The 288,358-nt window shown below is 37.2% G+C and overlaps 5 protein-coding genes and 2 long non-coding RNA genes across 7 annotated transcripts; 4 read left to right on the forward strand and 3 right to left on the reverse strand.

Moving 5' to 3' along the window:
- The first annotated feature begins 13,146 nt into the window (after positions 1–13,146).
- sbspon (somatomedin B and thrombospondin type 1 domain containing) lies at positions 13,147–21,764 on the forward strand. The gene is made up of 5 exons (XM_084102449.1): positions 13,147–13,771; positions 17,729–17,923; positions 19,452–19,527; positions 19,886–20,062; positions 21,530–21,764. Exons 1-5 carry the CDS (start codon positions 13,453–13,455, stop codon positions 21,645–21,647), a joined length of 885 nt encoding a protein of 294 aa, XP_083958575.1. The 5' UTR covers positions 13,147–13,452; the 3' UTR covers positions 21,648–21,764.
- terf1 (telomeric repeat binding factor (NIMA-interacting) 1) lies at positions 21,760–28,656 on the reverse strand. The gene is made up of 10 exons (XM_084102448.1): positions 28,449–28,656; positions 28,213–28,314; positions 27,602–27,726; positions 25,527–25,613; positions 25,298–25,447; positions 24,666–24,775; positions 24,077–24,115; positions 23,186–23,283; positions 22,621–22,691; positions 21,760–22,303 (listed from the first exon to the last, which is right to left on the reverse strand). Exons 1-10 carry the CDS (start codon positions 28,630–28,632, stop codon positions 22,142–22,144), a joined length of 1,128 nt encoding a protein of 375 aa, XP_083958574.1. The 5' UTR covers positions 28,633–28,656; the 3' UTR covers positions 21,760–22,141.
- Positions 28,657–30,858: 2,202 nt separating this feature from the next.
- On the reverse strand, positions 30,859–136,736 carry kcnb2b (potassium voltage-gated channel subfamily B member 2b). The gene is made up of 3 exons (XM_084102533.1): positions 136,432–136,736; positions 134,587–135,285; positions 30,859–36,822 (listed from the first exon to the last, which is right to left on the reverse strand). The coding sequence occupies exons 2-3, from the start codon at positions 135,166–135,168 to the stop codon at positions 34,885–34,887; spliced, it is 2,520 nt and encodes an 839-aa protein (XP_083958659.1). The 5' UTR covers positions 135,169–135,285; positions 136,432–136,736; the 3' UTR covers positions 30,859–34,884.
- A 41,998-nt stretch (positions 136,737–178,734) lies between these two features.
- Positions 178,735–233,917, forward strand: trpa1b (transient receptor potential cation channel, subfamily A, member 1b). The gene is made up of 27 exons (XM_084102534.1): positions 178,735–178,842; positions 179,054–179,216; positions 186,084–186,259; positions 188,601–188,708; positions 188,806–188,914; positions 189,777–189,922; positions 194,828–194,964; positions 195,567–195,615; positions 195,841–195,940; positions 196,036–196,136; positions 196,310–196,479; positions 196,702–196,866; positions 197,550–197,664; positions 198,314–198,480; positions 204,829–204,913; positions 205,002–205,061; positions 205,171–205,269; positions 205,500–205,570; positions 225,543–225,696; positions 228,164–228,253; positions 228,574–228,743; positions 229,242–229,371; positions 229,477–229,659; positions 229,764–229,832; positions 231,148–231,243; positions 231,384–231,502; positions 232,721–233,917. Exons 1-27 carry the CDS (start codon positions 178,747–178,749, stop codon positions 232,911–232,913), a joined length of 3,321 nt encoding a protein of 1,106 aa, XP_083958660.1. The 5' UTR covers positions 178,735–178,746; the 3' UTR covers positions 232,914–233,917.
- On the reverse strand, positions 211,647–214,294 carry LOC311075269. The gene is made up of 3 exons (XR_014604453.1): positions 213,850–214,294; positions 212,957–213,084; positions 211,647–212,836 (listed from the first exon to the last, which is right to left on the reverse strand). It is a non-coding gene; the product is annotated as an uncharacterized lncRNA (long non-coding RNA).
- On the forward strand, positions 217,293–219,940 carry LOC311075270. Its single transcript, XR_014604454.1, has 3 exons — positions 217,293–217,737; positions 218,503–218,630; positions 218,751–219,940. It is a non-coding gene; the product is annotated as an uncharacterized lncRNA (long non-coding RNA).
- An 8,655-nt stretch (positions 233,918–242,572) lies between the features above and the next one.
- msc (musculin (activated B-cell factor-1)) lies at positions 242,573–248,452 on the forward strand. The gene is made up of 2 exons (XM_084103438.1): positions 242,573–243,275; positions 246,598–248,452. Exons 1-2 carry the CDS (start codon positions 242,868–242,870, stop codon positions 246,679–246,681), a joined length of 492 nt encoding a protein of 163 aa, XP_083959564.1. The 5' UTR covers positions 242,573–242,867; the 3' UTR covers positions 246,682–248,452.
- Positions 248,453–288,358: the final 39,906 nt, after the last annotated feature.

Below are 288,358 nucleotides of genomic sequence, written 5' to 3' on the forward strand. Positions count from 1 at the left end.
GGGAAGGCTTTATAGTTTGATGTGTTTTGTTTGATGCTTAGTTTGCTGTGCTCTCTAAACCACGGTGCATAGTGGTGATATACCATAGAGAAACATCCAGAAACTTACAACTGCTAAAACTCTCAACAGCAGTTCAATTGATGTGAATGGAGGTGTGCTCACTGTGGTCCCTCATTCACTATCTTCTTCTTGGTCTTGCTAATGTTCTGGGAGAAGTTATTTTCTTGGCACACAACTGCTAGTGCTTCAACCTCACTTGAATCATTCCATTTTTTTCCCAAAACTACCAGAAAGAGAACTTCCATACTTCCATTCCAACTTCCAAGTGTTGCTGGAGGAGGACACTCATCAGTCTGATAGGGGAACGAACAGTATTAGTATGTAAAGGCTTCTCTGTGACTTTTTATATAATCATTGCATCTGTGACAAATGAATTATGCGCCCAAACAGCCGACCAGCTGACACAGGTTTTAACCCATGAACAATGTAAAAACCAGTGGATAAATCAATGAAGCATTTGCACTTCAGTGTCTCAAAATTAGTCTTATTTGCAAGTTATTGGAAGCCTCTGTAGTACTTTTTAGTTGTAAATGGATGTGTCATCCATAATTAAACTCTATTTCCAGATTCAGTTATGAACAGCTATCTTTAAATGATTACAAATATCAACAGATTACTATTAATTGGATCAGTCATCCTTAAACTTGCCATATATATTAGTGTGTTATTAGCTAATGCCTTTAATATCTTAGTTTTCAGCCACATGTTAAATGAATAACTAATGAATGAACCGAAGCAGATCTGTATTCCTTCTTCCAAGACATTTGAAGGGAACTGGTGCATTTATACAAAAATGCCTTTACAAAGCCGCCACCTGTTGGACTGGCACTGTAAGTACACATGTATTTTGGGGAGGGGTTTCGATATAGAAGTGCTGGTTAAATTCGAAAATTTGATTTCAATACAGTAACAAATATAAGTAGGCTGCATAAAATAAAATAAAATAAAATAAAATGCTGTTGTCAGCATTTTTACATTCATACATAAATCTAAGCTATTTTTTCTATTGTTCACACACATGCAAACTAATTCAAACCAACAAACCGCGTGTGGTTTATTTATATACACGTGTGCGATTATTTGTAAAATCAAATAACATTTTGAGTTTACCTTGTCACTAAATTCTTGTGTCACGTGGTTTTGGTAGTAGTAACTGTGGCAACGTCGACGCAATGGACTATCCGCTTCCTTTTTCTTTTCTTTTTTTACTTTCATTGACCGATATAGGCCTATATTATTAACATAATGGCCGTAATTATTAGTGTAAACCTACTTAAACGTACTAAAATGACGTTATAGTCTGTCTGACATTCAAAAGTGGAGATGAAGCCTAACGTTAATACCAGCGTCGTTAGACCCAAACTGTTCTCACTGCCAACTGAATCTCGTCTGATAATAAAGGACATTACAGACGCGCGACCCAGTTGTTCTTCCAACTACATCTCCAATCCTCCAGTTTCTGGATGCTACACGTCTGCGGAATCCAGGATGAATGTTTTCTCAGCGAGGGAGAAATATCCATGCAGTTCGAGCTGTGAGTCATTTACCGGCTACTGAATGCAGGGCAGCCTAAAAGTTAATGTCTCTTCAACAATATACAATAATATTCTCTTGATGTATTTATAACGTTTAATTAAACGTTCCGCATGCTGAAGAGTCTGCAGATAATTAACTGTATCTGGTGTTTTATTAACATGCACATTTAATGAAATTGTAGATTCCAGGGATCTAACGTTAGAGCCTCACAGCTCTATTACTGATGGGTGAGTTACAAAACCATTACAAGACACTATTACAAAACCATATGATTTTTAGGATATGCTGATAATGTTGTTGTTTTTGTGTACGTTCTTTGAAGAACTGTATCATCGTAAATTAAAGGGAAAGTTCAACCAAAAATTAACATTTTGTCATCATTTACCCAAGTTGTTCTGAACCGGTATGAGTTTCTTCTGTTGAACACAAAAGAAGATATTTTGAAAAATGTCGGTAACCAAACAGCTTGATGGGCCCCATTGACTTCCATAGTATTTATTTTTTCTACAATGTGGAAGTCAATGGCTAAGTTGCCGTCAACTGTTTGGTTACCAGCATTCTTCAAAATATATTATTTTGTGTTCATCAGAAGAAAGAAACTCATACCGGTTTGGAACAACTTGAGGGTGAGTAAATGATGAATTTTCATATTGGGTGAACTATCTCTTTAAAATGGCAATCATTCTGTACATTTTTGTCATATGTTTTTACCTCATATGAAACTTCCCTATGAAAATATCGAGATGGTTTTTGGGCAAACCAAACACTTAAAAATGGCAGAATGAATTAAACCAAATTCTACATTCTTTTCAGGTCTCTGCTTCCATTGTTAGCCAAAGACCGTGAAAGAAATATTTCTGGACGTCATTTATTATTTGATAAACGATTGAGAAATGGAACGTGCGTCACTAATGAAATAAGAGGTAGGCTATTTATCCCTCTTTCCATTCATAATATATGAATCATGCTGGAGACACTTATTCTATCATTATTGTTAGTATACAAATGGGAAAAATGTCAAGAGAAAGTGTCTTAGTACTATTCAGATTGATGAGACTGTCACATCATTATTTGATTAGATGGAACAAATGTGTAATTGGTAGTTTCAGTGGGGTAACCAGTAGATGGCGCTCACAACATTCACAGTAATATTTTGTTTGCAGCAGTTAAATTTATAGTCTATTGGCATAAAACAATCTATTTTCTAAGTAAATATGGTCAGGGAATGCTTTTGCAATTATTTTAGATAAAAGTGGTTAAATGGCCACTTTCTCAGGAAATTTTAAAGGTTTGTAACAACAAAATGTTTATTTTTCCAAGCAGACAGTGTTCTGATACACAACCCCACAAGTCCACTTTCTCAGGAGTTCCATGTTTATCGTTCTCACAATTTAACCAAATTTGCCCACCGCAAAGAACTTTCCCCGCGCGACCCAAGACCACATATTTACGGGTGAGTTCTTCAAGACTGCTAATGTACTGCGATATTATGATTTTCTTCATTTACTAATATTCTTTGCATCAATTCCAGGTCTGATTATTTGACCTCATTTCCATCAGTTCTGTTACCAGCCACCACTCCATCTGTCAGCGGAAGACTCTGTTTATCTCACAACTATAAAAACAGGTAATACCATTTAATAGCATAAGGTAAATAACATTTATTCTTTGTATTTGGCTATGCATATGTGTACTGTTTATTGTATATTTCACTCTCTCTTGTCTTATTCCTTGCATTTTTTTTTTCAGGCCAAGGGTAACAAACAGAGTCCGCAATCTCTTCCCCGTTGGTGCTAACAACAAAAGTGAGCATTTCATCTTTAACAAGTTAGCAGTGATTAACTGATTTATTGTCATTTACCATGTGATAACTATGGAATAAAACACAATGGAATAAAAACAGGAATAAAACATTAAAATAAGGTAATTGCAACTTTTCATCTCTCACAATTCTGACTTTATAACTCACAATTGAGAAAAAAATGTTAGGATTGTGAGATATAAACTCAGTTGCAAGGTATAAAGTCTGAATTCTGAAAAAAATAAAATAAAGTCAGAATTGTAAGATATAAATTTGCAGTCCAAATTGCAACTCACAATTCTGAGTAAGAAAAAAAAAGTCAGAATTGTAAGATAACAAGTTTTTACTTTTATTCTGTGGCTTAAACAAGTTTCCATAGATAACACTTCTAAGTAGACTATTGTTTTAAGTTGATTTATGTCAGTGGTGCTAGTAAACTTAGCACATCGTATGTGTTATTTAGATGTTTTCTCAGTGTTTAACAGGTGAGATCTCTCGCTTCACTCCTGTTACAGATTCACAACACAGACATTGATGAATATCACATGTGCATGTGTTTTCATGAGCTCACGAACATTACTTAACACTTAAGTACGCACATACCTCTCGTCCTCCCTGCCAGACACTAAGCCTTTATTGAAATCCCCAGTCTTTTGTATGAGGCGAGTGTTACCTGTGTAAACCTGAATAAGCAAACTGTGCTCTTGTCTAACCAGCCCGTGGGCCGGTAATTGTTTTTCAGGCCAGTCGTACCCTGATCCACACTTGGGTGCCTCAGCATCTTTTGTTCAGAGGCTCACTGAGATTTCTTGTCTGGAATCAGAAACAGTCCGGCAGGAGAAAATGAAGAGGCTTAGAAAGATCAATAGGCAGGACTCTTAATAGGAGTTCATTAGCCAAAGAGGAAACACATGACACCTGAAATCACAACTGTGCCAAAGATGGAGCAAATAAAGTCAAGGGGAAAAACCTGAGAGGTACAGAGTGCAGACACTTTATTATAACTGATCACAATACTTTATTATAGCTACAATGAATGTTAAAAGTCTACACACCCCTGTTAAAACAGCTGGTTTTTGTGATATAAAAAATAAAACCACTGAAAACCAAAAGTGACACATTTCAGAGAAAAATTATTAATATAAAAACTGCATAAGTGTGCACACCTTTTTAAAACTGGGTATGTGGCTGTGTAAAAAATTGACAAATCCTCTCCCGTGGCCTCATGGGATAGTGAAGTGACTATCGAATGTGCACTTCGGAAGTAGTAGGTCATCCAAAGACTTTTCGCCTACTGTTTTTTCGGACATACTACCCGGCTCACATACTGTTTTTTGCACACTGTATAGGCATACTGCATACTGTACATACTACACACACAGAGGAGGAAGCGAAAGAGGAGAATATGGACGTGGTTATGCCAAGAGAAAAGAGGCCATCTTGGCATGGCCATTTTTGGTCACAAGACCGTGACAATGGCCGTCTTTGATCCTCTATACCTGTAGACCACCGTTTAGGAGCCACAACCACAGAATTTGACACGATTGGTCATCTTTCGTCTGGAACAGCACAAAATTATACAATGTATGCCATGCATTAAAGGAATGGCTTACAAAAACATTTCCAAGGCATTAGATATACCTTAGAACACAGTGAAGACAGAAAGTATGGCACAACAGTGACATTATCAAGAACAGCTTGTCCCTCCAAAATTGATGAGAGGACAAAGTGTCAGCTCTTTCTGGTTACTCCCTACATGTGACAGCTGTATTCTCCATCTGCCTGGGCTATGATTTATCTGTTTCAATTTTTACATCACAGCTGTTTAATAGGGGTGTGTAGACTTTTTATATCCACTGTAATTATGAAATAAAAATGGTGTTTGTAGAGACCCATTACATTTCTGGTGTAAAACTATCAGGGATTGTTGAATCAAATTCACTTGAAAGTGTATTTTGTATTCGCCAAGAATAACTGCCTTTAACATTGCCTTAAACTACAGCACTTGGAAAAAATGTGTTTTGTGTATTGCCTTGAGTAATCACTTGAACTTTTTAAGAAAGTACTTAATGTAATTATGATCATATGCAACAAACATGTATTTGTCAAAGAAGCAAGTTGCTTCATCATTATCAAAACGTTATTTTATTATAGTGGCTCTTGTAACTGCACTATTAAACAATATGAAACTGTAAGCATATTATATTTTTGATTCATATTTTCGATAGTCTTATATACCAGCCAGTAGCAATCACAGACATTGGCTGCTGTATGTTTCAGCTGATAACAGTGTTCATTACAGATGCAGGAGTTGAATGCAGCTGGCAGGCTGTGTCTTTGTGCAGGTTGTCTTAGAGAGCGTGAGAGAGCTTCATTCTACACCAAAGTGTCTTTTGTCAGAAGGAAAAGGGCCAGGTTGATTCGGTTCAAGACTAGGTTGGCACATTCTGGGCAGAGAGAAGAGAGATAATGTCTTTTGGCTTCAAGACTTTATTACAGGAGCCACCTGCAATGAGAAGCAGATCATTATTATTATTATTAATCAATAAATAAATACATTTTTAATGGCAATGATTTCCAGAGGGCTGATTATTATTATTATTATTATTATTATGAAGGAATAAATAAATAAATAAATATTTTGTTTAAATTGTAATGATTTTTAGAGGGTTGGTTATTATTATTATTAGTATTATTATTATTATTATCATTCAGTAAATTAATTACAATATTTATTTGTTTAAAATGAAAATTATTTGTAGAGGGCTGTTTATTATTAATTAATTAATTAATTAATTGATTGATTCAATTATTAGTGTAAAATGGTAATATTTATAGAGGGTTCTTTCATTATTATTTATTTTCTTATTATTATTCAATAAATAAATTATGTAATTTTTGTCAAAAAAATTTATAATAATGGTAATGATTTATAGAGGGTTGTTTCATTATTATTATTATTCAAGAAATAAATTATATTATTTATATATTTTTAAATGGTAATGATAGAGTTGTTTATTATTATTATTATTATTATTATTATTATTAATCAATAAATGATTACATTATTTGTTTTGTTAAAATGATAAAGATCTATAGAGGGTTGTTTATTTTTATTATTATTAAGCAATACATACATTTATTTATTATTTGCTTTATTGTATGATGTATAGAGGGTTTTTATTACTATTAATATTATGAATCATTAAATTGATTAAATTATTTATTAATTGATTAAAATGGTATGATTTCTAGAGGGTTGTTTATTATTATTATTACTAACAGTTAAATGATTGATTTACTTATAGCGACATGTCTGTCAGAAGACTTTGCTGTAATCCAAAGTGAGCAAGCTGCTCAAGCACTCTCAATGGCTTGTTTTGTTTTTAGTTTTTTTTCAGCGATTCCTGGCTTTAGTCAACTTTAGTCAATCAAAATGACCCGGAACAAACAGTAAACAAAGAGTCCTTTAGTAAAAGGCTGCCGTAGACCTGCCCACAAGCGCATTATCATTTCAGTTCAGCTCCTTTTAACTCACTCCAAATCAGCCTGACTTACAGTTCAGAGCTATTATATAGCTCTGTTTCTCGCCTTCGAAGTAGTTTCAAACTGAACGCCTATATTTTGAAAAACTTGATAAAGTGATAATCGTTATAGAAATTTGAATTAGAATGAGGACCTGTGAAATGATGAAAAGTATTCATGTGCCTCTTTAGTGTAGATATTTGGCTTTTGTGATCCATAAAATGACCACTGGAAAGGAATGGGACCCAGTCAGGTTAATGGTAATGATATACTTCAGTAAGTTCACTCACGGAGAGTAGACAGTGTCCTCCTCTATCTTCATGAATCTGAGAATGGAGACGTTGCCCAAGCCAAACCTAAAGTCAAAGCCAAATCCACAAATCAAAAGGCCCAGATTTGGCAAGAGTTTTGAGGGTTTGCTCAATAGAACGGTTCAAAAGTCCAGTTCAGAGAATGACTTTGATATCAGGTGACATCAATATGTCCACTATAAAACATAAGAAACCTTTTACAGTTGCTTTAGTATCTTTTTCTCAGGTAGGTGGGTGTGACTTTTCTTTCTTTCTTTCTTTCTGTCTTTCTTCCATAATTGATCTATTTACTTTAAGACACATTATTGGCTGTATTGTGAGGGATTCGTTTTATTCCAAAGAAAAAAGGATGTCTTCTTTCATCAAAATGTAATAACTTGCTCTGCTTCTGAAACGACTTTCATTTTTTGGTTGACATCACCAGGTCCCCTTATTTTTTAATCGTTGCCCCACATTTGTTTTTTACTCAGAAATACCTGATATTTCAGGAATGAAGTTTGTTTTGGTTCAGAGATTACCAGTTAAAAAAGAGTTGCAGGCATCTTGAGATATTGGTAAATCATAATTATGAAATAAAAAGTCATAATTATGGCATAACAAGTCTGAATTATAACAAAAGGTCAAAATATAAACATTTCAAACATAACAAATAATTATGACTGTATCAAAATTTTGACTTTTTATCTCAAATATGAATTAGTATCTCTCCTAATTTAAACGTTTTGTCATAATTGTAACTCTTTATGTCATATATGACTTAGTATTGTTAATAACAATATATAATTTTAACTTTTTTATGATTTGATTATGATTTACCGAAGCATTTACTTTCTTATGTTGCAGAAATTGGCTTCCAATAGTGTCTGATCTTAAAGGTCATTAAAAATCTGAATCTGAGTATGATATTTTCTTATATCTTAATTTAATAATGCCTTAATGTCATAATTCTGACTTTTTGTCTTATAATTTCAACTTTTTATGTCCTCATTTCAATTCTTTATCTGTCATTTAATCCAAATAAAAACGATTAAATGCCATTAAAAGTCTTAATCTGAGTAGGAGGATGTGTTCTAAATCATAGACTTGCACCTTGCACTCATCAAGATTATGTATTTAAACGAGATTTGACTAATCTTTTTCATCAAATGACAGATATAGTTGCAGATATTGGACATATTGACCTTGACCCAATTCTTTTGGTCATGGTCAGAGAACATCCGGTATACAAGCTTCCCTCATGTGATAATGATGAGTAATGATGAAGAGCTCTGGATTCTGAAGAAAAAGTCCACTGTCAATTATGTTTTCACAGTCCACTGTTATAAGAGAGCAGGGGTTACTGGTCCACTGATATGTCTTTAAAAATGGCTGAACAAATATTGTTCTGAAATCTTCATGGCAAACATACAGTTTAGCCTTCTATATCTGCACTCTGCTTCAAATGTCCATGACAAACAGACTCTCTGTTCTGTCCACTGTCAACAATGAGGGCACACCTGCACCTTAGACAAACAGAAACGGGAGTCTGGTTCACTACTTTATCAAGAGCTGAGTCAACAAGCCATCAGACTGTAACAGAAGGAAACTGAGTTAAAAGAAAATAACCCATCCTGATATAATGCAGAGGTTTTCAACCGGGGCTTCGGAGTTAGTGGGTCTGTGGAAAACTTGACAGAGAGGAAAAGAATGCTATTGATTGCAAAAGAATGATATTGATTGCACTTTAAACTGTATATATAATTTTTTATATAAGTTATAAGTTAAGTTTTTTTGTACTCTAAAGTTCAAATGTTTAGGGTCAGTACATTTTTTCTAATCTTCTATTCAGCAAGGATGCATTAAATTAATCAAAAGTGACAGTAAATACATTTATAATGTTACAAAAGATTTCTATTTCAAATAAATTCTGTTCTTTTGAACTTTCTATTAAACAAAAGTATCTAATTTTCCACAAAAATGACAAGCGTTAAAAAATGTTACTTGAGCACCAAATCTGAAGTCTGGAATCACAGGAATAAATTATATTTTACAATATATTAACATATAAAACAGTCATTTTAAATTGTAATAATATTACAAATTACAAAATATTACTGTTTCTATATTTTTAATCAAATAAATGCAGTGTTGGTGAGCATAAACCTCTTTCAAAAACATCTTACCACAATCTTTTGAACAGTAGAGTAGATGCAAATGTATAAACAGATTTATATCAGCATTGGTGAAATCTTTGCAAAGATGTCGTCATATTTAGGGTTCCTCTGGCACCACTGCTATGGGACAGGTTTGATTTAGTGTTTACTTGCATTGGCAGTTTGTTTCCAGGACGGTTTTGTCAGGAGGCTGTGGTATGCATAACACTGGCATGACCCCACATAACACTCTTTCACTTATTCACAATAAACACTAACCAGTCTTACACACACAATGCATCTTAATGCAATTAAACATGCTTAATGCAAAAAGTCCATTCAAACGAATGACATGAATGAACTCCATAGAGTCTGCAAAACTAAAGACAGGGACTCTTGTTCACAAAAAAAAAAATTCAAGAGACAGCAGGGAGTCCAAGCACATAAATACAGTGTTCTGGTCAATAATAATGGACTTTTGCTGCCCTTTAAATGTATCTAAAAGGAAACCTGCGCAGAAATTTGTTCCCAATGTTTTCTCAAGCATGCAAATTGATGGCTGATGCTAGATGAGCTGGATAAAAATGTATTTTTATGTGTTTACTATCAGAAACGGTTCACAATGATTCTTACATCTGAATCCGCATTCGCCTGCTGAGTAGTGAGGTCATTTCCTGTTTTTGTTCCCAGCTAATGGAACCGTTTTGGCAAGGCTCTCTCAAAATCACCAACAAACACTCTTTGAGTAATGTTAACAGAATGTTTGTTCAAAGTTATTTGTTTTTTAATAATGTTCTTAAAACGTTAGCACAAAACATTATTTATACATTGTTCATGGAAAAAAAAATTCTGAAATGTTTTAGATGGTCATTCTTTAAATGGTAGTTTCAGAATGTTTAGAGAACATTCAGAGGTCACATTCCCGTATTGTTTGAAAAATGAACTTACTGCTCGCGTGTCGGTCAAAAATGAGCGAATATTGTTTTTTATTATTATTTATATTAGCATTTTAAGGGATTTTATGGTACTAAATTATTTGTTAAGCAGTATTTAAAATCAATTTATTTACTTTTTGAGCATGGACCTGAAATTCATAAATCTTAAAATGCATTTAAGTACAGACTTAAATTTGATCTCTTTTTAAGGATGACACTTGGCAGGTTATTGCTGAAATGAAAAAAAAAAAAAGTAAACAAATATATATAACTTGATTTTTTTTTACATTTATTGTAATGAAAAATGCACAAAATTACAGTTTTCATATGAAATATATATTTTCCAAAACACGTTTTACACTAAAACTGTGAGAAAATCAAACCCATGAATCTAAACAAGCTGAGTTCCAAATTTGAGGTTGAAATCTCAAAAAATGAGCTTTCAGTAAGAATTTGTTTGTGCGCAGTACCAAACGTTTTCAGTAGATGAAATTCGTCTCCCGTTCATTTCCAATGCGATAGTTTTTGACCGCGAACAAGTGTGACTTCTTTTTTTCAGGACAATTTAACCTTTTCAAATTATGTCCATGATTTTCTTTTTTGTCAAAACAGCAAGTGGCAAAACATAAATAAATAAAAAAAATCTGTAAAAAATTACCAAATTGCACCAGAGGGTTAGCAAAACATTCTTAGAACATATTTTTGCTAACTGGGATGGTGATATTGATGATGATGTTAAAAAGTGTTACTCTTGCTTGAACTGGCTCCCTTGTTACACTGAACAATCAAAGCAGCCGAGACTGCCGAGTCTCAACAGATCGAGGATAATTCTCACTAATATCCCTTCTTTCCCTTGATCCTGCTCTCTGTGCATGAGCCGACCCTCATTCCTCTCATGATTAGTCTGAGTTCCCCGTGGAGGGCACAACAGTCTGAACCAAAAAAGTTCTGGTCAAAACATCAACATTTTCATGCCTTCTGTGGTGTTTCCTATAGCTAACAGGAAACTTTCCAAGAACTTTGGCTAATCTTCTCTTCTTGGCAAGGTTCTCTTCTTTTGTATTGCCATTGTATTTGTATTGTATTTTATTGCAATAGTAGATAGAGGACAGTTTCGGTTTCAGTAGCGACGTGTCATACACAACGATATGTGCTCTAAAATCACCTCAAAATATGAAACTTGTTTTGATATTCTCCGACTGGATGGAATTATAGTCTGAAGCTAATAATCTGAGTTTGTGCCCATCATACACTACGCAATTTTCTGTGAAATTTGTCAACTCTGACTGCCCAAATTCTGTAGACTGGTGCAGACTTTCGGCAACTATTGTCGACTCATTTAGACTGAAAATGGGGGCAAAAATCTGAGCAAAAGTTGTGTATTCCAGCCTTATACTACGGGGCAGTTAAATGCTTAAATCTGATTGGTTGACGAACGTTCTAAGGTGTGCAATAGAGTTCAACAGGTCCCACCCCCTTTTTCAGCAGCGCTGGTTATATACAAAAAATATATAAACAACAGGGTAAAAATGATATTATTTCCATGTTTTTGCCGTGAAATTACATTTTATTATGTACGGAAAGCACATACTATCTTTCTCCCGCTCTCTCTCCAAGACAAACGCACACACTCGCACAGAAACATGTTGTCAGTAAAATAGTTTAACAACTTAAAAGCTACACAACATTTCTCACTAGTAAGGAAATAACAGCGCGGTTCTTGAAGCAGATAAACTTACAGTTTCGCTATTAGTAGAGACGCTCTTCCTGGCAGAAGCCTCCATTACTAGCTCTAAAATGAAGTTTTTCAATTAGCAATTGACCGTTCGCAAAGACCCGTCCCCCTTAGTTACTGTCGCTATGTCCGACAAGCTACGCCGTTCTCACGCCACACCATGTTCTCACGCAGTGAAAAATACATTGCGGAGCAGAGAGGAGACTGACAACACGCTGACAGATAGGACAGACCAGGTTACTTTTCGGTTACGTTTGATATTAAACATATTAAACAAAGTCTCACCTTTCAAATTTGGTCATTTTTTAAAAGAAATTTAAACAATAAATACCGTTTTGTGGCTCTTTAATGTGTCGTGACAGATCGCTGTAGAGCATCAGTTAAAGCTGCTCGTGAACCGATCATCTCTTCCTTCTAGTTAATTTATAGCCTCAAATAAACATGAACAAACATAATAAGGAATGTTGTTTTAACCACGGAAAGACGTCAATACACTCCGTTTTTCAAGTTCAAATCCTCCCATGTTAATCTACTAACTCTCCTGACTGCTTTGTCGGACAAAATGGTGGATGGCGAAGTATGATTGGTCAGATCACCTGTCAATCAAGCTCCCTGCGAAGGGTCAATTGGGATGAGACGTTTAATAAATTAGTCCTACACACAAGAGCGTTTTAAGGACAAAAACTCTCACGAGAATCCTGACTCTGATTCAGTTAGGGCACTTCAATCCAATGTACCGATTAGACAAGAACTAATTCAATAACTCAATTCTCTCACCTAATAACATTTCCATCACTCCAAAGAGGAAACGTTGCAGACATACCTCAGTTAATTACCAAACACAACATCGAGGGTCTCTTTGGGAGCTTGCATAGCAGAGGTGTATGCGCTCATGTACTGTCTGCTTGTGGGCTGGAAAAGAAGCATGGTGATGTGACAGCAACAGGGCCGTGTGCTGCCCCAGGCTCTGTAGACTGGAGCCAGGCCAAATCTTCACATTCCTCCCTCTGTTTCCCTGCTGTACAAGCTTCGGCTGCCCGGTGGAAATGACCTGGGCACTGATCTGAGATCAGTTCGATGTGGTATGCCGGTGCACAGCGGCCAAAAGAGCAGTACAGAGTGAGAGAGAGAGAGAGAGAAAGCTCTCACACACCCTCCACTCAAACAACATTTCTATCGTGTAACATCTATAGTCCACTTTTGTGTGCTGAAACGAGGGCAGAGACACATTTTACAGACAAATCAGGGGAGGACATTTAGTTCCACAGAATAGCTCTTTTCTTTTAGCCCGAGCTCTCTGGAAACGTGTTTTTATCTGGGCAAACAGAAGAGCTGTGTGGCCACAGGAATTCCAGGTCACAAGGAGTCCTTCGGCAAGGATGACTTCACCTGTGACAGATTCATTTCCTCGCCAGGAATGAGACCTGTTGCATTGACTTTGAGAGGAACTGAAGACGGTAACAGGAACTTTTGCCTTTTTATACCATTGAGGGAGTTCTTTTTGGACATTATGGGGTTGTTGTCAATGGATCAGAGTTCCCTACTGGTGGTGGCCACTCTTTTTGGGATGCACCATTTTGCTGAAGGGGGATGCTCAGGAAGGTGCTGTCAAGGCACAGATTTCACCTGTTTCACTACAGACTGGAGGATGGACCGTGTCTATGGGATGTGCTATTGTGATGAGAGGTGTGTAAAGACTAAAGACTGTTGCTTTGACTACCCAACTAAGTGCCCAGGTAAGTGGTATACAGTCATATTTGGGCAGTTGACAAACTGATTACTGAACACAGTAAATAATATATTTTAAATATAGATTTAAAAAATAAAGTATGTAAAAATAATAAAATGGTGAACCTGATTTCATCAAGTACAACATGTTCCTGGATCAACATTCCACCCAACCAATCAGATTTGAAGGACAAGTTTACAGTTTATGTCTAGGCTTACAACCAGGGTTAGGTGCTTCTACATCATGTTATTCACATATAATTTCCCTCTGATTTTAGGGATAATTTATGAGTAGGGTTAGGTTTAGGGGTAGAGATAGGGTTAGGACAAAATTTTCAGACAGGAATGTTGTTCCTGGAATATGTCTTACTTGACAAAATCACAGTGACCATAATAAAATACCCAGACAGCAACATAGTGTCGGCTCATATCCGGCCCACATCTGGGATTCCACACGTACCGGATGTGGGCCGACACTATGTTGCTGTCTGGGGCTACGTAAGGTCTACTTTAATCCGGATACATTTGAAAACGGCGTTTTCGTTTAAAAACGCTCTCCGTCCACACTAGCGTTTTCAGGCGTTTTCCGACGTTTCAGTGTGGATGAGAAACTTTTGAAAAACGCCTAAATGCGTAAAACCTCACAAAAGATCACTGAGATGATACAGATGGAAAAATAAATAATGAAGTTATCGCGCAATTCTTCTGACAGTATCATTTTATTTAGCAAAATATCTCACCCTTCACTGATGCGCCATATGTTTGGTCTAAAACGCAACTGCTCTCATGTATTGCCGCAGGACAGCAAATGTGAGTCAATTCTGTCAACTTTTCAGGACTGTGATATGAAGAGTGTGCAATGTAGAATATTTGTAGCAACAGTGCGAAAGTGAATAGCACATAACAGGCACAATACTGGTATAAACATCTATTGGTACAATATGCGTCACATGACTAAATTTACATCATCGTTTTTAAATATCACCGGTTTCACAGTCCACACTACAACGTGAAAAAGGCGTTTTCAAATGTATCCACTTTGGAGTGCATTTTCAAAAAGCTTAGTTTTCATTAATAAAAACGCCGTCTCAGTGTGGATGAAAGGCCAAAACGGAGAGAAAAAGATGCGTTTAGAAAACGTAGGCTATTAGGCTATGTTTACACGTGGCCGGCTATTTTCATAAATGGATATTTCACCCTCTCCGTTTTCAAAAATAACACTGTGCACACATGTCAGTTTTGAAAAAAGTGTTAGTTTACACAAACCTGTGTATATATGCCGTCAAGAGCATGCCAAACCTGTAGGTGGCAGTGTAACGAGAAGCTCAAGCCCACGTTAGCCAATCAGAATCCCGAAAATAGCAACAACAACGAATCACTTCCTCTTTCTAGTCGCACTTTTGACGCAGGTGCAAGTTCTGTCGCATACTGTGACGTCGGCTGCCTAACTCAGTTTTTCTCAGTTTACATGCAAACGTGCAAATGAAGTTTTCCAAAACGAGTTTTTAGAAAGAATCGTTTTCAGAGGCAAATTCTCTATTTGCGTGTAAACGAAGGGCACAAACGAAGGGAAATGTCTCAGTTTTTCAAAATAACCATGTACGTGTGAATGGGGCCTTAGTGTGGATATGGCCTGGGTACTGATGAATAAATCTTATATTTTAGGATAATTAGCTGCTGACTGCTTTAACAGTTTTCAGGCAGGGGATCTAATTGCAGCTTTTATTAGAATTAACCCAGATGAATTATATCTAAAAATGTAGGAGATAACACAATCCAAAGAATGGCCAACTGTGACAGCTTAAAGTCACCATGAAATCAAACTTGATAATTCTTATTTCTTATTATGGAATATTGCAGTACTATCCGTGAACATCATTAAAAAACAATGTTCATATGTTCATGTTCAATGTTCATAATCTTTAATCAAAATAGCGTCCCCTCTCTCTTGAAACAACATCTCTTCTCTGATGTTGTGTTTATTGGCGTGAGGGCGCAAATCACAGAAATAGCAAATCTAAACAATCCAATCAATCCCTGATGGACAAAATCAAGTTCTGGTCTACATTTTTTCTTTTTTGAGAAGGTCACAATAAGGAAGAAAATACAATCACAACTTTCATTCTGACTTTAACATGGGTAAATAAAGGCAATAACTAACCATGTTAGACTAACAAAGAGGGCAATGGCTCTATCCGGAATCACATACTTCTCTATATAGCAGGCGAAAAACAGTATGTAACAAATGAAGTATGTCAGAATTCACAGTATTCATTTTAAGAGTAGGCAAAACGTACCCGGATGACCTACTACTTTCAGCGAGATTCTGAAGTGTACATACAATAGACATTTTACTATCCCATGAGGCCACGGGAGAGGATTTGTAAATGGCAGTGAAGCGACGCAATTGATGCTGGTAGGTCACATGATAATGATAGCATTGTGAATGTAGTAGTCCGGATTACATTCAATATAGAACATACTTTTTTTAACGTCGCAAAGTAATTACTTGTTCAAAATAAGTACCTACTCAAGAGAGTATGCGATTTTGGATGCAGCCAAACAAGGAACTAAACAAGACAAAGGTAATACTAATCAGTAACCATGGAAACTAATAGACAAAGGAACTAAACACAGGAAACGTGAACTTAAAGGAATAGAAATGTTACCAAAATAAGATTCTCTGAATTGAAATAAAACACAACATCTGTGCATTATCTCAATTATTACACGGCTACTCATCAAATAAATACGTGGACAGTATAATGTTGACATCATTTTGTTACAACAGTAAATATTAAAGGGTTAGTTCACCCAAAAATGAAAATTCTGTCAGTAATTACTCACCCTCATGTTGTTCCAACCCCGTAAGACCTTCGTTCATCTTCGGAAATGAATGAATAGAGGAATAAAGTCGTTATTTTTGTTTGTTTTTTGCGCACAAAAAGTATTCTCGTCGCTTTATAAACTTAAGATTGAGCCACTGTAGTCACTTGGACTATATTAACGATGTCTTTAATGCATTTTCTGGGCCAGCAAGTTATAACGTCTTTAGAAGCCTATGGAGGAGTGAGCCAGCTCTCAGATTTAATCAAAAATATCTTAATTTGTGTTCCGAAGATGAACGAAGGTCTTACGGGGTTGGAACAACATGAGGGTGAGTAATTACTGACAGAATTTTCATTTTTGGGTGAACTAACCCTTTAAGAAATAAGAATATTAAGAATATTAAGTATTCTAAAAAGCTGTGTTACAAATAATTTTATTATACTAACTGTAAATCCAATTTATAGTAAATGACACCAGAGTATAATGTGCAATGTGTAAAGGGATAAATTATTCACACAAAACTTCCAGCTTTTGCAGGGCAGGAGCAATTTATATTTTAGGAGATTATTTTTTCCTTTTATACAAGAGCATTTAGCATCAAATAATTTATTGCAATGCATGAGCTGTCACTAAAACACTAAGAAATAGGAGAAAAACAGAAGAATTCAGCTCTGTCTTGTATCCTATCTGTCAGTTTCCAGACTGAACTGATGAATCTACACCGACTCATTGTTAGTGTAGTGCCATTCGAAAAATGTGAGAATAAAAAGAAGTTCTTCAACAGTTCTTGAGAGAATCAATTAAAATAAGAAATATCTTGATTTGTAGATAGGTTCTTTATTGGTATTGATAGTTCCATGAAGAACCTTTAACATGGTACAAAAGGTTCTTTATAGTAGAAAAAAAGGTTCTCGAGATTATTAAAATGTTCTTCACACTATAAGAAAACTACGGTTTCTTGAGAGGTTCTTTGGGGAATCCAAAATGGTTCCTCTTTGCAATCACAAAACTCCCTTTTCGCAAACTTTTACTTTTAAGATTATAGGGCCCCCTTGTTGGCCCCAGCCACCTGGTTGAGAACCACTGATATATCCTGTAGATTTGTGCAACTTCTCACCCATGGGTTGTGTTTTAAGCCCAGCCATGTGTAGTGAGTGAGTGGAGTCACTGGAGCGGGTGCGCACAGCCCTGCCAGCCCTCATTCCGGGTCCGGAGACGCAGCATTTTGAGACTGCCCCAAAACAGCGGACAGGCCTGTCCAAGGCTGGAGGAGCAGGCCGGATGCATGGAGTATCAGGATCGCCAGGGCCAGTTTTGCTTTCAGACTCAAGGTATAAATCTGAGTCAACATGGCTTATACATCTTTTCGATCAAAATGCACAGTGACTTTCATCATTATAAAGTTGAGTTTTCCATGGACAACACATTTGGATTTCTTTTAAGAGCTCTTGCGAAACTGCCAACCCTCGTAAAAAAAACAAGTACAATTCAGCATACTTTTAAATAATTATTACAGAAATAATACACTTTAAAGGAATATACTTAAGTGTGAATGTTTTCAGACACTTAATTGCATGTTGTTTACAATTAAATGAAAATATATAGGCCTATTAGTTAAAATTTATATTAAATGCAATTAGTTAAAATTAAGAGTGCTTTTCTTAAGTAATTACATAACTACTTCCATTGTCTTTATGGTTAAAGTGATGCACCGAAAAGTATTTATGATAGACTATGGGCTGGTTTCACAGGCAGGGCTTAGATTAAGCCAGGAGGACTTAAATTAGGACATTTAAGTAGATTTTTTAAATGTGCCTTGGGAAAAAAACCTTGATCAAGGCATTTTAAGATGTGACAGTGCAAGTTGCTTACAGTTAAGACAGCTCAAACATGCATTTTAGTCTGGGACTAGCTTAAGAAAGGCCTGATCCCATAAGAAAAGGCCTAGTCTGTGAAACAATTTGAAACTTGCATGTCATGTATTTAAATACTTGTAATTACACATACACATTTGTAATGATGATGTTGCAATTTAGTTAATCCCCATAGATAAGTCTATCTTAGACTTAAGATAGTCTTATCGTAAGTGATCTTAAGCGTCTGTGATCTTAGACTTACGATAGTCCCAGACTAAAATGCTTGTTTGAGCTGTTTTAACTGAAAGCAACACATCTTTAAATATATCAGTGCCATTGTTTTGTCTCAAGATGCACATCAGTAATGTTTTTTTCTAATGCACTTTTATAAAAGCTGCTTAAATGCCCTAATTGAATTTAGGCCTAATCTTTTCTTAATCTGAGCTCTGTCTGTAAAACTGGGCCAAAATGTAATATCAAATAACATTGTACAGTTAAAAATGATCAAGAATAGGCCTACTTATGTGTTAGTTACCAGATCATAATAAGTGTAAACTTCTAACAATCCTGGCGAAAGATTATTAAAACATGATTTAACATGTACTTTAAAGTAGCATTTTTATTTTGACATCATCCCAAAGTGCACTATTTTTAAAGTATATTAAAAAAAATACTTTACTTTAAAGGTATTCTCTTTAAATACACTTAAAGTGGCCTTTTATGCAATTGATATATTATCTGCAATTAGTTTTTAGTAGTATACTTTTTCAAGATTTGAAGTACTCTACAAGTGTACATTCAAAACATTTCAGCACACTTCTTTTTCACAAGGGAGTATTGCTTTTAAAATGCCTTCTTGCTTATATCGGTAGAGCTTTGTTGTTAAAGAACCCAGTGAACTTCAGTCAGAAATCAAGGGACTTTTCAACTTGATGGTCCAAAGTTGATCACTTAGCTGTTTATGGGTTGGAACTAAACACGGGCTGTGTTGGATTAATTCCAGGAGCAGCATTTATTACCACAATGGAGTACAGCAAAGGCAGAACACATGATTTGTATGGGGCCCAAATGGATGCTGGGTATGTATCACCGTCGATTTAACAAACACAAAGAGACTGTTGATGATGAGAATTTGTGAGGAGAAGCCTGTTTACTCACTTCAACAAATAGTTCACTACTTAAAGTCACAAAAACAGACAAGTAATAAACTAATAACATTAGCAATACACAGTATTAACAACGAATGCCTTATTTAGTTCTTCATTTAGCTGTTAGCATTTAGCTTTCATTGAAAGCGACTTTGTCTTGATACACCATGTAAAACTTTGTATGTGAAATGAAACAATGTTAAATCTCACAATGTGACTGTTTCTTAAACTTTCTTACAATAAACACAGTGAAAGATTTGAAGTCATGTAATGATGATGTGCTCCACAGTTTCTGTATGGAGTTCAAGATGGAGTCTCTGACGCTGCATTGCACGGTGGAGAACAGACCCAATACACGCTGGATGCAGTATTTGAGGGAGGGCTACACTGTTTGCGTGGCTTGCCAACCTCCAGCTCTGAGTAACCACAGTCGGGGCTGTCAAGGAGACGGTAACCTAGCCGAGAGGTAGTGTACCCATAGTGCCACAGTGTTGTTAAACTAGAGGACCTGTTTCTGAGGCAGCAACAACAGCACATTTGGTTACAAGTTCATTGTGAGGTCAGAGTATGTCTTCATGCTGAAACAACATCACAATTCATGAGATATTTAGGTTTCACAAAAGGCTCTTACAGACTTTTGAAAAATAAGTTTCTTGGGGTGATAATAGATCATAAAACAAGCTGGAAATCTCACATAAAACATGTACACAAACTTTCAAGAATCATTTCAGTACTGAATAAAGCAAAGCATGTTCTGGACCACATATCACTCCACATTCTTTATTGCGCACTGATGTTAACATATTTAAATTACTGTGCGGAGGTTTGGGGCAATACTTATAAATGCATCACTATCTATTTTGCAAAAAAGAGCCATAAGAATAATTTATAATACTGGTTATAAAGATCACACAAATTCATTATTTAAAAAAAAAAGATATTTTCAAACAGCACAAATAATGTATAAAGCACAAAAACTCCCTGGCAATATTCAATTTTTTATTAATAGAGAAGGGAAATATAATTTTAGGGGGTCGTGCAACTTAAAACTTATTTGTGTCCGTAAAACATTAAAATGTTTTTGTATTTCTATATGTGGAGTGAAGCTGTGGAACGGATTAAGTTCAGTGCTCAAGCAATGTCCAAGCATGACCCAGTTCAAAAAGCGGTACTAAAATATGGGTTTCACAAGGTACAGGGAGGGAAACAAGGCTTTGTTTTTTAATACTGTTTATTATATATGTTGGATTTATACATGTAAATATGCATGTTTTCTTTGTATTTTTTTGGTGTGTGGGGATAATTATAAATATATGTAGTAAATGTACTGTATTAAGATAGGATTAAAATTATTTAACCATGAAGCCACTCTGATGATTATTAACGAGTAGTGGAGTAGAATTAAATAAGCTTATATTGTTTTGCTTTGGTCTATTAGCTTTTATTGTATTAATTTTAAATGTTCGAAAATTAAAGCCATTTATTAATTTATACCTCCTAGAGGACCAAGAACTATACAGGTTCATAATTAGTGAGAGTAAAGCACAATGCATAATTACTTCTAAAGATCATGCAGTAACCTACTTGTAATTAAGTGTTACTACATCCTTCTAAAGGAATGACTGGTCTTTTGGATCAGTATTCTAAAGTAAAGATCATGGTAACTCACTAGTAATGACTCAAGTATTACCAAATCCATCAGAAGCAATTACTATACAAAACCTTACAATGACTAAAAGTTGTCATGCTTTTCACTTTAGGATGCTGTTCTAAATAATTCTGAAGGATTAGAGTCATTACTAGCGGGTTACCATGATCTTCACTTTAGAATTCATTATACATTAATGTTGTATTATTCATTTGCTCCTGTGTAGTTACTCATTCATGACGGAACAGTATTGTAAAGTGTTACCAACTCTTCTTATCTTGGCAGGGATGAGCTTCTACACTGGCAGGCGGTGGGAAGTCCTCGCTGCAGAGGAACATGGAGGAAAGTACAGAAACTACAGCACTGCTCCTGCCCTCAAGTGCACAGCTTCATTTTCATTTAAACAGTCTATAAATAAGAATGCTTCTTCAAAGTCCTTGTTAAAATCCACAAATAAGCAATATGTTCCATTATACATACAACAACAACAACAAAAAAAACATCACACATTTACAAACATTAAAAGCTCTTTAGTTTTTTTTTGTACAGTATTGTTTCAAACTATTTTTTTTCTTTTTCTGTAAAAATAAATCCAGGAACAATTAAAGGCAAAACGAAGCTTTCATTTGTCTCACTTGCAACCTCTACTGGACAAATGTTGGCCTTACAGTATAAGTAAACAGCAATAGAACACTTTGAACGTTATTATACTATTTATCACTAACACTGTTCTGCCAAACAGTATTTTTGAACTTTTAATTAACAAAAAAAAAAAGAGAACAAAAAAAAAAAAGGCACTGCTGAATTTGAAATCAGCACAGCTTAAATAATAAAAACTTTAAGTCTAAAGATCATTAAAAAAAAAAAAAAAGTTAAATAAAAAAAAGTGGCGGCAGCTCAGAAGTCCTCTCCCTTACTCTTCAGGGTTCTCCATCTGTCCTTAAGATTAACACCGGTGCGGTTGTCAAACTCAAAGTCATTCAGGATCATTCTCCAGTTGCCTTCCCCGTGTTTCTTCACACCTGCTTTCAGCTTCCGATCTTCTATCACAGTCCACTTCTGAAACAAACAAACATTGATGCTGTTTATATGTTCAAATGCTTGTGCTGTACACACACACGTTTGTAAGACTATCTTTGTTAGGCCATTCATTGCTATAATGCAATCTCTAACCCCTTACCCTAACCCTCACAAGTACCTAACCTTAACTCTTTCCCCGCCAGGCTTTTATTTTTTAAGTTGCCAGCCAGCTCCAGCATTTTTTTTTTTTTTTTTATCATTTTCAATGCCCACAGAATAATTTGTTGTATGAATATCTGCAACATGCAATATATTATATAAGATAACTGTACACACACACTTTCAGAGTAACTCACCCTCCTGATTTTGCTTGTCACACTAACAACGCTTTGTAATTCCGAAGGGCTACTACTTCTCCTAGAAAGCTCTGTGTGGATAAAATAAGAATGTATTAATGTTAGAGATTTATAAATGGAATGAGTTGTTCCAAACCCGCATGATGTTATTTCTACGGAACACAAAAAGAGAAGTTTGAAGAAATGCACATTTGTAAATAATCATGTTTTATGACATTAAACCAATGATTTTTGATGTTATAAAGACCAGAACACACAATCATCTGTGAAAATGGTGAATATGAACTTCCGCATTGAAAAGATCTACAGTATGTTTAAAAACAATAACAGGTTTGGAACATGAGAGCAAGCAAATTTTATCAATACTCCCTTAAAGGGTTAGTTCAACCAAAAATGAAATCTCTGTCATTAATGTCACCCTCATGTCATTCATGCCCTCAATTAATAACAGAAATTTCATTTTTGGGTGAACTAACCCTTTAACAACATACAGAAGTACAAAATTATTCAGTAAAACAATACACATCAAAACCACAAAAAAAAAATCCATTGGTTGAGAACTTACTGCAAATGGAGGTTCTCTTGCCTGTGGTTCGCACTTTCTTAGCAGTTTCTGGTTTCCACGGGTCATGAGTTTGTTTGGAAAAAAGTTTCCTTTTGAGTCTGTGACGCAAAAAGAATTGTCAATTTTATGTTTTTAATTTGTTTTCAATTATTAAAGCAATCAGTATATAAAAGCAACTACAAGTTGGTATGAGTGATAAAAAAATAAGGTGGCATCATATGCCAGCTCCACTTTTTTTTTTTCTGTTGTCACTTAAAGTGTAAGCCTTTTTTTTTACTTTAAATCATACATAATAACAAAATTCATAATAAAAATAGGCCTATATAATTTACTTAAATGCTGTGTAATTTCACTTATTTGGATGACAAAACCAGAAAATTTTAAATTGACAACCATTGTGGTTATCTCAAATAAATGTGATTAGATTGAATAACCTTGATCAGTCGATTAATCAGTTGCAACGGTGCTAGTCAGTATGGTGACTCTTAAGGCCCATTCACACCAAGAACAATAACTATAAATATATCCGTAACAATTACTATATTAGCGTCCACACGAGCAGATGATAAGAGTTTATTTTAAGCGGTTTTGTCGTCTGCCGCTTTAAATGCTCCAGCTCTTTAAAGCAGAAAGCATAAACGGTTCTGATTGGCTGTCAATGTTTTTATGGTTCATCAGCTGGAAGGCATTGTTCTGAAAGTGATTCCAACGATATCGTTTCTCTGTTCTGTTTTCGTTATAGTTGTGGTGTGGACTGCAATTATTTTATATTTAGAATTTTTTTTCTATACGTTTATCATTATTATTATCATTATTTGTGTGAACGGGCCTTCAAAATTCATATATTGTAACAACGAATGCCGCTGCTGAAATAACTTTCAAGGCCCTCACCTCATATTTAGCGCCAGTTGATCCACCTGTGCCTCATTTCTGTATGGAAACAAATAAATAAAGCAAGAAGTCTCTAGAATTAAAGATTTTACTTTAGAACAAAAAGGTGTATATATATATATATATATATATATATCAAATATTTAATATAATAAACTCCTTTTTAAATCAATATTTTGTGTCAAATTATTGATTTATTTGGTAGGTAGCCATGTAATACATTTCATTCATTTCAAACATTTCATTTGGGTCATTTATACATATACATATATATATATATATATATATATATATATATATATATATATATATATATATATATATATATATATATATAAAATATATAAATATTTTTATATATCAGCCTGTCGGGGTTGTATTCGCTATAACAACCGCCTCGCTCTACATTATCCCCCCCACACACACACACACATATATATATATATATATATATATATATAAATTACCAAAATGAAATGTTATTTTAGAAAATTTTATTTCATATTTACACAATAAATAAAATATTATTTTATTCCAATCATAGACATCTGCAGTTTAAAAATGTTGTAGATGAGAAAGATGATTTTACTCTTCTGTTTGAATTGACTCTGGGCTGGATGGTATCCTCTCACTTCTGTCCTGTTCAGATAAGGTTTTCTCTGATCTCTCATGACGTGCTTCAACCACTTTTGATGCTGCCTAACACACACACACACACACACACACACACACACACACACACACACACACACACACACACACACACACACACACACACACACACACACACACACACACACACACACACACACACACACACACACACACACACACACACACACACACACACACACACACACACACACACACACACACACACACACACTTCTTGTAATAAGCAGCAAAATACACGGTCAATAAATCACAGTCAAAGTAACCCATTAGCGGCAACATGACTGCATATTCAATGTGTTGCCTTTACTTTTCTTGGGTGGTTATTGAGGGTGAAGCTAACAGCAATATTTCAGTACCCCCATAAAAACACCACAATTCTAAGAGATCATTAGGCAAATTCACAGTACGGTAACCACACTGAAACCACAGTCAATGAAGCCAATTAGGACAGGGATTCTCTTTCCCACAGGATGTAGCACACAAATCAGTCAGTTTGTCGTAAAGTGGATCGTTTTTTTGTACGTAAAACGAAAAAAGGCCTCATACTTCGAGTAAGAAAACGGAGGATCTTTCCAGGTTAACCGCGTCAAGGAACATGTCAACGTTCTCCAACAGCTGGTTGAAAGTGAAGTTCATCAGAAGCGGATCATATGCATCTTTCTTACTCACAATGGCGGTAAGCTTTCCTTGTAGTTTCTAACACACACACACAAAATGATGTTAATTTGCTGCATTGTAAGAAAAGCATGTTAAACAGTAACAGGTAAATGCACACCTCAGGTATTTCAGTCTCTTTTTCCAGCCACTGCAGGGTTTCCTTTGCCAACTTTGAATTCCCTTTCTTCACACACACAGCGACAGACTTGGACACAATGAAAATAAGGTTACATTTTTATTACTTCAAGGCACTGTGAATATGTTTTTTCGTATTCGTCATTCGGTGGCTCTGAATTGTCAAAACACCTAAGAAAATGCTTGCTACGGATGCGAAAAAAGCAGAAAATAGAACCCAATCCGAATTTTTTTATGATGGACAAAAGTTTCGGAGGCAGTGATCAGAATATCGTTAGGTCGTATTTATTTTTTAACATGCGAAAATTTTGGATGAGAATTTCGGACTCAGTGTGCAAGGACCTTAAGAGATCACTATGAAAAAATATAATGAAATTAAGTGCATTTACAAAGCAGGAATAAACTACTGCAGCAGCAAAAGTTTGAGAAGGCAGCTAAAAGAAATATCAATGCAAGCGAATCAAACGAATAAGCCTTAGATATAGTTTGAAGGTGGTTATACATATACATATTTTGTTATTTTGATTATATAATCAAGTGTCCTAAAAAGCATAGGCTATACATACAATATACATGTGTCTATTTTCAATGCTATGGCCTTTGCGTCGATATTTATTGACATAGTTTGGATTTATATGAAATGCCATCACTTTTCAATAAGAGCTAATTTGTAACTAAGTAAGGTTAATAAAAGTATAGAGAGCCTAAGTCCCTCCCCTTCCGGTTGACCACCATGGGACCTTATTTCGGAAAAATAGTGTATGGTAGTCAATGGCGAGAGACAACGAATATTTTGATCTCGTTTGAATTGTGCCCTGAATGACACTTATGATGTTTGTCAATTTAAAAGATACATTTTAAAGTCAAGAAAGTCGCAGTTTGATGTAAAACTGTTGAGGTATAAGACTATGAAAATACGTAATTACAAAGACTACAAACCCAAAAGGCGCACGTGTGACGTCATACCTTTTCTCTCGATGAATGAAGCTAACTTTACTGAAGCTAACGTCTGTCATTTTTTCTACAGTCTCACGTTATAATCGTAACGCTACGCCGTCATGCCTGAGTGTTTTGTACCAGACTGCACACATACGAGCAACGGATCTTGTGACGTACATAGTGCGAGACGAGAGATGTAGTTCATTGAGCGATTTTCACATAAAACTAAATGTTACTCTTCTGTTTTATGACAAACTGCGACTTTCTTGACTTTCATAATTATCTTTTAAATTGACATCATATGTGTAATTCAGGACACAGTTCAGATGGAATAAAAAGATAAGTTGTCTCTTGCCATTGACTACCATACATATTTTTTTCCGAAATAAGGTCCCATGAACCGGAAGCGGAGGGGAGGGACTTAGGCTCTCTATTGTTCATCGTTAATTTCAACATTTACTATTACATTTTTACATTTTAAAGTTTTCTCTCTTAGCAATCACCATCGCACACTTGCAGGTGATAGGTGCGTGAGAGAATAGACCAAATAAGCCAGGTCAAATAGAACAAAAACCCCAAGGAAATCCCACACACTATAGTATTAGTGTGCGGGATTTCCTTTTTTTAATTTTTTTTTATCTCTTAACATTAGTTAATGCACTATGAACTAACATTAATGATCAAGGTTTAAAATGTACAGTACATTTTCATGCTTCAATACTTTTTTTAAATTTTCATAATAAAGTTCAGCACTATTTTTTGTGTTATGTTTGTTTTTATTCAGTATCCATTTTAAAAACTCGGTTGATTAATCGGTTATCGGCCAGCATGGTCCACACTCCAAACTAGTTATCGTTAGTGGTAAAATCCACTATTGGCCGACCAATATTATTAATTATAAAGGATTTATCCATGAACATCATTTTTAACATCTAAATCCAATCAATTCCTGATGGACAAAATCATGTCCCGCCTTACATTTTTCTTGTTCAATAAGCCGTCCCATTCTTATATATACATCCCAATAGGGAAGAAAAGACATCAAACTTCTGTTTCATGCTGACTTTAAACCTATTAAAACCCTACAGTGTTAAACAACTCACTCTTAAGCATACGTACCTGAACAATCAGTAGCGTTTTGATCTTAGCATGTAAATCTGTATCGGACGCTTCCTTTAAGGACTCCCAAATCGGCAGCGCTGACATCAAGGGAGTGATTTGAGTAACACGATCATAATGGACATCTTAAAAACACAACACATGACGGGTAAGTGTGAAAGTTTCAGACCAGCGCACTTGAATCTTTCATGTACTTTTTTTTTATATTTAGTAAACATAAATGGTCAAATTTATATTTTTAATACATTTTCTTATATATGTGTGTGTGCATGTATGTGTGTGTGTGTACATGTATGTGTGTGTGTACATCAAACAGTACAGAACTAGTGAGTAGAGAAAAGTAATGTAATAGAAACTAAACATATTTAAAATGTATAAAGCTATATATTTTCATGTATAAAGGCCCAATTTATACTGTGAAAAAATTTGTAGTTACATTACAGCTGTATAATTTCGTGGTATTATTGACTGTGAAGCATATTTCTTGTATAGAATATATGATTATATTATAAACATATATTCTATACAAGAAATATACTGGGCTTCATAGTAATTTGCAATAATACCACGAAATTATATGATTGCTAATTATATAACGTTAGTTGCATTACCCAGTTGTTCCCCATCTATCACTCTGGCCAGGAGGCAGCAGATCGTTCTCTGAGAGTGATGAGTTGACCTGTGGGAACATGACTCGAGCTCATCCACCAAAGCTGAGGAAAACACAATATACAACATATGAGAATGCAATATTAGTGACATTTATAATACAAGTAACGTTAAGCAATGAACGCACCTAGCATTAACTATCAGAATCCTTAGGGGAATCAAAAAAACATTTTCTTACCTTCAAATATTTTTAAAGCTTTATGAAACTCCGGTCCAGATCTTGCCTTGAAGTGCCGACATAATGTCGCGAAATAATAGTCGACCATCCATGACTGAACAACACTTTCGACTTCAACTACATTGTTTTTTTCGGTTTTTTCAGTTGAGCTCGAGATCTCATGAGACGCGCATTCCGTATCCATGTTTATGCAGAAAAATAACAAACGTTCCCGCCAACTGTTGTGCGGGCGGAGTTTATCAGAAGCTCCGGCCACAGCGCCCCCAACCGACGGGGAAGAAACAACAATAGCGACTTTTTGATTTGGGTATTGAAAAACAGGGTTCTTTTCTTAAAATATCACAACTAAATTAACACTTACGTGAATTTTATAGCACTTTGCTTTGGTCTGACTTTTTCCGTGTCCCCAGGTAGGCCTAATATGCACCAACGTCCACCATGAAACAAATCATCATCATTTTGTTAGGAAACTAGCAATAACACCAGTAAGTAACTTAGTCTAGCAATGTATATAATGAATTCTGTGACTGTGATGTGTTGTGGTTGCTGGTTTGTACGAATCTAAAATATTATATCATGTCTGATAAAATTACAGAAACTGGTGTGATCAACTTTTTATAAGAATTGACCATCATGCAAGTTAACAGTAAATTCCTCACTGATTGGCCAGGTTTGGCTACTTATCTTTCTTAAGTATATAATAGTGTTAATTATATAAGTAGGCTACATAATAAATACAATAATGTCTATTATGTTAATTGTCTTATCCTTGTGTAAATCATCAATTAATAATTAATACAATTATATTTCCTTAAATGACAACATAATAATTTACATTGCTAGAACTCAAAGTGTACTACATATGTACCTGGATACACTCTATGAATTTATATACTGTACATACAAATATATAAACTAAATCAAAATAAGAAGGGATTGTTCACCCAAAAATGAATATTCTGTCATCATTTAATCCCCCTCAAGTTGTTCTAAACATGTATGAGTTTCTTTCTTCTGTTGAGCACAAAAGAAGATATTTTTAAGAATGTTGGTAACCAGACAGTATATGGTAGCCATTGACTGCCATAGTTGAAAAAAATAATAAAATAAACTATGGCAGTCAATGGCTACTGTCAACCGTCTGGTTTTGAACTACATATGGGTGAGTAAATGATGGCAGCATTTCCATTTTTGGGTGAACTATCCCTTTAATGCCTAATCAATTTTTAAAATCCTTTAATTAATTAAGTGACAGTGCTGTTGGAAGAAAACATTAACATTAAATGTGCAGTTAAAATGATCTACTATGTCATTCCCTTCACTCCTAAGTATTTATAAATAATATATTTCACCTTTACTCTCTGAAAGAAAAATCTGTGTAGCAAATAAATCAACACTAGGTGTCAGACTAGTTCAACCCCATAAACACGTTGCTTGCTATCTTGAACCCTAGCATTAGATGACTAAAGCAGTTCAGCTGTGTGTGGAATTCAGATTTCGTTACATTTTAATAAAAGCCTTAGAATACTTTTGCACAAAAGCAAATTACTCTGTGTAATATTGCTTCAAAACTTCTAACATTGCTTCAAAAAAAATTTAAGGCTGAAATGATGTTTAGAACATGTAAATTATATTGCGACTAAATAATTTTATATTTAATAAATAGTTATACTATTTATCTAAAAAAACTACACTTTTCCTCCACCAAGCGGATGGAATATAGGCCGTATTTGATCTTAATATGGCAAGTTTGTCATTCATGATATCACCTATTTTCTATTCATTTTGGATTGACAAAGTTATTAAACAAGAAAAACGTACCTGCTTTTGTCTCAGGCTGTGAAACCTCACAAGATATTACGTTCGATTGCATGCCAGTCATGTAAACATGTTTATTGTCTTTTGTTTTTCCTACATCCTACAGAAAATACACCCAAGAGCAAGGAATGAGTGGGCATCTGAAGAGCCGCAGGCACAGTTCTGTTCTAACGTTTGCAGTCGGTAAGATGTTTTTATCTTATAATTAAGTTTCTTATGCTCTCCAAAGCTGCATTTATTTGATCAAAAATACAGTAATAATTTAATATTATGAATTATTATTAACTGTTTTCTATTTTAACATATTTTAAAATGTCATTTATTCCTGTGATGATTGCAAATCTGAATTTTCAGCATCGTTACTCCAGTCTTCAGTGTCACATGATCCTTCAGAAATAATTATAATATGTTGATTTGGTGCTCAAGAAACATTTCTTATTATTATCTATGTTGAAACTGATCAATTTGAAAGTCTTCCTGTTTTACATGTTATGTAATTTTTGCAATTTTATGCATACATTTGCAGTTTTTCTGTACTATGAAGAGGAAAAGGCTTGAATAAAGACAGGAGATGGAAGGTGCAGAACACAAGTGAGTTATTTACACATTTATTTGATATCCTGCATATGCTAGTAGACTTAACATAGACAATGCGGTTTATTTTACAGAAATGTTGACATACATGTACCATGACAAAGTGTTCTGTGATCACATAACTGTACAGACTACTACATGCATTCAAAGATGCTGATATGTGCAGAAACAGTCTGCAGTGTAAAGGTGTCTACGGACATTGAGATACAAGATAACACTTAAACAAACGAAAACAGAAAAGAGGCAGTGAGAGGAAGAAATACAATGTAGCAATTATGCATGGGAGAACAGGCTATGACACATGGATGACACATTCATATTTAACCTCGCTTTCAAACAAACAAACAAACAAACAAAAAATAAAATAAAACACACGCTTGCCAAGACAATATATCACACATGATCATGTAATGAGAAACATGCTTGTTCACAGTCCATCAGCTGTTAGAGTTCATTTTACCCTTTACACATGAGCAAAGTCACACAGACACAAATCCCTTTGCATCTACTGCTCCCATAAAGGCTCATGGGAGATGCTACAGGTAAAAAAGCAGGTGATTGCCTGGTGTTTGAGTTATGAAGAAAACAAAAGTTTAACAGTACCGACTTTGAGCCCCACTCATTTGCCTTGATTCAACAGGTGCTAAATGGTGTGAAACTTTTAATTGTGCAATATTTGAATCTGAACTGTAATCATGAAATGCTGCAATACACATGAGAGTCTGCCGTTGACAGATAAAAACAGTATATTGGGATACCAATTAACAAGATATGATATGTTCAAATGATCAAGGCTCTGAAATTGAATTTCTGAGCATATGCAAGCACTTATATGGGACAGCATTTAATCTTGCTTGTGTTTATGGTATCCGATATCTTTAAAGGGATAGTTCATCCAAAAAAGAAAAGAAAAAGGAAAGTGTCATCATTTACTCACCCTCATGTTTTCTCTCTCTCTGTGGAACACAAAAGAAGATATTTTGAAGAATGTTTCAACTGTTTTTGTCTATATAATGAAAGTCATTGGGGTCCAAAACAACACTGAACCCAATTGACTTTCATCGTAAGGACAAAATATCTTCTAAGTTCCGTAGATATACTCGTTTGGAAAGACATGGGGGTGAATAAATGACAGGATTTTCTTTTTTGTTTGTTGAACTATTCCTTTTAAACAGTTGTTGATGTGTATATACGGTACTGAGGAAATTGAAGAAGATTTAACATGCTGAAAAAATATCTTGCTCTGAAAACCATTTCCATTCATTTATCATAACAGAGGTGCCTACAGGCAGTGCTAGCCAGGCACAAAACTGGTAACAAAACTTCATTCATCGTACCCTCGATAATTATCTCCACATAATATTTGGACACTTGTGTGAATGTCATTGCATTTGATACAAAATGTCACACCAAGTAGCATTTGCATGATGCTCTTCTCAACTTTTCTTGATTTTTGAGTCATTTTTGAGTACATTTTCCTTCTAGTATATACTGTACGTCAACATTTGACAACCAGAAAGTGTCCCAATTTTGAAACCTAACACGTCTTTTTGTAAAACGTTTTGCTTTAAAAGTGTGCTTGTGCTATATATCTTTAAAATAAATGCCACTTCGTTTGATATTTTGTTAAAAATATCATACATTTTGTCCAAATCTTTTTGGGGGCCATTGTATATGAGGCATATAAAGCACAGCAGGGAAGCTGACCGTCCTGTGGGAATGCATGAGATGGGCCATTATTCAACAGTCTGTCAAAACCAAAAACAGGCATGTGATGACATTCTTTTTAAAAAACAACGACAACAAAAGAAACAAGACGATGCTTTCTTTAAATGAGGAAAACGTAGACATCCACCATATTAGAAGATTAGTGTCGTAGAAAACCTGAGAACTTAATATTACGCATATCTATTACTTAAAGACCTGATTTTTTTCCCCCTATAAAAAGTATAATTTTCTGTACAGTGCTATATGAACAAAGCCAACTTATTTGTAGCCTTCTCATAAATGTTTATGAACAGGCACGTGTCATTTAAACCACCATATGGCAGGAAATTGTGGTCGTGCAGAATTTTGGTTTAGAAAAAATAGAACCACTGTCAGCATTAATTAATAAAACATAAAATACTTTTCATGAGCCCATTAAATCATTTCACAAGTTTGTTTTTCATATTTCAAATGAACCTGTTTGTAGACATTTATAAAAGACCCTCCTGGTCGATTTTGTCAAGAGAATCTTGTTTGAAGAGTATAACCGGAGTGATTCTGACAGCCACGCAGTGTTTTTGTAAAACGTCAAATCTTTTTTGAGTGGTAACACTGATATTTTAAATATTAAAGATATATCATCTGAAAAATACAATTGAAGTCTCTGCCTGTACACTTACAAATCCATTAAACTGTAAATAAAGTGCCACAATTCTTGGCCTGCATAGATTGCAGTATGCTGTATTGCACTTTCCACTATAGGGTAACCGCGAGAGCCAGCTGAAGTCTTGAGTTCCTCCTCCTTGTCTTTTCACAATCTTCATTCGGCCCATTCAGATTTCTCCAAACATAATGTACATTTTGAACAATCAGCCAACCGCCATGCCAAAGCAAGTAATATACATATAGTTCCAGCAATCTTGAAATAAAGGCAACATAAAATGAATATTTTCTCAGGTGACAGGAATACAAATTTAAAAAACTCGGCCAGATGATAATACATAACTCAAAAGAGAAATAAATATTCTTCAATACTCAGTAAAACTGGACAAATGTGAGTTTCTGTTAAGAAATGACTCAACGGTTAGGCATCTGAATGATACAGATGTGGTGAAATATGAATAATAATGAAACGACTCGTGTGAAAAATTAACCGTAGTGCCATTTACACTACTGTACTCTTGTCAAATAGAAAAAAAGAATAACTTTGATGTCTGTGTAAATCAAAACATAGTTTGGGTTTTGGTCCTTTTGATAAACCAAGAGGATTGAGGTTTTTAGTTTTAAAAGGGAAATGTGTGAACAATATTTGTAGGTTTTAATGACCAGAATGACCAGAGGTTTTAATGATTTGATCATTGACTAATTGTACTTAAATCAACTGTTTGCTGTGCTATGGTATATTTGATTATGTAAAGATAAGTTAAGACATACATACCTGCTGTAACCATGTGTTTGTGCGATGCATGTTTGAACTTAAAAGCAGGTTATTAAGCTTGTTTTTTTTTTTTGAGAAGCTATCGTGATACATAAATGTCAATAAATAATTAGCATTTTCATCTACTGTATATTATCTGATTGCTAGTCTCATTTGGCAACTATAGGTGTATATGCAACTTTAATATCAAGAAGGAAAAAAGGTGGAGCAATCCATCTGGTCATTAAATCAAGATTTTGATGCTGCTAATTTGAGTACCAAACCAAAAATAATCAAATTAATCAAATAAAATCCCCAAATAAATATGTGATATTATAGACCATTCCTAAATCGTAACACAAAACACATCTGCATTAGGTACACATTGCTTTTCTAAAGAAAGTCATGATATGTTTCAATACGTCGCTACTTTGCAGCTCACTTTTCACAGTCTTTGATGAAAAATTCCCTCTTTAAAACAGAAAAAAGGCTAACAAAAAACCCTTTTGATATCTACTTTGCCCTCTGTGCATTTTCATTGCTGTAGTCTCTATATTTACCGTGGAGTGCTCTCAGCAAACTAAGCACCGTAAAACAGCTTTGTTAATATGCATGCTCATGTTCTGACTGTCTCTATAAAATGATAAAACAAGTGAAAAGGTAAAATGTACAGGTAGGTCAACGATGTCCTCATTGTTTGGTAAATACATTCTAAACAAGCCTCTAGTTTGCACCCGCATTCTCCAGGTCTCGTCTGCAAGAATTGCAGTCTCGTTTGCGCTATTGACAATAACACAATTACAAGGGACTTTTCATGCCATGCAAAAATATCTTTCAGACCACATCTGCGTGCCTTTTCTCCCCCAGTGCGCTCCATTCTGTCCAAATGTCAGGCCACAGTCACATCCCGGTTTCGCAAGATGGTGAGTGATTGCCATCCCCTGGCATTAGATGGATCTCCGGCGTAAACATGTGGTTCTCCATCTTGTGTTCAGTTTGGTTGGAGTCTGGCTTTTCCTCCTCATTACCACTGACTACACCGACAGTGCAGTTCTGTGCTGCTCGTTTGGGCGAGGAGATGGCTGCAGAAGCCACTTCCATTTGGTTCTGTTCCTCATGGTACTCCTGTTCCTCCAGGTTCCCCAGAAGCAGCGCCGTCTCACCAGGATGGTATCTGCCGGCCAGCATCTTCGGAGAAAGAACCAAGCCTTTTATTGGGATGCTACCCAGCGTCTCCGAATCCGAACAGAGAGGAGAGCACTCTCCCTCCGGGGAGTCATCTTCCAGACTGTTGTTGACATCCTGTGGAGAAGAAGTGTTAGGCGGTGTCAGAGGAGCATCCTCTGGCGTTTCAATGAAGTTGACTTTGAGGCTCTTTGTCTTCATTGGATTCGTGCCACGAATAGAGCTTCTGATGTTCTCTACAACCTCGTTGAAGTTCTCACCATCTGGCTGCAGGTCAGTGTCTCGGTTGACAGTCCCAGAGTTCTCCACGGGACTTATTTCAGAGGGGGTCAGCTGGCCGAGTTGAATATTCAGAGGTACTTTCGGTTGCCTTTGCTGAATCTGCTCTGCTGTATATGAAGGGGTGGATGCCTTCTCACCCTGTCCAAATTCAGCAGTGCAGCTTGCAAAGCTGTCAACGCTCGATATGCTTCTGACCTCTGTGATGGCTCTTTCCTTGGGTTGCCCCTCATTGGCAGTCGGGACTTCCTTCATCTCCAACTCTACCTCATGTTTTGACACGGCCACAGGTTGTGTGCTGTTGGTTGTGCTGAGATCCGAGAAGGACTGTGTCTTTGTCATCTGGTTATACATTTCCTCCAGTTTCTGAACGTTCAGATGCTGTGGACTAGGCGTTCTGACGAATTCCCGTGACCCGTGTTGGCCGCTGTTGGGAAACTTCTTGTCAAAGGATCTGAGGCTGGTATCCGAGGATGTGCGCTGTGGAATACCCCACCGGCTCGGAGAAAGGTGGTTGTCCATTGGCTGTTTATCGTCATTTTTGTCCACGGCAACGTCCATTAACTCCATGCTTCGTGCGAAGGCATCTTTCAGGTTCATTGAGACGATGCTTCCGTTCCTCTTGGCTCGTTCTAAGGCCTCTCTTCTCTTGATGGCTTTCTCCTGTCGTTTCTGCTCCTTGTAGAACTCGGAGAAGTTATTCACAATAATAGGGATGGGTAAGGCAATGACCAGCACTCCAGCAATGCAGCAAAGTCCACCGACTATTTTGCCAAGCAGAGTCTGTGGGTAAATATCTCCATAGCCCACTGTCGTCATGGTGATTGTAGCCCACCAAAACGAAGCTGGGATGCTGGTAAATTTGGTTGCATCCTCATCCTTCTCTGCAAAGAAGACCAAACTTGAGAATATCATGATTCCCATGGCTAAGAACAATATGAGTAAGCCGAGCTCATTGTAGCTGCGCCTGAGGGTGAATCCAAGAGACTGCAGTCCTGTCGAATGTCTCGCCAACTTCAGAATCCTCAATATTCTCATGATGCGAAATATCTGCACCACCCTCCTCACGTTCTGGAACTGCAGCACACTTTTGTTCGACTCGGTCAGAAAAATAGTGACATAGTAGGGTAATATAGCTAACAAGTCAATGACATTTAGTGGCCCTTTGAAGAATTTCCACTTGTTTGGTGATGACAGGAAGCGCAGGAGATACTCCATTGTAAACCATGCGATACACACGGCTTCAACGTGAGCGAGTTGAGGATTGTCATTGGCTTGGCCAAATTCGTCGATCACTTGGAGTTCGGGCAAGGTGTTCAGGGACAGTGCAACTGTTGAAAGAACGATGAACAGAATGGATATGATGGCCAATATCTGCAAGAGAAAGAAAAAAAGATGCTTAAGTTATTATGATTTTTTTATTTTATTTTGTTTGACATTCTTGGATCATTATGCAAAATGTACAATGAATTTTGTTGAGTTGCTGAAGTTAAAGTTGCAAAAATATGTTTAGTTAAATTGTGTACTCGCTTATGCAACCGACAGAGGCATAAAAGCACAAAGCCCTTCTCTCTCTCTCTCTCTCTCTCTCTCTCTCTCTTCACTTAATTTAAATCCTTAAATGATAACAAATCCATTTTTAGAGGACAATTTAATATTATTTATATGATTTACAATATACTATTTCATTTTCCACTAAAAATTGATTTGTTTTTATTTAAGGATGCATTTGCTCTTCAATTAAATATGTTGGCACCAAGAATCCAATTAAAGTTTAAAAAATAGTGACATGATTTGCCTTGAATTCATCCTTTACATCCTCAAAAGTAATCACCAAACTTTCTTTTGCATGCCTGTCCTTGTGTGCTTTATGCATCTCAAGCATCAAGACCAATTTCCCTGTTCCTAGAACAGCTCTGAAAAAATTAATAACATAAAAACCATTTTGCTATGATAAGAGGAGTCAGTCTCCATGCTTGTTCTGTTTGTGTGCCGTAGGTGGGACCGGAAACCGGAAAAATAAGGTTCTAAATAAAACCGGGACAAAAATAGCATCCCATTTTCTTTGATTACCTGTGTTAAAATGGACCTCAATGAATGAGCGAGCATATGCTATGAATAACAAACATGGGCATGAATGAAGTGACACAGCTCTCTGCCCGTAAATGGCTTCAGTAAATGAATGAGTGGGAGGATCAAGCGTGAGAAGACCTTCCTGCCCGTATTGACCAACTGCAGGCTGAGCTTTTCCAGTAAGAGCAGGTCGAAGACGACAGCCGTCCCTTCACCCACGTATCTCTCACTGCGCCCTATCTGCTGAGAGTTGTTCATTCAACATGACCCATTTGTCACCTGTTCTCAAACTTTGTTAAATCATGGCTTTACCATCTAGTAAATAAAAAGTATTGCTTTTTGCCTTTTTTAAAGACAGTCCTGGCAATTCTTTGTTCTCTCAATGATTGCTTTTTTTATTCTCCTTTAAAGTCTGGCAATCCAGTGAAAGAGGGATTTGGTCATATGTAACTCGTCACATGGACTCACAACCTGACGCATTGTGACAATGTTCTTTATCTTGTATTCCTTTGTAATCTCCTGCATCTTCAGATGTTTTGCAAGATTGCGATTATACGCAAACAAAATAAACTCAGGGCTCAGCTTCAGAGCAAGAAACATATTAAAATGACGTCATTTATAATTAAACATCTAGAATTTCTGGTCACTTTTGCATAATTCTAAATGGTAAATCAGTTATTTAAGTGTCTCATATATGTAATTTAACTTCCTTTACAAATATTGATTTCTGGCCAATGTAAAACCACATGCTAATGCTCCATTTCCTGTGGTGAACCATGACTCTATTACATAAGACAGTGCAGTAAACAGCTTTGAAACTGCAGAAGACAGTTTTATGCACAAGTAACAATTACTGGCTCTGGTATTTGGGGGGGAAAAAGACTAATAAATATATTTTTTGCATGTTCATAAGTATATATTTTTTTTTAAAATATACATTCTAATAAATAATATTTTTTAAATGTGAATGAATTACATTTTTTTGTTAAACCCTTTTTTTGTTGTAGTAGATGAAAGGTGACTATTATTCTGATGGCGGTCGAGAGAAGGTCTCCAGGAGTATTAGGGCTAATGAATCAAATCTTCCATGGCAGGCTTAGAACCTTTTATAAATGAGAGCAGGATTGATATTTATTACGAGAGAGTTCTCTCAATCATCTCTAGCGCAGTTCGGGTGATTCTGAAGGCCACATAGCTTTCTCTGACCTTGGCGTGTTAGAGGAGTGAACAATCTCCTTTCTTTTGAAGAATTCTGTCTGGATTATACACTGAAATTGTGCCCTCTGTGCCACTAATGCAATCAATAGCAAGTTTTCATTTAGGTATTTCAACTTGTATGTCTATAATTTTACAGTAGTAAAATGATATGAAGATGTCTATGAACATAGTCATTGCTTAAATGTATCTATAAAGACCCATTCAAATGAGAACATATACAACATGTTGTTTTCAACATTAAATAACTGACTTTTAAATAATCACTGTACTAAAGCGAAAGCAAATTTAAAATATTTTTTGGGGATACCTGTAAAATCTTGAATAAATGAATCTTTCATTTATCTTCATCTTCGAAACAAAAAATGATGATATTTTAAATTCATTTTGAGAGATTTCTCTCCCTCCATTGACAGTCCACACAGCTACCATTTTGAAGCTTCAAAAAGTTCATAAAGAGATTGTAAAACTAATCCATATGAATTGAGCAGTTTAGTCAAAAAACTCGGAATAAACTTAGATCGCTTTATATGATCAACAGGTTGAATTTAGGCTTTTATTCACATATAAACATTGATCAGCAAACATAAACAGATGCCGTGCATGCTGTATGTGCAAGAACAAACCTCATTGGTTCCATTGTGAGCTTCAATACCAAATCTGATGCGTGTTGATGATGTGTGAGGTTGATATGTGAATAAAAGCCTAAATTCAATCTGTTCAACATATAAAGTGATCGTGTCTCTTCAGAAAATTTGGACTAAACCGCTCAATTCATATGGATTCGTTATACAATCTCTATATGCATTTTTTTGAAGTGGAGGATCTCTCAGGTTTCATTTTAAATATTTTCAAAGATGAATGAAAGTCTTACGGGTTTGGAACTACATGAGGGTGAGTAATTAATGACAGAATTTACATTTTTGGGTGAACTATCCATTTAATTCAAAATAAATAGTTTCCACACTGTCATTCAAACGTAAATATAGAATTACACTGTAACAATGACACCTTAAAATAAAGTGTAACCAAATATTTTAATAATTTGCTTTGGTTCCACAAACAGGGCTCATCATTCCATTTGTCATTTCTGCGTTGATTTCTACTGTATTGTTTTTGCACCGTTAATGCAAATTATACTGCATGTCTGCAGTGGTGAATAAAGTGATTATGATGTCATAAAGGGAGCGGCTTCAGAGCCCGCTCTTTTAAAACCTCTGAATCAGTCCACTATTACAAGCCGACCACATACAAGGTTAAACCATAATATAAGGAATGCTCAAGACCAAAGAACTGGCCATGAAATGAGCTAATGCCTTTTATCTCTTTCCACAAAGCTCCCGCTGTTCTACATTTTGTAAAGCAATAGCGCTTGTGGTTCAGGAAGTATTCTAATGAGCACTCGGTGGAAACCTATTAGCAGCATGTCCCATCAGTCAAGCATGGATTTACTGAAGAACTGTAAAGTAATGGTGTTCTAAGGACACGAAATGCCGTCTCACTTCTACTCTCCTGAGCAACTTCAATCCCGTTCCGGATTACAGCAATAGCAATGTGTCCTTTATCTGTACTGCATGTGCAGGAGCTACTTGTCTGTACACAATGTGTTGTGAAATTCATTTAGGTACTATAAGTCATACATTTTATTTATCCTCCCACCTCAGCACTTTCTATCAATCGGTCACATGCTTGCACTTTCCCAACAGCTTTGAAAATCACATACCCACAGGCAACATTACAGAGAGTGGGGTCAAATGAATACGGACCAAAGTGTCTGACCTTATTTCAGTGAATCCTATAGTGGCCAGCATTAACTTAAATGAAGTGGGAGTTGTTAAAGAGATAAATTATGATGTGCATCCATGTCTGCTTCATGGGTTTATTGGGATAATCCTTTTGGAAGGACCCAAGGCCCTCTCATTTTGACCCGGGAACAAGTCTGCAAGGTCGCTCGCTTCTGCTTGTCCGTTTACGTCATTGCCTGTGGTTGTTTTGACTGTAACAAAAGCTCATCCAGCAGCTTCCAATAAATCTATAAAATGTGTTACATGAGTTTTGAGATTAAATGTTTTGTCCAGCATGTGGTGAAAAATCTCTAAAAAGACCTGGCATTTTCTATTCAAACATTTTCCATATTAATTTAAAGTCATTTTTAAAGTCAAGTAGCATTTTAATTGACAAGTGCAAAATTAAACTATACTATTTTAATATTTACAATTTTAGTCTTAGTAAAATTAACTAAAACTAAAATGCACAAAAATGACATGATGAAATATTTACAAAATTGAAAGAAAAAATTGGTCAAAGGACAAAAACTATCACTACATTGTAAGAAACAATTCATTGAAAAACTGAAAAGGTACTTTTAATTTTCTGCCAGGACATTAGTTGTTTACTTTAACCCTGAAACACAACACAATGTAAAGCGTAATTCAAAATATGGGTAAAACTCCTGTGACAAATCAACATGGAAAATATATATTAAACACAGTATGCTAGACAAAATGACTCCAAGACTTTTCCAAGACTGCAGCAAATAATCAAAGGGCTATGGACGTATTCCCAGGCTGGCCGATGTTTCTCAGACCGCTTTGTGTCATCGGAATGTGAATGAGGAGAGCAAATAAATAAAAGAAATTCCACTTCAACTTCTGCTTATGTGGACATAAGTCTCACTGACTGCTCAGACAAGCTCAAGAGCCTTTGGTCTTGCCACATCCAGCCAAACCAAGAGAGTTGAGCAAGCATCTTTAAACATCCTATCTTTCCTCATTACATATCTTTTCATTTAAAGATGTTCAATAATGAAAGACTTAAATCTGGCCAAACCCACTAAAGTATGCAACATCTTCTTGCTTTATGGTCCCAAGGTTTTAGTCACCTGTCACCTCTTCCATCCAGACCTATGGATATGTTCTTCCACTGGGACACTAACTTCCGATCTTCCAACTGTCATGGTGGACAGTAATTTGTAATTTCCTGCCTCGGCCTGGTTGGCTCTTACCTACACGGCATGCAAGAGAAATGCCCTGGGCCACACCAGTCTTTCTGTCAACCTAGAGAGGTTATTGATTGAGTACACATCACATTATGGACACTGCAAAGAGCAAGCTCTGCCAAGCCATATCGATCGGCCACTTTGTACATAATCGTGCTTGATGCACCTTGAAGTGGGACAGTTTGCTGCCCCACGTCATCAATACGAGTGCACAGATGGGGGTTATTTCTTAAGTATGGGATCAATTCCTGTCGTTATGACTGGGGAAATGCTGAAAGATCACCCAATGTGATACTCAAATATTGTTATTAAGAGAGTCAGAGGAATATATGGTACATGGTGCTTGCTGTTCCAACAGAGAGGAAAGGTGAATACACTCTCATTGTGGAGCTTCCTTCTTAGAGACAAAAGTTGAACAGAGAAAAAGATATACAATATTCAGGTTGAGTGCCAGTTATGAAATGTTACATTGCATCAGTAAATGTTTATTTATACGACACCATTTTAAACCAAAAACAGATTTTTTCTTAATGCGTTTTGCCCATTCGCTTATACGACAATGACGTTTTGGGGGCCTGAAAACGCAAACTTTTGAAAACGTGTTTCAAAGTGCATGTTTTTGAAAACGATACCATTATCGTCTCCGTGTAAACTGTAAAAACATGAATTTGTGGCATTGTGCACATGCGTATTACATCTTCAGTCTATGCTCGTAGTTTTTCTTTACAAAGTGACATCGCCAACTACTAGCCTGATATGCATAATACAGCTTTTTAATCGTTTTCGCAGATTCGTGTGAATGGGGATCGTTTTGACAATGTTGTCGTCTGTACGCAAAAAACGCGAAGGGAAAACTCTTTTGTTTTTAGTACATTGTTGTCGTGTTGTCGACCCTTAGTCTGAGCATTAATGGTAAGACTTTTTAACTTGCTTCAATACACCAGTAGGTTGGGCTTAGTGACTGTATTATGATTCACTGAATCATTTATTCGCTTGGTTCAAAACGCTGATTAATTCAGGAACAAAACAAGTGACTTGCTAAATTTGGAACCGTGTAGTATGCTATAGTATTGTTCCAAATGGATAACTTTTTATTTATCAGTGAAACATTCAATATTCAGCTGACAATATTGTCTCTAATATGTAAGTTACTCAATATTAACATGATGATACTTTGGGAACATCTGGTGTGATATTGCTTAACTGTATATCAAATGTATGAAACTTTAGCATGAAACTTTGTAGGATGAGACAACAAAAGCAAATTGATATGCATGATATGATATTATATTTGAATGCTTTTGAATGCAAAAGTTTTGCGCGAGAAAGCAAACGCATTGAAATGTATTTTTTAATAATTTGAATTATTATTGAATTAGTTTCCATACTTCCATACATGCTTGGTGTTTTTGTGGCCAGCGTTTTCTGTTTATGCACTTTATTTCTTAGTTATCATACTAGTCATGACATACCAGCTCCAAACCTTTGAAGTTACTTTGATTTATCGAGACGAATCTTGGCTGTTTAAAATGTGGCGAATAAAATCAAACAAATGTTAATGTTGCTGAGCTTCAGGAGGTCAGTACGTGTTTGACTGCCATGGCACATTGAGTGATGTGATTGGCACTGGCTACAGCAGCTTTGCTCGGGCCGGTCCCAGGCTCATCTTCACAGCGTTGAGACCCCGGAGACTTTATTGACTGGGCTATGAAAAATTTTGGTTGTACAAGCTCCAGGGTTTTAAGGGCTTTGGGAGCTAAGCCAATCTCAGCTTCAAGAGAAATGACCGCTGATCCATAAAGCACAGAAAAAAACCCACCGAAAAATAAAGTCAGGAGTGTCAAGTGGCCCATAGCTGATATTTCATGATGCAGAGATATGCTTTACTGAATGCTTGGATTCGAACAACCCCACTGTGGAGTACCTGAATATAAAAGAGGAATCCATCGATGTACTTGATTAAATTCAGTCCTTTGTGTGTCATGCTCTGGCTGTTTTCAATTAATGACGCTAATAAAGACAACCAGCCTCTTCATCTTCCTTTAACCATTCCTAATATGATCAATAATGTGTCTCGAAATGCTTTAGTGGATATTTCATCACCACTCAGAATGTTCCTCTTAATGAGGCCCTTAATCTAAAATTCACTAATAAAGACATCACTTATCCCTTTGAGACATAAGGAAAAGACAGAAGTGCAAACAAAACATCCCGTTTTTAAAATCAATTTGACAAATGACTGCCATGTATAATTGATGCACTCTTGTAAAAGGTTGAGGGGAAACCCTGGAGCCACGGCTTCTAGTGTAATGACTTTCCAATAGGTAAATCTAATCAGACTGAAAGTGCTTGCTATTAGCTCTCATTGACTCACCTAGCCATTCATAGCGCCACTGGCATTGTCTCGTTCTAAACCTCGAGTCTGTATCTTCACGCATGACATCTTCTCTTCAAAGTCTGTCCTTCTCTCTTTGACAGATGCCAATATTATTGACACGGCTTCTCTTAAACCGTTCGTCAAAGGCTCAGAGAGAACAATCTAGCCTTAAGCTTCAATACGAGACAATTCTTTGAATGCACCAGTAAATACCCTTGTAAATGTTGTACAGTAGGTTCTGTGACGGATTGATGGGTGTGGGGGAGTGGAAGAAAACACTCTCTGTCATACACTGAAAGCTGAGCCAGGTTTGGAGCAATAGAGCAGCAGTTTCCCACAATACCTGCCAATCCATACGATCCAATCTATATATATATATACAGTGCAATGCATAAGTGAATACACCCATGCTAAAGTTGACTAAAAAGAGGAATAAAAAATCATATTTTGGAAATTGAACTTAATGCCTTAATTTAAAAAATTAGGAAAAATCCAACCTTTAAGGACACCAATTTTCTTTGTGAATGAATAATGTATCGTAAATAAATAAATGTTCTTCCTTAAAATACAGGGTGCATAAGTGAGTACACCCCTATGTTAAATTCCCATAGAGGCAGGCAGATTTTTATTTTTAAGTATTTTTTTTAATTTTTTTTTAGGATACTATGCATCCTGATAAAGTTCCCTTGGCCTTTGGAATTAAAATAGCCCCACATCATCACATAGCCTTCACCATACCTAGAGATTGGCATGGTTTTATTTCAGTTAGCCTAAAAGCTAGTTTGATTTGCATTGAGAGATGATCTTATGGAAAGTACCCCATGCCAATCTCTTGGTATGGTGAAGGCTATGTGATGATGTGGGGCTATTTTAATTCCAAAGGCCAAGGGAACTTTATCAGGATGCATAGTATCCTAAATTTTTTTTTTTTTAAATACTTAAAAATAAAAATCTGCCTGCCTCTATGGGAATTTAACATAGGGGTGTACTCACTTATGCACCATGTATTTTAAGGAAGAACATTTATTTATTTACGATACATTATTCATTCACAAAGAAAATTGGTGTCCTTAAAGGTTGGATTTTTCCTAATTTTTTAAATTAAGGCATTAAGTTCAATTTCCAAAATATGATTTTTTATTCCTCTTTTTAGTCAACTTTAGCATGGGTGTATTCACTTATGCATTGCACTGTATATATATATATATATATATATATATATATATATATATATATATATATATATATATATATATATATATATATATATATATAAGAATAATTTAGTGCAGATATGGCTGGGTTATATAGCCTAAACAATTATAATTGTATTATTTTATTATAATTAAAGTTCAGCATTATGTATACTCATCATATATCTCAATGTTTATGTATTTGCTCTAAAATGGCTTAGACATATTTTATTTTTTCCCAAGAGGAATATAATTTGAACCAAATAGCCATTGCAGTAGACAAGTAGATTGAAAGTGTTAAATGCAAAACAGTGTTGTTATACACTAAAACTATTAAAAATAATTTTGGTAAATGAAATAAAGCTGAAAGAAAATTAAATGCAAATATTAAATGATAAACTTAAACAAAAAGATTAATAATGTTGCCTAACAGAATTGAAGTACAAAAATGACTAAAACTAAAACTAAAACTGAATTAAAATAAAGCTATACAGATATAAAATAAAAAAGAATATTATTAAATAATAGTATATAAATAATCCCAAAACAACACTGATGCAAAATACAGTAAATATCCAGTTAAAATGTTCAAGGCAAATTTTCCACTGAATACAAGGCACAAAATATATATTTTTTGCACCATGGAGACATCCCTGAACTATAATAGTAATTATAAGTACTAATAATTAGTACTAACCAACTCTATTGTCATTTTTGCTGCTGAAGTTTTTATTTTATTTTTTTATCAGAGATGCTATTAAAACACCCATATGCGAGTTAGCACAAACTGTTATTTCCAATATTCTCATAATAATTTTATACAGCAGTGAAATATATTGTGAATATTCTGTAATTATCACCCAGTCCTAATTGCATTCTTCATGAATCATCCAAAGAACCCATTGGATACTCTGTGCTTATCTAGAATCCTTATGCATTGTCACTCAAAATGAGAAGTGTTTTTGTATTTACGATGTCTTCAGGACACCTTGAGGCAGGATAACTATGCTCATGATCCAGTAAACATTGTGGGAATGAACTGCTCTATGGCTTTCAATGCCCAGAAGCACAGCCACCTCGAAGAAACTGGAAACACACAACAGGCCAGAGCATCCTTCCTCTTAAACATGCATGCCGTGCTTCCATTACTACTTGCAGTAATTTAAACATAGCCAGTTTTATTCAAAGGAGGGCACTCAGCATTTTGGAGTCTTTTTTTTGTCTTGTAACTATGCAACGGCACTCTCGGGGTTCAGTCAATCTATACCTTAAAATGTGAAGCTCAGTTCATGAGCAGCATCTCCAGCTGTGTGGGCTGATAGGACATGAAAGGAACCGTAATGAATAACAGATTCACACCCACTCACTCACTGGTCATCCTTTCTTTCTTTCTTTCTTTCTTTCTTTCTTTCTTTCTTTCTTTCTTTCTTTCTTTCTTTCTTTCTTTCTTTCTTTCTTTCTTGTTTTGCAGGCTATCAGCATTTCAGAAACTAAGAGGTGTGCAGCTTAGAGCTGAGCTACTGCATTGTGGGAAGACATGCCCGTGTAACTTTAACTAATTGGTGTTTCTATTCCCTGCAAAAAAATTTCAGAGATGGATGACTTGAGTTTTCCCTCTCTCACATTCCACACACTCTTCTCTGGTGCATTTCCAAGCAATGATAGCCTCTTAAATACCATATCTTGTCTGCCATCTGTTCTCTGAACATATTCAAGGTCTGTTGCTGATTTTTGTATTTTTCTAATTTCCTCATGACTTGCAAGCACCATGTCACCTACAGCAAGCATGCTCATTCTAGTGTATGTACTAATACACAAGGCTAACAAAACAGATAGAGACTATTGACCGGAAAACTAATTAGGGAAATACAGTATTACTGTAAAATTAGTGATACACACAGAATCAAAATCATGATTGCTTAATATATATTTAGGCAAATTTGGTTAATGCTTTCAGCTACTAAGACACATTTCACCTATTTAAATCCATTCCACAGTTTTACACAGATTTCCCCGAAAAATCAACTCAGAAAATGTGAAAAAAGTTCTCCATTTCTTTTGGGCTTACTAATAGAGAATAATAGGCTCAGAGTATAATAAAATATTTAAAATAATAATAATGGAGAAATAATTATTAATTAAATGTATTATTTAACTCACTGGCGTAAAAAGAAGTGTGAAAATTTATATTCTTACTCAGCAAGGAAACATTAAATTGATGAAAAGTGACAAAGACATTTATAATGTTACAAAAGATTTGTATTTCAAATAAACGCTGTTCTTTTGCACTTTTTATTCATCAAAGAATCCTGAAAAAATGTATAATGTCATGGTTAAATGTTAAATCGAATTATAATTATTAACTTGCTCTGGGTTGGAAATGGGCTTTCATTGCTTTGCACTTGCAAAAAATAAATAAATAAATTAATGAGTAATAAAAATAAAGTATATAATATATATATAAAACACTTCTATTATAGATGTAACAGTTTCCACAAAAATATTTGCAGTACAGCTGTTTTCAAAATGTATATTAATAAGAAATATTTCTTGAGCAGCAAATCAGCATATTAGAATGATTTCTAATGAATCAAGACTGTAATGAGTAATGATGCTGAAAATTCAGCTTTGTCATCACATTACTAAATTACATTTTAAAATATATTAAATAAAAAATGTCTTACAGCATTAGAGCATAGGAGACTTCTTATGCTCACTAAATAATTACCGAACCCAAACTTTATATATCTTAATATCATTTAATTAATAGGCATGTATAGCTTTAAGTCAGACTGAAATAGAAACCTTATTCAGTGTAATATATCTGCTGCCCCAGAAACCACACCTCTATGATAACGGCACAAGAATAGCAGCAAAAACAAGAAAACTGAGTTAGTATAGATTTGAACTTGAATTCAGTGTGAATCAGAGTGGGTTGATACTGTATGTCATCAGTGCCCAAATGCATCAAGGGAGATTGCGATTAAGATGTTTGACAGTTCTGGGAATGACATGATTATCCGTAATGGAATCCGGCTCTGTTTATTTCCTCTCTCAATTCTGCCCCACATCATTGTGAGATTACTGTTGCAAAAAGTCCTCGTGACATTTATGACAGATGTGCCGGTGAATACCGGGAGCTTGCAGGTTTTTATATGAACATTGATTAAACCGTGTCTCGATTAAATTGTCTTCTCACTTTCACTTATGTACGGCCCTTTTTTTTTGCTTCCAGAGAGTAAGTGACACTTTGAGGATTTTGAACAGGCTCCCTAATAAACCAAACACTGAAAGACTGGGAAAAAAAAAAAAGTTCTTCTGATGGCTTGGCCTGTATGGAAGGCAATAAATAAAAACTAAAATAAAAAGGTAATTATGATTTAATCTTTTAAACTTCTTATATATATATATATATATATATATATATATATATATAAAATTATAAAAATATGTAAATAAAAATTATATTAGAAATGTATATATCTGATAAAATGAACAACATATATATATATACTTGAAAAAAATTATAATTTAAACAACAACAACAATATATATATTGTTATGCTACTCACTCTCTTTCCCACCAAACATCCCATGTGTGACCTCAGTGTGATCAGATGTGCTTTGCACAGTGAACATGGAAGAATAGACACTGAGGAATATAAAATGTAATTGGATACCAAAAAATAAATAAATAATACAGTCATAAATTTTAAGCACTGAGATTTATGGATGCATCTACCCAGTCGGGCACGTTCTCCGATCGCTGGCTGCATTGATTGTGAAATGTGATTTCATTTTATCTGTCGTTGTTGCAGCTAATATAGCAATTAGTCTAAAGTTCCTATTGATATTCCATATCCAAATTCCAGATCCAGGCATTTAATGTCAAGAGGATTTAGAATCTCATTCCCTTTCCAGAGTATAAGAGGTGGAGGGATAAGAAATTGGAAATAAATAAGGACAAAAGAAAGATGCAGATGAACAATAGAACAAGCTCAAAACCCCAGCTGTCCCAAACAACTGAATTAGCAAACTCTTTTGTCTCTTGCTGCCGGTGTGTAAAAGAAAGCTCTCACCCACTTAATAGGTAGTTTAATGAAAGCACCTTCTGATAAAGAGCTAAGTTCTTGCTTTGACTCTATCCTTTCTCAGTATGACACTTTATGAGTAGCTGTCCTTCAAGCTGAGTTATGCATGCAGAAGATTGTTTGCCCTTTGAGAATACACTGCACGGAAGAACGACTTGTCTCATCATTTTCTATTTAAGTTGTTTTAGGCATAATAGTAGCGCCATTCACAGCAGTCTCCCTGAGAGCAAACATTGAATGTCAGTAGGTTGACATCTTTCATATCATACCTCAAGGATTATACAGGTTATTTCAGACTTGAGTGAGTCAGTCAGTTGTCAAATTGAGGTAGTATGTCATTTGAAAACTCATGTACTCATGCACTTCCTCAAGTTAGAGGCGGCCACAGTTGTAATGCCCAGAGCCGCCTTAACCTAGTGTTAGGCCCCGGGGCTGAGAGGTTTTGTAGGCCCCCCATCCCCTCGATTTATAGAGTCTCATTTTAAAAAAGTGTAATATCTAGGAAATCTACATCACAGAATGCATTAATTTCTTTCGAGACCTACAACAGTGAGTTTTTTAATATTGTTTTCAATTTTACTATTGTTATTAACATATCACTGAGCACATAAACACAATAAACTTTATTTAACAACCACACACAGCAACTAAATTTCAACTTTATAAAATGAGAAGCGATTTTCGCGAGCGACAACCAATAGGAAAGAAGCCTTTCAGTGGAGCTCAGCTCCCGTCACCGTCTCGAGTGCAGGAAGACAGAAGAGTTCGAGGGCGATTTCACTGTTTTATATGATTTGACTAACTAACCACAAACATGGATATAATAAAATGATGCATGGAAAAGAAACTGTCGACAGTCTCAGTGAGTTTATGCTGGATTTAGTGCGTAAATCATTTTGTTTACAAATTAGACGCTTTGCAGTTGTAATATACATGTTAAAGATTTTATTTTGGATGTGTTCATTGTGATTATATTGGCTGGGTTTATAAAAGTTTATAAAATTGAAAGGATCATTGCTTGGTACATTTGGAAACAAAGCTTGTCTATTTCTAAATGTAATCGCGTGCATCGCTGCTGATTATAGCCTACTGTCCGTGTGTTGAAAAAAACTTAGATTAAACACACTCGCAACAGACACACCCCAAAGCGGAGACGGAGACGTTACAGCGTTGCCAGCGGCACTGAGCGGACTTTTGCCGCTGTAGTGGACACGCACCGTCCGCCTCATTCGCGCCGCGGGACCTCTAGACGCGCGTAAACGCGTCTTTGCATTAACATTGAAATCACTCGTGCCAGACGCTCTATTCGCGTTTGGTGTGAACGCACCATAACAATAACATTATAGCGACAGCACTACCAACGTCCACAAGCGACTAGCGACATACAGCGACAAAATCTGACAAGTTAAAACAATATGACCTTTTCAGCTCATCATGAACCTGAACATGGGAGGCCCCTGAACTTGGGAGGCCCCTGGGCTTCAGCCCAGGTAAGCCCGTGCATTAATGCGGCCTTGGTAATGCCTTATGTGAGTGATCTGATTTTGGGAATACCTTCCAGTTCGATCCATAAGTGTGAAAAAAAAACAGGCCAAAGGTTTATGTGACTCCACATACTGTCAAAATGACTGTAATGTCACACTTGTTGTTACTAGGGGGAGTTATGTACAAGTGGGCTTTTAAAGGTTGTTCACTTTCACAACATGCAGTAGTATTTAACTTATGCACAAAATTGGAATATCACATAAAACATTTCCGAATAAAGCAGCGTTTCCATCAGATGTTCAAGAGAACAAAATCATCACTTCCTGGGAAATTGGTGCAAAATACCTGTAATAAAAATGGACGCTGCTGCAATCGGGGCAGCCACTGTGGCTCTTTTTTAATAATCAGAAATGACTTGCGCCTCAGAGCGCGCAGACAAATGCAATAATTGTCATGTCGTCTTGCGTTTCGGATGCCTGCTGTAAGTAATTTTGCACCTACATGTTAACTACCAGTCATTAGAGTATTAGTAGACTGCTTAATATCTGCTAACATTTTATTTTTAATGGTCCCCAACAGACATTCTACTGACTATGTACCTTTGCAAGTACGTCAACTTATTCTACTAACCCGAACCTAACAATCAACTAATACTCTGAGAGTTAGTTGACATGCAGTTGCAAATGAATGAGAGTTAGTTGACATGTTGCTTATAGTTTGTAGTAGGGCTTGGCGATAAACGGTAACGATAATTATCACAATATAAACGATAACAAGAGTTCGATATAATGTTTATGCACCAAAAGCAGAACGAAACAGCGCTACTCATTTTAACCGCGCAACACGAACCATTTATCCTCTCGGCTCAAATAGCAGCGCAGCGTTTACTCGCTGATCGGTCTCAGTCATGTGACTACTGTGAGATCCAGCGAGAAGCGCTTGCATTTAGTGAAGAACACAAATGTCTCTGTTATTTAAACTAGTTCAGACGTGACCACTTTGGCAGGTTACTTGGGTTTATTGAACACAATTTATCTTTGGCGGTATGGTTCCTTATGGGGGTTTTTACTCCATAATTAATGACATACAGAGCTTTAGCATTAACACCCCCCCCCCCCACCCATGGAACCATCAGCTTTAGTGATTTACAGATGATTAAGACAGTTTAGTAATGTCTTTAAAGCAAAACAGTTTATACTGTAGCTTGGCTATGAGGATGAGTGTCTCTCGGCGATGATGTCCATGACAGCTAGGACTTGGAAGCCTTGGTAATCTGAAACAAAGAAGACGAAAGCCAGAAGGTGCACAGAAATATGCTTGATACTTATAGTGGTGAGGGCGGGAGGGTTGCGAGCAGTTTGATCATGCTTACCGAGCAGTAATGCCACGTATATATAATATATATCTAATAGGAGAATGGTAGTGGTTGGAGCGATTTGACCGCTGACCGCGTCAGCTGATCACGGCCTATGCCTACGTGGCCTGTCTGAACTCACACTGCGCTCGATTTTAAAGCCAGATGAAACAGGGGAAACACTGCCCAACAGTCAGTCAGAACGCTTTTCAATCTACAAATTGCCATCATCTACCATGGATTTAACACTATAGCTGCACCATGGTATTGTGGAAGAAATGTGGGATATTCATAGCCTGGGTTTCCCCATGCTGCCTTGCGCGCAGCGCGATTTTATTCCTGGATTCCATGGACCAGATTTTCGCCTCAGCGAGGGGACCAATCACAGAACGGGGAGGGAGCAGCAAGACGATGACGACGTCTATGCGACACACCGAAGCAGTTTGTTTATATCTATGGATCCAACATGGCTGCAGACGCGAAGTTACCTTTCGATACAGCCTTAGATAGTGTTCTAACGGCAATAGTCGCTGAACGCCATCGTGTACACTTAAATCTCTGACCCATCGTCTTCTTCCTCGTCGAATTTCTGTCGCTCTACATACGTCATCTGGTATAATTGAAATGATTGGCTAGACATTCGTAGCGACCCAAAAAAACGGCTCTGGGCATTCGTAAACCACGCCTCAAATACGAGAAAATGAACATGTGGTTCCCAGACCACGTCTATATATATATATATTTTATCCCTTTATTTTCATTTTCTTAAAGACAACAAACATGCACAATGACACCAAATTAGTTACTATACATGTACATATCTAAATATACTTTCTAAGCAGTACCATTGTACATGCTACATTGAGCTAAGTACTTGAATTTGAACACCCCCCCCCCCCCATATTGCAATGATTGTAGGTTTCTTCAAATGCTCTACAAACAAAAACATTTTGTACATGAGCAAAGAGTGAACATACACAATCTTTTATCTTAGTGAACGACAACAACAGAAATTAAAATAATGTATAATCAGACAGTTAAATTAAAGTAGTTGTAAAACAAAAATAATACAAAATAATAATAATAATACACAATACACATAAAGCTTGTTCAGTCCACCTTTAAGAATTTTCTTATTGGTTTCCAAATCTTAATGAAGATGGATAGTTTGTCTTTTAATATAAATTTCAATTCTTCCAAGTGCAACATATTTCCCAGCTCCCTAGACCACATCTCAAAAGTGGGTACAGAATCTGCTTTCCACATCTGCAAAATAAGTCTTTTTGCAAGCATCATACACAGCGAAATGGCCTGTGTCTGATATTTATTGCAAAAAGCATTCTCTGCTCCTAAAAGTCCAGTGCAAGGCTCAGGCTCCAAATCAATAGAATTTGCTTCAGAAAGAAATTTAAATATACATTTCCAAAATGGCTGAATTTTACTACATTAACGGTCTGGTTTCTTCAACTTGCACTCAAGAGCAAAAATCTGCCTTTAAACTTGAAAGAAACATTAGATTTGACAAGATTTGACATTTATCGTGATATGAAAACCCAGCTCTAATTAGTAGAATGTCTAAAGTGGACTATCAAAATAAAGTGTAACCATTTATTTACACTTATACATTTTATTTTGTAGTGGCACTCATAGTCATCCATATACTTGCTGTAAAGTTCTTGCAATTGTACTTAGTTTATGAAAAATAATAAGTGTACAAAATAGATGCATGATAACTCAACGCATGATTATATATTTACTTGCAGAGCACATCCCCCTAAAATGTCTGAAATACTGTATGCCTATATGATCAGAGCAAAGCCTTAGTGAACTTCCTTTTATCTTTAAATGAGTTTCCCGGGATGACACACCGTAAGCATTATTTTACTGAGCCGGTGAATATTGTATGTCCACTGGGAATAGAAAAGAGCAGTTGTATAGCCACTTTTAATCAGGTTTAAATAGGATCTGTTTAAATGATGTCTCATGAATAAATTTATTAAGCTGTGAACTCAGCAGTCAGTCCCAAATTAATTAACATACGCGGGAAAAACAAGCTGATTCTTATCTGGCAGTACAATTCACACGCTCGCTTGAGTGCCTCTGTCTTAGTTAGCTGTAACAGATTTAAATGAAGCTTGCAGAGAATCTGCAACATTCTCGAGGACATTAGAGGGTGAGGGTCATTTTCACTTGAAACGGGTTATGGACGCCACTTGTAGAAGCGTGCGTATAATGAAAAGCTCTTGGTTTGCATTAGCCTGACGGCCAGATAATGACATGAATTCTTGAGACAAAGGTGCCCCGGCATTGTGGTGATGATGGTGTATGCCATCGCCATGACAACAGATAAATGGATCTCCCATTCATGGATGGGATTGTTAGGGAAACAGGCAGAGATCTGCATAGAAAAGACGCATGTTTATTTCAGCGAGATCAATGGTCTGTTCTGAGGGGGTTTTCTCTGCAGCAAAACCAATGTGACATGACTATTCTTGCTTAAAGCAATAGTTCTCCTAAAAATTTGCATTTAAACCTGTATGCTGCTATTTTTTTCCTATGGAATACTAAAATGGAAACTTTGAAAACAAAATAAAAATATATAGGCTAAAGAAAATAAATAAATAAAAATGTAGCCCGTATAACTTGTGCACTATATTTCCAGATCTTCTATCTACAATATTTTTAACATAAGTGTGTTAAAGACTTGTACTTAAAGACTTTTATATATGTATTACAGTAATCATAAACACACTGGTTTGCACTGCAAAGAGTTTTGCCGTTTACTGAAATAGTTTGACCATTTAACTTCTTGTTATTCTTCCAGTTATTTGTCTATGTCAGCTAATGAAGCAGAAGTCTTGCGCATTGACATGAAATAGCTTACCTTCACAATGCAAAATATGCTGGAACAGACTGAAATTTACGCAGTTAATTACTGATAATATTTCCCTGAAATGGCATTAAACATGCATGCATGCCTTTAAAACATTATACCATTTTATAACACTTTACAATAAGGTTCAATTTGTTAACATTAATGTTGATACATGAACTAATAAGCTATATATATATATATATATATATATATATATATATATATATATATATATATATATATATATATATATATTATTTTATTTTTTTACAGCATTTATTAACCTTTGTTAATGTTAGTTAATACAAATGGTCATATTCATGTTACTTTCCAGCGCATTAACTAATGTTAACGGATACGACTTTTGATCTTAAAAATGTATTAGTAATTGCTGAGAATAACAGTATTTAAGATTATTAAATGTTTTTTTGTTAGTTCATGTCAACAAATGTAGTTAAGTAAAGTGAACAAATGAAACTTATTGTGTTAGCAAACATTTAATTACAGCCAGTAAATATTAAACCTGAAGTATTAAAAAATTAGGTCTCAGATAGAAATACCATGGTGGTTTGATATATAAATATATTTATACAATACTATAGTATTATAGAAAACAATATGGTGTTCTTCGAAGTATCAAATGCCATGGAATGTATATATATATGTTCCTATATAGAGAGAGAGAGAGAGAGAGAGAGATATTTATATATATTTAAATATATAATATAGTATAAAAACTATAGTAGCCTACTACTATAGTATTTCATTGTACTTCACACTAGTGTCTTTTATAATTACATCTTCAACAGTGTAATTAGATTACTGTTGTCATGATTCCTGTCTTGCGTAACCCAGTCTTAAGGACTTTTAAGTTGACCGTTCTCATTGTTTCATTCCTGTGTCCTGTTCCTGTGGCCATGTCTGTAGTTTTGTAGTTTTAGTCTTGCCCAGCTGTGTCTTGTTAACTTGTTAAGCTTGTTTGCCCCTGTGTATTTAAACCCCCGTGTTTCTTATTTTCTTTGTCAGGTCTTGTCCTACACTGATGTATGGTGCTACCATTCTGTTATCAGTTTTGTTGTGTTTATTTTATTATTAAACTATTTTGCGTTTGGATCCAGCTCTCCCTTTCTTTTTAAGTTCACCCTGCGTTGCAATTGTAATCACTCTCTCTAAAAAGTATTGCATTACTTATTACTAATCACTTTCTAAATCCCATATCAACCTCAACCAGTTGAACAATAATAGGATAGATATGAAACTTCTCTTTCTAAAAATTAGTTTAACAGCAGTTTTTTTTTTTTTTTTTTAAATGCAAATGTTCAAAAATTTCAAAAGACAACTGTAATTAATTATTAAACAAAATTTGAGAAATGGACAGAAATAAAGAGAGCTGCTGGGCGCTCTCTGTAGCTTTATGAGATGCTGATGGGACGGCTGGGATTGAGGGAGGCTGGATGCTATGCCCTCTCTCTTCACGGAAGATTTACTTTAATTCATTCAAATGAGTGCGAGCACACAGAATAATTTGGACATTTAGGAGGGAGATCTTTATAATGGAGCGCTGTCAGATTTCAGCCACACAATCTTCTGCATTAAAGACCCATGCAGAGTCATTTTAGTGCTCGTATTTCCTGAGCACTGAGGGGTATAGTGACATCAGACAAACTCAAAAGTTTCCATGCTGTGCTACTAGCAGGTGAAGAAGTATCAGATTATTTGACAACTCTTCTTGTAGGGAAAGAATTAGTAACCGTATATAACCTCTTATATCCTTACTAAAGATAGAATAGAAATCCTATTACAGTTATCCCAAAACGTCCTAAACACAGAACGTTAACTGTATGTATGCTTCTGTCCTGATAGCGACTGTGACTCTCTCTCACTCTCTTTATCTCTCTGACAGAGTCATTCACAAATTACATAAGTCTAACTACTTAACCACTATTACGACGGATGGCTAGTGCCAAGCAGACCTCTGTGTCAGCGTCAAGGAGCAGTGCAACCAGATAGGGCTTCAGACACATCTAGGGATTTAAGCATTGCTTGAGAGCAAATTAACAACCACTGAAAAGCAGGAGGTTGCAGCGGGACCATTTATCTGTGTCCTTCACAACAAGGCTTGTTAGAGTTATAGAGAAAAGAGTTCCTCTTTTATTTTTACTGACATCAGCACAGTCTAAACTGAGTTTTGCAGACTTGCAAACTTCAGAACTCAAGATAAAAGTCATCTTCTTTAATAAGAATGCCCCCTTAGATAGAAAATATTCGAGGATATTTTGATTTTCTTTTTTTGGACCAGTGTTGTTTTGGACCCCATTGACTTTCACTATATGGATCAAAACATTCTTCAAAATATTTTGTGTTCCTCAGAAAAAAGAACATTATACAGGTTGAAAATGAGATGAGGGTGCAAAATGACAGAACTATCGCTTTAACTTTATTGTGGATAACCATAGATGTAGACCATGATGTAGACCTTGGCAAAAAAAATCATATGCATTTTTGCATTATAGCACTCCTTTTCATTGTTTTTCTGTGCAAACATATGAGTTGCACTCACGTCTTGCGTATTTTGCATGACACAACGCATTAAAAACACAGCGCTTAACTTAAAAAATGCTCATATAATAATCCAACAATCTCAAAGAACTCAAAAATTCAGTTTTAGGAAGAAAGAAACATAACAAAAAAGATAAAGGAGAAGGATTCATTGTTAATAGAAAACCAGTGCCTCCACGGGGATGTTTGGTTCGTGAGTTTTGTGTGCTTGTATAAAAACAAATCCTATGACAAGGAGAAGTTGCTTCATGAGGCGTTTAGTGTCTTAACTGCTCCATCTTAATGGCACTTTCCTTCAACTTTAATTCTAGCTCATAAAACCCACAGAGAAAATGACGCATGCCTCTTTAAACATTTCCTGCGTGATCATTTAATAATGTGTCTAGTATGCAAATAATAAATAGGAGCCTTTAAATGCTAAATAGCATATTCTTAATTTGGACGCTGTGTTTGAGCTTTAACACTGCTACTGAAATAGCCTGGAGTCTTTAATATGCTTTTTAAAATTTGAGACCTCATGCTGTCTCATTAATTTCCTTAGTGCCAGGCTTCCTTTTTGCTCTATTCTCACTAAATAAGCACATTCAGTGGTGATATTATTTGTGAATAACTGGGAAAAATTATTACTGATATCAATAGTGGAATTACTGCTGATAATTTATTTTGGTGAACATTTTTTGTAACATGTATTATTATATAATACAATATAATACCATACAATAAAATTGAATTATTATGATCATATATAAAAAATGATCAAATTCAATGCTTCTAATTTTTCAGTATAAAAATAAAACAATATAAAGTAAATAAAAAAGTATATACATTTTTTTTAAGCTTTAAGGATTTTAAGCTTTTACATGACTTCTATATTATGTCAAATTAAAAGGGTTAAAAGCGCAAAACATAAAACCATCTGTTATCAGTATCTGCCAAAACATATTGATATCGATTATCGTACAACGATGTAACTCATGTTTAACCACAATAGTACCATGCATTGATGTAGAAACCATTTTTTAATCACATTAACATGCAATATTTGGCGTACACTTCACTCATATAAATGCGGTTCATTCAGTCAGCAGTTTTCTCCACAACTTCTGATATGCTGCTCTAACAAACATTTAGCTGTTTTTGATGTTTGATTCATCGAGGCTTCCCTCATACGTCATACGCATTTATGCACACGTGCACTCCTCAAAAACAGTGCTGATTGATGACACGCTAAAATGTATGGATTTATGTGATGAAAGATATAGAATGTACTGAATGTAAGCTTGCTTATTGTGCCCAGAGCCTGATCTATATAAGTCCACATGCCATTGTAAATAGAAACTATGCTTCTAACCACAGCTTGAGAGCTTTAGTTCCAACCACCTAAGTTTACGGCGCTGTTTGCCAATGTCTGTTGGGACTATAGTTTCGGGAAATGCCAAATCATTCAAATATGTAACTAGCAACCAGTTTGTTAACGATGCTTTTAAACGCACCCCTAGTTAATGTCCCATTAGTGCTGCAGAGATAGTGTTTGTTTTAGAGATGTCAGAGAACACTGAGGGGAAATTAGGCTTGTCTTAGTGTAAATCCATCATAAAACTATAGCAGGAAATTGAAAAACATGAACACGACGTATTGGCAGACTACAGATTCTGTGAAGTGTGCTGCATTCTGTATTTATTGTCCCTTCAAGAAGATGGCACCCGTTGCATGTCTGAAAATAAAAGGTTGCAGTCAATCAAGATTTCAGACGTCATTTGTTCTCCTGCAGCTCTGAGCATTGACACTGTTTATACGGATCTTAAAGGGGTTGCTGACGCAAATTCCAAACAGGCCACAGCCGCCATAGAGCTCTGCCAGTATTCTTCCATTCTGAGCTGAATATCTATGAATAGGTCTTATATCAGAAACAGAGATGATCCACTCATATAGAGTGGCTGTAGTCCCGCCTTACAGTTAAAAGAACCAATCCCCTTTTTGATAGAAGCATCACAACACTCAATATGGCAGCCGTAGGAAAGTAAGTGCCATCTTACAAGAGCAGTTAAGAGACACACGATCGGCTACAATTTTAGTTTTTTGTTACTCTGAAACAAATTAGAATTACTGTAGGGTTATTTTTATTAGTCACTTAAAATGTCATGTTGCAATAACATGAGTGGTTCTCAAAGTGTTAGGTGTCTTTGTTTCATGATTGGCTACATTTTTACACAGTTGAACAAATTAGAATTACTGTAGGTCACTTAGTTGCTCAATTTCTAATAATATTAATAAACATTTTGGCTTAACAAATTTTAAAGAGATATTTCACCCAAAAATGAAAATTCTGTCATCATTTACTCACCCTTAAGTTGTTCTAAACCTGTATGAATTTCTTGGAACAAAATACTATGAAAGTCATTCTTCAAAGTATCTTCTTTTGCGTTCGGCAGAAGAAAGAAGCTCATATAACTTGATGGTGAGTAAATGATGACAGAATTTTCATTTTTGGGTGATCTATCCCTAAGGCCACTTTTGACTAGGTCCAAAACTTGTTCATAATTTAAAATAAATGAAAATTGATGATTTTGTGAATTACATTGATTGTTCACAATTACAAACAAGTTGATTATTTAATGATTTTTTAATGTATTTCACTGCAACACAAATTATACAGAAAATAATAATAATGCAGGCCTACTATAAATTTGAATCTGAAAGAACATTTGATTCCCCTGTTTTTTTCCCTCAGTAAAACTGTCTTAGTTATTAAAAAAGACAAATGCAAAATAGAACATTACTGAGAGCCACTGAATTAGATAAAACTCATAAAAGTAAAATACAAAAGCTATTAAAGTAAAGAAACAGCTTTGTATTTCTAAATTAGCATTATTCTTTTAGCATTGTGTGTCATTTTCTCCCATTATGTCTTTCTGTTGGGACAAAAAACATGACAACTGAGCCGTGACAGAGATTGGTCAATAAAAACCACAGGTCTTTTAGATCAGAGCCATTATGTGATGTATCTAATAATGAACAACATTAGTGAGCTTGTACTTCAGAGGCTTTCTAGGCACTATTGGATAATTCATCAACTGAAATTTATGTTACCATTAAATATAATGGAGCTGTGCTCTAAAGAAATCAAATCTACAATCATTAAAGATAATTGATTTCCATGTACCTTTAATATGGTACTAATTACTAAGCTTAAAATGTCACATGACTACTTAAATTTGATGTATGTACCTAATACTAAAAAATTGTCTTCCACAACAGCATTGTAGGAGATTGGTTTCAAATGTGTCCCCACACAAATCACAGTGTCATCCCTCCATTCCTTCTTCCCAGTAATAAGATGACACCATTGAAACACAAATAGCAATGGCATAATCACATCGCATGGAATGGGGATTGTCCCGGGAATGCAGGAACGCAACGCAACTGCGGTTGGGAAATCCATCCAGTGCCCTTCATTCTCGCAAACACATCAATAAAAAAAAAAGCCTGCTGCATGCTGGGAGAGACTGCAGCAAGTGTAATGTCTTACAGTGGCATAACCTGCAACAGGACGATGTGATCGAACATGCCTCCACTCACAGACACTCAGGCACAATGAGATCCCCGGATGCTTGCGGAGAGCGTGTTGACATCAGTGGTCCGACAACCATTGTCACAAGAACGGCAGACATTTAACCTTGGCAACCCTATTAGATGTCATTCCAGAAAAGATCTCAGTCCAGTGGAGACATGGCTCACAGTGAAGCATGTGCCTCTATTTGAGGTGCATAAACACTGTGATTTTCACATGTTTATATGAGCATGTGACAGCCTAGTTCGGTGAAATGGAGTGAGCTAGTGAACGGCCATATTTGGATCGCTGTGTTGCCGGCAGGGCAACCCTCTCACACTCATACACACGTACACGAATATAAACCGGTGCCAAAAGAGTAAACATACTACAAAGCAGTTTTATACAGGATGTTAGCAATGTAAATATTCCCAACTAAAACGTTTAACTGCGAAACAACACTTCACCAACATCAAGCTCTTAAAATATTACAATAATAAGCAGGAAGGTAAAAATTATTACAAGATCAGATGTTGTGTTTAACTAAACAGTGATACATCGATTTTGTCAGGTTGACGGCAACAGTCAGTTTCCATTGAACTCTAACATGAGACTTTTTCACATATTTTCAACAGTTTTAGATATTTATACAGAACCGGTCAAAAGTCTGGGGTTAGTGAGATTTTGTTTTTGTTTTTGAAAGAAGTCTGATCATATTCATTTCAAAAATATTTGATCAAAATACAGTAAAATAAGTAATTATTATTACAATTTAATAAATAACTTTTCTAGATATTTGTATTTAACATATGTATTGAGAATTGTACTGATATACCAATACATACAAATTATAGGCTGCTGATCCATATTTGATTTTTGCTCCAGTCTTCAGTGTCACATAATCCTTCAGAAATCATTCTAATATGCAGATCTCAAAAATCATTTCTTATTATGAATGTTTAAAACTGTTGTGCTGCTTAAGATTTTCGTGAAAACCATGATACATTTTTTTCAAGATTCTTTGATGAACAGAAAGTTCTTAAAAACATCATTCACCTTTTATTTAATGCATTCTTGGTGAGAAGAAAACCTCTGTAAGGCAGTATATATCATATAAACTAATGATAATTCTATACTTGAAATGGTAGTAGTATTGTGAAAAGTGCCATACAAATAAATGCGAATTGAATTGAATCTTCTAACATTCTAGAGTTTAGGTAGCCCTAACTTGACTATATAACTTTGACTAAATGAATCCGGGCACATTTTATGCACTTTTGATGAATAGTGACAGAAAATGTGTCTTATTTAGCTGACAAAAGAAGAATTTATTCTTCACTTTCACCACCAGAGCCTATGTATTTCTTTTCTACTATGCCTCTCGATGTGTGAAATGGTTTGTGTATGTAAGACACGTTTTGAGGGTGTGGAAAGAATCATATCAGTTTGAAAGAAAGCGAGAAGCAAAACAGGACCTGCCCTGAAATTCTCATCAGTCAACGGATGCAAAAGTGCATTGCAGCAACATTTTAAACTTTGCTTGATGGTAAAACTTTATTTCAGCTCCTTATGTTTTTCAAACTCTTGCATTCTTCCTCCTTGCGATTGAAATCAACAGATTTACACCTCTAGATGCTCTATGCACATCCTTCGCTCTTCATTTTGTTCCATTAGGCCTAAAAAAGCTTCCTGTCTTTGTCGGTAAGTGAAATGGTAAGTGAAATAGAACATAACATTGCCAAGTGTCATATTTTCAGATTTCCAAACTCGCAATTGGGAACATCCCAGGAGGACCTGAAGAGACAAGTGTTGTGATTCTTCCTATTAATTTTTCTAAGAGTGATCTGCCGCCTCCTCCTCCATTTACAGTCTCAGCCTCTACTGTAAGACATTGGCAGACATCCGGAGGAATAAAGTTTAAAAAGTCTGTCTGAATAAAGGCATTGCACCAGGCCAAGAAGTAGAACTGTTCTTTATCAGCATATCAACACAAGCCAAGTCCAAACATACGGTAGAAATCTGTCTTCTCGTTCTAATGAGTGAAGTCGTTTTCTTTGTTCTCTCCTCTCTATCACTCACAGGTGTGAGTGTGAGTCTGTGATTCTGACAACGAGCATATTAGGTCTTTTCCAGCACTCCTGCAGGCTTTTCCCTGCACTCCCGTGGGAAAGCCTGGCGTTCTCATTTAGATTTACTCACACTGTTTGGTGTTTGTATATTGGCTATTTTACAATGGTTCAAACATGGCTCAACCAATCATATTCATAATGTACTGCTGTTTTGAGTTTCTCAAGTGTTGTTTAATGTTTCGTTTGCACTAATGCCATGCAGTCTTTTGATTCATCATCAGTCTTATCTTTTGGTTTGCATCCATTAAGTTCTAAATAAAAAAAAGCAAATAATCAACTGATAAAGTACCTTGTACTTAATTAAAATAGGCATTATGCACAGTCTATCGTTAATATGTTAATTACAGAGATTGTTTTCATTAGAAATTAGATATTTATTTTATATTTTATTTCCCCTGGCTATTTTTTTACTTTAAGCTATTTTTAAAACATACTAATAATTTAATAAAGCTGCTAAATGTAATGTTTAGCAACTCTTAAAATTAATATCAGTTTTTTATGCTGTACAATATTATGCTGTGATGCCTAAATTCACTTCTAGCATTTAAAACACTTGATTTTAGATTTTTATTTCCATTTTTATTTTTTATAAAAAAAAAAACATAAAAATTTAATATTGGTAACTGGTCTAAAATATAACTAAATAATGAAATAAAAAATAAAAAATCCATTTCCACATGGTTAATATGCTGTATTACAATATTTTGAGGTTAATTTTCCATTAAAAACAAGAATATCAAAATATATGCCATTAAATTAAAAATACCATTACAAATACTCATCCAGTGATATTAGATTTTGGTCATGCCCTTCATCACCCTAAGTTCTCAAAATAAACCTGTGTGTTTACTTCGTATTCAGCTGTCTCTCTCAAAAAGACATATAGCAGGCCTGTTTCAAGTCACAGGACTTGGAGAACATTTCCCACTGCTTCATCTATATATAATGAATGCTCTTAGGTGTCCTAGTCCACAGCAACCAGTGTCTGGCTAATGCTTTTAGTTAGGCTTCTCTGAAAGGGTGAAATGTCAATGTTTTGCCCATCCAGTGCTGTTTCCTGGCAAATATGAAGCCCATCCATTTGCACTGAGCGAGAAGCTGCATGCATGCATTTAGAGATTGGGTTTCCATCTTATCTTCAGATCTCTACAAATGTGGTTACATGAGTGGGGTTTTCTTGCAGACTGACTTTCACAGCCCTTTTAAAAACACTGATCTGGAACCTGTGAAGTCAGAAAAGTGCTGGAATCCAACCAGGAAGTCAAACAGACTACATTATGAACTTAAGGAATCACTGTCTTTAACTGTCTGTCACGCACACCGCTCACATGAAGAACCTCGGATAAATAATAAAAAGTAAGATATTGTATGTGGTGAAACCTCTATAAAAAACAATAACAAACTTTTACCGCTAACAAGTATAGTGGTGTTGCAAATCCCTCATTGTTTTTGTGCCTGAAAAATAAGGCTTTAATAATTTTAATAAAATTAATACTTTCATTCAGCAGTGATACATTAAATTGATCTTAAGTGACAGTAAAGACATTTATAAGGTTACAAAAGATTTCAAATAAATGCGGTTCTTTTTAACTTTTTAAAGAATCCTGAAAAAAATGATTGGTTGTATGAAAAAAAATATGAAGCAGCTCAACCGTTTTCAACATTGATAATATAAGAAATGTTTCTTATAAATCAAATCCCAAATCCCCAAATCAGCAAATTAGACTGATTTCTAAAGGATCATGTGAGTAATGATGCTGAAAAGTCAGCTTTGCATCACAGGAATAAATTACTTTTTATATAAAAATAGAAAACTGTTATTTTTAAATTGTAATACTATTTTACAATATTACTGTTTTTAATGTCGTTTTTATCAAATAAATGCAGCATTAGTGAGAATAAGTCATTTAAACATCTTCCCGGCGCCAAGCTTTTGAACGGTTGTGTATATTTAAAAAGATCTTGCATCCTTCCAGTTAGCATAGCTTGTTATCAGCTTGTAGTGCGGCAAACTATTTTTTAAAAAAGCTTGACTGTAGTTGTAGTTTGCAGCTCGGGAGCTAGTTTCAAAGTAGCTTCACTAACACTGTCTCCACCACAATTAAATGTCAATTTATTTGTTTAATAAAAGCAGTCACACAAAGCTCTGGACTGTATATTGATCAGGGAACAACAAACGCCATACTGCGGTGGCATATTTTCAACATTCAAATGCAGTTTTCCACACAGCCCAGCCTGGCAGCGAAATGCGTTACGATTATTGTCATCTTGCATTCATAATTCATTTCAGCAGACATTTCGACTCCTTTGGGTGTTCAAGACAAATCTAGACACGGAAATCTTCACGGAAGCCAGTCTGTCGGAAAAACAAACCTCGCGTTCGGTAATGATACTCAATGAGTGCTACTAACTCATTGCGTTTGCCTGAAGGGAGAACCGGCTGCGCTGTTGTCCTCTGATAATACACTAACACTTGACATCTGGTGCAGAGGGAGGAGTATTGCCCGTCCACCCACTCTCTTCCTTTATCTCCAACTCTTCCTTCAGCCTGTAAGCAAATCCGTTATAACATCCTCCTCTGCCGTCACATGTTCGGCCCAATGGCCTGTTCAGCAGCGTGCGGCAGATTGCCTGCACTTCGCTAAACAAATCTGTGCATGCCGATCACCATGCAATGTCGAACCACACACAAACATAATGCCAAATACCTCAGGGTGGCCTAGCTGCTATAAAAAGCAATGCAAATGAGATTGTATTGGGAAAGAGCGAAGCTTGTACCTCCTGCATCCCTTATCTTTCACGCCAATAAAGACAAATAAGACCTAACCCGACCTCCATCTCCTCGACAAGCCACACAAAAACGTTTGCATGGGTTAAATTATGTAATGCCTCAACGATGAGTAGATTGCCGCCTTTCGTTCGCCTTGCTTCACAGTTTCCTGGGAAGCAGTAATTAGTGTCAAGAACAAATTTGTTGTTGTTAATGAGCCTACAGGCTAAGGCGACAGCATGGGTAAAGAAAAAAAAAAAGAAAGTTGCCCCCTTGCAGAATGGTTTGGATAGCGGAGATACACTCCATCTATTCTCCAGCCGTCAACGCTCCTCTTACAACCTCTTTGATGGGACGTCTCTGCCTTTTCCTTCACAGTAAATCAAGCAGGAAGCCAAGAGAAGTCTTATCGCCACCACCAACAGAACAGCTGCATAGACACCAGTGTAAACAATCTCTAATACAGGGATGAATCATCCTGAATAAATATTGTACTGTTCTATCAAGCTTTTGCACTTACACAGAATCAACTGAAAATACATGGTAATGCTCATTATTTAAGTTTATGAGGTCTTAAAAGGTTCTATTAAAGTTCAGGTGAAGTTCAGGTGTGTGAGGTAAGGCATTTTTGTTTTAGCACAAGGCACGCGCAGCCAGCAAGAGGGATACGCAACCTATTCAAATCCTTCAGCTGGATAAATATATTCAATTTCCCATAGCAAGCGTTCTCATTCCGTGTTTGTTCACTCCTCATTTTCAGAGCCTCAAAGAGAATAAAACCCCAATCATGTAATTTTTTAAAGACGCTCTTCTTTTCTGTGTCTCGTGGAAGACATTCCTTCTTGGCAACAAAGGTGGAATTTACCAGCTGAATTGTGGGAAGGGATTACTATGCCATTGGCAGCTAAGAAAGTGTAAGGCATTGAATTATCTCGCTGTTCAAGATGACTGTTAATCATACCACAAGCCTTAGTCACATTAAGTTATTTTATGGAAGAAAGGCACACCCGTAGTCTCTTTCTAAATGCATTCAGAGAAGCAATAAACTCACAGTAAGTCAACACCCGCATCAAAGCAGAAAACACTGGTCTTGTGGATGTACTCAAAGCACGCAGCTTCCTTAGGGCACACTCTCGTTCGACTGTAAATACAGATCCAGATATGAAATTAAACATTTTGAAGTTATGACAGGCTTTTTTCTAGTGCTTAGTGCTGCCTCCGCTGCAAAAAACATAACTTTTTCTTTGTCAGTATTTTGGTCTTGTTTTCCAAGAAAAATATTATTATTATTAATTCATTTATTAATAACATTTTGTCATTTGCATTAGATTGTATTTAATCATAGACCTCAATAAATTTTGAGTGAAAAATAGGTAAAACAAAACTAAACATGTTATATACAAAATTATTAAAAATAAAATTAATTATTTAAAATGATATATAATCTATTAGCCTATGTATAATACAAATAGTAATTATATACTGTTTAAAATTGTAAAAAAAAATATTTTTAATTATGTAAATTATTATAAATCTATTATATATAATACAAATAGTAATTATATACTGTATGTTTAAAATGGTAAAAGAAATGTGTTTAAAATGATGTAAATTATTATAAATCTATTATATATAATACAAATAGTAATTATATACTGTATGTTTAAAATGGTTAAAAAAAATAAAATAAATGATGTAAAGTATTATAAATCTATTATATATAATACAAAAAGTAATTATATACTGTGTTTAAAATGGTATACTGTAAAATTGAAAATACAGTAAAAACACTAAAACAGTTTTTAAAATCTCTTTTTAAAACACCAAACTTTTTATTCTAAAATGTATTCATAATATATCTATCCGAACAATAGATGACCGTTTTACGGTTGGACTTTATCAGACTTTAACAGCAGAGTCCATGTCATCACTGTTCACCTGAAATAAAACTAAAAAGCAATTCATCAGATTGCACAGGACGTCATCTCAGATTAATACAACAGAGCAATTTCTATTCTTGGGTAACAGAATGCTGACAATGGATTACAATAAAACCAGATGATCTCTCTCAGACACAAAAGTCTTTCCCAAATGTATGGACAGCTTACGACAGCGTGCTTGGCCAGAATGCCACAAGAGTGACGTCTTATCTTGTCTTGTGCACTATAACACTGATTGATTGACAAAACACTCTGACATCAAATTACATTGATAAATCACTGCAGTCAACTTCAGTGTTTTGCTGAAATATTATTAGGATAATGCTTTCTTTCAGAAATGAGTGACTAAAAATCTATATGCATTTTCAGAAATCCTTCACAGCATGTTGCGCCACAGACGGTCGGTCATTGTTCACTGAATAAGAACAACTAGAGTAAAAGAAAGACAAAGAAAGATCGCATGGCAAATGACAGATGTGTTCGTCCGTGACCTATGTCGCAATGCAGTTTTCAAACATCTGGCTGCAAGAGAGATTGAAAGATTTGTATTCGCTCACTTAGCCTAGAATTGACTAGGTTCCTCCTGCTCTTCTCAAAAGATTAAGGAAACAAACATCATGAGAACACACACACACACACACACACACACACACACACACACACACACACACACACACACACGTAGTGTTTTCATGTTTTATGGGGACTTTCCATAGACATAATGATTTTTATACTGTACAAACTGTATATTCTATTCCCTTACACTAACCCTATCCCTAAACCTACCCATCACAGAAAACTTTCTGCAATTTCACATTTTCAAAAAAACATCACTTTTTTGATTTATAAGCCGTTTTCCTCATGGGGACCAAAAAATGTCCCCACACAAAAAAATATATAGACCGTTGTAAATACAGTATGGCACCCTGCATAAGCCAAACAAGACCCCACAAATAATGTTCAGTGATCATCACGAAGAGAATAAAAGCTAGTCAAGCCTTATGTCATTTGCAAAAGAGGGAAAAACTGCAACACAATTTCATTAAATTATATTAAATAATTAACACAAAGCCAACAACCTCCTCTAAGACAATATGTCATAACTTCTTTAGGCTTGATCTCTGTTTGCATTTTGCCTTTGAGAACTTCAGGTTTATAGATTTCATCCATGGTCTGTGAAGCATTGATTTGTATTTGATGGAGCGGGAGTGTGTTTTCCAGCAGGGAGACCTGAGGGCAAACCCATGCCGCAGTAATGAGAGGCGATGATGGTGAGAACTTCACAATAAAGGTGATCTTTCAAGGTGGCCTTTGATGTCTCGAAAGTGCTTTGAATACACAAAAGCCCCCAAAACAATCTATACTCTTTTTTCTGGGATAGTGCTCTTTGTAGATTGAATTTGCTTCAATCAATGTACAAAACTAATTTTACCTTTTGGAGTGTGAATGGAGAAAAGAAATGCACAAACATTAATGGGAAGAGACTCAGCATAGGAGCCCCATATAGAGTGTGTTTACAGGGCACTGCGTATGCCATCCTGACCGACGGACAAACACACAGGCCATCTGATCGATTGTATTGATTACAAGTAAGCTGCTTTGAGCTCTATGGAGTGCTTAGAAATCACATAAACACATTATTGCTTATCAGGTTCACGGGGCGACTAAGGTCACTTTGGATTTATGACATTTCCCTTCAGGCCGGATACATTTAGCTGGTTTGGCGGAGAGATAAGAGTTACTTTGAACACATAGCTATTATTTAATGTGCACAGCTAGATAAAAACACATATTGTTCCTTCAAAACACTTGTCAACACAAGCGTTGGCTAGCAGATTTCTTCATGCCTTAAAATAGCTTGAATATAACTCTACACCCTTGCCTCATTTAGTAAACACGGTTCAATAAATATATGCAAATGAGCCCCGCCTCCACTCACTCACACCAGCTCAGAGATCCACTCGTTGACGTGATTGGTTACAAGGTAGTTTGTGACGTCAGAAACTAGCGATTTCAAACCGCATTTTTGAGACTGCTTTTGGTTCACTGCAGTTTTAAGGAGAAAATACAGGGATAAAATACAATTAAATGTTTCTTCTAGTCTCAGAAATAACTTGGGAAGGAAATAAACTGGAATGTCGGTAGTTGTCTAGATTAAATCTGCTTGCAATGTGAAAGAAACAAACAATTAAACAAAATGTTTGCTTAGAAGATGTACTCAGGATGCACAGGAGTTTTTGTTGTTGTTGTTGAACGAGTCAGTTCACAAAAATGGCCTGAGTGAATTGTACATGAATTGGGCTGCATCAGTCTGGGTGGTTCTCGAGTCAACGACTCACTGACTCATTAAACCGAGAACTGTCAATTTTGGAGCTTCGTAATGAGTCAAGGTCCAACGAGTGAGTTTACTGTAAAGGTGCGGTTTCCATTTACTGTTGTTTTGGGAATTTTCACAGTCAAAATCCAGTCATTTCAATAGAAATCCACACAATTGTTAATTTCGTGTGAGGGTGAAAGATTTGACCAACAGAAAGCTGGTTGGTTTTAAAGGGAAAACTGTGGAGCTCTGCTTCATACATCACCACACTATTGACAATAGACAATGGACCTTTATACTTTTAATTCTAATTCACTGAAATTCTGTTAATGTGAACACACCTTTAAAGTCCCACTGTGGTGAAAATCAAGTTTTTAATGTTGTTTTTAATATGCTTTAAGACAAACCATGTACAAATTCATAGGTCAACAGCATTGCTGAGTATTTTCTCCTTAAAACTGCAGTGAACCAAAAACACGGTTTGAAATCGCTGGTGTTTTTGACGTCACAAACTACCTTGTAACCAATCACGTCAACGTGCGATCGTCAACGAGCTGATGTGAGTGGGTGGAGGCAGGGCTAATTTGCATATTCATAGAACCACGTATACTAAATGATACAAGGGTGTAGAGTTACATTCAAGCTATTTTAAGGCATGAAGAAATGGGTTTTCAAGGAAAAAACGTTTAAATATGTAATTTTGGTGATCAAAGATGAGTTTTAAGGGATACAATTATTGACTACAGGGAGACTTTAAGAATTTGTAGTGAACCGAAGATTTAACTGATGGGCCAAAGAGCTAGTTTCTTTAAAGGCAGAATATAAGAAATGTAAAACGCACTGGAATTATGTTTATGATTTTTTTGTATGACTGTTTCATCAAACCACAAATGAAACAGTTTTGGTTTTAAGAAATAAATTTTTTTAAACTTCTTTTTTTCTTAGCTGAGAGATGTAAATGAATCATCTGCTTGCTTTAACCTGTCAATGAAACAATCTCTTCCTGTCTAAGTGGGCGACTCATGGCTGGAATAAGCTGAAATGTGTGCCTGATTTTATGCTTTTATTCCAAAGTCAGGAAAAACCAAGGTAACACTTTAATTCAAGGTGATGTAGTAATACGTTACTACATGTACTTGCCATAGTAATAACAGTAAATTATGCTTAACTACAAGAAACTAACCCTAAACCAAACCCTAACCATAACTCTATAGTATGTACATGTAGTTAATTGACATTACTCAGTACTTATCTGTAAATACAATGTAACTACATGACCTTAAAATAAAGTGTAACCAAAACCAAAACCTGTAAACAAAGCAGAATATACAGTATGTTACTGCTATCCCTTTAAGTACATTATGACAAATCTTACTGTCAAGAAAGTGGAAGAACAATGTCCTCCTCAAACTTCTGTGTCAGACTCTGAGGTCAACAGGCACTGAACAATACAGAAAGAGAAACAGTGAGTAGAGCAGTCACGTCTACATGGATGCTCAGTTTTATTCAGGACATCTCAATACTGGAACAACAGATTCCAGGTCTGAATATGAAGTGATGCATAGAAACTATTATCATAATGCTCTCTGACACTGCTGGCCAAGAGCAAAAACTGCTTTTCTCCTCACAGAAGCTGCTGTTTATCCTTGTTTTGTTTTTTTTAATAGTTTTAATTAACAAGGCCTTGTTAACATCCATATGTTCCTTAACATTCTGTTAGTGTAATTATACCCACACAAGTTAGATGTCTGGTTAAGGATCTGAGCTGGTAACATTAAAGTTGCAGGTAAGGTTGACAAGATCGTCTATCACCATCACACCCTTGATCAAGGCTCTGGGTAACTAAATTCCAGTAAGGTTTTTGTAAATATATAAAAATTTATATAATAAAATATCACAATATTACTGTTATAACTGTATTTTTATCAACCCCAAACTTTTGAATGGTAGTGTATAAAATAAATGATGGATAAATATATGTTGCAAGTATTGTGCGATGGATGACTGTATGAAACTATTCTCCGGTAAGATTAGATGAACTACTAACAGTCTGTCTGGTAACATATGCACATACTGTATGCTGTGCTTGCAGGTCTGTGTGCGCCGTGTGTCGCTGTCAGCGAGGCCGTTCAACGCCCAGAAGAGTACAAAGAGGTTCCTGTACCGTGTTCTCCTCACAATAGGTGATCCTGTGTGGCGGATCTTCCCTTTCAGGTGACTTAAGATTATGTTGTCCATCTGTTCAGCAAAAGCTTGATAACTCTGTCATCTACCGCTAGGTACATAAGATGACAGCCAATTAGACCCGAAAACACACTCCCCTGCCTAGCCTGGGTTGTGTTCATAATTAAAGAAGCATACTAGGGAAACAACGGCCAATTTATTTTAGGACACTTGGCACTGGAGGAGCACCACCCGCAGAAAAGAAATGCGTTGATCAATACTGCCGCTTTCTCTTAGAGCAATGACATATTATGTAAAAGGAAACTTCATCAAAAAGTGAATGTAGCTAGAAACCTTCAATTGGACGAGGCATCAGCTGGTTTCTCTGAAGCCAGGAAAAAAAAGTATGAACAAAAATAAAAATGCCATATCTACAATTGTGAACTCAGGTGTGTCATAATTGCAGTGATTTGTACCTTTGGCATAAGTAAGTGCGCCATGTGGTGAACATCCACTCTTTGAGGACAGCACCGGGGAAATGTGTATGAGAGATGGACGGATAAATATGAATTTAACTTTTTATTTAGTTTAATTCATCATATATAATAAAATCTAAATTAAATCAAGTTGGGATATTGAACCAATGTCTCCCAAAATTGAAGCACACAACTATACCCTCTTACACTTGTACATAAAGTAATTGTTTTTTAGATAATTGGTCACGTATTATCACATCTTATTGTAAGCCAACACTGCCACTGGTGCCCCTCAAAAAAAGAAAAAAGGTGCATGACACTAACAGTCCCAAGTAATTTGACACAATGCTGGAGGGAAAACTGTGTTAAAAAGAGCGTTGTGCCTTTGTTGTGGGTTCAGGCGCTCCCTGGGGCTGTAGAGCAGGAAGAGACAGCAGACGAGGGAGCTCGTGGCTAATGAGGGGAGAAATGTTTGTCCTTGCTCTGTACCCATCTGTGTGAACCTTTCGGTTCTTTCCAAATCTTACACAGTCCATAGCCTCCAAGACGGCACACCAAATCCACAGATTATGATGTCCGTCTGCCTACTGTCCATCGTCACAGTTCGCTGTGCTGTCCAGAGAGATATATGACCGACCGGATTTGGTCTCAGGGCACATGACTCTAATTCCAGGGTGCAAGGGGAAATCACTGTAATTTTCCTGCTCAGTCACAGAATCATGCAGTCCCTGCGACCGTGTCCATTCCTCTGGTTATGACACACTTGTTCGGCTGCCAATAAAGCTGGAAATAATGAATTGTAGAACTGCCAGGGCAGAGGAACACAACTGCTGTGTGGCCTCCTCTTCTTATAAAACTGCATGCGAGGAAAATTGCCACTGCCCCATTGAGTTTAATTCTCAAATGCTGTTTAGGAAGTTTTAATACACCAGATAAAATTTGAGATATTTAATATGGTATATATAAAATATCTCACTGCCTTTCTAGATAACATCTAAAACCATGTGGATCTTGTTTAAGTGATCAAAAGCGTAACATTGAGTGTACTTTCTCCCATGTTGGGCTGACTGTGTGATGGTATATGCAGTATTGTTTTGTTTTTGAATCAATCTTTCAATCTGAAGAAATATTTACTGAATCAGTGAATGAATTTGAACATATCTTTTTCTTTTTTAATGGATTCAGAAGACTAAAGTTACTAAGTTACTAGGATTTATCAAATGAGATAAATACAAAGTTCCGTCATGAAACTGTAGATGGCACAGGCACAGGCCCTTAACTCAATCTGCTTGCAATAACATCATTCTCTATAGGGCACAGCTGATTGGTTCCTGCTATATCAGTAGCCAGTGAACTCGGTCAGCATTTGCTGTAGCAGTGCAGCGTGCTTTCAGAAACCCTTCATTAAACTCTTAGCATATCATGCATGGTTAGAACAAAGTAGTCAAGTTTCCATCCAAAGATTTGTTTTGTGAAAAAAGGTTTAGCGCATCAAAATCAAAAAATTTACTGACATACCTGATGGAAATGCTAATTATTGATAAAATGTATTTTTTCATCTAATTTTAGCACATACATTTTAATAAATTTCGATACTTTAACGTATTGAAAAAACTAATTTGTAAACACTTTCTGTCAAGAAATAACACAAATGCGATGTCACATGACAGAATTACACATGGCGTTCACAAAACGTTCTTAACATTTTAAATGAACTTAGTTGCTGAATGAGTTAAATGAACTCACGCTTTTACATTTTTAAAGAAGTTTAATTAATTTGTGTCAGGAATCAGTGTCAGAAATTAAGGGGTGTCTGAGGAAAATATGCAACCGAGTTAAATGAGTTCCTTTGTTTTTGTTCATTTAATTTTTTGGGTAAATGGTAACACATTTCTAATCTAATCATTAAGCATTTGTGTTAATTAATAGATTGTATTCTAGTATCCGACATAAAAGAATACATTACATTTATTTTATATGATTAAAACATGTGCCCGCAAAAAGATAAAATGCCCATGAAAATCAATTTCAAGGAGCAAATATTAGCGCCTAATGGAAAAAATTATTTCTGGTTGAGACAACATGAATAATTTTTGTTAGCATTAGCTGAAACTAGGTGGGGGATTAGAGTAAATGTTCAATGAAAGGTAATTTTATGTGTTTTTAACTCAAATTATAAAAAATTTTTTATTAAGTTGAGCCTAAGATTTCTTTTTAAGTGAAGATGAAGAGCCAAAATTTTTAATTCACCTCTAACATTAAAGCACAAGGAAATGGTCTTTGCTAGTTTTAATCAAAGGATGATTATCATGACATTCCAAGAAAATGTTCCTCTTGGAATAGCCATGTGTTAATTGATCCACAGTGTTGAAATCCTACCCCACCTTTGTACAAAACACACGACATGGTGACATCTCTGACACCCGTTGCTGTTGGACATCTTAGCGTTTTGAACCAGACAGCGCTAAATAACACACGGGTGTTCAACCCTCGTCTGTCACCATAAAAGAGAGTTAAAAAATAAATGCCTGACTTGGGAATAGAGAAATAAATAAAACAACAACCATCTTGTCAAGCCCTGGTTTCCTTGTGCGTTGTTTTAAACGTGACTAACAATCGAAGGCCAGTGGTTGTAATGAATGTATATTTCTGTAGACCGTAACCCTGAACTCTCCCTGGGGGAAGAGGACAATCATCTTAATGAGCGCCTGCTGCACATCCACCTCCACCAAGAGAAGTGAGAAAAAGAGATAGAGCAGATGGCGAAGGAGAGAAATAGAGATGGGAGAAATCTGTGAATAACCTCGCAGCAGTACTTGATCTTATCCTCCGTAATACACCTAGATTCAGCCTCCACCGTGGGAGCTGCAGGGGTGGCGTACAGCATGGGAATGACGCCGCTATTGCCCAGAGAAAATATATACGATATCAGAACAAACCAGGCTGCTTTAAGTGTGTGTTCAGTCTTGGAAGGTTTGGTTTGATTAAAACAAACTCTGGTGCCGTTGCTCTGTTAGTGCAGTTTATTTGAATAAGTGTGAACGCTGACATCCGAATCCTGGTGCGCACCAAATGGCTTCCAAAATAGACATCTAAACTAACCAAAAACAGGATGTGATGTCACAATATGTGACCCTAAAAAGGACAACGCTCAAGCATACCTGGTTTTTCTTATCATATAGGAGCTACATTTGCCCATTACAGTTCGGTACAGGCATCAGAACCACCGTCCTTGCAGCAGATCTTCATTTCCTGGCTCTGTTTTGACTCCTTTACACATTTTATAAGCTCTTTGTGAGTTCTCAGTTGGTAAAAATACCATGTACACATACGACGAGCATGTTTAGCCCAGCACACAGCATTGTTTTGGATGATCGGTGAGTTCCGTCGCAAAATATACGTCATAAAAGCCGGGGTTTTTTTGTATCTTAAGGTTCAGTGTTAAAAATGACACAGAATCATTCTCTTAATTTCATCATTTTCTTTTTTTGGTCCGGACCAAAAGAACTAGAACCTTTACTAGAACCTTTTAATTCTTAGGTAAATATTTATTTTTTTTTAAAATCTATTTTGTGATAGACGTACCCTTGCTTTGGTGAATAAATGGTCGTATTGGAGCTTTATGTAACAAAATTAAGCCGTTATCATTACAAAAAAAAAAAAAAAACAGGCTTCAGAGCACAGCGGGTTATTTTGAGGAGTCCTCAGGCTTCGGGACTGTTCACCGGCTCCCATGTGGGACTTTTCCAATAGCCGCGGGCCCTTTCCTGTTCTCTGCTCCACTGCTTGAGTTAAGCCACAAAACACATCTAATCAAGAGTGAAAAGTTGGTAGGGACATTTTCGAATCATTCACTACATGCACACAGGCATTCCCAATTTTCTACTTTATCTAGGCTTGTTAAAGATTTTTCTTGCCAGTTTGTATCTAACAGCTGAGAAACTGAAATGTTTCAAGCTGTTTCGATTTTGCTCCCCTATTGATGTCACGAGACAAACAAATTATAAAAAGAAAAGATATACAGTTGCTTAGGTTCAGATTTGCTGCACTGACCAACAGAAAGGGGTTTGAAAGTGACTTCCGTGTGAACTGTGTTTCATAAATCAATACACTTTTGACAATAGAAAACCAAAAATTTGCTATTGTGACCACATCTTAGTTTTAATTATATTAATTTAATTTAATTTAATTTAATTTTAAAAGGGAAACAAAGTACTTTTATTATGTGGAAGAAACATGACATTCAATACTTATATTGCAATCACGCACACAACTGTGTTCACTAGAAATATTGTTCATATTTATCTGATTGGATAAAGCCAATCAGCTTGAATCCATGTTGAGCCATGTTTGAATACATTAGCATATATTGCGTGCATACATGTGACCGCATGCTAATTGAATTACACTGTGTTCTGAATTACACTGTTCTATTGTCTAAAAGACAATAAAAGACTAAATAAAAGTCTAAAAGACAATAGAACCCATTATAATCAGTGATGTTGTCTACACTGAATGCAGCGCGATGTGACATGACACAACAAATCCCTGACAGTAAACTGATGGCTCGTTATATTTATGACGTATACTCCAAGCACTCGTGATACTTCTCATAGGAAGGACAAATGGATTTGCAACAGTCGATTTGTCGCGTCCAACTAGCTGTTGCGGCGTGACGCGACACGTCAATGGTCATGCCCGGTGTAGACACTGTGTTATATGTATATAATATGATATGCCAGCAGCCATATCACCCTGTAGCCCAAGACTGGTTGCCCACTGAAGCTAAGCAGGGCTGAACCTGGTTAGTACTTGGATGGGAGACCTCCTTGGAAAACTAGGTTGCTGTTGGAAGAGCTGTTTGTGAGGCCAGCAGGGGGCGCTCACCCTGTGGTCTGTGCTGTAACAAGCACCGTCCTTTGGATGAGACGTTAAACTGAGGTCCTGACTCTCTGTGGTCTTTAAAAAAAAATCCCATAAAAAATTCGAAAGAGTAGGGGTGTAACCCCTGGCCAAATTTGCCCATTGGCCCCTGTCCATAATGGCCTCATAATCATCTCCATATACTGTTAGGCTTCATCACTCATCTCCACCAATAAGCTGATGTGTGCTGGGCGTTCTGGCACAATATGGCTGTCGTCGCTTCATCCAGGTGGATGCTGCTCATTGGTGGTGGTTGAGGAGATTCCCCCTTCTATGTAAAGCGCTTTGAGTGCAGAGAAAATGTAACAAATTATTAATATTTATTATTATATGAATTGCTACTTTGCTTAGCATTTGTAAAAAACAACCACCATGCACGTCAACTCCACTTAAAGGGTTAGTTCACCCAAAAATGTAAATTCTGTCAGTAATTACTCACCCTCATGCTGTTCCAACCCCGTAAGACTTTCGTTCATCTTCGGAACACAAATTAGTCACTTGGACTATTTTAACAATGTCTTTACTAACTTTTCTGGGCCGGCAAGTTTCAATCCCATAGAAGCCTATGGAGGAGTGAGCCAGCTCTCAGATTTAATCAAAAATGAAAGTCTGGTTGGAACAACATGAGGGTGCGTGATTACTGACAGAATTTTCATTTTTGGGTGAACTATCCCTTTAACCAGGGTAAAATCACGGTAATGTCCTCTCATTGCTTATTGTTTTAATTTTATCCCTTGAACATACAGTAATCGCTACATTTCTTCCCACTCAGATTGATCAAATGAACTGGAATTGTTAAACAAAACAGTATTGCTGCTGTTTGCTGTTGTTTTTATGGAGGGCACCGTGATGTTCTGGCATGGCTAAAGCCTCTCTTAGCGACATGAAAATAAATAATGAAATCGATGAGGGCCGATCGATAGGCAGTTGAATTAGAAACTTGGCTGACAGCAGAAGTTTCCCCAGCCTCGCTGGCCACACTGTTTCCATCAAACTTTGTTCCTGCTACTTGACACTGAAGCTGTAGGAGCAAACGCGGGCCAGAAATTTGAAGTGAGACCAGAATGCAAGGCAGGGAAGAGCAAGGACGATATGTCTGGGAGGGAGAGCGAGTTACACAGGGGAAGATCCATCTGTTGACGTAACCTTTGCTTCTGCAATATCACCTATCTCAGCACAAGTGCTTGACCTGTATATATATCTCGATGTCAGATTGTCAACGTGAAACATGAAAAGCCTCCAAATCACTCATCGCAGGGTTCAAATGCAGTTTAGGTTGTTTGAAGAAGTGACTGCTTGTGGTTACGCATGTCAGAAGCCAACAAAGGCAAATCAATATGCATTTGCTAGAGTGCGGTAGGGTTTTATTGAGGGATCTGCATCTGTGATTGAGACGTCTCATTATACATTCAACACACGGACTCAACTTCTTCATTTGACTTAAAGGGATCCCTTTCATTGATTTTAAGGGATAGTTCATCCAAAAAATGAAGATACTGTCATATTTTTTTCACCCTCATGTCATTCCAAACCAGTATGACTTTCTTTATTCTGTGGAAAATATAAGGAGGAACATTTTTTTTCCATATAATAACTGTCACCATAACACCATAAAAGTATTCCTAGTCCATATGGCTTATGTGGTTTGTTCCAGGTTTTTGTGAATTAAATGATATCTGTGTGTAAAAAACATTTAAATTATCCCAAATAAATGTGTCACAGCAATTAAATAAAATAATACTATATTTTAAATGTTAACTTTATAAATATATTAATTATCTATTAAATAAAAAACTACAGCGTTTTTAGAGATTAACTTTGTGCGCATTAGATGATGGCTGATGTAAAAGTAAAAATAAAAATAGGGTAATGAGCAATTAACTGTATCTTATATTGGCAGATATATACTATAATATGAGTTGATAGCCTATCTTGGGTTTGAGATCTTAAGAAGTTGCCTGGATCATTTGGTTTTCGTGCAAATTATCATTTAAATGTTAGTCTGTCCATCACACATCTACTGTATGAAGACTTGTGGACAAGATTTATGGTACTTGCATTGTTTTTTAGGCTGTGGTTGTTGTATGGAAAAATATTATATATAATTTGTTATACCAAAAAGAGATACTCGCAAACATATGGAAGAAACCGTATATCTTGATAGGATCCAACGAAAGATCAAATTCAGGATACCTTACACTGCCTGGTCTTATGTGACTAAGAAGATCTTGTTCAGTTAGTCTGTTACAGAACAAGGATCTGTGATCTCTGATTAAAATGTTTTAGTTTAAGCCAGCATATTTTATACACAGGCAGGTTGCAATTGATTTGGATCAGAAAAACAAATTCTTTATCTGTGGTTTCTTATCATTTGGTGTGGCTTCTTAGAAGAAAGGAAGAATATGATCTTGTGTATATGACCAGGGCTTTAAGAAGCTTAAAGTACTGTTTCAATGCGTCTTTTAAAAATCTTCTTCATCCGCAATTTCTCTCTGGCACATCTGGTACAACACTGGTTATAAGCCCAGTAAGCCCACACACGTAAACGTATAATACGCATGAAGGGACAAAGAGACAATGCTCATGGCGCTGTGATGCATTTAAACATATGAAATCTTGAATTAGGTTTATAGTGGAAGTCAGATTGGAAGTCTTCAAGTTCAACCATTCGATTTAAAACATTCACCTGAAAAACATTGCATTAAAGTTTAATTTTATTGCGTTTGGACCAACAGTACTGTGCCTCGAGAGCGTATCTATGGTAATGTATGCATGGCAACAGTTGCCTGGAGCTACAAGGCCTAAGAATAACTCAGTTTGGAGCAAGGGCCACAGCAAATCATTCACAAGAACCTTTGCAACTTTGTTAATAAATTTCCTCAGACAGGGATTGTATCAAATTAAATGAAACCCCCTCAATATACATAATGATTATTTTATGAAGGAATTAATAACACAATTATGATGAATTAACCACTGCTCATGTCAAGTAAAATGAGGTGATATTTAATTAACGTGCAGCGTTATTTGAATCACAGCATGTACTAAAAAGCAAATAAGAAGAAAGAGACTGCTCTTGCAAGAGAAGAATTTGTTGACTTCACAGACCAAAAAAAAGTTGCCAGCCACCGCCTGATTTTTTTGATTTTGACAAATATTTCATGGCCCCCAATATATTGTGTTGTATGAATATCTGAACATGCAATATATCAAAATAAAGAACAGAGCTTAATGCATTCTTTGTTTATCAACACTTGAATTACGGTAAGTTTCATAAAAAAGCAACATTTTGAGCAAAAAGCTGAAGAAAAACGTACTCGGTTACTAACGTAACCTCGGTTCTCTCTAGAAGAGGGAACGAGTACTGCGTCTTAGCTAAGACGCTGCGGGAAAAGTCTCTTTTCACGAAATACTGAAGCAAAAAATTATCCTTAATTTTGTAATATTGTAAAGCGCATTTGCAGCAGCATACAGCCATAGGCGAGACGGCTCGCTCGCTCATTGGCTGCTCTGCGGCAACTGCATAAGCCTATCGAGCGAGGGCTGATGCAACATCAGACCAATGAGGGCGCTTCGCGCCCTCCTTGCCACTTCCCGCCGAAACGGGCGTGGCCTAGCCTTATAAAGGTAGCTCGAAAAGGCTGACTCACTTGATTTATTTCATCGCCGAAGCGAACCAGAGTGAATCGTACGCACGGCGGGGAACGCAGTACTCGTTCCCTCTTCTAGAGAGAACCGAGGTTACGTTAGTAACCGACGTTAGTTCTCTCGTACTGCGTCTTAGCTAAGACGCTGCGGGAACCCAATGTAAAACGCCGTGCGTGCAGGGATGAAACACCAATAAACCTGGAAGCGAAGCCCAGGATTTACAGTGCACAATCACTAGAGGGACTCACAGAGAGTCCTAGAACAGGAGGGGGAACCCTCCGTCCCCATATATAGCAGCGTCCGCAGACGCGATAATATGACATCACATAGTCAAGGCAAGAGCCTGACTAATGTGGGAATGTGGGTCTTACGCAATACTGCCCATATGACAGTCGGCAGCGCGCTGCGCTTGCGATCTCAGTGTTCCAATCAGACTACTGATTCAGCTACACCGACAACAGCTTAGCCTGTAAGGCGGGAACCTCTAGGTTATAAAACCTGATAAATGTAGACGGCGAGGCCCAACCTGCCGCCATACATATATCCTGTAAGGATATCCCACTAGACCAGGCCCACGACGAGGCAACGCCTCTCGTGGAGTGCGCTCTGACACCCAGTGGGCACTGAAGACCCCTGGAAGTGTAAGCTAACGCTATGGCGTCAACTATCCATCTGGATAGGCTTTGTTTCGAAACAGCCATTCCCTTGGAACGTCCACTGAACGAGACAAACAGCTGCTCAGTCTGTCTGAAGACAGCAGAGCGAGACACATAAGCTCTTAAAGCCCTAACAGGGCAAAGAGAACTTAAGTCTCCTTCCTCTTCCGACACCGGCAGGGCAGACAGGGAAATAACCTGAGCCCGAAACGGTGTGTTGAGGTTTGAGTATGACTCCTGAGTCATTAGGCCCAAACTCAAAGCACGTCGGGCTCACCGAGAGCGCGTGCAGGTCACCTATGCGCTTCACTGAAGCGAGAGCCAGCAAGAACACTGTCTTAAATGACAGATGTTTGAGGCTAATCGTCTGGATGGGCTCGAAAGGGGAACCTTTCATGGCCTCCAAAACCGTAGAGAGGTCCCATACAGGGACTGAGGGAGGTCTGGGAGGATTCAGCCTCCTAGCTCCCCTGAAGAAGCGGATGACCAAATCGTTCCTTCCTATTGACTGACCGAGCGTTGTTTCAGAGAACGCTGCGATAGCCGCCACATAAACTTTGAGCGTGGAGGGGGCTCTGCCCTTATCCAACAGCTCCTGTAGGAAGGAGAGAACCTCCGTCACCTCACAATCGAGGGGTGAACATCCCCGAGCTGTGCACCAGCTAGAGAATACCGACCACTTTGAAGCATAGAGCCGTCGAGTCGACGGAGCTCTAGCCTGAGTGATAGTATTTAGCACTCCCACTGAGAGATCAGCGGGTAACCGTTGAGCGCCCACACGTGGAGGGACCACAACTCTGGTCGAGGGTGCCAAATCGAGCCCCTGGCCTGCGAGAGGGGGTCCCTCCTCAACGGCACTGGCCACGGGGCAGTGTCTGCTAACTGCATCAAATCTGGAAACCATGGTTGGTTCTTCCAAAGTGTTGCTACAAGCAGCACTGAGCATTTCGTTTCCCTCACCCGTTCTATCACCTGAGGAAGGAGGGAGACGGGGGGAAAAGCATAGAGCGGACAGCGAGGCCACCTTTGGGACAGCGCGCTTTCGTTCTTGGAAAAGAACACGGGGCAGTGAGCGTTTTCGTGGGACGCGAAGAGGTCCACTTCCGCTCTGCCAAATCTCTCCCACAGCAGCTGGACTGTTTGTGGGTGTAAAGACCATTCGCTCGTGGGAATGTTGTTTCTGGACAGTCTGTCTGGACCCAGATTCTGTAGCCCAGGCACATCAACTGCTCTCAGCGAGCGCAAGTTGTGTTGAGCCCAAACCAGGAGGCGTTCCGCCAACCTGTACAGGTCTCGGGATCTGAGACCGCCCTGGTGATTTATGTAGGACACCACAGACATGTTGTCCGAACGGACTAAGACGTGATGGTCCTTGATTCGGGGACGAAAGCGCGTCAGCGCGTTTTCCACTGCCAGCATTTCCAGACAGTTGATATGTCGGAGCTTTTCTCATTCTGACCACAGGCCAAAGAACGGTCTGCCCTCGAGCAGCGCTCCCCATCCCGAGGTGGAGGCGTCCGTCGACACCACTTTCACTCTCGAGGAAGTCCCCAGGCTTACACCTGATTGGTACCAGTCGTTCGCTGTCCAAGGTTTTAGAGCTGTAACACAGCTCTGATTGACCTTGAGACGCAGCCGACCGGATACCCACGCTCTGCACGGTACCCGCGCTTTCAGCCAGAACTGCAAGGGGCGCATGCGGAGCAGGCCCAACTGAAGAACTGGTGATGCTGAGGCCATGAGACCTAGCATCTTCTGAAATTCCCTGAGCGGGAAGGTCGCGCCGCAGCGGAGAGAGCTCGCTGTGCGCTGAATGACTGTGTCCATCATAGACTGTGAGTCCAGAACTATACCCAAAAACGGGATCGTTTGACTGGGGTTCAGTGAACTCTTCGTCCAGTTGACTCTGAGACCAAGTTTCTCGAGGTGATCGAGTAAAATGGCCCTGTGCTCCACGAGCTCTGATCGTGATTGAGCCAGAATCAGCCAGTCGTCCAAATAGTTCAGCACTCGCATGCCTCTGAGTCTGAGAGGAGCGAGCGCTGCGTCCATGCACCTCGTAAATGTACGAGGCGCCAGGGACAGGCCGAACGGCAGGACTGTTATACTGGTATGTCTGGCCCTCGAAGGCGAATCTCAAGTATTGCCTGTGACATGACGCTATCTGTATTTGAAAATACGCGTCCTTCAGATATATTGACATGAACCAGCCTCCTCTGCGAATATGCGCGAGGATTTTCCTGGTTGTAAGCATTCTGAAACTGCGTTTCGCTAATGCTTCGTTCAGCTGTCTTAGATCCAGTATGGGTCTGAAACCCCCGTCTTTCTTGACAGACAGTATCTGCTGTATAGCCCCCCTTCGCTTTGAGCTTGAGATACAGGCTCTATAGCCCCTTTGCTCATCAGTTTTGATATTTCGGCACGAAGTAGGTGTGCTACTTCTGAATTCACCGTAGTTTCGACGCGCGCTGTGAAGCGGGGAGGGCGTCGACAAAACTGTAGCGAGTAGCCTCTCTTATAATGTCTAGCACCCATTCCGAAACCTCTGGGCGACAGAGGTGCTTCGGGCGTGCTGTAACGTAGGCGTTATGCCTGTGACATTCGAGGCGGGGAGCGCACTGATCACAGCGGGCAGAGCGCTCGTCCTCGACCCCACTACGGTGCTTAACCGAGAGAGGGAGGGCTGAGCGAGTCTCGTGGGACTCGTTGTCTGTGAGTAAGTGTGGGCGGGAAGCGGGCACATTTACTGCTTTTGACGCGCTGTCTGCCTGAGCAGAGCGAGCGTGCACAGGTTTCGTTTTACAGAAACCACGTGACACGTGTGACATAGTGTTTGTGGCACTGGGGAATGTGCACATTTACTATGTTGGGTGCGCGATCGACCTGAGTCGAATTTATGGGCGCAAGCCCCGTGTGAGGGGCTGTGCTTGTGTGTAGCGATGGGCACTGGGCAGTGGGCATCAGCACTACATTTATAGCACCATCGGCCGTGGCCGGGACACCAGAAAATACATCCATATGGGATATTTCTGGGTAGCCGTAAAACGGCTTTTGTGTGCAGGCAAACAGGCACGGGTTGTACCACGTGGTCGTCGGCTGCAAAATACATATCTGCAGTCGCCTCTCAGGGCACTGGCAGAGCGATTTGTACTTGGCGGCATAAAAACTTTTTGCCGTCAGACCTGGGAATCGAACCCGGGTCGCCCGCGCGAAAGATTTAGAATCTACCACTGGACCACAGTGGAAGACACATTGACTTTCAGTTAAACGCGAGTATTTGTTTGCAAGCATGCGGGTAGCATAACATGCAATATCGACATTTTCAGACGCACTCGACTTCGCCACGGTGTTTAACCGAGTGAGGGAGGGCTGGGCGAGTCCCGTAGGACATGTAATGTCTGTGAGTGAATGTGGGCTTGGAAGAGCGGACACATTTACTGCATTGAGCGCACTGTCTGCCTGAGCAGAGCGAATGCGGACAGGCTTCTTTTATAGAAAAACCATGAGGCATGCAAAAACATAGTGTTTGTGGGCACCCAATGGAATTTTTCTAGGTAGCCGTAGAACGGCTTTCGTGTGCAGACAAGCGGGCACGGGTTGTACCACGTGCTCGTCGGCTGCAAAAATTCACATCTGCAGTCGCCTTTCAGGGGACTGATAGAGCGAATTGTATGTGACGGCATAAATTTTTCTGCCGTCGGACCTGGTAATCGAACCCGGGTCGACTGCGCGAAAGGCTATGAATCTACCACTGGACCACAGAGGAAGACACATAGGCTTTCAGTTACCGCGAGTATTAACCACACTAGCGTTTGTTGCAGGCATGTGTGTAGTACAACATGCAATACTGACATTTTCAGACGCCTGAAAAGTGTCAGAATGTGAGAAGAGTGGATATCGCCCGGTTTCAGCGGGGCTAAAACACTCCATTCTCTTTTCGCCAGTGACGCACGGGAACCGTAGAAACAGTGCGGTTGCAGGCAAGCGGGTACTACTGGCTGCAAAAATACACCTCTGCAGTCGCCCCCGGGGGACTGACAGAGCGGAGCATTGGCGGCATAAATATATGCCGCAAGACCGGGAAACGAACTCCGGTCTCCCATGCGTTAAAACCTATCATTCCACCACTGAGCCACAGGGGGATACAGGCTTTTGGTATGCGTTGAGCGTCAACATGTATTCTTCGGCGTTTGCTGGCAGGCGTGCGCTTGCTGCAAATTACATTTCCAGTCGCCGACAGGGAACTGGGAAATGTAAGAGAAAAGGGGCCAGTAACTACGAACACACTTTTCTCCTTTCGCCGGTGAATGACGCACAGAGGCAGGGTAGTTTTTCTTGTAACGTAAAGAAAAACTAACCCCGACCGTCCGCTTCCAGGAGGAGCAGCCTCGGAGAAGGATGCCAGGTGAGTCCTCAGAGTCACCATAGGCAATCGGCTCGGAGTGAGGGCGGTCGCCGTCAGCGAGCGCGAGAGCTGCGAGATCCTCTAGGAAAGGGGGGCGTCTTGAAAAAGACGCCCGGCTCTTTTAGTGTAAAATGTACATACATAATACACATTATACACAGAAAATATATAGAAGGATATAGGCGCCGGAATGCGCAGCAGGTACGGCAGTGGAAGGCGGCGCTGGCCAGCGGCTTCAAGTGGCTCGTCCCGCTGAATTGCTTCTCAGACGACGCGTTGCTTCTCTCGTGATCCAACGATGCGTGAGCTTCGCTGAAGAGATGAAAAATCAAGTGAGTCAGCCTTTTCGAGCTACCTTTATAAGGCTAGGCCACGCCCGTTTCGGCGGGAAGTGGCAAGGAGGGCGCGAAGCGCCCTCATTGGTCTGATGTTGCATCAGCCCTCGCTCGATAGGCTTATGCAGTTGCCGCAGAGCAGCCAATGAGCGAGCGAGCCGTCTCGCCTATGGCTGTATGCTGCTGCAAATGCGCTTTACAATATTACAAAATTAAGGATAATTTTTTGCTTCAGTATTTCGTGAAAAGAGACTTTTCCCGCAGCGTCTTAGCTAAGACGCAGTACGAGAGAACTCTCGTAAGAGAACTACATCCAGATCGAGTCCATCAACACCCACCAAGCTTGCACAGTCCAATAACTCGTCCTGGGTCAACATTTCATTCAGTAACATTAGACAGTTTTGATTTATATGCTGTTTAATGTTGATGATGTTGATGTCCTAACAGTTACTTCTTCAGCTTATGCTAGAAACTTTAGTTTAGGATACATTTACACTACAACGATGTACTAAAAACGTTTTTCATGTGCAGACAACAACGTTGTCTAAACGATCACTGTTCACACAGATCCGCGAAATTATTAAAAGCCCTGTTTTATGCATGTCAAGCCAGTAGTTGGCAATGTCACTTTTCAGGCCTTTTCATGTATTTTCAGGCCCCGAAAATGCCGTTGTCATGTAAATGATGGTCCAAAATGCATAACAAGTTTTCCATTTTTAATTGATATCAGTGTTGTGTAAATGGCCCCTGAATTAGACCATGCATTGCAAGTATGCGGTCCCATTGAACATAATTAATGTGTGCTCTGGCGGTAGCAAACCTCATTAAATCATTATGTTCTCATAGATAGCTATAAACATAAATATAAAGCTTTAATCAAAGTGTGTTCATTTGAGCTTCTGTTTACGATACTCGATGTGCTCTATGTATGTGTATTGATCAATGTTTATATGTAAGTAAAAGCCTAAATTAAACCTGTTCATTATATCAAGTGATCGTGTCTCTTCTTTCTTTTGCAATGTCTTTATGAACTTTTTGGTTTTGGTTACCTGAACTTTCATCTCTCAGGTTTCATTAGAAAATATCTTCATTTGTGTTTCAAAGATGAACGAAAGTCGTATGGTTTTGTAATGACATGAGTGTGAGTAAATGCTGACAGAATTTTCATTTTTGGGTGAACTAACCCTTTAATCAAGAAAATGCTAATTAAAGTCTAATTTACAATGTTAAGGTAACATTATCAAATGATATTACAAAAACTAAAAACAATCAAATGAAACATTTCTTCATTTGAAATGCATATTTGTGGTACATTATGAATCGTGGCCTGACACATTTCCGAATGCAACTTCAGACATTTTTATTTTTTTAGCTAGAAACATGTATGCTTATTGCAAATTCTTCAAGAACTGGCTTACAGAAGCTTTGAAAGCATTCTCTTGAAAAAGTGAATTTGGATTTGCCATATTGTTCCCAGCAAATTCTATTAATAAAACACAGGATACCCATACTTTGGTTTCAGAACCATCAAAAACTACTATCTCTTATATACTGTGAAGACTTTATGAAGTCAGTAATCGAATGCTGAGCTGCAGCGGTCTAGTGGAGACTCCAAAAACACATTCTGCAGTGCTGCAGTTAAAGTTCAATGTAAATTCAAGGTTTTATGATCCTTACCACATCCTCTCTCTCTCAACTTTATTGTGTCATTCAGTAGTTGAAGATCTAATGGTGCAAACCTCACACCCGCCACAGCGGTGGGCCTCGTTCTGTTCACTGGGGCGCTTTTGAACCGCAGTGCAGTGATGCCTTTGAATCCCCCTTCTGATTTAACTACCTCATCTTTCACACAGCGGGTCCGGTCGAGCAGGGTGACCCAGGGCACCTGTGCTGCTATCAATAGCTTTGTGTCTTTGCCGCAGAACACTCTCACCTGGGAGCGGCAATTAAAGGTGTATTAGTTTAGAACCGTGACCCTTCAACCTCGATGTCACACCACCCAAAGACAACAGGGTGTTTTCTTTACTCCTGTAATTCCCTAGCACCGCTCACTCTTTCCAAAACTTGCATCAAAACTTAGGGCCCTATTTTAACTATCTAAGTGCATGGTCTAAACAAAGCACACGGCGCAAGTGCACTTAGGCTGTGTCCAAATCCACTTTTGCTAATTTAGCGACGGGAAAAATGGTCGGCGCTCCCGGCGCATGGTCTAAAAGGGTTGTCTCTATTCTCTTAATGAGTAATGGGTGTGTTTTGGGCGTAACATGCAATAAACCAATTAGAGTCTCATCTCCCATTCCCTTCAAAAGCCAGTTGCGCTCACACCATGGCGGATTCGCTATTGGCGGAAAAACTGAACTCTTCTCTAGCGAGGAAACGGATCTGCTTGTGCGCGAGGTTAAATAGAGGGACAAGCTGGATTCCACCATATCCATATTATGTACACAATAATAATCTTTTACATTGTAATCCTTTTATTTTTAATATTTGTGTGCTAATATTTGTGTAATAAGCAGTATACACGCGTTGTGGACCCGATAGGCACACATTACTAACGCGCTCTTTAAGTAAATAAAAAATACTACCATACTTTCTATACGCCGGACCTCGAAACAATATAATGATGTCGGTTTAGGTTTGAGCTATTGTTCTTCATAGCCATAATTTAAGTGATTTTTGTGTGTGCTTTTGTTTTAGGCTATAAATCTAGAGTTGAACAGCAAGATCATTAACTTGAAAGGCTGTATCCAACTTTCGTGTTCTGTTGTTTTATAAGCATCAACAGAAAGTCCAGTTACAGACCACTGAAACTGTCAAAGACCATAAGTTACAGCTGAATGCCGACTATATTTAGAAGTGAACAAAAATCTGTGCTAGGGGGAAAGCTTGCATGATCCTGGGTGAATACTTATTGACTAAGCTGTTTTATTATTTAGGATGAAAGTAGTTCATTTTGATCTCAGTGGGCTTTGCTGTTTTACTTTTTCAAAAAAAAAAAAAAAAATAGGGTAGTCTATGAATAGATCATTAAAAGTAGGTGACAGTTTTCCAGAGCTTTTGGTATTTTCCTTAGACCAATCTATAATGGGATCAGAAACACCTCTGTGAAACTTTTAATAGCATCACTTCTTGTTAGGAATGGGTGTTTTAGTCATTTTGTATGTGGTACTCAACAGATAAATGAATTGGCCGTCATATTGCTTCTTGCTGTTTCTTAGCTTTATCTTTTGCCACATTTCATGCTAAAAATAGTCCTTTTATATAAATCCTTCCCCCAAAAAATCTCTCAAAACACCCCCTACACCCTGTTCCATTCAATTGCACTCTTCTAGCCGTTAGAAAGCAATAACGTGTCCTGTGCGAACACCCCCAATCCTCTCCAGAGTGCAGAGCGTGGCCCGGGACAGAAAGTGACCGTGAGCGGTGTTGACGGAAATTGCTGTCTCATAAATCAGACTGCAAGGTATTGTCAAAAATGTTTTGAAGTTGAAATAAGTCATGCAACTATTTTTTTTTATATGATTGATCACTTCTGAGTACTTCAGCACTTGGGTACCTGTTCACTCATCTTGCCTATAATCAACCCAAGATCAACAGATCAGGCCAAAGACCAAAACAAGCTGCTTGTCACTTTTATTAATGGCTAAACATGCAAATACAGCCTTGTTTAATATTAGCTGACGATTTCGTTACAGAAGCTCTTTGTTTCAGATCTGTTTATCTAGGATTTGAGAGGCTCGCTCCCGGTCATACATCACCTCGCATTGTTTACGCAAGGAGGCATTGTGAGCCTATACTTCATCTGTCCCCAGACAGCTGTGTGGCATGTTCCACTGAGCCGTTCCCAACTTAGCAGCCTCACAGCACTTTTTGCGGATGTCGCCTTAGTAGAACGAATGCCAGAGCAAGGTTATTATAGTTTTGTTTTTATTTTAATAGTATTTTAAAATTAATTTTATATTTTAGCTTTGTTAAGTGAATGAATGCTGAAATAAAATATTAACATTAGATGAAAAACTAAATGAAAAATGTTCCCTTGGCAGCTAACTAAAAAAAATTAAGTTGAAGAACTAAAATTACTAAAACAAAAATAGAAATAAATTAAAGGCATAATATGTAAGATTTTTGCATTGAAAGTCCATAAACCACTGGCACTGTTATATATTTTGTTCACTTGTGTACTTACATTATCCCAAATGTTTCCAACAATGTTTAAATCCAGAGAAATTCGCAATTTTAACCAGTGTAACGTCCCTCCTCATTGCGTCACCTGTCAATGGCGTCATGTCTGTGTTATCCTCGGTTTCTGTTTTTACTGCTGTAGAAACCATGGTAACAATGAGTCTCATGAAAAAATGCAAAAGTTGTAGTTGTATCGTCTATCTAGCCACTCTGTTGTTGTTTCGCACAGTCGTCATGGACCACAATTATTCGTTATTGTAAACGTAAACGTATGTGTGAATCAAATGACCCAAGAAGAGTTTTGGACAAGAGGCTTTGTTGTCGTTTTGAACATGAAACCTCTATTTGGTCTAAAATTACATACTGTGGCTTTAAAGCTAAACAGAAATATTAAAAAACTAATACAAATAACAATGCACATTACAAAATTATTAAAATGTAATAAAAAAAAAAAAATGTAATCCAAAAATAGGGTGTTGTGCCGAATTTCGACCCCCGCCAAATTATTACCCCCCTAGTATTGGTAGGTTTAGGATTAGTTGTGGGGGAGGGGTTAGGATTAGGGGTGGGGTTAGGATTAGGTAATCAGGTACTGACTTCAACGAGGGGGGTAATAATTTGGCAGGGGGTCGAAATTCGGCACAACAAGGGGAGTTGGGGAGTAGCTAACAAGTAGTGAAGCAGCTAACAAGTAGTGAAGCTAGTTCGTTAGCTTGACAGTAACTCAGTTGCTTTTAAAACTGTAGCTTCTCTAGTAGCTAGCTACTTTTTTTACAGCAAGTAGCGGTGTAGCGCGACCGAAAGCTAAATTCCGTTTTGCGTTTTGACGAGCCTGCAATGCATTGAAGTAGAGCAGTGTCATCTATTGTTTCATTAGCATCTCGCGGCTTTACAGTTCACTGAGAAGAGATAGTCTGATGATTATGTACAGGACGTACAGTAAAGGCTACACTTTTGCAGGCTATGTAATTTATGCAGATCAAAGATTAAAACACTGTATGTGTCGAAGACTTCAAGCGGACACAGGTCTTAGCCTTTTTAAACGTATTGTTGTCCTGCTTTATTGCACTCTATATCAAATGTCTGTTTCTGATTTTATGATAGTTTAATCTGTCCCGCCACAGTGTAATAATGAACCTTAAAGATCAATAACATTGTGTTTTGCGTCATTGCTTTGGCAAAGCATCTGTCAGTCGAACAGAAAACTAAATTGCGGTATACTGTAGCTCAGTGCTCTTTCCACGCGGCAAAGGCTGTGATCTAATCTGACCTCCCTGGGACCCTAAACAAAATTCTGTTAAGGGGCCCTTATACCTGACCCATGAGCCATGTAAACCATTTGCCACTGCCACACAGTCACACCTGACTCCCCAGTGCTCCCACTATAATCCTCCCTCCTTTAACTAGTACTAATGAAAATGTAATTCCAGATATCAGAAATAGACATTGTTACTAGAAAAAGTAAATTCTTAATATCAAGAATTCACATTTTAAATAGAACAAATTTAATTATTGATATCAAAAATGCATCCTGTGAATGAATTAAAGCTAAAATGGCTTGCCATAGCATGTCACTGGTTTTTAAATGATAAAAGCAATACTTGATGGTTGTTATTTACTGAGGGACGTGCATCCATTTTGACCAGTATGTCCAGCCAATCAACATTTTAAATGCAATATAGCCTATAAATCAATAGTCAATGTCAATACATTGCTTTCCATCTTGCTTTATTGCAGAGTTACTAAAACTGACTTGGAGACTAGATAATCATAGTCTTGTTTTAAAAGTATGTGCGCCTATAATGAGGAGAGCCATCATGCCCATTGTACTGGTTCCCACAGATGTTTTGCTGGAAAGTGCACGTTTCATTTCGTGCACACGCATATGAACGCATGTTAACGCGCAACTCGGTTATCTTTTCTGAGCTGCAGTTTAAACAAACACTGTTGCCATTTGTCGTTTATCAAACATAATAAATAGTTGTATTTCACGCTCACTTTTTATTTTGTCAGGCACAAAGTCACAGAATACAGCCCTGGAAGTGGCCGGCATTAGCAAGCAAGACACAGAAAGACCAAAAGATGCACTGCCCCAGCTGGGTTAGCAAGACAGACAGACGCAGATGCACATCAACTTAACTTTACTGTTCTCTGCTGACATCAAACTTGGAGAGGAGAGAACACTAGTCGACCTGATTGCTGTTCCCGCAATTCACTCTCATGGTGTTTTTTTTTCATGGTGTCATCTCTTTTCGTGACCAGAAGGATAGTTCAGCTTAATTTGATGTTGTAAACTTTGATTGATGCGCTTTGACACGAGGGGGAGGCGGGGCCTTGAGTAATTTGCGGGGCCCTACGCAACTTCCGTAGTGTGCGTATAGGTGCACAAGCAGCTCATGATTCGCGTCTCAGAGCGGCTCCGTTCACAGTAAATGAGCTTCATCACTGCATGTGCTGTTTTCACATGCATTTTTGATGACTTCTGTGAATCCAATTTAAGTTGCATATATTTTGTTCTTGCATTGATGTTACATTTTTTAGCAATTTTGCACTTTGACAGCCAGTTTGAGATATATATTTGAGCAGGGTTTCTCAAACTCGGTCCTGGAAGGCCACTGTCCTGCACAGTTTAGCTCCAACCCTGATCAAACACACCTGAGCAAGCTAATCAATGTCTTCAGGATCACTAGAAACTCACAGCTAGGTGTATTTGATCAGGGTTGGAGCTAAACTGTGCAGGACAGTGGCCCTCCAGAACCCTGTATTTGAGTATTGTGTGTGTCTTTGGATATAGTTTACAAAATAAAACAATACTCTTTGAAATCTTAATTGTATTGCATTATGTTGTTTTAACAGATAACGTGAAAGCCATCGGTAGGCTAAATATTTCTATATTGTTTAGTGAATGGCATTACTCATCCTGCATTGAAGGGGAGCAGAGAAGGGAATTGGCAGAGGAACTGTACGTCGACCCACGCCCACTTTCTCCTCTTCATTTGCATGCTCTCATGTGTGAATGCTTCACAGGGCCACAAATTAAATATTCATTCTGTAAAACCCTGGGTTATGTAACCATAGACGTGCAGCTTCAGAAAGATAACAAAATTAAACTAAAATAAATCCAAAAACTCAATCCCATTTCCACTTTGGTCATACCTGTCAACTGCGAGACGATGGATAAGAGTGAACAACATATAAAACAAATCATGGGTAATATCATATTTCCCACAATGCACTGCGGTCAAGCTCTGAGACATGTATTGTGTGTAGCCTGTGGGTCTGACTGCATTTTCATATCTACCACATATGCAGAGTGATTTGTCTATGACATGGATCGTCATGGTAACCGGCCACATTGGCCTCAGCTTCTGTCATTTAACCTCACTTCTTCAATCTGAATTGACCTGCATTAAAGCGATTGATCGCAATATTATCTCATCACATAACAATAGCAGGGCACAGCGTACCAGATGCAATTGATTTGACTGCATTACAAGGAAATCACTAGTACTTAATGAAGTGAGTGTTCTGTCTCTCACAGGCACTTGTGCTGATCAGCAGCTCTGTCCAAGATTGCCCAAGATTTTCATTACCTGAACGATCAGAAAGAGAGGCTGACATGTGACTACAGGCATTACTTGTCTGTAGGGTTGTCAATTTAACATGTTAATTAAGTGTGATTATTACATGGCTTGGTTGAATTCTAATGTAGAATGCGGTCTGTTATTTCTTGATAACAGACTGCTGCTAAGTATAACACACCGTTGCCATGAAAAACAGAGCGTTGCTATGGACGCAGGATTCTAACCGTAGAGACGGAACAGACTATTTTCTTTAGCGGAAGCAATACAATCGTTTTTAAATCAATAAACTCCTTTTTAAATCAATATTTTGTGTCAAATTATTGATTTATTTGGTAGGTAGCCATGTAATAAGCGGGATAATGTAGTGCGAGGCGGTTGTTATAGCGAATACAACCCCTTCAGGCTGATTCAAGACTGTCGGGGTTGTATTCGCTATAACAACCGCCTCGCTCTACATTATCCCTTACTTATTACATTATTATTTAAAATATTTTGATGGAGGTCAAAAAATGGTTTTGAGACACATTTTAAAGTTCAACTACTGTTATAGTTTCCCATAAAATGAAAATTCTAAATGTACTAATGTAAAAGTCTGTAGATTCTTTTCACCAAACAATAGCCCCTTTCACTCAGAAATCCCGGTAAATTACCGTAAAATTGGCAGAATGACTTTACCAGTAAATTCAAAAATGTGCTTTTCACACAAGCAACAGCGTTCTGGCATTTTACCGGTGACAGACATTCACACATCACAAACTGGAAGTTTATGCCTTGTTCCTGAAAAAGGCTAATTATTCTATCATACGTGTCAGTATCGCTAACTGTTGTTGACAAATCTCTTCATCCGCCTGGATGAGGAGAAACGCTTTAGTTTCGGTATCACTCCAATTTGAAGAAATTTGTAAACAGTGCTGAGTAAACGAGTCATAATTTTATGAATGACCCAGAGCCGTTTCTCTTTCATCGTCTTCTGATTGGCCCAAATCACTTCTTGCGTTCTGACCTCGTACGTGCAAAATACCGGTAATCTTCATTCCGCATTCACACAGCGCATATACCGGTAATTTACTGGTAATGTTACAACTTGGCTTCTGTTCACACATGATCTGTTACCAGTAATTTACCGGTAATTTACCGGTAATTTACAGGTAAAGACTGTATGGGCCCTATTTTAACGATCTGAAATGCAAGTATCAAATGCAAAACGCAAGGAACTTTGTGGGCGGATCTCGGGCGCTGTTGCTATTATACCGGCGGGATAAATGACTCTTGTGCCTGACACAAATCTAAAATGGGTTGGTCTGAAGTAGCTACATTACTCATAGGTGTGGTTTTGGCGTAACGTGAAATAAACCAATCAGAGCATCATCTCACATTCCCTTTAAGAGCAGGCACGTTTGTTCCATGGCGGATTGCTATTATAACGGCGGATTTGCCAGGCGTACACCAGGAGCGGTCCACAGCCGAGAAAGACAGAAAAGTGACATTGTATGGGGATGGGAGAAACCCACCCAAATTAGCTTTGGTTAAAAAGGCGTATAATAATTTTGGTAAATGTGTAAGCTAGATTTATGCCTATTTTTTCACATCTTCATGGACACCACAATGATTTCCCTCATGTGGAATATTTTTCCTTGTAATTATGTATGGTTTGCAAAAATGGCAACTGCTGCATCTGTGTGTAGATGATAGAAGCAAAGTGTATGCGCGTTGTGCACACGCTTACACCTATGTGTGAAAGGGGCTAATGAAACTCAATGGGGTCCAAAAAAATGATCTTTCAAAAATCATTCCAATATGCTGATTTGTTGCTCAAGAAACATTTCTTATTATTATCAAAGTTGAAAACATTAGTGTTGCTTAATATTTTTGTGGAAACTGACACATTTTTTTCAGGATTCTCTGATGAATAGAACATTTAAAAGAATTTGCATTTGTTTGAAATCTTTTGTAACATTATTAGTATTTACTGTCATTTTTTATCAAATTAATGCATCCTTGCTGAATAAGCGCTTTTATTTCTTTAAAAAAAATGTGACCCCAAACTTGTAAATGGTATAATGTCCCTGAATTACCTTTATTTAGAGGTCTTTTCTCATAAAATATCGATATATACAATTAATGTGTAGTTAATTCAGTTAAGTTGACTGACGACACTATTTCCTGACAGCCTTTTATTGAAAAGGTGGAATACTACGGGTATCATATTGATTGACTCCTTTGTCAGTATCCTATAGATAATACCGTCTCAACTTAATAGAGTTACATAAAGCTGAACACATTTCATTTGTTTATTTATGAGGTGATTTTAAATCTGGAAGCCTTTCTGTCATAAAACAGTGACAGCTGCAATCACATTCTGGATGTTTGATAGCTCTGGATAAATGAGACAACATTTTTACATGAATAACAAAAAGAAATGTCAGATTCATGTAGAAGTCATAATTTCAGCCCACGTGATGTCATTACTGGACGTGCTCAGAGGGTAAACATTCATGAGCATTTTCAATAATCCCCGACGGAACACAAGATTATGGCTTTTACAGAAAGCCAAGCCCAAACACACAGAAGCTGGATCCTCTTGAAAGATGATATGAAAACCGTTTCTCCATGCCTATTTCCTGTGTTAATCCTCATTAAGGGCCCACGTTGAACGCACACGCATTGTTGGCACTGCACAGATGTACAGTGTGAATTATTGTTATAAAATGGATGTAGTTCCAGTCCTTGATGCTGATTGGTTTGTTGCCGTGTTCTATGACCACTTCACCGAACAGATATGTATATAACTGTGCAACCTCTCTAAGCAACATTATAAACCTCAATATACTGTCAAAACTGTTCCGTGTGTGTATTACAGCAAAAGTAACTCTGACGTGCTATCGTTATATCTGCGTCATTCACCTTTAGTTTTCAAAGTGGGAAATGCAATATAAATATCTTATATTGTGTTAAAAAAGAAATGACATACAGGGTTTCTGCAGGTTTTACAAAGGTAGATTTAAAACTTTTTAAAGACCTTTTTAAGGTCAAGTAAAGAAAATTGAAGGAATAAAGTCAAGGGAGCATAACATGTCAATATGTTCTCTAAATGTATAAGGAGAAACAACTTTAGATATCAACCAAGCAACAGATATCCATTACTTTTTAATTAATTTTACACAAAAATAGCTCAAGGCTTGAATACCTGAATACATAACTTTAACTGTACCTTCTGATTGCAAAATAGCGATGCTCTTGGTGTTCTTAGTATTTTTGTATTCTTTGTATTCTTAGTATTCTTAAATCAAGATACATTTACTAGAAGAATTGTTATAAGATAAGAAGTTGTCTTGAGTTTATGATTAAAACAAGAACAAATATCTGCCACTGGGCTGTTTTTGGTTTTAATTTCTCAGAAAAAATACAATATCTTTATTTTGCTTGTCAAGTAAATGTATCTTGATTTAAGGATGTTTAGATATTTGTACTGGAAAAAAAAGTCACAAATACTAAGCCTTTGTGCTCTCTGATTTAAAGTCCCCCTGTAATTGTATACATTAAAACAGGTATTTTAAGGTATCCCTTTAAAGTAAGTAACAAAAACTTATTAATTTACGTTGAATCTCAGGCAAATAAAAAACTGGTTCATCCATATTTAATAGCTCTTTCTGCAGCGCAATCTAGACTCTCCTCCGCTACCCGTGCAGCTGCGACTGGGCCGTACACGGGGGCATGTGGCGCGGCCAACTCAGGGACCCGGATTGACACGGGGCCTAATCAGCGCATCAAGGGAGGAGGACACTGTACAGTTCATGTAATGACCGTATGAATTATGTATGGGCCGCAGGAGGGAAGGAGATGGAGGAAGTGTGGTCGAAAGTGAGGTGGGAGAGATACAGAAACGCCAACTGATTAATATGAGTTTTCCTTCCTCTCTACCTTTTTTGTCTTCTTTGAGGAACAGAAGCTCTTTTAATATCAGTTTAATTCTTCCCAAATTGAAAGGAGGGACCAGCGCCATAAGACTAGAGTCTCTTAATAAGACTGTCGTTGAATTTCTTGAGCGGGCACCTCGTACAGCCCATATAAAACGCTATGATGAACTTGGAAGTGGTTTAACTCACAAACAGTAAATTTTGTCTTTAAAACAGACAGAAATGATTACTCAATAAAACACATTAGGTCCGAAAGGCTCCCATTTCCCAAAATGTTTCATTAATTGATTATATTCATTATATTATCAGAGTAACAATTAAAAGTTTCTACAGTACAATTTCCATTTCATGATTAGAGAATGTTCCAGAGAACATCTGACCTATCTGATCCATCCATCCATCCATCCATCCATCCATCCATCCATCCAATTGCTACAATATAATATTCAAACCTACATATTATATAGATATTAGAAGTACAAACAGTTCACATTACGTGACCTCATACCTTATTGACGGTCTGTGTTCAGTAAGATCCCCATGAAACAGCTCCACTAATCATAATGTTGCTAATGGTATCTGTGAGATATTGATTCATACTATGGAGATGTTTTCAGTGGTCATATGCAGTGGGTTCCTGATGAAGCTGATTGCACAGAATTTTCTTATTAGAACTGCAGGAGCTTCTTATATATTTAATAACTGAATTAATCATTCATGAGCTATGATGCTAATATTGCATAATATTAGACATACTTTCAAACTCTAAATACTCAGCAGTTTCGTTTGCTCAAGCACTTTTAAGTTACAGCGATGCAAGTAGTTGATTAATAAATAGACCTAGCATGGCCATCGAACTGAATTAAAGTGAACATGTCTTTGGGGAAGTGATTTATCATCTAAAACATGGAGTCTGAGTTCGGCTCGTGCAAGGTGGAAAGATGGTGAATGAAACCCATGAATCATGTTTGAGGAGGTGGAAGGCATGTAGAGAATGCCTCCTTATGGAATATATGCATATATATATAACTCAATACTGTTCATGTGCTTCAATGATACAAGGTGTAACTGGTCTGCAGAACACCAGCATGTAACAGAAAGCTTTGCAGACCTGAACTGATAGCGTCTCTTACTTTGCAGCGGGTTTCAGATGCATTTGCAGTTTCGCTTTACAGCAAACGGCTCCGCTGGGCAGCCCGTCTTCCTCCATTAGTGCATAAGACGCGGACTCTGGTGTAGCCTACATCATTTATTGCATTCTCAAGTTTGCTGTGTTCCGATAGCAGTACGGCAGGAGATAATGAGATTGTTCACAGAGCAAGGCTTAATGGTAAACACACACGGTGAAGTCCAAGTGCGGCCATCTGCACTGCTCAATAGCACAGTAAATACTGAGAAGATGTGTGTATACTCATAGCTTACCCTGTGCAAACAACAACCACACTCCACTAACAGAAGACTGTCAGAGATTTGTGTTTGTTTGCTGAAAAGACCAGCATGAATTTCCCATGTTGTTCCAGGAATTGGGGAAGCATATATATATAATGGAGCACATACTCTAGTGTTAAACAGCACAAAAACATAGTGATGAACCAACGCTATCTCACGACCAATTCGTACGAGTGAGTAAAATGTGGCTGATTAGTAAGAGTAATTCGTACGATTTGTTTAAACCCCAGTGACGGTTAGGTTTAGGGTCGGGGTCAGGGGTAGGTAATTCGTATGAATTCATGCGAATTGGGCAACTCGTAAAATATGTACATTTTAGCAAAAAGCTTACAAATTCGTACGAGTGAGGTTGTATGAATTCATACGAATTAACCACCTTGTAAAATTCGTACGAATTGCCGTGAGATCGGGTTGGATGAACAGAAGCATTTCACTAAATATTCCATAAAATCAGTGCAGGGACAAACCGATTCAATAGAATTAACCAAAATTTCCAATGCTACATATGAGAATCAGAATGGAATCTGATTGATTGGAATGGGACATTTGAGAGCAGGAATGAATCATTTAAAATTAATCAGTCCCAGCTAACAGGGAACATTCCCACAACTATTTGTTTTGTAAAGATTATGTAAATGTTAAGATAAAACATTCTTTAAATAACATTCTGAGAGAAAACATTCCGAGAACAACATTTTCGAAACATCAGTATGATGTTATTTGTACTTGATGAATGTTCTCATAATGTTGACAGAAAATGTCCTTAGAACAACATTTTTGGATGTCCTGATTCACTAAAATGAATTAAACTTTCTAATGCTACATATAAGAGAAATAGACAGAGGATGCTTTAGGGAGAAATGATTCACTAAAATGAACAAAACTTTCCAACACCACCTGACTGACTGGAATGAATCCAACTTTCAAATATATATGAGCGTACTGTTTTCTGTAGGACAAACAGATTCACTGGACTGAAGAAAACTTTACAATGCTACATTTGAGAGAGAGGACCATTTATTCACCAGAATGAATCAAAATGTCCAACATTTGAGAGTTATATTGAGAATAGGGGGATTAGGGTGAATCAGTTAATTACAATATATCAAGCTTTCTTATGCTACAAGCGGGAGAAAGAGTATCTATTAGGACAAACCGATTCAATAGAATGAACGAAAGTTTCTGATTTACTGTAATGATTCCAACTTACCAGTCCTACACATGCAAGTACCTTCCAGGATTAACCGATTCACTAGAATGAATTGAACTTTTCAATGCTACTTTTGAAAGCGATGTACATTTAGAACAATCAAACTAAATCAAACTTTTCAACACTACATAAGACTGAGAATTGTTTACAACAAACTGATTCACTATAATTAATCAAACTTTTTAATGCTGCATATGAGAGTAGAAGAAAGAGGATCTATTAGGATGAACTGATTCACTAGAATGAATTGAACTTTCCAACACTACATTTTAGAGAGAGGACATTAAGAACAATTTAATTCATAAGAATGAATAAAAACTATGAATGTGAATTAGGATTGTTTAGGAGAACCAGCTGACTACATTGAATCAAACTTTCTAAATTTGCCAATGAAAGAGAGGGAGAGGATCCTTTAGGATGAACAGATTCACTTGAGTGAATAGAACTTTCAAACATTAAATATGAGAGATAGAGAGGAATGTTTATCTTCCAAAGATATGAGAGAGAGCAAAAGTGTATGAACAGATTGACTGAAATGAATACAATTTTCCAAATGAGAGAGGACCATTTAGGACAAACTGATCCACTTCAATGAACTTTTCAAAGGTACACATGAGAGACAGAACAGTATGAACCAATTCACTTGAATAAATTCATTCAATTTTCCAAACCTGCATATGAGAGGTGACCATTTGGACAAACTGATCCACTAGAATTAACTGAACTACAGGGAAATTTGTGTGATTTATAGACTATACATGAATAAAAATACTGGAATTATTAAAACATTAATTTATTTTTGTTGTAATATTTACAAAATAGGAATATTATTCAAATAACGCACTTCTGGTGTTCCTCGTTTTGCCAACCTTACCCCATCATGTTAGTCTCTTCATCAGCATTATAAACTCAGTTGTATCACAGAACTGCACATTAATACGGGTTACAAACTCCACTGGCCTTTTTCGGTTTCTCATAATTGCTGCCATAATCTCTTCTGCGGTTACACCACACATATGTCAAAGGGTGTGGTGAACAAGTGCTTAAAAGCCTGAGAGAGTCAAGCGGGAACATACAGTACAGTAAGCGATGAAACAGAGAGACATGGTCTCCTGGGCGGCTCGCAGCTTCTCTGGTCTTGTTTTGGAAAAGATAGGAAGGCATGTGGTATCTCATCTCATCAGAAGCCAAGCTTTTCCTTTTTTATCTCATTTTTTTTTTTTTTTTCGAGGAAAATCAATTAACACTGTATCATGGGCGCATCAAGTCTCATAATCCCTCAGTCAGAATTCAAGCATCTGTCAGCCAATGCGACAGAAGCGCCACAATCAACGGCATAAATCAAAAGAAGCTCTGGGTATTAGGTGTCATTGGGAAAGAGGTAAAAATACATAACTCACAGCGGACACAGGTGTCTCTGTCAAATGCCAGCACGAGGAGCGAGAGCGCGGTGAGGGAGAGGGAGAAAGGAACTGAACACGTGTTCGCTCATATAAAACGTCCATTAATCACAAGCTGTCCTCCGTGCCTCGCTTGACAAATGGACCTGGAAAATGATGGTTACTGCAAAAAGAAGACACGTCAGTGTGAGTTACTCTCCCGCCCCGTGACTATGATGTCAAAGTAATATTAGGCACGAAAAAAGTGGACCTGCGCTTCTAATCTCCTCCTTAGCTCATCATCCCGGACGTTCTTAATGGACTACTTTATTAAATAGCATGTGACTCAGCTGACGGACGTCCATCGGCACACCCTTCCCTACATTTCATGCCACATTGATTTTACTCCAGCGTACCTAATCGCCTCAGGTTATTGATTACGAGGAATCGTGCCCGACAGTTATTCTCGAAACTTACAACTCACCTTTGCGTGAATATACAGCATAATGTCATTATCGTAAAAACCCTTTATCTCGTTTCATTAAAGGCTGTTGTAATCCATCTAGCTGAGACTCTCCGGCAGCATTTAGTGCTTTATAAAGAATAGTCCTGTATGACGAGGGAAAAAAGGTGTGCGGGTGGTTTTATTTTGGGACGTGGCGGAGCCACAGTCAATTGCCCTTTACGACCTGGGCCGCAATAACCAGGACCTGTGTTAAATCAATCTGCGATATACATCCGCAGGGCACAGCCAAGTCGGGCGACAAGATCTGAAGTTTGATTCTGCATGTCCTTGGTGATCATTTGTATTCTGCGCATCCCTTGATTCACCGCTTTATCAGCTGAACTCCATGTTTGTTCATTATTGACGCCGGCGGCACGATCTGATGTCTGAAGGCTGACTTTAAAGTAACACCTCGCGTACGGTCTGAGTCTCGGAGAAGGTGTGGACCGCAGTGATGACATCACATAGTGACATCACGATGTACACTATGTCCAGCTGTTTTCATATTACCTTGACATTCAGTGCAATACAAAGACTTTGGTTGGAAATGCCACGGAATTAGGAAGTGAATGATAAAAGTACTACGGGAGCTGGGCGGGGAGGGATGAGTCAAGGTTAGGTCAGAGGAGGGAGGGGAGATGGGTTTAAAAAAAGGGAGAGAAACAAGACAGAAGAGAGAGAATATAGAAAGAGCGAGTGAAATACTAGAGTGGCGTTTGAAGTATCACGCAGTCTGCTCACATCTCCAAAACACAGCGCGCTAAAGCAGACCGACGACATAAACACAGTTCCAGAACACCCACGGGGAGGTCTGCATGGGACAGATGGAAATATCTGGAATATTTGTGAGATCCGTGATGGGCTTTACAAAGTCAGCTGTATTTATGTAAAGCGGTGGTCCTGGACATGCTGAAATAATACACACACATTAAGAAGGTCAATAAAATAAAGTGCAATTAAACAATAGTGGTGTGGTTTTTATCTAGTGCGCCTGTGAATACTTTGAATACACTAATTACTGTACAAACTGTATTCAGTCAGTGGATGCAAACATTTTGTGCCAGAGATGTCTTGGCACACAAGAATCCTGCATCAGTTTTCAGTGGACATATTTGCATATTTGTATTTTGGATGTTGGTGTGCTGGTTTTCCCATCCAGCTTCATAACTCGCTTAACCAGGAAGCCTCCCTTGGTCAAGCAGCTTCCGGTGTAGACACGGTGTAAGAGTTATTGTGAATTGGACTGCATTAGTCCAATTCGTTATTTAGTTTTGATTAAAAAAAGTTGCTGCCTTAAATTTTTAAGTAGAATCAACTTGGATGTTTAAGTCATTTTAACTTAAATTACATTAAACTGACTTAAGGCGAGACACTACAGGCAAAAACTGTGTTTTTTTATGCATCTGTCAATTTTGAGACTTTGGGCTTATTGACTTTTCATGAAGTGTTTTTTCAGACTAGTGGAAAGAAAACATCCAAAATAGACTTATAACTGTATCTTTTAGAGCACTTTATCTATTTGTGTCTGTAGATTTCTATTACAGTATGTCTTCAAATGCCATTTTCTCAATATGAGTTTTTCCTCCTACTGTACATTGAGCCAGAAATCACCACTTCAGTAGCACTTAACATACACCAAACTTTGCAGTTTTATTCTTATATATATATATATATTTTGAAGGTTTTTACAGAAGGGTTTGTTCATATATAATTTTATTCCTTAACTAATTGTGAAAATGTATTTATTTTTGTCTGTTGACAGTTTAAATAGAGATAAATAGAGATATCCATAATCCCCTCTGTAAAAACCTGACTCTAATATACCTAAATTATCGAAATGAATGCAAATTACTGCATATTTAATTAGAAAGCCTTGTTTTCATTTTTAAACATAACATTTTAGAAAACTTGTTACACAAAAAATGTTTGCAATTATTAATTTAATCAATCAACTGGTGAAGTATGGTGATATCTATTTTTTATTTTTTTACCCTATTCACCTGGGGTGTCTTGCCTTAAAAAATGAGTTGAATCTTGTATAACTTATTTCGATGATTTCAAGCAATGTCAAAACATATGTTGTCGTAACTTATTGATCATATTTTTTTTTTTCTGACAAAAAACTATAACATTTTAACAGCACTAATGCTGTCAACACATTTTCTTCAAAGACTACCACATAGGTCAAGCGAGTAAAATAGGCAGTTCTTGCCTCAAACAAGGTCGTTCAAGCGCATTTGGTATTTGGCAGATTTCCGTCAGCAGAAAGTGTGCTGAGCCGTCAAACTCATGCAAATCACTTTTCTGCTTAACTTCGACAATTTTCTCCTTTTAATAAGCCGTTAGGATAGACAGAACTCAAAACTCACTGTGATAGGCCCTCAGCAAATGACATCTTTGATAAAGAATCAACAGCCATTAAGCATTAAGCAATTGCTCTCTGCACTATCCAGTTCAAGCGCAGACTGGGGATCAACTGCGATGGGCCAAGGACGGGAACAAAAACTACTCACCAAAAAATTCTCCCTCAAGACTTCGTAAAATAAGGGAAATGCAAATGAACTTAAATGCAAGACGGGCTGAATCCTCACTGCAGGAGCTGGTTTTAACAACCAATGCCTTTTATTTCACCTCTTCAGAAACTTTAACTAATTATAACTATAAACTTTAATTTAACTATGATGTTGCCTTTGTAGTGATTGTCAAACGTCACTGTGTACATTGAGCTTATTAGCAAAGGTCATGTGGAAGATGTGGTTTTTGAGACCGGCAGGATGGCATATCTCACCCGTTTGACTCATAGATGAGTATAATGACACATCTGTGAATTGAAATGTTAAACAGGACAAGCCCCTGCGGTAAGGTTACTCAGATCTACATGCAGGACGACATGTTTTAATGGATACGTTCATGAGGACAAGGACAAGAACAAGTTGAACCACATCAAAAAGATCTACTGAATCTTAAACACAGTCAGATATTCTTCAGGTGCCAGGAAAATGTTTAGTGAGAAAGTGCTAGTAGGATTGTGTTCATAACCAACAAAGAGCTAAAAGTCGGATCCTCATTAATTCTAATAATTATTACATAGGATATGTGATGCGTCTTCAACTTTGGGAACTTCTAAAATCCTTGATTTTTACAAAATTTACACTTCAAAAGTTTGAGGTCAGGAAAAAAGTTTTTTTTTTTTTTAATTGATCAAAAGTTACAGTAAAGACATTTATAATGTTTTAAAAGTTTTCTGAAATAAATGTTTTTAAACGATCTATTCATCAAAGACAATTTCAACAATGTTTACTAAAATATTAAGCAGCACAACAATTTTCAACATTGATAATAATAATAAATGTTTTTAAAGGCACAATATGTAACTTTTTTGCTTTAAAAATAGCAAAAATCTATTTTATATATTTTTTTTAGTTGTGTACTTATATTATCCCGACTGTTTCCAACAACTTTCAAACCAGGAGAAATTTGTAATTTAATTCGAGAAACATCCCGTTTCTTTATTTCCGTTTTGTCGGCGCCAATGCCGTCATATCCGCGTTGTCCCTGGTTTCCGCTCGTGCTGCCATAGCAACCAGAGCTATGAACCAGAGCCCTCTGATAGTAACCAAAGCGACTGACGCGGACAACTTTGTAGTTCGCAATGTCTATTTGCACGCTGTTGTTGTTTCGTTCAAACATTATGGACCATGGCAAGCAGACTTTGGATAAAAAAAGGAGAACTAAAACGAGAATCAATATCAGCGCGGTGTTTTCGAGATGCCGAGAGCTCCCATAGACAGTATATAAACGAGAGCTCCACGTCCGAGACTTTGACCACTCCTACATGTACTTTATTAAACAGGTGAGCACATTTACATAAAACTAATCAATGTTTTATAGTTCAACAATGATAAAATGTCAGAATATGATCTGTATGTTATTCTAATGTTGATCTAGTTTACTGCTAGTCTCATACAGACAGACTAACACATACATTTCAACACATTCAAATGCAGTTTAGTGTGCTAGTGTAATGTTAGACCAAGTGAAACAGCGCTGCGTTACCTCACAAGTTTAATTTGTCTAATAAACTGACCTGTGAGTAGTAATTCTGCGTGTAGTTCGGTAGAATGAAATGTCCATATTCCTTTTATATCCGCGGGACTCGCGTCGCGTGTGGAGCTGATAGCTGTCTCTTAGCAATCCCGAACTGCTTCATATCACAGTCATGATAAAAGCATCGATGTATTCAGTCATCCATAAACATTATTAGATCGGTCGGCTTGACGTTGACGACAAGATCCATAATTCTTAGCAAATGTTGCGTCATCAATCTACGCCTTTGTTACTGTAAATAGGTTAGCGACCCCTAGTGGCGAAAAATGCCATACTGTACGTTTAAGCACCAAATCAGCATATTATAATTACTTTTTGAAGGATCATGTGACACTGAAGCTGGAGTAATGATGCTGAAAATTCAGCTTTGCCATCAAAGGAATAACTTACATTTTAAAATATATTAAAATAGAAAACTATTAAATTGTAATATTTTACAGTATTACTGTATTTTTGATCAAATTGGTGAGAATAGAAGACTTCTTTCAAAAACATAAAAAAAATCTTACCCTACACTTTTGAACAGTAGTGTAATAATTTATTATTTTATATTTCATCTATTAAATACCTTTTGTGTATTGTTTTATTGTTTCGACCTAACCCTAAACTTTCAATAATAAAATATACAAATTCATAATTATTACATTTAAAACTACAGTGTTTTAAACAATGCACTAAATAAACAAATTCAATATGTATTGTGGGAATATAAATATTAAAAAATAAAATAAATGCAAAGATCTTGACTGTTCAATTATTTCAATGTGTACATTTAAAATACCTTTACCACTTTTCTATCATTGTCATTATCTCCAAATATTTAGTTTAATCATTTCTTAATAATATATTTATTTAATAATTGATTCAAAATGACTAAAAAGACATTTACAGCTATTCAGTATGTCATATTCAATGCAAGAGACATTAGATGCATTCAAAGCTATGTTCAGACTGCAGGCAAATCATTTTTTCACTTTTCATCACTTTTCAGGAAGACTGTCTGCACTATTAATTGCAAGTGATCAAATAAGATTTTGTGTATTCAGAACCAATCTATATGCATAGGTTGCTTTGGTAAAGACGTAGGCGTACCCACGTATGTGACGAGGCTTTCAAAACAGATGCAGGAAAAATGGAGGTGCATCATCTCGTTCTCCAAATAAGCGCCCTGTTGCGGGGTGAACTCTTCCGTCGCACAAGAAAATGCCGAAATCTTTGGACATACCATTTGAACACCGTATGAATACTTCCAGCATTTCCATCAGCAGTTTTGACGTTTGAAATCCGATTTGAGCAGCCAGAGCAGAGTGTTCAGACTGAGAAATCTGATTGGAATAGCATTTCAAACCACCTCCATTTGAATCAGATTTTAAAAAATCCGATTTCATGTGTTTTTGTGTTTTTTTGCTGTCCAGACTTTCAGGAACCCATCTGGATAAAATCTTAATAAGCGAAAAAAGATTTTTGCTGGTAGTCTGAACATGGCCTAGAGGATCAAGAATGAAAGCACAACCACTGTGAGCAACACTCAGTAGATATTTTGGTCAGAGGTTGTTAAATCCACTGAAATGCGATAACAACAGGTGGAAATCAATTTACGTTAAGAGATGCCAGGTGTCCCACCTAATAAGGGGATTTGGCATTGATCAGGGAGCTCTATGAAAGGCCAGAGGCATAAACCTTGGTACACAGCCCTGTGTACTTAACTCTTCAAGAACTTTACATCTCGTCCTCTCCATGACACCAATGTTCTGCCAAGTTCGTTTTAATTAACCGTGTACTCTGAGCTTAATCACTCTTTCTAAAACAGTCTCCTAATCAGCGAACCAATGGCCCGATTCATATTTTTCTGCCCTTTTTCACTGTCCATTAGTCATGTCTCCTTCATCATCCCTCATCTATGATCAAGAGACAAACAAATATGCAGAGTCCAGTGTCGCAAGCTTATTAGCCAAATATGCAGTGCACAGAGGGAGGTTCCACCTCATTTGGTTAAATATCAGAGAGAGAGAGAGAGAGAGAGAGAGAGAGAGAGAGAGAGATCGCAATACATGTTCATTACTGGATTCACAATCGATGTAATTACTTTTAACACAATCATTTTTCTAAAGGACTACTAGAAATACTGGGCTCTTTCGAAGGAGGGCACCATTAAACTTTTGTGTTCCACCCTATGAATTTCAACAGCCCTACTGCATTGTACAATGTGATGTAATATAAAAAGATGTTTCACTCCCTGTGAAAATTACTTGAAGGTGATCACACTGCCAACTGCATACTTCTGCCAGTGGATGGAATTCACGGTTGTCTTGGTTACTTCTTCTTTTTTTTTTCACTTTACAGAATGTCTAAAAATAATGTCCAGCTCTCGACGAGGAGGACGGCCGCACTGTGTTCTGCAGAAGAAGTAAATCATTACATCACCAGCAATGGTTTTGTTTTGAAAAATCTTAAACGCTCTCCTGATAATTTACAGAATAGAACAAGCACACCCGGTGGGGACGGAATGGAAAATTCCCAGCTGAACCAAATATGAGCTTTCCAAATGTTAGAAAATGTTCTTTTTGGAGCCCCCGGCGCCGCACAGATGCCGTTTAAACACTTCAACGACAAGCTAGGTATTGCAAACAAGCTGTACATAAACATTTGCTCTGTCCCAAAACCTAGAGAGCTGCCTACTGAGGAAACATTTTACGGCATTGTTGATGTGCTCCAAGGCTTATCTCAAAAGGTAGTCAAGTTTGTTATGCATTATTTATTATCCTAAAGCAGTATCACATATAGGCTTTACAGAGTAGGCAATCCCAGAATGCACTGTGAGGAGCTCAGTGAAGGAAAAAAATCTGACTAGGGTAGAGAAATGCCACTTTTAGATTATGATTTAGATTTGATCTCATTACAGTTTTTTTTTAATACTGAAAAACAATAATAAACATTTAGTATGATTTATAATTCATTATTTTCCCCAACATTTCTGCTTATAAGGTACAACGGGGCTGAAGGCGCACCAGGGTAAAAGGCACATTTGATTACAAAAATTAAAGCACTTTTCCCAATAACCGATTTTGATGATGCACGTGGAAATTTGGCTGATCCTTGACGCGATCGCGGACAGCAACGCAAAGTTGATTCGTCGCTAATCTGATCTAATATTTATTGTTTTTTTAAATGTTGTAGATTTATGTAGCAAATGATTGTCTTGTTAATGATTTCAGTTTTGTTCAAGGTAAATAAAGCAACAGTTTTCCAATAACGGAAGAATATGTAAAAGTATGGTATTTGGGATAAAATGCTGTTAGGGGTAAAGGCACAATAATTAACATGATAATACACAGCTGCCTGACTTCCCTATTTGTTGACATGACATGGTTAGTTCAGATGGTAAATATCATATTAAATTGGGTGTCACCTTAGAGATAATCACCATATCGATAATGAAACCATCACATTTAAAATTATGATATTAATCATATATAATAAAATATATTTAGCTGTTACTACTGTAAAGCTTTATAAAATTATTATGGGATCTCATTTAAGGCTTTCAGAATCTTTACTTTTTTAAATAATTTAGATTTAGAAGTTTTTTTTAAATGAAGATATTTAATTGGCAGTTTATTTATTGAACAAAAATGAAACAATTTGATTATTTTGAACAAGTACCATATTGTACTGATGATAAGATATTCAGTTTTTCAAGTTTTCCCCCTTTTTCAAGATGTACCTTTTGTATCTTTGGCTTTAAATCTCATAGCTGGTTGATTTGGTTCATGGCTTACACCTCTTAAACAAGGACTTTTTTTTTTTTTAGTTTGTAAAAAATGGGAACAATTCTGACAGTGAACAAGCACTCTAAAAATCAACTGACAGTCATTTCCGTTCTTCTCAATAGTCCAGTTTGTTTTGTTATTGTATTAAATATAACTCTTGTTGTTAGCCTTTGTTGTCCTGCAATCATTTCTCTGACTACTACAGAGTGTAACAATAGTCTATAGTGACAGAGGAGAGCCGATCATATCTGATTAAGCAACACATTGCTATTAAAATCCTTCCTGTCTGATGACCTATCTGCTATTTTCTGCTTGTAAGCCCTTTGTGAACAGCGAAGAGCAGGTGATGATTCAGCTGACGCACACGCATCAGGATGCCTGGAGTGGTTCAGCTTACCTTTCATACTGATCTCAGATCAGCCCTTTAATTACATTTGTGCGTGTAAGGGGCCGGCTAGTCCAGAACGTGCTCGAAAAGGCAACTGCTATTAAACGTGGCTCTGTTCTGCGCCAATTACTTCTGTCTAATTCCATTGAGCAGATTTACCGTACGGGCCTCATTCCTTTTGTGGTGGCACAGGGATCATGAGTAACGCCTTTCAGATTGGTTTGCGTTAGAAGCACCCTGCCCTCCCTGTCAAGCTGACATAGCAAGGACATTCCAGTGCGGTGCCCTGCTAATGGACTCTTTCCGCATGGTGCTGCACCATGAAGAACACATTAGACATCATCTGTGCCGGCTAGTGGAGTGAGACTCGGCAGGAAAAGCCCTGCTGTAACTGCCTGGTGTTCATTTCCGCTGAGAATCGAGCATTTTGAGATATGCAGTGATAAACGTCTTAAAAGATGACACACACATTGCTCATTGTGTTGAAGGCTAGGAGAGGGTTTACATTATGGCTCGCAGTCACTTTGGCTTCTTTATCAATTTAACACAGAGCTTACTGGAAGTAATTTAGAAAAACGGGAAGATTCTAGTATAGGACTGGATCGATACTAAAATTCTGTCTTTGGTACAATACTAGGGGGATTTGCTGCCAGTATTGAGAATCGAACCCGCAACCTTCGGGTTACCAGTTTGACTCTCTGACCATTTGGCCACAACTACTGTACCTAATCAGTCAAAATGTCTCTAAGCTACAGCAATAGCTGGATGTCTTTGTCCATATTAAGCCCTGTTCACACCGTCAGCGACTTTGTCGCAAGTCTCTGTACTATGAAGATGCTTTGTGTGCGTCATTGATCTTTAGTGTGGCCATGTCTTTAGAAAATGCAATCACAAATGATATATACAACTACGGTATCATTCTAATTTGACTAGGAATTAAAAGGAGTTAAAAGTAGCATTCTGCTTTTGGAGAGTGTTGTGATGTAAACTACAGCCCTGCTCAGTGCATTAAATCATTAACCAGATTAACAATCATGAATTAAACTCACCCATACAGTCAAATATTACTAAAATGTCATTTGAATTTGACAAATAATCCATTTTCTTGTCCCCAATAACCAACAATGCAGGGGAAACTGTAATATGAGCTGCAGCAGTGCTAAACTGCTCACTGTATCATATAATTAACAACTCAAACTATCAATGTATGGATTAAACTCACTATGACTGCCGACATTTTCTTTTCCATTCCATATTATTATATCCATGTATGGATATACATAACTGCTTTTCGAGTACTTAATTCTTCATACAGTATAAAAATTTCTTCCAGTCAGCTCTACACTCCATCTATGCAATCTTCAATTTAATTATATGCGTTCTTCCATAATAAGCGATAAACAAAAATGATCTAATGCATCTTCTACAGCCGTCTAATTCTGACTTATTGCAGTAGAAACTGAACTTAAAATAGAAGGATTACCGCAGGCACGCCACTCATTGTCTCATTTGCTTAAGACGTCTTAAAGGGTGGTGTCAGATGGAGTCGAGTGACTTGCACTCGTGAGAAGGAGTCACTCAGAGTTCAGTGAGGTGAAGAAAGGCATCTAAGGTACCCGACCATCAAACACGCGCACCATTTCACAAAACGAAAACTAGTTTTGCTGAAAACACGAGTGTGTGGATTATTCTTTTCCCTAGAAGTTGTTGAAGGCCAAGGCAGGCAGCAGATTCACTGAGATGATAGGACAGCTGGTTTACCTTAAACAGCTAACACAGCATACAGGCATCACCCACAATCGTTTCATCTCGCATATTTCTTTGTGAAAGTTTGACAACATGACACACCATGCGATATTCAGCAGCGTGTCAGTGCTCCTTGGAGAGGCTTGGGCTTGTCACCACATTACTTCAGAGGGCAGCGCTGCAGTGCTTTGTGGGATATACTGTAGGAGATGTGTGTGTGGGTGGAAAGAGGACAGGAGACATGGCAGAGAGACGCATGGCAAGAATAACCTCAAGCAGGCAGATTTAAAAATGGAGAAGCACTAAATGAGAGGCAAAGGTGACGGAAATTAATCTTTAGAACTGACACGGAAAGACAGGTAATATGTAGATGATAGATACATCAATATTTGAAAATGATATTGTGAGTGTGTCATGCCCCTCTGATGTAAATAAAGGCTGGATAACACTGAAGCATTAGAACAGAGTTACTCAAGTGGTTTTGCTTTAGGAGCCAGATTTGGACAACTAAAAACAGAGCCAAGACTATTTTTGGTGCCAAAGTTAAAGCAACTTAGAATGCATCAATGCATATTGGCTGATACCAATAAGGCGGTATTATTTTACATTTTACATTTATGCATTTGGCAGACGCTTTTATCCAAAGCGACCAAAGCAGCTTACATTGCATTTCAAGGTAAACATTCACATTCTTATCAATTATCTATCTATCTATCTATCTATCTATTAGGGCTGGGTATTGACACAAATTTCACAATTCGATTCGATTTCGATTCACAAGCTTACAATTCGATTCGATTTCGATTTCGATTCGATTCAATATCGATTATTTTGGATATCAGGTACAATACATTGCAAATTTTCTCAAGGAAAACAAATCTCTTAACTATTATTGTAAACTATGGGAGTCAGTTGTAGCCTATAGGCTTCATTAGCCTACTATAATATTGAAGGTAAAAATTAACTGATTTGTATACAAACACTTAAAATACACTTTTATTTATTTTTATAACAATAAAGTTATATGAAATTATATAAAAAATTAAATGGTGGCTGTCATAAAAAACTTTCCAGATTTATTCAAACATTAAAAACTTATAATGAATATGTAATATGGTGCATATATTTAACAAAATGCTCCTCTCTAGAGTTAATTTTTCTAGCTGACTAACGAGTTTATGGTCACTAGATATTTTTTTCTGAGGTAAAGGTGACGTTACATGACATTGTTTACTAACGTCTTTCCACGGTTGAAACACTGATTGAGCGATTCCATGTGACATGATACGGACTTCGATAAGTTGTACTCTATCTTTTAACACACTTTCAGATGCTCATTCATGTTTATTTCGCGCTGTAACTGGTGTTATTAAGGCGGAAGAGAAGGAATGTGCGCTCTGCTGCTTCTCTTGAGCTGAGCTGCGCCAGAGCGATCTCACGCCACAGCGCCAAAACGGTAATTATGTTTTTGAATTTCGTAAGAAAATGGACGTAATTTGAATAATAACAAAGCACAAAGATTATTGTGATTTATTGGATGGGATGCGCGCAACAATGTTCCATTCATTCATCAACTGAAAACAGGATGACTAATCGATTCTTGGGATTTAAGAATCGATATCGTTTCGTAAAAATGAGAATCGATTAAAATCGAGAAATCGATATTTTTTACCCAGCCCTACTATCTATCTATCTATCTATCTATCTATCTATCTATCTATCTATCTATCTATCTATCTATCTATCTATCTATCTATCTATCTATCCTATTTTGTCTAAAAGAATGTAACACTAAATAAATTTAACACTAAATAAATGTACATTATGTATGAAAGTATGAAAATGGATATTCATTTTGAGATTCAACAGTGTTATCATATTATTAGTTTTTTAGATTAATTTTTATTGAGCGTTAGATGACAGCACATTGTAAACTAAAACTATTAAAATCATTTTTGTTAATTAAAAAAAAAGCTTTACATTAGTTGAAAATCTGAGAAATGTTGCCTTGGCAACTAATTGAAATAAATTTAAGATGAAGTACTAAAATGACTAAAATCTAAAAACAAATAGAAATGTATTAAAGTTTTAAAAAGAAAATTAATCAAAAATTGAAATGAAAACATTAAAAACAGAGAAATAAAAGCTAATAAAAAATATGAATAAATACCTTACTATTATATAAATATAAAGATTAGGATCTAATTCTCACTATTAACTAACTATTAACTACAACCTTTGCCTCAATAAACTCCCAATTACTATTGATTGTACGGTAGTTTAGGTTTAGGTATTGGGTAGGATTAAGGATGTAGAATATGGTCATGCAGAATAAGGCATTAATATGTGCTTTTTAAGTACTAATAAACAGTCAATAATCTAGTAATATGCATGCTAATAAGCAACTAGTTAATATTGAGAATTGGACCATAAACTAAAGTGTTACCTATAAATAAAACTAAAATAACACTAGACAAAGGTAATCTACATGTAAAGTAGAGCATTCACAATTAAATATGCAATATCAACCAATACAGAGTTTTTCAAAGTCTAAAAAAACCCTTTAATATCAGTTATCTTTAAAATAAAAAAAAAACTCTAAAATCGACCAATAACCCAGATAGATGAAACATCATTTTGCTTTAAAATGATCTTTGAGAGGAAGAGCATTTTTGCTCAGTCAGCTGAAGGTTTTCGGTCGTCATGGCCTCCTCATGGCCAGGCTTAGATCTGAGTCAATCAGGCACAGGGATCAAAACCATGACCTTCAAATCCAAAGGTGCTTAAACTTACCCGGCACGGTCTGGGAGGCTTTTAACTTCCCATAATACCATCGATTACAGTCGAGATAAACCTCTGACAAATCTTGGATCACATCCATACAACACTGGCTGTCAATTTTTTTTTTTTTATCCCAGTAGAGAGAAAAGATAGCAATCTACGGCTATTGTGACCAATTACCTTATTACAGGAATCCCTCAGGGGGTTAAACATGGGCTTACAGGGATTTAACATGTCTTGAAAGCAACCCAACAGACTGACCACTGGAGTCATTTATAACCAACCAGTGTCATTGTGCTCTGAACATTTCTCTTTGAAAGTACTCCTCCTCTTTTAGTTCCATATTCTCTTTTTTCCATTTTTTGTTCATAAACTTCAATTTGTGTCTTGCAGCGCTCTGTTGCTTTGTAGTGAATGTCGTTCCCATCAATATTTCAGTCTAAAGTGCTCAGATGCTTTCAGTGGAACATACAAATGCTGACAGATCCACACCGATGGCTTCGCTGGACTAAACAAATAACGTTAGGAAAGAAAAAACGACAAGCTCTTATGTTTGACTTTCAATCATTGTTCTTCAACCTACTGATTTAAATAAAATATAAGAGTAAAGGGTAAAATATCAAACACAAGAAAGTGCTGCAACACCTAATTGTTAAAAAAATCGATTGATAATGGAAATACTTGACAGCGAATCGGATTATCAATTTATTGCGACTTCACACAGAAAACATCCCCAAGTCATGTAATTTTATGTCATATTAAGGGCTTCCAACTAAAGCCTATTGTTTAACACGGCTTGCCGTCATGTGCTTTATGAATGCATGCGCAGTTTACTGTTTACACTGCACAAAATATTTCTTGTTAGACATGTAAATGTAAGTTTAAAATGAATGTATAAAACATGAAATAGAAGTAATTATATTTTTTATTTTAAATAATGGTGTTAAATAATAGCGCAAATACAAGTAAATTGACTAGTGCAAACCTTAGTAAATCACCTTGCATGATTGATTTAAATGCTCTCCTCCCATAAATTTTGTGTCTGAAAGGGAAACTCCTACAAATGCATATGTAATAAGGTCAACCGCAAAAATAACTGTGTCCATGCCTTTTCAGCGCTAATTTTTTAGTAAAGTAAATCCTGACAGTTGTTGTTTAACGCCAAAAAGAGGGTTTGTGGGGTTAAACCCTTAAAAGAGGGTTAAAAGAGGGTTAAATCTACTACATTTTAACCTCTTTTTTGCACATAGATACGTTCATGTGGGCTGCGTCCAAAAGCTGCCTTCGGAGGACGCATTCCAAGGTAGGACGGCATCAATGCACTTCCGAATCCAATGTTAGCTTCACTTCCTGTCTCCTGAGATACCTTTATCTGATTGATTTTTGAATCCAGCATAGATGTATCCTTCGTTACCTTTGATATCCCACAATATATATCCTACGTTTTGATATCCTACGTTTTTTTTTGTCTGATTAATAAATAAAAAAATAATCGACATATTAATTGAGTATCAAAATAATCGAGTATCAAAATAAAGGATGTATTAAGGTCCTGCAAGGCACCAGCCTCGTTGGACACCCCCTCTTGTCACAACTGTTCTGAAAAATATAATGAAAGTTAATATAAAGCATTGTTTAATGAAAATAAAGAAACTATTTCATACAACTAAAGATAAATGATAATAAAAAAAAGTTATTTACCATCGTCTACCTCAAAAATGAGCACACAACTACAAGCAAGTAACTTTTCTCTCTTTGACAATGACTTTGCATGTTGGCCACAAACAACCACAAGGCTTTTCTTGCACTCCAAACCATTTAGAAACCCCCTATAGTTATAGTGGCTCTGTCTAAAAACCCTATGAGCCCACTTGGTGTCTACTTCCTATAAAGGCAGCTGTCTACATATACATTAAACTTACCTAAATGGAACATTAGCACCTGATTTGAGACACTTTTCAAAGGTGGCAACTTTGTTAGCAGGCACTCTCGCAATTAACATCCCTGTAGAGAGATAATGCACTCAGCTAACTCTCACATTAGCATGAATCTAGCAAAGTTACAAAATCAATACACCAATAAGTAAATGAACACTGGATGAAATCTGTGACCCTTAAAAAATGGGCCTATTGTCTAATCACTTTTGAGCATGAGTAAACATGTATGTTTCTATTAGCTCTGTCCAAATTTGTAAATATTTGCAGTTGCTTAGCTTGTCGGATAGGCTAACCTAAAATGTAAGCGTTTTAAGTCTCCTAGATCACATTCAGATAGATTGTACATGTGAAAATGTACAGAAACAAGCAACATCCCCACTTAGAGTGCATTGTGGGATTGTTTTATCTATAAAGGGCACACAACCCAGCTAACAGGGAATATTTTTCCAGTAATATTATTATAATTAAATGTTTTAGTTGGACTTTTGTCTGTTTTTTTTTTTTAACTACATCTGCTACTACTGTATGTCTAAAATGCTGTTTATGTAGGCAGCTCAGCTATGTTTTAGGACTGAACCTTTATCTTCATTAAAAACCTTACAAACTCAGCTGTGCTCGAGACTCCATGTTCCCTCTGGAGCTTATCCTTTAGACACATGGAATAAAAGGCCAACTCGGGCAACATGCAGTCTCACGGTAATACAGTTTCATTAGGGTTTTGCTTGAGACATGGACAAGCCGAGTCTCACATATGTCATTAGCTGCATGAAACCCAGTAATTGATTAACTGCCACCATCAACTAATGATCTCTGTGAAAGACAGAGTGACAGACCAGACCAGGATAAACAATGTGTGACATTGACCCCAAAGTACAGCAGAATTATTTGCACTAAGACTTGTTAATACTGCAAAAGAGGATTAGTGAGTAGTGATGGGGTCTCCACCCACAAAAACCAGCTCAGTCTCGACCCCAATATCTCCACTCATACACTATGATTCAGTAAATGCTTTTATTAAAGAAGTATATCCTTTTAATACAGTAAAAAAAAAAAAATAATAATATTGTAATATTGTGAAATATTATTACAATTTAAACTTCAGTCTTTAGTCTTCAGTGTCACAGAAGAAACGTTTCATTATTATCAATGTTAAAAACAGTTAATATTTACACTGCTTAACATTTTTGTAGAAACCATGCTACATATTTTCTAGAATTGAACAGAAAGGTCAAAAACATTTATTTGAAATAGAAAGTTTTTAAATGTCTTTACTGTCACCTTTGATCAATTTAATGTGTCCTAGCTGAATAAAAGTATTAATTTCTTTCTTTTTTTAAATCTTACTAACCCAGAGAGTTTGAACAGTTATATATATATATATATATATATGATTGAAATCCTGCATTAATAATTGTATTTATTCACCACTTAGTCCTTATATATATATATATATATATATATATATATATATATATATATATATATATATATATATATATATATATATATATATATATATATATATATATATATACAGGTGCTGGTCATAAAATTAGAATATCATGAAAAAGTTGATTTATTTCAGTAATTCCGCTAAAAACGTGAAACTTGTATATTATATAGACTCATTACATGCAAAGTGAGATATCTCAAGTCTTTATTTGTTATAATTTTGATGATTATGGCTTACAGTTTATGAAAACCACAAAATCAAAATCTCAGAAAATTAGAATATTACATGAAATCACACAGTAATTACACAGTAATCCCATGGTCATTGAACCAGGTTTTGGTTATTTTGGCAGTTTGGGCAGGTGCAAATCCTGCTGGAAAATGAAGGAAGCATGAAGTGCTCTGAAAATGTCCTGGTAGACGGCTGCGTTGACTCTGGATTTAATAAAGCACAGTGGACCAAAGTCCTCTTTTCTGATGAGAGCAAATTTTGCATCTCATTTGGAAACCAAGGTCCCAGAGTCTGGAGGAAGAATGGAGAGGCACACAATCCAAGATGCTTGAAGTCCAGTGTGAAGTTTCCACAGTCTGTGTTGGTTTGGGGAGCCATGTCATCGGCTGGTGTTGGTCCACTGTGCTGTCCACTCAACGCAGCCGTCTACCAGGACATTTTCAGAGCACTTCATGCTTCCTTCAGCAGACAAGCTTTATGGAGATGCTTCCTTCATTCTCCAGCAGGATTTGCACCTGCCCACACTGCCAAAAGAACCAAAACCTGGTTCAATGACCATGGGATTACTGTGTAATTACTGTGTGATTTCATGTAATATTCTAATTTTCTGAGATTTTGATTTTGTGGTTTTCACAAGCTGTAAGCCATAATCATCAAAATTATAACAAATAAAGGCTTGAGATATCTCACTATGTAATGAGTCTATATAATGTACAAGTTTCACTTTTTTAACGGAATTACTGAAATAAATCAACTTTTTGATGATATTCTAATTATATGACCAGCACCTGTATATATATATATAACACAATACGAATAAATGAAAATGACCTTTCTTCTTTAACATAACATTTTAGTGTATTGTAAATGTGAAATTATCTTAGCAATTTATCTTAGCAACTAATATCTGTCTGAGTGACAAGGAGAAAGTGTATATCAAGGTCATTTTCAGAACATGCCAACTGTTCATGCTGGTTTGCAGCCCAGATTGAAAGAAAATGCCATTTGAAACTGACTCATGTAAATGTGAATAAACAAATACTGAAATAATGACAGTCACAGACTATGAGAGATTGTTTTTGACTTCCGCATTTTTAAAGCCTTCTATAATCTGTATTATCCCAGTGGACATTGACAATACATAAATATGTAGAAATGAAATGTGGTACATAAAAATGTGGAAATCAAAACTCAGAATTAATCTCGGACAAAGATTTGAACTGTTGTTCTTGGAAAATCCTTGGTAAAAATTTTATAGAGAAAAAAAAAAAAACTTGAATTAAGATGTTTTACAGTATCAAATAGGGAAACATTACATAAAATCATTTGGCATTCACCAGTTTAATTAACTGCACAGACATTAATATGAGATAGCTTTTGATATCTACATGACTGTAATTATTGTCAAAGCAATAGCGTTTTTGCCATTGAGTGGTCTGGGGGTCTATTTGAGCTATATTCTCTTTGCTGATCTAGCCATGCTTTATCACAATGTCAAACAAATAAGGAAGGCAATATTCCAGCAGTCACTGAATTTAGACAAATAGCCTACTACTGTGCCAAATCATGTGTGGAAAAATAGCACCTGCAGCTCCGAGCGTGTGGGAGGAAACTTACCAAGACAAACAGGAAGGACAGAGAAAGAGCAGTCAGTTGCCTTTGCTCATCAAACGTCTCCAGCACAAAGATACTGGTTCCTCGTGCTATTTACTTGACATTTGCAATGACCCTCAAGGCACTGGAAATGCATTATAAGGTTGGTTAAACAGGGGTTATGGTATTCTGACCACGATAGGCCACTGGGAATGACTCTGTCAGGTCCAAGACCATGACCCTGGACTTTAAGCTCATTAAGAGCCAAACGCATCATGGACCGGATCAGGGCATAGGTCTTTGAGGGCACAGCAGGAGTGAAGACCCAGGAGAGTAACAGCGCTGTCTACAGGCACACACTAAATAAACTGTGTGGAGACATAATTGGCATTGGCCCACAGTGGCTTGTGCCACTTGATGTAACATAAAAGACACGCAGTGACAGTATTTTTGCGGCTGACTTTATGAATATGCATTTGTAGGAGTTTCCATTTCAGATGCAAAATTTATGGGAGGAGAATGTTTAAATGAATCATACTAAGGTTTGCGCTAGTCAATTTACTGGTATTTGCGCCATTATTTACCGCCCCCCAAAAAAGCATGTTTTAAACCAGACCCTGATTTGCGTTGCTCATGATGATGATGATGGCTGTGTCCGTGTACTATCATTTCAGTAGATCACGCGCAACTTTACACTCCCAATAGGTGCTTTTTTGGGGGAATTTTAGACAATTCAAGACAAAGACAATTTTAATGTAAAATGTTATTGAGCAAATCAATTAAAATGAACTAAAATTATTGTTAAAAAATAAGTTATTAACTGTAAAATATAGTCTAATAAAATGGTCAATTTATGGTAGTTATGGTTACCAAAGCTGCCTGTTTTTTATGTAAAGGTAACATTTTTGCAGTATACACAGTTCCCTCATTTCAGATCATATCTGTGGTTTAAAAATACCTAAATGTACTGCATATCAAAATCCCCTTGCATCCACACCTAAGCTTTCTAAAATCCTCTTTTTATATTTTTTTTTTACAAGCAGGCAGCAGAAGCTGTTCAAGTACTGTTTTGTTGGCTCAGTAATCGAGGCTTATGCCAGCATAAAAATGAAACTAGCACTATTAACAATAACAAAGAAACTCCCTTGCTTAAACAAATAAGGTATAATGATGAAAGTCTAAGTGCAGTCAAATTCCCCCTCTTCCTTTTTGTTTTACGCACATTATTGGTCTAAATGCATGCAAGCTAAGTGGGATTGTGCTCAGTCATTAGTTTAAGAGTCAGACTCACACCCATACACCAAACCCTTCCAGATCTCCATGGCAACACTGCAAACACTGGGCTTTCTTCACAGAGAGGGGTGAACAAATGTAGTTAATTATTATTCCTACTTTTCCTACCCTCTCACTTCCGTTTCAGCTGTTTCGACTGTTTTCTTCTGCCAGCAAGGACAGAAACAACCAGAGGGGCAGTTGCTGACATCTAAAGTGATTTTTTACCGATCAATTAGTTCATCAATCATCTGCACCACTCCCAATGTGAGTGTTTGTGAAGGATGTAGTCACGGCACACCTTCTGCCCCCTGACAATGACCAGCAGCAGGTGGCCCATCATGGCAGGGACACCTGGAGGAACACATACAGCATCGCAAACATGATTGACTACCAGCCAAATATAGAAGTGTTGCATTAGGTGCCAATGCCAGAGTGTCTTCCTTTCCCTGAAAGATAACAGGACATACAAGATTTCATGTCTTCCCACACATCGAGAAAGATACAGCTCAAGGGCGGAGTTACAGACTGACATTTGGTCGTGATGTGTTAGATCATACAAAAGAAAAAAGGACAAAAGTTTGTCTGACAGGATCTCATTCTGTGTGTTTTGACAATGTTCATACACTTAATGTTTGGTATTGACAACCGTTTTTTTTTTACTAAAGGCCAATTCACACTGTACTGACAGATGCCGTACAATGCAGACAATCACAGGATATCACTCCACGACCCGTCAAACAGCGACTGAACACGTTCAATCGGCAAAAACAAGCACCGACTAATGCCAACAGATGCCGACAGGTGTAACATACTGATCCAACAAAACCCGACGACAAACAAAACCCTGATCTAACAAATGTTGTTCGGTGTCTGTTGGTGCAGTGGGAATTTGCCTTAACAGGTGGGACTCTTGAATTGTCCAACTCGATCTCAGCGCAATTCGTATGTATTTTACGAATAGGCTAATTGGCACGAATTCTTACAACCTTACCCATACAAATTCGAATACGATTTTTGTAAGTATTTTACGAGTTGCCCACTTCCCGTTTACACCTTTATTTAACGTCGTCCACTTGTGATCCGATCGACCAAAACGCATCTAAATACCAGGTGTAAACAGGGCCTAATTTACAGACTGACAATCTGTCTGTCTGGAACCATAACTTAATGTATATCTCTGTTTGGAACCAAAATATGCATAAACATAACCACATTTGCCACTCTTAAACAAGACTGACCAGTGTATTCTGCCGTGAACTTAACCTGTGTGTCTCTTAAGGATGAAGATGTTGAGAGTTGTAGAGTATGTCAGGTCAAAGTATTCTTTCACAACAACCGCTTTCAACAAACGTTTTTCAAAGATGCTGTCAAACCTTTTTTATTTTTAAAGCACTTTTACACCACTAGTTTTTTTTTAAGTTTTTTTTTTTCTCTTTCCCCGAGATCAAAATTCTCCACTGAGGGATTCTGTGAATTCAGAAACCAGGTCTCTTCAGGTCTTCGATAGAGCTACTAGACCATCACCTCATTTAGAAGAGCCAGACATCTTCATTCTGTGTCTCAAATACTTCAAAACGCAATAGCAGTCTTTTTTGTCAACCTTTCCATTAATTAAAAGTTTTCCTCCCTCTTGAACATGACTTTGATTTATGTTTTTACAGATGTGAGCTCTACACATACCGCTTTATAAATTATTTCTTCGCAGTTATTTTTGGCATCCGAATCATCAAATTACCGTCTTTCATCAACATTAGACGTAAATGTTGTTTTCACCGTATGCTTGTCTCTGTGTTGTCTTCAGCCACAGCAGCACAGAAAATTAAGCCATGCTATGCAATGCCATAGCATCTCACGGGGATGTTATGACCCCTGGCTAACATTTCTGATGTCTCCCGCCAGCAAGCTCTCTTGCCGGGCCATTAAAACAAAGCACTAAGCGTGAAGCATATTTGTCTTGAGCTTGGTGTGAAAAGTCTTGTTTCTGATTTTTTACACTTCCATGCTTTTGTAATTACTGGGGCCATTGATTTCTGGGTTATGTGTGAAATAATTAAAACTGCAAATCAGAAATGCCAAGGATTTCATTGGTGCAGATCAATGAATGAAGTCAACAGGAAGAGGCAAGGTCTAGCTTCTCTTACCCAGTGACATTTCCTCTCTTTCTCTAGTTTAGTAACTCCTGCTCTTCAGGTAAAAATACATTTGCGCTCCTTATTCACCGCTGTGTCCTTAAATACACGTCCTGGGCCAAATGGGATCACTTCAGATGCCTTAAGCTCCTGAGATAATCTGAGCCTCCTGAATCATATCCCCATGTCATTTACACTGATTTGTTTGTCTCTGGTGTTCATGCTCTTTGCTGTGGTTAGCGTTATCCCGGCACCATTTCATAATTATTCTGCCATTTCCATCACTTGTTCTCCGATTTTTCTGTGCAGGGTTTATTTTACAAAATGAAAAATGGCCACATGGTTGTACAGTCTGCCATTCAGTTTTTTTGGAAGCACGTGGATTGTCCATAAATTTATTCAAAAATATTTGTGATTTTGCTTCAGCATTTAAAGGGACAGTTAACCGAAATATTACTGTATAATAAAGTCACTGTAAGAGACTGTATGACATTCTTCCTTCTATTGAACACAAAACTAGAAGTTTTGAAGAATATTTATGCCGCAGCTCTTTTTCATACAATAAAAGTGAAGCTCCAAAACATAACAAAAATCAGCATAAAAGCATCATAATAGTGGTTAATTCAACTTGTGCTCTATATTTCAAGCCTTCTGAAAAGATATGACAGCTTTGTGCGAAGAACAGACCAAAGTTGTTCACTAAAATACGTGGTCACCATTCACTTCTATTGTATAAAAAAAAGAAAAAGGGCAGCTTGGACATTCTGCTAACATCTTCTTTTGAGTTCCACAGAAGAAAGAAAGTCATACGGGTTTCAAATAACATGAGTGTAAATAATGACAAAATAAAAGTTGTATGACTATAATCGAATTAAATGGATATGTGAGCACCATATAAATTGGATTACTGTATATCAATAAGTTGAATGTTAATGTAAATGCTCAAGCATTCAAAAGCAATTCAAAGAGCACTATGAAATCAAAGCTTTTTTTGATCACATTTTAAGCAAAGGGCAAAGTCTGGAAACTTCCCTTTCAATCATGATTCTCTGCAACCAATACAAAGCCAGAGGAACCGTTGGTACCCATAATCCAAAGAGTTCTTATCTGATTATGAATGCATAAAGAGGATTTAGGACGTGGTACCTAAATGTTAGCCTATGCTGATTAGATCTCTCTGGAAAGTATTATGTAACTACACTAGCACAGTTTAGAAGAGGGTGACTTTGCTCTGTAAATGACAGCTAGATCCGAGGGGTCCTCTAATTTAAGGACCGCATGCAAGTTTGGTGTTATTATAATACTCTTTGAACATTTGGTGGGATGAAACGGTCACAGAGCAAACAAGCAAAGTGGTAAATTATACATTAAGTATTCTGTCTTGATATAATTAATGATTTTGGCAAAACACAACTTCAAAGTCCAACTTCGACAATTAAAGCTTCCACAAAAGCAGGAAGAATCATCAGAAAAATCCATGTACTGAAAAAGTTTTTTTTAGAACAAAACACAATTCGCACGGATGAAAAGTGAGTAATAAACGCTAGATCCACCAGCTGCTTCTTTTCACCAATAATAGTGAAGAACCATGTCAAATTCTGAGACTTTCTTGGGGACAGACCACAGTTGCCTAGTCACACTGCAGACTGGTGTTAGATTGTTCATGAAAACACTTACTAAAATAAGAAGTGAATTATACTACATTTTCATGACTCCAAAACCAACTAAACTAAAATAAAATAAAAGTGACCACAAATTAATTTAAGTTTTAGATACAGAATTTATTGCAAAGGTTTAAGATTTTGTAACCCAAATTAATCAAACAAGAAAATGCCAATAAAAACACTAGAAAGCCCTGAGAAATGCAATGTCTCTATTTAAAAAATTATTTCACACACTAACCTTACAAAAAAAAAATACATTTACAAAAGTGAACAAAAATACATTTTCATGACTCCAAAACCAACTCAATTTGATACTAAATGAATTGTAAAGGTTTCAAATGTTCTAATCCACACTCATTAAACATGAAAATGCCACGCTAGTGGGATCACTAGAAAGCCCTGCTATTATCATCGCTGTTGGGCGGAAACCTTGTATCTTCATATTTAATATCTCCATTTTTTTTTTTTTTTTCATAAATCATTATGAAAAAAATAAATCATAAATCATTCTCTGCAACCAATACAAAGCCAGAGGAACCGTTGGTTCCCATAATCCTTATCTGATTATGAATGCATAAATAGGATTTAGGACGTGGTACCTAAATGTTAGCCTATGCTGATTAGATCTCTCTGGAAACCCTTTACTTCTTTCTGTGGGTTTTGCAAAAATATAACCAATGAAAAGTTTTAAAAAGAGCCTGTGACTAAACTTTGCAACTCCAAAGTGTCGGTAAAACCTCATAACTCTCTATTGTGAATGAAGTGCCACAAGCAGTTTGGACCGTCTCGACTTGTTTGCAATGCAAGGGTAAATAAGAACTGGTTCTTTAAATAAGTACAGTGTTTTCTTTACTCGTCTAGAAACACTATATATAAAGGCTAATGTTTTATGTATTTGAGGAGCAGAGAAGAGTGTCTTAGTCTAACATTTGTCGTCGAGTTATAGCCAATACGGTCTTAAATAGCCTGGGTGTTGCACTTCATCTTTTATAACATGATATCTTGGCCAAATGAAAGAAGAAGAAAAAGCTACAATAAACTTTATAACCTGCAAGTTGATGAAAATTGAATGCGATGCTCTTACTGCCTCAGATTGTTCTGTCCATTCTAATGACGGACAAAACACGGATGTCCGAAATTCGCTGGTCAGAAACCTTGTACTTCCATTTGAGCTTGATTTTCATAAAATGTTAATAATATAATAACATATGCAATAATATAATGACACAATATATAAAGCCACAACATCAACTTTGACCATACAACCTTGACTTTAAATTTCAAATCTATAATAATCCCGAAGTAGACCCACCAAATCTAAATCCATTCCCACTCTATCATGACGAGACTTCCTCTACATTTGAGGCGGTGGCAAATATACTGTTGCTTTCGAGGACCTGGCATTAAGCGGGCATGTACAGTACCCCTCTTTTAAATCAAACCAGCTCATTTAAACCAGACTGTGAGTGCCCCGCTCCAGTGTGGTGGAGATTTGTGGCATATTTTAGCCCCATAATTCTGTTTGAAACGTGGGCATAAATACAAGGCGAGAAGTGCATTAGGTGCATATGTAAAAATGACACTTCTAGCATGAATCCTCAGTAAGGTTATTAACTTAAGTTTGACTGAGCTCTACAATTCTGCGACAGTCACTTAAACCTACAGGGCACAGCTGTTACTCTGCAATAACAAAGATACACGGGCACTGCGGAGTATGTGAGACATATGCGACTATAAATAAATCACATATTATGAACCAACCAAAACTTTTGTGAGCTTCAAGGCCTCACTGTGCATTTATTTTGAAGAATCAAGGCAGTCTTAGGCTAATTGTGGAATGCGATTTCATTATTATTCATATTATCAAGTGTGAACGTGTAGTTCTAGCCCATTTTTTCACCTTTAGATAGACATTAATACGTACAATACCAAAATGGACAGCTTCTAAAACAACTTTTTAGATGTACAAATCTTTACAAATCCTCTGTTTATACTCATAGATTAAAGAGCCATGATACATTTGGTGATTTTTGTAAGGAATATCTGAGTTCTTATTTGGTTTTGTCACATGTTCTAGTTCTGTTTCCTTGGTTTGTATTTGTTTCCATGGTTTCTCATTGATTTGATTATCATGTGTACCTGTTATTAATTCTGTTGATTGGTTTGTTTGTGAATTTAAGCTCTGTTTCTTTCAGTTAGTTGTCTGTTCTCTTCACGTTCTGTTCAAGTCAAGAGTATTTTGTTTTGAGTTCTTTGTTAAAAACATCACTACTGCTGTGACTAGATCTCATTGTTATTGCAACCGTCTGTGACAGTAGATAAGGACATAAAATGGTATTGGTCGATATTGTATGGTATATTTAATTTTACAAGCTCTTTTCCCCTATTTTTACATCTTGTTTATTCTTGCCATCATCTAATGCACACATAAAGTTAAATCATTAATAATAACAATGTTAAATGTAATCTTTAGTATTTCTCAAAAATAAATATCCATTTTCATACTGTATATAATAATATTGTGATGCCTAAATTCACTTATAGCATTCAAAACCATTGATTTTAGATTTCAGTTTTGTATTTTTTTTTATTTATTTAGTCAAAAATATAATATAGAAGTATAGAATTTTAATAACGGCTATTTATCGGTTATCAGTCATAAATATAATTATCAGTTTAAGGGTTTTGGCCAGAATTCTATCATACAATATAGATTTTATGGAATTAATTTATTTAATCTAAATTCAACTAATAAATGAAATTAATTACATTAATAATACATTTGATGCATTAAAATTAATTTAACTCTTTAGAAGTTTAGAACGTTTTAGCATAAGTATAATATTTTTTTAGCATAAAAACTACGAATAGTAATGAAATCTCATTAGAAAATGGCACTGAAAATAAGATTTGCAGGAAATGCCTCAAAAGACAATTATATGTCAAATGAAATTATTCACTGAAACATTCACTAAGATCACCAGAAGCAATGCATCTGCTAACGTGGCCGACCATTACTTAGAATGTTGTATTTACAGTTACTTTGTTTATTTACAACTCCGATTATAATAAAATGGAGGACATATGCTCGTACCCAATGTTACCCAATGTGGTTTAGTTCCTGGAGGAAAATTTTGCAGATGTGGACAAACATATGGTTTAATGTATGATGCATGACGACCCTATATAAAGCCACACAAACACTCCACTACAGTACATGAGATTGCATTTCTGTCATCTCCACCTTGATTTATTGATGTAGACTAGCATCATCTAAATTCTATATTTAATCTTTGAATGAGAAATTCATTATGAAGATAATGCATCTTGTTTTGTTTTTACCAGTCCTTCTCAGTTTGTCCTGTGAAGGACTTCCTACATCTCCCGTCCTTTGGTGCAATCCCCCTGGCGAGTGAAAACGTTGTACCCTCACCTAAGGCTACTGTTGCATTCGCCAGCTGCCTATTTATAGGTGTATAGCTTCAAGGTGCAACTCTCCCAAATGATTCTCTCTCCTCTGCAAATGTTACTGCTGTAAGCCAGGACCGCTGCATGTTTGTGTGAATGTGAATCTGTGCATGAGTGTGAACTGACCAACACATTTATTATTCATGGTGAATGTTTGAAGAGAACTGATTCAGAAGAAGACGCATGCTGTGGTTTCACTTAGATTACCAGTTTCTCTCTCTCTCTCTCGTTCTCTCTCTCTAGTCTATCAGTTTCTCAAAATACATGCTGTACTGGACTCATGCAACTCTACCTTTGATCGGACCCCTAAACAATGTGTCAATCATCTCCTTTCTATTTTTAACCTGTTCACTGCAAAGGAAGTGTGGTAAATGATTGCTCGGTGTTGTAATGTTTGGATACATTAGTGGAGATTCCTCTGAGGAGATGTAATAAGATCTCTGCATGTGTGCGAGCAGTGTCGCAGTGGTGGGAGGGGGATTCGTGCATGTAATGGTCCTTTACTGACCAGGGAAAGAACGGATCATTTCCTAATAGAGCATTTTTATTATTTTTTTCTGTTCTTTCTCTCTCTCTCTCTGTAAATGTTCTGTAGCTTAATTCAAGTCAATATGAAATCAAACTTCACAAATCTTATTTTTTTACAGAATCTTGCATTTTATTACAAATGATTTATCCATGCACATCGTTACTTTTTTAATTCACATGCCCTTGTAATCTTTAATCAAAAAACGCTAACATCCCCTCCCCCTCAAAACGACATCTGTTCTCTTCATGACGAATGCCTCAACAGAGGGTTTGACCATATCCTCCACAACATGTAGCAAACTGGCATTCAGATCTGAGGCCATTTAGTTGGCCACGCCCAAATTCCTACGATCCAATCAATTTCTGAGGATGAAATCAAGTCCCGCCCTATATTCTTTTTCTCATTCCAGAAGCCATTTCACTTGATATACGTCATATTAGGGATACTTTATAAATACTTTATATTTCAACAAATACTTTGTTGAACTGTCTATCAATTCTCTCTAGAAAAAAAATAAGTCATTTGGTCTGACAAAACAAGCCCAAAATAAGAGAGTTACCTAAGTAAGTAAAAATGAGTTTTCCTGAGTCTTGGGAGGGGCTATCTGTCCAACCGACTGCAGACATGGGGCGTGACCAACATTAGTTCAACGAGTTTGGAGGTGGGACTGTCTGTTTGTCTAACCATTGGTAGGCAGGGAAATGTTCTGGAAACTTGACAGTGCAACAGTGCGCATCCACTTTTTCAGCGGCCAATTTTTTTCCATTCATTTTTCACACAGGGATTTCAAAAAGTCTTCATTAAAGAGTTATAACATAAACCATGAATCAAAGCAACCAGCTACGAGGTTAATCACATTACAAATTTTGAAAATCAGACAAAAAGACAAAGGAACATGACATGTGTGCATCAGCTTTAATGAAGGGAAGAACTACAATCTCCAACTGAATTAAAAATGAAGGAACAAATATAAAACTATTGATCTAAAGATGTTGTTTATGTATATAGAAACAGGATGTAGTGCACAATACGCCTTTGTGAAGAAGAAAAAAAACCTATACCAAAATGTATTTAAAATACATTTATTTCATACAAATCCATTAACATGACATATCACTTGAGACTTTTATAGTAAAAATTAGAATTAAACTTTATTTGGAGTACTTATTTGTTTGCACAATGCACATTTCTTAATATTAAGCCTAAAATGTGTTTTAAAATCACTATTAGGAAGGATAGTGTGATCTCTGTATAATATCAGTCTTTAAATGCAAGATATTTAAAGTGAATACTTGCAATAGTTCCACTTTAGCAAATATACTTAAGTATATCTTTAATTATACCTCAGTCAGCACTATTTCCGGAAACCTAAAGTACATTTAGTACAAAATGAGTTGTTCCAATTTAGCAGACTTTAAGTATATCAGTTTAGTATCGCAAAAGTACAAATGCAGGGTATTTATATTAAGTAGCCTACATAAATATGTAAATGTATTTGTAGTATACTTAGCATAAAATTAATGTATTTCAAATACAAGTAAGTCAATTTATTTTTCATTTAAAGTATTTAAGTAGTTTGACTCTTGAGACTGCTCTATCGTGTCATTTGTAATGCTTTTTGGCATGATTTGTTTGTTGTAATTCTCTGATTGCTGCAGATTTCTTTGCAGAAAATAAATTATTCTTTTTTTAAATAATGTGGGAGCTGATGCTTCTTCTACAAAAGCATATACTATCGATTAACAATCTCGTAGCTCACAGCAGGTCTGTCTTTAAAAATGTATAAGTAACTGAAATAAAACTTAAAACTATACATACAAAATAATTAATTTTCATGACTGGAAAAATAACTAAAATAAATATGTTCACAAAATAATTTTAATGTTTAGTTAATTTGAGTTTAGTTTTTAATACATGGTATAAAACTAAAATATAATAAAAGAAAAGAAAGAAAGAAAAACAAATGAAATACAATTTGTTCATGTTTTGACACACACCAGCTTTAAATTGGTTTCTCTTCATCATGCACAAATATGAGGGATTTCCTGTGAATATAAAGAGGCTTCCCTCATTCAAACTGCATGAAGCTCTAAGGCAAAGATCTATGAGCAAGCTGTTGTTCGTACATTTGAGAACACACATGCGCGCTCTATTCACGTCAAGCATGTAATTTCCTCTCTTTGTGCCTTTGCATGCTGTTTAGAAAGCCTTAACAGAGCACTGACAAACACAAATGACTCTCCCTCACTTGCCTGTGAGGTAAAATCAAGGCAGTACCACAGTTTTCCCAGACCACAGTGAGTGTCTGAGCTCTTATAATCCACACCCAGTGCAGGAAACAGCCAATGCCTCTTCTATATTACCACAATCTTCCTGCTCTTTCCATCATGAGCCTGTATCATAAATTAAGTGGGTGGAGGCAGGCTGAAATTGAATCAGCCATTATTCCCATATAGGTGGAGGAAATGTCCAACAAAACGGATGACACTGCATTTGTGGTAAAAACAACACGCACTGCAGGACGTCCGAAGCGGTTATGTTAACAACTGTGTTTTTTCATTATGTCTCACATGGCGGTGTACTTTTATCATACTTTAAGGGGATGTTTTTATGATAAGCTATCTCAGACGTGAAATATGATCCTTCTCTGCGCTGAGCTCTTTGCTGGATACTCCTCGTAAATGATCAGTGATTGAATTTCATCAGCGTTCCCCCCAGCCAATGGATGACTTAGAGCACACTGTACGCCCATAGATACAGGCACACATTAGAAGCTACACAGGACATAAAACCATTCGTTCTCTCTGCATTGTGAGCAAGTACAATGAAAGATCAAATGGATGTAATCGGATAGATGTAGCATTGTGCGAGATGAACCATTTGGAAATGGAAATGGCCTTTATGATATATTCAAACAATAACATGACATTCAAAACAATTCAGCAAGCACTAAATATCATCTAAAATTATGCAGGATATATAAGTTTTAATGCGAGATATATGGTCATTCTGACACAACAAGCAGAGCTGCTCTTGCACACATTGCATTCAACAGCTAACTGCCAACCGGTGCCAACTGACAAAAACCTTTGCAGCATAAAAAAAAGCACATTTTTGCATCCACTCTAATCATGCTTTACTTGTTACACTTTGTATTCTGGCCAACAAAATATGTTCTATCCTTCCTATTGAAGCTAGCATTACACTCAGTTTGCCAAATATGTTTGCACAGCATTTTTTTCCAGTAGGCATTAATATAATCAATTAAAAAGTCTGTTACCACGGGAGCAGTGTAATATCCAGACACAAATGCTCTGTTCCAAAACTTAATGAGACCATTTTAAAACACTGTTGGTGCACAACTATTTGTGTGAATTATGTTTTATGCTTATTATGGTGCTGTCCATGTAGTGATGCATGAAGCACAGTTCACACAGAAGTCACTGTCAAACCAAACAGCTTTTTGTTGGTCAATGCAGTGAATTCACACGACCAACTTGAACCCATTGCAAAATCTGCATGAAAAACCTTTCGCCCTCACTCGAAATTCCAAATCGTGTTGATTCCTATTGCATGACTGGATTTTGTCTGCGGAAAATCATTGAACAGCGGTAAATGTGACTGCACCTTCATTGTGCTTTAGCTTAGCAACATGCTAACGTCAACAATCTAACTTCAAAATAAGCTGTGTTTTGTTTCGAAATGAGGCTGCCTCATTTCAGTAAAATAACCATTACATTACAAAGTCATCAAGAAATTACAATTATGTACTTCACAAGGAATAACGCTCAACTTTACAAATGCGACCTCCGAAGGACGCAGCCTTCGAAATGAGACACAGCTACTGTCTCCCGTACAGAGCTGCTCATGAAGAGTGTTCCAAATCCCTCACTTATCGGAAATCGGAAGTAGCCACTAAGTTTTGGAACAGAACAAAACAGAAGGCAGCATTTATGCCTATTAAAGTATTGTGCTGTTAGCTTAGCAACATGCTAACATCAAACTCTTTCAAGTTGAATTTCCTGTGCACAGCCAATGTGGATTGTTCCAAAGCAGTCATTTATGAGGTTTCATAGATTAGAATACTGTCTTACATGCGAGGAACCTGTACCTCACTCGGTTCTGGAACAGAGCTACTCTGAATCAACCAAATGTACTGACAAAACAGAGCACACACTGAAGTTGACCTGCACTTCATCATTAATAGGGAAAGACGGGCTTGTGTTTTTGCCTTAAAATGGTTATTTGGGAGCTGTCAAACGCCCCAGGAGGCCCAAACTGTACCGCAAGGTGTACCGCAACACCTTACCTTAGCAGCAACTGAGGAACCCGGCTTCTCCAAAAGGTCCCAAAGTTTCTTCCTCTTGTCTGAGCAGCAGGTGTTATCAAATTCCCCCTCTCCCTCCCTTTCTCTCAGAGTCTCTGCCTCTCTCCTCAGCTCCTCGTTCATCTGCTCTTTCTTCTGATGGTAGCGAGCCTGGCAGCACGACTCCAGGTAGATCTCATCGATGCCCCAGTAATCGAGCTCTTGCCCGAAAGACAGAGCGCACATTTCCTCCATCATGTGCAGCTTTCCAGTTCTGTAAAAGTTCAAGATGGACGTGAACGCGCCGGGGTGTCTGTCGAAGAAGAATTCGTTCTCATTCAGGCAGTAGTCGTCGCAGACCTCCATTAGTGACTCGTGGGTGTTACAGTCTCTGAGCTTGCCTAATCTGGTTCTGGGAAGCCGGTCCAAGGTCCGCCATAAGACCTCGTGGTTGAGGCCCCCGACGTTGATGCGGACCCTCCTGGAGCGGGCCTTGGTCCGGATGATCTCGATAGGCTCAGGTGGAAGCGAAGTCGCGGATCTACCTCCAGGTTTCGGAACCCCCAGTCCAGTCTTCTCTGCCATTGTGCGTGTGGAGACAGGCGACTCTCGCCAGGAAGAGGTGTAAGGACGAAAATCAACCAGAAGACAACTGGAAAAAGACAATTATGTTGGGTCCTCCTTAGACGAGTCCCTCCATGGCTGCGAAGACAGACACAAGAGAAAGGATGCTGGAATATCTGAAGTAAATGTTCTGATCATGCACAGACACCTGTTGTTTCCACCTTGCACGTTGTGTGAAATTAAATGTTTCCATGCAGTGCACATTATTCCAGCTCATAATTGTTTAGGAAATGCCCTTCCTCTGAGATCCATTAGGAATATGTTAGATTGTACTGTATATGTTTTGCAAAGTACATTTGGAAGCATTAGATCCCATTTACATATCACCAGCCAAGCGTGCCCTGTATGTAAAGAAGAAACGTAAGCTCTGGTGTATTTCACCAAAGCCTAAGCTGAGAGAGTCATGGCACATCTTGTTTAAACTAAGGAGAATTAGTAATTAACACAAGCATTATCATGTTGCCACATTCAATATTTATCATTGGCCTTCTATCATTTCAAGGAGTCTAATGTAAGCTGATATGTGAGCGGAACATGCAGTTCTGTTTTTCTTTCTTAAACAAATATTAAAACATAAAATAAAAGCAAAAGACATTGTTTTATTGTACACTACTAATATTCAGCTGCTCCTGAACCTCTTTATTTTACTTTTTGCACAAACTGAAATAATTTAATTGCATTCACTGATATTAACAGGAAAAAAAAGCAATATTTGGTGTTATTTCTGATATCTGTATGACATTTATTAATGTAATGTTAGTCAAGTTTATTCTGTCATATTAAAAAGGAGTTTTGACTCTAATGAAACTAAATAGTTTAGAAATATTTTAGTTTACAAGGTTACAAATCATACATACACACAAGACAAAAACTGCAAACTCAGACTCTTTCACTCCAGCAATCTTTCCATTTCAGATTTTATTTTAGAAGTTAATATACCAAGGCAATAAAGTAATATAGGTATATCAGCAACATTTACAACTTGTGTGTCCATCTGTTCCACTGTTTCTCACATTAAGAGAGACAGCAGTGTCTAATAAAACCGTTCTATGCTTTGCCATGCGATGCCTTTAACTTTGCAGCCTTGCTATTTAAAAAGAATGAACCTGTTCTGAAAAGCAAATCTCCTTTCACTTCATCTTAGCTCTTCCACTCAAACAAGTAACGTCCAGGCATCACGACTTGCCATAACAATGTTTCTGCCAATGCAACTATATTTCTTACCTTCCTGAAGTGAACCACCGTTTGCATATACAAACCGCTGTGTGCGCAAACGAGAGAAAAGACGTCTGCGGGTTTCCTTTAAGATTCCCAGCTCTCAACGGAGGCTTCAGTTAGGACCGGACATGTGTTCCACATTTTGTTCAGATCTCACAGTACACCGGGACATTTCTGTCACTGAAATAGCTCCCCTTGTCTCGCTAAGAGCGCTACCTCCATCGATGGCATGATACGGTAAGTCGGGATGTCTGCAGATGTCGGACGCGTAAAAGCTGAGGGCGCGCGCACTGTGTGTGAAGCTGCAGAGTGACACTGAGCGCGCGTGTGTGTCTGTGTGTGTGAACGGAATGGATCGTCTGAAGCACGAACTGCATCACAGCCTAGAGGTGAAACCTAATTGGATTGGTCTGTACATCAGCAAGGGCAGCAGCAGATCAACTTCAGCAGGAACTCTCTCTCTATCAAGTTTATGTTCCGTACATTTATGAGTAGCTATAGACAATAAATATAGCCTATATTAACCACCTTATATAGGCTATATATATATACACACACACAGTATATACTATTCTGTTTACATAGAATATCTTTCTCTGTACATGATAAGGCAATCCATACTTTTATTTCAAAAATATTTTACAGTAAATCTACATGTTTTAAATATCTCATTTTTTGTGCTGCATGACGTGACTTACAGTTAACCATTTAACCATTTGTATTGTTGTGCTGTATTTTACTGTATTTCTTTCCCATTAAAATTCACAATATTTTTTATAATAAAACATAAAACCCTTGCGGCCTCAGCATAACAAAGAATGCTACAGTAAGTAGTCTTAAGTTTACAGTATGTAGGCAAACATAAATTGCTGTACCCAGGACAGATTAAATCATAATGAATAAATCTATACTAATAATAACCAAGTAAAGGTGTGACTTGAAACCTCAGTGTCGTAAAAAAGGCTTGAGTGGACACCAACAGTGTCAGCTGTACTGGAGCCAGTGTCAACAAGATACTGTATATATTGACTTTTTTTATGACTGGCAGCAGTCAATATATGATACAGTATATGTGACTTGGCACTAAGCTTTATGCATACTACATTACTAGCAAATATTTTACAGGGTATAAGAAACCGTAAAATTCCTTAGCACTTCCATGCTGTGACAGCAGCGGGTCCTTGTTTTTATTACATTGGCCTGAGGAGCCATGTGTACGGTATGAAGTGTGATTTAAAATGTATAACACTACGTGAGGATATGTAGTCACAGCAATTATTAGTTATGAAGCAGCTGTATTGAGTTTCAGTTGGTGCTGAATGACTTGCATGCCTGGGTCTGTGCTGTTAAAGTTCCCTCCATAACAGTAATTAAGCCTCTAAAACTGTGTCTGCTTTGTCTTTCAAACAGGGCCAAGTGAAAAAGATGAAAGGAAACAATAGTTTGGAGACCGTCCATCTATACGCATGAGATGTCACAGGACTACAGGAGACACAGTGGTTAAGGAACAAATGGTGCGTGCTATAAATATATTCTATGCTTATCAAAGGGGCAGTTTGATTTCAATACATTATACTGTGGCTCAGTGGCATTGATCCATGAATGATACTTGAAAAGGAATAAAGGGTGACATTTACAGTACATCTACGTTAATTTTCAGATGACTAGTACGACTAATAACATTGAACAAATCTGATTCACACACTGTGTTGTGTTTCAGTATTTTAGAGAAATGCCGTTCACCCAAATGTTTTCTGTCACTTGAAATTTTCCTCTGACCACGGCATTTTTGTGAAACCAAACAGCTGCGTGTGATTGATGTTCTAGCCTCAAATGATGGGTGATCAATACATCTCCATTGATTTTTCTGACTCCTGTGCATAGTCTGCTATGAGCCACAATGTGAGGGTGAAGGACAATTGGAAAAAAGAGATGAAATAGTGACAAAGGACTAGACACAATTTACTAAGGAGTCGTAATCAACTGCCACTGCTGTTCAATAGAAATACGCTAGTTGTCCGCCTATATCAGTGCACCCTAACAAGTAAACATCTTGCTGCTATATGCCTGTCCAGCTAGGACCAGTTCACACAGGTTCCTGTTTATAGTTTGCATTTCTCATCAATCCAAAAATTCCTATTGGCTTCCTTATTAAACATGATTATATATACACACAGTACTGTATATACAAGTATATAAATGGCATTTTTTTAATGATTTAACATTTTTCATGATAAACTTCATGGGTTTCTGTTCGCTTTTCTCATCAATAATACTATTAATAATAATTATTATTATTTTGGCTTTAAGCAATGTATTAATTTAAAAATTTCTCATACATTTTAACACACACACACACACACACACACACACAATTTGGAATTGTTTTATACATTGCTTAAAGTCAAAATTATTTTTTATTTTTGTAATATTTTTTATAACAGTTATTTCTGGTCCTCGAATCTGTTTGGCTGAGAGGTCTTTCAGAGGTCAAGCAAACCCACATACTTTTTCGTGAGTTTTGTTTAGGCGAGAAGGTAGTTGTTTAGACCTCAAATATGTAATTTATATATAAACATATCACCGATTTGACAATTTGTTTAGACATTTTCGGAGATGTGAGCTCCAGGCCGTCAGCGGCCGTTCAGAGCTCATGTACCCGCCGAGAACAGCTTTTTTCCAGCCAGTCCTTTGGGAATTTGTCGCTGGCTTTTATGATGATAGTTAAACAAGAGATATAATTTGTTTAAGGTATATAAAAAATGGACAGTCTTTGGTTTTTATTAATTCATTACTTTTTCCAAAGCAAATCGATTTGGCTAAGAACAAAGTTAAGTTTCATAACTTTACATTTTTATTTAAATCAAATCCTGTTCTAATTATACCATGGTCTTTCTGAATACTTGATTCTGATTGGCTGGAAGGTGTGCAATAAATTTCCAAGTTAGTTTAATCACCGTTCTGTACTAATGCACTGTTTTCATTGAAGCTCGCGCACACATACGTTACTCGCACAGAAACTTATCAATGCTGCCCTGTGACTTTTATAAAAAAGAAATAGCTTCGCTACTGAATTGCTACATTATATTTCTCAGCAATGCGGGGGTAATGTCGCTGGTTTTGAAGATATTAAACTTACAGCTTTGTTGATAATAGATAGAGGCGCTGAACAGACGCCGATAATTCACACATGCATCTCCCATCTCTCTCTCTTTCCATAATCAATTCAAATAAATGGTATAATTCATTCATTCAAATAAATGTAATTATACGCTCTACTTTATCTCTGTGTCTGATTCAAAGTGGGCAGAAATCTATTTCTAACAAGCCATAACTGTTGAAAATAAAACTAAAGTATGACCGTACTTATTATAGTAATTACAGTAACTGGGAATAACTTGGTACTAACCCATACTTCTAAACCTAATCTTAACCCATGTAGTTCCTTTATATCACCCAGTACTTTCTTAGGTAAGTACACTATACACATAAGTGCACATACTGTAAAATAAAGTGCAACCCACAATTATAATTGTTTAAGATATTAGTCCATCTGAAAGTCATGCAGTTCAGTGTATACTATATGGTGAATGTTGACATCGGTATTACCAGTGTAAATAAGGCTGAATTTCTGCTGTCTAGAAGCACTCTGGGCCCCATGTGAATGATGATTAAATGATACTGAGCTTCTGCATTTTTAATTTTAAACTTTATGCCAACATTGTGTCAAAGCACTCCATGTTACCAAGACTACAAAACATTTTGGGAATGTAATGCATGTTTAATTCTCAGTATCATGTGGGCATGTGTGTGTAGGCAGTTACCATAGAAACGGCAATCCTAGCATCATGCACAAGTAACATTTTGGCACAGCAAAAGGGTTATGCCTCAGAGCTAGAATTGCATGATACTATCAATATATCTGATTGATTTTGTACATAAAGCAAACATGAGGACCTTTAAAAGTGAATGTGCTAATGAAAGAAAATATGCAAGCATATGCAGCCCATGCATGTGTCATGTGTGCATGACAATGTTGGTTGGTATGTGCATGCTTGTGTGTTCGTGGGTGTTTATAGTGGAAGTGTTTATGGTGGGTTTTAAGAAATACTTTCAGCTTAACCATCTAACAGGTAGTTGCCCACACCGGTACCCAGTTGTTCCTTCCCATTTGTTGTAAAGGCCCTCTGACCCCTCCAAATATACACAGTGCCGGATGCTCCGTTTCTATGAAACAAAATAAACAGCATAACATATACACAGAAAGGCTAATGGTTCCATATAAACGTGGTTGAGGCATTTCAGTGCTGCTAGCTTGTGAGTTTGCAAGACAATTGATGCTAGTGAGCTGCTCTGTTTATTTACTCTGTTTATGTGCATGGCATTAAGTTTTCAAAGGGCTGAGAAGGGAGGGAAAGGGGTGGGGGGGATGAGACGGACGGCTATAATTTAAGTGAACGTCTGCAGGAAGAAGAGGTGGGAGGGACCTCTCAGTTAAATTATAATAATAAGCTCTCAATCGATGCAGGACCCCTTGCTAAAAATAGAAGCAGCTCTGGATTGAATTGTGTGTGTGTCCATAAAAGAAGTGGGCTAATATAGGGTCAGTGATGTACACACAATGGAACCTGTGTAAACCCTCATTTTGTTCTTAGTGATGTCACACAAGTGATGATAAAAATAAGAACAATTGACACCCTATTGGAAACTAGTACACAGAATGGCTGAGGTAGGAAATTCTGTCACAGTTTTCTGGTGTCAACCGAACAGCCTTCTGTCAGACGACATTACAAATTAAGTGAGAGACCTGGAGTGATGTATTTTTCAATTCTAATGATTAATGGATTTCTGAAGCGCAAGGCGAAGAAAACGCATTAATGAAGCAGCCATTGGACTAGCAGCCATGGTCAGGCCAGGATGACGAGGAGATGGTTGATGTCAACAGGAAAAAAAACAATGGCTCCCATCCATTTGTTTTCTGGGATATTTTTAGGCTCTGAAGCCACTGTGGTGAAGGACATCGGGCCCTATCTTACACTCGGCGCAATGCAGCGCCAAGCGCGATGCAAGTGTTTTTTGCTAGTTTCAGTCCGACGCAGTTATCATTTTCACATCCTGCGCCACGTTGTTTAAATAGCAAATGCATTTGCACCCATTTGTGCGCCCATGAGCGTGCTGGTCTGAATACGAGGTGTGTTATGGCGCATTGTTGGCACGTTGCTATTTTGAGGCAACAGAAATAGACTGCAATATTAGGAGCGCGTTAGTAATGTGCGCCTATAGGCGGGTCCACAACGCCTATGTGAGACAATAAAATGGGGTTACTCGCTCTTCGGTCTCAGACACCAACTCTCAGGTCCCCCGTGCCGAAATACAGGTTCTGCTAGAAAAAGGTGTGATGGAAAAGGTTCCCGCAACCCACAGCGAGTCAGGCTTTTACAGACGCGATTTCCTGGTCCCCAAAAAGGATGGTGGCCTCAGGCCCATCCTCGATTTGAGATCTCTGAACCGCGCTCTAATAAGACAGCCGTTCAGGATGCTAACCTTGAAGCAAATCCTCTCGCAGATATTCTCAGGGGATTGGTTTACATCGGTGGATCTGAAGGACGCATACACCCCATCTGTATCAGGGGAGCGTCTCCAGATGGAAGGTATTCGTAACAGAAGCCTCCAAGACTTTGCGAGGGCAGGCCTTTGGCTCTTGGACAGAGCCAAGAGCCAAAGGCCTCATTTTAGCTCTGCATGTGCAAGGGAGCAGATATTCTGTCCCGGAACAGACAGCCTCCAGGGGAATGGAGACTCTACCCCCTGACGGTCCGCATGATTTGGAGTATTTTCGGACAGGCAGAAGTGGATCTCTTCACATCAGAAGAGAATACCATATTCTCTACCATATTCACAGTTGGCCTCCTTTGCGCTTCTATGCCTTCCTGCCGGCAGCACTGCTCCCTCAGGTCATCAGCCTAATCAGGGAGGAAAATGCTCAGTCTTACTCGTGGCACCACTCTGGCAGAACCAGCCGTGGCCGATCCCTCTGAGAAGGGACCTCCTTTCCCAAGTGAAAGGGTCGATCAGGCATCCCCAACCCAAGCTGTGGAGCCTCCACCTATTGCCTCTCGAACGGAGCCTTTAAGCCTTCCTCGTGGGTTATGAACACGATCTCTGAGGTGAGGGCACCTTCTACCAGGCGCCTCTATAGTCAAAAATGGGCTATCCGGCTTATAGACCCCATGGCCTGCAAGATCGACACCATTCTCTCTTTTCTCCAGGAGCTATTGGACAATGGACGCACTCCATTGTATCCACTCAAAGTATCCACGGCAGCTATCGCGGCTCACCACGCCCCTATAGCTGGCCAGTCGGGAAACACGACCTGATGGTCAGATTTCTCAAGAGGGGCCAGGAGGGTTAACCCGCCTCGCCCCAACACAGTCCCTTCCTGGGACCTGTCCATTGTTCTAAGAACACTCATAGGCCCCCCATTTGAGCCTGTCTCGACAGCTGACCTTCGACCTCTTTCGCTAAAGACCTCTGTCCTGCTGGTTATGGCATTGTTCAAGTGAACTGGTGATCTGCAGGCTCTCTCAGTGGACTCTTCCTGCCTTGAGTTTGGGCCTAACGACAGTAAGGTGGTGCTTAAACCCAAAGGCTATGTGCCTAAAGTGCTCTCCACGCCCTTTAAAGTACAGATTATATTGCTCTCTGCTCTCCCCTCCACTGCACCACACCCACTCTGCCTGGTCCGGGCCCTTAAGGTGTACATTGAGCGCTCCAGCCAGTTCAGGCAATTGGGGCAGCTATTTGTGTGCTTCAGAGGCTGCTCTAAGGTGCTGCCAGCTACGAAGCATAGACTGTCCCATTGGGTAGTGGACGCAATAGAGCTAGCCTACAAGTCGCCCCTCACGGATGACAGCCACACACATGTAACCCAAAACATAACGTAAATGTCCATGCCTGGTCCTCTCTCGTCCTTGACTGTAGCCGCTCCTCCATTTATGCTTCCGAAGCTCCTCTGTGAGAGATACAAGACCGGTGCAGCACTCAGGGGGGCGCTCATCATCAGTCATGCCACCGGCCTTGCACCATTCTCACGGCTCTTGGCCCCGCTCTGCTTGCCACAGTTAACATTAGTTAATGCACTGTGAACCAACATAAACAATGAACAGCTGTATTTTTATTAACTAACGTTTACAAAGATTAATAAATACTGTAACAATTGTATTGATCATAGTTAGTTAATGTTAGTTAACACATTAACTAATGTTAACAAATGAAACCTTATTGTAAAGTGTTACCTACATTTTGTAATGGTTTATGTTTATTTCACCATTTCTTTAGCTGATTAGTGTTAAGCATATAATAATTCATATTTTTATGGTGGATTTTCAAAGGTTATGACTGAGGACTATGCACAGCGAAAACGAAAACTAGGACTGAAACTTTTATAAAGTGTGTTTTAAACCACATGCTATGTTTAATAAAACATTAATAAAAAAAAATTCTACTGGTCAAGGAAGTAACTTGTTTTATTTACTTTACTGGCACTTGGCGGGTGTTAATTTTGGACCCTGTTTATGTGTATCTGCACAGATGTTATGTAACAGACATTGATAGCAACTCAAATCGATGGGCAATATGGGCCTGCTTCACATTATAATTACTATAGCAACAAACTTATAGAGGTGATTTGTCAAACACTGAATGAGACAGATGTGCTCAACTAGCATATTCTCAAACGTTTCACGTTTGTAGTTACAAGGCCACATGTAACGCTATCACTCTCTATCTTCCTCTCTTTCTCAAGAGTCCTTAACAACACACACACACACACACACACACACACACAAAGAGAGGCCCACACAGAGATAGACTCTCACATGGATGTGCCCACACAAACTTTCTTTGAATACTAACATCACTCACTCCTGAAATATATGATCCACGGTCACCGTGATTTTGCCAAGTAAGACATGTTCCTGGATCAATATATTTTGTTGATCCTGGAATAACATTCCTGTCCATAGTCCTTACTCTATCCCTACCCCTAAACCTAACCCTACCCATAACTTTTCCCTAGAGGGAAATGATAGGTGAATAACCTTGTTGTTGAAGCACCTCACCCTGGTTCTAAGCCTAAACTTGACATTAACTGTAAAATTGTCCCTGAAATCTGATTGGTTGATTGGAAAGTTGTTCCAGGATCAACAAAGATGTTGATCAAGGAACATGTGGTACTTGGTGAAATCAAGTTCACCATGATCCACTGTATTCTCCCTCTTGTGTTGAACTGTTACCTTCTCAGTTGCACATCAATTAATGACTTTAATTATTGTATAAACAGAAAGCGCTATTTTTTTAAACATAAAATCAGCATATTTCTTTATATTATAAAGAAATTAGACTCCCCTAATTAGAGTTAATTAGAGAATTAAGGTTGTGTAATAATGGGATTATTTCTGAAACTGTACATGAAAAAGGCTGAAGGCTAAATATAAAAGAGAAAGGAAATTAACTGCAGCCCAAACGTGAATTTTAATTATATAGTTAATTTCTGGACTTGTAATAACTGGATGTGAAGTGCAGAATGAGCCGGACATTTTAGAGGTCATTTTTATGAGCTAAAACATTAAACAAAAGACACAGAGCTTTTTCATATTTTCTAAGACTTTGTAACAAAAAACACTTTTTTAAATCTTGATATTAAAAGAGTAAAATCTAATGAATAAATAAAAGACTATATTTTTATGAATGGTGTTCCAGGTAGAATACAGTACACCATGCTTAAAGTCACCATGAAATCAAAATTGACAATTGTGACCAAAAAATCACAATAGAAAAGACTATCACTACTTCCGTTTCATGATGACTTTAACATCTCAAGTGTCCATTAAAGGTTCATGAGAGAAGGAGAAAAAGAGAAGTTTATGTTGATTCTATAATTTTTTAGATGATTATTTGGTTATTTACTTGCAGGTCATGATCACATGTTACTTTGAAAGCACAGTTATAGTTTTAGATTTATAACTATATAGATTTATATATAGAAACTATAGATTTATAGCCTGTTTCCCTTGGGTCCCTGTGCTATGTATTATGTAATAGTTTGCGCTTGTTTGAATGCTTGGATGAATCCAAGTTGATGTATTCATGTATTCAGTCTCTGCTATGCTTCAGAAATTTCTCTGCACTCATCAAAACCTCAGACCATAAAAATGTTAACTTCCACTTGACTGTAAACGAATCAGGGTCCAGTTTCTTTTGAACTCACTGTATCTGCTTAGGTCAGTCTTGACTGGGCAACAAAACGTCAGCAGCCTGGTTTCTGATGAACGAGGGGTCGTTATTTACGGTTTGCCAGTAGATCGGTGTCATATCGCAATTATGGAGAACTTCCTGACATTCTGCCATCCCTCTGTGGCACTTTGCTGACAGTCTTCATTTGTACAGACAGCCAAGGCTGTGCCCCATGGTATCTGGGAAAAGGTCAGGCAGAGAGTCTTGTTTGCGCCATTACTGTGGTTGACAAGAGCTTTTTAAGCTACAAATGGATGTGAGAATAAGTGCATCTAATCTTATCTAATTTTGTAAAGACCTCAAGTTTGATACAATTGTTTACTGATAAACTCATTGTGACTGAATCTGATGGCGATGAGGAGTGAAAATGGCTTGTGTAGGTCAGACAGTTCATTCTAAAGTGGTATAGGGCAATCAGTTTCTGGTTTCTAGCTCAAAATTTGCATTGCGTCATACCTAAGGGCTTTAATTGCTTCAAATAAAAGGATATGTAAGGGATAATGTTCAGGGAAAATGACCCCGTCTTGTATCACACTGAAGGGATTTATTTTGTAATAATGACTGGATGACTGTACATTATCCTGCTTAATACACAGCTAGTGACTAAATAAATAAATAAATACATTTACATGAGAATTAAATTTATAATTGTATCTGTATATTCCTTAAAGCCTATCAAAGTAGTCCATTACAACATATAAAACTATCAGCCTAGCAACAAGACAAACACTGCAACAATATTACAGTACTAATAATATTTAAATACTAAAATATTTGTGTTAATATTATTATTAAAAACATAATTTGAGGTCATTTACACTACAATCCATAACAAAATGCCACCAGTTGCGTTTGTATAAGTAATATTTTTTACATTTTTTATTAAACAAAAAACGTGAAAGTAATGCCAGTTTTCCTTATTTCGAATAAGCAAGCTGATTGCAATAAAGATGAGTGCTGAATCTAAATGAAGCTTTTTGAAGGCTTATTTAACTGAAAGAAACACAGAGCTTAAATACATAGAACTAATTAACCAAATAAACATCAGGTGCAAACGATTATCAAACATTGATTAACCAAGGTACTAAAATCTTCTTAATCCTAAACTTTTGAGCTGTATAATGTTTGTCTTTGCACAGTGCAGAACAGGAGAAAGTATTTTAATGTCAAAAAAAATGCACACTTCACCTTTAACAATCAAGTCTTTTCAGGGTACTATACGGTTATCCGGACCACATGTGATGACCTACCCCAACCCCGCCCCTAAACCTACCCGTCACTGGGGTTACGACCAACCAAGAGCGGTTGTGGTCACGTGTGGTCAGGTGTGGTCCGGATAACCGTATAGTACCCTTTTCAGTTAACTTTGTTTGCAACAAGCATCATTAAACATTAATGATACCTTGTTAGCCTAGTGAATTTCAAGAATGAGTAAAGCAATTTAAAATAAATCAGCAGAATACTTATCTCATTAATATATTTAAAATGAATCAGCTGAATGTTTACCTCATTAATATTGATTAAGTGCACAAGCAGGCTGCTCATGGTTACAGACACGTATCAATGGCCGTTTTACCGCACATGTAATGATACCTGTTTTTGGCCTGTTTGATCTTATCCTCCAGTTGCAATGGGTGTCAGAAGTTTCAGTTTCTAGTGCTTTATACTTCTTCCACTTCTATAAGTAGGGTTGAGGCTAAAAAAATCCAACGTGCACTAGAACTAGAAGCTCAAATTAAACACCACTGACAAAAAATATACAAAGACAGTTAGTTTAGTGCTCATTGTGAAATAACCTTCAGATCAGCCATCAGATGATGGACAACTGTGTTGAAAAGGGGACGTTATTAGAAATTGCTTGAAGTGAGTGTCTCTATGAGGACGTCCTGCGACTGGAAGAAGTTTCTGGAAAATGTTCCCCCCTAGGTCAGTTTCAGAGGATTATAGTCTTTACGACTCACCTCTGTACTTGCCATAATTGTAATTGAGAACACCTAATTTTGTAACCCACACCTGAAGGGATGTCAAGCTCGGTCTACTTAATTAGACTGTCGAGGGAGAGGTAATTAACCTAATACAGTTTAATTACACAGAGTGCGTGTCCCTGAATGTTTAATCAAATGTTTATTTTGGTGTTCAATTCTGCGTGCAATAGACTGGCATCATTAAACTTCAATCAGTACTCAGTGAAGATGTAGTGGTTATATTTTAACAATAGATAGTACATTTTCTGCAGTCTATAAATAATAAACAACAGTATACTGTATTCACTGAAGAAACTTGGCCGTGGCTATTTTGTGTAAGTGTAAGTGATACCAAGAAAGTTTTTATTTTTTTTATTTTGCATACTGCATAAAACCAAAATGTTGTCACATCCCAGCAAGCAATAGCCGTCATTTCACCGTCTAGGTTAACTATAGACCCAATATAGTCCGGCTATATGAGTAACACACTTCTAGCCAAAATAACCTTGAATTTGTTTACGTGTTGTTTTTGCCAAAATATCTGGCGCAATGTATATTCCATCATGTAAGCAAAGTAAACAGTGATTACAAGGTGTTTGGTTTCATTTCTTCACTCATTTCATTTGTTTGTTATCTAATTGATGACTATTCTTGGGCTATGGTTTAGACGTCCATAAAATTTTCACTGACAGCCAAAATTGTGCCTTGTTTTAGCCTAGACATCTGGGCTGTGTTTGGATGGCTATTAGACATCTTTTAAATGCAAAATTGCTTGCTGGGATCTACTGTGGTAAGCAAGAAATTAAGAAATCATGCAGTATCTACATCAAACAGCAAATCAACGATGATAACTGAACAACAACAGAACGAAACAGGAAGTATATATACACAGGGAACTAACTGAGACACAGGTGTGACTAATGAGTAACCAAGTGTGGTAAGTGTAGGATTGAAAATAATCCAAGATATTTGAAATGAACAAAGACATTTGCTTTACTTTCCACCCCCTATTTTGCCAATGACCATTTGGAGTCCCTAAAGGCACTGAGGTGCTGATAGTGATCAAGGACTGTAGGCCAAGATGTGTGTACTTTGGGGGTCTATGAATTGTCACACCTTTAGTACAGTGGGGGAAGTTGTAATTATCTGATTGGTCAGTTTGAACATCTCACATTTGGGTTTTAGTCACATGGTCATGGAAGGGATAAAAGAAGATTGAAACTGTTGCTCTGTCTCTTTTATGCTCTGGCTCTCTTCTTAATCTTCTATCTATCTCTCAGGTAAAATTTTACATATATGCTGGGTAAGATTAATGGTATAAGTTATCATCATCTCATATATCTATTTTGTAACTATTTTAAGTGTAACCATAACCATAGTTTGTCATTAAACCTTTTCAATTACAAAGGATTCGCTAACTAGTTTTGATTTGAATTGCTTCCTATTGTAATACAATATTGTCACTCTCTATAGCAACGCTCTCCCACATATTAAGCTAGTGTAACTGTGCTTATTTACGTCGTTGGTATAAGTAGCAGTGGGTGGTAAGAGACAAGAAATGTTCTTTAGTCATTCGGCAGTCTTGCAGTCTGAACCCCTGCAGGAAATCCACCCTTACAGATGGTGCCGAAACCCAGGATCCCTTGCAGTGAGTTTTCTGAAATTCACTTCAGAATTTTTTTCACAGTTGATTTTGTGAATGGATTAAAGCTGACCTTCTGACCAAGAAATGGGTAAGTCTGTTTTCATTGTTTAATGGTATGATAGGAAATGATAGTCTCCATTTGCATGAATTGAATGAAACAGAATTTAGAAGGTTATAAATAGCTTCAATAGTCTCATTACTGTACAATCTGTGAATATTCAGATCTCCTCAGGGATGGGAGGGAAAAATTCTGATAACAGTGACGTATTGTTTGCTTTATGGAGCAAAAAAGTTGAGCCTATCTTGTGTAAACTCAAGAAAGAGTACATTGGAATTAAATGTCCAGATGAGGAAATGCTCCAATGGTGGGACATAATTGGCAAACATCAAAATCAAACCATGGTGAAATAATTGAGGCTTTAAACTTCATAAGATGTACTATGCGAGTTAACTATGTGTCTATCTTCAAGTATAGATGCTAAATGTAAAGTGCAATCTAAAAATGCAGAGGCACAAAGGTCTGAGGCAAAGATTCAAGATCTTCAAACACAGCTAGATAAATTACTAGCTGAGCAGTTAACCCTGACTGAAAAGTGTAAAAATCACAAAGAGACCATTGCAGATCGCAAGGCTAAGCTGAATGCTAAAAAGTCCATGTCACCCAAAATGCTTAACAGCGATGGGGCTAAAAAGCATGTTCACTTCTTAGAGGAGGTGACTTGCTTAGTTTAGTTCAGAAAATGCATGTTCAACTGTCCAAGAAAGTGTGCCTATTTCAGTTCTTAAGGTGATGCAACACCGTAATAGCACAGAGTCATGTACCAGAGCGCACAGTGTACAAGCATTAGAGAGTCGAGAAAATCCTCAAACTCCAGGAGAATGTAGCAATCAACCCTGGTAAAGTATGGTATGGTAAAGAGAGGAGGTTTTGCAGTTCCTGTCAGAAAATAGGCCATAAAGAGGGAAAATGCTGGTCACTAGGTAGGGGTAGACCTCCTCCTTATTTTCAGAAAAATAGCAAACCACTTTCTTAGAGCAAAAATCAGCGATCTGCACATACAGGTAAAACTCTTAGTGAGTTAACTGCTTTGTTCATGCAAGGCCTTCTGCTATTAACTTCACTTGCTAGTGGGTTAGTAGCCCAGTAGCAACAAGTTTAATATCCAAATTGCAATGATCCTGTTTGAAATTTCAAATTTGTAATTGTGCGTTATACGTTGAGCTCATAGAACACAGTAGTTTGTGCTACTACATGTGCACATAGTCTAATTAAGTTTATTCTTTAAAACTCTGCTATTTTCCATATAGCTGCAGTAAAACCATGTACAGGAGCATAGAATTGCCATGTGACTACAATGTGATTCACAATTTCATTAACCATGAAAATGCTTTCCTCACAACAGGATTCAGTAAATCTGTACTTGCACTTTTATCATGCTCCTTAACTGAAACATTGGTGTGGAAAGATTTTGAGCCAGATCACACCTCGTACTCACATTCTCATGCTGGCTACCTGTTACAAAAACAGGACCAAATTTGCATCACAATTGTAAAACCTCCTCACCTTTGGTTGGGGCATGAATACATTTACACATTGCCATAGCTAAATGCAGCCACATCATTTGATCTTCACACAACGTCAAATCTGCATCTATCTGATTCTGCCTCACAAAATTAATGCATACAATGTTATTTAAGTCTTTACATCTAGACTGAATTATAACTGTAAATTTCATCCAGTAGTTGTTTGTTTTGTTTTTCTTTGGATTTACTTAATCACTTAAGTTATCATTTGACTCACCAAGTTAAATTTTAAAATGTATGTCAGTATTTATCACTTTTACCCAAGTACAAAAAATTGTGTTATCATTAATGCATTTGAAACATTTCTGAAACTTATTTGGTTTCTGCTTATTTGTATTTTGTCGATTTGACTTGCAACAATGTTTTTGGACATTAATTCAGTTGAATCTCTGTGTTTAATGGAATATGGAATATTTTAACTTCATGAAATGTAGTTTTAAACCAGCGTTTGTTGTTTTGTTGTAATGCAATTTATTTAAATGTATCCAGAAACAGTGTAAGAGCTTGTAAGATCTTCTTTTATTCTCCCTTGACCATATTTTTACATCAATTTAAGGGCTTTTTGCCAGAGACAATTTTTAATCTGATCATATCAATCCTCTGACCAATGACAAATGCCACATGTATGCTTTTTCTGTTTGTTGTTATGCTCTTTTAAATCACAGGAGCCCTGCTACCTAAGTTCATATCCAGTGTCCTATCTCAGAAAGAGACAGCTCCCAGATTGCTGTCTCACTGTCCTACTCATTTGCTCCCAGATTCAGTGCCTGTTTTTGTGGAGGTGTGAAGTATTCGATAGATGATTTGCATATCTTGCTTTCCTGTAGCTCAAATAGTAGAGCGTTGGCGCTTGCAACGCCAAGGTCATGGGTTCGATTCCCTGGGAAAGCAAGAACTGATAAGAATGTGAAATGTGTACCTTGGAATGCAATGTAAGTCGCTTTGGATAAAAGCGTCTGCCAAATGCATAAATGTAAATATCTATGATCGGTGCAACACATTTGATGGAGCATCCTCATGCAGGGCTGAAAGGAGAACAAAGACTGAAGACTGACCAACTGCTATTGCAACAAGCCTGGGCGAAAAGTCTGAAGATGACATCTACACACAACAGACAGCATGTCTTTATGGACAGTGCCACCTTTGGAATCCATGTGTGTAGCCAACGGTGCCAAGAGGGGAATTTGTTGGATTGAAAATAATCCAAGATATTGGAAATGAACAAAGACATTTGCTTTACTGTTTTCCACCCCCTCTTTCACCAATGACCATTTGGAGTCCCTAAAGACACTGAGGTGCTGATAGTGATCAAGGCCTGTAGTCCAAGATATGTGTACTTTGGGGGTCTATGAATTGTCACACCTTTAGTACGGTGGGGGAAGTTGTAATTATCTGATTGGTCAGTTTGAACATCTCACATTTGGGTTTTCTTAATCTCTGGGTCCCTTTCTTGGGGCTCTCTCTCTTAACCTCCTCTTTTCTCTTACTCTCTACCTCTCTCTCTCTCTCTCTCTCAGGTAACATTTTACATATATGCTGGGTAAGATTAATGGTATGAGTTATCATCATCTCATACATCTATTTTGTAACTATTTTAAGTGTAACCATAACCATATTTTGTCATTAAACCTTTTCAATTACAAAGGATGCGCTAACTAGTTTTGATTTGGTATTGACTTTGAATTGCTTCCTATTGTAATACAATATTGTCACTCTCTATAGCAACGCTCTCCCACATATTAAGCTAGTGTAACTGTGCTTATTTACGTCGTTGGTATAAGTAGCAGTGGGTGGTAAGAGACAAAAAGATCTTTTAGTATGTTAACTGCTTTTGCTATCTGATATGTTTTTTAAACCCTGTTTTATTTGTACGGTGACCTTGGGTGTTTAAAATGTATTATTATTATTATTATTATAAAAAATGTACAGTTTTCTACTATCTTGCTAATAACGTTTCTTTAGTCATTCTGCAGTCTTGCAGTCTGAAGCCCTGCAGGAAATCCACCCTTACACAGGGTAGGTAAGTTCCCTCCCTATTTGTGGTCACTGAATGATTGTCAGGAGTGACAGCATCAGCACTCAATCCCTGCTGCAGTTATGCCACATGGCTAATGTTGCTGTCGGTGCACATGCATTAGTAAATTCTAGTTTTGTACCAATCACATATTTGTGTATAAGCTACTGCAAACTGTGCTGTGAGCAACAGCATGACCCATGTGTGTCAGTGACCATTCTCTGGTATGCATATTCTTTATATATATATATATATATATATATATATATATATATATATAGTAACATGTGAGTTGAGTTTTAGGACCTTTAACTGATTTATTTGTGGACGTTCAGTCTCTATGGTGCTGTTGGGGTGATCACTTCTTGCATAAACGCTATTAGGACGTCACTGCTGTTTGGAAGGTTTTTTTTAATTCATTTTTTAGTTTTCTCTCATGCTAAAGCTGGTGTGGTTGGGCGGTATTGCATCTGTTTTGATCCGCTTACCGCCAAATGTGCTTGAGTTGTGCACACGTGCCTGTTTTTTTTTATTTTTTTTTATGTGGTGCTGTTCTTAGTCGTTGATCAACATGATTAACATGATCAATGACTAGTCAACATCAAGCATCATGGTAGAGCATTAAAGTCGACTAATGTGTGCAACCCCTACTGAGCATGTGTAAAATATATATATACTGTATATATATATATATATATATATATATATATATATATATATTGGTAGACTGTAGTCCTGTCAGGATTTGAGTTTATTTGTTCATGTTTAGAGTTTGTTTTTGACCTATTTTTCTATTCAGTCCTGGGGTCCGTTCTTTGTACGTCACTAACTCACTTAGCTGGATTTGATTGTTGGCGATTTGGCATGATCTTGGATTGTTTGGTTCTTCGATGCTCATCCTGGACTTGCTGTCATAGCAACAGATCTGTAAGCTTAAACCTGCTCGCGAGCAGGCTTATTTCATGGTAACAGGATTAGATTGCGGCTTTATAAGCGGAGGTGATACGGGAAGTCTTTCGCAGCCATGCCTTGTCTGTTTTTACGACAGGAACCTGTTGCTGAAGGTGCAAGAATAATTCGCAGAGCTTTTCGAATTAATCGCGTATTGCAAAATAGACAGGATCCTTTAGTGCAGCGCGATATTCTACTTATTGAGAGAAATCGCTTTTCTCGTGAGGGTGTCATATACATTATTCATTTGTTGGAACCACGTTAAATGTTTGACTCGGAGTCAGGCTTTAACAACTGCACAAACTGTTTGCATTGCATTGAGATTCTTTGCGAGTGGCTCTTTCCTTTACTCTATTGGAGATGCGGAAAACTTGGGGAAAAGTGCTGTCTGTCGTGCCATCCGCAAAGTTTACCTGGCATTCAAGCGGTTTTTAGGGGGTTTTGTGGTATTTCCAAGCCACTTAAGACCCTAAGTTGTGAAGCAGATTTTTTTTTTTTTTGCGATTGCAGGTATATTATAATTGTTAATGAAGATCATTGGTGCCATAGACTGCACACACATACCCATCAAGGTCCCACCAGGCCCCAATGAAGGGGATTTTGTGAACCAAAAGGGATTTCACAGTGTAAATGTGCAGGTAAATTACTAAGATTCTTAATATTCCAGATTAGTAATATCAAAAAAAAAAAAAAAAAGTAATCAAAAAGTATGCAGTTGACTGACTAAAAATATCTTAGATGGTGTGTGACTCCATGTCCTATATTACAAATGTGGAAGCAAAATGGCCTGGATCTGTGCATGACTCCAGAATTTTCAGAGAGTCACATTTATGCACATTATTTGAACGTGGTAAGGGAAAAATTAATATCAAGCTCACTGTATTACATAAATTTATTCTGAGCATAACAAAACTGCATTTTTCCATTATACAGGTTCTTACGACGGGATCCGGCTTGGTGACAGGTGACCTTCATTAAATTAATAATAAAAGACAAGACAATATGCTTAGTTCCTTGAGTTTTATTTAAATTACTCTTTGTCAAGAAAAGCCAGTGATTGTCATCTTTTGCCTACAATAAGAGATATTGTTATGCAAGGTCAGCAATAGTACTCTGTGTGAAATAGCGTATCAAATGGGTCAAATGGGTATTACAAAGTGTTGCACGTTCTTCCCTTTTGATGTAAAGTTAGAAAAAGTCCACTTACTGCACATATTTCAGCCACCACTTTCTTGGGAACAGGTAAAAGTGATGGTGTATCATGTAAAACTGCACAAAAGAGGAAAACACAATGGCATTACAATGAATTACACTAGGGAAAAAATGTGATCAATAACTCATGGCAAAATATTTTTACATTAAGTTCAGCAGTTTTCACCTTCACAAGTCAAAGCAATTGATCACTACTCAATATTTAACAGTTAAAATGACTATACCAGCCATTTGGATTATAGGCCTACTTAATTTAATGCAGCAACACATTATTTTACAGTGTAGCAAGAGAATTTAAAACTAATTTTCCAGTAATGAAGGAGTTGCTGCTACTGGTCCCTGGCTTTTAGTCGAAGGAAGAGCTGCCCCCAGGGATGCCCTCCACAATGGGTCGGTTCACATTTAACCCAAGGGCCAGCTCTTCTGCCGGGGTATAATGTGGGGGTGCAGGACCACCACCTGTTTTTTTCTGCTCAGCCTTTTTCTTGGTTGCTGTTATAAACAGACAAACACATCGTTTAACAGTGTTTTTTTTTTTGTAAAAGAGACTAAGAACAGTACAAGTAGAAAAGATTACCATTTTGAAGAATACTCTTGTACTTCACTTTTACTTGTTCCCATGTTCTAGTGGGTCTTGAGGTGGCTTTGACATTAAGCAATTATGAAATTATTAAAACACAAGAATATATACTGTAATAAGTGATAGACCCATAACATGGTGAGCACTTACGCATTTAATTTGTCATTTAATTTAATTTTTGCCAGTTCCTGGCTTTTGCACACTTTGAGGTGTTCCCTGGTGTTTTAATTAAGCTTTCAAATTCAGCATAACCTTCAAGCAATAACTCTTGCTCTGCTGCAGAGAAAAACTGAGCGCTCTTTGGCCATGGTGAGCAGCCAATAGCAGCATTGCTGATGAATGTTTCTACTATCGATACATATCCCATTTTAAACCAGCGCATGAAGGCGCAATTATCTCAGATAACTCAATCCAGCTGTACTAATCATAACCGGCAGGTGTGTTCGAAGAACCTAATTAGCCGGATCATGATTAGGCCGATGATATCATCTTGGATGTCTCATTTGATCTCGGATGTTTTAAGCAACATACGAAGAACGGACCCCTGTTTGAGTTTTCTTTGTCAAATCTCTGTTTGTTTCCTAGTTAGTCTTCTAAACTGTTAATTACTTCAGTTCTCCTTGTTCTCTCCCTGTTTGTTTCTATGGTTACTGATTGTGTTAGCTGAGTTCAGGTGTGTCTTGTTAATCAGGCTCATTAATAACTCTTGTTTACCTGTGTATTTAAGCCTGAGTTTAATTCTGTCTAGTTGTCTGTCGATGTCGTTGTAAGCTTGGTTGTACTGTTCTGTGTATTAGAATTCCAAAGTATCCTGAGTATTTCTGTTAGTTTGAGTTTGTGATTAATAAAGACTGCTGCATATAGATCAGTTTCTTCTCTGCTGCAACCAGGGCTTATGATGTCACACTTGGAGCGCCCTTGCACATAAAAGGCTGCCTAAGTTACACATTATCAACTATTTTGTCTGAAGGAGATTTGCCCTGCAGGCATGCTCTAAAGCAGTGGTTCCCAATTCCAGTCCTCGTGACCCACTGCTCTGCACATTTTGTATGTCTCTCTTATCTGACACACTCAGTTCAGTTCATGGAGTCTCTCCTAATGAGCTGATGATGATCTGGTTCAGGTGTGTTAAATAAGGGAGACATACAAAATGTGCAGAGCAGTGGGTCACGAGGACTGGAATTGGGAACCACTGCTCTAAAGTATGGTCTGAAGTATGATCTCGCTCCCCTTCTCTGGGAACCTGGTTGAATACGCAACCTAAGACGTTCCCTTTCGATGCAACTTGGTATTGATGCTGTGGGGATCACAATTCCCACTACGCCATGCTGAGATTATGCACACACACTAGGTAGGGAAATGTGCACAAACAGAGCAAGCATCACATTAAGTGACTGCAGAACTTGCCAGAATCAAAAAGTGTCAACACCCAAGCACATCCTATGTGACTTGTACAGTGGCTTTTTTCCCTAAAGCCAGTGTCCCAAGAAGAACATATTCTGGCCTGAGAGGGTCATTGGGAGTAGTTCAGTAGTTAGTAAGAAGGGCAGGCTACAAACTCCAGAATGCCATAACCCAAAGGGAGGGAGACAAACGAGAGAAATGGGGCATATCGATTTTTTTTTTCAACCTGCCCCGAAAGCCTCTATACCCTAAGGGAATCAGAGGGGAGATTAAGCCCAATTTAAAACCCCATTAAGTTGTTGGAGAGGGTGGAATAAGAATGGAGCACTATGTTCGTTCCTATTTATCCAGTTCTACCCTAAATTTAAAAAAGGAACTCTCCATTGACCTCCAGCACTGTGCCTAAGTGGGCAACAAATAAGAGTGACGCCATTTCAAGCGATCTACCTCTACGGTCATCCCTACTATACACAGATCATACTAGACGAGGCTTCTAGGGGGAAGCATTTAACCCTACCTAAAACTTCAATCTGAATTATTGGAGAGGGCAGCAAATGGGAGCTTAGGACGCAAAGCATTTTGCCCAATGCTACCCCCATTCACCAAGCTGCAGGTGAAAAAGATGTACTATTGTTGATGTTTTTGGTACAAAACAAATATACTATAATGCATTTTTAATACATTAAACAGAATGTCTTTTTCACCTGGGAGCTTCACCCACGTGGGGGAACACTATCCTACTATTTGCATAATATAGACAGTACTGCACCCAGCCTAAGAAACAGGTGACAGAGAGAGCGGGTTCCATTTGTTCTCTCCTTTAAAAAAAAAAAAAAAACCTGTTTGTTAACCTGCTCTAACTCTGTGCCTATTAACTTGGCAACTGTTGCTCTAACTAGCACGAGCCCGACAAGGAAGGGTAATGACTCCAACACCTCCCAGCCAAAATGCTGGAGTGGAACTGATGAGAAATTAAATTCTATTTACATTGTTTACCAACCCCAAGACTCGTGGTTGACTATTAATACAGACGGCAACTGAGAGGAAGAGGGTCGCATCATTTCACTGTGAACATCCTATAAAGAAGTTGCCTCCAAGCAGTGTTCACAACAAGCATTGTCTCTAGACCAATCAGAGATAAACACCATTTCATCATCAGTCCAGATTCAGAGCCTGCCCCAACATCGTCCTTGCTAGGAAGAGGAAGTTGAGGGTTTGGAAGGTGATTTGTACCTTCGCAGGATGTATTTTCTCTATGCAGCTGGCTGCGCTCTCGCCCCCCTGAATTTCCCCAACATTGCCTCAATAGAGGTGCCAAAGAGTCCAGAGGGTGAGATCGGGGCATCGAGGAGAAGAGTTTTCTCCTTATCCTTGAATTCCTACCGATTAAGCCACAGGTGCCTCTCTGTGATCAGGAAGCAGTCAAGCAACAGTCAACAAGCGAAAGAAGTGTAAGAAGCAGTCAAGCAACAGGAGGTGACAGTAACAAACGAGACTTCGAACAAACTGTCTCAGGTCTGAAGTACCTATATATTCAGGTGGCAATCCCTGCCCCTGGATTATGTCCCTAAGCAAGTCGGCTTGGTATACCTACAACACTGCCATAGTGTGCAGTGCACTGCAGCCTGACCCGCATATGCCTAACCTATAAGCCGCGAGGTGGTCTGACATAGCTTTGATGGTAAAATTACTTGTTTTATTAACTGTAAAGTTCTCTTTAATATGCTGGCCACAAAACGTGAAAAGGGCAACATTTTCCATAAAAAAAGAATGAAAATAAATACACTTAGAACATACAAAACTATATTATACAACACATTCAAATAAAAAAATTATCCTCTTAAACCTACATTTCCCATAATTCCCGACAAAAGATTTAAAGGGCATCAGGAAACACCGCACCCTTTTAATAACCGGCCGCCGACTAACGTTGCAGTCATTGATCCTGGCACAACCACGGTTAAGACATATAATAATACAAAAACAACATTGAAAAACGGAGCAATTCCAATAGGGTCCTCACACCATCGGTGCTCAGGCCCTAATATAGATTTAGAACCTTGTCCAATAGGCCGCGATCAACTTCCTGCTTCTCGCGAGCCTAAATCAAATTCAATCTGGCTGTTCCACGTGACATTACATCAAGCAACTCCTGATATGCAGGGCTGACGGAGGAAGTAGGCTCAGTAATTTCACTATCATACCATACTCCCAACACATCTAACCACACAGCTAGACGCCACCAGCAACATGTTCTCTGCTAGTTCGGAAGAAACCGCAGAGTGGGCATGTGAATCCAACAGAGCTCTTGAACTGGCAAGCAGAGATTGGGAAATTTTTACTACCTGAAAATCTTGTTCTCCATTGACACGCACTACAAGCAATCAGCTCCAAAAGACAAAAAAACTGATGATGTGTAACTTTTATATGCACTGGCACTTTGCATGTGATGTCAAGGACTGCTGTCTGCCAATAGATTGGTGTGTGTTTACACATGTTTAGACACCGGTTACTCCAAGGGCGTTCCCCATAGCATCAACACCAAGACGCAGCGTCAAAGTTTCACTTCGAAAGGGAACTAACAATGGAGTAGTCAAGACTAAACCACAATGAAACACAAGAAACAAAAACATAGGAACAGAAAGACAACTAAACTAATCAATCCTGAAAACATATTTCTTTTAATTCTCCATTAGTAACTACTGTTTTTACTGATGAATTTTTTTAATATTATTTATGGAAGTTGTGTTTTTTTTCTTCTATATTTTTTATATCATTATTTTATATAATGTACACATTGTCTTTATTCTGTGAAAGCCCATGCCCATGCCATCAACTGATATTGTAAAAAAAGTTATAGAAGATTCATGGCATGCCATTTATCTGACATTGCCAGCTGGACGCTCTTAGATAAGGGCCATTTTAATGGCTCCAGGAGGCACAGCAGTTTAGATAATTAGATCTAAAGGTGACTTTTGATTTTACTATTGGGTAGGCATTGGGTAGGCATGCGTATGTGCTAAAGGGGAGAGGCAGTTTTCACTTAATCTAAAATGGAGGAAAAAGCCATTGAAAACAAATAGATTAGATTGCAAATTAAGATCACAATCTGAGTTCTCTCAAGCAAAGATAGAGATGAAATCAATAGGTCTCACGCCGGGTCAAAGAACAATTCAAACGGAACCTATTAAAACGGCTGAAAGTGAGGAGAAAAGCACATTTCCATTGCATCAGCGTGTGCAAATCCAGTACGATAAGCAATGAATAAATTATTCCATGCTTTACTGCAAGGTTAGGGTGGCATGTCTTCTCCCATGGCGCTGCATCCCACGTTAGGAAGAACATACCCACACACAGGTCAAAGTCTTCAACCTTCCTTGTACAGTACACATACACATACAGTCAAACAAGGCTTTTTTGTCCAGGGTTATGATTCTATGCTAGGACGTTGTGCTTAACCTCTGCCTGGGCTCTGCATGTGGGATGCTGCTCGCTATGAGACGAGTACCATCCTTAACAACTCTAAAATGAAGCGTATCTAGTATAGAAACGTTCTGTATAAGGCCTAGCCAATCAATCTAATCTCTTGTCAGGTTTTTTCCTTCCATATTTGTGATTATTTATGTGATAAAAGGGGTAATAACACAATGCCCCATCACAGGACTGCCCAACTTATGAGCGGCTGTAAATATCCCTAAACTATAAACACGTTCATTATTTATAACGTGCTGAGGAGACAAGTTTTGGGCATTATTTATTTGCAAGCTCCTACAAACACTTTTTGGATCTGTGTCAGCATCTTGCTTCAAACTTGATCTTTTAAAATACGAAGGTCGTGATGTTATGTTGGCTCCTTTTTGTTTTGTTTTTTACCCATATTTAAAGCCAGTTACCTTCATATATTTTGTTTCTGTTTTTTTATTTTGCCAAGTGCCATAGTGAAATGTGTCAGGACTGAAAAGTCGACTATGTCATTTTTCTTTTGCCTATTATCTTTTATGCCAGCCTGGTCTCATTTTCAATACGTAGTCGTCATTACATAACATTTTCAGGTGCAAAACGTAAATTTGGATACGTTTGGATAGATGCTGGAACGTACAAAATGGATGTATTGACAACATTTAAATGTAAACATTGTTATGCATTTACAGCTAAATAAATAAAATAAAAAATTACGAATCTTTTATATCATAAAGATATTTGTATAATTGCCTTTTTACCATTTATAGATAAATTGTAGATCCCTTAACCCTACTCCCAAACCCAAACATATACCCAGAAAATATAAAAAGAATATATAAAACATGGTCAAAAACTTGTAGTAAAAAAACAATATACCATAAAAAGATATTTTAAGCCGCTAATCCCACTCCTATAAACTTACACATAAACATTTGTTAAAAATATGTAGAGTTGTAAAGAAAAACATAATAGAGAGACAAGTGGAATCACAATCATTTATTTATTGCAAAAATGTCAAAAGTGGTACCAAAAATAATTCAAGTGATGATGTGTTGCAGTCCCTTCTGGCGTTATATAATTTGTGTGAAGTACAGAGCAGAATTTAAGTTATTAATCACTGAAAATGTTATCCCGATCCACTCTGTGAAGGGCATGGCACGCATTTGCCATTTTGACATCACCCAAAACACTGCATGTCGCAATCTGTGACAAAGCAGATGAGAGCCAATGAGCGTTTGGTATCACTGCCGTATAACGTGCTGTAAAGTTTCCGCGTTTTTTCCCGGGAATTAGGCTACTTTTACACTGTTGCCACGTGTTGTTTTCTTTTTTAGTGTTATATAAAGAATATAAATAATGCTATTCATTTTAAGGGTTATGTCATGTTTAACATAAAATCTTGTTTAACATTATGTAATCTTTCAAAACAAATTTGCAGCAGAAGTCACAGGACAGAGCAAAATGTTATAATTTCATATAAAGTAGATGAGTAAACTGCTTTTAATAAATGCAACTGACATTGGCCCGACAATTATTAAATACAATAGAATCAAAATATTAATGCCACGATTTTAAAAATTGATAAATGATTCATACACATTTGTCTAAAAGTTGTTCATACTGTACGTAAATAATTTATGTTTTAATGCTGTCAATATGTCAAAATTGTACTTTTCAGTGTGTTTGAAAACGTAAGTAAATGTACGTAAAAATACACAAAAATACTCATTAGATCACTTTTCAGACGATGATAAGGAGCCAAGTGTGTTTATGAGCTCATGCAGTCATTTCAAAGAGTGCACAGATGGAACAAACACTTGAGTCAGCACTGTGAAACTGTACTTATTTTTGATCTAGGGTATATTTGAAATGCAAATAGGGCTTTTTATGCAGAGAAAAACTTCATGGGACCAAAGAAACATATTTAAAACCTACATTATTCAGACTGTCAAATATTATTCTTTAGTTTAAACCTCAAACTCTTCCACTCTCATTAAATCCTCCCTGTCAAAATATGTCCACAAGGTGGAGATGTGCTCATTAGCTATTAGCTGAACATAAGCCATCTACAAACACAAACACATTCAAATGATTTTATTATGGTTAATGCTAGGGCCTGCCCCTAAGTTTGTACGTGACATCAACAAAATAGGCCCACCAAACTGTCATAACATAAAAACATCCATCCATAGAACCAATGCAACAAGTTTAATGTGAAAGCGCTAAAAATGAATCATGATTTCCACAAAAATATAAATAATTTTCAACACTGATAAAAATGAGAAATGTTTATTGAGCAGCAAATCAGCATAAGAATTATTTCTGAAGGATCATGTGACACTGAAGACTGGAGTAATGATGCTGAAAATCCAACTTTGCATCACAGAAATAAATTACATTTTAAAATATATTGAAATAGAAAAGTTATTTTAAATTGTAATACTATTTCACAATATTACTGTTTTTTCTGTATTTTTATCAAATAAATGCAGCAAGATACTCCTTTCAAAAAAATAAAAAATTGTGTATATTTGTGCTGAACAAATTTATTTATTCAGCTTTATTTTGTGCAAACAAATGTAAATATTTAGTATAATTCAGGTACAACAATATAGAAAAATGAAAATAAAGATAGAAAATTTAAATTTCAACCAATTAACAGCATAACTGCTTATGTAGATTATGTGATAAACACATCATATTGCGTCATATTTTACTTGTTTTCTGTTGTAAGGTCTTGGACAACTTTCTATATCACCTATAGAAAGGTCAGTCTTTGTTTAACACAATTTAATTCCCATTCCTGCATGATTAAATTCATATTTGCTCCTTGTGAAACAGATTGGGAATTGCACAGCTGTATGTTTTTCCCAGCCCGTTCTCATCCTAGGGCGTCATATATTGACGCTTTTGACATTTCGTCGACATCGAACGCACATGGCACCCTTTAGCGTCAATATGAGACGCAGATAGAAATGGGCCAGAAGGCGCCTCCTAGTGGTCTAACCCTAACCCTACACTAGACCTAAACCTACCCATAACCGAACAAAGCTCTGTGCGTGTCATATTGACGCTAAAGGGTGCCATGTGCGTTCGATGTCGACGAAATGTCAAAAGCGTCAGTATATGACGCCCAAGGATGAGAATGCGTTGCAGCTTCCTATAGGAAGAGAAATAAAAAAGTCAGCTACGGAAAGCCTGTGGAGTGTTTTTCTATCCAATTGCAATCCACTGTCATGAAACTGTACACCACACTGCTTATTGTGAAGCCTGAAAGGAATCATGCGCTTGAGTGCACTTGTGACCTCTGGTATTGACCTTCATGAATGGCTTGGTATGGGAGGAAGATGCCTTTCATTATTCGACGCACTTGACAGTGAGGCATCATGAGCTGATACATTCATACCCTTCCTGCCAAATAGCATCAAATCTGCAGAGGTTATATGGTCTCTTAAGGTGCTAAAAGTCACTCTGTTTGTTGCTTTTTCTCAATAAGTGGCCTGGGATAGAGAAATGGAGACATATGGTGGCATGCCTGAAAATAAGATTAAAGCCGGTGGAGGGGTTTGAGAAGGGAGCAAACGCTATCAATGCTCAACCTACCCTATGCTCGAACTGATTCTGCTTGATTGGGAAAATATGCATCAGTGCATCAATTATCATTCATGCATGTATTTGTAATGCACTTAACCTGTAGTACTCCGGTAGGTTTTGTCAATTGCGTTTTTGCAGCTATATCAGTAAGTACAGATTTGCAGATAATTAAGAGGACTTAGAGCTTAAAGGTGCCGGCCGACATAATGGAATATCCTCCTTAAACGGCTAACCATCGCGCATAGACATCTTAAAAGATACAGCTGAAAGACAATGAAATACAGCTGATACAAAGCTAATCCAATAGATTTTACTGAGTAGTAAAACAGCAAAAGATGCAAGTGTATAATAATGTGTTAATAATTTTTTTAATTACACTTATGGAATATGTACTTAAAATCATATAAATACTTAATACTGTCAGGAGTAGTAAGCAAGCCTGCAGGAGATATCAGGAAACAGTCTTTTATTCACCTAAACTGAACAATCACTAGATCTCAAGGACAGAAATAACACTATCCACATAAATCCAAACAAAAACCGACAAGAGACTGAACTAAAGAAGAGGTGTATACAGGACTAAATAAGTGAGTTAACAACAAATATAGTACTTTAGGACGGACGGACACACAGACAGACAGACAGACAGGAACTGATTAAGTCTCATCTGTGAAGACTGAAGAGCTGGAAAAAAGTAAGTAATATATGTATTTCACTTAAAAAATACTTTTATGGGAACCATTTCAACTATTATAATCCTGGTATCTCAGCTATTACATTGCCTTCAACATTGTTATTTCCAGTTACCAATCAATGGATGATGCTGTTTAATTATTTGTGGAAAAAATATTATTTAAAATAAAGAATACAAATATTATAAATATTAATAGTCTACTTTTTATAATAATAAATTATTGTTATTATTATAGCCCAAACAGTTCACAGAACATTGGTGCATTAGAAATTTCTGACCATTTGAATTAGATTTTGAATACTCAAATGAGATCAGTCATTACATGTACATCATTTGCTATGTAATATAATATGACTAAAAAAAATTGCATAGTAAAATAAGCATCAGCATGCCATTCAAAAGATTATACCAGCCAAAGAAGCCCATACTGTAAGTACAATTCACCCTGTTTGAGATTAGAGTTTATAGATCTGTGGGTCTCTTTTGTATGGAAGCTCATTTCTGCCACATAAAGGCCAAAGTACACTTCATTTTTTACTCGAGGGTCAGCATACAGTGCGCGTGACGTGAAATTTGTCATCAGAAGAGTATGTGTGTACCGGACGCGCACCGCTGGATTTTTCTAAGGTCGCACATAGTGTTTCGGACTGCTCCGAGACTTGGGTTGAAAATCCAAATGCAGTTTTATTGGGACAATCCAGAATCCATGTAACAAGCAAAAGGTCAAACACACGGGCAAACAATCCAAATAAGCAAAATGGCAGAAAGACAGGCAAAAGGGTAATCCAGAAAACAGGCACAGAATAAATAATATATATATATATATATATATATATATATATATGTGTGTGTGTGTGTGTATGTGTGTATATATATATATATATATATATATATATATATATGTGTATGTGTGTATATATATATATATATATATATATATATATATATATATAAAAGTTAAAAAGACACAGGAAACCAGGATAGTCCCCTCTGGTGGAGATCATAGGCACTCCAGCTGGTGGTTATGACAATAATATTTTAAAAAAATTGTGCTTTGGTAAATCATAATTATAGCACACTAAGTCATATCGAAATTATGACATAGTAAGTCATATTTATAAGATAAAAGTGAAAATTATGTCTTTAAAGGTCATAAGAATGACATTAAAAAGCCAAAATAATAGTAATATAGTAATAATAGTAAAAAGTCATAATTATAACAAAAATGCATAATTATAAAAAGTCGAGTTATAATTTTGACCTTTTTTTCCTCAATTGTTTGTCTTATTCAGATTGGTGAATTAGACCAATATTTTATTGGTCTGTATTGGTCCAATATTTCATTCTCTGTATTTAATGCACTCTTTGCTGTTCCATCCTCATCAGTTTAATTTTATATTATCATATGTGCATGTTCCTAATTGTGACCCTATCACATTTCCACACCTGCATGGTTGCATTATGCAGTAACTAACCATACTATTATGGGAGTACTCTCTGTCCTCTCTTACATACTGATTTGGAATTGAATAATCAATTCATTCTAGTAATTCAAACAAAAGTTTGGACAAACAACTTATATCTTTTGAAATAAAGCAATAAAAAGTGTAGCAGAACGGTTGCCAAGATACACACAGATGCAGTAATACTGATGTAAGAAGTTCACAGGTGTGTTTATACAGAGTTTTACAACCACTTTGAACATGACTCAGCCAATCATTGTCATGGCGGATCAGGCAAAAACCAGAAGGAAGGTTCTAAAGCATTAACAAAAAACAAAGACGATAATCCACACAGGAGAAAACAGGAGCAAACGTGTGGCCAGACAACACAAGACAAAGAACTGAACAAACTGACGGCCTTATATACATAAGATAATGTGAACAAAACTAGAAATAGGTGTACAACATAATCGGTTACCACATAAACAAACTAGTGACTAGAACAAATGAAACCAGCAGGAAACACAGAAAATAATTAAACACAAACTAGGAGTCCATCAAAACCAACCTGAAACCAAAACAGTAACTTCACTGTACTTAATTTCAGACTACACACTTAGAAGAAACGGTTCTATATAGAACTTTAAAGGGTTCTGTCTGGTTCTTCATATATAGATCCTATAGGGGTTTCCAACATGGTATGATTTTATGGATTTAGTTTTAATCAAATCAATTATTTAAAAATCATATCAAATTGTATCACTAGAAAAATGTCAATAACATTTCAGTAACACTTTGTTTTGATACTGCACTGTGATACTCAGACATTCTACTAACTATACTAAACTTACTAACTAAAATTACTAAGTACGTTTGCAACTACGTCAACTAACTCTCATTCATTTGCAACTACATGTCAACTAACTCTCAGAGTATTAGTGGACTATTATAGTGTGTTCAATTTGTCCTCAGAAGTGTGAAATTCCTAGTTGCCAGTATACATTTTTAACTAGAACGCTCTCTTAAGTTGGAGTTGCAGCTGGAAAAACTAGGGGGAGCGTAACAAAACATGGCTTCAGAATTCAAAATGGCTGCTCAGCGCATCAACTGTAGTGAAACAGTAGTAATATATCGTTTATTAGCACTTCTGTTTGTGTGTATCTCAATAAACTCAATTGTCCACATATTGAACTTCAATGATAGACATGATACTTCGGCATTATCTGTGCAAAATACTGCTTTTTTATGTGTTTGTATTCCGAAAAAAACAAGCACAACGAGTGTTCAATCCCAGCTACAACATTCCTCTTCCGAGCTAAATGGAACGCAGCATTATGTTAGGTTTAGTAAAATAAGTTGACATGTAGTACTTGCAAAGTTACTTATAGTCAGTAGAATGTCTGTTGGTGGACCATCAAATTAAAGTGTTAGCAGATATTAAGCAGACAGTCTGCTAATAATCTAATGACTGGTAGTTGTACATGTTACATTTTATATTAGTAGAATGTCTAAAGTGGACTATCGAAATAAAGTGTAACTGACTTTTCTCCTTATATAGAACCTTTTTTGGCATAAGGGGCACTTTAAAATTGAGTGACGAACCCCTAGGGTTCTATATAGAACCCCATTAAACCTTTTTTCTAAGTGTACTTCCCCAACTCTCCCCGAACAAGACTGAACTTCATGTCAACTTTTAACCTCAGCCTGGTCTTATGAAATCAAGGATTAGACATTGAGCCAGAAGCAGAAGTTCTGGGACATCTTGAACCTAAAGTAGAGAGTGTTATATATAGGTGCTTTAAAGTTGACACAAAATTATATTTTTATGAATTCTCCAAGACAAACATGCATAATACATGTGGATGCAATAAATCTGTTGGTTAATCGAATATTACCATGTAGGTCACTGCATGTATAAAATACGTCAAAGCTTTTGATTTCTGTAAGTACAGCAGGTGCAGATTATTAATGTAACCACGCACCACCCGCCCATTTGGGATGTCTGTGTCAATGTACTAGAAGAAAGCTTTCCACAGAGTGCTCTCTGCTCTCCTGGGATTCACAGTTATGTTGATAGAAAGCTGATAATGCACAGATCCTGAGTCTTTTAAGCAGCAGTTTCAAAGACAATTTGGGGATGAGGAGGAGTTTCCCCCCTTGACAATCTACATAAGAGTGAAGATCAGGTTACATAGTTCTGTGAAAAGCATTACATGCAGTCCAATCGGCCTATTGCTGTATAAAGGCACTTAGTAATATGCTATGGGTTAGAACATGAGACGTATTTAAAACCACAGATGGTGGCGACAAATGATAAGTTTAATTGTCATTTGGAAAATTGTTGTCTAAAATGGACTTCTAGGATATGAAAGGAACATTACACCATTTTATGGTGTCCATTGTGGTTTTATTTGCGGTGTGGAGAGGATATAGTGTTGAGTAATTAAACTACGGAAATTACTGAAATATGACCTTGAGGAAGGCAAACATTCAGTCAACATTTTGCTGATGACAGGTGTTTCAGGTATTGAGTACACACCAGATAAGGTAATAGTCTCTACACTTTAACATGAAGTAGAATATTTTGGTGCCAGAGGTTGAGTTTTATTCAAACTAACAGACTTAAAAAAGTATTAATTATGAAGAGCATTTGCAGCCTCTCCTGAAAATATTTGTGCTACTTTTTAAAAAGTATTTTTTAGTGTTATTTATACTTAATAAAAAAAAACTTCAAAACAATATCTTTACTTATCTTTAATTTAAACAAAAGTAAAATAAATGTAAATAAATGAAATTACACTGTGGTTGTCATAACATGGCTTGAACACAATGACAACAGTAGAGTCGGAGGAACAATAAACAGGTACGTTTATTAATACAAGCAGCAGGAACACAATCCAATGTAGGCAAGCAATGATGAGCAGGATAATTAGCAGCAATTTCGACTATGAAGTGAGTAACTGGTTTTGTCTTACAGGAGATCCAGACACACACACACACGAGCAGACAAGATGAGACGACTTGAATGACTTATGCTGCCTTCACGTGCTATTGGAAATTTCCTACTTCCCACTCCTGAAGTCAGGATTACGAGTTTGTTGCGTTTTGCTGTCAGAAAGAACAGAAGTTATGGAGGACACTAGGTTTATCCTTGCCTATTTATTGGGAAATCTTATTAAAACCAAAATGATATTCAATATTCCATTAATTGACAACCATAAACATTCACCATGCTATTTAGACAAGATTCTGGAATTTCTGTCAAATACAAGCCATTTTTTCTGTGTATAAAACATTCAAATGATTATTCATATATGTAAATATGCACTACAACAACAAGACAGTAGCCGTTGTGGAAAAAACTAATATACCAGTCACAGCAGAAATCGCTCTCCCTTCTGCCATGTTTAAAGTTTATAGTTCAAAATTATCCTCAAGCTTCCCAGTGGTAAATATGACTTGAGATTCCCAGGTTCCATTTTTAACTAGGAAACTCGTATTTACAAGAATTGCAATAGCATGTGAAGGCAGCATTAGAAACGACTTGGATGACTTGATGGCGACTAACAGGATAACAGCGTTGCAGATGATCACTGAATTTTACGGTAGGATATTCCCAGGTAAGAGAGTCTGTGTTCTCAGAAGAGGACCATCAATTACTAGTGGAGTGTGTGTGTGCTTTATAGTGCTGGTGATGAGGGCTGATGAGTGGCAGGTGTGTGTGATCAGTACGCTGGTGACTGTTAAGGCTGAATGAGTGAGGGAGAGCCTGGAGTGATCAGTGGTGGCTTCATTTTCCCCACAATCAACAATCATGCCTCTAAAAATAACACTCACAAGAGTATAGTGAATCTTTTCCGAACAACCTCTAATTTTTCTATTTTTTTATGTAAAGTTGTACAAATACATGAATATTAATTCACATAAGTGCTGTCAAATCGATTAATCGTGATTAATCACATCTAACATAAAAGTTTGTAAATAAATAATATAAACGTATACATACAGTACCGATCAAAAGTTTGCCAATTTGATAAAAAAATACAGAAAAAAGTGTAATATTGTGAAATATTATTACAATTTAAAATAATGTTTTTTCTATTTTAATCTACTTTAAAATATAATTTATTTCTGTGATGCAAAGCTGAATTTTCATCAGCCGTTACTCCAGTTTTCAGTGTCACATGATCCTTCAGAAATCATTCTAATATGCTGATTTGATACTCAGTTAGTATTAATGTTGGAAACAGTTGTGCTGCTTAATATTTTTTTTGGAACCTGTGATACTTTTTTCAGGATTCATTGATGAATAAAACGTTAAAAAACACCATTTATTCCAAATAGAAATCTAACAATAGAAATCTTTACTATCACTTTTTATCAATTTAACACATCCTTGCTGAATAGAAGTATTAAAAGTATTAAATTAAAAAAAAAATACTGACCCAAACTTTTGAACATATTGTTATGTGTATAAATACATTATATTGCATACTATTATTGTTATTGTATGTATGTATGTGTGTATACTTTCATGTTAGATGTGACAGCACTAATTCATATGAATTAATTAAAGGTAGGGTAGGTAGGATTTGTCTAAAAAAAAAACATTCCAAATTTGTTTAAACTGTCTTTATATACCAATACTACATAATTAAAATATAAGTACTCTGAAAAAGAGAGTATAAAAATCGAGTGTCTGTAGACCTCTCATGACTGTTGTAAACACAGCTAATTATTTCCATTCACTCCACCCCCTCCCTTCTGAGCTCCTTCCAAAGCCACGCCCCCAAAACACATGAACGCGCGACGCCAAATGCTCAGGCTCAGGAAGACGCATTTATTTACTTATTTATTTACCTGAGACGAGCGGAGAGGAAGGAGCAGTGCATGTAGTGACATCATGTCAGAATCACATGTAATAAAATAACTAACTTTATCACTATAAATATAAACAAATAAGATTTAGTACTCACTATCAAGCTAGCATATCGATACTGGTAAAGTTTAAAATATATTTTGTTTGATTCGGTAACGAGCTATATTTATAGGTAACGAGCTATATTTATAAGGCAAAGCTAAAAACAGGTTGCATTGATACACGTTTTTCCATTACCATCAGTTACACTGTGATGAAGGTGAATTTCGTGTAAGAGTCATAACATATACGGTGTTTTGCATGTAAGAGTTTTCATGATGAAAACATTGTTGACTCTGATGAGGACTAACGTTACAGTCCGGAGACAAGTACCGCATCGTCGTTTCAAGGACAGGTCCGGGGTCGGGGGAAGCAGAGGAGGTCGTTCAAGAGTGCGGGAAACCAGGGTCCGAGGAAGTAGTTTTTGCCTTGTTCGCCTTCGCTGACTGCATATGCTGGTGCTTTGAATTTTGAATGCTTTTTTTCTCTGCCATAATGTTACTCTTCGTAGGTTCCGCGCCTCTCTTGCACTCCTCAAATCAAACGGGTGCGCGCGCATATGGGCAGATCTAGCAACAGTGGTGGTAGCCATGGTTGCGAGAGTGAGTGACAGTCGCCCAAACCAATCAATTGTTTCGTCCCGGATGGAAATAATGAGCTGTGTTTATTGCAGATTAAAAGGTCTACAGTCACTCGATTTTTAAACTCTCTTTTTCAGAGCACTTACATTTTAATTATGTATTGGTATATAAAGACAGTTTAAACAAATTTGAAAAAAAGTTTTTTATAAAAATCCTACCTACCATACCTTTAAGTTTGTCTTTATGGTACATAATATACTAGCTATGTAATTAGCATTAGCGAGACAAAATGAGTCAAAATGAAACAGATATTTGCATGTGTCGTGTGCTGTTTATTATAACATTCGCAATCCCTCATTTTAAATGATACATGATAAAGGAGATACAAACATTTGAATGGACTTGAAGTGGAACGGATGGATACAGGACAATCTGTTTGTCCTTATCTGACATGGTAAAAAGATGAGTAAGCCTCTGTGTTTAGCTTTCTCGCTTATGTTTATAAATAATCATAAAGTAGGAACAGCTGCTCAAAACTCACTTTCCCAAACCTCATGAATATTTTTGCCCACTCAATAGTATTTAATGCACTATCAATGTAATGGAAGTTGCAGATGAGTTTTACAAACTGCTGAGAGCAAGATCCTCATGTTGATTATCGAGTTTCCTACCCAGAGTTGACACTCGCAACCAACACTTGTGCATTATGCAAAACATTCATGAATTTGGAAATGTATGGGTTTCAGCTGTTGAAATCGTATGAGGCAAGTAGTAAACAAGCACACCATGTCTACAGTGAGAATACAATAATTCTTGATATCCCCCATGATACGGCATAATCCCTAGTTAATGATGTATTTTATCAAATAATCCTTTTTGATAAACAGTATGCCTGCTTTTAAATCCAGCCTTTCTTTTCCCAAATGGATATTGTATAATCCATGCGATCAACAGCCTGAGGAGTCCAGCTGAGTCCAGCTTGATTTGATCTTGTAGCAAAGACTGCTTTGTGATAAAATATCAAGAGGATTTACCTTAGAGACAGATTGGAGTGTGAGCTTTATCAGATCACGCTCGGACATGTTAGAAAGTTCAAGGGACAAAGGGTGGACAGTTTGAGTTCAAGCCTAAAAAATTTGATTAATATTGAGGGCAGCTCTTTGAACATGAGCTTGACAATGCCAGATGCCAGAATCCTTTTTTTTTTTTTAGCATCTGATTAGGGTCAAAGATTCAGCCATCATGGGAATGCAATTCATTTTCAATTCATTTTATTTTGTCATTTACTGATAAATGACAATCAACAAGTTATTAAACATAATTTGTATTCTTTCTTTACAGTAAATTTAAAGGAAATTATATTTTTAAGATATATGTAGTTTAGTAACATATAAAATGTCCATCCATTTGTATTCCACAGTAAGTCATACATAAATGAAACAAATAAGAATGCAATTTAATGTATTTATTAGTACTAAACCAAATATATTTTTATAAATTTATTTAACTAATTTATAGTTAAATAACTAATTGTATTTGATATTATATCTATATCTATATATATGTATATTGATATTTTAACTAATTGAATCTTCTAACTAATTGATCATTTTCATACCTTTTCTAAGCTATTTGAATAAACATATTTACATATTACAATTAAATCATATAAATATCAATACTTTATGCCATGATTCATTCTTTGTTAAATATTAATACACACACACACACACACACACACACACACACACACACACACACACACACACACACACACACACACACACACATACATACACTACCGGTCAAAAGTTTTAGATCGGTAAGATTTTTAATGTTTTTTTAAAAGTCTCTTTTGCTCATCAAGGCTGCATTTATTTGATTAAAAATACAAAAAATAATAATAATATTGTGAAATATTATTACAATTTAAAACAGTTATTTTCTATGTAATATACAGTAAAGTGTAATTTATTCCTGTGATCAAAGCTGAATTTTCAGCATCATTACTCCAGTCTTCAGTGTCACATGATCCTTCAGAAATCATTCTAATATGATGATTTGATGCACACCAAACATTTCTGATTATTATCAGTGTTGAAAACAGTTTTTAAAATGTTTATTTCAGGATTCTTTTATGAATAGAAAGTTCAAAAGAACAGCATTTATCTGAAATAGAAAGCTTTTGTAACATTAAACACTACCGTTCAAAAGTTTGGGGTCAGTAAGAATTTTTATTTTATTTTTGGGGGAAAGAAATAAAATAAATCCATACTTTTATTTTATCAAGGGTGAGTTAAACTGATCAAAAGTTACAGTAAAGACATTTATAATGTTAAAAAATATTCTATTTTAAATAAATGCTGTTCTTTTGAACTTTCTATTCATCAAATAATTCTCAAAAAAAATTATACACTGTTTTCAACATTGAAAATAATAATGAATGTTTTTTTAGGATACAATCATCATGTTAGAATGATTTCTGAAGGATCATGTGACACTGAAGACTGGAAAATTCAGCTTTCATCAGAGGAATAAATTACACTTTAAAATATATTAAAATAGAAAACAGTCATTTTACATGGTCATAGTATTTCACAATATTAATGTTTTTTTTGTTTTGTTTTTATCAAATAAATGCAGCCTTGGTGAGCAGAAGAGACTTCTTTTAAAAACATTAAAAATCGTACCGATCTAAAACTTTTGACCGGTAGTGTGTATATATATATATTATATACATACAAACAGACATACAGACATACAGACAGACAGACAGACAGACATATACATATACATGGATTTTTCTTTTTTACTGAGTCATCATCCTTTAAATATTAACTTTTCTTTTCATTTTAAATAATGCAAAGTTTTAACCAAAGACAAACCAAAAATCCATATTTGAAATATTTCAATACACCGAGGGAAGCCACAAGCCACAATTTTTTCTTTTGTTTCAAAAATCCTTTTATTGGTTCTGGGAAGCAATATTGCATGTGAAACCACAAGCCATTGTCTGGACATTTACTTTTACATTTACCAGCATTTGAAGTACTGAAGTCTCATGTGAAATTAGCACGGGCTTTAATGATAGCGTTGGATGACATTACCTCTGAGTGAGAGCCACTGTAACTGGATCTCCTTCAACCAACACAGTATATAACTCACTTCATACTGAGAGAGAGCAAGACCACATCGCACAACTGCTCAGCAGACACATCATCTAGGTAGGAAAAAAATCCTTCTCTTTATGTCATCTAATAAACAACCATTTAAATAAGTAGTTTGTGATGTATGTGATATAAAATATATGATTTTATTTATTTGAAATTATTGATTCATGATTATCCAATTACAATTACAAATTATGCCTTTTTTATTCAATTTAACAAGTGCATGACTGGGTACTAGTCTTATGCTAAATATGTTTAATAATAATTTTTTCAACTCTAATTTTACAAATATTTTTCACCTTTTGATTTTTCAGTGACTTTCTTTTTTCAATTTATTTTATCATTTATTATTATGTTTTACTGTTGCTGGTACTATCTTTTGTTTCTCATTTTTTAATGAAGAACTTTAACAAGTCCAGATAATGGGTAGATTCACTACAATGTGTATTTCTCTGCAAATTCTTAGAAGACTATAAAAATGATTTGATGGCAACAAAAACAAAAGAAAACAATTTGCATCTCAGCACACCTGTGCGACGGGCCGTATTCCAAGAGCAGACTGTTGCGTTTACAGCAGCCCGGGTCTATCTCATTTAGCAGTGTTTGCTCACTGCTTGGCAACCATCTTTAGTGCTTCATCTTGAAAATACAGAGACTTCCTGTATTCACTGTGTCTGCTGCAAATTACACAGACGGAAATCCATCAATTAGTGCACTTATCTGGCAGAGGATATAATGTGCTTTCCTTGAAAATTAAATGTTCTATCCCAAAGTTCCCGAATTTGGCCGTTTTCCAAGAATAATCTCACATAAAAGATGCACACTGCACTACCTGGATCTGAATTTAAAAGCACGTGGATGTTGTCAGCGTGTGTTCGGATCTTCAGTAATTTGACACCTCAATCTGGGAGGCTCATGTGTGGACAACTGTAAACAGTCGAAATTGGATAAAGCTTTTTCTGTAGTTCAATCAGAGGTGGTTGTTTGGTGCATTTGATTTTCCTGCTTTACAGCTTCGGTACACCCATCACTGACTGATTCTCAGCATTGTGGTTATCTTAGGTGAAACATGACATCAGCTTATCCTTCATGTTAATTGTGATTGCTAACTCACTCACTTTTGTGATTACTCTCTCATATCGTGTTGGAAAATCATTTTAGTAAATCAATTTTATAGCCTATAGTCACATCACGGCCACAAGCCATGACTTGCAACTTACTATTCAGAAGTAGGTTGTATTTGGAGGAGGGACCACCTTATAGAGAGAATTTGATTAGACAAAATGAGTCAGTGCAGGATGAGTCTTCAATAGTTTCGGTCTGAAAGGAAAAATACTACATTTTACATGCATAAATCTGCTAAAAATGAATTTTGTCAATGTTTAGCAGTATGTAAGCAGATGACCTCAAAGCTATGGACTAAAAACCAAAATATGTGTGTTTTTGATGTACAGTATATAAAGTTGGTTATTTTCTGGTTTATATTTAGTGTAAATGTATCTGTTTTTCTCTGTTTATGTTTTGGTTTAGATAAATGCTGCCCTGATAACAAAAATAAATGATACTATCTATGTACAAAATTCAAAGATTTGTGGTCAGTAATTATTTTTTAAAGTTTAAAAATAAGTCAATATCAATTAAGCAAGGATGCTAATTGGGCAAGAATAAATTGGTTTAAATTGTAATAATATTTTCACAATATTACAGTTTTTATGGTATTTTTCATCAAATAAATGCAGCTTATGTGAGCATAAGAGACTTCTTGTTTTTGGTTTTGTGTTCATTATGTTTGGTTCCTGTTTGCCAGTGTTTCCTTTGCTAGTTTGTCTCTGTAGTCGCTGATTGCGTTATGTAGGTGTTCCTTGCTACGTTATCTCTGTGTGTATATTAGCCCTCAGTTCATTCAGTTATTTGTGTTTTGTGTTGTCTGTGGTTGTGTACATTTATTCTTGTGTTTTCTCCTGTGGTTGTTGAAGAGTGTTATTAAAGTCTGTCATAGTATTCTTGTGCGCATCATTCATGTGACATTCCTTATACAGACAAATCTTACAGACCAACTTAAAATACAGTTTTTGTTATTTGCTTTGGTACTATTTTCACAAGTAAAGTGTACATTTTTAAAACTCTTAATACAAAAATCCAAACTGATCACACTTGTAACACAACTAGTCATTCTTTCAAAACCTGATCCCATGCTTTCATTACAGTTATACACTTTTCAGTCCACATAATCATTGTTTCAAACACAAGATTATTGTAATATGTAATGAGAACATTTGGTTTAATCACAGAAACACAACAGTCTTCTTTCAATTTAGTACTTTTAACAATCAATTAATTCAACAGCATACAAAGCAATGTAATACATGTTTCAAATCACAGTTGTTGCTGAATTAATTACAGTAATACAGGCTATGCCACATTAGAAAATACACGTGCATAACCTAACTTATGTAATTGAATCCATAATGTTTGTAATAGTATCTATCCAGTGTGTTATCAAAAGGTGTGATGAAGCACAGCCACGAGGTTCTGTGCTAGAAAAGAATTTGCTGGCAATGAATACAGTAAATGATTTCACTCTATACCATTTGACTGAATATACTGTAGTGAATCTTTACAGATGAAGGTTGAGTTACAGTAATGTAACCACCATGTCTCTACCATGGTAATCTGTTTACAGTATCACATGGCATACATACTGTAATGTAAAATGCTGTATTTGATACCATCTGTCTCCCTTCTACTGATGCATCTCTGATCAATCTGATGTTTTACAGTCATTGACTGTTTCCTCTCCCTTATACTCTATTCTGCTTTACAGTATTTTCACAAATGGCAAATCTCTCTCTCTCTCTCTCTCTCTCACACACACACACACACACATGCGTGTGCACACACTTTGAACATAGTGGTTGTTATTATCTATAAATCACTTATGTAAAAATAATTAATTACATTTGGTTATCCATATCAGAAATTGCAAACAAGTTCTATAAATTGTATATAGAATCAATATCTATAGAAATCTATAGGTGTACCAAATGATTCATTGATTAACCATTAAGATCAGTTGGATTAGATAATAGACAAATGTCTTAAACTGAACAAGAAGAGATGCAAATCAAAAGTTTGATAGTAAGAGCTTTATGAAAGGCAGTTACTGTGAATGAAACATTTATGTAGATGAAACAGTTATTTTGTGTTGTGAAAAGGATACTTTGTGATTTTGTGTATTGTGCTAACACAATTGAAAACATAATGAAATGTTTGAATAGTAATAGTACCAAAGTGAATAAAAAAAACTGTAAGTATGTTTTCGATACAGTTATTGTATATAAAGTTGGTTGTTTTCAAGTTTTGTCTGTTAAATTTAGTGTAAATGTATCTGTTTTTATGTCAGATAAATACTACTCTGATGAAAAAATAAATTGTAATATCTATAGTTATATATTTTAAAAAATGTCTTAAAAACAGCAACATTTTCAAATGGGTTGCTCGACTGTAGTTCAACCCTGCAACTAACACATTCTGTCATACTTGGGTCAAATGGTTGAGATTATGTTCAGTTCTCTTTCACAATCTTTTACTAAACAATCAGTGTTTGTCTTTGATTGAATAAATCAACAGTTATGCCAGTTTTTTGTGGATATTCAAGTTCAATGATGTGAGAATACACTCTCAAGTCCAGTCACCTGCTCTAAGTTTAACCTTGGACCTCACTGCACAAAAGCAGCAATCAGTGCCATTCTGAGGTTATTATTAATATCACTGATTGTGTCTTTACAGAAGATCCTCACTAAGCTCACCAAATGCAGTTTGGAAAGGAGTTTGTGAGGCAAAACAGCTTCTACAAATGTGTGATAAATGAAGGGGAAAAAGACCTGGATTCTGCGGATGTGTTTGAGGTGCGTGTTGTTTCTCCTACATATGTGTTTTAGAGAACTGAGGGCGGAGGGGAGCACAAATATTTACAAAAGATGATGCCATCAGCATGCGTGTATATGTTTGCTTCTCTATCCGGTACAATAGCAACCAGAAAAAATACCAGGTAACTGAAACTGACTTGTGTTTCACCTTTCCTTGGCAAGATACTTTTATAATCTGTTCCTCTGCCAGTTGGCTTACAAAGGGAAGGCTTCTGCTATCGACAACCTGATCCAGAAAAGTCCAGAACACCTGAGCTTCAGAGATGAGAATGGAGCTAGCCTACTGCACTATGCCTCAGCCGGAGGAAACCTGGACATAATTCGGATCATTGTTTCTACTGTGGGTCCTGAGGGTAAGACTTACTCCTCGACATGGTTTTAAAGTCGCAATGTAATGGAATTAGTTACAGGTCGTTACTTCCATATTGTGATGCAAAAAAAAAGTAGGACTTGGAAAAACGTACAATATGTTATAACTTATTGATAAGACAAACTTATCTGTAAGATCAATAAGATGTAATCAAAATAGAATTTCTATTTCCTTCTGACTTGAGTGAGTAATTTCTACACTATTAGCTGCTCTCTCCTCATCTGCTATTGGTTGGACAAACAAATAAGCCCAGCAAGCTGCAAAATCTGTGACATTTTCATATTACATTAAATTTGACAACCCAGAAATATAACTTACATTTTGTAGAAGATAATAAAACTACTTTTAGATCAATCTACAGCAAAAAGGAAGGAAATAACTTCAAAGTTTAGATACTGGATCTGACTCTTGAGGCAGCAAATACATCAACTTAATAAAATTACATTTGAACCTTCATAACAAACAACATATTTTGAGAAATTACACATGAGTCTATGCTTTGCATTAATTGCATTGTATATATATAGATCAGTTTTGAAGGCCTTGTCCTTAAGCCTTGTTTATTCACCCCAGTCTTTTGCTATTCAAATCACATCAGGTCAATGTGTCATTATGTTCTAATGATTATAAAACTATCACATAATCTCCTCAGGGATCACACACTTACGTCAATGGGCTGCTTATTGTGAAAACTACTTCAATAAATCATTGACAAAACAGAGCCACCGGTTCACTCACTACAAAAGACCAAATGATATTCAGAGTGCACATTTCTCTTCTTAATTACATCTATTACACTGCAATATCCTGCCGAAATGAACAACTTTAACTAGCCCAAGATGGTTAGCTGCTCTCCTGGCCTAAGATGTCTGGTCTGGTTTTAGACACTTGTTAGCTGGCTAGGATGGGAGATCAGCTGACCAACCAGCTATGATTTTTTTTTCTCAAACCAGTCCCAAACACCCCCTGCAGCCAATTCTTAAGATTACATTGGTAATTTCAACCACAGTGCTGATTGCCTACACAATGCTTGTGACGATGTCATAAGTTACCCCTGATTGCGGTGTATTTCTTGTGTTTGTTTGGTGTATATTCTTTGCATAAATGTTTGTTTGTTTCTCATTGTTTGGTTATATATGAGTTTGGTAACTTTTTCTAGTCTAAGGTGCACATTAGACAGATGACAAAAGATACCAAGAGTTTTTATTTATACATTTTCTTTATTTAGAATTTACATCAACTATATTAGTTTATATCCCCATTTTCAAAACTTACCTTCTGGGTTCATGGCTGCAGCATGGTTCCCGTGGGGTGGGGGTTTAAGAGGAAGTGCAGTCTTCCTGTTACTCATTTTATGCCATCCCAAGGAAATCTGGGTAGTGTAGGCATAGTCCATTTCCTAGTGTGAGCAAGGGGGTCATTGTTTCATTGTGTTGTTGTGTTTATTTTGATAGTATGTAGAAATGTATTGTTTTTTTATTTGTATTTCTTTCCTTGTAAAATTGATCTTAATGTATTTTGAATATTATTTTCATTTAAGTTTATTTATGTATTATGTATTACATATTTTTTCAGTTGCCTATTATCATGAAATCGTTGAACCTTTCAGTATAAAATAATTTATTTTGTCTGTTCGAGTCAGTTCTGGTGAGGGACCTCCATGAGGAGGGTCACCTTTAGTGTCTTTGTTTATGTTATTTTTGATTTGTTATTCTTTTTCTGAAGTCAATAAAAATTTTAAAAGAGCCAAAGATGCAGCAGCTCAGTGAGATGGATGACGTAGAGCATTATCTGACTACCTTTGAGCGAATTGCTACCGTATGCAGATGGCCTCCAGAGGAGTGGGCCATTCGACTAGTTCTTCTACTCACTGGCAAGGCCCGTCCTGCCTATGTGGCTATGGATGTGGATCTCAGCGACTATGGGGAGGTGAGAGAGGCAAAACTGAAGAAATATTCTATCAATGCTGAGACCTATTGACAGCGGTTTCGTTCCATGGAGGTTCTGATGGAAGAAACTCCTGAGGAACTGTATGTTCAGTTGAAGGATTTACAGTTGAAGTGGGTGAAACCTGCAGAAAAGACAATGCAGCAGTTTGCAGAGACTGTCATCTTGGAACAGTTTTTGAGAATGTTGTGTCCTGAACTACAAACCTGAATTAAGGAGCATGATCCATCTTCTGCTGAGGAGGCCGGCAAGCTGGCAGATATATTTGTGGCAGCTAGGCGAAGGACTGAGCCTTGGAGTTTTGCTGGAAGACAGCAAGGGACAAGACTTCCTCTCGCAAGACAACCTCACTGCTAGAAGGGGGTAAGAGTATGGGTGAGAGACTGGTGAAACAAACAGAAACATCTAGCTTAACTACAGTTGGGACCTATTAAGTGTTTTAGTTGTGGCCAGATAGGCCATAAGAAACCAATGTGTCCAAACCTAAATAAAAAGCTTACCAATGTCTGTTATGTTCCACGGATGATGATACCTGAACCTAGCATTACTCCAATGCCCAGTGATGTCACAATCCCTATAGAACTGAATGGTAATATGAGGTAATATAAAATATAAGGTTATAGCTTTGGTAGACACAGGATGCACCCAAACGTTGGTAGAAATTGATCTTGTTTCTGAATGTTCTAGTGATTGAGCAATCCTACCTAATGAAATATGGGGCTAGCACCAACACTGCCATATCCTGTGATCATTGGTCATGATTGTCCTGTGTCAATGGACTTATTGCAGCCAAGTAGTACTTGTAATGTGGTGTTAACTTGTGCAAGGTCTAGACAGAGCCAGGAGGTGAATGAGACAAACTCCTTGAAATGCCTTCCTTTTTATGATTGTGATATTTCAACCCATCCAGTGAAACCTGTGAAGTTTAAAGCAGAGAAGAGGTTAGACTAGTTTTAAGGAACTGTGGTGCAAGTCACAGATAGGGAAGGTTCACAAAAATTAAATTTGGAGTGGCAGATCCCTGCCAATATGTCTGAACTGCAGAAAACAGATTCTGAAATTGGTCCCATCTGTTCTAGAATGATAGAACATGCAAAGCAAGGCAGAGAGATTGTCTTTAAGGATTCTACTTTTTGTTAAGAGAAGGAACTTCTGTATTGTAAGACCCGAAACTGCCAACAAATGGTTCTTCCCATAAGTGTATGCAAGATTGTGTTAAAAATGGGGCATTCTATTCCCTGGTCTGGTCATTTGGGTCGTCGTAAATGTATCGAATCAGTAAACACTTTTTCTGGTCAGGGATGACCAAAGATATATCTGAGTTTTGTAAGACGTGTCCAGAATGCCAATGTACTGCCCCTGGGGGTCCTCTAAAAGCTCCTTTGATGCCTTTGCCTGTAACAGATTCCTTTCCAATGTCTAGGCATGGATATTGTGGGCCCGTTAGAGAGGAGTAAAGAAGGTAACAAATACATGCTGGTAATTTGTGACCATGCAAGTTGATATCCTGAGGTTTTCCCTTTGAAGAACATTAAGGCCAAATCTGTAGCCTTTTGTGTGGTGCAGTTTTTTTCTAGAGTGGGTTTTCTCCAGGAGATACTGACTGACAGAGGAACCAATTTCACTTCAAAGCTACTGCAACAGGTTAATCCATTGTTGGGTATAAGAGGTTTGAAGACCACACCTTACCATCCCGAAACCGATGGTCTTGTAGAAAGATTCAATCAAACCTGTGTTCAAATGCTCCGTAAATTTGTAAGTGACACCGGGTCTGATTACGACCAGTGGTTACTGTACTTATTATTTGCGTACAGAGAAGTTCCACAGGCTTTTACAGGTTTCCCTCCCTTTCAGTTGATGTATGGCCATGATGTGCAGGGTCCTCTGTCTTTGCTGAAAGAAACCTGGGAACAAAGTTCACAGATATCTAGTAAGCTGAATGTCATTGATTATGTGTTGCAAATGAGAGAGAAAATGACCAAGTTAGCAGTGAAGAAGCACAGTATAGGCACAAAGGTTGGTATGATAGGAAGACAAGGCAGCGGTCCTTTGATGTAGGTCAGCAGGTTTTAGTTATGCTTCCAACAGAAGATAATAAGTTGTTGGTTAAATGGCAGGGTCCGTTCAAGGTTACTAACAAGTTAGGACCTACAACTTATGAAATTGCCACTCCTAGTGGGTCAAGTTCTCATAGAACATTGCATATTAATCTCTTGAAGGAATGGTTTCCACAGAAAGAGTCTGCAAGTGTAAATTTGATTCAGTTGGTGGAAGAAGAGGAGGTAGAAAAGCAGTATCTATCGGTGAGTCAGGAAACCTCCTCAGTTAATCTTGAGCACTTATTAGGGGAGCAGAAAATACAAATTCAAGAGTTATGTGATCCAGAACTGTTTAAGAGTACCCCTTGGTTGTACCCCTCTCATTCGGCATCAAATTACGTTGAAACCTAATGCTCAAGTGAAAAGAATGAGTTATCGTATTCCAGAAAAGATGGTGTCAGCATTTACTGAGGAGGTTAGGTTAATGCAGGAAATGGGCATTGTGGAGCCTTCTCAAAGTGAATGGTGTAACTCTGTTGTGATAGTACCGAAAAAGGACAGAAGTTTGAGTTTCCGTATTGATTTTCACTACTTAAATTCCATATCAAAATTTGACTCCTTTCCAATTCCCCGTATTAAGGAGCTTATTGAGAAATTAGGAAAAGCCAAATTTATCTATAGACTTATGTAAGGGGTACTGGCAGGTGCCTTTGGCTCCTGAATCCCGAGAATTGACTGCTGACTTCACACTCCTACAAGTCTTATGCATTTCCGAGTCCTTCCTTTCAGGCTGCACGGGGCTCCCCCTACCTTTCAGAGGTTAATGAATACTGTTTTGCAGGATTTAGGCGAATTTACAGCGGCTTATCTTGATGATGTTGTGATATTCAGTGACAGCTGGAAGATGTATATTTATCTTGCAACAGTGTTTCAGCGAATTAAGGATGCTGGTTTGACAATCAAACCTAGCAAGTGTTCTATAGCCAAAAGTGAGACTGAGTATTTGGGTTATGTATTAGGTAACGGTGTTATTAAACCTCAGATCCAGAAGATACAAGCTATTCAAGCTAGACTTTTTTAGGTCTAGTGGGGTGGTAATGGAGGTTTATACCTTACTTTGCCACTAGGGCGGTGCTACTTAACAGATTTGACACAGAAGTCGGGCCCAAATCAAATTTAGTGGACCGAACAGTCCAGTTTAGCTTTCCAAGATTTGAGGGAAGCATTAGTGACTAATCCTGTCCTGTGTAGTCCTGATTTTGAGAAAATGTTTGTGCTTCAGACAGATGCCTCTGAAGTGGGATTGGGAGCTGTCTTGAAACAAGATCAGGGAGGTGAGTTACATCCTGTAGCTTATTTGAGTAGGAAACTGTATCCTCAGGAGACAAGATATTCCGTCATTGAAAAAGAGTGCTTGGCACTGAAATGGGCTCTTGATTCTTTTAAAGGGGTGGTTGATTATGATTTCACTTTTCTAACTTTAGTTAGTGTTTGAGCATAAACAACATCTGCAAGGTTACAATTCTCAAAGTTCAAAGCAAAGGGAGATATTTTGAGATACTGAGGTAAAAGGACACAAGCTCTTGCAGCTCCGCCCTCTGTGCCAGGATCAGCAGCTCTGCATTTAAAGGAACAGACACAAAATGGTGTGTTTTTGCTCACACTCAAAAAGTGACAATGTTAACATGCTATATAAAAATATCTGTGGGGTATTTTAAGCTAAAACTGCACATACACACTCTGGGGACATCAAAGACTTATTTTACATCTTGTTAAAAGGGCATTATACCTCCCCTTTAAATACTACCAGTTGGGACAAGATTTTGTTGTTCAAACAGATCATAGAGCACTTCAATGGATTGACAAAATGAAAGACCAATGCTTGTGTAACTCCTTGGAGTTTGGCTATGCAACCTTTCCATTTCATTGTAAGATATCGCCCAGGGTCAGAAAACGTGACCGCACAGTCTCTCTCTCGCTTACCTTGCAAGAGTTTGGGGGAAGGGGAAGATGTGACGATGTCATAAGTTATCCCTGTTTGCGGTGTATGCCCTGTGTTTGTTTGGTTCATATTTATTGCATAAATGTTTGTTTGTTTCTCATTGTTTGGTTAAATATGAGTTTGGTAACTTTTTCTAGTCTAAGGTGCACATTAGACAGATGACAAAAGTTTTATTTCTTTATTTTCTTCATTTAGAATTTACATCAGCTATATTAGTTTATATCCCCATTTTCAAAACTTGCCTTCTGGGTTCATGGCTGCAGCATGTTTTCCGGGGGTGGGGGTTTAAGAGGAAGTGCAGTCTTCCTGTTCCTCATTTTATGCCATCCCAAGGAATTCTGGGTAGTGTAGGCATAGTCCATTTCCTAGTGTGATCAAGGGGGTCATTGTTTCATTGTTTCATTGTGTTAGTGTTATTGTGTTTATTTTGACAGTATGTAGAAATGTATTGTTTATTATTTGTATTTCTTTCCTTGTAAAAGTTTAAAACATTTATTTAGACCATTAAGAAAGTACAAAAAAGTATGACATAGTTTCGTTTCAATGTTAGTCTTGACAAGTTTAGATTTCTGAGATGTGTACAATAAAAGGAGCCGCAAAGTGACTATCTATTTGAACTTGAAATACACAAGCACATTTTAATTCATGAGTTCTCAATTTATTGCCTTCACCCCTTCACATCACGATATTAATCAATAATTTAAAAAAAAATATTTTATTTGGTTGAAGTCATTATTCATGCTTTTCCAAATAAGGTATTTTGACTCATCGCTATGACACACTGGCTTACCTCTGAATGCTTACTGAATGTCCTACTGAACGTCGCAACCATTGCATATGTTGAGTGTTTTTTGCTTTGTAGAGCTGAATGTACAGGATGAGCAGGGCAGAACTTCTCTGCACTGGGCTGTGGAGAAGGATCAACAGCAGAGCTGTGAATTACTGTTAGAGCTGGGTGCTGACCCCAACATCCTCAACAGTGCCCTGATCGGCCCTCTGCATCTGGCTGTCACTAAAAGATACAATCATCTGGTAGAGGTCAGTCACACACATGCTGCTGGTAATCTGTTTGGGTTACTGTCAAGGTAAAGAGCAGCAGTAGATATGTATTCTCTTGAATATTTTGTCATCATGTGCATCAGACTGTATCAAATATTTTAATTTATTAAAAAAGTTTGGAATAATTAAGATTTTGTAATGTTTTTGATAGGTCACAACCTCTTCGTCAGGGCCTAGCATTTTTTTCCCGATCTCCAAACCAAATCTCTTGTTTGGTGGAAGAAACCAAACATCTAATTATTATAACATCTTGGGGCTGAAGGATGATGGTTATAGAGCCTTTAATGGCTAAAACGGATTTGAGGACAGTTATCATCTCTAATAAGGCTTCAGCGAAGAAGTCCGAAACCACTGGCAGCCCCCTCCAATGGGAAATGGATTATACCTCATCATTATACAGTGCCCATCTCCCCTCAGTGGACCATTCTGCCAACCCCGCCACCTTGTATGCTTTGGTGTTCAGCGTTTTCCAGCGAGCTCATATCTCAGCATCTGCCCGGAAAACGTTGCGGGCTACATTTTTTAAATGTTTTCATCATTAACAATAATGCTTAATATTTTCGTGGAAAACAGTTATTTTCAAATTGTCAAATTTCAGTTCAAACTTCTTTCAAAAACATAAAAAAAAATTGTATTGTACCAAACGTTTAGACTTTCGTTGAATTTGATTGAGCGGCGTATTCTGTAATTTCTGGTTATTTTTCAAGGTGTAAGTTAGATATTATATGTACTCTCAGAAAATAAAGTACATAATTGTACCTTTAGGGGAAAAATGGCTTGCCACTGGGGCTGTACCCTCAAGGATACAATATTGTACCTTAACCTTTAAAAGAAACGGTACATATATATATATATACCTTTTAATGCTTTTTGACCTTCAAAAAGGTACATATATGTACCTTGAGGTCCAATAATAAGCCCTATGGGGTACGTTAGTGTAGATTGTACTTTGGGGGACAGAAATGGACTCCTACTGTACCCCTATTTCTGACAGTGTGTGCAAGACTTTCAAGGTAGTCGTTTTACTGTAAGTAAATAATTAGAGGAACAAAGTGCAGTAAATGGTAAAACTATTTTCTCTACAAACCAGTTTGTTTATAATTAATAACAATAAAATTAAACAAATATCATTTTCAAGCAGCATAGACTGTTTTTGAGACCATCAAAATAAAGTGTTAGCAGATATTAATTAAGCAGACAGACTACTAATAATCTAAGACAGGTAGTTGACATGTTGGTGCAGTTACTTATACAGTAGTTAGCAGAATGTCTAAAGTGGGCCATTGAAATAGTGTTACCTTACTACTAAAACTAAAGCTGAACTAAAAATAGTTTAAAGCTAAATAGAAATATATATATATATATATAGTGCAATGCATAAGTGAATACACCCATGCTAAAGTTGACTAAGAAGAGGAATAAAAAATCATATTTTGGAAATTGAACTTAATGCCTTAAATAAAAAAATTAGGAAAAATCCAACCTTTAAGGACACCAATTTTCTTTGTGAATGAATAATGTATCGTAAATAAATAAATGTTCTTCCTTAAAATACAGGGTGCATAAGTGAGTACACCCCTATGTTAAATTCCCATAGAGGCAGGCAGATTTTTATTTTTAAGTATTTTTTTTTATTTTTTTTTAGGATACTATGCATCCTGATAAAGTTCCCTTGGTCTTTGGAATTAAAATAGCCCCACATCATCACATAGCCTTCACCATACCTAGAGATTGGCATGATTTTATTTCAGTTAGCCTAAAAGCTAGTTTGATTTGCATTGAGAGATGATCTTATGGAAAGTACCCCATGCCAATCTCTAGGTATGGTGAATGCTATGTGATGATGTGGGGCTATTTTAATTATAAAATATAAAAATAAATAAAAGCTAATTAAAAATATGAATAAATAATAGAATAGTATATAAATAATTCTAAAATAACAATGGTTGAAGTAAAAATAGATAAAGCAATATTGTGTCTAAAATGTAAGTTACTATGTATTAACTTCTTGTTTATTGAACTGTAGCAATGTCTAAAGTACAGAAGCAATATTACACTTGTAATTGTGCTGTTGATCTAAATATCATGTCAAATATCAACACACTGTAATTACTTGTGTCCTCGTGCCCAATTTTTGAATCACAGTCACACTGATTTTCTGGCTTGTGAGATATTAATTAGATAGCATAGGGACAGCTCAGTGGGAAAAATAAGGGCGTCTTCTGTGTAGAATCTGCTTCCTGGGCTGAAATATTGGAGTAATTATACTGATCATGTGCCTTGCAGATAATTATGATCATTTTGCTCATGTCTGGCATAGGTCCTTCTGTCCTGTGACAGAACAGATGTCAATCTGGAAGGGGATCTGGGAAACACCCCTGCGATGCTGGCCTGCAGCAATAATAATTGCCAAGCTCTCCATTCTCTTGTGAGTACAAAGGTCATTAAAAGTCAAGTGTGAGAGTCAGAATCCAGAATCTCAAATAAGAGTGTAATAAAAGTGATTTTTTTTTCTTTCTTTACAGTTCAAACATGGCGCCAAGATGTGTCTTCAGAACAAACTGGGTCACTATGCCATCCATACAGTTGCTTTTGCAGGTGCCAAAGAGGCCATGGAGCTGGTTTTGAAAATTGGTAAGCAAATTTAATATTCTCGTTGCACCAATTCACCATGACTAATCCAACCTATTCACCAAGCTGTTTAGACAGGCGCAATGATTTAGCACAATGCATGGGTGGTCTTCTGTTCCAGAATGATGTGTTCAAGACATAATGCAAATATTTGTTTTCAGATATGCAAAACAGTTAAAACAGATAGAAAGGTCAACAAGTCAAAAGTTGCAACCAAACCAAACAAAGCAGTCATGCTTTCATTGTAATTGAGATTTGTGACATCAAAGGGATAGTTCATGAAAAAACTTTACTCACCCTCATGTCATTCCAAACCTGTATTACTTTTTGTTTATCCTATAAAAATTCATGTAAATGAATTAATAAATGTAAATAATGTAGACCACTGGTCAGTCTTTTTCCATGCATTTACAATTAATGGTGACTGGTGCTTCAAATATACATGCAAAAAGGGAACTGGCGCTTCAAAAAGATAACCATAAACCAAGCACCATAAAAAGGGGCCTGTTTGCTTCATGCACTATATTCCAAGTTTTAGCTATTGTATGTCTCCAGAAGTCTTGACATATAGAGCATGGGTTGGATGAAACCCTTTTATAATAACATTATGGTGCTTTGTCAATGTAGTGCTCCAGACCCCATTCACGTCATTATATTGAAAATAATGGCCAAGATATTCTTAAGAAATGACCTTTTGTGTTCTGCAGGAGAAAGTGGAGGTTTGGAATTACATGAGGGTCAGCAAATGATGACAATTTAATTTATTTTAAAATGCCTCTGCGTATTCTTTCATCTGTTGGAACTGTTAAATATGAAAAAAATTAAGCTGAACATTTCATCTCCTCTCTTTCTCATCCTCATGAAGGAGAAGAGCTGGGACTTTCCACTTCAGTGCACATTAATTATTTGGATAAGACCAAAAGTACACCCCTCCATCTAGCTGTACGTGGGGGCAACATTGAGGTGATCAAACTTTGCATCATTAAAGGAGCCAGAGTGGATCAGCAACAGGTAATTGCTGTTTCAAGAGGTATAAAATGTCTCAGTTTGGATTGTAACCCTGGTTCTCTGAGAAGGGAACGAGATGCTACATCAAAATGTTGAAGCTATGGGAATGCTTCTACATTACCTGCATCTGAAGCACGTGTGAAATCACTTCAATCTCATTGGTGAAACGTAGTCTGATTTAACCCTGATGATAACCCTGATGATGCGAAATGGTTTGCCCTCTCAGGGAAAACCCCTTGGTCTTGAGTCACCACTGCAATGGTCTCATGTTTATAAGGCCCATCATGTTGGACACAACTGCCATGAGCCCTAACAGTCCCTGAAATCGTTTTACAGTGACAGCCTAGTCTAGCCTGATCTATCCTACGGCTGAGAGAATCGACTTGATGCAAGCAGGAGACAGACCCTTACCCTATGCCTGCATCGTAGTCGAATTCCATATCACTCCTAGAAAAGTGTTTCTCTGTAATGGAGAAAGCACATTCTTCTTGGAGTTTAATCTTAACCCCAAGCACCTCATGAGCGAGGGCAACATTGTGATGCCAAACCGCCATCTGATCTCTGGTATATGAATAATATGCCCTGAAATGACTTGCCGGCAGTGAATGACCAAACATACTTGTCCAATATCCTCCTCAGAGTGAGCGAGCAAGTAGCAACACTTTGCTTTTATAATTTGCAAAACCCATGGAGACACATTTGGCAGAAGTTGCCATGCTGCCTAATAGTCTGAAAAAGATATCAGTCTCTCAAGACTGACCCCTGATGTAGACTGAGTAATATGCCCGGTGTCCTGAAACAGCTTGATGGCAGAGGACCACCGAACATATTTCTCCAACACCCTCCCCCGACGTAGTGAGCATCCCAGTTCCACAACATTCTAAGATGGAGACTGGGCCAGAAGCTCACTTGAAACTTCTCTCCCCAAAACACCGGAGATTGCTGGGTTGGCAGACTGGTCTCCCGAGGGCACAGAGAAGACATGGGCACATTTAACCCTGGTGTGGGCCACTTCTCCTCAGAGGGGCCTGCCCTCGACGTCCTGACTTACCTGAAACCTTCTGCGATTGGATGGCAGTCTTCAGATCTATCCGCCCCAGGAAAGGCTTCAGCTGTGAGAGCCATCTCGACTCCCAGTCTCTCTGAGGGGGGCTCGAGAAGGGACACAAGGGACACTCTTTTTTTTGTTGTTCACGTCTAGAGGAGCTTGTACTCAGCTGGGGCTGCTCTTTAGTAACAGCCCTAAAGGCATGCACTCTGGAATGTCGCCACCTGTTTCTTGGCGTCCTGAAACCTCTCGACAACAGTATTAACTGCATTGCTAAAGAGGCCAGGAGAGGTTAAAGAAGAAAGGAAAGGGTCCGGCATGGAGGTGGGGAATTACTTGACAGGAAGGCCTTGTCTAACTTACTTGTGATGCGCTTCCTGCTTCTCTGCTGGCCAATCAATTTAGCAACATCATGTCTCAATCTCCAAACTTTCCTCATAAGCTGTGGAGAGAGATGGCGAATCCTTGAACTCCACTGGCTCGATGCTAACAATATCCAACTTCTCAGAGCTGGATATAGCCAACACTGGGGCCTCACTCAGCCTGGAAGAAACCACAGAGGTGTTTCAGGGTCCGGAATGAAGCCACTGAAACCGGCAGGTGAGAGTTGAGAAAGGGAAAAACCCGTCTTAAGCTCCTCTGTCAATTCCATTTTTGACCTCAATGATCTGAGCAGGTGCGTTTGCCTGACCTCCCTCCTCGAAGAGAGCCAGGTGGGAACAAAGCGTTCTCAATGGCAGACACTTGCAAGCTTGAGAGCTGACTGTGCTCCTCTCCCAAGCAGACCACACACAGGTTGTGCGTGTCACCTCCTATAATGTAGTACAGGCCGGGAGACACATTTTAAACTGCTGCTTATTACATGCCATAATGGTAATATAATGGGTCAAACAACACCAAATAAGACTCACATGACACAGAGCACTTACTGAAAATATGAAAGCTGATGGTGTTTGGTCAGGGTGTCCTTTATAGCTTCCGGGTGCTCCATCATCTGTCACTGGACTATGTTTTGCCAATGAGTTTGGAGTGATTTCACACCTGCTTCATATAAAATCAAAATATAAAAGTTAACAAGCAAAACTAAAATGATCAAAGAACTCGACAGATTCGATGGCCCAAGGCTTGTGATGGAAAAAGAAAGAGTTTATTTGGTAACACTGCATTAATTCATGCTCAACTAATGCACAGATAATCATGTGGTAGTGTATGACTCATGAAGAACTAACCATTAATTAACCATTAATTAATGATTACTGCATCAGTAACTAATAAAGATTCTAAATGATTAATAGATTAAGTAATATATGAATTGTTATTATTTAAATGTGTCATAATGTATTAATTCATTAATAACATACTTTATTAACTAATAGTGTAAATTAATGCGTTAATCACCACAATGGGTTGACGTCATGTACTTCAACTTCGAATTGTCTGCTTTAATTAATCATTAACTAATGATTTGCAAATGTATCATTATGTTATGACTTTACTTGTTGAGGCACATGACTATTAACTAATTGTTAAGTAATATGCCATTTTGGTTTTGACATCCACACTAAGCCATGGATTTCAATTTCCAACCATCTACAACCAAGATTTCACTGATTTTGATGAACCTTGTTGTTAATGGCACAGGAATATGTCAGGTTAAAGCAACACTAAGGAACATTTTTTATCTTAAAATAATGTTTCCAAAATCGTATTAGAGGTTTATCAAGTCGTAACAGGGTGAAAGGCACTTCTATGTGATCTACTGCTGATTAAAGAACACAGACGCAGTCAAATTATTTACATAATGACCAACACAATTTATCAAGAGCAGCCCAAATTAGCGTTGGAACCATGGATAACGCAGGTGAAAATGCGAACACTGAAATTCCAGCTAAAAAGCCACAGTACATTGAAAAGAGCCAGAGGACAAACTATTAATGGTTGCAAGAAGTTTTGATGCACCTGGTATTACGTGACTCCTTGTAGTTGAGGGTTCCAAGTCATCTTTTATTTCCTGCAGCAAATTAAAAATAGCATGGCTTGGCAAACGATATGTTCGGATAACGTCTTCCTCTGGCATATTTTCTCCCTTCTACCACGCGCTCTCTGTTCTCTGTGGTGTTTCCTCCTAGCAGCAACAATTGCAGCCATGTCGAAAGATGAGTTAAGATGTGCTTTTTTTGAGCATTAAATAATGGCGCAAATACCAGTAAATTGACTAGCACAAACATTAGTAAATCGTGTTGCGTGTATACTCGCCTCCCATAAATTGCATCTGAAAGGGAAACTCCTACAAATGCATATGCAATAAGGTCAGCCGCAAAAACAACTTGGTCCACTCCTTTTCAGCGCTAATTTTGCCCTGCGTGTCTTTAGTAAATCCAGACAGTAGTTTTAACGCCAAAAGAGGGTTTGCGCTGGCGCAAGCTGTTAGTAGATCTGGCCTTTAGTGTCACAGTTATCTGGACTTATTCATCTTTAGCTTCACTTTCATGGACTTTCAGTTTGTTTTCATTCATCACATGTGTTCCTTCGTTTGATTTTCCCGCCACTCATCAGTTGTCATGGACACTCATCAGATCATCACACCTGTTCATCATCTCCTCATTATCACTGTATTTAAGTTCCTCGCCTTCACTCTGTATTTGTCGGTTGTTGTTTGTGTTACATAGTGATGTGATGGTTGATACAGTTTTCAAAGCACTTTTGTATCACACACTGTACCGATGCTTGTATCGAAATGACAATACCACATGATTGATGACGTTTGAAGCTTTGAACGGCATGCAGTATCGGAAGGTTGGGACACGGGGACAGCTGGTTTGAAAAATATTGGTGCTTCACGAGTCACGACCCCACCTGATCAAAGGGAAATGATTATGGAGGAGGCATTATTTAAACGATTTAACACTACACTTCCCTATAACATAATTTATATATTTTTTAAAACAGAACACCCAAAATATTTTTTCAATTACAATTACTATAATTATGATCACATACTTGTATATTTTGTATTACTGATCCATATGTGAATCCGTTGACCAGGCTACACATGACACAAGTTGTGGTCTTTTAGTCTAAATTTGGCATGTTATAATTATGATTTACCATTTTTTTTCTTGTGTGGCAGAAATGGATTAGAATAGAATGGCCTAGAAACAGAAATCATGGCAGGTTGAAAGCACCACCCAGTGGTTTCAGTTTCCACCAGTCTGCTGACTAGATTATCCACCAATTTGAATTTTGTCATAAACATATTTTTCCATACTCTCCTGCAGCTGTAATAAGATATTCTGCAAAATTATATAATATAATCATGAACCCATTATCATCAAGACTTATTTCTGTAAAAGCTTTTTGATACATTAAACCACACCATGCCCTGTAAGAAGTTTGGGGACAGAAATAACAAAATTGTTAAATATGGCTATAATGTCACCATTCTGAAAAAAAAAAAATCATTTCATCAAATGCAGCCATAGAAGAATGTGGTTTGCTATGAATACAAAAGCAGCCTGATTTCCTGACTCTCGATCTCGACCACACAGACACAAACACACTTACACTCCTCCATTTGTCGTCTTCAGTCTGTAGCAGGAGGGTTAATGCATTCAGTAATAGCTTCAGATAGTTAAATTGATACAAATTGCAGCCACTTACGTCTATAACTGAGCTTGGCCGTTCTGTCCATTGCCACAGCAATTCAGGGTGCTCTCTCATTAATGGTTTGTATTATTGGTGCAGCAGCTGAGAGAATGTCCCCCTCTTGCAATACCTTGCCCTGCCTCTCCTACTTATGTCAAGCTAATAGCTGACTTCCATCTTTGTGTCTGTGTATGTGTGGCTTGATTGTTTTGCAGTGTGACAAATCCACGGCCCTCCATTTTGCCTGCACTCAGGGTGCTCTGGATGCCATCAAAATCATGCTTTCCTCTTACAACAGAGTGGAAGACATCATCAACCTCAGGGATGGAGCCAATCAGACCCCCTTACATAGGTCAGTGTGATGCCATACTGCTCACCAGTAGTCATTATGAAGTCAGCTAGCCTTCTGGTTTATATCAGAGCTGATCTCAGTTCATGTTAAAGGGACAGTTCCCCCAAAAGTTAAAATTCATAAATTACTCAATAACTTACATCGTTCCAAACCCATAAGGCTTTCATTCATCGTCGAAACACAAATTAAGATATTTTTAATGTCTCTATTGCCTCTATTGAAAGTCCATTCACCGCAAACTTTCATAAAGAGATACATGAATTCATATGATGACAGAGTAGGGTGAGCAGGGTGAGTTTTTATTTATTTATTGGACTTTATGGTAAAAATGCTTAAATAATAATATTAAAATATTATTTAAAATTGACATTTTTTGTAAGTATTTTTTATATACTCCTGATATGTTTGGTTATATGTATTCTTGTTTGTACAACTTGTTCATCTCAATAAAAATGTTAAAAGTAATTCTACTTACTTCTGTCTTTTAAAGCACTTTTTGCTATGACCAAACAATGGTGATGCTTGTCCTATTGCAATTTGCAGCTGTATTTGTTTAATTCCCAATGCTTTAATGATTAACAATGACTTTCTTTTCCTAATAGAGCCACGTTGTTTGATCATGTCGAGTTGGCTGAATATCTTATTTCAAAGGTAAATGTTTGAATGGCTGCTTTGTGAGAATGTGAGTGGCTGAAACATCCAAACACACACTTTTATTCTGCTGAATGTGCACTTTGTGAACCAGCAAACTGAGTTGCTTGGATTGATATTTTGACAGGACTAATATTAACCACCCAATATCTCATTATCTTATCGTATATGTCCTTTGATAACACGGTAATTCACTGTTATTTGGATCTCATTTGTCTTGGAAAGGGAGCAGATATTGACTGCATTGACTGTAAAGGACTGTCTCCACTGCTGATGGCCTCCAACTGCAGTGCTTGGAAAACTGTTGCATTTTTACTGTCAATTGGTAAAGCATTTTCATGAATTTTCAACATATTTTATCTCCAATATCATTTGCATGCACGTGTCTGCATATTCAACATTTTGTCCTATTGAAAATAGGTGCCAATTACAAAGTCAAAGACAAAGCAGGTCGCAACTTCCTCCACCTTGTCATTCTTCAACCGAAAGGGCTGAAAAATCTTCCTGAGACAGTCTTACAGGTGTGAAAATCTTCCTAAACGTCAAGTTCAGTTTGTTAAATGCAGAACATTTTCATTTTGAAAGAAAGCCTGAAGAGTCCAAGTGACCCTGTGTTATGGATTATTACATAAAGCATTGTTTTGAACATGCGTATGTTCTGTATATAGTTATAAGAACCCATTCCCTCCTCCAGAGTAATGCTGTGAAGGAGATGTTGTCTGATGAGGATGTTGAAGGCTGCACTCCTCTGCACTACGCCTGCAAACTTGGCATTCACGATTCGGTCAAAAATATGCTGGGTCTCAATATCTTCTTGGGTCAAAAGTCACGGGAGAAGAAATCAGCGCTTCACTTCGCTGCAGAGTGAGAACGTTTGTAATGCAGTCAGAGCTATATCAAAGCCATATCTTTGTGCTTATTTTCTTAAAAGTAATAAGTTTTGACCTACAATAACAAATCGTTCCTGACCATTTATGAGAATTTTGCTGGAATTTATACAAATTAATGCAGTATAACTCCAAACTTTCTCATTTCACATGCTCCCAAACCTGTTAATATAATTTTTCTCTCTCCAATATCTGTCAGATTTGGGCGTTTAAACACATGCCACAGGCTGCTGGAGAACCTCATGGACTCCAAAATGCTGAATGATTGGGACGATAAGGGTCTGACGTCCCTTCATCTTGCTTCAAGGGCAGGACACACACAAGTAGTGGAGCTGCTGCTCCGGAGGGGAGCGCTGTTTCAAAGGTACACCATTTTTTGGGGGAAAGCAAAACATCTACATTTTTCACAGTCATCACAAGCAGTACTTCATTAATCTAATAACTACCAGGCAGTGCTACTTTAATCATTGAGATGCTGTAAAAAGTGGTAACCTGGAATTGTTACCTTGAAGAGCTGATTTTTAATCCATTTATTTTGTTGGTATAAATTAATATTGGTTGATTCAGCAACATTAAATAAAAAAATTCCGACTGGAATTAAACAAATTAATTTAAATGTTATCATTTTTAGGTTACCAAGTTTTTTTTATATTTTTTATTTTTTATTAGTTAATGTTGGAAATGTTTTATGGTTTAGATATTGATAGTAACCCTGCTACCAGGTCATGATTAGGTGAAAATATCAAAAGCTAAAATTCAATTTTTTTGTTAGGTTGAATGAATGAATGAATGAATACATTTATTTCAAGCAATATAATGACACATAACAAAGGCAATCAAGAAGCATTTTGATTCAGTCTATACGACAAGATGAATTCACCTTACTTAACATAAACAACATAAATCAATCTATTGCTCGAAACAGACTGGGAAGAAGTCAAACTTATTTAAACCCGGCCAGGTTAGCGCCAGCTTCACAAAATGCTTGGTTAGGTTGTGAGTTCATTCAGCTGGACGTTCTGTCATAAGGTCTGTTGTAATCTCTAGTGATTACAAAGGCTGGTCCTGTTTGCATCATGCTGCGGCTGAGGGATACACACAGACAATGAAAATCCTCCTCGCAGCCAATGTCAAACTACTGGACGGAACAAATGAAGATGGGGTAAGCAGCGTAACAATCCCTAACACCTGTGGAGCACAGTCAGTTTGAAGAATACAATTACCAAACCATAGGAAACTGAGCTTTGAAGATCCAAAGAATAAAGCATAATACTCTCTTTAAATTTCACATTTGTCATAACAAAAAAAAAACATGTATGTGTGTTTAGGTTAGTAAGATTTTAAAGAAAAAATTGTATATCTTTATTCAGCAAAGATGCATTAATAAAACATTTACAATTTTACAATGTTGATTTTTTTTTTATTCAACAAAGAATATTAATTTTTAATATTAATAGTAATAATATTAATTAAGCAGCAAAACTGCTTTCAACATTGGTATTAATAAGAAATGTTTATTGAGCAGCAAATCAGAATGATTTCTGAAGGATCATGTGACACTGATGCTGAGAATGATGCTGAAAATTCAGCGTTGCCATCCTAAGAATAAATTATATTTTAGAAGACAACATTTATTTTAAATTGTAATAATATTTCGTAATATTACTGTTCTACTGTATGTTGTCAAATAAGTGCATACTTGTTGAGCATTAGACTACTTTTACTATACTGTATTTATTGATGAAAGCAATTGTCATTTATGATAAGTTTGAACAACACTGCTTTTTAACCAAACATGTATGTTTTAATAGAACACAGCCCTTCACATTGCTGCAAAAGCGGGACATGTAGGTGCTGTTTTGCTGTTATTGGAAAGAGGAGCTGAAATCACTCTCAACAATGCTGACAACTCTTTTTTGCATGAAGCTGTGCGAAATGAGAAAAAAGATGTAGTTAATGCCACCATCGAAAGTGAGAGGTAAGGAGACATCCACATTCAAGATGGTTAAGTTAATAGCCTTGCATTGCTTTGACACCCCACAGCTAATACCTGTAGTAAAAAGAAAAAAAAAGGATTGGAGGACAGTATTAATTTCAATATAAAAAGCAACTTTGATTGCAGATAAATAATAATGTATGAATTAATATTGTAACATTGTTGCATTTTGAACATTCTGATTGTTCCCTTTCAGTCAGTCAGGTTCTATATACATAGGAACTGAACGACAAATTGGGGATCGCTTTAAGAGACCAATCTACTTTGAGTATAAACTAAACAAGCCAATGCACATTGGCATGCGATAATTGCATCAGCTGCTCTGCCTCGCAGCGCGAGCATATAATGAGCAGAAGGTGCGTCACATCTTTGCTTTTCTCTTCGGAGCAGAGCGGTTCTACTGTTCCTGCTCTGATATTTGTGAGTGTTTAAAAAGAAATGAGTCTGCTTCTTCTGGAGGACTCCTCTGCAAACTTGTGTTGGTGTTACAGCACGGTGTTGCAGTGGAACATGTCGATTGCTGCATCGGAGGGTAAGCTAATGTCCTCTGGGGATGAAGATTAAGCTGTGCTGCCTCCTTCAGGTGTGGCACCGTTGCCCAAGCCCGGGCCTCTGTGAGCGTCGGACTCTAGTGGAACCCAACACCATGTCCCGAACCCTCACGGCTTGACGATTGGTATCTCGGGGTGGCCCTTGCTGGTTCTCAGCGCCCTGCCCCAGTGCCTTTCTTTCCGAAGGTCACCAGATTGTGGACGGCACCTTTTTCTGCCCAAAACTTGGTCTGATGCCCTTTCCTCCCTTTCTATCCTCGATGGCGGAGCGGCTAAGGGGTACGTTGAGCTCCCCCAGTGGAGCGGTCTGTGGCGATGCAATTGTGTCCCAAGACTGCTACCTCCTGGCGGGGTAATCCGCGTCTCCCCTGCCGGGCATGTAAGTTCTTGTCCTCTCTGGCGGGCAAGGCTTACACAGCGTGCCGAGAAACCACTTCTGATGAAAGTCACTGCACGCTCCCTGGGTCGAGCGATGTCAGCCTTCGGAACAGCATCTTTGGCTGAACCTTGCGGATATGCGTGAGTCCAACAAAGTTTGGTTCCTCAACTCCCCTGTCTACCAGGCCGGCCTCTTTGGCGATGCTGTTGAAAACTTCTCCAAACAGTTTTTAGCAGTACAGAAGCAGACAGAGGTGATCAAACCTATCCTGCACCGATGACCAGCTGCTGCCACCACCAAGTCGTCAGCTGCTGCTCCTCCGCCTACTCATCGTCGCAGCCTCCACATAGGCAGAAGGCAGCTGGACGCAAGCAGCCAGCCTGTCCAGGCCCCGCCAAACCAGGAGGTATGAGTAGGGGCAAGCGGTCCTGAGACGGGTGACCCGGAGATCGAAGGATCTGCTTTTGCCTTGCCACTCCCGTCTCCCTCTTCTATTGCCAGCGGGCAGCAGTGTGCTGCTCAAGGACGCCTCCAGGCCTTCTCACGTACCCTCAGCCCCACCCTGGAACCAGGTAAGTGTTGCACAGCACACTCAGACTCCACTGTGGGCCGCCTCAGTGCCTCCCGAGTCAAGTCCCTGTGTTCCACGGTACAGCTACACGGTTCGGCTAGTCAAGTCAAGTCAAGTCATCTTCATTTATATAGCGCTTTTAACAATGTAGATTGTTCCAAAGCAGCTTTACATTGATAAAAGGAAATTAAAGTAAAGTGTTTTGGCTTTATAGCAGCTCTAGAATAAAGTTATTGTCCAGCTAAAGTTAGTTTGATTGATTCACTTCTGTCACAACGATCATTAGTTATTAACTTAGGGGCTGCTAACACAACACCGTTGTCTGGTCTTAAAATTAATAATACAGAATTTTATCGCTTCCACGTAGCCACGCGAACCGGGATTATCCCGACAACGCTTTATCTGTAGATAGGTAAAGGGAGGGGAGGGAGGCCTTCACATGGAAAAGCCTAGTTGACATTTCAGGACTGCGCTGTCATCGCGTCCAAGCGCAGGTCCTTCATCAGATCTGGATTCAGCCTGGATCCGGCGGACTGCGGTAAACCTCGGGATAAACAGAGAGACTAATATTAGCGTAGACGCCATTCTTCTTATGATGTAACGAGTACATCAGGATTTATGGGAAGTGTTCCCGGTTCCGGCTGACCTAATCTATGCAGCCTAACATTGAATTATAAAAATCTATAATGTGTTGTGTATGCTAGGTCAAAGAGATGTGTTTTTAGTCTAGCTTTGAACTAACAGAGTGTGTCTGCTTCCCGGACAATGTTAGGAAGACTGTTCCAAAGTTTTGGTGCTAAATAGGAAAAGGATCTACCACCAGCAGTTGATTTTGATATTCTAGCTATTATCAACTGGCCGGAATTTTGAGATCGCAATAGACGTGAAGGACTATAATGCGTTAAGAGCTCGCTCAAGTACTGCAGAGCTAAACCATTTACTGCTTTGTAAGTAATCAGCAATATTTTAAAATTTATATGATGTTTAATAGGGAGCCAGTGCAGTGTTGACAGAACTGGGCTAATATGGTCATACTTCCTGGTTCTGGTAAGAACTCTAGCTGCTGCGTTTTGGACCAGCTGTAATTTGTTTATTAAGCGTGCAGAGCAACCACCCATAATAGCATTACAATAATCTAGCCTTGATGTCATGAACGCATGGACTAATTGTTCTGCATTTGAGAGCATATGACGTAATTTAGATATATTTTTAAGATGGAAAAATGTGGTTTTACAGATACTAGACACGTGACTTTCAAATGAAAGATTGGTATCAAAGAGCACACCCAGGTTCCTAACCGACGACGAAGACTTGACAGAGCAGCCATCAAGTGTTAGACCATATTCTAGATTATTACGTGAGGACGTTTTTTGTCCAATAATTAGAATCTCTGTTTTTTCAGAATTAAGTAGTCGGAAATTACTAGTCATCCAATTTTTTATATCACCTATACATTCCGTTAATTTAGTGAATCGGTAAGTTTCATCAGGCCATGAAGAAATATAGAGCTGAGTATCATTGGCATAACAGTGAAAACTAATTCCATGCTTCCTAATGATATCTCCCAAGGGTAGCATGTACAGAGTAAAAAGCAACGGTCCTAGTACTGAGCCTTGTGGTACGCCATACATACTGAACTTGTGATCGATAAGACATCTCTTCATTTACTGCTACAAATTGATAACAGTCAGATAAGTATGATTTAAACCATGTTAATGCAATTCCACTAATGCCAACATAGTGTTTGAGTCTATTTAAAAGAATGTTGTGGTCAATAGTATCAAATGCAGCACTAAGATCGAGTAACACTAATAGAGAGATACAACCACGATCGGATGATAAGAGCAAATCATTTGTAACTCTAATGAGAGCAGTCTCAGTACTATGGTGCGGTCTAAATCCTGACTGAAAATCCTCACAGATATCATTTCTTTCTAAAAAGGAACATAGTTGTGAGGATACCGCCTTTTCTAGTATCTTTGACAGAAAAGGTAGATTCGAGATCGGCCTGTAATTGACTAATTCTGTACGATCAAGTTGCGTTTTTTTAACAAGCGGTTTAATCACAGCCAGCTTAAACGTTTTTAACGTACGTATCCTAATGACAAAGATGAATTAATGATATTAAGAAGAGGATCTATGACCTCTGGAAGCATCTCTTTCAGTAGCTTAGTCGGTATAGGGTCTAACATACATGTTGTCGATTTAGATGATTTAACGAGTTTAACGAATTCTTCCTCTTCTATAGCAATGAATGAATAAAATTTTTCCTTAGGGACACTACAGTGCACTGCCTGATGCGATACTGTAGTAGACGGTTGCATAGTTTTCTCCCTGATATTATCAATCTTGTAAGTAAAGAAGTTCATAAAGTCATTACTGCTGCGCTGCTTGGAAACTTCTGGGCTTGAAACTTTATTTTTCGTTAGTTTATCCACTGTTTCAAATAAATACCTAGGGTTTTGTTTATTTTCTTCTAATAGGGTTGAAAAGTAAGCAGATCTAGCAGCTTTTAAGGCCTCTCTGTATGCAATCGTGCTCTCTTTCCATGAAATGCGAAATACCTCTAGTTTTGTTTTCTTCCAGTTGCGCTCCAGTTTTCCTAATCATCATTCTCTTAAGGGCCTGAGTGTGCTCACTGTACCACGGTGTTGGACTATTTTCTTTAATCTTATTTAATCGCAATGGAGCAACTGTGTCTAAAGTGCTGGAAAAGAGAGAGTTAAAAGTTTCTGTCGCAATATCGAGTTCTTCTAAGCTATCTGGGATGCTGAGATTATTAAAGCAATCTTTAGTGGCAGAAGTGATAGGTCTAACATATTTGTAACACGGAGTCGGCTTTGCAGCCTTGGCAAAATGAAGTTTACACGAGACTAGATAATGATCTGAGATGTCATCGCTCTGCTGCAGAATTTCAACGGCATCAACATCTATTCCATGTGATAATATTAGATCTAGATTATGATTACGACGATGAGTAGGTCCTGACTCCTGAGACATGTTGTTTAACTCCAATAGAGATAAGAATGTCTTTATATGCCAATCCCAATGCATCTTTTTCGTTATCTACATGTATATTAAAATCACCAACATTTATGTCTTTATCTGCAACCAGTACTAACTCTGATAGAAAGTCAGCAAATTTTTTTGATAAAGTCTGTATGGTGCCCTGGTGGCCTGTATACAGTAGCCAGCACAAATCTCAAACGTGATTTATCATTTACACTATATATTGTTATATTAAGCACCAACACTTCAAAAGAACTGTATTTGAAACTAGACTTCTTAGTAATTCTAAAAATATTACTATAAATTACAGCAACACCTCCCCCGTTGCCTTTCAGACGAGGTTCATGTTTATAACAGTAATCTTGCGGGGTGGTCTCATTTAAAGTAATGCAATTGTTTGGTTTTAGCCAGGTTTCTGTCAAACACAGCACATCTAGATTATAGTCTGTAATCATATCATTAACAATAAGTGCTTTTGAAGTAAGGGATCTAATATTCAGCAACCCAAGCTTTATCATTTGCACATTTGTATTATATCTGTTTTTTATTTGTTGAACATCAATTAAATTTTTACCCTTAAATGGGTTTGGAAGTTTTTTGTATGTCCTAATTCAGGGAACAGACACAGTCTCTATATGATGATATCTAGGTGAAAGAGGCTTTATGTGATTGGATTTATCTGACCTTGGTGACGTGAGACAGCTAGCAGACGGTCGGTTTAGCCAGTCTGTCTGCTTCCTGACCTGAGCCCCAGATTGTCATGTTTGAGCTTTAAGACTATGTGCTAGCCCGTGTCTTTTCCTTGACAAAGTCCGCTTTGTCGTCTCTGCTGGTGTTCTTTCCCCCCTAGAACTAGGCTGGAACCACCCTAGAGACTTCCATATGTTAAACTATCCTGCTTGGCTAGTCCATATGTGTAACTCCCACATTTTACCTCCCTACAGGCAGGATGTGGTTTCTGCAGCGTTCTCTTTCTCTAGAAGGTCACGCTTTCCCAGCGTTATCCAATAGTCACACTTGCGGAACAGCAGTGACTGACCTCTGCTTGAGCCCTGATTTCCCACTCCAACAGTTGGGGGCGGAGCAGGAGACTTGAGCAGAGTGCTGGAAGGGCCAGCGACAGTGGCGTGTTGGTAGATATCCCCAATTCGTTGGTCAGTTCCTACGTACGTAGAATGTGACCGACTGAAAGGGAACGTCTCTGTTACGTATGTAACCCTCGTTCCCTGAAGGAGGGAATGGAGACGTATTTCCATTCGCCACGGTTACTGTACCTCCGCTGTACGGCAGTTACTGAACTCGGCTTCTCAGCAGAAAAACAAAAATGCGACACACCTGCTGCTCATTATATGCTCGCGCTGCAAGAAAGAGCAGCTGATGCAAATATCGCATTCCAATGTGCATTGGCTCGTTTAGTTTACACCCGAAGTAGATTCGTCGGTCAATTCCATCGTACTTAACCGTTCCCTCCTTCAGAGAACGAGGATTACATATGTAACCGAGACGTTATCTGCTTTCCTTAAATTAAGCTCTAGGTTAATTAAAATAATTTAATCTCAAATCAGAATTTCAATCAAACTGTCCATGTATTTATTTGGTAATTAACCATTATGTAAAAGGGCACTTTTTTCTAAAATGAGACAACAATAAACACTTATGTTTCCTGCTCCTTTTTAATAAAAAAACATCTCAAAAACTATTTCAGTGTAGGATTTTTAATGGAACAATATTAGAGAATATGTTGAGATTTTTTAAAACCTATATTATTTTTCTCCTCTCAGTTTGCCAACAGTTGACAAAGACATGTTAATTCACTGCAGGTGTGCTGAGGCATTAAAGTCATTTAAGGCTAAATCCCGCTGTGTCGTGATGGACATCATAGAGTTCCTCCCAGAGTCTTTCAAGGTCTGTCTATTAACTTCACACCTTATGAAAATCTCTGAGATATTGTTGATACATTCTTTGACATAAAACCCCTCTCTCTTCTAAACAGCACCTTCTGGACCGGTGTATTATTGAGTCTGATCACGACGCCAACAGTCCAGATTATCATGTAAGCTTTTCACAAATGTGCAAAAAGTTGCATTAGAACCATTAATAGTTCATTAATGCTATAAAAAGATCATTAATCATATAAAGTACAATTCTTTTGGTACTGGCAGATCAGATACGATTTTCAGTGGCTTCAAGCTCCTATACAGTTGAAGAAGTATGCTAAAGCAGACAAAACAATGAACTTCCAACCATTGGCAGCTATGAATGTAAGTCTCTTTAAATCATGTTACAATAAGTTACATTCCTTCAAGGCACTCATCCTTTCTAACGATGGAAAATTGTTTATTAAAGGAGAAAACATTAAATTAAAATATGAGCATTTTTTCTAGTGATGTCTGATTTTTGGACCCCATTGTGCTTATTAAATACAAACTTCTAATTAATTTTGCATCCTAAAATGGTTTGAGAATAAATCATAACTCTTGTACCTCACTAGGCAATGGTGCGTTATAACCGTCTGGAGCTCCTCACTCATCCCGTTAGCCGAAAATACCTGGAAATGAAGTGGTATGTTAAAGATGTACTGTAATTCTCTCAGAAAGTCCCTACAGTTCTTGTTGTAATGTTTTAATTCAGTATATTCTATATTCACCCTATTTGGATGGTAATTGTTACTCATGGGGACGTAAGATAATTTCAATATTTACAGGGGCTAGTCAGTGATTCTACTGCTTTTTGAATCCAGAATGTCAGTGTTTTTCTACAACCACCCACGTAAAATTACTTTCTTTTTTTTGACAACACCAGGGTCATGTGGTAATGTCATTGCCATCTGAAGTTTACAAGAAGAGATCAATTCAAAAGTCATTGTGTAAATTGTTTTTGACCACTGCCTAGCACTGTACAGTAACTGTTGCACTTTGCGGTAATGTGCATTTTAAATATGGACAATTTTTTCTGTGAAATGCTGAAAACAAGTCAATTCGAAATCTTCGCAGATACCATTTATTTATGACATAACACCCATCATTTACCAGCCCCCCCCCACACCCCTATCCCCCTAAAGGACGAGACCCGAGATGGGCTGGCAGAAGGGAACACCAAGGTGGACAAGAAGAAGAGAGGACCAGGGTGGAGACAGGAGAAGCTAGAGAATGACCCAGAGCAGAGCCAGGATGAATGCCCATGACATAAATGATGGAGGGAGGAGCCAAGATGGAGCCAGGGGCCTGACCGACTGAAGTGACTTTGTGATTGGAGAAAACCCAGGAGGAACAGAAAAGACGAAGACCCAAGGTGACATTGAAGGCCTGGAGGGCAAATATGGAGCCGCAGGTGTACTTGACTTAGGTGAAGGCATGGGCTTGACAGACCTGAGCGGAGTCAGTGTTACTCAAGATGATGATGGAACTGGAGGGAGCCGGCCAGAGGGATGGAGGGTTGAGGCGCAGCAGGAGATCCACAAGTCCAAAGCAAAGCCAGAGCAAAGATTGAAAAAGGAGGGAGCCCAGTGGAGCCTGAGGGTGACAGACCATGGTGGAGCTGAGGGAGCAGGGATGAGGTGGACTACAGGGTTTGGAGGCCCGAGTTGGAGCTAGGAAATCCTAGTGACTGAATGGATACAGCAGAGGCGAGGCCGAGGAATTGGATGACTTTGGCAGAGGAGGAGGGAGAGGTGGGCTGGTTGGGACCATTCACAAAGAAAGAGATTTGGAGCTGGACGATGAAGGAGATTTGATTCTGGACAATGAAGGAGACTTGATGTTGGACGATGAAGGAAACCTGAAGCTGGGCTGAACCAGCGGCAATGAAGAAGACTTGGGGCTGGGCAGAACCAGTGGCCACAAAGACAACTTGGGTCTAGCAGAGACGAAAATGACTTGGGACTGGGCTGAACCACCAGAGCCAATTGCGACAAAGGAGAATTGGTACTGAACGACGAAGAAGACTAGGGGCTGGACAACAAAGGAGACCTACTGCTGGACAATGATGGAGACTTGGTGCTGGACGATGAAGGATACTTGGTGGTGGACAATGAAGGAGACTTAGTTCTGGGTGGAACCAGAAGCAATGAAGAAGACTTGGGGCTGGGCAGAACCAGTGATGACAAAGACGACTTGGAACTGGGCTGGACCAGCAGTGAAGAAGATGACTTGTGGCTGGAGTGAACCAGCGATGAGGAAGACGACTTGGAACAAGACAGGATCAACAACATTTCATCATCCAGCTTATCAAACAATAATTATTCAGCAGGGACCCAGCTCATAGCATGCACCTCAGCAACGGGAGTGTGTGTGGGTCTCTAATCCATGCCGATGTACTCCACTAAAATCTTTTAGTGATGGGCACTGTTGCCGGTTCAAGCACCTGGTCAGACTCCTTTCTGTGCTCGGGCTCCTGGACAAACTTGGCCACTGGCAAACACTCTGGCTTTCGCTTCGTGGTGGGCTCTGGTTTATTATCCATAACAGGCATGACTGAAGGATAGCTGGGCTCTGGGTCCAGAATGGGGCTAGTGTTGTCTTAATCAGCGAGCAGACAGTGCATGGCAATCCACATTGGACCAGCACCCACTCCACATACTGTGCAAGGCTCCCTCGAGGACCTTCCATGGGAGTAGTTATAACCCTATACCATGTGTCAAAATGATTGATGACTTCCGGTCCCGCCCCCAGATAAGACATCTGGTCACCGCCCTTCCGGTTGACGGTTGGCCTTGTCCCGCCCTTTCTGGCGTGTATTGATATGGATATGGATTGTCCTATTGACCCTTCGATCATGTGTTTTGACAGGTTTATCTACCGGTGTTTTTCCGGCATATGTTGTTGTTATGGTTTGCCCTATTGTCCTAGCTAGTCGTAGATCATGTGGTTTTGACAGAAAGTTTGAAGACTGTGTCACACACCCATTATCTCTTGTGCACACAAGCTGGGTGTATTTTCTGTGTTTGTGATAGACATCTGTTTTTGACAGAAAGTTTGAATTTGTTGTCCGGTTCAGTTATGTGTTTGTGTGTATGTGTGTGTGTATGTCTGGGTATATGGCATCACAAGTGCTGTTAGGAAATGTGTCAGCATCTGATATGATCCCCTCCACATTCCTGAGGTAACAGCAAAAGTGAAAAAAAAGAGAGTTGTCCCTAATCATGTTTTATATTTCACACAAATGATATACAATAATATCTTAGCAAAAATCTACTGAAACCATTTAATTCAGTTTTAGAGAAACAAAAGAATAAAATGAATAAGGATTTTACTAAATACTAAAGCCTATCACAAAAAAAAAGAGTTGAAAACATACTGTTCTTTAAAAAGTATAAATGAAAAGATTATAAAATAATTTAACCAAGGTTGAAAAAACATACCGTTCGTTTAAAGTATAAATGAAAAGATTATAAAATAATATAACATAAATGTCAGTGTTTCTCTCTCTCTCCTGCTAGGTTTATTCAGCGATCAGAATGAGACAATAGGGCTAAATTTATTTCAAAGTTTAAATGATATCTTTATAAAATGTTGTTTTTATTTTATTTTATTTTTTTTAATTAAATTTAATACATTTATTAAAAGTCGTAATAATGTTTTTAAATTCAATACATTATTAAAAGTTGTAAAACAAAAACACTGTTTTTTCTGAATGCCTCTCCAGCCAGAGTAGTGTGTGTGTGTGTGTGTGTGTGTGTGTGTGCGTCCTCTGACATGACCCCCTCCACATTCCTGAGGTAACAGTGAAAGTGAGAAAAAGAGAGTTACCCTAATCATGTTTTATATTTCACACAAATAATATGCAATAATATCTTACTAAAAATCTACTGAAACCATTTAATTCAGTTTTAGATAAACAAAAGAATAAAAAAAAATCATATTACATAAACATTCCGTTCTTTAGGCCTATAAGTGTATAAAATAAAATAGCCATCTTGCTAATTTAACTAAAGTTGAAAACCATTCAGTTCTTTATAAAAGTATATAATTAAATGCTTATAAAATAAATATCTTATTGATCCAATTGTTTTTGATAAACAAAAGAATAAAAATCATATTACATAAAAAACGGTATACATTAAAATGGTTATCTTGCTAATTTAACTAAAGTTGAAAAACATTCTGTTCTTTAAAAGTATATAAAAAAATAAAAAATAAAAATCTACTGAAATTTCAGTTTTAGATAAAAATAAAATTCATCTAAGTCTGCTGACTGAAGATTTCATGAAGCACCAGACAAATGGTATGTTTGTGTGTGTGTGTGTGTGTGTGTGTGTGTGTGTGTGTGTCTGTGACAGGTTCTGGTAAATTAGCGTGCCGTCATCTTTCTGAATTTATTTCAAAACATAATCGTAAAAGTTTAAATATGATCTTTTAAAATTAAAAGACTGTTTCAATAAAATCTTTAAAGTTTGAATACATTCATATCTTCTATTTATCTTTTAGAAGATTACTTTAATGATTTTGTTTAATGGTGACCTAAAGTATAATTGTTATTAAAGAATGTCTGTTCAAAAACTTTAGATTGTAGAAAAACTGTACTTTTTAGTCGTTTTAAATCTCATTTATATGAAAAGATTCAATCAGCATTTTTTTTGTCCATGCGGGGTTTCAATTTTTATGGTGGGGGCTTTCCATAGCTATAATGAATTTTGTACCGTACACCTAAACACAGAAAACTACATTTGTACATTTTCAAAATGAAATAAACAAATAAATAAATCATTTAATATCATTTTGTGCACACACACGGTTCTAAAAAATAAACTAATCTCTATTTTAAATTAAATTATTATTATTAATAACATATGTTACTAAAATGTAAACAAAGTTTTAGCTAAATAAATATATAAACAAAAACACCTTACAGCCCCAGATCCTTCAGAGATAAACCACAGTGTGATCTGAAGCTTCAGGAAACAGGGTATCAGACCAGATGAGTCTCGGGGGACAATGTCACAGTAAATCTAGTCTGCTAACGCCTTTTACAGAATACATCCAGAGTTTATACTAAATTCATTTAAAAGCATAATCATACAAGTTTAAATAAGGTATTTTAAAATTAAAAGAAATCTTTAAAGTTTTATTAAAATCATATCTTCTATTTATTTTCTTAGAAGATTACTGTAATGATTTTGTTTAACGGTAACCTAAAGTAGAATTTTTACTAAACAGCGTTTAGTTGTTGATTGTTGAAAAACTGTGCTTGGTCATCTTAGATCTTTTGTCCATACAACATGTTGTCAAAGTTTGTCACAATGTTTTGTTGTTGTGTTGTTTTTAAGAAATCCGAGGACTCCACATTGCTCTTATTTAGACTAAGTTGTATCATCTGCAAAATCACTGACCCGGCATAAGTAAAGTTGGTCTTGAGCGAATATTTAATTTTATCAGTCATAATTCAAAGTATAAGTATACGATCGTATAAGATCATTTTAACTTGTATTCCCCGAACTATCCTTAATCAGTGTGGAATCACACAGGGTGAAACCCTTTACTGAGAATATACTATCGGTTATCTACTCAAAATATATGTAGAAGTGTAAAATCGGTGTTTAAAATCTGTCTGCTGGCCGCATGAATAGACTTTGGGGAGAGCTGATGATACAGGAAGCATGCCCTTTGACCTCCTCGATTGTGGAGGCTTTTTTTTTTTTTTTTTTTTTTTTTTTGTTAAAGACCCAACTACAAGTTAGTTCTCCCAAAAGAATTTCTCCCATCTAGTGGTTCTCCCATCTACTCGCTTTTTCAAATGCGTGTTGCAACTGCGGTAGCCTAATGTGTCAAAAGCTATGACAACATGGCTTCCAATAGCGCTTCATTGAGTTTAACGATACATGTTTTTGTACTGTTATGCCAGCTATATAATGATTTACACAACCAAGCAATGAAAAAAGCTTGTAATTTAGACCATACCTTTGACTTGCCTGTCGAGAAGAAATCAGGCAACTTCCCTTTCAAAGTCTTTCTCCTTCATTAGATCTTTCCACATGGGGAAAAGCTATCCTGATATTTATTTACATACCGATAAATTAAATGTTAGCTTTTAGGCGTTAACGATTCCTTCTCCCGTGGCTCGGCATAAGTATGATCCTACATTATAATGTACTGTGCAGTGCAACCTTTCAAATTTGCCGGGGCAGTATCATTGCCTCCCATATGGTCTAGCGGTTAGGATTCCTGGCTTTCATCCAGGCTGCCCGGGTTCGACTCCCGGTATGAGAAGACATTTTTTTTTTTTTTTTTTACATTGTCAACAAAATTCAAGTTATTCAATAATCATTTTTAGTTATCCATAGTCTTAGAGGCCTACAAGTATTAGTGGCCTACACGAACTGCAGAAACAAGCAGAAGATACGTAAAAACTCATAAATGCTGTTTCAGTAGGCTACTGAATCATTTTCACAAATACAATTATATAGAATTCAGAAAATTTCACTATGGAATATTTACTTTATCTATCATAATTTCAATTTAGTACATCATCATTTAAACTTTTCATCTCATAATTATGACGCATAGTCATAATTGTAATTTCAACTTTTTGTTATAATTATTACTTAATTCAGAATTACAATTTTTGTCAATTACACCTTTTTAATGTAATACTTAAAACGTTTTTAAGGCATAATTTGGTTGTTGACTATAGTAGTGTTGATGATGAAACGTGTTGAGTTAGGCTAGCGCTTTTTGCCCCTCTCTGGTATTATAGTGTTTCAAGATGGCGGAACGACACGGAAGCCTCCTTGGACTTACCCGCCCCGTGTAAATAAAGATAAGAAATGTTTCGCTTACGAGGATAAGTCAGATCATTGGCAGAGGTCATTTTACACCCATGAGGACATATTTTATGAATACAGACAATGATTTTAGCTAATAAAATAAAACATTTTCAACGAGCGAATCTACACATGAGAGGCCTTCAGAAGTCATAACTCCAGGGGTCAACGGCTTAGGCCCATTGGTTTCGGTATTTGTAAAAATCAAATACTGTATTACACTTTTCAAAGTTACAATAAAAAGACCTGTTGTGTTCTGACACAAGGCCATTAACTTGTTTTTATAAATGTATTTTGCTTATTTCTACAAATATCGACCTGAAAAATGAAAATCAGAAAAAACAGAAAAAACATTGTTTTAAAATACAACTAAACCATGATAATGTTTAGTTTAGATGTTGATGACTAAGCTTCTGGCATATAGTGCAACCACGCAACAAGAAATCTAATATTGGTGTAATCTTTGCGAGGTCTCACTCACGACACACAACTTTGTAAATAAAATAAAAAATATTATGGAAGTCATTGTACTGTAATTTAACCATATTTTATTTATTAATATTATGGCTTCATGTTGATTTAAAGTTTTTAATTGTTATTAACAAATACCTTTTAACATCCGGCACAAAATGAAAGAGATGTATTATTTGAAAAAAAAAGAAGAAAAAAAAAAGAAAAAAAAAATGGAATGTTCACAATCACTATGTGTCAAAAACAGTATGTGTGTAAATAGTTGTGCAAAGTTCCACACCCTATGGACTAACACATAAATAAATATATATAACATACACAAAACATTTCTTAACTAAGCAACTGTTTCTTAAATTATCAGACACTCACCGCACTGATGTTAACATCACCATATATTGTGTTTTCTACCATGATTGTAGTAACTATTGTCCCACCATTCTTCTGGGCAACTGTTAAGTTAAGCTGATTAGGGTTCTGAATTAATGGCTGTCCGAATGTTGTAGAAATATTACGCTGTCGTCGTTGTGGAAGGTTGTTAGGCTGTTGATTTGTCATGTTTCCAGAATGTGTTTGAACGCACAGCGTTTGAACGTCACCATCTGTTAAAAAATGAACAATTAAATACACAACCAAAAACCATGTAAACATTATAGTAAAGCTTATTGAAGATTGAGAAACATATTGACTACTAACAAAGTAAATTATACATCTTTTCCTACGTTTGATATTCTTTTTTCTGATTTTTTTCACTATGGACTTGATCCTTTTTAATGCTGTTTTCTCTCCATATTTATTCTGTAGTTCCTCTACTGTGTCTTCCAACCTCCCTGTTGTTGTTCTTCTCCTGCTGTGTTAACCAAAGACAAACAGTTAGAAGAATAAAATGTATGTACAATAGCAAAAATAAAAGTTGGTCATTAGTTGTTAGGATTAGATACACCTGTAGACACATTCACACACCCGTTCGCCTGTTTTCATTTAGCATACACCAGAGTTCAAACATTCACTTTTTCAAAGGGTCGAATGATTACGCGGTCAAAATTTCTCTTTTTAACATGAGAGTTAAAAAATGTACACGAGTCACGACGCATTGCATTATGCACCTGACCTGCCGGCTGATGAAGTATTATCAAGAAAACATGAATACAACACACTGCACTTGGATGAATACATTTATTAGATTTATTTAATAATATTACCAGTTCCATATTATCTTTATATAAGACATATAAAGACATCTTAAAAATAAGACAAAAAATGATTTTATTTTTTAAATTTGACTGCATTCTTTACTTTTTGATTTATGAATTATAACAGACTGATGGGAAAAACATTATTTTGCAGTTACTTTTTTAAAATTTGTTTTATTATTCAACTATCTCTTTCTTTTTGTTAGATTTTTATTAGTTGTAATTTTATATATAAACATTTAACTTTTAAAATAAAGGTTTTACAACAACATCACCATCTTCCGCTATATTTTGGCCTCCATGCTCATCTATTTACAGTATATGATATTGGTGAAGGGGGCCAGCATGAATATATATTTTTAGGGGGCCCCCCGAATTCTCTACGGCCCCGTTCACATCGCATCGTAAGCGCATAATATCACCTGCTCAAGTACGTCTTGACGAGTTTCTTCTGTATTAAACAGCGAATCTTCTCAGTCAGATCGTCGCAAGATCTCAGGAATCCTCTCACACTGCTTGTGTTCACGAGCTCCATCGCTGCACTTTTGTGCGGCTGTGTGTGACTCTTAACAATTCAAACAGCAGCGCGGAGATGTGACGTCATGTGTCGAGCACATCTTTGCATTTCTTCTGAAACAACAATTTTTAACATCACTATCGCAACACTTATCGTATTGCCGGCTGGGATTGTAATGTTTTGTATGCCGTTTTCTTTACACTCACCCCGGATATCTGTTTCCTGCAGTTAGCTGTAATGTTAGTGAACTCTAGGTCTTCTCTTTGTTCATATACGACAGTATTCGCATGAATTGGCTTGATTTGATAAAATTATGTTTTAAACCATCATCTTCACTTGAGACATTTACATTATACCGTCCTAGTTTTTAAATAGCGCTAAAATGTATATTTTAACCCTTTATGCGGATATGCCGTACAAGGTTCTCTGTTCTCTGGTTCTGTGTTTTTAAAAATAAAGACAAGGATACCTCTTTCTATAAGCGACCCTTAAAATCTGTGCATACAACAAAACACGTGTAGGTGTACGATGATTTATCAACAAATTACTTTTGTTTGAAGAAAAACTTAAATCAGCTGGTGCTTGATAACTATTGAAGTTATGATGCGATATTTATCACGTTTTAATTTTAACTCAATACTCTATGAACTTTAACATCTTGTTGGTCAAATTAACTTAAAGCCTACGCATCCTAGCTACTTTCTAAATGTGTGTAACAGAACTTATGGTGAACAATTTAGCCATATGTTTTAAACGTGTAATGTTTAAACAAATTTTGTTACTGGACTGAGTGAAAATAATAAACTTCTCTTTTGTTTTTATGCATCAAGTTAAATGCAAATGATAGGAAAACTTTATGATAGGAAAGTACGGACGGCGCCTTTGACCAAGCCTCTACATATGGGGCACTTGCTCAGAGAAGGCGCACATTCTTTGCACACAACTAGGTGACCACAGGGGATGAAGACAATGTTCACTTCCTTATCCATGCAAACTTTGCATGTGCGCTCCTCTTGAAGTCTTTTTAACTGTTCCTCCATAGGCAAGTCTGAAAGATCTTGACTAGGGGATGCAGCTTCATTTGTCTCGACCGTCAGGCCACACTCAAATTCCATCTCTAAAGCAGGATTGTTCTCTTGTTCTCTCACAAATTCTATCGATTCGCTGTCTCGCAATCTTGCTTGAATCTGATGAACAAACTCTTGGCCCTTTTCTTGCAGCAGGTATTCACATCTTGGAAACCACTTAGCATGTTCTACCCATGGATCATCACCAGACTCCCAACATCTGAGTCCACCATCGCAACAAAAGCACTTCACGTCATCATTACGACCAACATAGTAAAAACCAGCCTTTGCCAATTGTTCTGGTCGAACAATTATTCTTGAGGGCCAGTAGACAAATGTGAGCAACCTTTCTTCACACTGTTGCATTGCCGATACATTGGAAAGGTCGCCACCAGATAAAGGTACATTATCTGCACGGTCATCTCGAACGAAGCGGCAGTGGGGGTAATGCCTCTGGTGTTCTGATACTGCACGATCTCCCGGTTCCCAGTTGCTAAGCTGGCCTCCACAACTGAAGCAAGCCACTCTGTCGCCCTGGCCAAGGTAGTAGAAACCACTTTTGGCAAGCTCGGCTGGAGTTACTGGTGCAAGAGGCCAATTCTGAAAGGTGTCAAGGCGTTCCTGTTCCCGACGCATGCCAGGATTGTGACAAGCCGGAGGTCGCTGGTGAGACATATCCATGTTTAAGTAAACTTCTCCATTTGGCCTGAAACGGGTGTCGCAGGGGCGGAAAGCTGTAGCATGGCTACGCGGGGAAAAGGCACTTTTGATGAAGACAAAAAAAAAAAAAAGGGGCCACAGGGCGTGTCCACTCAAGCCCTTCTCTCTGCTGGACATCCCATGCGACACCCGTTTCAGGCCAAATGGAGAAGTTTACTTAAACATGGATATGTCTCACCAGCGACCTCCGGCTTGTCACAATCCTGGCATGCGTCGGGAACAGGAACGCCTTGACACCTTTCAGAATTGGCCTCTTGCACCAGTAACTCCAGCCGAGCTTGCCAAAAGTGGTTTCTACTACCTTGGCCAGGGCGACAGAGTGGCTTGCTTCAGTTGTGGAGGCCAGCTTAGCAACTGGGAACCGGGAGATCGTGCAGTATGAGAACACCAGAGGCATTACCCCCACTGCCGCTTCGTTCGAGATGACCGTGCAGATAATGTACCTTTATCTGGTGGCGACCTTTCCAATGTATCGGCAATGCAACAGTGTGAAGAAAGGTTGCTCACATTTGTCTACTGGCCCTCAAGAATAATTGTTCGACCAGAACAATTGGCAAAGGCTGGTTTTTACTATGTTGGTCGTAATGATGACGTGAAGTGCTTTTGTTGCGATGGTGGACTCAGATGTTGGGAGTCTGGTGATGATCCATGGGTAGAACATGCTAAGTGGTTTCCAAGATGTGAATACCTGCTGCAAGAAAAGGGCCAAGAGTTTGTTCATCAGATTCAAGCAAGATTGCGAGACAGCGAATCGATAGAATTTGTGAGAGAACAAGAGAACAATCCTGCTTTAGAGATGGAATTTGAGTGTGGCCTGACGGTCGAGACAAATGAAGCTGCATCCCCTAGTCAAGATCTTTCAGACTTGCCTATGGAGGAACAGTTAAAAAGACTTCAAGAGGAGCGCACATGCAAAGTTTGCATGGATAAGGAAGTGAACATTGTCTTCATCCCCTGTGGTCACCTAGTTGTGTGCAAAGAATGTGCGCCTTCTCTGAGCAAGTGCCCCATATGTAGAGGCTTGGTCAAAGGCGCCGTCCGTACTTTCCTATCATAAAGTTTTCCTATCATTTGCATTTAACTTGATGCATAAAAACAAAAGAGAAGTTTATTATTTTCACTCAGTCCAGTAACAAAATTTGTTTAAACATTACACGTTTAAAACATATGGCTAAATTGTTCACCATAAGTTCTGTTACACACATTTAGAAAGTAGCTAGGATGCGTAGGCTTTAAGTTAATTTGACCAACAAGATGTTAAAGTTCATAGAGTATTGAGTTAAAATTAAAACGTGATAAATATCGCATCATAACTTCAATAGTTATCAAGCACCAGCTGATTTAAGTTTTTCTTCAAACAAAAGTAATTTGTTGATAAATCATCGTACACCTACACGTGTTTTGTTGTATGCACAGATTTTAAGGGTCGCTTATAGAAAGAGGTATCCTTGTCTTTATTTTTAAAAACACAGAACCAGAGAACAGAGAACCTTGTACGGCATATCCGCATAAAGGGTTAAAATATACATTTTAGCGCTATTTAAAAACTAGGACGGTATAATGTAAATGTCTCAAGTGAAGATGATGGTTTAAAACATAATTTTATCAAATCAAGCCAATTCATGCGAATACTGTCGTATATGAACAAAGAGAAGACCTAGAGTTCACTAACATTACAGCTAACTGCAGGAAACAGATATCCGGGGTGAGTGTAAAGAAAACGGCATACAAAACATTACAATCCCAGCCGGCAATACGATAAGTGTTGCGATAGTGATGTTAAAAATTGTTGTTTCAGAAGAAATGCAAAGATGTGCTCGACACATGACGTCACATCTCCGCGCTGCTGTTTGAATTGTTAAGAGTCACACACAGCCGCACAAAAGTGCAGCGATGGAGCTCGTGAACACAAGCAGTGTGAGAGGATTCCTGAGATCTTGCGACGATCTGACTGAGAAGATTCGCTGTTTAATACAGAAGAAACTCGTCAAGACGTACTTGAGCAGGTGATATTATGCGCTTACGATGCGATGTGAACGGGGCCGTAGAGAATTCGGGGGGCCCCCTAAAAATATATATTCATGCTGGCCCCCTTCACCAATATCATATACTGTAAATAGATGAGCATGGAGGCCAAAATATAGCGGAAGATGGTGATGTTGTTGTAAAACCTTTATTTTAAAAGTTAAATGTTTATATATAAAATTACAACTAATAAAAATCTAACAAAAAGAAAGAGATAGTTGAATAATAAAACAAATTTTAAAAAAGTAACTGCAAAATAATGTTTTTCCCATCAGTCTGTTATAATTCATAAATCAAAAAGTAAAGAATGCAGTCAAATTTAAAAAATAAAATCATTTTTTGTCTTATTTTTAAGATGTCTTTATATGTCTTATATAAAGATAATATGGAACTGGTAATATTATTAAATAAATCTAATAAATGTATTCATCCAAGTGCAGTGTGTTGTATTCATGTTTTCTTGATAATACTTCATCAGCCGGCAGGTCAGGTGCATAATGCAATGCGTCGTGACTCGTGTACATTTTTTAACTCTCATGTTAAAAAGAGAAATTTTGACCGCGTAATCATTCGACCCTTTGAAAAAGTGAATGTTTGAACTCTGGTGTATGCTAAATGAAAACAGGCGAACGGGTGTGTGAATGTGTCTACAGGTGTATCTAATCCTAACAACTAATGACCAACTTTTATTTTTGCTATTGTACATACATTTTATTCTTCTAACTGTTTGTCTTTGGTTAACACAGCAGGAGAAGAACAACAACAGGGAGGTTGGAAGACACAGTAGAGGAACTACAGAATAAATATGGAGAGAAAACAGCATTAAAAAGGATCAAGTCCATAGTGAAAAAAATCAGAAAAAAGAATATCAAACGTAGGAAAAGATGTATAATTTACTTTGTTAGTAGTCAATATGTTTCTCAATCTTCAATAAGCTTTACTATAATGTTTACATGGTTTTTGGTTGTGTATTTAATTGTTCATTTTTTAACAGATGGTGACGTTCAAACGCTGTGCGTTCAAACACATTCTGGAAACATGACAAATCAACAGCCTAACAACCTTCCACAACGACGACAGCGTAATATTTCTACAACATTCGGACAGCCATTAATTCAGAACCCTAATCAGCTTAACTTAACAGTTGCCCAGAAGAATGGTGGGACAATAGTTACTACAATCATGGTAGAAAACACAATATATGGTGATGTTAACATCAGTGCGGTGAGTGTCTGATAATTTAAGAAACAGTTGCTTAGTTAAGAAATGTTTTGTGTATGTTATATATATTTATTTATGTGTTAGTCCATAGGGTGTGGAACTTTGCACAACTATTTACACACATACTGTTTTTGACACATAGTGATTGTGAACATTCCATTTTTTTTTTCTTTTTTTTTTCTTCTTTTTTTTTCAAATAATACATCTCTTTCATTTTGTGCCGGATGTTAAAAGGTATTTGTTAATAACAATTAAAAACTTTAAATCAACATGAAGCCATAATATTAATAAATAAAATATGGTTAAATTACAGTACAATGACTTCCATAATATTTTTTATTTTATTTACAAAGTTGTGTGTCGTGAGTGAGACCTCGCAAAGATTACACCAATATTAGATTTCTTGTTGCGTGGTTGCACTATATGCCAGAAGCTTAGTCATCAACATCTAAACTAAACATTATCATGGTTTAGTTGTATTTTAAAACAATGTTTTTTCTGTTTTTTCTGATTTTCATTTTTCAGGTCGATATTTGTAGAAATAAGCAAAATACATTTATAAAAACAAGTTAATGGCCTTGTGTCAGAACACAACAGGTCTTTTTATTGTAACTTTGAAAAGTGTAATACAGTATTTGATTTTTACAAATACCGAAACCAATGGGCCTAAGCCGTTGACCCCTGGAGTTATGACTTCTGAAGGCCTCTCATGTGTAGATTCGCTCGTTGAAAATGTTTTATTTTATTAGCTAAAATCATTGTCTGTATTCATAAAATATGTCCTCATGGGTGTAAAATGACCTCTGCCAATGATCTGACTTATCCTCGTAAGCGAAACATTTCTTATCTTTATTTACACGGGGCGGGTAAGTCCAAGGAGGCTTCCGTGTCGTTCCGCCATCTTGAAACACTATAATACCAGAGAGGGGCAAAAAGCGCTAGCCTAACTCAACACGTTTCATCATCAACACTACTATAGTCAACAACCAAATTATGCCTTAAAAACGTTTTAAGTATTACATTAAAAAGGTGTAATTGACAAAAATTGTAATTCTGAATTAAGTAATAATTATAACAAAAAGTTGAAATTACAATTATGACTATGCGTCATAATTATGAGATGAAAAGTTTAAATGATGATGTACTAAATTGAAATTATGATAGATAAAGTAAATATTCCATAGTGAAATTTTCTGAATTCTATATAATTGTATTTGTGAAAATGATTCAGTAGCCTACTGAAACAGCATTTATGAGTTTTTACGTATCTTCTGCTTGTTTCTGCAGTTCGTGTAGGCCACTAATACTTGTAGGCCTCTAAGACTATGGATAACTAAAAATGATTATTGAATAACTTGAATTTTGTTGACAATGTAAAAAAAAAAAAAAAAAATGTCTTCTCATACCGGGAGTCGAACCCGGGCAGCCTGGATGAAAGCCAGGAATCCTAACCGCTAGACCATATGGGAGGCAATGATACTGCCCCGGCAAATTTGAAAGGTTGCACTGCACAGTACATTATAATGTAGGATCATACTTATGCCGAGCCACGGGAGAAGGAATCGTTAACGCCTAAAAGCTAACATTTAATTTATCGGTATGTAAATAAATATCAGGATAGCTTTTCCCCATGTGGAAAGATCTAATGAAGGAGAAAGACTTTGAAAGGGAAGTTGCCTGATTTCTTCTCGACAGGCAAGTCAAAGGTATGGTCTAAATTACAAGCTTTTTTCATTGCTTGGTTGTGTAAATCATTATATAGCTGGCATAACAGTACAAAAACATGTATCGTTAAACTCAATGAAGCGCTATTGGAAGCCATGTTGTCATAGCTTTTGACACATTAGGCTACCGCAGTTGCAACACGCATTTGAAAAAGCGAGTAGATGGGAGAACCACTAGATGGGAGAAATTCTTTTGGGAGAACTAACTTGTAGTTGGGTCTTTAACAAAAAAAAAAAAAAAAAAAAAAAAAAAGCCTCCACAATCGAGGAGGTCAAAGGGCATGCTTCCTGTATCATCAGCTCTCCCCAAAGTCTATTCATGCGGCCAGCAGACAGATTTTAAACACCGATTTTACACTTCTACATATATTTTGAGTAGATAACCGATAGTATATTCTCAGTAAAGGGTTTCACCCTGTGTGATTCCACACTGATTAAGGATAGTTCGGGGAATACAAGTTAAAATGATCTTATACGATCGTATACTTATACTTTGAATTATGACTGATAAAATTAAATATTCGCTCAAGACCAACTTTACTTATGCCGGGTCAGTGATTTTGCAGATGATACAACTTAGTCTAAATAAGAGCAATGTGGAGTCCTCGGATTTCTTAAAAACAACAAAACATTGTGACAAACTTTGACAACATGTTGTATGGACAAAAGATCTAAGATGACCAAGCACAGTTTTTCAACAATCAACAACTAAACGCTGTTTAGTAAAAATTCTACTTTAGGTTACCGTTAAACAAAATCATTACAGTAATCTTCTAAGAAAATAAATAGAAGATATGATTTTAATAAAACTTTAAAGATTTCTTTTAATTTTAAAATACCTTATTTAAACTTGTATGATTATGCTTTTAAATGAATTTAGTATAAACTCTGGATGTATTCTGTAAAAGGCGTTAGCAGACTAGATTTACTGTGACATTGTCCCCCGAGACTCATCTGGTCTGATACCCTGTTTCCTGAAGCTTCAGATCACACTGTGGTTTATCTCTGAAGGATCTGGGGCTGTAAGGTGTTTTTGTTTATATATTTATTTAGCTAAAACTTTGTTTACATTTTAGTAACATATGTTATTAATAATAATAATTTAATTTAAAATAGAGATTAGTTTATTTTTTAGAACCGTGTGTGTGCACAAAATGATATTAAATGATTTATTTATTTGTTTATTTCATTTTGAAAATGTACAAATGTAGTTTTCTGTGTTTAGGTGTACGGTACAAAATTCATTATAGCTATGGAAAGCCCCCACCATAAAAATTGAAACCCCGCATGGACAAAAAAAATGCTGATTGAATCTTTTCATATAAATGAGATTTAAAACGACTAAAAAGTACAGTTTTTCTACAATCTAAAGTTTTTGAACAGACATTCTTTAATAACAATTATACTTTAGGTCACCATTAAACAAAATCATTAAAGTAATCTTCTAAAAGATAAATAGAAGATATGAATGTATTCAAACTTTAAAGATTTTATTGAAACAGTCTTTTAATTTTAAAAGATCATATTTAAACTTTTACGATTATGTTTTGAAATAAATTCAGAAAGATGACGGCACGCTAATTTACCAGAACCTGTCACAGACACACACACACACACACACACACACACACACACACACACAAACATACCATTTGTCTGGTGCTTCATGAAATCTTCAGTCAGCAGACTTAGATGAATTTTATTTTTATCTAAAACTGAAATTTCAGTAGATTTTTATTTTTTATTTTTTTATATACTTTTAAAGAACAGAATGTTTTTCAACTTTAGTTAAATTAGCAAGATAACCATTTTAATGTATACCGTTTTTTATGTAATATGATTTTTATTCTTTTGTTTATCAAAAACAATTGGATCAATAAGATATTTATTTTATAAGCATTTAATTATATACTTTTATAAAGAACTGAATGGTTTTCAACTTTAGTTAAATTAGCAAGATGGCTATTTTATTTTATACACTTATAGGCCTAAAGAACGGAATGTTTATGTAATATGATTTTTTTTTATTCTTTTGTTTATCTAAAACTGAATTAAATGGTTTCAGTAGATTTTTAGTAAGATATTATTGCATATTATTTGTGTGAAATATAAAACATGATTAGGGTAACTCTCTTTTTCTCACTTTCACTGTTACCTCAGGAATGTGGAGGGGGTCATGTCAGAGGACGCACACACACACACACACACACACACACACACTACTCTGGCTGGAGAGGCATTCAGAAAAAACAGTGTTTTTGTTTTACAACTTTTAATAATGTATTGAATTTAAAAACATTATTACGACTTTTAATAAATGTATTAAATTTAATTAAAAAAAATAAAATAAAATAAAAACAACATTTTATAAAGATATCATTTAAACTTTGAAATAAATTTATCCCTATTGTCTCATTCTGATCGCTGAATAAACCTAGCAGGAGAGAGAGAGAAACACTGACATTTATGTTATATTATTTTATAATCTTTTCATTTATACTTTAAACGAACGGTATGTTTTTTCAACCTTGGTTAAATTATTTTATAATCTTTTCATTTATACTTTTTAAAGAACAGTATGTTTTCAACTCTTTTTTTTTGTGATAGGCTTTAGTATTTAGTAAAATCCTTATTCATTTTATTCTTTTGTTTCTCTAAAACTGAATTAAATGGTTTCAGTAGATTTTTGCTAAGATATTATTGTATATCATTTGTGTGAAATATAAAACATGATTAGGGACAACTCTCTTTTTTTTCACTTTTGCTGTTACCTCAGGAATGTGGAGGGGATCATATCAGATGCTGACACATTTCCTAACAGCACTTGTGATGCCATATACCCAGACATACACACACACATACACACAAACACATAACTGAACCGGACAACAAATTCAAACTTTCTGTCAAAAACAGATGTCTATCACAAACACAGAAAATACACCCAGCTTGTGTGCACAAGAGATAATGGGTGTGTGACACAGTCTTCAAACTTTCTGTCAAAACCACATGATCTACGACTAGCTAGGACAATAGGGCAAACCATAACAACAACATATGCCGGAAAAACACCGGTAGATAAACCTGTCAAAACACATGATCGAAGGGTCAATAGGACAATCCATATCCATATCAATACACGCCAGAAAGGGCGGGACAAGGCCAACCGTCAACCGGAAGGGCGGTGACCAGATGTCTTATCTGGGGGCGGGACCGGAAGTCATCAATCATTTTGACACATGGTATAGGGTTATAACTACTCATGGGCAGGCATGTCCTCGGTCACTCGTTGAGGCCACTGTTGTAGAAAATGCATAGTGAGTGGTCGGGATAGTGGGTCAGGCCTCCAGATCTAAGAAATGCCTCGTGTGATCCTTGAGGGAGCTCAAGTTGGTAGTCAACCAGAATGCCTATTACTGCCGCGTTTGCCACCGTGGCAAAGCCTAAAAACGCTAAACTCGATGCAAACCTGTTTTAAATAGATAAAACTGTCCTGACACTTTATTTAAACCTTGAAATGTGCAATGGGGTTTTAAACTGAATTTAAATTTCCGTGTTCTTTTAATTTTTTTATTAGTTTTTATGTCTAAAGTAATACTATTTAGTAGCCTAGTCTTTTTTCCCCCCTTTTTTGTCTAGCCTAGTCATCTTTAGTCTTTTTCTGATTTGTTCAATGTATGGATCTGTTTTGAAATGTGTTGTATGGGTATCACTGTCAGTCATCCCCATTATGTGAATGAGTGATTCACAAAACAATAATCTATTCTAGTGAATTAAAGACGAGTTTCTTCAGGCCATTGTGACTTTCTGGTGCGATTGGCATACAAGCTGCCTTCAACAGCACCTTCAGAAGGTCTTATCGTCTGTGCAGCGCAACAGAGGTCTCACTAGAATGTAAAATTAAATTAGCAATTTAATTTTACGATCATTTAGTTTCATTTATTTCAGTGCTATGTTTCAGTTAAAAAATCTACTACAAATTAAAATAACACAAAGTTTAAGACACATAACCTATTGACATGCATAGCTTTCTAATTATAGAAAAACTGGGCTCGCAGGGTAACGTTTACTTTGCTTAAATTCGATGCACATAATAAAAGCCTTTACATTTATTTTAATTTCTTAATTTGTACTGTAATTTCAGTACTGTGATTTATTAATTTGTTAAACTACAATGTTTCACTTGAATTGATCTGCTACAGCTCTCAATGAGCCCCAGCAGATTACGTAATAGAGAGAATAAACTGACACTTTTCAAAGTCTGTGATTGTGGGGCCACTTAGCGGTAAAAGGGACCAAATACACATCCCCAATTCCCGCAGCGGTAAAATTGGGGACGTGTATTTGCTGCCTTTTACCGCTAAATGGCGCAACAATTATGGGGGACCCAGAATGTATGAATAAAGAGACTTTTAAGAAACACTACACTTTAACATTGACGACTCTGAACAATGAACAGAAAGAACTCAAGGCTTAAATACACACAGGGATAATCAACTGAACAAGAAACAGGTGTGTAACTTAATTAAAAACTATGGCAACAAACAAAGAACTCAAACCATGAAAACAGGATAAGACAATGAAACTGATGATTGTGACAAGAAGTTACTGCCGTGCAGATGTATTTTTCACAGACTTCCCCATGAGAAACAATTTCTGATATGCTAATTTCTACAGTGACTTGTTTTTATGTGCTATACAAAATAGTCACTGCTTTTTCACTTTTGTGCATATGGTTAAAAATAGCTGCAGTAGAGTCTTAACATAACTTCAAACAAATAGACTGGTTTACATAAGCACACTTTTGAATCTTCAACTGATATTGTGTTTTATTCGGACAGGAAGGCATATGGAAGCAAGGTTCATTTGCTCAACCTGGCAGTCTACCTGCTTGGCTTGTTGCCCCTCACATACCTCATCCTCAATCTGAGACCGAGCCAGGACATTTCTGCCAACGGCACATCTGTCATCATGGTGCCCGTATCTTTTAGTGAGGTAGACAGCCTCTATTCAGAGCTCTCTAGCATCTTGTAGGGAAGAGATGAGCTCAAAGAGTTCTGTAATTTGTGCGACAAATGACAGCAGGAGATGCTTATCTGTGACAAGCAGAGAAGGGAAAGGTGAAAGAGAATAATGGTAGTTGAATTTAAATGACAATCAAATTGATTGTGAATTACTTTTCAAAGTCACACTGTCATAAATGCTAAAAGAGATGCAAAATAGTATATAACCTTTACAGAATTGGTAATATGACAGCTGTCTTCTAAATGTGGTGCTACACATCAAAAGTGTGAAAACACATGGGAGGGTCTGTGTTATGAGACAATTAAGAGGGCTCTTTCTATGAATAGAAAATTCCCATTACTTTTTACATTAAGTCAAAAAAGGCAGATATTTAGTGCAAGCCTTTTACTCCATTGTAAGAAAAAAGATTGTACAAATGCTGTTATTTAATTTATGGGAATTTAAGGTCTTTTTTTATTTAAACTTTTAGCCTAGGTTTTCCTTTGCGTTATGTTTTTTTAACTCTTTCCCCATCATTGACAGATTTTTCCTTTTTCTTTTCTTTTCTTTTTAATTTTTTCCCGTCATTTATGAGATAACGCTTCCCAGACATTGACGGAATTTTCCAGCTTTTCATGTTTTGCACTGTTATATGGTAGAGGGTGCATCTTTTGAAATAGTACAGAATCTCCGGATAAAAACACAAGCAAAACAGAAGCAGAAACAATTGACAAAAGCATTGCTAATGCACGTTGTAGTCTTTGACAAAAATTCGATTTTCTTAGCTTTTTGTTCAAAATGTTGCTTTCTTTATGAAACTTGATTTGATTAAAAAAAAAGATGCATGAAGCTAGAATAAAATGTTTTTTTGTTTGTTTAAAAGCAGAGGCTCTGTTCTTTCTGACAAATTACATATTTAGATATTCATACATCAAAATATTCTGGGGGCCATGAAAGTTTTGTGAAAATTATCAAAATAGTGGCTTAAAAAAAAAAAACACTGGTGAAACATTATTTCTTTAATGTTTGCTACTAAAAAATAATGATAATAAAATAACGAAAATAAAATAAAATTCAGGTAGCAGTTGAGTGAAACATCGGTTGTTGATTGGATGGAGGCAAACTTGCAGTCATTTGTAATATAGGGATGGGGTTTTGGGAGACTGAAGGATTGGACTAAATTAGTCTGTTGTTTTGCAGGAAGATCGAGTTATGACATTTTCATTCAAAATTATGAGCTAAAAAAATAAAAAGTTAAACGGCCATGAATAAATCATTCACAATAAAATCAATATGCATGTAGAAAAAAAGAGAGGCTGAATTGTAACATCATGCCAACTTTAAAATTAATTTAGGCACATCCTAGATTTTGATGATGGTAAAAATTGTCACATAAAACAAGGGGGTGGAGTCAGACCACTTCAGAGATAATAAATGGGACAATTTGTAGAGCTCAATACAGTGACCGACCATATGTGACTTTTTAGCACCACTTGAGCTAAATGTATGATGTTGTTTTCAGATTGCATTGATGATTTGATATATATATTATCCAAATGCAAGCTTGTTATTTTCTTGACAAACAGTTTTGAAGATTTAGTATTTTTCCAAATGCGCTGTACATATGTTCCTTAGAAAATAGCTAGAGGACAGTAAGTCATACGACATAAGGTTTGGAACAACATAAACAATGTGGTGTGTAAACAATGACAGAATTTTAATTATAAAGTGCAAATAACCCACCTTGTTGGCAGATTCTATTTATACTATTTCTGCCCACCATTGTCTGATTGAGCTAGTGGCATGGAGAGTTAGGCAGATGTCGTTAACTTTTGATGCTACTGTCCCAAGTTCGAAATAGTATAAATAGCATATATTTATACTTGGTGCAAAGAAAATACTGCTATTTTCACTTAGTGTAAGTATCATCTAATGCTGCCTTTTAATTTTTTGGGGTGAACTATTCCTTTGAATGGACTTTGGCGTTACTTAAAGTACACCAATATTGTCATCATATACCTTATTTGTCATTAAATGGGGGTCAGAAGTTCTTGTTGTCACTTTGACCTAATCTGTTATGCAATGACAAGCTAATTATCTAAGCCATCATTTACAATCACATGCATCTCCATTCTCACATTTTGAGTGTTATTGAATGGCATCCATCAGTCCCACTTATTCATCAGCTCCAAGGTTATTATCTCCATGAAATTAAGTATGTCTAATTTCGTATGCATATTACTATTTATCTGTTGAGAAATTGCACAGAAAGCTCATGTTGGCATTAATATAATCTATTTTTGAGTGTGAGGAACATGCACACACCATAGCAGATATTTTTAATTCAGCATAATATGCTAGTTGGGTTATGAATAAAAAGTGATACACTCATTATGTTAATGTGATTAATTTGGCGATAATGCTGTAATGACACTCTCTCTCTTTTCCCTCCATCCAGCAAAAATGTTTAATCTCAGTCTGTATAATCATGGTGCTTGTCATGAATGTGTATTCCGTTTGCAAAGAGCTGGTGCAGTTGGCTCAGCAGGTAATAATCATGTCATCACTTCCCATGATGCATCCACTATAAATTCCTCTCATACTACTACAGAGACTCTCAGTAGAGGGCAATCAAACCGTTATTAATCATAAATGTCATGATGCACATTAAATACACATGCCTTTGCTGTGGGGATTCTCTTGAAGTGCTTTAAGCCTTCCAGCCAAGTAATTTACCTATAAAAACACAGCTCAGATTTTGCATGCATCGTTCTATGGTCTTTGCCACTGGCGAGAGTATTCAAATTGCACTATGTTTGGAACCTAAAGGTGATTTTTATTTAACCCCTTATGTCTTTCACATTGTAGCGAATAAATTACTTCACGGACTTCTCTAACCCTGCTGACTGGAGTGCAGCTATTAGCTCTTTAGTATTTGTCATTCCCATGTGCTTCAATGTAGACAACACGTGGCAATGGCAGGCTGGAGCTTACGCCATTTTGACTTCATGGATCGGCTTCCTGCTCTACTTCCAGAGGTAGATTTAATGGCCTGTAGGTTTCTTAAATTTGAACAATCACATTTTCTGCTTGCACAAATTTATCTAAAGGAAATTTACTGGGGATTCCAATCAGTTAATTTCTAATCAAATTAATTACAGTACATCACATGCTGATTAATCACTGTGAATTGCATAGTATATACTGAAAGAAATGCACAATATACTGTATATTGAAACTAAAGAAAAAATCTTAATGACCCCCAAACTATTGAATGATAGTGTATCTTTGCTATCATGTAACACTCACTTAAAGTTAATCCTTAGAAATGTTAATAATTGAATAAGAGTTAAATGTAATCTTCAGCAATTCTAAAAAGGAATATCCATTTTCGTTCTAAATGTTACAATGTTATGATAGCTAAATGTACTTTTAGCATACTATGATTGAGTAGTTTATTTTTTATTTATTTCTACAAAATAGTCTAGAATGTATGTATAGAACATTGAAACTCTAATGTCGTTTTCACATTGCAGGTTTGAGCGAATTGGAATTTACGTGGTGATGTTTGGTGGGATCGTTAGGACCCTGGTGTGCATCATGGTTCTTTTTATCTTTCTTTTGCTGGCATTCGGATTGGCCTTCTACGCTTTGATGCTCCACCGGGTACGTCCAAAAAGAGAGATCATATCAACATATCAACAGACCCATCAAGTCTTGGCAAATTGGTGCAGTTTGATAATGATGTTTACTGTTTGCTGCTTTCAACAGCCTGAGTTCAACTCCATCGGCCTTGCGCTTGCCCAGACATTTGTGATGACAGTGGGAGAGCTGAACTACCAGAGCACATTCCTGAACACTTATGAAGAAGGCCACATGGCATTCCCTGGGGTCACCTATTCTGTGTTTGTGCTTTTTGTGCTTCTCATGCCTATTCTTCTCATGAACCTAATGGTAGGACACTCAACACTGGCATGCTGGAATTCAGCTATTGTTGTCAATGACAGTAGCAATTTTTCAGAATGTATTCGGCTTATTTGTCTAAATCATGTTTGCAGATTGGTTTGGCAGTAGGAGACATTGCAGAGGTACAGAGAAATGCAGAGTTGAAACGGATAGCCATGCAGGTGAGCAGACTGGATTCAATACCGCTTATACCTCTATATTGATGTATATTTTCAACAATAGTTTACTAAATTGTTTTGCAAAAGCTTAGTAAGATTTAAAGGCACACTATGCAGTTTCTGTTTCTCTCAAACAGCGACCCCTAGAGTCGCTGTGGAGTACTTGTATTTAACGTTACTGTCGTAAATACTTTCTCCGTTTTCTTCGTCAACTCTGCCATGATTCACGTCTGAAATGCGTGCTAGTGTCTTCCATAGAGGTTGCCTCAGATGTTGTTGATGTATGTGACGTCGTGCCGTAAAGTCGGGCCACCTGTCAAACCTGTCAACCCCCCCCACCATCCCCCTTCATTCTCGGGATGATTCGCCCTACTACGAGTTTGTTTACCATCGAAATGATTTTGAAGCTGTTATATTAAGGCATGTGCCTTTAAAGACATCACTTACTCACAATTGGAGATTTGTATCACTCTGTCAACTTTGACAAGTACACTTCAAAGCTAACATTTATGTTAGATTTGAAGTGTACTTGTCAAAGTTGACAGAGTGATCTCAGATACAGAATATATACTGTTTAAAAGTGTGGGGTCAGGAACCTTTTTTTAAAAGAAATTAATACTTTTATTCACCAAGGATGCATTGAATTCAAGTGACACTGAACATTTATAATGTTACTAAATATTTCTATTTCAAAGAAATGCTGTTCTTTTCTCATCAAAGAATCCTAAAAAAAATCCCAGACAGCAACATAGTGGATTCCACACATACGAGATGTGGGCCGGATCTGGGCCGACACTATGTTGCTGTCTGAGATGTATCATGGTCTCCAGAAAAATGTTAAGCTGCACAACTGTTTTCAACATTGATAATAATAAGAAATGTTTCTTGAACAGCAAATCAGCATATTAGAATGATTTCTGAAGCATCATGTGACACTGAAGACGGGAGTAATGATGCTGAAAATTCAGCTTTGCCGTCTCAGGAATAAATTGCATTTATAAATAAAAAAAGTTAATATTTATTAGTATTATTAATAGTATTATTATATTATTAGTATTCAAATATTGTAATAAAAATATATTAATGACTCATCTTGTACTCAGGGGCGTGTCCAAATTTTTGTCCAATCAAATCTTCACTAGAATGAGAAACCATTTTAGTAAAATCAGGATTCAGAGCTGTAACGCAAAGTATCAACTATTTATCCCAACCTCAAACTTCCTGTTTCAATAGGAAATATGTCAACGCGGGAAAGAGAACACTTTTTAATATAAGTATAAACAGAATGATATCTAGTACATAACATTAATCATTACAGATAGATCTTCATACTGTCCTTGAGGAGAAACTACCTTACTGGTTCCTGAAGCGAGTGGACAAATCATCTATCACCGTCTATCCCAATAATTGCAAGGTTTGTCTATCAACAAATGAGGTTCTTATTCTGGTCACAGATGAACTTTTGATCAAATTCTGTAAACAAACATTTTTCAATTAATATATGACATTTGAGGGAATATTAACACTTTACAATGACAATGACTTGTTACACAGAAAATGCTGATACAGGTCCTCATTGATGGTGAGATCCAAAACACAGTTCGCACCCGTCTGAACCTCTGCTCACGACAGGGAGGGCATCTAGAGAGAGAGCTGCACAAACAGAAGAACAGGTGATCTCTTTGAACCACCACTTCTGTTTTGGGAACACCAACCAGGGCAACATAAAGGGACTGATTTTAAAAGTGAACAAACTGTTGTGCTTGCAAACTGTATAGGGAGATTCTCCATTTCTCTATTTATTGGGAGGGTTTATCAGATGTAATATGCAATATTGTGCCTATATAACTATCTATCAGGAAAAAAAACTGTGCCTTTAGGAGCACCTTAACTACCTTTAAAGGATGCATATTAGTACTTTAAGATGTACTAAAGGTACATTAAGTGTACCTTTTAAAATGTACTACCCTTTCCCTGTATTTTTAGGGTATTATGTAAGTTATTATTATTATTATTATTTAATTAACTCAATATTTGGGGTATATGCATTTAATTGTTTTAGATATTTTTTTTTGCAATGTGCTAGAAAATAAATATCCCAAACCTTTTAGACTTGTAGGAGAGCAGCCCCTAGTGTTCATCAGCTATAATGCACCACCAATCAGACATTCAAATTGCTTTTTGGAGTTTGGTTTGCTACATCACATCACAAATTCAATTGCATTTTAATTTAAAGGTATTTCTTAATTCAGATGTGAATGGTGGATGACTCTGATTCGCATACCTCACCTACCTCACTTTTAAGTCAGTTTCAGATAATGGATTTATTATATATAATAATAATAATAATAATAAAATATATTCTGTTTTAGTTTCATAACAAATACAAGCATTTAGATGCATCTGTGCAGATGTGGTGGCGTCACTTAACATTTGCTTTTTTATTTTCGTTTACTTAAAGGCATAGTTCTCCAAAAAAAAGAAAAGAAAATTCTGCCGTTAATTACTCACCCTCATGTCGTTATAAACCCATAAGCTTTTGTTCATCTTCTGAATTCATCTTCATCTTCAGCCTAAATTAAATCTATTTATCATATAAAAGCGATCATGTCTCTTCAGAAAACTTGGATTAAACTGCTACAATTTCTTTATGAGAAGTGTCAGAGCTTTGAGTGACTTTCATTGGAGCCACAGAAATCTCTCAGATTGCTTAAAAAATATCTTCATTTGTGTTCCGAAGATGAACGAAGGTCTTGTGGATTTGGAATGACATAAGAGTGAGTAAATGATGACAGAATTTTCATTTTTGACTGAACTATCCCTTAAATTGAGTTTATCAGATGTACAATATGGAGTGGTATGAACTACATTTGACCTGCTCTTTCCTTCAGGTTGAAAGCGGTGTCCTGTACGCTGGAGAAACAGCATGACCTGCTCAAACTGATCATTCAGAAGATGGAAATCACTTCTGAGGCTGATGAATATGATGGCCCACAGAACCCTAGAGCTCTGAAACAGTCCACTTCCTCATCTCAGAAGACAAAGTGGGTCCCACTGATGCAAGCTATCAGGGCAAAGAAATAATATTAGAGACAATGACGTCATAATGTAAACATAAGCCAAATGCTCAGCTGTCATTACTCATATTGACTGTTTTGATGTTAGTTTTAGATTTTCCTCCCATCTGATTAAGTGTAAATGTGTAATCATGGGATTATAATGTATTTGGAAGGTTACACTGATGAATATATTATGAGTCAGTCTATTAAATACTCTTAAAGTTAGTACTGAACTCAGAACAGAAGTGTTTGAATGATATTCAATGCTTTAATGCATAATGAAGATCTCATTGCTCCAGTACTGAAGAATATGTGGTTTGAGAAAAACATTTGGAGTTAATGCACTGACAAGCTCCTAGTGCAAACTTAAAGACCTCAAACTCTGTGATGCATCACATATAGATTTATCACACCGATCGGTCCACATTTGTAGAAGAATTAGCATGTAAATTGCATCTGGCCTTGTGCCCGGACGCTGTCATAACACTGATTTCAAAGTAGTTCTGTTAAAGGAGAGCACAAGTGTGTAACCCTCATATATTGGATCTGTTTGAGCTCACTTTTTAGTGTATCCACCACTATATCATGATGGTATTCCCATGAAATCTGCATTACATAAAACCAACTTGTTGATCAGATTGTCAATGGTGATTTCACAGACTTAAGCAAAAGTCACTCATGTTGGGAGTAGATTAAGACATGCACCTGCATGACCAGAACACTGTAAAATCACTTTGTGATTTTGCATGCACATTGTGAGATGTAGTAAATTTGATGACAAGGATTACAATATCCAGATGGAATGGATTTGTTTTAGATTTGGTCACTTGAAGCAAACTGCCTGGCCAAAGAAAAAAGTCGCTGTTTGGATTTAAATAGGCAAATGCTTAAGAGTCTATGATTGGATCATTATTGTTTTTTAAGCAGTGTGCCTTTACTGCTGTTGAGTACATTTGCTTGAAGCATGAAAAAAACAAAATAGAAATTTTTGAAGAAAATAAATGAAATGCCACAATATGTGTTCAAGCCAACCAGAGTCTTTGGAGTCTTCATTTCTCTGACACTGAAGCCCAATCAGCTGTGCTTAGGCTTTGGAGACAAATGAGAGAAAAACAACTCATCTGTCATCTGGTCAGCGCTTCACAGCATTAGGGGTTTACAGAGCCCAGATACAACACTTCCTCCTCCAAAAGGGTAAGCAGAATTTCGCACACCCACCACTCAGCAAGACAGATATAAAAAGATTTCAGTGACAGAGCCTTCGTGTTTTTCCATGTCACAGATTTGATCAGCAGATTCATCGATCTTGAGGGCCTTAATTTGCAGTAACATCAAGACATTTTGCAATGTTTGGCATTTTGAGATGTATTTTATTACCAGGTGATTCTAACAAAAGCCCAGGACACAGTGCATTAAAAAATATTTATTTTAGGAAATAAAAATAAGAAAATTAAAGTTAAAGTTTATGTAAAAACAAAAGCATTATGTGCATTAAAGTGCCCCAATTATGGTTTTTCGATTATTCTCTCTCATGCAGTTGTAAAGTTGAAAGTGCACGATAAATAAAGTTATTGTCTCCCAAAAGAAAGAATCGACTCTGAACTACCTTTACGAGTCGTTTGTGTTTAGAATCTTACTGCTTTACGGTTCTGTCACTGGAAAAACATTTGCATAATGCCCGCCTACTGTATGTTACATTGTCCGTCTGGGTCATTTTACTGACGACTGCTTCTCAAATCTCGTGGGAGCTCAATGCGGGATTCGCAAAAAACGCTTGCTTTTGAGAGATGGGTCAGTACTCAGTTTATTTGGACCAGCTTTCTCCTCAGAATCACAACCTATAAGTGAATAATCATTGATGTATATATTTTCTACCGGGTGTTCGAAATACATAGTTTTATGTTTTATATTGTGTAAGTTTCCGGCTAACCGGCTAACTCACGTTATTACTGTCTTACTGAAATACTTCTGCTAATCAGCTGTGGGCCACTATTACCTAAAACTGTCTATTAATGCAGATTGTCTGTCGTTCTTTCTACTTTGAGTAAAGATAAAGTATGGAGCAAGATTTGTTTTACAATGTTACATCAGTCATTCACGTTAGTGCTCAGCTAATGAATGCGCTGTTATTGATGCAGTTCCTGCATGCACCGCAATAAATTAGATATACACATCGGTTTGCTGATGGACATACTCTTGTTAATGCTGATGGTGAGGAATTACAGTTGCAACATCTCATAATGCACCTCAAACTGAGTAGCATATCACTGAGAAACGTCCTGCTCAAGTCGTCCTTGCGATGGAGGTTCCAGTTAAATTACTAGTTCTTCCAATGTTTCATCATCAGACTCGCGCTCGGATTTATATGTTAAAATCAACGTCATCGTTACTGTCTTTACAGTGTGTACAATCTGTGCGCTTTAGGGAGCCTCTGGACGGAGCTGAAGATCACTTATGGTAATGGGCGTTCCGATACGGAGCAGCCAATCACCTATCAGAGCAGAGTAGCTCGAGGAAAGGAGTGGTTTAGAGAGACTGATTCATCTATCGAGTCATTTGAGAGTCATTGAAAAATGTGGTGATGTTCAATGTATATTATGAGAAAATTAAATGTATGCATTTTCTTTGATGTATGTAAACCTGTTGTAGGAGACCTCCAAAACAAAATTAGGAGTTTTTAAAATAGCATAATAGGGGCACTTTAAAATTAAGCATAAAAAAGGATTAAGCACCATACCCCCTATCCTCACCTCCCTGGCTCCTCCCACCATCATCACCACCCTGGTTCCTTCCACTGACGCTTCGTCTTCCACCAGTCCCTCGTCCGCCTCCTCGTCCGCCTTCGTTCCACCAGATTTTTTTTCCATAAAATTCTCATTACCGTAACTGTCACAGTTATGCTTAGTTTTAGTTTTGCCTATGTTCCTTTGTTCAAAACCCGCTCACGGATTACAAGCCAGAGCCCACCGCAGAAGGGGAGTTTATGCCCGCCAAGGACCCTGAGCCAGACCCAATGCCTGCTAAAGAGCCTGTGCCTGCATCCACTTCCGCTCCGGAGCCTGAGCCCAAAAGCCTGTGCAGGTGTGTGAGCCGGCAACATCCATGACAGAGGGGACATTGGTGGAGCTGTACACTGATGAATGCTTGATAGACTGGGAAATGGAGGTAATGCTTCCCATTACCTTCTCATTCGCTGATCCCGCCCAGCCTCTCTGTCCCACCTCCACTGCATGATTTAGCAAGTCCGTCAGCCCTGGCTCCACTTGTTCCCTTCATTGACTCCTCCCGTAACACCATGCCGTTGTGTGGTTAAGCCTCAGGTCTTCTGGTCACCAGCTTCGTCCAAGCAAGTGGATACCCCGGCTCTGCCTCCAGCCGCGGATCCTGTCACTCCACCTCGGTCCGTCGACCTGTCGGCTCCACCTTGGCTCCTCCCTCCCTCAGCTCCACCAGAGACCGTCGTTCGTACGGCTCCGCCGGGCTCCCTCGTCCTTCTAGCTCCACCTTGGTCAGCGGTCACCCTGCCTGCGCCACAAACTTTCAAGCCATCCACTGCACTCCATCTCCCCTCCCCGTCAGTCGTCCACCGGGTGTCATCAACCAAAGCTCCAACATGGCTCCTCCCCCGTCGATTCCACCGTGGGCTATCGTCCTGGGTGTGCTCTGGACAACCACCTGGCCCCCCTGGTTCGTTCAACCAGGGTTTTTTTTTTTTTCTCAAGGCAGATTTTTTCCTCGTCCGCCACCAGAACCATTATTCTGTCACAGTTATGCTTAGTTTTGGTTTGGTTTTCTATTAGTCTGTTTAATCACCTGTCTGCCTGTTCCTCTGTTCTCCTTTCCCCGCCATGATCAGTTACCATGTATATTCATTTATTCATCACAGCTGTTCATCATTTAGTTCATCACCATGTGTATTTAAGTTCCTCACCTTCACTCACTTTGTCCTTCATTGTTTGTGCATGGCACACTGTTTTGTGTAGTTGGCTTATGTTAATTAAACACATTTATTACCGTTGTTTAAATTAAAACCTAAATTAAAGGTTGATGTGTATTTTATTTGATTAAATAAACTATTTTAACATTACCTTAATGAAATGTTTAGTTTAGATAGATAGATAGATAATTGTATATGATCTGTATTTTCTTGGACAGGTTTCATGAGATTCACCCCATCAAATTCTGGTTGGTCATGGAAGCAAATGGATAGTTCACTCTTCAGCCACTTCTATCATTCAATTAAATGTGCTTGTTTCAATGCAGGGGGAGGCTTCCCTAAAATGGGGGCGTATTGATTTTCCTAATGGCCGTTTTGATGCTGTTACATGCCATTTGTTTTACACCGCAGCTGTGAGAGCGTGGTGACCATGGGAACCAGGGGAGGAGAGCGCGCATAGCTGATGTCATAGTCCTGCACCTGTCTCGCTTACTCATTCACACAAAACAGAAGGAGAGAAAGAAGGAAAAGAGCCACTGCCCACACTATGACCCTTAACACGCTTATCGACAGACAACTGCACATTTCTCATGTTAGCTCTGACCCAAGACAACGTGGGCAGTATTGTTCCCATGTAATTAGTCCCTATGTGGAATCTTGGGAAAGATGTTCTTACACAGTTGTTTAAAGTAGAGATTAGTGTTAAAATGCTATGAAAGGTGCCTCGTTACTGATTCACATACTAGCATTTGTTTGCTTAGACTTTTTTTACTAGGCATCTTGATCCTGCAGAGTTTCTCTCAAAGAGACGCAGTTATTATTAGTTGAAATCAATGCAAGCAGAGCAACAGGTTCCCAATGGATGAACTGATGTTTTCATATAAAACAGTTTAGACATGCTAGAGTCTAGACCGAAAAAACAATGTGTCCTTGGATAAGGAGCATTCCTGTGCTATGATACGTGAGAAATCCTGCTCATCCTGGAAGAAAATAGAGATCACTTTGCTACTGTACCTTATGCAATATGCATCTGCAGATTTATAGAGATTCTTACTGTTCATGTTCATAAGCCTCTTTTCCACCATCGGGCTGAACGGTTATCATTGTGAAACCTCCCCAGTTTTTTTTTTATTTTTTTATCCACTGTTATGCTATGAAATCAGGATTAGGCCAAAAATGCGTTTACCATTATTTAGAGAATTTTCTCAGCCTAAATCCATTGATTTCACTTCAGATCCATGCAATTGTGAATTTTGCGTGAGGCTGAAAGATTTATTAATGCAAATTTCACAACGGGTTCATGGTCACGCGGTCAACGACTTCTGTGTGAGCTGCGCTTCATATGTACATCTCTACACTATTGAAAAATTGTAACCTACATTCTAAAGTTGTGGTCACATATATTGGAGTTGGTTAAAAAGTGATATTTGTGAGTGCAGTGCACTTCCTACATTGGTACACTATTGATGAACAAAGGACATTTTTGCACGCAATTTTTCAATAGTGTAGAGATGCACGCACCTTGGTGACACAAGAGTTGGCAACACTAGCAAGTGGACTGTGGAGGATTATCATATAGAAAGGTAAAATTATGAGTAATATGTTTTTGCAAGTGACATGATCCCATTCATTTCAATGGAGAGCTGCCGATTTCAGCTGACACGAGTAAAAGTAACCTGTGGCGACAGTATGTAGGCGTGTCCAGCGAAGTGACAAATTTGAGAAATGTTTAACTTTATGCAAATGAAGAGCGACTTTCGGAAGTTTTTGGGACTTTCGGGATGTTTGTTTTCAGTGGCAAGAAGACAGATTCGTCTACAACATGGAATAATATTCATGAAAGTCATTCACAAACCTTACTTAGCAACCAGTAAACACATTGAAATGCGACACGATAAAGTGTCGCTAAACAATTGATCGCCTCCAGCTAATTCACGATAATAGAGAATGCTAACCGAGAATGCATTCTTCCACGTGTATGTGTTTCGTAGGTTTTTCCATTTGGCTTAAACCTCGGCCACTGCACAACATACAATAAATGAATTTTAAATAAATTAACACTGTTTTCAACTAAAAACAGAAAACTATTTATGTGTTTTGGCCGGTCATTTACACTACAACAGCGGGGGCCTGAAAATGCTAACTTTTGAAAATGGGTTTTTGAAAACCATACCGTTATCTTCTCCGTGTTAATTACAAAAACTCAAATTTGTGAAAGTGGTGACGTCATGCGCATGTGAATTACATATTATGTCTCAGACACATACTTTTTCTTAACAAACCATCGCCAACTACTGGCCTGGCATGCATAATACAGTTTTTAATCGTTTTCACGATTCTTTCACAAACATTTTTTTTTGACCAATAACATCATAAAACATAATTAGAGCAACAATTAGCATCAAGCTACACTTCACAATTTATGAGATTATTACTCAAAACCCACTTTAAGTCATCATCGAGTGCTTGTAATAATTGCAATCTAAAGTGTAGGCTATTTTGATTATAAAATGGCAGACATGCATTATTTGTGTTTTCTAATGGACTGAAAGATACACCTGCTTAGCATTTCTCATGTAATTTCTCTTAGCATCACATAATTAAGTGGAAAATTAATAGAAATTATATTCTCTATAAAGAAATATGAAGTAAACATGAGAATAAATCTGTTCTCAGACAGGAACAAGAACTCAACATCCATTCTCTTCTCTCTTCCAGAATTTTTTTTCTTCTTCAGCGTTTACACTGGTTTTCAAAACAGCACCACCAGTCTCGCCCCTTTTGTGCAACAGCAGCGGCTCCGGGTACGTGATCTAAAGCTCAGATCTAATTGGACGGCCCATTTCATCGCAGGGCGCTGAAAAAAACAAACACACTTGGTCTGGAAAAAAATCTTGCTTTGTCCTGCCGCGATTGATTGTAGCCGATGTGAATGGCTACATGTGGATCTATTGTTTCGATTCAAGAGCATTATCGCGTCGTACCTTTCGCTTAGGGGCTGTTTACACGACACCTTTTTCAACTAAAAACGAAAAACTTTTTATGCGTTTTGGCCGTTCATTTACACGACAACGGCGTTTTGGGTGCCTGAAAACGCAAACTTTTGAAAACAGGTTTCAAAGTGCAAATTTTGGGGGAAAAAAAACGTGTTAACAACAAGAACACGAATCTCTGCAGACGATGGCGTCATGTGCATGCGTATTACGTGTTCAGTCTATAGTGCTTCATCGCCATCTACTGGCCTGGCAGCAGAATACAGCGTTTTTAGCCGTTTTCGCGTATCCGTGTGAATCGTTTTGACAATGGTGGCGACTGTAAAAGCTCAAAGGAAAAACGTCTTTGTTTTAAGCATATCGTTGTCATGTAAATGTACCCTCAATGTGAAAGGCCCTTAATGGGAAAGCCCACTAACAACAAAGTCCAAATGAACTTCAAACAAACCTATATAGTTTTTGCCTATTTTGTCCGAAATGATGTCACACATGTTCGTTCTTCGATTTTGCTTGAAGTCTATTGGGCCTACAACACTAGAAAATCATCATGTCACAAGTGGTTTCACCAGCACGGTTAAACATGGGGAAGTAATTAGCTGGAACGGTTTGTTGAACCATGTTCAAGTGGAAATTCAACTGGAATCGTTTGGCCAGATGGTGGAACAAATGTGAGACGAGGTGCGGACAAATGGAAAATAATAAATAACTTCTTTTAACTTGACCGTCTTAAAAACAGTATTCATGAGCAAGATGGTAAAAAAGCATTGAGAAGCGTCACAAAGGTTAAAGGCGTCCGTCTAAAAGCAAGAATTTTGAAAAACTACAAAAGGCGTTGGATGTGAACAGGTCCTTACAGTAAGAATGAATATTTAAAATTCCACAGAGCAAGAAGAATAAACTGTTTATTGTAGGTTATTCCAAAGCTGTCTACCATTTGGCAACAACCCTTTGCAAAAATGGAGCATACAAGTTAGCTATGCTTTTGGATAATTGTTGGCTGAGGATGACCACTGTAATATAAAATCTTAATTTCACACTCATTACGCTGGAATGAAAACTCATACATATCAAGTTTACTGAGAGATATTGTGAGATGCTGAGAAAATTTCAGCTGTGGGAAATTTAGTTTTATGGTTTAGGAAATTTCTCTCTTCATGTATGGTCATATAAAAGATGCAGAGATATACTAACACATTTTTGATGCATTGTGCAATTTTATACAGATAATGTGTTGTGGCTAAGGATGTTATCACTTCCTTAAGGGCTGATGTTGTTCAAAATGGCAAAATTAAAAGTCCTTAATTATACATTCCGTATAATGATGAAAATTGATTAATTAATTATAAACATACAGATGACAAAATAGCTATGCCCTCCTCTGATGGGTCATTTAACTGCCAATTCTAAAAGTATGAACAGGCCATACAGAGCAGTTTACTGAAGAAGCAGTCATGCACAGTTTCCTCTAACAGCTGAACTGACATCTGCCAAGAATAATTATATAGGCTAAAAATCATTTTAATTTGCCAGGCATGTGTGGTTCTATCCTCTGCCACGCACCTCATGGTTACGTGTTTCTATATGATAGGAGAGACAAATGAGAGCACAGTGTGATCATGTGAAGAATGTCAACATGGGTATTTTTCCTTTACCCACAGGGTCCCAGTGATTGCCCCCCATCCTGCAGATGTAATGTAAAGTGCTGACAGCTGTGGCCAATGTGCACCGAGCGTGTGTGAGAGCGTTCTAACCAAGCAGAAACCCAATATCTCTGTGAAATGGCCAGTGGATTAAGAACGTTTGATAAGCCTTTCAGACATTTCTATTTGCTTAAGAGCATGTGGGAAAAAGCATTTAAGTGGACCGTGGGTGACCACTGAACTGAAGAAATAAGAAACGAGAGTTTTTCACAATATTTTCACTGAATTATTTATTTGAAGCATCGCTAGGTTGGTTTGGGTTACACTGGTGCAGGTTGTTTTGGAGCCTTTTTAAATTAATTTGATTCAATATTTATTATTCTGTAATAAAGAAACATCCTATCTATCTAGACCGAGTCAGCAAATAATTGTATGAAATAGGTACATATTAAATAATGATTTAGATAATATATATAAATATATTTCCATGACTAAAGGTAATTTATTAAATATTTTTACTTAATACATTTAATAATAATAATAATACATATCAAAATGAATATGTTGTTTATTGGCTTTATTATTATTATTTATTAAATAAATGATATATGTATTATATATAATATATATATTTTATATGTATATATTAATATATAACAAAATAAATAGTTTCTCTCTCTCTCTCTCTCTCTCTCTCTCTCTCTCTATATATATATATATGTATCAAAATATGTAATATGTATTAAATATTAAATTATATAAATATAAGATAATATTTGATGTGCATATATATCTTTGTAATCAAAATGTGTTCAATTATTTATTATTGAACAATAGTATTATTGATTTTTTTATATAAATACAACAATAATTCAGTATTAAATAAATATTGAATATATTATTATATAAGAAATAATAATGTTCAATATTTATTTAATATTGAATTCTTGTTTTATTTTTTAAAACAATACAAATAAATGAATATATATATGCTATCAGTGCCACTTTGTCAAACAGTCTTGTCAAAAGTTAGATGGGGGAAAAGGGGAGGAGAAATGCCTGATCCACAATGACCCAGCCAAACCCCAAATCTTAAATGTGCTTGGTACACCACAGGACAAGCTCTGAGATGCTCAGTGAGAAGGGGGAATTGATATAGTCTGCTTTGTCTACATGACAATTTTTAATAACCTTTTACATTCAGGAAATGCTGAATGACTTTGAATGGTGATTATATGGCCTTGTTTTGATGTGCCTTTTCCCTGGGCTTCTTTTGAAGAGATTCGAAATCAAGGCAGCACCTGTTGCTTTGAATCTACAGCAAGAACGCTGAATATCACATACTATTGAAACAGGACTGCAGGTTTTTTCAAACTCAAGTTCCTTGCTCTGAAGCAGGTGCAGTCGTGATGTCCACAGGTTCGGTGAGTGATCCTGAAGACCTCCAGGAGCTGTCAATCACTCACACGGACACTCGTTCTCTGGAAGACTCAGAAGACGAGTTTGGTATCGATGACAGTTTGAAAGCAAAGACCAAACAACCTCGACCTGGTGCCAGCAACAACAAGCAACAAGTGAAGATGGGAAAGGATGGCAGACAGTCTCAGAGAAACGCAGCAAATGCCAGAGAGAGGGCACGCATGAGAGTTCTGAGTAAAGCGTTCTCTCGGCTGAAGACCAGCCTGCCGTGGGTACCGGCAGACACCAAACTGTCAAAGCTGGACACTCTGCGTCTGGCATCCAGCTATATATCTCACCTCAGACAGCTCTTACAAGAGGACAGATACCAGAACAGCTTTGTGCATCCTGTAAACTTGGTATGAGTGAGTGTTGTCTAAGTTTATGACCTGATTTTATATACTTCCATCTGGTTGAGAAGTTTTATTGTTAAGTATAATGTTTAACATATAATCTATACTACAATATATAAATATATAAAACATATACCACTAACAATTTTTTTTTTTTTTTGAAATGTACCATAATAGTATATAATTTTCTAAAGTACTGGGTTTTAAAGTATTTAGTATTTTATTTTGTATTATTAAATGTCAATAATACAATGTGTAAATAAACATAAAATAGTCATAAACATAAATAAATATGTAATAATAACAACAACGTAATAATAATTTAATAATTATAATAATTTAAAGTACAAAACTTAAATAACTTTATATTTTAGATATTGATAAAAAGTGCATACAGTATACTCTGTTGTCTGTATATGTATATATATATATATATATATATACAACAGTTTATAATTGAAAAATATATCATCTAAATGTAAGAATATTATTAAATATAAATAAATAATACTTATAAATAATTACTACAAATAATATAAAACAAATATATATATATATATATATATATGTATGTATGTATGTATGTATGTATGTATGTATGTATGTATGTATGTATATATATATATATATATATATATATACACATATATGTATGTATAGTGTTTTATTCTGTATTAAATATCAATAATAATATATTATAGCTGTCCTGTAGCTCAAATAGTAGCGCGTTGGTGCTTGCAACACCAAGGTCATGGGTTCGATTCCCAGGGTCAGCAAGAACTGATAAGAATGTAAATGTGTATCTTGAAATTCAATGTAAGTCGCTTTGGATAAAAGTGTCTGCCAAATGCATAAATGGAATATTTAAACAAATAGTGCAAATATACATAGGCCTTAATATAAATAATTAATACTTTTTTATTTTGCATACTTACAGTAACAGTAAATATGCTGTATTTAATATTTGTGTGTGTGTGTGTGTGTGTGTGTGTGTGTATGTGTGTGTATTTACTACCCCAGTTTCCAAAAAGTTGGGACATTTTGTAAAATGTAATAAAATCAAGAAACTGTGATTTGTTAATTTGTAAATATAAACAAATTTTTGATTTTGATGGCTGCAACACACTCCAAAAAAGTTGGGACAGAGGCATGTTTACAACTGTCACATCACCTTTTCTTTTAATTACACTTTTTAATCATTTGGGAATTGAGGATACTAATTGTTGCAGTTTTGCATATGGAATATTTGCCCAATCTCACCTGATTCAAGATGGCTGCTCAACAGTCCATGGTCATCGCTGTCTGATTTTCCTTTTCATGATGGACCATAGATTTTCAATAAGAGACAGATCTGGACTGCAGGCAGGCAGTCAAGCACATCCACTGTGTGGTGTATAGTGTCTAAGAAACCACTCTGTTCTGTGCACACACTGGATGAGTGATGCAGCGGCAGACCGTGTTAAGGGACAATGGTTTTTCAAAGTACTCCTGAGAACATGTGGCTATATTTAACAGAGTAGCATGATGGCTTCTCATGTAATGACAACAGAGGTCTCCTTCCTTACCCTACACGGACTGAGATTTCTATGGATTCCCTGAATCTTTTTACAATATTATCCATAGATGGTGAACGACCTAAATACTTTGCCATCTTGCATTGTGAAATTACATTTTTTTTAATTGAAATTAGGCAAAAAGTGGTAAGCCATGACCCATCTTTGTTTGCAAAGACTGAGGGATAATGTACACTACACCGTTTTCAACTAGAAACGTAAAACTTTTTATGCGTTTTGGCAGTTCATTTAGGCCCTGTTTACACGAGAACGCTCGCGGGTAAAAAACGTAAAAATATTTGATCAGATGTGCCTTTCGTTTAGACGGCGACAGCATTTTTGGGGCTTAAAAACGCAAAAAAGGGAAATCACCCCCCAGAGTGGAAATCTTAAAAACGCTCCACCGTCGCGTTCCCGTCTAAAGGGTAAAAACGCAAAAGTCTGCTAGACAGTGAAGGCACTGATCTGCTCACGGTGGCTCTCTCACATTGCCACCTAGCCGCCTGGAGTGCATACTACATCGAATTTCACAGACTTTTGCGTCACCATATGCACGCAGATTTCCCCCCATAACGCTCGTCTAAACGCAGAATAAAAAGTGATAACACAACGCCACTTTTGCGTTTTCTCTTCAGATCATTTCCGTGTAAACATAGCCTTACACGACAACTGCGTTTTGGGTGCCTGGAAACGCAAACTTTTGAAAACGTTGGCCCTGTTTACACGAGAACGCTCGCGGGTGAAAACGTTAAAATATTTTATCAGATGTGCCTTTCGTTTAGACTGCGACGGCGTTTTTGGGGCTTGAAAACGCAAAAAAGTGAAACCACCCCCCAGAGTGGAAATCTTAAAAACGCTCCACCGTCGCGTTTCCGTCTAAACGGTAAAAACGCAAAAGTCTGCTAGACAGTGAAGGCACCGATCAGTGCTTCACATTGCCACCTAGCCGCCTGGAGTGCATACTACATTGAATTTCACACACTTTTGCGTCACCGTATGCACGCAGATTTCACCCCCATAACGCTCGTCTAAACGCAGAATAAAAAGTGATCACTTTTGCGTTTTCTCTTCAGATCGTTTCCGTGTAAACGTAGCCAAAGTGCAAGTTTTTGAAAACGGTCTCCATGTAAACAACAAAAACGCGAATTTCTGAAAACAATGCACATGCACATGCGTATTACGTGTTCAGTCTATAGTGTTTCATCGCCATCTAATGGCCTGGCAGCAGAATACAGCGTTTTTAGCCGTTTTCATGGATCCGTGTGAATGGGAATCGTTTTGACAATGGTGTCGTCTGTACTTGGAAAAACGTCTATGTTTTAAGCATATCGTTGTCGTATAAACATACCCTGAGAGATGCTCCTTTTATACCCAATCATGATACCCTCACATGCTACCAATTCAACTGCTTATTGTGGACTGTTTCAAAAGAGTTATTCTATATTCTATATAATCTTTTCACTTTTATTGTTTTTGGAGTGTGTTGCAGCCAAAATGTGTTTATATTTACAAATTACAATTAATTTGGCCAGTGAAAAAAATGTGAGATTTTTTTCTTTGTACTTTTGTCCGTTAAATAAAGGTTAAAGAGAATGAACTAATCACACAATCTTGATTTTATTACATTTTACAATGTCCCAACTTTTCAGTTGGGGTTATATATAAAACTATTTACTGTTACTGTAATATGTAATGCAAATAATAATGTAAATAAATCTGCGTCTGATGGCATTTAACCAGCATGTGTGGCTGACTTGTTCATTCTTTTTCCACAGACCTGGCCTTTTGTGGTCTCGGCACGATCAGAGGACACCAAAGACATTTCAGCAGCGGTCAGACTATGTGGAGCTACAGCATAAACATCTGGCACCTCTCTGTCTTTTATCCCCCTCCATCTCTCTCTCTCTTTCTTTTTACTGTCTGTACTCATGCACTTCCTTTGAACTTACATCAATGGACATTATGCAATGAAGACAACTACATGTGGGACGTCGCCTACATGTAGTTAAACAGCAAAGTCATTGCACACAAATTTGTCTTTATAGCGTGATTATGTTATGTCTAGCAAACATAAGCCGATATAACTTTGTGTTTGATTTCTTTTTTGCTGTCTGTATGTAGATTAAAACTAACTTTTAAAGAAAAGATAAAAAGACCAAACTGCATGACCAGAAGCAAAGAAAATCACTATTACTGTTTTAAAGCGATAGCAATTTTTCTAATCACCCAGCAGACATTTAAAAATCATATTTTAACAGGATGTTTTCAACTTGTGGAATCACTCAATGATTGTCTACATCAACACCCTTGATGCAATAATCTTTTTATGTACCAGATGAAGTCATTTATATCACAGTATACGCCTGTTGATCAAGTGTATCTCATTTAATGTGTTGACTCATTTGTTCATCGGCATAGTTACGCTGTGATTCCGTTTGGAGAACTACACAATATTACACATAAACTATGTACCTTAATAGGAATACTTTGAGCAATGTACTAGTTAGCTAATTACATGTCATAAAGTCCACAATGTGTGAAGTTTATTAATACATAAAATAGCCTACGTGTCATGCCGTCCTATCCTATACAACTATAAAATACACAACTTAAAATGCAATATTTTCCAAATTGTTGAACCCAAATGTGAGCTTGTGTTGTGCCCATGTGCGCAGCGGTCATTAGAAAAGTGTGTAGTTTGAAGAGGAAGCTGACTTTTCATCACGTTTGTGGAGGACTGCAGCTGTCGAGCCATTAGTTTCCCAGAACGCTGAACTGGTCCCTTGAGGGAGTCTCACAGGAGATGAAGCACTTTGTCAGGCAAGGACAACTCAGAAACGGCTCTCACGTTCTCCACCGCTGCTAGGATGAGCGCTCTGGGGTTCACTGAGCTTACAATGAGGAAAGCATTATCTGACTGCTAAAACTCATGACTTCATAATCCACTGTGATTTGTCATCCTCTTCTACCTGGTAACCACCAGATAATACATCATTAAATCAGAATGGTACTGGAGTGTAAAAGTGGAATATAGTGTAATAGCATACACATTCAAAATAGTTATCTAGTGGTGACAGAGCATTCTGGACACGTGATACAGTAGTTCTCAACCAGGGGGGCACTAGGGGACCTCAGTAAATTAAAAAATAAATTTAAAAAAATAAATAAAAAACATTGTTTTAGCGACACCGGTGGCCGTTAAGCGAACTGCAGCCAGGAACTTGTTGCTGCTGGCACACGTGCACACGCAACTGAACGTGAGTGATGCTAGGCCCTGATATCCTACTTACTGCTAAGTTGTTTTTCGTTCTTCGCTTAAAAGTAAAAAGAAGTTGGAAATACCTTTTGCAGCAATATACTTTTAACGAACACCCAGACGCCACCCGAGCTGGTGACAGCGACGTTTTGAAGACTTATTAAATATGTGATGCGCGCGTTCCCTTTCAGAGTCTCAATAACACAACAAAACTGACAGCGCTGAGAAAACAGCAGTTAAGAAAGCATATGATTATAGAGATGTGGATATATTTGCACCAGCTCTGCAACTCGCCGGCATCATGTCGACAGATGAGGTAATTACAATTGCACAATGATTTTGATTTGATTATAAAGTAGCCTATATTTGAGACTATAGATCTGACCATGTGAGACTAGTTTGAATCCTTTTCTTTGCATGACACATTGACATTACAGTACAGAATTGCTCTTTCGGTATTATCTTTGAACATTCATTTCATGTCAATTTAATCTCTCGAGAGCGCGCGTAAATCACACGTCCCGAGTCCACATAAAATCAGTCTACAGGTTTTCATAAGTTGTTCACACATTAGCAAAAAAAAAAAAAAAAAAAAAAAAAAAAAAAAAAAACTAAATACATGAAAATTCTGACATGTATAGCCCCTTTAAATATGTAAAATGTTATATTAATTTAATTATATTAAAGTTGTTATATTAAGTTATATTAAAATAATAAATGCCACAAATACTAACTGCTATATTTGATTTTATTAAGCCCTCAATAATCTATCTAATCTGTCTATCTATCTATCTGATATCTCACTCAAATCAACCAAAAGATTGAAAAAACTATACATAAATAGACATTAAAAATACGAAGAAAAAAGTGACAAGGCTTACATTTTATTATTATTCTTCTACCTTCAGTTTTATTAAATGAACATTTTTATATAGCCAGCAGAGGTCGCCATTGATCCACAATACGCCTCAGCCACATCAAACTTTTGACACTCAAAGTTTTTGTATCTCATTTGAACCTTGATGTTTTCCTTGTTTACTCTGACTGATGAAAAAGTTATTTCAGTCAACGCTAAACTTAGCAAACTCCCTTTCTGTAGACCTATTGGTGTGTGTTTGTATTGGGAGCAGAAATGTCCAGCAGATTTAATTAAATTCTTGAAATACTCTGTATGTTTAGCCTTCCTTTTCTCAGGTGGAACACATTTTCATTAATATGGAGCTGTGTTTTTGTGTACCAAAAACACATTTCAGAGACAAAATTTCCATGAACAGGAAGGAACTGTAGGTCCAAAGCCAAACAGTACAGTTCACTGACCGTTTCTTTGTAGTTTAACCAAAAGCACTAACTGCAAACCCATGACGGGCCAAGATTCAGAGAACAGTCTTTGAGGTTATGAAAGACATTCTGAGCCTATTTGTTATCTAATATCCATTCACTCAACAGCAAAGGAAGAAAATGTTAAATAGGACCTATTACTTTGATAATCAGTTTAACATCTGCTTTATTTTGGTTTCATTCAAAACACGTAGGTCATTTCATCTTGTGTCTTGTTAGCTAAATATTTGTATCTATATTTCAAAAAAATAATTCATAAAAATTACCATAATTTGTAAAACATTTCACTGAACTGATGATAACATGCATAATAACAGTATAGGCCAAAATACATCCAAAATACACATTTTAGTATTCATTTTCTTACACTTTATCTATTTGCGTCTGTACAGTTAGTACTGTACAGTACTTGTTCATATATAAATCACCTGATTTAAATACAATTTTATTGCTTTTTTTTCAGTGCTAAAGATGTCCAAAATCCCTTCTGATTTTTTTTTTTTTTTACTCTAATATGTCAACAAAATGAAACAAGAATTTTGCATATTTAAACATAACACAATACGAAACAATTGTCCATGTACTGTGATTAATGTGCTGAGATTAATAATTTGGGAAAGTATGATGATATCTTTAAGTTAACATATTTTAAATAAATATGTTGACAATAATTATTGATTTAAGTTGAAATTATTTTATATCATATTATCTTAGGCTTCTGCTTAGGAAAAACTGTACGAAATAAAACAATCATTCTAGCAACAAGACAAACACAATATTACAGTATTTTGTACCATAACATATTATAATGTCATATATTATACAATGTAAAAAAAAAAAAGTTGCTTCCTTAAATGTTTTAAGTACAGTCTATCCGAATGTTTAAGTCATTTCAACTTAAATTACATTAAACTGACTTTAAAAAATGAGTTGAATCTTATATAACTTGTAACTTATTTTGATGAGTTAAAGCATATGCAAAAACATATGTTGTCATAACTTATTGATCATATTTTTTTAGTGTATATATATATCATATATCATTATGCATGCAGTGTTGATCCAGAAGATGGCAAATATAATGACATCAAATGGCTTGATTGGCCAATCAGAATCAAGTACTCCAGTGGGCCGTATAATAAAACGTTGTACTGTATGTTTACACTGGCAAACCAGCAAACCTTGCCACTCTCTTCCTTTGAAGATGGCTTTCTTTTCAGAGTGCCAAGTCACTACCCTGTGCTCAGTGTAATCCATAACTACATCCAAAGTGTACAGTGTCATGAAACATGGCAGACTGTGAGAAAGTTTGGTGGCGCGCTGAAGGTCACTGCGAATATTACAGGGTGTGTGATCTGCTTGGCTGGAGACTTCCTGCTGGGCTAGGGGAGATGACACAGTTTTCTTTTAGGCAGGTGATAGAGTTTCAGCACAAGAGCAAGGCGCTCTATCTCCCGAGAGAATGGAGCCTCTTTGTGGCTGGATGTGCTCGCAGAGGAAGGTCAAACCAGGGAAGGGAGGGGTGATGAGGTTGAGCATTGACAAGAAAACATTTCATCAGATATTCCCCCCTCTTCCTATTGATTCTTTGCCCACTCAGACCTCTCTTTCTCTCTTCTCCATTATTTTCGTAGTTCGAGGGGTGGCGCTGGCAGCGTCCGTGAGCGTTTCATACAGTGGCCTGATTAGGAGTATGATTCTGGATACTCATATTTTCTCGCAAGGTATGTGTTATTCTCTCCTTGCTGTGTACAAGAAAAGGGTGGGAACCGCAACCATTGTGGACCGAACAAAAGAGTTTAGGTGAGCTCCTGAAGAGCATTGTTGTTCACAATGCCACACATTTCGCTTGTCTCCAGGGCTAAGGTGTGTTTGGGAATAATGTCACCTGTGAAAACGTTCCAAGTGTCGGTTTTCACAACAGAAATGGCACAAAATATAATAACTGATGCTAAGGACAAACAGTGCCAGTATAGAAATGCAAACCCTGCTGCATTCTGCCATTTGGAATTGAATTGAGATTCTTTTTAAATTACAGCACCAAATGTGATGTGGAATTGACTATTTTAGTTTAAGGAAGTAAAATTAACTAAAATTCTAAGAAATATTAACGTAATAAGTGCATGTGCAATAAGTGTAGTATAACTAGAAAAAGGAAGGTTTGTCTTGACAAACTTTGAATGATGGCTTTAAAAAAGTTTTTAAAACATTTCTAAAATGTTTCTTGAACTTTGAAGGTTTTACCTTACAGATTACCTTACAGACAGACAGATAAATCGGGTTCATACTAAAGAAATTTGCAAGGAAATTCTGTCATCATTTGCTCTGTTCCAAACTTATTTGACATGTTTTCTTCTGTGGAACAGAAAAGATGATATTTGGAGGAATGTTTCAACTGTTTTTGTCCATACAATGAAAGTCAATGGGGTCCAAAACCAAACACTGGACCATGACTTTCATGGACAAAAAAATCACTGAGACGAATATCTTCTTTTGTGTTCCACAGAAGAAAGAAAGTCATACACGTTTGGAAAAACAATGAGGGTGAGTGAAGTGAATGAGTGAGTTTTCAGTTTTGGGTGGACTATCCCTTTCCATTTACTCATCAAATTTATGGACCCGGGTGGACAAACACTTCATTTCCCAGAATGCATACCTGCTGAAGTACTCTGAATTGTAAAATTCCACTTCCTTTAATTCCGATTCAAATTACAGTTTTGCTTCCTGTGTGTTTTGGCCAGCCAATTCAAATTCCAGTGCTAACTCTTGAACAATCGCCCAACCCTGGAACCAAGATGTTTTTGTAGTCATTTATAGGACACAGGTACATCCAGGATGGATAAGGTGAGTCAAACCTGACAGACACCTGCTTTATGAAATACGAACTGCAATTCTTTCTCTTCTTTATGGGCCAGTTTCATTACAAACTCCTGAAAAGCTTTCATGCAGTGAGCCATTTCCCCTCCAGACACATATTTTCTCATCCATCAAGTGATGCTATAATGATGGCTACGGTTTTGACAATGGGGATAATATTTTTCTCCCACAATGGCTTTTGGTTCCCCCCTTTTGGCAAGATTCTGGCTACTATAAATACTCCCCGTTCCCGTCGCTGTGGTTCACAGACACTGCTCTGAGCGAAGATGAGGCCTAGTGTGGCTTCAGGCCTGAGCTGTCAGCGCTCCATAGGGATTAGTAAGTCACAGTCACTGTATTGTTCTCCAGGCTACAATGGGCACATGGAGATCTGGCCTTTGTCTCGAAGTCCGTTGTGAACTTCAGAGAAGGTAACAATGGTGTGACACACCTGTGAATGTAGATTAAACTCTTTTTTCCTCTCTCGTTCCTGTCTTTTCTCAGATTTATGGCTGTAGCCTTTAGCTATATCCACCACATCAAACAAAAAACTTGCTAGTCATGAGTTCTTCAGTAGTCATTTGGTTACAATGAGATATTACATTTATATATTACAATTACACACTTTTTATTCATTCTATTGACATTTGTGAGAGTGGGCGCTCAAATGATTTGATTTCAGGTGACGTAACGGTCAGACTGGGAAGGAATTTCCACCCATTCCAGCCAATCCATTCGGAGAACAAAAACAAATTTCCCACAATTTTTTTTCCTTCCCATCAGTCTTATTTTGACAAGTCAGAAATAAGCTATGACTTCAAAAGACAGAAATATTCTGTCATAGGTTTTGATGGAGATGTCTAAACAGCTAGGACGCTAATTCAGCGTTGCGTTTTTCTCGGCGGTGAACTTTTAGTGACCGCATCAGAGAGATTTCATGGATATCAGGTGCAATGTGTAGTCCGAGGAGATTGTGTTTGACAAATGAATTATAATTACTCAATTTCATTTCTTTGAATGGTCAAACAAATGACTCAGATTTAAAAGTTCACTTTACAAACAGAGAAAGAAAAAATATATACATATTTAAAACTTAATGAGTACAATAGACAAAAGCAAAAATTCCAACTTTTAAGAGCTATCAGGAAAAAATAAGTAAAATCATGGAAAAATCAAAGACTGTTCAATGTTTGACTTTATATTACCACACCATAAACAATCATCGGTTTCATAATTAGGAGTTTCTACTACAATAGACACTTTTGGGCTGTTGGACTTTTATAAAATAAACTCTCTGAAAACTCTGTTTCACACTCTCACTAGTTTATTTAATGTGTCTAACAACAATGCCCAAAAGTAGATATACACACATAACAAAAGAATTTAGACTTTTTTTTTTCTTCTTCAAAAAAGTCAAGAACATTTCCACCACACGTTTGCAATAAAATGGCTACTATCATAGACAGCATTTTATGTATCTTAAATATGCACAATTAAATACACTACTGCTCAAAAGTTTGGGGTTGTTAAGTCTCTTAATTTAAGGCTATACATTTATTTGGCAAAAAATACAGTAAAAACGTTAATATTGTGAAATATTATTACAATTTAAAATTACTGTTTTCTATTTTAATATATTTTGAAATGTAATTTATTTCTGTGATGCAAAATTCTCAGGATCATTACTCCAGACTTCAGTGTCACATGATCCTTTAGAAATCATAATCTAATATGCTGATTTGTTGCAGAAGAAACATTTATTATCAATGTAAATGCTGCTTAGTATTTTTGTGGAAACTGTGATAGTTTTTTTTTTCTGTCTCCAGGATTCTTTGGTGGATAGAAAGATCAAAAGAACACCATTTACATTTTTTTATGTATCCATGCTGCATAAAAGTATTAATTTCTTTAAAAAAATCTTACTGCCCCCTACCCTTTGAATGGTATATTTAGAAAAATGACAAAATTGCTGACTTTTTAAATATGTAATAATTCACATTTTTAATATGGATTTTTATTTTATTTTTATTTTTTTAACATTGAAATCTGGGTCTGGGATTAGAGTAAAACAATACAATCATTAAAAACATATATTTTCGAAAACTGGGGAAAAGGCATAGTAAAAAGTTTCCTGAAATGTGTGTGTGTGTTTATTTTTAGAAAGTTTAAAGTGAAATACACCCCTATAGGCCATAAAAGTTCAGACTTCTGGTGGAGGTAAAATAAAATAAAATAAAATATGCTGATGGATAGACCCAAGTCATATCTAGTCCAGAATATTAACATATATAGTCCAAAATATTTACAAGCTCTTTTGACCAGCAAGTAAACACCTAGAAGCCAGAAGATCCTAGCAACCACTTAGAAATACTCTGGAAACCAAACCATTAAAACACTCTATAAACAGTGACTTTCAGATAGATAGATTTGCTTCACTCTTCATTGAGCTCAGTCAAAAGTTAGCACTGTGACTGGATACGTGGGCCATATTATTGAGGTCAGTCTCACCTCGGCGTAGACGGTCATTGTCTTCCATTATGCATATTGTGAGTCATCAGCTGTACGTCTGTATCATTAACATTTGTGTGACATGCACCAGTTTGCAGGCCATCATTTCTTATTCACACATGGCCATGAATAACTTAACAGAGACTACGACAACGTCAAATAAACTGTTTGCGATACGTTGTGTATCTCTGTGTAAGCGGTGGGCCTAAGGGTGGGCGGTGTGACCCCACGTCCTACTGGGGTCTATGGGCCTTGGAAGGGTCACAATGGGAGCGCTTGACAGTGCAGCCAGTTAGCAACCACTGATGGATCTGCTACGTGCCTCTGAGACCAGAAGCCTCTTGGGCTGATAGTGTATCAGATGGCCTGTTAATTATACTGACTTCAAAAGAGCAGGCGCTGATGTCTGAGTGTGTCACTGTGGGTGACCAAGTGTTCCCATGACATGCGTCTGCCTGTGGACAGGTCTGTTGTTGTGAGTGGGCCATAGGTGTGTGATTTCTACCTGTGTGGGAATTCAGGAGTTGTTTGGATTAGCCTGATTAGTGCATCATAATCCTACAGGATGGGATGGTCTCTTTCCCATCCCATTGTCTTTGTGGTAAGGGTAGTAACCTGACCAGAGGAATTTGATGACAGCTGCTAACCACAAAATTAGGGTTCTACCTAAGGGGTGACATGAATATTGCCATATGTAGATTAAATTAGCCTATTATTTATTCACTGCTGGCTTGGTCACTCAGATATTTGTCACCATCTGCAAGTCGGCAATGAATCATTGGTGTCAACCAAAGTCGTCCATCTTCATCAGAAAGGCACCTGGATTGGGACAAATCAGTCACAGTAGGACAAAAAAACAAATTGGCTCATTGGAAAAACATGCTTCTTACCTACATTTTTGCAAAAGCGTAACTTTACAACAAACTGCACTGCATTTTCCAGCTGTAATGAACACTAGTGGCAATAAAACACAACACAACTTTTATTCCTTTTTACATAAATTATGATTGATTGATTTAAACTGGTGAAAAGTTTCCTAAACTGTTATAAAGAGATAGTCCGCCCAAAAAGTCAAATTCTGTCATCATTTACTCACCCTCAAGTTGTTCCAAACCTGTATGAGTTTCTTTCTTCTGTTGATATTTTGAAGAATGTTGGTAAGTTAACACGGCTCCCATTGTCTTCCTTAGTAACCTTTTTCCTACTATGGAAATCAATGGCTACCGTCAACTGTCTGATTACCAACATTCTTAAAAATATCAACAGAAGAAAGAAACTCATACAGGTTTGGAACAACCTAGGGGTAAGTAATTTAGATTTTTGGGTGAACAATCCCTTTAATGTGAACCTAATATAACAAAAAGCAAAAAAAGCTGAAATGTGTTATCAGAAAGGTTGAAGACATTTTTTTTATTTTTTTGTTTTATCTATACATACAATGCCATTGCAGGTTCCAGTTCATTTGAAATAAACACTAGTGGAAGTAGAACACCAGCAACTTCCTTGGAGAATACCTGTTATGACCTACAATACTATGTGACAACATTTTTACCACATTGCATGATTTGCAAACCAATACATTTTGACATTTGCATCACATAATCAGCCGCATATTTATTGGTAATTGCTGGTTATATCAGAAATTTGCAATAATAAATGCACCAAAAAACATTACGATGTCCAGAAATTAATTTCAGTTGTACTTAAGAGTTTCATTTATTGACACTCATGTTTAATTTGATTGTTTTATCCTTACCTCTACTATAATACAATATATTTTTAGTCTAGAGAGTGTATTTTATATTAGTGAATAGATATACATAATTCCGCATCAAATATTCATATGTCGTAATGGATTGGAGGAAGAACTTGATTGTATGAGCAGGGACTCGTTTGTGTGCATTTTCAGATTTCACCGAAAAGTGTTTTAACAGAAGTTTTTCAAATTGAAAGTATTGTGAAACATGCAAGAAGCAACATATAATTTTGCTGAAATGTTGCAATGTGTTTTAACAGTAGCAGTGCTTGCGTTTGCACTGTGTAATGCTTGTAGCCATTGTGGCAAGGGCAGGATGGACAGAGGTCCCTGACCTCCTCTATACTTTGGGACCTTAGGGGCCCTTAGGGGTCCTCAGATCAAAGCTTAAGTCAGGGGATGAGTGAGCAGAGATGAGGACTGACTTGTTTGCCCAGCAACTGGTGCAGAAAGAGACAAACAACAAGGTCCAAGGCTGCCTCAGAACCTGCACCGACAGATAGCTAATCCAGAGAGGACCAGAAAGCCATGCATGACACAGACACAGGGGGATTGATTTAGACTACAAGAATGCATTTTCTTCAGTAGCTCTTTCAGTAGCTGTGTTTTCATCCAAAATGAGAAAAATAAGAAAATCAAGAAACAATCTGCGAATAAGGCAGCGCTTTCATCCATATGTTCAAAGTTACAAAATTGTCACCTCTGGGAATTTGTATTATTTTATTAAATGTACACTTTAAAATAAAGCAGCAGCAGCAGTGACACTGAAGAACCATTTTTGGTTCCCCAAAGAACCTTTTTCCACTATAAATAATGTTTTGTGCAATGGAAAGGTTCCAATGGATGATAAAGGTTCTTTATTGGCATTGATGGTTCCATGAAGAACCTTTATCATCCATTGGAACCTTTCCATTGCACAAAACATTCTTTATAGTGGAATTTTTAAGAGTGTAATACATTTTTCTGCTGAAGCAACAGTGTGTGTCAGACAGTGTTATTGCCATTAAAACTGAAACTAAACTAAAAACTAGCGTGACTAAATTAAAATAAATTTAGTTTTAGCTTTTTATACGTGGTATAGTATAACATTTAAAACCTTTAATCAGCCTACAAATACTAAATAACCTGAAACGATAAAAAACTAACAATGATATAATTAAAAAGTGACAACTAAACTAATTGAAAAAGACAAATAAAATAATATATATATATATATATATATATATAAAAAACAAATAAAAATGTTTTTTTTTTTTCAAACAAACAAATATTGGTGTTTCCATCCAGATCCAGCACTGTTATGTAAAATACAATAAATTAATAGAATATAATATAACTCCAGACTATAGGTGTTTTTTGACTATATTGTTCCTATATTCCTATCTAATCTATGTCCTTTCTCTCATTTATATTCTAGCCTTTGTTCAGTTCTCTCTGAAGCTATCTATATCAAAAACTTCCTTTAAAAGTCATTCCCACGAACCTGAGACTAAAGCGTAATACCCCAAATCCTCAGCTAAAAACTAAAGATTTACGTCAACAATCTATAGAGGCTTAAACAAACCTCACAGTCTATTTCATACCCCACAATTCACTGGTTCCCCAGACTCTAGAAATCACTGTTTCATTCACCGGCCTTTATTCCTCTGCTGGCAAAAAAAAGACACTATATTCCCTCATGATTCATGACAGCTTACTTTCCTCTCTTCACTTTACAAGGTGACAAACTGTTACCATCATCTCTGTGTGGCTGGTATCTATGTGAGTTGTGTCTCCCTATAGATCCATATGAAGTGTTCATATGCGCTCCTGTGAGGACTCTAGGTCTCTATGCCTTTTCCACATGTCCGATGTGGGCTTAATTACTCCGCTCAGCTGTGCCTTCCGCCCACGGCTGTCTGCGTCTGTGTGGGAAAAGAAAGGCTATGGGCTGACAGCCATGGCATAACTCTCTCCGTTTCACTGTGGTACAAACGCTGTTTATGAAATTAATATGATTGATTGCATATCTTAGATGCATTGTTGCTTGGTTTCACCCATGTTCTTAAGCAAATGCTGGAAACGTTAGAAAAACAGAGAGCGTTGTCCAAAAAAACATTGGGCATCAGCTTTAACGAGTAAAGAGTGAAACCCAACGTAATCGCAGCAATATATCTGAAATGTCACAAAATAAGAAACGCAACACTCTCTGTGCATATAATACGCAGACTTTGCTGCAGCTTTGACAGGCTTTCGCTCGGGATTCTGGGAGAGAGGCGAGATAAGATCAGCCCGTGACCTTTTCCTTCTGATTGGACGCACACACACATACACGTGCCCTTCTTCTTGGCACATTCAGCACTGGGTGGCACCCAAGAGCCAGGCTGGATAGGTATTGGGTTGCACACGGATTCTGGCTCACATGTTTTAGCAATTTCCTCTGCCTTCCGTGAAATTATGCAAATATTTGAGTCCCGTTTCCTTGAGTCTGGAACGGCAATTAAGACTGTCTGTTTCACTTTATGATGGCCACTGAAGTCACTTGCAGACAGCCTTCATGGGATGTGAGGATTTATGCCTGTAATGTCACAAAGGTGAAACCTATTTAAGCCTGGAGGTTCAATAGGTGAGGAATGGAGAGGTTCTGCACACTTTGATAAACTTCACCGCTCAAGTAGAGTTGTAACAAAACAAAATGACCCGTACAGACTACTGTGTCTAAATGAAACACAATCTTAATGTGATTTTTAGCAGCTTCAATTTTGTTGTAATAATAATTGGAAATATTATTGTGCATTTCTCAAATTCAGACAATATAATAATGTAAACAATACAAAAGAAAAAAGGTTCTGGGTTTAGTAGATGCTAAGCTCAACTGAAAGCAATTGTGGCATATTATGTTTATTACACATATTCATTTCCACTCTCTTTAAAAAAGCAAAATTCCTGCTAAAAGTGAGTCACTTACAATGGAAATAAATGGGACCAATTTTTTAACATTAAAAACTGAATGTCTTATCACGATTTTAGGGTGAAAACAGTACTTACTAACCTTTTATAACTAATCTATTACTGGCAAGTTAAAAAAAAAAAGTTTATTAAAATGAAAATGAAAATTGTATACAATACATTTTTAATTAACTGTTGCAATGATAATGTAACGCCATAAACCATAAAATTACTTTAAAAAGAGATGAGCTGAACAGCTTAACAGACAATACACAATATAACAATAATATACAAGTTTTTTAAGTGTTTTTATAAAATTGTAACCTTCACATTTCTGCTTTTATGTGCCTCGCCGTAACCTTGATTTTTAAAAAGGAAAACAAGGGACAAAATTTTTTTTTTTTTTGTGGAAATCAACATTACGCCACAAATGCTGTCGGCTGAGCTTAACTTGTACTGAACCTGGAGTATTCCTTTAAGTCTTCCTTTGGGAAACTGCTTGGCCTGTTACATCATTTAGAGGGTCTAATCTGGTCCAGAGGTCATTAAAGTCTATGTAGAATGAGTTAAGTTCAGTTTATATATTGGATGGGCCTGAAAGCCAAAGCAGATTCCTTTTTCTTCTCTGAATGCCCCAATAAAGATCTATAGGGTTGAAATCTCCCACCACACAAAGACTGTCGGACCTGAGTGTCGCGCTATTGTCAGAAAGGGTTCCGCTGAATGAAATCGATGGAGGTCAGTGGATGAATATATCTTTCAGTTCAAAGGTTGATACAGAAGTAGCCCTCCACTACAAATTAATCTTGATCAGACTGAGACCTTTCAGGGAGCAAAGCATGTAATTGGATTAGTGAGCGTAACAACTCCATTAATTATCAAACAATATTGATCAAAGGCACGGCAAAGAATGGGTCAGCAGTGAAACATTATTATGAAATATAACCTGGAACTACAAAACCTCTAGGCAATGGATACTAACCTAAACTAAAACACTATGTAACAAACACCCTGACATCTTATTTCACTTTCAACATCAAGATTTAAGATTAAAGTGGAAATGGAAAGTGTATGCTTTTAGATGCTGCATCTGCTCACCAGATATTTTAAAATTTTCACCTTTTTTTTTTATTTTATTTCACTAGTAAATTTCAATGGTCCTGCAATTTGTGACAAATGAATTTATAGACATAAGTATAAGCAAGCGTAAATATTCAATTTGAGCTATCAATTAATATAATCATGGCTGCAATACATGTATATTATTGATTAATACTTTTAATACACTACTGTTCAACTGTTTGTGGTTGGTAATATTTTGTAATGTTCAGTTTTAGTGTACATTAAGTTTTAATGTCTCTCCTGTTCACCAAGGCTGCATTTATTTGATAAAAATAAACTGTAAATAAAAAACCGTAATATTGTGAAATTTTATTTACAATTTAAAATAACTGTTTTCTATCTTAAAATGTAATTTATTAATGCAATGGAAAAAAAAAACCACCATTAATCCAGTCTTTAGTGTCACATAATCCTTCAGAAATCATTCTGATATGCTGATTTGGTGCTCAAGAAACATTTGTTAGTATTATCAATGTTTTTTGTTGAAACCATGATCATTTCTTTTCAGGATTCTTTGATGCATTTATTGGTAAATAAATCTTTTACTGTTTTTACTGTCATTTCTGATCAATTTAACACAACCTTGCTGAATAAAAGTGTTAATTTAATTTAAAAAAGGAAGAATCCTACTGGTCCCAAACTTTTTAACTTTTTTTAAAATTTTAAATGCGGCGTTTTATGAGATTTACTTCCTATTGGGGTGTTAATTAAAATATGAAGGATCCTCTTAAGGCAGTCCATTTAGAAAAGGATTTGGTGAATCACACCACAAGACTCGAAAAAGATTTTGGGCAGTATGTAAATTCAAGACCAGTAATTTTTGATAATATTCAAATAGTATTTCTATTCATATTGTTCTTTTTTTTGTAACAAAACAGCGAATCACTGTAGACAGTCAAAGACATATTGGTCAAAGCATTCTGACCAGAAGACTAGGTTGGGGGTAGGTGGGTAAGTTACCCCCTAAGCCGAAAGTTCAAAGGGAAGCCACCTATTTCTCTCTCTCCATCTCTCTCTTTTTCTCCAGGTGGTCTATAGCCACCTGTGTTTTCTTTGTGTGCTTGTCATCTGTCTTTGGAAGGCTTTGTTGGGTTGCTAGAGTGAGGACAAGTCCAGTACGGTTCTGATGATGGACTTTCTGTCCCTCTGTCCTGCCCCTCACAGGAAACCAGTGTTATAACCTTGAGATCCTCATCCAGTCCTCATCAGGAGCCTGGGAAACTACTTATGTGTTGTTTATTCTTTTGTGCGTAGGCCTGCGAATTAGAGGGTGGTGGCTCCGTTTTTCAACGTATGTTTAATTCTCTTCAAATATGCGGTCAGTTGAAAACCCTTTGGTTAGGAGTTCTCAGAACACCAGCGGGACGATACAATAAACTTCTGTAAATGATGATGATGAGGATCAGAAATCATCATACTTCAAAACAATTCTGTCTAAAATTATTTCTCATACGCTGAAAGTGAGCGGCTGTAATCTGTGACACTGCCATAAATGATGTCCCGGAGGCATGTGTCTGAATGTGTGTGAACTCCACATACAGACAATGTGTGTGCTGGGGAGGTGTCCAAGAGTGTAACCTGACCACGGCTATTGTCTTGGCCTTTAAGAGAGTCATCACTCACACACTCACACACTGCACTGATGAGCCACTCCTAATCACGGCCATTTTAGGAGTTGGAGTTAGGAACATGAAAGGGCTCATAGTGTGGATGAGCTGTTCTTGTGGGTTGCTCAGGGCAATGTAGCGTCTGCCCTGGTAAAACGAGATAACAGGGTAAGGTAGCAAGTAAACACAATGGTTTAAGCATGGAGTGAAAAAGTGCACGTTATAAACATGGAGATCGAGATTAATCACTCCTTGAGATATTTGTTTGCTTTAAAAAAAAAACTTTGACTTTTGATCTTTTTTTATTTCCTTAGTGTCTTTCCACTCAGAACATCATAGCAACTTCATAGCAAGGCCTTAAGGCCCCGATATGCTACGAAGTTCTTTGTTAAAGCCTGGGTATACTTCATTTTCAGAGTCGTATCCGCACAGCTTTAAAAATGTATACTCAACTGGTGATGAGTGCGGATGGATTTTGACACATGCGGAGTACAATTATTTTTTTGTATTCTACCAGGCAGAGTCGGCGCCAGGACACACAAACTCTGGACACAGATGCATTGCTTTTCCTTTTTTATTAAAAATATTAACAAACTGGTTAACTATCATGAACTATCTGATATATTCAGATTGTCAAAAATGTGTATGTGAATGTTTTGTCTTTTAATAAACACCTTTATAAGGATCCTGTTAGTTGATCTATAAAGCGCGATGGGCGCCGGCATGCTATTTTGCACCGCATTTCAGAGAATCGGATCTGTCGGATGAACATCGCATAAATTCATTGTTTCTCCCAAAATACATAAAAATAAGTAGCCGGTGAACTAAGAGAAGAATAGAGTAAACTTTATTGTTACCTACACAATGTGTCAAATTATAATTGAATGGATTTTTTACTTAATTTCAATGTCTGGCACCTAAAATAAACATTTTGTGGTTACTGAATAGTTGTGATATAAGAAAAGCGCTGAGCTCGTCCGTCTCTGGCTCAGCACCAGCCAAAGCACGAAAATCTGAGATCTGAGGGGGCCATGCCCCATTTTGCCCCCTGCTACCGGGCATCAGAGGGCAGCACTGACGGATAGAAGAAGAAAAGTAGCGGATCTGCCATTGCATGCAAAATTTAGAACAAGAATCAAAACAAAAACTAAAGAGAAGGATATGCTAGTTTATTTATATTTTGTATCGCCAGAAATGGAAAAACTTTTCCACAAAGTTTTCTTTAGCAAGCTGTTTCAAACTCCTGAAACAAACTCCAAAAGAACTTAGTTTTGGCCTGATTTTGTTCGAAATGACGTCACAACAGTTTGTTCTTCGATTTCGCTTGAAGTATATCAGGGCGTTTAGCAACCACCTAGCCTAGCATTGTATCAAGTTCTGCAACATCTACTCATATTTACTTTAGAACATGTAAAAAGTTTTTTTTTTATGTTTGCACACTTAAAATTATACATTTGCATTAAAGCTGCTGTCCGTAGCTTTTTTGGGTTAAAAATTATCCAAAATAAATTTTTGAGCAAGAACATAACCAGCCATTGTTCAAAACTATCTGCTTGCCTTAGCTCGATTCAAAACGGTAAGCTTGTAATAATGTTTATAATTTCAGTGGTACTGGTGGATTTCTGCGGGAAATTCGAGCATGTCTTTGCATCATTACGTCACGTCTGTACACATAAAGAAGGTGTCTCGGCTAGTAGGCTATATTGCGTGTGAGGATGTTGGAGGTGGAGATTTATAGCCTTTTCTCGCAGCACTTGATATAATTAAAATCAATTTGATGGCGGATCCAGAAAGGTTCAAACAACAATCACCAGTGACAACTGGAGATTCACCCGAACAAACACGAAAGACTTCGGAGAAAAAAAGAGACTGCAACCGGCTCATGCGAAAACAAGGATAAATATCGAAAGGGCATTAAATGTAGTCATGCAATGCTGATGTTGTTAACATTAACAATTTGAGAATAAAGTATCATTTGCACGGTTTGACGTGATATGATAAGCAATTGTTAGATTTAAACGCCGCGATTTACTGCAATGCTTTTTTCTCTTAGTTGGTCAGAACAAAAGTGGATGTTACTTACTTCTTCAGACGACATTTTACGGTGAAAATTCTTATGTTGGTCATACTTCCAAAAAGTAGAATCTGTGATTCCAAATGACAGTATCCACACCACCAGCGCGGTGATTGACAACTGCACATTCTCCTCAAAACATCGGATTCATCCGCGCTGTGCCATGCCGAGGCACAACGCACGTAAAGTTGATAATTCCGCGAATAATTGCAATTGCAGATTTCGAACAGAGATGGTGACAAAGAGGAAAAACTACAGACTGCAGCTTTAAATTAAAATTAAATTAATTTAAATTAAACATTAAATTTAAAAAACAAAAAACACTGTATTAAAATAACTCAAATAACAAGTAAAACATGAAAAACTACACCTTACGTCACATTTAGATAAACAAGGCGTCGTAATGGATGGTACTTGTCTCTTTGTGGAGATGAAAAAACACAAAGTTCTTTATGACCCACACAGGTTTTATTGATTTAAATGCAAAAGAAAAGGCATGAGAGTCGGCTGATTTTGTCAGTTGTAAGTTTTAATTTAAAGTGTTTGTAATTTTAACATATATGTTTAAATGTTTTGCCACTTGCTTGAGCAACTTTCTATATAAATCTGTATAGAAGTAATGAATTGAATAATATCAACGTGAATATGTCTATGAAAGATTGTATTATGGACCATTACTACTTCTGGATTTGAAATAAAAATAATGAATAATTGTTGTGTTTGTGCTGTACAGCCACGGATCAGTTGCACACTGTGAACACGTCATAAGTGAAAGCACAATGAGCCCGTGCTGCTTCTGCACGGCATACATACTACAATACAAATGTAATCTAGTACTTCAGAATCTTGCCAGAAGTAGTAGGTCATCAGGGTCCTTTTTGCCTAGTCTTTTATGAGTACTGTGAATTCAGACATAGGGCTACTTATTTTGTCACATACTTTTTTTCCCCTACTATAGGGAAGTAGCAATTTCAGATGCAGCCACACTGTTAGAATGTGTGTCTAACATTAAAGTTGTATGAACCAGATGTGTGTTCACATGCATACTAGAAACACATTGAGTCAAATCTTTTCATTTAATCATTTGAGTCTTTTCACAAAAGTGGAACAATTCATTCACGAATGGAACTGAATCAATATGAGCGATTCTCGAGTCACCGACTTAATGAACCAGGAAACGTTGAGTTATGTATATAACTACTGTTCCCAGAAGGATGGAAACAAGGTACTGTACAACACATGACTATGGGATATTTGCTGAATACACCTTTATTTATGCCTAAAAGGAAAATGACGCATGCTGATTTGGACGGACCTACCTGCCCACAGAATGTAAATGTAGTTGCATGCGTCATTCCCCTCTTTCAGTCCAGCTCTACACCGAGCCTCCGACTGCACAGGGCTCAGAGGTGTTTTACCTTGTTTCCCTAGTTCTGGAAACAGTAGTTATATGCGTAACTCAACGTTCACATTCAGTCCTTTCACTTGGTACAACACATGACTATCGGACATAGATTCACGCCCCGGAAAGTCTGCAGAAATAAACTTAAGGGAACCAGCACTGGCAAATACCCCTTTTTCAAGGGAGAAACGGACCCTGGTTTAAAACCCTGCGGTAAGCACAGACTGAGCCATCGTCGCTGCCGTGACATCCAGCCGGTAAATTTGAACAAACTTGTGCGGTGATGCCCAACCTGCACTAGCACAAATATCCTCCACAGACACCGCTCTAAACAATGCCCGAGATGTCGTCATGACCCTCGTAGAGTGTGCACGTACCCCTGCAGGCAGAGCCAACCATTTATTATTGTATGCTATTAAAATAGCTTCCAAAATCCAATGCAAACTACGCCGGCTTCCCATGGAACGGGTTAGAAAAGAATAAAAGCTGTTAATAAAAAAGCTGGTCAGAAGAGTGCACAGCCTGCGTCTGCTCAATGTATCTGTGCAAAACTCACACAGGGCACAAAGCATGAATTCACCTGTCTTCCTCCGTCAATAAAGACGTTTGACAGGGCAGGCAGCTCGAAGTAGAGCGCACTATATGCTGCTGACATGACTTGGGCGTATACGCTGCATTAGGATGCAACACCACTTTTAACCCATCTAACGCAAATTGGATGCATGAGGGATGCACCGACAGTGTATGGAGGTCACCAACTTTCGTGGATGTCAGCGTCAGCAGCAGGCCGGTTTTGTAAGACAGCATCCTTAGTTTCAAGGATTCTAGTGGCTCAAACAGAGGTTCACACATAGCCTCTCGACCTACAATCAGATCCCATGACAGCACCATTAATTTTGTAACAGGCCTGAGACGCCGAGCCCCTTTAAGGAACCGAATGGCAAACGGGTGCACACTTGGCACAACACCATTAATGCCCTTATGACAAGTCGAAATGGCCATTAAATAAACTTTCAACATGAAATGAGAGTGACCTTCCTCTAACAATTACTGCAATAAAGTCTGTATCACCACAATCGGCCACTGATACGATGATAAAGACATTCGCCTGCACCAAAGCTTCAAACATGCACCACTTCAATGCATAAAGCCACATTGTCAACGGTGCCCTAGCACTCTGAATTGTGGTCATGATATTAATTGGGAGCCCAGATGCCATCAGATTGTCCCTCTCAGAGAGTAAGTCTATAAAGACCACAGCTCCAGTTGAGGGTCCAGAATCTTCCTTCTTGTCTGGGACAGCAGGTCCCTGTATAGGGTAAGACAGCAACATCATAATGCTCGCATACCATGCCAGCAAGGAGCCACCAAAATCAGTGACAGACCCTCCCGAAGCACCCTGTCCAGGGTGGGCTGTATCAGTTCCACCGGCGGGAACGTGTGCAGCAGGGTCCTGGGCCATACATGAGACAGGACGTCCACCCCCCAGCGGAGGGCTCCTGTCCGTGATCGAGAAAAACAGTTTTCCGCAGGCGCAAAAAGATCAAAATTGGCCCTGCCGAACTGATCCCAGAAATGTGCCACTATCCAAGGGTGCAAATGCCACTCCCTGACCTGCGCTCTCCCCCTGGACAGCAGGTCTGCTTCACCATTCAGATGGCCCGGGACGTGCACTGCCCTGAGTGCACTAAATGTTGACTTCCCCATATCAAGAGTGTCCGTAACAATTGTGACGGGAAGAGAGGGAGTATAGTCACTACTATACGTGACAAAGCCCTGCCCAGGGGAATTCCCTCTGTCAACAGATCCGTGTTTCCCCAGGGGACCAGGGCGTCAACGCATTTATTAAGAATCCCGGAGCTTGCAAATGGGAGACAAGTGCTTGTATTTGTAACACTGCTTGTTCCCCACTATGAACACTCTCATGTCATACTGACGCAGTGGAGCCAACGCTGCTTCTGCACATTTTGTTAATACAGTATGTGCAACGCTAGGTACAGCCCGAATGTCAGGACCTGAAACCCGTACCTAAACTTGTGCACTGGGTGGATTGTAGTGTAGTGAAAATATGCATTGGTCAAATCCACTGATGTAAACCAATCCTGAAGATGCAGAGAGTATAACAGGTGATGTACATTAAGCATTTTGAAATTGTAATGCCTGAGATGCTTGTTCAACTGCTGAAAATCTAGGATAGGGCACAAGCCCCCACTTTTCTTTGGGTAGAGGAAGTGACGGCTATAAAACATGGTTCCTTTTTGGAACCACCTGAAATGCCCCTTTTTTGAGGAGAACATGGATTTCCTCCCTCAGCACTGAGAAAACCCTCTCTGACACTGAAGTTGCAATTACTCCACCAAAACAGGAAGGGCACGAAAGAAACTGCAGCCGAAAACCCCCCTGAATGGTGCAAAGAACCTACGGTTGCAAGGTTAGTGTTTCTAAAGTATACTGATCGTCTTGACCAATTCAACACACAAGGCATTGAATGCTGAACACAAAGTTTTGTTATTGACAATATACTCAAAACTGAACCTGCTCTCTTGCGGGGTCCTTTCTATGCAGAGAGAAGAATGCGGCTGCCTCTGGACTGACAGAGAAGAAGATCCCCCTCTTGCGGGCTAGGGATCTGACTGCCCCTTCTTCCCCTTCATCTCCCCTTTTTCCAGACCCCGCCTGCTGTTTAGGCTGTGTGTGCGTCAGATTGGCTCCCCAAGTACTGGGCCTCGATGCTGTTGCTGAGGGTGCCTCTTGGCTGGTGGCATCGGGAAGACTCCATAAACCCTGGATGTGCAGCCAACTGCGCTGGTATGCATATTTTCTCGGCATTGAATCCATTCCGAGATTCTGCCTGTTTTTTAGAGTCCTCAAACCGCGCCTGAACCCAGTCAAGACCGTCACCAAACAAGCCAGGCGGGGAGACCTGTGCACCAAGGCAGATTTGCCAGGGTCAACCAAAGATGACGCTGAGCCACCACAATACTGGCCATCGCATGACTCAATCACACTAATGCGCAATGTATTGCACATAATATGTAGTCGGCCGTGGACCGTACATCCCCCCCCCCAAAGCACATCGCATGGCCTTCCCCTGTCATGACCTCGCCCAGTTCCCCCAAGCAAATAGCGTGGTACGTCTGCAATAAGGACTTAGTGCTCAGTGCTCTAGCAGTGCAGGCCTGATCACTGTAAATCCTGCCAAGCTGTTTGTGCTAGAACTGGCACAGATCCATTGGAAGATTTAGGGTACCTGCAATGGCACTATTTTAAGGAGGTGCCAGGTATGCAGCTAGCGAATGGTACATTGGGGGGGCCGACACTAACACCGCATCCCCCACAATTTTGAACTCTGTAAACTTATTTGACCCCGGCACCAGATGTGTGTTCTTACCACGGTTTGCACGGTACAGATCAATGAAAATATCCTCAATCACTTCACTTCCACCCTCCGCCTCGGAGGTCGAGGGGGAAGCTGTGATTTTCCCTGCTTGAAAAATGTCGTCAGAGAATTCCTCGCCCACATCAAGTGAGACAGTCATCCTCACGAGTCACGATCAAATTTCCGGGGCAGTCATAGGAACATTTGTGATCACACAGGCTCTTCTTGGCTTCCACACGATTGCCCCAACTCCTCGTGGACTCCCCAAAAGCGACCAGAGGCATCTGGATCAGCACCCAAAGATAGAAGCGGATCGTGTCTGGCCACTGTTCCCCCAAGCACACACTCAACAAACACTACATGCTGCTCAAGTGTGGAACAACAGAGCTGCTGGCAGTGCACACATGCCCAGGAGTTGGAGAGAGCCAGCTTAAACACACCGGGCAGTGCTCGTGTTTATCCTTTTCTGAGTGTAAATATCCAGATGTCATAGGACAGCGACAAGAACCTTTATGTTTAGACATTCTTTGAAAAAAGTTTTTTAGCCCTTTCTTGGCTAAGCTGAACTTGAGCTAAAAAACGTTCTCTTTTTATGGCTAGTTTCAACAAGTGTCACCACCGTGCAGGGAACTACACTGCGACCAAAATGGTCGCATATGCAACCTTTTGAAATGCCATTGCGACCCTCATTTTGAATGGGTCGCAAATGTATCACTGATTATTTTTGCACCTATGTTTTAGGCAATATGCTATGATTTACTATGAGCATTTATTAAAACAGAAATGTGTATTTTAAGAATACGTTTTATAACGTGCTCTGAGCATTCAACACATCAAGTTGGCTTCAGCCCCGCGACCGTTACTTAGACGTACCATTGTATCAGTGCTGCGCGAGCTCTCTCTCTCTCACAACACGGACGCGCGCACACAGAGAGAGAAGATAATTGTAAAATGAAAATTGACGGGCTATAGTTTAAATTTTGTTCTTGCTTGTTTTTTTTTTCTGTCAAAATGTCAGAAAGCATTTTGTATTATCCATCCGTGTTTTTAAAATTCGTTAAATGATGGACGTTTTACTGTTAACACAGCCCTCATTATATGTCGGATTTGTCTAACTTATACTTGATATTATTTTTAGAATAAGTGATTCGTTATGCTATTATTGGACTCCTGTCTATTCATTGTCAACTGTTTTCTATAAATATGTTTGTATTGGCTAACATTTATTCAGCTAATGCGTGTCCTGTTTAAAATGTGCAGTGTTCAAATGCAAAGACAGCACGTCACAAATAGAAGCCCTTTTCCCTGTGCTATTTAGTATCATATTTGGATATTGGAATAATAAATGAAGTAGCCTATCTTAATTGTACACAATGTTCCTGTTTTTTTTTTGTTTAGTTTTTTTTACTGTTTTCTAGGGGTTTCTTAATTTTAGACAAGTTGACCAGCACACATTATATGCAATGCAATGCAATGTAATGCATGTGTGTCCTATGTGTGACATATTTTGCAAACACAGGTAAAGATGCCCAATATCAGTCATTTCTAAAGTAAAAAAAAAAAAAAAAGTGTTTTGGAAAATATCTCTTTATTTGATTATCAGTAAATTTGTTTTCTATACAGAGATATCGGTGTCGGCCATAACAGCAATATTAATATCGGTTATTATCGGTATCGGCCACAATTTTCACATCGGTGCATCACTACTTAAGAGTTCAGGAGTCTGCCTATCTGTGCCAACCATAGCATGTTGAAATCCATTTAGCACTTTATTGTGTACTGTATTTTCTATTGCAGTAAATCTATCCCAACCAATGTTAAAGAAAACAAAAACAAAAAGGCATGTGGTTTAAAAGATGGCAAGTAAAATAAAAAGCACATCTGTATGCAATACAGTTTCATTATTGTTCATTATTATCCAGAGCAGCTTACTATAAATAATTTGTGCGACCAAATCATGTTTTGCGCCAGTAACTGAAAAAGTTAGTAGCGCAAGTGCCATCAGTGGAAAAGGTTAGTGTAGTTCCCTGCCGTGGGTTTTTCTTGTGAATGTGGCGTGGTGTTCTAGCAGCAGGTGAAGAGCTGAAGAACGAGGGGGGCCACATTTACTGTATATGCTGTGGGCAGGTAGGTGTCAATGTGTCATTGGCCTTTTAGGAGATGTCTTCAACCAATGGCGTAAGGGTGCGATATCCCATAGCCATGTGCTGTACTGAGTGAACCGACTGAATGGGAACACCTAAGACATGTCCAATTCGCAATTAACCAAAATCGATGCGTGAATTGATAGTAAAAGAATTTGGAGTGAACTGAGAATTTGACTGATTTGAAAAGTAAGTTAAATGAATAAATGAAAAGCAGAAAAACTCCACACACATCCACATCCATCACTAGCATGTATGACATTTCCATCAACACAAATTCATAAATATCATTAAAACGTGCAAAAACATTTTCAGCTATGTAATTCTATAATTGAACAATAAGCCCCGATAAAATAAAAATTTTGTCAGAAAGAAAATGTAAAAACAGCATTATGTCTAGATATTTCTTTGTCATAACGTTTTATAGCATGAATTGGATGCCAAGCACTACATGAGGACGCAACTAAAAGAACCACTTAAACTGTCATTTGAATCGGTTCTTTGAAAAGAATTTGCACAAATAAATCGGACTTCTCATCATCCTCCAGCACTGTGGGGGCATAAACACTCACTTTCATGCCTTTACACTTGAAGAAAACGTTACCGGTTGTGACGACTATTTATTGTTCCTGAGGTTAGAGCGAGGGAAAAGAACATCACTCATAGCAGTATAAAGTCATTACGACCTCCGTGATATGCTCAACATCACAAGCCCCAGCAACCCCCATATTCCTCCTTTATATTTACCCTGCATCCGGAGTCGGAGCGTGTTGATAAATGAGGAGAGGGCGTCCAGGGACTCTCTCCGTTAAGGACCGGGCCGTGCGATTTATGACGGCGCTCTTGTAGACTTCACGATGATTAATATGGCTCCTCCGTCCACCACGGTAGATCGGGCGCAGGCGCTGCACTCCATGAGCGCCAGTCGGGCTGTTTGGACAGGCAGATAACATCAAAGCGGCCTGCTGCTAGTGTTAAGAAAATATTGCATTCTGGGTCAGCGCAAATGAATCCACAAGGAGCACGAAACTGTTTTAATGATAGTGCCATCTATATATTATCACTTGTGTGCAGATTGGAATGGAGAGGTTTGGTTAATGTCATTTGCAAATGTCTTTTTTCTCAGTATGCACGATAATGATTTAATTTCATGTTTATGAATGTACTGTGAACTCCGGCTGTAGACATATCTGCCCTGTTTAAAAAGCTCTTCATTACTGTATACTCGTAATGAAATAATCATATTAGTGTTGCAGCCACAGAATAAAAAATAAAAAAGTTAATTGTGACTTTTTATCTCACAATTCTTGACTTTTTTCCCTTGGCTTTTTTATCTCTCACAATTCTGCCTTTTTTTCCTCGCACTTGCGAGTATATCACACATTTTGACATTTTTCTTAGAATTGTGAGATGTAAAGTCACAATTGTGAATTATAAAGTCTAATTTGTGAGATTTAAACTTGCAATTGCGAGAAAAAAGTCAGAATTGCGATATATCAATATATTTCTCCAAATTTCCACAGGTAAGGCTGCAGGGGAACAAAGCTCTAAACATCTACAGTAAACATTCACACCTGCTCCATTGATCACTTTTTATTTCTGACAGGTGTGTCCAGAGGTGATAGAACCAGTGTTTGATCTCACCACGCTGGTCTGGGGAGCAACCATAGACTGAGGCCATGCTGTCAATATCCTGCTCTTTGGTAAGAACATTCCCAGTCACCACATCACCCACCTCAGCCTTTAATGACCCTTCAAATGTGTTCAGAATCCCGCTGACATTTTTGTCTAATTTGTGTTGCTGTTTAATGTTTCTTCTTAAATTGCCCATGAAGTTGGATAGGTAGAAGTCCAATCATATTTCATTAATCACTTGCACAATCATACTTGGAATTCTTGACAATTGATGCTCTGGAAAGACCTTGGGATCATGTGGGGTGGGGTGGGATCAGTGCTGTGTGCTTCCACTAAAGCTTTGGTATGTCATTAAAAGCAACACACACACTTCCTAAACCTACTGATGGAAGACTTCTTTTTTTCCCTTTCTTACCACTACTTATAGCCTCTACTTAAGTATGCCAATTTAGCTGAATTCATGAAATCAATGGCTCACTGTTAGCTGCCCATTGATGTAGAACTACGGTGGTGACTGCCCTTTCCCATGCTTCCATCCCGGGACCTCTGCGGCCCACAAACAGAGGGAACACCTGTTTCTAGTGAGCCCAGTCCCCCAGCACCTGAAATCTTAGCAATGGCTCAGGCTATTGAGAGGCAGCCTCACGATAAGCCCGCCCCAGAGATGGACGGCGGAAACTCGATAATGAAAGGGGATGCCTAATAGATGAATCTGGTGCAATTTGCCAAAACACGCCCTGCCTTTCTCAGGAAAATTATCCACACTTGCAATAGGAAGGCCATTGTCTTGGGAGAGTTTGTGCTTTATCTATGTATTCATTATCTGTATTACAACAGCATAATGGGCCGCTGGTCGGAGAGAAAGGCGCACGCTTTTCGAACGGGGTGGGGGAGCACTGACGTGAAATTAAAAGTAGCTTTGCTGTCATTGGCATAAATCAATGTTATTATACCTGGTGGGAAAACCCCAGGTTTCCTGCCGAAATACCTTCGGCTTGAAAGAATAAATCCTAGAATCATAAGCCTTTATCCTGCCTTTTGGAACAATCCGTACGTCCTTGCATACCTATGTTTGCTAGCACTGCTTAAACTCCAGAATGAGGGGAAATTTATTCAGACGTTAAAATCTAAAGTGGTTTTGTGTATGGTTGTGGGCAATCTGAATATCAGAAATCATTATGAGAAAGTTAGCATAAATGTTTAGAATCTTTCAATTTTGTGTTTTTACGTTTTCAGATAATGCAGTGGCCAGTGTCAGAAATTAAGTTTGATGTGAAGAGGCTATATTTGCATCCTGGATTTGGGTTTTGGGGACCCCTTTGTGTTTTTTTGTTTTTTTTTTATATAATTTTTTTCACTAACCCTTGGTAAATGGAATTGTTAAAAAACAAAAACAAAAAAACATAAAATCAACTCTTTTTTGTTTTATATTATGATGCCTACAATAAGCCTACAATATACACATAAACGTTTGGAGTTGGTTAATGTTTTTGGAAGACTGCATTTATTTGATAAAAATTTAAATGAATAATGTTATGAAATAACAATTTAAAATAACTTTTTTATTTTATTTTAATTTATTTATTTCTGTGATGGCAAAGCTACATTTTCAGCAGCCATTACTACAGTTTTCAGTGTCACATGATGCTTCAGAAATCATTCTAATATTCTTTGGATTATTCGTATTCATATTATTATTAAAGTTTAAAACAGTTGTGCTGCTTAATATTTTTATGAAAACCTCGATTTATTTTTTTCAGAATTCTTTGATGAATAGTAAGTTCTTAAGAAAATAATTTACTTTAACTCTAAGTGCAAATAGTCTGCCTCGTTTAAATACTTTTTTTTTTTTTTTTAACAATCTAAAAGTCTTGTTTTGCAGTGATGTTTTGCATAGGGCAGTATTTAGCATTACATCAATATTTACAAGTGCACTGAAGACACATAACAGCCATAGTTTATGCATTGAGGCTTCATTATTTGACAAGGAACACAAATAGTCGGTCCTTGGAGAGCCTCATATAGTTTCTGTCTTTTTCTCTATTGGTCATATTTCACTAACCCCCTTCTGAGGGTGAGTAACCTTCCTCAGACCTCCTTTGATGTCTACGGGATGTTGAAGCACTATTTGTAATCATCGCTGAGCCAACCTCTACACTTTCAGCCTCCTACCAAGCCGCGACTGCAAACTCAGATCTTAAGGGTGACCTTTACGTCATCCATTATTGTAATGCCTGAAGGTGGAGTCGCCTTTGCTGATGCATAAATTGCAGTTTAAAAACATTTTTGTCTTCATGATCACTCCTCTTTCATGCTCAGTAGTGTGTACTTAAGAAGAAATGGCAGCTAAGGGGCTCATCACTCATAGAGACCGAAGTTCCCTCTTATAGACTCTGCAGAAAACACTTTTACTACACTATAGATATTGCTTCTTAGGTGAATGAATAAATGTTGTCATGATGAATTTTCGGTCTTCCAGATATCGATAGTCGCAAATAATTTTTGTGGAAAACTGCAACAGACTTTACATTTAAGCTACAAGATGTCCTAGTAAATCACAGGGATTTTAGTTCACAATATGAATTCTGAGTGCCTCAAAGCCCTCTACCATGGTAAAATCACTGCAACGTGCAACCTTGAGGAACTCATTTAAAACATGGTGGCAAACTCAATATGAAGAGGAAAATATGTTCAATTAATAAATATCTAATATAAATGATGATTAAATATGAATGCCAGGTTGACAAAGTTTGCATGAAATGTTGTGTTCCTTTCAAATTTGTTTTTGCATGTTTTCAAGTAATGCATTGAAGAGTGTCAGAATTTAAGATTGATTTTAAAAAGCAGTATTTGAATCCTTGCTTTTGTATAACACATATATTTTGGAGCACTTTTGTCTTTTTTTTAAATATATATATTTTTTTGTTAAAGAGATAGTCCACCCAAATATGACATTTCTGTTATCATAAATTTCACCGTCATGTCGTTCCAAACCTGTATGACTTACTTTCTTCTGTGGAACATAAAAGAAGATATTTTGAAGAATGTTAAGCTCCAAATTCAAAAATAATTTCACATTTCTTCTACATAAATGACCTATTTTAAATACACATTCATCTTTCCAGCGGTGGAATGTTCCTTTAATAAATACATCTAACATCAATGATAATAAACAATATATGTTCGCCAAGTAATATAACTTATTAACTTAAATTATTGATGTTTACAGTTGACAGGCAATTTGCCATATTTTTATAGAATTTACTTGAATATGCAGTCACAGATTTTGTCATCATTATCAAGCAAAACTATTCGACTATCATAAAGAAATACAAAGTTCTGGCATGAAACTCTAGATGGTGCAGGCTAATAGGTCCTTTTACTCACCTGTTCATAATCACATCGTTATCTTTAGGGCGCAGCTGATTGGTTCCTGCCGTATCAGTAGCCAATGAGCTTGCGTGCTCAACCTTCAAATACTTGGGTAGCATTTGCCTTAGCAATGCAGTGCGCTTCAGAAACCCTCCATCTTCCCCAGCTCCACCTGTATAGATCTGCTACGGGTAATTCATGTACGCTATATTGTACAGCAGCAGCATGTCTTACTTGCTCACAGCAGTGTGTTGTGTATGTATTGGCTGTAGCAAGTCCCGTACTTGCAGCAGCAGCAGCAGCAGCAGCAATAAAAGCAGCAGCAGTAGCAGCGTAGCAAATCTATTCCACCAAGACCAAACATATCAATATTGTCATACCCATTACCATGCCAATCTCTCCGAGGGTTGTCATGACAGAACTAGGTTTTTACTTTTTCTGATGAAATTTGAGTGATGATAAGGTCTTCTGTGTAGTTTCCAGGGCATTGATGTATGGTTTCAGTTTGTTAGTGTATTGCTATGGAGTTGCTAGTACCGTATTTTATGGGTTAGGGGTCTTAATGGTTATAGATTTAGGGGAAGTAGTTGTTAAAAGATATTTTGAAGAACGTTGGTATCCAAACAGTTTCAGTTCCCATTGACTTCCATTATATGGACCAAAAAAAAAAACATACGTACTGGTTTGGAACTACATGAGGGGGAGTAAATGATGACAGAATTTTGTCGGTGAACTATCCATTTAAAAACACCATGTCAACCAATTCAAACTAAAAATTGTATTCATAAAATGTTGTTTTAAATCAGCTTACTGTTAACTGAGAGCCTTTATAATGTTGAATGACAGCTTAATGTTCACATCTAATTTATCCTTCTCTTTCTGCATCTCCTAAAATGACTATTAGGTCTATTGCTTTTGTGGGGCAGTAGGATCCATAGGGGGATCTTGTTGAAGAGGACCCATTAAACTGTCCTCACCTTTCCACATGGCTTCTGCTCTGGGCTAAGATTTTAGTTTCCTCTGCAAAGCACCCTTCATTGACTGCTGGACTGACTTTGGGTCTGCTGAATGCATAGATGTGTTGAAGGGAGCTTTAAGGGCACATTGTGAGATGTATTGATCTAGAGAATCAATCAGAGGGAGAGAGAGGCAGAGAGACATTATCTTTTAACACCGCAGACACATAGTCGTGATGGGCAAAAGAACAACGTCTAATACAGTCACTTGAGAAGACAGAACAGTTTTCCTCCCATCCTCTTTCTCCTTCCTCTTTCCTTCCCTATTAGTCCCTGGGGCTCGGTTAAGGATGCTATCACTCTATACTGATCACTCCATCCAACACTGCCACCCCATTTCTCTCTCACACTTGCATGCAGTCCTAAGCTCTTTGTATGCACACTAAAAATGAAGCAGTATGCTTTTTATCTGTATTGCAATGCTATCGTTTGACCCCATTTTTAAAATGAATTTAACAGTTACTAGGGATGCTGTGTGTTAAGATTTGATTTGTTCCATGAAGATCTGATCCAAACTATTTTCTGTAGGAACACCTTGATGAGATGCTTACTGAACTGCTCCCACTCTCTTAAAGAGACAGTACCTTTTTCGCTGTATTTGCAGTGCATCTCAATGTGAAAAGTTACCCTGCAAATGTTAATGTGAAAGTATTTAAAGGTTGGACATGCATTTTAAAATATTGCTATTTAATTATGTATACCTTTATTTATAATATATAATAGATTTCAAAATAGACTCCTATAGCAATAAAAAGCAATAATGTTTAAAATGTTAAAATATTTTAGAATGTCTTTAATAATGCATAGTAAAGGTGTTAGCTATTCACTGATAATCATTAAATCTACATACTGTTCAAAACTTTGGGGTTGTTAAGGTTTTTAAATGTTTTTAAAATAAGTTTCTTATGATCACCAAGGCATTTATTTGATCAAAAATACAGAAAAAAAAACGTAATATTGTGAAATATTATTACATTTTGAAATAAAATGTTCTATTTTAATATATTTTAAAATGTAATTTATTCCTTTGATGGCAAGGCTTTCAGCAGCTATTACTCTAGTTTTCGCTGTTACATGATGTACCATAATAATTATGGTAATTTGGATATTATTATCAATATTGAAAACAGCTTAATATTTTTTTTTGTGGAAACTTTGATACTTTTTTCAGGATGTTGATCATTCAAAGTTCTAAAGAACAGCATTTATTTGAAATCGAAATCGTTTAGAACATTATAGATGTCTCTACTGTCAATTTAATGCATCTTCACTGAATAAAAGTAATAATTTATTTTAATAATTGTGTATATATATACACTCACCTAAAGGATTATTAGGAACACCATACTAATACTGTGTTTGACCCCCTTTCGCCTTCAGAACTGCCTTAATTCTACGTGGCATTGATTCAACAAGGTGCTGAAAGCATTCTTTAGAAATGTTGGCCCATATTGATAGGATAGCATCTTGCAGTTGATGGAGATTTGTGGGATGCACATCCAGGGCACGAACCTCCCGTTCCACCACATCCCAAAGATGCTCTATTGGGTTGAGATCTGGTGACTGTGGGGGCCATTTTAGTACAGTGAACTCATTGTCATGTTCAAGAAACCAATTTGAAATGATTCGAGCTTTGTGACATGGTGCATTATCCTGCTGGAAGTAGCCATCAGAGGATGGGTACATGGTGGTCATAAAGGGATGGACATGGTCAGAAACAATGCTCAGGTAGGCCGTGGCATTTAAACGATGCCCAATTGGCACTAAGGGGCCTAAAGTGTGCCAAGAAAACATCCCCCACACCATTACACCACCACCACCAGCCTGCACAGTGGTAACAAGGCATGATGGATCCATGTTCTCATTCTGTTTACGCCAAATTCTGACTCTACCATCTGAATGTCTCAACAGAAATCGAGACTCATCAGACCAGGCAACATTTTTCCAGTCTTCAACTGTCCAATTTTGGTGAGCTCATGCAAATTGTAGCCTCTTTTTCCTATTTGTAGTGGAGATGAGTGGTACCTGGTGGGGTCTTCTGCTGTTGTAGCCCATCCGCCTCAAGGTTGTGCGTGTTGTGGCTTCACAAATGCTTTGCTGCATACCTCGGTTGTAACGAGTGGTTATTTCAGTCAAAGTTGCTCTTCTATCAGCTTGAATCAGTCGGCCCATTCTCCTCTGACCTCTAGCATCAACAAGGCATTTTTGCCCACAGGACTGCCACATACTGGATGTTTTTCCCTTTTCACACCATTCTTTATAAACCCTAGAAATGGTTGTGCGTGAAAATCCCAGTAACTGAGCAGATTGTGAAATACTCAGACCGGCCCGTCTGGCACCAACAACCATGCCACGCTCAAAATTGCTTAAATCACCTTTCTTTCCCATTCTGACATTTAGATTGTCTTGACCAGGACCACACCCCTAAATGCATTGAAGCAACTGCCATGTGATTGGTTGATTAGATAATTGCATTAATGAGAAATTGAACAGGTGTTCCTAATAATCCTTTAGGTGAGTGTATATATATATATATTCTAATATATGTCTTTGATTGGTGATAAAATGTCTCTGGTATTTGAAACCATAGCTCTTGAAAGAATGATTTCACTCTTTTTTTGAATGGAGTGAAAAAGTCTGGACCTGGATCTGGAAGATATGTTAACGACTTACTGGTTTTCAAAATAATTGGTAATGTGTAAAATCATTGGCTAATTTGATATTGTTCTTATATCAGTTAATCAGGGTTTTTTTATTATTTTTTTTACACATTTTTTACCCAACATCACTGCTAAAAGGTCCGCTGATTTCATTTGGGCCTGGTCATGGGTCTTTTAAACGGTGAAAAACAGCACCTGTATATCCAGAACAGTAAATGCCACTGGTCCAATTCAGCTTTGAGTGCAACCCGCTGTTCATATGCAGACTATGATGCACAAGTGTCTCGAGACAGTTTGAGTGGATAACCATATGCTGTCACAGAAGACCAACAGAGCTGAGCTGGGAGTTGTGTGGGAGTCTGGGAGTGGGAGGAAGGGGAGAGATGAGGGACGGCTGGGGTGTGGGAGGACTTGTCAGGGTTTTTCAGGAAGGTTACAAATCAAGGATTTCTGAACCTAGCCTTCTTCTCGGATTCACTCTCTGGAGTGGAAGTGTGTGTGAGAAGAGTGTGTTAACTGTTAACCAGGCCGTCCAGCTCTTTATTGAAGCCTTGGCTAAATCAATGGCATATGTGGAGGGTGACTGCCTCACAGAGCTGTCAAAATCTATTCTGCGCCTTCAACTGGCACCGGTCCATCCAGTCACACTCCATCCACCACAACCAGCACTGGGGTAAACAAACTCAATCCCGCAAATGTCAGAGATGTCGAAAGATGAAAAACTGTGGGCTGCTCAATGATTACAAGAGATAATGATTCAAAGAAGAGGCAAGGACATATAGTAGATTTTAATTGTTGCCTGTGCTGCCAAACATTGAAATAGTTTGTACTAATTATAAAACCCATATCATCTGTCTGTGACTGTAATTGAGTACTGCTGTGTTGGAAGCAGAAAACAAGCTAGTGACCAAACCCCATGTGGCATTTTCTTTATTACATTTTAAGAACTAGGTCTGGGTGGATTTTGTGATTAATCATCATCTCACTTGAAAGATCCTATTATTGATTGTTAAAATCTCAAGATCAGTGTTTTATCATGACTTTTTTGACCAGTGTAAACTTGAAAAATTCCTGAAAAAATTACTTTTATGAGATGATTCTTTTTAGTAAATCAAAAACATAAACCGATTCCTGAATGAATGACGTTTATATGTTGATTCTTTGCAGTGAATCATTAACATAAGTTTGATCAGTTTAATGAATGATGAGCCAATTATTTTTAACTAAATCAAAAACAGGTTCCTGAATAAATGACTCTCAGAATGAATAAATGACTCTTGAATGTTGATACTTTGTAGTCAATCAATAACATATAATTTGACCAGTTTAATCTCATTCCTAATGAGGCTGATTAATTTTAGTGAATCAAAAACATACAGAACGACCAATGTATAGTCTGTTTCCCGAACAAATTACTCTTATGAGCAGGTTATTTTTAGTGAATCAGAAACATGAAGTGCGATCAGTGTAATCTTATTCCCAAATGAATGACTCTTAAACGCTGATTCTTTTAAGTGAATCAAAAACATATAGCTCCACCAGTGTAGTTTCATTCTTGAACAAATGACTCCTAGCTGATTATTTTTAGTGACATAGTGTGGCCAGTGTAAAATTGAAATTGATTATTTTCAGTGATTAAAAAAACAGTGACTAGTATAGCCAGTTTTCCTGAAATGAAAGATTCTTCTGAGCTGGTTCTTTTAGGGTGCTTTCACACTGGAAGTTTAGTTCAAAACGGGGCACAGTTCATATGAAAAATTGGTAATGTGAAAGTTGTCATGCGGACCTGGGAGCGCACCGAGGTACTGAACCCAAGACTTAGGCCTACCTGTAGGAGGTTGTCTGAGTTTGGTTGCACTGGAACTGTGGCGCAATTCATGTGAATGTGAATGCAACTTGGTCTCAGGTGTGCAGTTATTCAGGAAGTAAAGTAACCTGCGCATGCATTTTAACTGATGACGACATTACTTCAACAAATGTAATGCTCAGTACACATTGTATGATTTTGGGCTGTCCCAGGCAAAAGATGACCAATCATGGCGATTTCTGTGGCTGCGGCTCCTAAACGGTGAACCTATGTCATACAGTGAGAGTGGTTCAAAGATGGCCGTTGTTACGGTCTTGAGACAACTTGAAATGGCGTATTGATCAACGCGACCTGCCACTCAAAACTACCTCAAGCTCCATTTACAAAAGTGGCATGCCAAATTGGCCTCTTTTCCCTAGCCATGACCGTGTCCATATTCTCCTCTTTCACACATAAAAACCACAACTGCCAAAGTGCGATTCATCTTGCTCTATTTGTTTACCACTAGTGCATGCTGATGATGTTTTATTCTTCTATAATAACTTGCGTCATAGCCTACTATTCAATAGGTGTCATCATCGCACAGTCTACATACGTCGTAACCAAGTTTATTAGATCCATGTCGTACAGTGTGATTTGTAATGATCTTATAGGATTGCCGAAATCGCACAGTCTGTAGCAGGCATAAGGGATGACATTCCAAAACCAATAATCAATCAATAAGAATCAATAATCAAGTTTTCAATCTTGACATTTTTACATTTGCGCCTGATAGAGGTTGATGTTAAGTTCTGAGACATCCAGTTACGTCATAAATGCGCTGTAATCTATTTAACTCCATAGACGACGCACTCACTGTAATGAGGATGATTTGTACTTTTGGTTTGCCAATTTATGTCTCAATGGATTGATTACTGTTTTGGGAGATAAGCATATGAATCTTGTTTATGGAAAGACTGATTGGACGCAAATGAAATTTTTTCATTTTTCTTGAAATCATGATTAGATCTCAATGAAATACAGCTCTTGATGTTTTTTTGCGTCTTATGACGATGATTTCCTTTTATTGCATAAAAGCTTGTTTTTGCGCGCGCTGCATATTTGGAAGCAACAGTCTTAATGGTGTTCAATTAGTTCCACAAGGATCTCCTCGATAGATAGGCCTCCAGCTTGATTACATTGAACGGTGGGTATTTCCTGTGTTCAATCCCACATATGGATTGAGTAAGGCAGTGGCTGTGGACTACTGTTTCTCTCCACTATATCTTAATTTCTCGTTCAAACCAGGTCGGCTGTCCAAATGCAGAGGGAGGTTTTGGCCTGAGCCTTTGGAAGGTGAAGCCAATGCAAATTTCAAGAGGCACACATGGCTCAATGCAGTATATTTCCTAAGATCCCTCACTGTCTCTGAGCCACACCTATGGCTGGAAGGTATATTTGTACCTTTACTTTTACAATAAGTTATCCCGCTTTGAAAAATGCATGTGACACATGAAAGGGTGAATTCCTCCTCGTGCATCCAGAAGCGTCACAATCAAGTTTGTTCCACAGCGTGTGCTGGCGTTGGGTTTTATGACTGGGTTCATTTCATCTCCATCAAGCTGAGTACTGTGTCTATCCCATGAGTCAGTAGTCTAAAGAGCAGCCCACCATAAAATTAGCTGGAACCAGAACCAGTCTAATGACTAAACATGATGGTATGTGCTTGTATGTATGTGTATATATATATATATATATATATATATATATATATATATATATATATATATATATATATATATATATATATATATATAACTTTTTTTTTTATAAAAATAAAAAACATTTTTTTTGTGTGTGTGAAAAAGGCAATATATATTGTTTTTAGACTGAGGGAGGTGTACATGCTGTGTTTGGTAACACTTTGGCAGGAATTCACCTGTAGGTTTTGTGATTCTAGTTGGATCATATTTACATTTTTTTTCCTGTGTTCTACACACATAATGCAAATTGCTTGGCAGAGAGAAATGTGAGATCGAGGGTGCGTGGTAGAGCATTTGGGTTGTGCAAACCTCATTGAGAAGTTAAACATGATTTACACATGCACATTGGCCTTCTATTGTTTAATTCCCTCTAATATTACACAATTTGTATATTAGTTGATTTATTTCAGAATACTGAGTTTCTACTTGCTTATGTTGTTTATATGTTGTTATAGGTAATTTATAGGTTAAAAAAAAGTTTACAATCATTGTTTGAAATCATAGCAGACAAGGAACAAATATCATTTAATTGTTATTTCAATATTTAGTTGGATCATCATGGCACATGATCACCCATTGGCATGAAGACAAGAGACTGTTTGCTAAGGGTTGGGCCTATGAACATTGGCAGTCAACGCCTGGCTGACTTTTTCATCAGTTTATTGTAGTAAACAGGAACAAAGGTGACGGTGAGGGTCAAACACAGTTCACTGCTGACTTACCAAAGACTTTCTTTAGTGGAGAACATTTCTCAGGTAAGTTTTCACGATTTTCATTGTCTTTTTGTATTGTATTTGCATATAGGGCTTTTGCATATGTATGGATTGGGATACATATGCCTAGAGACTATTACATACAGTGCAATGCATAAGTGAATACACCCATGCTAAAGTTGACTAAAAAGAGGAATAAAAAATCATATTTTGGAAATTGAACTTAATGCCTTAATTTAAAAAATTAGGAAAAATCCAACCTTTTAGGACACCAATTTTCTTTGTGAATGAATAATGTATTGTAAATAAATAAATGTTCTTCCTTAAAATACATGGTGCATAAGTGTGTACACCCCTATGTTAAATTCCCATAGAGGCAGGCAGATTTTTATTTTTAAGTATTTTTTAAAAATTAATTTTTAGGATACTATGCATCCTGATAAAGTTCCCTTGGCCTTTGGAATTAAAATAGCCCCACACCATCACATAGCATTCACCATACCTAGAGATTGGCATGGGGTACTTTCCATAAGATCATCTCTCAATGCAAATCAAACTAGCTTTTAGGCTAACTGAAATAAAACCATGCCAATCTCTAGGTATGGTGAAGGCTATGTGATGATGTGGGGCTATTTTAATTCCAAAATTCCAATTTCCAAAATATGATTTTTTATTCCTCTTTTTAGTCAACTTTAGCATGGGTGTATTAACTTATGCATTGCACTGTATGTATAAAGACTTATATATATATATATATATTCACACAATTATTCAGACAAATGTGATTCTAAGATAATCTTGCAGGTATATGCATCATTGATAGCTGGTCAGAGTTTGCTGCTCATTATTTTTCAGTAGGTCCTTGGTGAGGTCTGAATCAAAGTATTTTTTCTTCCGTTTTTCGCCTACCTGTGAATGTATTTACTTTGGCTCTCAACCCTTACACCACATCTCAAAACCCAAACTAACAGAGTATTTGGATAGGCAAAGCAGCTTATTAACATTTCTCAGTGAACCTCAACCGTCCAAAGGTTCTATGGTACCTTTTTTTTTTTTTAGCAAATTCCTTACATAGGAATTACATGCTCAGCAATTGTGCAACTTCTAAATATGTTGAAATGAGTGTTACTGGTAAGGATATGGGTTACATATAAGTGTTCTCTCTCTCTCTTTTAATTTAGGTGTACTGTTTTTATTTATTTATTTTGATTCTTATTGTATACTCTATATTCTAAGTTCTTGAGTTACAAAGACATATGGAGAATGAACATCACTGAACACCATTATTTTCTTTTGTCTGCTGATATCTTACATCCCATCCTGTGATAGCAAAACCACAAGGTATGTAAGTCTTCACATCCTTGTGTTGCTTTAGTGGGCATCCTGGTATGATAAATGTCATGTTTGACGAAGTGAAATTATAGAAATGAAGTACAAGGAGTGCTGATATGACAAACTAATTACTAATGAAGTTTATTTCCTCTCTTTTGTGTATGGAAAGAAAACATTTTTTTCACCAGGTGCATGTTATTTCATATGTTCAGAAATATGATAGGACACTAATTCAAAACACTTGCTGTGTTGTCTGATTGGTTATGGCCATTTCTCTGTTTAGCCACAATAACTCAGGACTTTGTGCTACAAATGCAAACAAAGTCACAAAAAACAGATGTCGCTTCAGATCCCCAAATTATAAAATGAAAAATGCATGTTACAATGTAAGGTATTGCCAATACTGGCCTGTTCCACTGAAAAAAATAAAATAAATAGCTATAACATCGTTATATTTTTACAGTTTTATATAAATCAAAAGTTATAGTCATGCTGAGACCAAAAGCGTTCAGTCTGCCGGTCGTCCATTTAAGTAGCGGTCAGAGCATTGGGTGATACACAGGGACCTCCTTCTGTCAGTTTTACTTCCTCCTGCTCTCCTCCTTTAGAAGAGACCTGATACAGCTGCAGGAAACCGCCAATAAGAGCCCTATCAGATCGACAAGGACGAGGGAAAAGACATGAAAGGAAATTCACAAGTTTCTTATCCTTTTCTCTTCCACTTCGCTGTTTTGTTCCCCGTCGGTTTTCCCTATCGACTGCTTTTTTGGCTTTGACATGTCTGTATATCAACACACGCTTAGTAGCACATAGGAGAAGTGTACACTCTGAGGCCCACGAGCGATTTAAACACAGTAGATCAGTCATCTAACACTCGAGAACGTTCTGCAATCGGATCCCCGAACATCCTTGAGAACATGAAAACATGCCCACTGATCACATCAATAACACGGTTATTGATCACAGAGTTCAGACTAATCAAATCGAGCGCTGGTTTGTTTGAAGTTAAATATGGGCTGCAGCGCTATTTATCTGTTCCGTTTTTGGACTTTTGTGCAGACTGCCCACTCCCAACGTACATGGAGGGAAAGTGTTATTTGTATTGTTAAATTTACATTAAGCCCATTTTAATTGCATCAGCCGCTAAACAGATCTCACAATAATGGCCCTAACCGAGAAAATTGCGATCATCTGTGGAAGGGCCTGCAGTATAATGGACAAACCCAATTAATCTAATCTTGTTGTGTTCCATTATGGCTGCACTTTATCATTTCAACAGATGGAGCATGAAGAAATTAAGAATGCGCTCCTGCCAAGCAGGGCTCGCTCGCAGACGCCTTTCTCTCTGATGGTACCGGCCTATATGTCCTCCTAAAGAAGTGATCTTCTTACAGATGAGGAATGCTATTTTAACTGATTCTCGACAAGAGATTAATTGAAGAAAACTTTTAGTTGGAGAAGGCAAGTGGGATAGATTAACAGTTTTACATCCAGAATTAAGATGAGTGGAACTGCAGGGTTAATGCCCGGTCATCTGTGCAGCACGATTTCTAGAGCCCGGCTGTAACCGATGAGGTCAATTCAAGTCGTAATGTTCATGCCTGAAAATAAACAGTTTTTCTGGTTTGAGCGTTGACAGAAACACAAAACAGCGATGGATTCGTGTGGATGGAATTCGAATTTGAGGCTCATGAGTTTGTTTCTTCCAATTTTATTTTCCAGTGGTTAAATATTTAATTTGGATAAATGACAAAAATGTTTAAGTACACAAAAATGGGTCAGTTTAGAGGCCGTCAGAGTTGCTACAAAGGGTGCAAAGTGTTTGGAAGGAACATCCTCTAGAGGGCACATTACATTCAGTATTAAATACGAGTAAATATAGTCTAAGACTGGTGGAGGGTAACCTTGTAGTGTGTGTTGCTATTCTGTGACCTGAAGGTAAGCAGTGTTTGTCAGTAGCTGTTTTTGCAATGTTTAGATTTCATTACGGCCTAAATAAAATTGCATTTTGTTACTGTTGTGTGGGGAACAGGAATGGAGGGATATCTATTTCTTTCCAAAGCTACACACAAGCAAATAAGCTGAAATTGGTGCACTTAATTCATTTTAAAATGACACACCAATGTGTCTGTATTACTAAAAGATTGCAGATTTTAATAAAAATAGTCAAATAAAATGTGAATTAGACTGATAGTACAGATGCATAAAGATACAAATCCTTAAGTAAACTATTAAGAAACAGACATTGTCTTGGATACTTACATTTAGCTGATAAGAGGACTAAAGATTAATAAAGGGACTAATAGAGATTCTGATTTTGTGAGGCACATTTTCTGTGTACTACCACCTAGTAATTCACTATTCCTTGAGGGGAAACAGTTATCCTATGTTTTTTAAATACCCTTCGTCTTTTTCAGCTGCCATGCTTTTTTGAGCTGACATCGTAGGTCATAGATCATTTATTTCACTTAATAGTGTACTTTAATCCAGCTCCCAAAAGTACGATATGTACAAGGCGTTAAAAAAAGCTTCTACAATTTATCTGTATATTAATATACTTTGGTGAAGATTAATTATCATTTTGTAGTTCATTATTATCATTATTGTAGTTAAATGTAGTTCTCAGCTTGTAGCCAAATGATATGACCTGTAACTCCTTCCCTTATTTGCATCCCGGCTGTCCAAATAGTAAAATGATAAATAAATTCACTCCATTCTTTTCACAGGCGCCATCACATCTGCCAATAGCTGATGCGACATAGAAAATGCATTTTTTGCCTGCAGAAAAACATCTTCTAATATTGAACTTTTGTCAGGCTTTAAGTTCTAATGTTTCGGCAGTGCTGATAAACAAAACTGTAAACAGAAGAGTACTAATATTAATGGCAA

The sequence above is a fragment of the Abramis brama genome (assembly GCF_963993115.1).
Source record: "Abramis brama genome assembly, chromosome: 24".
Taxonomy (NCBI): Eukaryota; Metazoa; Chordata; class Actinopteri; order Cypriniformes; family Leuciscidae; genus Abramis; species Abramis brama.

Excerpts from the sequence above, each read along its gene's own strand:
- sbspon (XM_084102449.1), top strand. The coding sequence starts at position 13,453 with ATGAGACCTGTTGCATTGACTTTGAGAGGAACTGAAGACGGTAACAGG. Across the intron at positions 19,528-19,885 it reads GGGGCCCAAATGGATGCTGG|TTTCTGTATGGAGTTCAAGA; the intron begins GTATGTATCACC and ends TGTGCTCCACAG. Across the intron at positions 20,063-21,529 it reads GACGGTAACCTAGCCGAGAG|GGATGAGCTTCTACACTGGC; the intron begins GTAGTGTACCCA and ends TTATCTTGGCAG.
- trpa1b (XM_084102534.1), top strand. The coding sequence starts at position 178,747 with ATGCAGTTTGGAAAGGAGTTTGTGAGGCAAAACAGCTTCTACAAATGT. Across the intron at positions 195,941-196,035 it reads TGCATTTTTACTGTCAATTG|GTGCCAATTACAAAGTCAAA; the intron begins GTAAAGCATTTT and ends TATTGAAAATAG. Across the intron at positions 196,867-197,549 it reads AGGGGAGCGCTGTTTCAAAG|TGATTACAAAGGCTGGTCCT; the intron begins GTACACCATTTT and ends TGTAATCTCTAG.
- kcnb2b (XM_084102533.1), bottom strand. The coding sequence starts at position 135,168 with ATGGCAGAGAAGACTGGACTGGGGGTTCCGAAACCTGGAGGTAGATCC. Across the intron at positions 36,823-134,586 it reads GTTCCTCAGTTGCTGCTAAG|ATATTGGCCATCATATCCAT; the intron begins GTAAGGTGTTGC and ends TTTCTCTTGCAG.
- terf1 (XM_084102448.1), bottom strand. The coding sequence starts at position 28,632 with ATGGATACGGAATGCGCGTCTCATGAGATCTCGAGCTCAACTGAAAAA. Across the intron at positions 25,448-25,526 it reads AAGAGACTGAAATACCTGAG|AAACTACAAGGAAAGCTTAC; the intron begins GTGTGCATTTAC and ends TGTGTGTGTTAG. Across the intron at positions 24,776-25,297 it reads CCTCCGTTTTCTTACTCGAA|GCAGCATCAAAAGTGGTTGA; the intron begins GTATGAGGCCTT and ends TGTGTGTGTTAG.
- msc (XM_084103438.1), top strand. The coding sequence starts at position 242,868 with ATGTCCACAGGTTCGGTGAGTGATCCTGAAGACCTCCAGGAGCTGTCA. Across the intron at positions 243,276-246,597 it reads TTGTGCATCCTGTAAACTTG|ACCTGGCCTTTTGTGGTCTC; the intron begins GTATGAGTGAGT and ends CTTTTTCCACAG.